Source organism: Rhinolophus sinicus, linkage group LG06, assembly GCF_036562045.2.
Source record: "Rhinolophus sinicus isolate RSC01 linkage group LG06, ASM3656204v1, whole genome shotgun sequence".
Classification (NCBI taxonomy): domain Eukaryota; kingdom Metazoa; phylum Chordata; class Mammalia; order Chiroptera; family Rhinolophidae; genus Rhinolophus; species Rhinolophus sinicus.
Genome location: NC_133756.1, coordinates 53,278,033 through 53,566,390, shown reverse-complemented (window position 1 = coordinate 53,566,390; position 288,358 = coordinate 53,278,033). Strand labels below are relative to the sequence as shown.

At 37.6% G+C, this 288,358-nt stretch overlaps 2 protein-coding genes and 1 pseudogene across 2 annotated transcripts; 2 read left to right on the top strand and 1 right to left on the bottom strand.

The window, feature by feature from the left end:
* Window positions 1-1,583: 1,583 nt before the first annotated feature.
* On the bottom strand, window positions 1,584-24,266 carry CDC7 (cell division cycle 7). The gene is made up of 12 exons (XM_019753077.2): window positions 24,166-24,266; window positions 23,261-23,454; window positions 17,965-18,048; window positions 16,658-16,793; window positions 12,681-12,774; window positions 12,452-12,594; window positions 11,308-11,560; window positions 10,589-10,684; window positions 9,656-9,834; window positions 8,757-8,839; window positions 6,412-6,561; window positions 1,584-2,493 (listed from the first exon to the last, which is right to left on the bottom strand). Exons 2-12 carry the CDS (start codon window positions 23,373-23,375, stop codon window positions 2,099-2,101), a joined length of 1,728 nt encoding a protein of 575 aa, XP_019608636.2. The 5' UTR covers window positions 23,376-23,454; window positions 24,166-24,266; the 3' UTR covers window positions 1,584-2,098.
* A 68,765-nt stretch (window positions 24,267-93,031) lies between these two features.
* HFM1 (helicase for meiosis 1) lies at window positions 93,032-199,768 on the top strand. The gene is made up of 39 exons (XM_074335129.1): window positions 93,032-93,152; window positions 96,421-96,517; window positions 100,969-101,081; window positions 102,350-102,662; window positions 106,117-106,430; window positions 106,704-106,751; window positions 120,734-120,804; window positions 121,255-121,387; window positions 122,056-122,207; window positions 122,784-122,861; window positions 123,082-123,231; window positions 126,529-126,729; window positions 126,817-126,905; window positions 132,597-132,640; window positions 132,739-132,840; window positions 133,242-133,387; window positions 134,474-134,568; window positions 136,112-136,245; window positions 137,056-137,103; window positions 139,878-139,958; window positions 148,379-148,470; window positions 149,852-149,958; window positions 150,054-150,101; window positions 161,557-161,654; window positions 161,737-161,868; window positions 167,338-167,423; window positions 167,869-167,952; window positions 168,087-168,244; window positions 169,585-169,688; window positions 170,145-170,291; window positions 182,047-182,127; window positions 182,371-182,486; window positions 183,620-183,699; window positions 184,710-184,816; window positions 193,880-194,119; window positions 195,399-195,489; window positions 198,333-198,444; window positions 198,542-198,696; window positions 199,448-199,768. Exons 2-39 carry the CDS (start codon window positions 96,447-96,449, stop codon window positions 199,515-199,517), a joined length of 4,491 nt encoding a protein of 1,496 aa, XP_074191230.1. The 5' UTR covers window positions 93,032-93,152; window positions 96,421-96,446; the 3' UTR covers window positions 199,518-199,768.
* A 33,695-nt stretch (window positions 199,769-233,463) lies between these two features.
* LOC141572610 (U2 spliceosomal RNA) lies at window positions 233,464-233,559 on the top strand (annotated as a pseudogene).
* The last annotated feature ends 54,799 nt before the right edge of the window (window positions 233,560-288,358 follow it).

Genomic DNA, 288,358 nt, shown 5'->3' with positions numbered 1-288,358 from the left:
AGCTGACATTGGACAAAAACAGAGTATTCTGGTTCCATAATAGAAAATGGCATTAACAAGTTAATCTTTCCCTCAAAATGACTATTTATGTATTTAAAATATTTTAGGGAGATATCTGCCATTACAAAATGAGTTCAGAAGGCTGAAAAACCTGAATAATATGCGTATTGAAATTCCTTGATAATTTTTAGCTAACCAGCACCCAAAACTGAGGCAACATTCTCTAGTGGGACTTAAATGACCTGAGAACTAATTTGTAACACGGGATATCTTTTAAAACACTACCTCTTTACCTCCCCTTGCATATCAACCAAGTTCTATTCTAAAAGTGACATTAATGGAAAGCTGCAACAACAGCCCTAAATATTAAACTTTCTTATAGACTGTCTCCTTCCCTACACTTTTGGAAGTTAAATTTTTCTTCCTGTTAATTTTCTCAGAGTACGTTAACTTGATTGTGAGTCACATTAAGAAAAATTTTTTTTAGCTAAGACTTCATTTTAGTTACTGAGATGGTTTATTACTTTACTGTTTGTTACAAATATCCTATACATGAAGTTAATGAGCACCTTCTCTATTAAAGAAAATCTATTTCTATCTTTCATATATTACTTGAGCCAGGGAAATTTTTTTTAATCTATTATCCACTATTTGCTGGAGAGAGCATTCATCAATCTCAGAAGGAAAATACTTCCAGAGATCAATATTTTTGTTTTTTAAAAAGGTCTTTTTCAAATAACTAGCCTGACATGAAAAATACAAAAGGATTAACTTTATTAAACATACAAATTCAAGAACATTCGAGTTTGTTTTTCTAAACGTTTACAGTGTAAGACAGAGCAGATCAATGGTAATGGTTTATATATACATCTATTATGCTTACCAAATTGAGTAGGTAGATGTACCGACTTCAATGTTCAAAATAACAAAATGAATGTTCTATGTCCCTAAGTTTTTCTATACTCTACGACTAATAAATGGGAAACTTCTCAGCAGATCAACATCCCCAGACTTGTTTCCCATAGGAAGTGATATGCTGTCTGTCATTGCTATATATCATTTTGGAATGCAGAAATCCATAAACCTTTCTCACTGGTTCTTTCCTACTCTTCCTACTTCATTTATCTCTCTTCCCACCCCCAAGCAGGACCAACTTAGTCAAAACAGAATACAGAGATCTGGATGGCTCTAGGCAGAGGAAAAATCTCCAGTAATATTCTCAATTCTGTGTTTACTTTTCCTTCTAGCAGCTACCTAATTATACCTAAGATGGTATATGTAAAATATATATATATATATATATATATATATATATATATATATATATATATATATATATATATTTAGGTGAAAAGAAAAAATGTTGGACTATCAAACTTCACCTTGGTCCTATGGCTTCCCTTTACCAACCACTATATGCATTAAGTTTTCAACTGTAAACATAAGTAATATTTAGCAAAGCACCCAGAAACTTTGTGGAAAGCACCACATAATTTCCAAGGAGAATGTGTAAGGTGAGGCTAGAGCAGGCAGGAAAAAACAAGAGAATCCATTAAGAAAAACATGTCAATTCACACAATAAATGTTTTCACAAAATACTTTTAAATGGATAATTTACATTCAATTTTAAGTGATATCCCCATTTTCTCATTGCTTAGTGTTCACAAAAGGCATAATGTATGGATCTAGAAGAGGAAATTATTTTCTTAACCTACAGAATGGTTAGAGCACCAGTACAGGCTTGAGTCTTCCAACAGTTCACATAACTCATAGTTCAAAGAAATCAATAAAGTAAGCTTTTTGACTCATGTAATCCCTAAAACATCCATTGAATTTAAGACTTGCACCTTGAACCCTTATGTACTAGGCTAAAACTGCCCCTTTTTCTGTACATGGCAGTGATAATTAGGGAAACTAAAGAGCTGATTCTCCTTGGGTAGATCTAACTCAAAAATCATGTTGTTAGTAATCTTCATACAATTTTAGAATAAATTATTCATCTTGCCCTGGTGTCTAAATAAGAACTTATGGCTACACAAAGAACTCTTTCACCCCATCTCACGATACACAACAGCTAACATTAAATGAAGAACAATAATCACAAACACATATCTTTAAAAAACGGATGCAACAAAGCTTCTTCTGCTGTTATTCTTGAAGCTGGATTTAGATCTAGAAGTTTATCAAGCAGGTCATAAGCTTCATCAGGTACCTCATCCCAGCCTTCTAGATTGGTGGTACACACATCAAAATGAGCCCCACAGCCATTTCTGTTCTCTTTACACAGTGAATTCCCTGAGTGCTGTGCTTGAGGTGTTTGTATGAGGTGAGAAGCTTTATGGGCAGTCTTCTCTGAAAAAACTGGGTCAGGAGAACCAGGCCCTTGAATATCGTTTGTAAATTTGGGAGTGTTAGAATCTATACCTCTGAGCTTCTCACAGAGTTTTCTCAAGTCTTGTGCTGGGACTTCTTTGCTACACAGTATTGACTTGCCTACAAGAGAAAAAAATACACTATTTTGTATCAGTTGAATACATCAGAAGCCTCTCTCATGAGAAACATAGAAGCCCAACCATGTGCTTTGTGGATATATTAACACTTACACTGAGGATGAGCTAGAGCACCACAGGCTATTTTAAGTTGCTTTGCACTACATAGCAGAAGATCAAATCATAAAGTGGGAGACAGTAAGTAGACAATATGAATTACTAAGGTAAGAACTCACTTGACTCTGCCAACTTCTCTAGTTTCATCATATCCTTCTATAATCTTTAATCAGCTGCAGCTTCCATTTCCTCTCCCCCTTCTAAGCTTCTACATGCCTTTCTCTACATGGTTCCTGTCTTTGCCTAGGATGTCCTGCACACCCCCACGTGCCCACGATACTCATCTCCAGAATGACCTTTGTGAGGCGTGACCCTCTCAGAGAGTTGATCCTTCTAAATGTCTATTGTACCCTGCAAAGATTTCTGCTATTACTTTTGCCATCCTGTATTGTATCTGGTAAAATATATGTCTGTCTTGCCTACTAGACTATGAGCTCTTTGAAGACAGGAACTTTGAATCCCCTAAACCTAGACCACATTTGGTAAATACTAGGTTCTCAATTAATGCCTGTTGGACTGGACAAAAAGGCATTACTCAGCTTCTCATGTCATTGTTCAAATCTCATATCCTTACACATGCTGTCCCTGATCAACCTATCTGAAACAGCTGAGCCCTCTTCACTCCCTTTCTCCTTTTATCTTTCTCAGTATCACTGATCTAAAGACAGTATGTATTTGTTTGTTTTGTCTTCCCCACAAGGATTTAAGCTCTATCAGAACAGACTCAACAATAGTACCTGGTACATATAAAGCTCCAATAAATGTTTCTATATGAATATACAAACCAGATCTCAGTTTTTTAAAAATATAAATATCTTTGACACAATTTCCCAAAAGGATTACTATCAGACATAGGCAAAAGTAAGTTAAGCACATAAATAGGCAATAATGTATTTATTATTTTTGCCTTATACTTCCTTATTAAACAGAAATGTGGCTCTAAACAATGAATGAAACAGCATATAGATTCCTTTCTAGGGTAATTTGTTAACAATGTGGACTATTAAAGCAATTAATCTGGCTCTGGATAATATAAAGTTACTTTGACATATTCTGATCTAACTACTGGATTGGTGTACCTAAGGTAGGGGGGAAAAGGGTGGGGGTGGCATGGCAGGCAGGGAGACAAAGGAAACAAACTACCAAAAACTAAGTTGGTTGAGGATACCCATGCCAATCCTTTCTTACTTTTAAATCTATTTTATTGTTCCCATTCTCTCCAGAAAATTATAGCTCGAGAAGAATAGTCATACAGTCTTACTCCTTAATTTTTTACAAACTACTCTGAAGTCATGAGATAATAAACACTATGTGTTATAGCACCTTCCCAACTTATACATTATGCCTAAATTATCTTTTTATATACCCAAAGAGAGGGCTCATTATTCAGGGGAAATAATTTAAACTAATATATTTAATCAAAAAATATTTTGTCTATTGAATTTGACACAACTCAACAAGTACTTAATGACAACCTACGATAGGGTCAGGTCTGGGGGTTGAGGACAGTGGGGCAAGTTACACATAAGACAAGAGAATTAGAGGTATTCTCACTGCTAACCTCAGGCAAGACATTTCTTTCGATCATAAAGAAGAACACTGGTGGTTGCTAAAGTTTTGAGTTCTGTATTCAAAAGTTACAGGAAGATTTGACTGAAATAACTAGAGAAGTCATGCTAATAAAACAGACAAGTGCTATGCAGCATTATTTTTTAAGGATGAGAACAAGCATTACAATAAGGGATCAAATCTTAACTCCTTATAGTTGTGGTTTGACTTAATAACATAAATATTTTTAATAATATATTTTAATTTGTTTATTGTGTTTATTAAACATCACGTGCTCTTGGGCCTCCCTTAAATGATCTTAGTTTATACTAACAAGCAAACAGTACATTATACTACAAAAGAATAAGGACGGCCGTGGGGAAGATAATAGACCGTGTGTTAGTTGTCAGCTTCCTTAGGGTTAGGGTAGCAGAGAAGAGAAACGAACAGAACCCCTTTACTGATGTGGTATCATTGTGAGCATGTATTGGACATAGGAAGTCATCTCCTTAGCCCCACAAAGTTCTTGTAGTTCAAGATTGGGATATACAGTGTTCTTCGTAGAGCATCTGAGAATTATCTCAGCCTTGTACTAGCCAACAGCTTGAACTCAAATGCCCACCTTATGTGTATTCTCCATGCACAAGTTTAGTTAATATTTTCCAGAGTGGCTGGGTATGATTGTGTCAGTGTGCCACCACACAGTGTAGAATGCCCGTTAGGACGGAGTTGCTGCCAGCCCGCCCTAAGATAAGCTTGGCCACCTTGTGCTCAGGCTCTGGGTCAATGGGTCTTACCAAGGGTGCAATCAGAATTACCTGAAGAACTTCATGAAACACATGCACCTATATTAATCCAGCCCTTCCCGGAAAACAGGATTCAGAAAAGTATGATATGTAGGAAGGGTCTGGGCTTGTTAGTTTTAAATAAAAAAGTGATTTTGACCAGGAACTACTTCTGACTGAAAAAAGAATGGTCCCTTGCTTAGGCACCAGTGCTGTGGTCTAATCCACCAGAAAAACTTAGTGGTAGTTGTGAAGAAAGCCTCATAATAGAGGGTTACCAAAAAATGTTTCTGCAGCAAAGTCAATCCACAATTTCTACCCTTCTTACACCTATTATAAGAAAATTTTATCTAAGGAAAATAAGGTAAAGTAATACATACATGCAAGGGAAAAGTGACCATGAGTGGAAAGCAACATGGATACTTTGGAAATGGCATTCTTACATGAGTATGTTTACTCTCAACTGATTGAGAAAACTTTCATCTACTGATGAATAACTCCATGAGTGTATGAAATTTATCAGAGAACACCAAAGCATTTTGTTGAACAGCTGAAATCCTCACCCCCATCTGTAGTCGCTGTTATAATGAGGATCAACAGTGGAAGTACAACATCTGACACAGGAACATTCCAGGACAAATGTCATGGTAGCAGACAAGGGCTTTTTTGAAATTATTGTATTGCTTGTTCTCAAGCATTTGAGTTCAAGTTGTTGGCTAGTGCAAGGCCAACAGATAATTCTCAGGTGCTCTATGAAGAACACTATATATACCAATCTTGAACTACAAGAACTTTGTGGGGCTAAGGAGATGACTTCCTATGTCCAGTACATACTCACAATGATACTACATCAGTAAGGGGTTCTGTTCATTTCTCTTCTCTGCTACCCTAACCCTAAGGAAGCTGACAACTAACACACGTTCTATTATCTTCCCCACTGCCGTCCTTATTCTGTTGTAGTACAATTTACTACGTTAAATCATCACTTGCTTTATAAAATGGGTATCGTCCACTAAGCAAAGAAAAGAATATGACACCTGCAGACCACATGTCAATTGTTTGTTAGTAGACTAAGATCATTTAAAGGAGGCCCAAGTGCACATGATGCTTAATACATAATAAACAAATTAAAACATATTATTAAAAATTTATGTAATTAAGTCAAACCACAACTATAAGGAGTTAAGATTTTATCCCTTATTTTACTCAAGATAATAAGGTTAAACTTTAAATATTGGAGAAGTGTAGCACTTTGTGCTTGATAAGATTAAGTAATTGTATGAATAGATGTGATGAAAATTATTTCTTACACATGCAATTAATTTTTAAGCAACTGAGAAATCTTCCAACACCAGAGAACTTTATGAACACAGAATGTTTATTTGAAAAGAGAATTTCATAATAATGTATTAAGTAATTTGTAGGAGATAATCAAAAGCACTTGTTTTCTTCTACAACATAAAACTGCTTACCAAAAGTTTCAGCAGCCTGGATAGTTTCTCTGGATCCACGAATTGTCATAATTTGAGCCAAAGCCGTTAAATCATCACTTGCTTTATAAAATGGGTATCGTCCACTAAGCAAAGAAAGGAATATGACACCTGCAGACCACATGTCAATTGCTGTAACAAAAAACAAACTTTTTAAAAAATCCCAAATCTGTAATTTTATCATCTGTATCAGTTCTCAACCTTTACTGTACATTCACATCATCTTGACAGCTTTAAAAAAATTCTTATGCCCAGGCCCAATCCCTCAGAGATTCTGATTTAACTGTTCCGGAGTAGGGCTCAGGGATCAATCTTTTTTTCAGAAGTTCCCCAGATGCTTTTAATGTAATTTCAGGATTAAGATTCCCTGGTCTAACATCCTTAATACACAATACAATGTTTTCTCTTTTGAGCAACACTGTTGGTAAATTTAAAAGGATATTTCATCATTAGAAAACACTAAATAAATGCATATTCTTAAGATAAAAATCCAAAATTAGCTATCTGGGGAAAAAATCTAGATGCTCCTCAAAAATTACACACTATAGTAGTAAAAGTGGTTCATTTTAGTGAAAAGTATTTAACATCAGAAGCGCTTCTTCGGCCAGGTGCTAACCCTAACTTTTGCTATAGAGACTAATATCCAGAATTTTGGTAGTTAAGATTAAGACCAGCTCAGCCTCATGTTAAAAAACATTTCTTTTTCCTTTTAGAGACATCTTCTGTCCTAATTGTTGACCTCCCAGTATCACCAGATTTGATCTCTATTTCCTTGGTCAGTGTATCATTCGCCTTTCTTGGTTCCCTTTGTACCTCTGCTGTTGCTTCAAAGTTTTCTCTAAGCCTCAAGTGCTGAGGTTTCCAGAATTCCAACCTCTTCTCCCTTATATGCTCCCTGATTAGCCCATCTACTTTATGGCTTCAACTACCATTTATATAACGATGACACTCAACTGTATTTCCGAACCAGGCATCCCTGAGTTCCAGACTTATTTTTACTGTTGGACATCTCTATCTGGATGTCCTCAAAATACCTCAAATTAATAATGCCCCCAACCGTCTTACCCTGTAAACCAGTTTCTTCTTCATTCTCCACCTTGGCCACTGGTACCCATCTAAGTCCCCCAGGCTAGGAATCTGGTAAACATCTGGGATGCCCTTTCCCTCAACTCCCCACACCCAAATCCACATCCAATTATCCTCCAAGCTCTGCCTTCCTAATCCTTCACTTTTCTTTTCATTCCTATGACTAATGCCCTCATTCAGGCTTTCATCCTTTCTCACCTGGACTACTGCAGGTCCCCATTCTCCAAAATCTATCCTCTCTACACACCTGCCAGATAATCCCTCTAGAACAAAAAGGTACCATCTCTTTCTCTTGATAACCTTCTAACCCCTACAGGATATAGTCCAAGCCATTTAGCAAGTGTGACCTGACATTGTCTACCTCTTTATAGGTTTATTTCTCATCACTCCTTGATTCTTGCTACACTAAAATTTTACTCTTTCCTGTATGACTAGCGCATGCTGTTTCTGGAGTTTGTCTGCTCATGCCTCAATGCCAACCCCCACCCCAACTTACAAATCTCTTCTCAGAAGTTCTTGCTTTATAAACTTTCTTCCAAAATCCTTTCAAGTATTTCAGATATCCCAAAAATGCCTTGTATAAAGTTTTATATTCATACTCAACGGGTTGTTTTATAATTAGAGAATGTGTCCTGACTAGAGTATAAGCAGACAGTTTTATTCATTTTTTTGGTATCATTTTGTATCATTAGAATATACACAATGCGTAAATGCATTTCTTTAAATTCCATAATCCAAGTGAATGGTAGTATTCATGTTTCCTATATTTCAGTTCCATAATTTTTTTCTTTTTCGAAAATGTTTTTAATGCTATTCTATTGTTTTTACAATAACAAAATAATGTTAATGGAATACACAATCGTGTATCACAGGAAAGTTTTGAGGCATTATGCAAACAGATAAAATGCTGTCAGTCTTAAGTTAGCAAAGACCACTAAACACAATTTCTTCCCCCACAAAGGGGATGTTAACAAAATTTCTGTTAAAATCATCTTGTAAATAGATAACCAAAACGTGATCTATTAAAAAAAAAGTTCTTTTAAAAAGAGGCAACACTAGGATTAGAAACTTTCATAAATACTATTATCTTTAAAAATGGGAATACCACACTGCTAGAACTGCTTATGTACTTTAATTAAAAGCAGAAGAGCTCAAATATTAGTCATAAATAAAGTACATAAAATAAAATATGCCTGGGACAATTGATTTTAATTGGGGTCTGTATTGGTAGTGCAACGTACCTGTAGTTTGATTGGGGCACTTTGTCAAGACCTCTGGTGCTCTGAATCCTGGTGTACCCGCCCTAGGGGCAACCTGTTGCCGCCTTACGATGAGATAAGATTTTTCTAGTTATGTTCAAGTTTAATTATTTAAGACCAAAAAAAAAAAAACCATTTATCAATTTAGTTCACAATAAATTCTGCCTTGATATCTATCTATATAAATAAGTTATTATAAAGCAAATGGTAATTCAGTATGATGAAAATCCTAAATTTTGCTTCCACAGATCCTTCCCCACACCCTCAACTAGTTCCCAGCCTTATTCCAGAAAGATTTTAAGGTAACTTCCAGGCATGAAAAGAGGAAGTAGGTGAGAAAAGCCAAAACAGAAAAATAGAACACAACAGGAATTCAGAGGTATGAAAATTTATTTCTGTTTGGAGTGATATACTTATTCACTTATATACTTGAGTTAATCAGGAAAGGCTCATGAAAACCAAGTCTTGAAGGAAAAAAAAAATTGAAGTGGCAAAGAGTTGGAGATGAGAGTGAAAGAAGAGCTCTGTTATTTGGTTCTGGTTTTTCTGCATTGGCAGGAACGAAGGAAAAAAAAGAAAAGATTAAATCAACAAGCAAAATGTACGATTCTCAGATACCAAAAAAGCTATCCCCCCACAAAAATTATTTGTATAAAGAACAAATGCATTTTCCAAAGAGGGTATGTGTGTCAAGTGAACAATACATGACAACAGTTATCATTTGCTCTCCAAGGTAATACTCTCCATCAGTACATATGTAGTTGACAGAACTGTGTTATTTCCTTTGGCTCACTCAATCAATTTGTCCAGCAGAATCGATGCCATTTCTAATCTTGCAGGCAGCATGCTGGTGATTTTACAGTACCATCAAAACACATTACCTTGAAAGGCAAATACTGCAAACTTTATCTGTTGCATAACAGTCACAGGTCAGGCTGGTGGGGCAAGAACTGGTAGTTTTCTTCATCACACCACTATTCATAACTTTTGTAGAAACAGCCTTCTTTTTTGTTGCTAACTTTCTAGATAGTACATCCACAGTCTTTGACTGCTTCATAAACTGTAAAAGAAAAGTCGTATTTTCTATTTTTATGACATTTAATATGATGTCTTCAAATGCTAGCGTGGCAAAATGCAATAGTGGATGCAAAACTTTTAAAACTGCTGCATGACTATTGGATTGTAAACGAACAGTTCTCTTATTAAAACATTTAAGATCTTTTTAGGGTTTTCTGTTGAATAAACATTAAAATTTACTAATTAGTCCTAGTTTGGTAAATATTTGACTTAATATTTTATTAGAACTTTTCCTGGTATGTTACAGAAATATTAAACAGTTATGTTCTAGTGTCTAACTCCATTTCAGAACTATAAATTGCACAATTACATTGGCTAAAATCAGAATTTTAATTGGTTGCTCATACTATCTAGCTGTTATAGGATATCTTAAGTCAACTTAAAACCATTTAACATTGATGATAATTTTATAAACATCTTTATGCTATTAACTATGTGTCAGAAATGTGTCATTTGTTGGGAGCTCCCATTCTAGCCAATGAGAGAAAAGGCATGAATGTTCCAAATGTTCCTATAGGGGGACAGCAACAGTCAGTTAATGAAAAAGTCCACCAGAAAAGCTCAGGAAAAAACTGGACAAAATAAAAGTGTTGACTAGATGCTCAAAGTAGTAATACCTTCTGCTGAAGCAACTCCTTTTAAAAACTTCCTGATAATAAATGCTCACCTACCCTCTCCCTAAATTCTCTTTAGTATATGACTAACTGACGATTACACTATGAAGCTACATTACTTACTTTCACTGCAGGGCTCTCATGTGAAATGGAACTGTGTATATTGAAATTTCTTTCTCCAAAAACAGAGCGCTGGACAGAAAGGCCTACAGATCCCTCCTACAATACCAACAAAAACAAGGAAAATAAGGATTATATCTGTAACACTTTCTGCCAGCTGTACTCTGCTATAGTTTTGAAAGAGTTAAGTGACATGAAACAAAAACAGCTGCATCCAAGTCATTCTCAGGCACCAAAACACTTCTGTGAAAGAAGAAAATAGTCTATACAGAACTCTTGACACCCATACAACATTATCACAGTCCACAAATATGTTACTGAAAAAACGGAAAATCCACCTGCATGGATGTTACATTTTGCTGTGCAGCTAAAATGGAGATAGACACTTCAGAATTTTTCTCCTGTAACTAATGCTTTCTTTTAAAAAGGATAATTAATCTGAACTTTATAACATGCAGGGAAAACTTATTATTTTCCATTTTGTTATATAATGTAATTGGTAATGACAAAGACAGTATAAATCTACCAAGTACGTTTCAGTTTTAAAATAGTAACATGATCCGTTACAAATCTTACTAGTGAAAATCTAATCATAGACAACAATTGTAAAAACAAATTATTTTAAATTGCCAGTATTATCCTAGCATTACACCTCCCTCTGTTGGATGAAGGAGTACATTTCTAAAACTGTGTTAGTAGTTAAGAAATAAAAAAGGTAGAACCTTTCCATCTTTTCCTTGTTTAATCTGAATTTGTGTATTTGTGTAGGGCCTTTTAACAGAAGCTTTTGTGGTGGGCTGCTGATCCGGCTCCTTAGTTGCTGCTGGGCCACTTAATGAAAACTTGTTTCCGGTGATTAGATGGGATTTATATTGTGAACAACCTTCCTGCTGAGCTTCAGATTGAACAAATTTGAGAAGCTCTATTTTTGTATCGTGGGTTCCTTGGGCCAAACCAAAGTCTACCAAGGCGTACCTAAGAAACAAAAGGAAGTATTTTTGACGTCTCTGTTACAATTAAAGCTTAGTAACATTATAATAAGCTCAACCGATACTCATACAGAAACTGTGATTCTTTGGGGGATCAATTAAGAATTTATAACATTCTTGAAAAAGGAAAAGAAAAATAAGTTTGACACAGAAGGTAAGGATTTAATAGCTAACTAGGATTGAAAAGTAAGGAAAGAAGTACCTCCCCCCCCCCCCCAAATCTTTAATTCCCGTTTTTCCATTGGCCTGTACTGACAAGGAACACAGGATAGAAACACAATTCTTTCTTCTCTGACGGTGGCAGAGATGTCATTATAGCAGATAATTTTTAATTAAACAAGTTTAAAAGAAAAATTAAAATCATAGTTTTAAAATCTGATTTAAGAAAACTAAAGAGAACAGTCAGGAGTAGAAAGGCCCAAGGAAAGAAGTTATAGTTCGGTTCTTCTTACCACACTTAATATGACACAATGTATAAACAGCTGTATTTAAGTTTTCAATGCCTCCATGTATAGAACCAGCATAAAAAATATATATAAATACAAAATTTAGTGTTGAAACAAAAAATTCGCTTTCATGTGGTCTAATCCCCTCATTTACCGAAAAGAAAAATAAAGCCCAGAAATAAGAGGAATGTGTAAGGTCAAGAAGACTAGACCCTTTCTAAGTTTCTTTTAGCTAAGTGCTATTTCCCTTGAGCCATGGAGCATTGAATGATGTACTAATACAATTTTATGTTCTTCACTGTATTTTCCCTCTCCTATCACAGAAAAAAATCTGTGTGTGGCTGTCGCAGCATGTTCTATGTCTAAGAGATGGATCCCATAGCACAAATTCACTCAAGTGTAAATATTTTCTGGTAACTTTCCACACTTACTTTTTCAGGCGCCTATTATATAAAAAATTGCTGGGCTTCACATCACGGTGAACAATACCAAACTGATGAATGCGTTTCAAAGCTTTGAACAGATTGAACATATATTCTCGTACTTCTTGAAAGGAAAGAGAATTCAAGATGTCCTAAAATAAAGTTATGAATTAGGTCATAAAATTTTTTTTCAATTAAATACTGAGTTAATAAAAATTTAAGACATACCAAAACCTACCAAAAAGGACTCATGCTCCAGATACGGCATAGCAATAACCACATGATCATTTTTCCTAAAGCAGTATTTAACTCCCATGACATTGTCTTGCCCCCTAGTGGAAAAACGCACAGTGAACTTTAGAGGAAAGGTCAAATAAACTGAAACTTTAAAACAAAAAACAAACATAAAAACCCCCTGCAATTTTATCAATGCATAAATAATGCTAGAACACTAACTTAAAACTGTCCTCATATAGAATATACACATTCAACTGACTTGTACAAGACAGTTTTTTTTAAAACAAAAATAGCACTAGTTATGAGGATACTATAATAATTCAAACATGAGATACAGTTTTAATTGGAGGAGTGACAGAATAAGAAGAAAAAGATGAATAACAAGAATGAATTAAGAAGATTTAGTAACAGATAAGATGGTAATAGTAATGAATAAATTTTAAAAATTTAGCTAACCTTTACCAAGCATTCACTATATGCCAAGCTCTGATCTAAGCACTTCATATCTTGAACAAATTCACTTCATCTTCACAACAACCCTATGAGAACAGTGCTATTATTTCCTCCCCTTTTCTACAGACAAGGAAATTGAGGCTCAGAGAGGTTAAGGAACCTCCCCATTAAACCAGAAATCCATGGAACCAGGATTTGAGTCTAGGCAGTTTGCTTCAGATCTATGCTCGTAACCCCTATGCTACACAGCACCTCATGAAAGATGAGGAGAATAGGGTAAAGTTTATTTCCATGGCTTTGAGCCTGAGTAAAACAACATGGATATCAACAAAATATGTAGAGAAATCAGGAAAAGAAGCTTCAAAACCAAGAGCTCATCATTTTGATAAAGATATCGAGACATGGGACTAAGTCTTAAGTGAGAAATCAGTGACAGTACTTGCACAGAAGTGATATGTAAAGCTGTGAAAATGATGAGAAAACTGAACCTTGGACAAGTACCTAAAGTTGGAGAGCAAAATGAGGAGGAAGGGGCAGAAAGCTGATAGGGGTGCCATGCATGTGAGGAGTTCTGAAGCAAGGGGTGATCAGCCTGGAGGTCAGAAAGAGTAAGAATTGATGGAAGGGTTTTAGTTTGGCAAAGAGGAATTAACTGGTCATTTTTCAGAGAGCAATTTAAGTGGGAAGGAAGAGGTAAAACAGGATTTAAGGAAGGAAAAAAGATACAACAGAAGCAGAACATAAAGACAATTTGCCTGAAATATCTGGCAAAGAAAAGAAGAAAAAACCAGTGTGGAAGCTAGAAGGGAAGCAAGAACATATAAAGATTTCAGTGTGCACTGTTCTTAAGTACAGCAGTGGGAGAGATTTAAAGTGTGGAAAAAGGAATGATTTTATTCAGGGGACAAGAATGTAGTATGTGGGCTGGACCGGTGGCTCAAGCGGTTAGAGCTCCATGCTCCTAACTCCAAAGGCCGCCGGTTCGATTCCCACATGGGCCAGTGGGCTCTCAACCACAAGATTGCCAGTTCGATTCCTCAAATCCCTCAAGGGATGGTGGGTTGCGCCCCCAGCAACTGAGATTGAACACGGCACCTTGAGCTGAGCTGCCCCTGAGCTCCCGGATAGCTCAGTTGGTTGGAGTGCATCCTCTCAACCACAAGGTTGCTGGTTCAACTCCCACAAGGGATGGTGGGCTGCGCCCCCTGCAACTAGCAACGGCAACTGGACCTGGAGCTGAGCTGCGCCCTCCACGACTAAGACTGAAAGGACAACAACTTGAAACTGAACGGCACCCTCCACAACTAAGATTGAAAGGACAACAACTTGACTTGGAAAAAAATCCTGGAAGTACACACTGTTCCCCAATAAAATCTTTAAAACAAAACAAAACAAAAAAAGTTAAAAAAAAAAAAAAAACTGTTAAAAAAAAAAAGAATGTAATATGTAATTATGCCTTAGACAGGCCATCTCAGCATCCTCTTGTCTTCTATAATAAACAGAAGAGTGAAACAAAGAAATAGGCTTGTTCATTCATTCTATAAATATTTAGCAGGAACTGTTACCATATTTCCCCAAAATAAGACCAGATCTTATATTAAGTTTTGCTCCAAAAGACGCATTAGGGCTTATGTTCAGGGGATGTCCTCCTGAAAAATCATGCTAGGACTTATTTTCTGGTTAGGTCTTATTTTCGGGGAAACACGGTATTTGCCAGACTATGTTAGACATTCGGGATGCAATGGTGAATTAAAATTAACACCATTTCTGCCCTCATGGAGTTTACTATCCAGTAGATAATGCAAGTAATAAACAAGATAAGAAATAATAATAGATTATAAGAGTTGTAAAAGAGAGCAAAAGGTTCTGTGACAATAAAAAGTAGGAGAATCTAATTTAATTCAGAGAAGACCTCTTTGAAGTGGTGCCACTCTTGCTCAGATCAGAAAGATGAGTGGGCACTGTGAGGGGTCTTCCTGAATGGGGAACAGTATGGCTAGAAGCCCTGAGGTAAGAAAGCTCTTGAGACAATTTTGAGGAACTAAAGAAACTGGAGCACAGTGAGGGAGGTGGGAAAACTGGCATGGGATAAGGTTCAATTTTTTTTTTTTTTTTTCCAAAGTACCCTGAGAAACCATTGAAGGATTTTAAGTGGTGGAACTAACAGTAACCAATTTGTATTATGTGCGCACATATTTTTATATTTTAAAGATCATTCTGGCTGTTTTGTAACCATGGGAGTAATGGGGTAAGAGAAGAAGTAGGCCATTGTAGTAATCTGGCTTGAAGTAGTAGCTGAGAAGGCAGAAAGACATGGATGAGTTTTTAGATATATTTTGGAGTCAAAATGGCCAAGACTTGGTGATGGATGTGGTTTAGGAGAGAAATGGAAAAACAGGATGATTACTAGGTTTCTGGCTTGAGCAACTGAGTTACATGGTGACATTTGCTGAGATGGGTACATAAAAACAAGGTGTTGCAATAGGGTTGTTTCTTTTTTTTGGTAGGGAAAGATGGATTAAAATTTAGTTTTTGGCATATTACGTGTGAGATGTTTATTAGGTATCCAAGCAGAAATGTCAAATAGGCAGGTGTTTAAAGTCATGTGGAAATACATGATCCTACCTAGGAACTAGTCTAGAAAAAGAAAGCCCAGCATCAAGCACTGAGGAACTCCAACATTTAGAAGTCAGGTAGAAGAGGGAGAACTGGCCAAGGACACTGAAAAGGAAAGGCCAAATAAAGCAGGAAGAAAACAAGGAGTATGTGACAGTACGGAAGTCAGAAGATAATGGTTCAAATCAATTATGTTAAACGCAGCCTAGAGTTCAGGTAAACAGAAACAGGAAACTGGCAAAATGAAGTCATGGTTGACTCTACCTAAAGGAGTGTTAGTTTAGTATAGAGAACAGCACTGAGTATCTTTAGTTTAGTATACAGAACAGCTATCTGAGTAGTGAAAGGGGGGTGTGGAAGTGAAAACAGCATGTGTAGATAATTTTTGAGAAGTCTGACTGTGAAGGGGAGCAAAGAAACGATGGAGCAGCTGGAAATGGGATGGCAGTACAGGGGGGATAAGAGATGCTAGATCATGTGTGTATGTTGATAGGCATGACCTAGCAGAGAGACACCAATGAGAAAGACATGCCAAATGATTCTGTTGTTCAGAATAAAATAAGAAATGAGGCTCTCTATAGCTGGGATGTGAAATATGAGTTCTCCAAATTTAAAAAAACTATCTAGACCCATGGAAGCCAAAGTTTATGATTTGGCAGGAAGATGAGAAAAAGAAGTGGTAAAACAACAGGAAGCCAAGCTTAGCCCCCAGGGAAATCTACTCCAAAAATTAATACAAATTGTACTAAGCATTCCAAAGTTAGAGGAAAAGTACTAGCAAATTGCAAACACCTGACAAAGACCGTTTAATTAATGGACAATCTCATCACCCCTGTTAGATATCTACTTAAAATTTGTCTTAAAAATTACGTACGGCCATTTCAATGAAAATGTCTTTAAATTGCCTACCCAGCCACCGTTAGGCACTGAAGTTCAGCTGCAATCCTTATAGGATGACTTGTTGGAATTAAATGTTTTAGAGCAATTTTCTCTTCAGGTCCTACTTGTAACTGCGCTGTGGCCAAATAAACAGAGCTGAAAGTGCCTATAAAACAATTTATTAGATTTTTCAATATTTGGTTTTCAAAAATGTTAATAAAACAACGCTAAAATACAACATAAAAACTGTTTAGAACCCATCAAGTTATCATAATCTATCATTAATATTTTAATAACAATGAAAACAAAGAGCAACACATCTATGACTACAACTTATTTTCAATTTTTAATAAATCCTTAACTGCCCTCAGGAGACACTATATTAATTTAATCAAACTTCTATAGTGAATATTTGTCTAGGTTAGCATAATATATTTCCATGGTCATGACCTGTTCTAATAAGTCTTTTTCTATAATGTTGTCATTTGAAATTACTTTCTTAAGACTTGGATACAGGTATGTCAAAAGTAAGAATGGTAATAGTCTTAGGTGGAAAAAATTACAAAAACACCTGGGCTTTTAAATTTAGCATTAAACAAAAGAGAAAAAAAAAAGATATGGTGGTCAATTAAGTTTAAGAAATGCTGAGTTAAAACAAATTGATAGATTTTTTATTTTTTACGGCAAAATTTTCCAGCCTTTAATGTGTTCATCATGAATAACCAAAAGGGGCCTATACACACTACATTTCCCAAGCTTATTTAGCCTTAGAACATACTCCTCCACCTTCAGAAATAGCTATCAATTTATTAGGACACCAGTGTAAAACAGAGTTCAAAAAAGGAGAAAAATGTAAAGATCTGCTTCTTACATCCCAAATCACCTCATCTAATTACTCTGTCCCCACTGACCTAGACTTTTCTAGTCTGACACTTTTCAATGTGAAAAGCAAGCAATAAAATATATGGAAGTATTTTTACTATTTAGACATTTCTCAACATAGCCACCAAAAAAATTCTATTTTATCTTCTCATTCCCTTCACATCTGTCTGCCAAATTCACCCTTCATTCAATCAAAATGATTGTCAGTCTTTCAATGGTATTTATGCTAATATTGACCATCCTATAAATACTGTACTACTTTACTTTCATCATTTTGCCATCTTAGGTTTCATGTATGAGGTAACCAACTGAGCTAACAGGCCACCCCACATGGTGTTAATATTTTAAAGTGTATTTTTCAGTAAGAAATAATAATAAACATCAAGATTAAACAAGGATAACAAAAGGGGAAAGAAAAAAAAATCTTAAAAAGATAAAGTATATCCCCAAATTACCTTCTCCAATTTTGTCCTTAATCTTAAACACATTACCGAGCTGTGGTACAGCTTCATAAAGCTTCTCAATATCTTTTTTAACACCTATCAAGGAAAAAACAATTCATAGCTACAATTAATGAGTGTATATTTTATACTTTCTTAAATTAAAAAAAAACTCAATGAAATAAATTCTAAATTATGACTAAGTTACAAATAAATAATTAGGTATAATAAGCTTTAAAATCATGGTAAGAACAATTAAAATCCCATCAAGTTGCTGTAACTCATATACACCTCTTGAACTAAAAGACAAAACTGTCTGAATCACACACTTCAAGCTACACTGACTAGACTTCTAGTACCATGTTTCCCTGAAAATAAGACCTACCCGGCCCATCAGCTCTAACGTGTCTTTTGGAGCAAAAATTAATAAGACCTAGTATTATATTATATTATATTATTATATTATATTATACCTGGTCTTATATTAAAATAAGACTGGGTCTTGTATTAGTTTTTGCTCCAAAAGATGCATTAGAGCTGATGGTCCAGCTGGGTCTTATTTTCAGGGAAACACGGTAAGTCCCAGAATCACAGGGAATTTCTACTTCTCTGGAATTACTACATATGAACAGATACATTGTCACTGCCCACAGTACAACACAATGAAGAAGCTAACTTTAAAAAAAAAATACCTAAACAATGTGTGCTATGATCACTAGATGGCATGACAAGGACACAATGCAATCTTCTTGAAAAGTATTTCCTTCCCGCAAAGATACAAAACCTTACAGGCTTGGGAAAGTTTTATGTATTGTACATTCATAGTATTCCCTCAGATAGACAGTCTACAAATGCTCTCAGGCATATCAAAAACTATTTTTAACAAATTGTTCCAATTACTAATAGTATCCTCTATCCCTGACAGCACGTAAACTGCTAGTTTTAAATAAATATAAGCTCTTTACAAAAACATACATGGTTAAAATAAGGAGAGGCAATAATATAAAATGTGATAAACTACAGGATACAAAAGAAAACCACATACTTAAGTCATCAGATTTTATCCCCATATCTAGGCCAATCAGCTACTTTTTAAAGTTATCATAATACTCTGCATATTGTTAACAGTTTAAGACATTCTCAAAGCACTTTCACATGTATGACCATTTCAGATCTTCACAATAGCACTTGATATTGGCAGAACAGGAATTATTACCCTGATTTTTCAGGTAAGGAAACCCTATCCAGGGAAGTTAAATCACTTGCCCAATTTCACAGAGGTATTGCTGATAAGTCTATATGAAGATCTGACAAATAAGTTCGCAAACTTGTTGCAACGATGTTGCTAACCTTTTTTTTTATATCAGAGGGGATTATTCATTATGAATTTGTACCAACTGGACAAACAGTTAACCAAGTGTACTACGTATTTGGAAGTGCTGAAAAGGCTACCGACAATTCACGACTCTTGCATCACGACAATGTACCACCTCACACGGCACTGTCTGTGAGGGAGTTTTTAGCCAGTAAACAAATAACTATATTGGAACACTCTCCCTACTCACCTGATCTGGCCCCCAGTGACTTCTTTCTTTACCCGAAGATAAAGGAAATGTTGAAAGGAAGACATTTTGATGACATTCAGGACATCAAGGGTAATACAAGGATAGCTCTGAGGGCCATTCCAGTAAAAAGAGTTCCAAAATTGCTTTGAAGGGTGGACTAGGTGCTGGCGTCGGTTCACAGCTCCCCAAGGGGAGTCCTTCGAATGTGACCATAGTGATATTCAGCAATGAGGTATGTAGCACTTTTTCTAGGATGAGTTTGCGAACTTAATTGTCTGACCTTATAGATTCATTCAACTAATACTGTGTTTTAACAAATGCTCAGCAATGGTCATATTATAAAAAAATGAACTAATCTGGTGCAGCCCCTGTTCTCTTAGAGCTCAGTCTAGTAAGAGACAGATGTTTAAAAGCTCACTCTTAATACAAGACAATAATTGTAATAAACGAATGCATATATTACTAGGTAGAAGGGGGGGAGGGGAATGAATACTTCTGAAGGTGCCAGGAAGTTTCAAGTGACAGTTAAGACTGTATTTTGAAGCACTCACCAAGTAGAAAAAGTGGAAGAAGGCATTTTAGGAAGAAGGAACTATGTATGCCAAGAAATGTAAAAGGAAAAAGGCATAGATTATTGTGGAGGGAGAGTAGGGTGGAGGAAATAATGAAATTCAATGTGGCTGAGGAAGGGAAAGGACGTGAAAGCCATAGAAGTCTTTAAGTAAGAAGATGACAAGTGGATAATTTGAGGGGGAGGAAGAACATTAAAAGCTGGAGAATAAATAAGAGAAGGTTTAGTCCAGTATTCTTTCTACGATATCAGCCCATTTAAGGAAATAGGAAAAACTTACTTAAATTACCCTCACCTTCCCATGTACTTCATGGTTCATAGGTGTATAGGAGAAGCATCATCAATTCAATACAAGACGCAATACGACAGTAATTACGCACACCAGTTTTGGAGAAGGGAGGCCTAAGTTAAAGTCCTGGCCTCACTGTTCACCAGCCAGCATGACTTTCCTTGAGCACACAGCGTATCTCTGTGAGCCTTAGTTTCCCCATCTATAGAAAAGTGGTAATAACAGTACCCATGCCACTGAGCTACTGTGCGGATTCAATGAAACAATATACATAATGTAAGAGAAGCTTTTAACATAATGCCTGGCACGTAGTAAATGTTAAATAAATGATAGTGGTAATTCTTATTGTTGGTTATTGTTATGAACATTATTTCTAGAGCTGTTGCTCTTATTATTCTCTCCACTTGAAATTCTCTTCCCTATAACTTCTTGTGGCTGGCTAACTGTCACAGTCTCCTCTGACATCCTATTTAAGTTAGCACTCCTCCCATTATTCACATCATCCTGTTCACTGTCTTCAGAATATTTAGCTACTATAAAATTATCCTGTTTATTTGTTTGCTGCCTCCTCCCACAAGAATATAAGCTCCACCAATATAAGTTCCCTGTCTGTGGAATCCATCACAGTACACTCAGCTCTTAGGACAGTGCCTGGCACGTTTGCTGAATGAATGAATAATTACCATCATTATGTCCAAAGATAGATGTAGGGAAAAAAAAAAAAAAAAGCAAAAATTTAGAAGTTACAACAGAGTGAAGCCAAAACAGCAGCAGCTACCTCTTATCAGCAAATATACTACTTCACTCTAGAAACCAAAACCCAGGCCTCGGGAAAAAGCAGGCTTTCTACCAGTGACAGTTGCATTAGAATTTGTCCTAATGAGTGTCAATTCCAACCAGCTTCAAATTCCAGTGTCACAGGAAAGGCACCGTGAATGGGTACTAAAATGCTATGTTCAAAAGTACATTTGATTCTAGGACACATTTTAACAACTCTAAAAGTGGAATGCAACTTATAATTGTCCGCTAGCATCAAAACTTACAGAGAATAGGTGTCAGTGACTTGAAAATCCAAAAAACCACAGAGGAGCATTCACATCTAACCCTTAAGTGCCAAATGGTGTAGGAAGGAGCAGCAGAGGTGGTAAAATCAAATGTAGTTCAGTTCCACACAACCGGGATCTCCTTAATTAAGGGCCCATTAACAAGGGCTTTAAAAAAATGGATTCACCAAAGAAATTCTGGTTCACTAATGTGTGGAGAACAATATTGTGAGGGGGGGAATAGGACATCAATAACTAAGCACAAAAAGGGATTCAGAAGAGACAGATCTGAAATGTGTATTTTCCTTTTAAGTATGTATCAGAGATATAGAATTATTTGTCTGATAGGTCTAAAAAAATCTCTTTCAATAAGTATAAAATTTAAAAATCCTAGGTGATAAGAAAGCATTGCATCATAGTATAATAGGCAGCATTTCTAAGTAGTACATACAATGGTGTATCTTACAATCAATGGCATTTAGATATGAAATATTTTAGGAACTCTGCTTGTAGTCTTATTAAATGTATTGATAAAGGATATGTATATATTTTTGTTGTGTACATGATTAATAATACCAAAAGTTTTGTAGTATAGAGTTGTGCTGTCCACTAGTTTTATGTGACAAATTCATTAATTAAAGTAAAAATGAATTTCCTCAGTCACACGAACCACATGTGACAATATAGAAACATTTCTGTTATCACAGAAAGTTCTATTGGACAACACTAATAAAGAAGAAAGCCTAGAAGCTAAAGATCTGGATTCAACTCAACTCCTATCATTAAACCACATAGTGTTCAGTTTCTTAACCTGTAAAACAAAGGGGTTGGATAAGGTGAACTTTACCTTCCAACTACAATAATAGTCTATGGTTTCCCTATGAGCTCCACATTTTGGACCTTCCCTTTGCATAAGCATGAGCTGGCAGTTTGCAGTAGAAATGCTGGTTAGCTGTTAGAAATCACCAGAAAGAAAATGTATGTAATAAGAAAATACTGTAATGCACAAGCCATGTGAATGACTTGGCTTAACGTGCTTCCACACCACTACTCACTTCCTATGTACGATGTACTTTTCTATCTTTACAAAACTCTAAATATGTTTACATTAAGGTTTCCTGCCATTGCCTAACAACTATGACATTTTAAAACAACAATAAAACTTCCTGACAACCAAAGTGAATGCAAAATCCTCAGATTCTGAAGTGGGAGATGAAAGTAGACAGGAGAAGAGAGCATTCATTCAAAAGCTGGAAAATACTACTAAAGGCAATGACCAATACATAAATTTTGAGGATTGAGGGAAGACCCTGAAAAGTCCACCAGCTAAAAAATTATTTAAATGTCCCTATTTTATGCACGAAGGTCTAGGCTTCTGTTTTGAAATTTACAGTGAATTTTTTTTCTGCTACATGATATATCCAAGTTAGCTTTGATACAGCAATAGCCTCCTTAACTAGTATGCTCTCTGCTTTCACCTTGCTGGCCTGTAGTCTATTTGTAACATAGCATCTAGAATGTTCCAGTTAAAGCTACGTCACCATAACACTATTTTGCTCAAACCTACTAAGTTTCACATCTTGCTCCACAAAAAAGCCAAAGAATTATCTTTAACTTCCACTAATATTGACACCATAGCAACTTCATCTGTGAAATGAGATGGTTGGACTAAAATCCTCCTAAAATGCAACCCAGTCCTAAATCTAGATCTTAGGAAGTTTTACTGATTTGTAAAAATGTTTTTATGTATACATACAACTCAGTTTAAGATTCAGGAAGTTGTTTTTTAAATAATTGAAATTACTGAACTGTTGCCTGTACATCTTTGGAATAAAACACATACCTGGTGGTTTAAAATTCTGCTCATGTTTTTTTAACGAGCCATCCGCCTGCAAGGGGTCACCCAGGGGAGAAAAAGCCACAGGTTCATCCACCTGAATCCCCAAAGACGCGTCCATCACAAAACAACTGGGATGCAAAATGCCAGCTAAGGGCTCATGTCCATAGGGGAGCAAAGCAGCTGTGACAATTAGAATCCTGGAGAACATGAGAAGTTTAAATCACTCACTGAACTGAGCATTAAAAAATGCCACTGCCCCCCCCCCCCAAAGGGGCAAACATTTAAAAACCCACCAGATGTTCAAATCCCCAAAGGAAGAAAACTGAGGGCCATTTCTAAAGATTCCATTTGCTTTACTTTCATCTTCCAGAAATATCGGCAGGAAGCCGAAGGGAAATTCCTAGTGGGGGGAGCCTCCGGGTGGTGGGCATGCGGAGGTAGCCTGCCCTGTGATCAGCCTTGCACTGGCACCAGCCTGCTGGCAAGTGGGGCGGGGGAAGGGGGAGGCCTTAGTGGGAGAGCGGTTTGATCTGAGGAAGAGGACTGAAGGAGGAAATCGTTTGGCTACTGAAAGGGAGCGCCAGGAAGCTGGTCCAAGGCCCCATGCAAGTTGGTGGAGAACTGATACCATACTGGCCACGAGGGCGGGAAGCTGGAAGGGAAGAGGGAATGAATGGGATCCCTCGGGGAGCGCGGGCCGCGAGCTCAGCTGGGAAGGACCTTCCTCCCTCAGACCTGTGACCGAAACGGGATGCTTAGTGCGCAGGCGCACGACTTTCCCGCCGCAGGTCAGTGGGATCCTAAGAAGGATCGGGGATACTGCGCTGCGACCAGACTGAAGTCACGATCCAAAATTCGTTTCTAATCCCTCACAATCCCGCGCCAAGAACAAACCGTCGGAAACTCACGGTTTAAGGGAATACGACTTCCGTCGCCCCCCAGACGCCCAGGTCGCCGCTTCCAAGAGCACCCTACCTAGAGTGTCTGCCAAATGCGCCTGCGCAACACTTCCCGCCTCGCTGCTTCTAGTTGCTCATGCGCACTACAGCCCTCGGCGCCGCTGAATGTGCTACTGGGCGCTTGCGCAAGGGGGTTGGGTTTTTACCCCCAAGACCGTGGCTGCCCCAAAGCGGTTACAAAGATAAAGCCACAGGATAATACTTGACTAAAACTTAAAGTGAACCATAAGGTTAAGGAACCAACACAATTTTCAGGAAAGAAGACAATTCAGAAACAGGAAAGTCTCAGGTCCTGGAGTCTTAATACATCCCGACATACTGTGGCCACACAAGATACTGGGCACTCTGGATTAAAGATTCACTTTGACGCCCTGCTTTCACTTCTTTTTGTTGAATGCCCTACTTCCCTGTTAAAACAAACAAAAAATGCAATTGCTGTTTTATTTGTGGTTGTATTCGAAGAAATGAGCCCAGTGGCATTCAGTCAGTATATATTGAGCCTTTGGCTAGGAGGCTGGTTTCTAGAGGATGGTTTACAGCGGTGAACACGACAGAAAACAACAAAAACGACGTTATGAAACTAAATTCCAGCGAGGCGGTGACAATAACAAAACGAATAAATGAACGACATTCTTTCAGATATTGCTTAATGATCCGGAGGAAGGGTGTGACAGTGACGAGGAAGGAGGCACCATGGTGGGAGCCTATAGGGAAAGAGATTACCAGGTACAGGACAGAGCAAGTGCAGACTCAGGAATGAGCTTGGTATGCTTAAGAGGGGAAACTTTCACAGAACATCAACATCACACAAGGCCACTCTGTGACCATGATAGATAAAGACAAAAATAAAAGCACTCTGTAATCATGTCTGAACATAGATAAAACAAACATTGTCCAAGCCCCCCAAAATGAGCAACCATTGCCCTATCCTAATTAATATGAGTAACTGCTGCTTATTTATCAATTACAGGTTTAACCTCAGTCCAGTAGATAATACTCAGTCCTTTTAGGCAGTACTTATTAAAATTCACAATTACAGAATTACCTCTACCTCCCTACAGCTTTCAATCCAGAGCAAAATTCCTCTTCCTTGAACCCTTTCTAAATCATCTAAATCATCTAAACAGAAGTGACCAATGGATTTAGCAATCATTAGAGCCTCTGTCAAGAGTAGTTTCAGAGGTGTAGTGAGGCAGAAAGACTGAGTGTATTAAAGAACAAGAGATGTATGTACACCTAGGGATAGTCTCAAGGTTTTGTTGCTTTGGTTGACCAAAAAGAGAAATAGGATGGTGGCTAGAGTGGGACAAGCAGAGCAAGGGAAGTTTTTTGTTGTTGATGTTGTGTTGGCATATAAAAGTTTATATTACTGTGGGAATGATCTAGTACAGAAAGAGAAATTGTTGATGCTGGAGAAAAAGGGAATGTCTACAGGATTGAAATTATAGAGGAGGATGAAGGAATGGATCCAGAGCATAGGGAGAGGGATGGGCCTTTAAAAAGAACCTAGATTCCTATCCTTTTAATAGGAGGGAAAGACAGAAGATGAATTCAGATGCAGATCATTTGTGAATGGGTGGAAGGATAAGGTAGCTCCTACCTAATCGCATCCATTTTCTTAATAAAATATAAGATGAGGTCTTCAGCTGAGAGTGAGGCAAGAAGGGGGTATTAGTGGTTGGAGGAGTGAGAAGGTCAGAGGTATCTTCTGGAAGTGAGAAGGTGACCTGAGAAAAGATTGTATTATTGCCAGCAGGGTTGAGTGCCCATTTTCGATTTGTGTCACGAATATAAAGTCACCTTCAGTCAAGAGAATTCAGACGTGGAAAAAGGTAGTTGAATTTAACTAAGAGAAGGGCAAGTGAGGCTGTTTGTAGGCAGTTGTAAACAAAATTCCAGAGATAACATTTCAAAAAGAAATTTAAAGAGATTTTATTCAGAGGATGATTTGCAAATCAGGAAACATAGCCCTCAGTATAAACCTAGAATAAGTTCCAAAATGGAGGGGATAGGGCAAGGTTTATAAAGCCAAAAGTTACAAGGAGCTGTTGACCAAAAAGATGGTTGCTAGGGGAAACAAGACAATAAAGACAATAAACTTACAACATTTGTTTTCTCATTGGTGGGGGCAACTGCACTTTCAATGGTTGGCTGACTCAGTGATCAAACAAGTGGGGTTGTGAGGTGAGAACAATGGGTAATATACCATTAAGTATTTATCAAGTTCTAGTTTCAGCCCAGGCCTGTAGAACATAAAGGCTGCCTTTGATCATGCAATCATAGTACAGGGAATATTATTTAACAATGATGCAAGGAGTAACATTTATCAAACGATACAATCAGCACAGGAGGTAGCTGGCCCTGTGGGCAGTTCTGGAGCCCAAAAGGGCAGAATTATGCTCTACAAGTCTTCAGAGCCTAAGCCATAAAAATCCAAATATTTGGCCACAAATTATGAAATTAAAGCTCTTGTAAGTCCTCAAAATGATTGTAATGATGCACCATGGAAACTTTGTGAGACAAGAAGGAAAGGGTTTAGGAAGGTGATAGCTATTGATATGTAGATTGATTGATCAATTGATAGACTAAAAAATTCTGGGAGTGATGGATCGAAACTCTCTGTAATCTAAGAATTGGTATAATGGAGGTATGAGGTTGAGTTGAATGGATAGAGGTAGTAGATGGTGCATGGAGTAGTGAAAACTGGGATTTCAGAGATAAGAGCATTCCAGAGGGTAGTTAAATTTGCTGGAGGAAAAGATCTGTTTTGCTGTGGAAAGAGCAGATTATCTTGACTCCAACGTTAAAGACTCACAAGCTCCGTTCTGGAACATTAGTTCTCAACCTTGCCTGAACATTAGAGTCAACCAAGAAGCTGTTAAAAATCTTAAAGCTCAGACTGCACCTCAAATCAATTACATCAGAATTTCTGGGGTGGAATCCAATTATTAGATTATTTTAAAGCCCCCCCATTTGACTCTAAAGTGCAACAAGGGTGAAAACCACTGATTTAGAAGTTGGTCTCATTCATCTATAAGCCTGTTATCACAATCCTTGCCAAAGTTTTTTCCCCCATTTAATCATATACTTACTTGGATAGCCTTTAACTTCTCTTTTGTATCTTTTATATTAAGTGCACAGTAACTACTCATTTGAATAATTTCATCTTGTGCCCCAAATTGTTTACCAGCTTTATATTAGTTATGTAGCCTGGATAAGTCAGTCAACATCTCTGACACTCAGTCTATTTCAAACATGTAAAATTGACAAAATGCTTCCTTGGTTTTGTTAGAGGAATTGAAGTTGATAAAGTGAGCTAAGACACCTAAAGTGCTTAGACTAGTAGGCCTGATATTCTTAGCTTATTTAATTCATAGTATTTTTTCCCTTTCCCTATGTATGATTCCTAATGCTGTCCACACAGTGCAGACTCAGTAAATGGCTATGAGAGTAACGAGCAATGAGAATTTAGGTTTTAAATGATTAGTTGCATTTACGGATATCTCCAGGAGCAGATTGAAGATGGGTTAATTGTTGAATTTTTAATTGTTACTTTGGGATGTTGATAACTACATAACACAAAGCTTTCCTTGGGGTCTGGCCAATGCCTTCACTATTTTTCCTTCACAGGTGCTTATTCTGCTTCTAGGTACATGTGTGTTTTTCTTATTTTTGTCTTTTGTTTCTGTCTATGCATCCTCTGAGGTCAGTGAAGGTTCCATTCCTCTAAATATCTCAGCCAGGGATCCTGTCCCTCCCCTAATTCAAGGTTAACTCCTTATAGACTGACTACTAGTAATTTTATCACATACTGTTTTGTTTTCTAATTAATTGTATTGAACAATTTAGTTCCTTATTAAATATACTGTCATGTTCTTTGAACATCACTGCTCTTTTGTGCATTTCACATTCGAACTAGACTATAATGTTGTGGAGAAGGACTTTGTCTTTTAAGAATTTCTTTTATTCTTCATAGCACTTAGTTCACTGCTAGCCATAGAGAAGGTGTTTTATTAATGCTTAGCATCTTTTTGCATTCATCAATATGTACTGAGTTTTTCATCCTATCTAATTGATTCACTTTTTGAGGAATCATAGTTTGTTTATTCAGTAGGTTGTTGTCTCTTTCTTCTACTTCCAAAAAAGTCAGTTAAAGATTACCAAGAAGGGGAAATAGAGCTTTGGAGACCGAGACTTAAAAGAGACAGAAGCATGGATGGATCTTGAGAGTATAAAGCTAAGCGAAATAAGTCAGACAGAAAAAGCAGAGAACCATATGATTTCACTGATATGTGGTACATAAACCAAAAACAACACAAGAACAAGACAAACAAATGAGAAACAGAAACTCATAGACACAGACAATAGTTTAGTGGTTACCAGAGGGTAAGGGGAGTGGGGGATGGGAGATGAGGGTAAGGGGGATCAAATATATGGTGATGGAAGGAGAACTGACTCTGGGTGTTGAACACACAATGGGATTTATAGATGATGTAATACAGAATTGTACACCTGAAATCTATGTAATTTTACTAACAATTGTCACCCCAATAAATTTAAAAAAAAAAGAGAGACAGAGGCAGAAACCAATTGGTGTAGGACTCTGAAGGTAGTCTTATTTCAAAGGAATGAGAAAGCTATGCAATGATTTTAGGCAATTGATACCAGAACAGAGCCGTATTAGACCCTTCTGTGGTTCTAAGCTATCTCAGAGAAAAGATAATGAATATATAAAGCAATAGTTCTGAATCTTCACCTTCAAAGGTAAGAGATAGGGAATAGAAAGGGAAATAAAAAGAGAAAAGAAAGTGGAAGTAGAAAAGGGAATTTACATGCGAAAATACGTACCACTTTAATCTTATTCATCTAGAATCTAGATGTTCTGTGGGGAAGGAAAAAATTAGATGGGAGTGGGGATTGGTTCCTTTAAATGAGGATGAGGACAGAGGTTGATAGGTTCTGTCCACTGGAGGAAGAAGTGAAGACTTGGGTGGAGAAATGACCAGACAGTGCTTATAGAAAGACTGGCTCCCAGTCCTGGCAAGATGCCCATCCCTGTTGGCACAGGAACAGCGACCAGGTGGGCTGGACAATGGATACCTGGTCACTAACAAGTAGCCTCCCTAATGCTTTGGTGCTGTGTAAGACACTTCTCTGGATCTTTGTATGATCCTGGCAAGGGTTAGAGGGGATGCAGACAATGCATTTCCTACCATTTCAGCAGAATGGTTGCTCAGAGGTAAATTATATTGCTTCAGATAAATAAATGGCAGCATTTTTTTTTGAAAAATTGAGTTGGAAGTTGAATTTGTTCGACAACTTCACACAATAGTAGATGAGTCAGGACTTTTAATTATACTTTTTATGTCCCCAAACTTGTGCATTTTCTTTTGAAGGAGTGAGAGGGCCAATTAGCCATTCTCCACCTGTGCTGGGGCCTGGGGTACCATTTGGCCTCAAGTCCTCCTGTGTTTATCCAGTTACATTGAAAATACCTAACTTGTCCTGAAGCAGTTGTCAGCAGAACTCTTTACACCCCTCTACCCCTTAACACAGCACCCTCTCCAAACCTTTTCCTTCTGATTGCTAAGTAAAGCAGAAATTTTCATTCGACAAATAAAGAATTATTTAGTGCTGTCCTCCAAAGTGGCTAAGAATGAATTCTACCATGTCAGAGTGTGGGGGCAGAGCCCCAGAAAGTTTCCAGGCTCTCGGCCTCACGTGGAAAGGTGCTGGCTCAGGTAGTAAATGGCCATCAATGTGATTGGATGGCCATCAGCTGTGGCTAGTTGGCCGTCAGCTGTAACCAGTGAGCCATTGGCCACTAATATAACTGCTGTGGCTACGCTAGCAAAAAGAGAAAAGAATGGGGGCTGACAAGAAGATGGTGGCTGAGCTAACAAGAGTGGATTGCAGAAAGGCGGATGCCACCAGCGAGAATATAGTGGTATGACTCCCCTACTTATGGCTCCGTGGGTGTTCCTTTTTGGCCTCACCATATCCTGCGTTTTTATGTGGGGAGCAGGACCAGAGACCCCGCCTGGCACCCTGCACGACAAATGGCGCAGCGAGCAGGGTCTCCCGCATGACAAATGGCGCAGCGAGCAGGGTCTCCCGCACGACACAGAGTCACATAGTCTGGGTAAAAGAATAAACTTTATTGGGAGATGTTATTAACTAAGGGTGAGCAAGAGAAGCCACAGATCTGCTGTTGCCAGTGAGATCATGGGTCTGTGCTGCAGCAAATGTTTTCCTGCCCTCCTATTCTCTTTTCTTACAGGGAACACATGAGAACAATCTTATTAATGGGGATCAAACTACTTGGGCACCAAGCGATCTGTATTTAGATGCCAAGTGATTATAGACAACTCATCTTGGGAAAACTAGGGACCTAGCAAGTGGAGACCTTGGGATTTGTGGAAATTCGAGTTGGGTACAGACTCTCACTCTGGGAAAAGCAGGGAGTCCCTGGTTGGTTGTACAGTCAGCATAGAATAAGTTCCCAGCAAAACTTTCAAATAATTCTGTTCATCTTTCTCTCTCTGTGTAGGCACCTACTAATGGAAGGAAAGGAGGAAGGAAGGAAGGAAGGAAGGAAGGAAGGAAGGAAGGAAGGAAGGAAGGAAGGAAGGAAAGAAGGAAGGACTAGTATGCAAAAAGGAAAAGTTATTGGAAATCTTATTTCCTACCCACTTTTTTTTTTAACTTCCACTATTAAGCTGAGGCACTCTCTTAGAAAATCCTCAAAGATAGACAACCTAGGATAAAGATAAATACATAGCTTGTGAATATGAACAAAAGTTTTCTCTTAGGACAATTGCTAGAGACTGAATGTTTATGTCCCCCCTAAATTCACATGTTGGTGTTGAAATCCTAATGCACAATGTGATGGTAGTAGGAGATGGGGCCTTGGGGTGGGGAATAAGACATGAGGGTGGAACCTCGTGAGTGGGATTAGTGCCCTTAGAAAAGAGACCTGGAAGAGCTGCCTCACGCCTTCTGCCAGGTGAGGACACTGCAAAAAGACTGCTGTCTGTGAACTGGGAAGAGTGTTTTCACCAGACACCCAATCTGTTTGTGCCTTGATCTCGGACTTCCCAGCCTCCAGAACTATGAGAAATAAATGTTAGTTGTGCAAGCCGCACAGTCTACGGTATTTTTGTTACAGCTGCCGAATGGACCAAGACAGAAATAGTCAGGCAAATGAAATAAACCCCTACGTTATAAAATAAAATCCTAGACATTCATTGCAGAACATACATAGGACAAAATACTTAGAGTTTCATGGGGTAAACTGTTTATTTCAAAAATAAAATTATAAAAACGTCAAACAGCTGCCCATGAGTTAATTCAGAAACTGCCGTGGAACAGCAAGGAATTTTGAAATACACATAAGTCCACAAATGAACTGAAGTTTAGTTTCTCAGTCAGTAATGTGGGAGGGAAAAACAACTGCCTTGCAGTGTTGTTATATGCAGATTAAATAAGAAAATATGTAAAGTTTCTGGTGGCTCTCAGAGAAGACACCTAACATTTTAACGAGTTTACCCATTCAATAGACACCTTCTCACCCTTCGTGTGCCTAGCAATAGGATAGGTCCTGTCACATGGAGGTGACTAAGAAGACGACTCCTCCCTAAGTAGCTTAAAGTCTGTCTAGGAGTTGAGTGGACAGTTTTCATACTCATTTTGCACAACCTAGCTGTATGCACATCTTTCTTAAGAAAGCCTCACTAAGAGTAGCTTAGGTCTCCAGGTGCACACTTCCACAGCATCCTAAACTCCTTCTTTTATCACATTTTGTTATAATTGCCTGTTAATGTCAATCTTCCTCCTTAGACTTATCTCTATTCCAATATGGATGAGGTCTGTCTTGAACGAGCTCTCTAAAGCTGGACTGCCAGGGTCGCCATCGACAAGCTACGTAATACTCTCTGGATTCAAGGACTGGTTAACTCAGTCGGTTAGAGAGTGGTGCTAATAACACCAAAGTTGCCGGTTCAATCCCCACATGGGCCACTCTGAGCTACACCCTCCTTAAAAAAAAAAAAATGCCTTAATGTTCTCTGGATTCCGTTGCTTCACTGATACAATGGCGAGAGTAAGAGTATCTACTTCATGGAGATGTTACTCAGGTCAATGAATTAAAAATTGTATGTTGTTTAGAACAGTGCCTGGCACATGTGAGTGTTAGCTAGGATGACAACAGTGATGATAAAAGAGTCCCTAGCACAGCACTTGACATGTATTAAGTAGGTCAGTAAACAGCTATTCTGGGTAAATTGAAGTCCAAGCTGGTTTTAAAAAATTAGTAGGAGTTCACCAGGTAAATAAGGGAAGGAAGAAGCATTCTTTTAGGCATTCTAAGAAGACTGAAACAGACAAACATGTTCAGGGAACTATGAGATGTTTGGTATCATTTCAGCACAAACAGAGAAAGATTGGTAGGAGATGAGCTAGGGAGTACACAGGGACCTCATCATAAACATTCTCGTGTGCTATTCTAAAATCAAGCGTGACAGAGTCCTAATAAAGGGTATTAAATGGGGGGGGGGGAATAAACTTGAGTTTTATTAAAATCACTTTGGGGAGAATGTAGAAAATAGACTGTAGGAGAAAGAGGCTATAAGCTAGGTGAGCTATTCAATAAACATTTAGAGGGCAAATAAGAGCGGGAACTTGAAACAGATGACTTGAAGTAGTGTCTTTTTGGAAAAGCTTCAATTTTTTAGTTTACTCCTATATGAGACTTTATGCTGCATACAAGTCCTTTCTATTTTGTTTGTGTTTATTTCTCCTTGAGAGATGTTGAAAGGAAAGCAAGCAGCTAGTTTGTTTATGAACTGAAAGGTTTACAAGAAAGCAAAAGTAGCTTTTTTTCTGAAACCCTGCTTTCATCATTGCTGATGTGACCACAAGAATGTTGTTTCTAGTGTTGCCAAACGTGGTCTCCTTTGCAAAAGCGTTGAAGCAATAATAACTAGGTCAGTGATTATAATAAGTGAATGTAGGAAAAAAATTAGCCAACAAAGAATAGATCCCTTCTTTTGATGTAGCCATTTCTCAGGGAGGTGGATTAGTGAGCAGTGGATCCCTGTTAGGTGTAGGGGGCGGGGAGAGGACAATCTGAACCCTGGATACAGGAGGCGCTCCAAATGTTTATCTCACTTGTCTGGGTGATGGACTGAGACTTGATTTTGCCTTTTTTGGCTTCCCCCGAAGATAAGAGTCAGCAGCAATCAAAGTCCAAGAAGGTCATTAATATGGCACTTGCCTCCAGACACATCTCTCCTGTGAAAAATCACCTGAAACAAGTGAGTGTGCTGCTCTGGGGTCAATGGTGGGAGAATATGAACAAACAGAAGAGATACTCCCTGTATATGAGATGTGGGCTCACAACAAGAGTCGGACAGCTGGTGGCACAAGTTTCTTTTTTGGCCTGTTGCTCCTTGAATAAATAGACCTGTTTGTTTTTAAGAATGTGGTAGGCAGTTGAGAGAGAATTGGAATAAGTAATTCCAACCCTTTCCTCAGGGTCTAACTATAGTTGAGGTAGGTAGCTAATATTTCGGTTTAGTCTTGCATTAGAATAGTGAGAGAAATGGGCATAGTGAATAGTGAAAGAACACAGACATAAAAGGATTGGCATTGAGGGACATAAATTCTAGCGACCAAACTAGGGGACTTCCCCCTCATCTTGGTATCCTGAACAGAAATTAGGAAAGTTCAATAGCTGTACTATAAGGGAAAGCCTCCAAGAATTCCCTCTCAATCCCAATTGGTGTATATTTTGAATTATTGGCATAATGAGAGGGGATACATTTAATGGGCACTGTCGTAGGCATTGACTTGGGTACTATAGTAAGATCTTTATATGTGTAATTTCATTACTTCTTTTCATTATTGGACTGATTTTTATGGACTAGGAAAATGAGCTTTAGAAAAGGCTAAGTAAATTGCTGAGAACAACAAGCCAGTAAGTGGCAGAATAGAATTTGAATCCAGGACTCTGATTACAAAGGTCTTGATTTATATTAGACCTCAACTATATATTTAAAAAAAATTATGTGGTAAAATACACATAACCTTAACTATCTTAACCACTTTTAAATGTGCAGTTCAGCATATGAAGTACATTCATATTGTTGTGCAGCAGTTACCGTCACCCATCTCCAGAACTCTTTTCATCTTGTAAAACTGAAACTCCATGTCTGTTAAACAGTAACTCCTCATTCCCTGTTCTGCCAACCCCTGGCAACCACCATTCTATTTTCTGTCTCTGTGAATTTGACTCTAGATACCACGTATAAGTGGCATCCTATAGTGTTTGGGGTTTTTTGTGCCTGGCTTATTTCATTTATATAACAACCTCAAGTTTCATCCATGTTGGACATGTCAGAATTTCCTTCCTTTTTGAGGCTGAATAATATATATGGTAGTCCCCTTAGTCATGGGGGATGCATTCCAACACCCCCCGTAGATGCCTGAAACCACAGATAGTACTGAACCCTATATACATGTATACTACGTTTTTTCTTATACATTCATAATACACTTTACGGCTTCTCTTTAGCATATCTGAATTGCCAGCATCACTACTCTTGTGCTTTGGGGCCATTATTAAGTAAAATAAAGGTTACCTGAACTTAAGCACTGTGATACCACGACAGTCGATCTGATAGTAAATGAGAGGACTACTATAAATGACTAACGGCCAGGCAGCCTATACAGTGCAGATATTCTAGACAAAGGAATGATTCATGTCCTGGGTGGGATGGAGGGGATGGCATGAGATTTCATCGTGCTACTCAGAAAGGCACATAATTTAAAACTTATGAATTGTTTGTTCCTGAATTTTTTTATTCAATATTTCCAGACTGCCATTGACCAAGGGTAACTGAAACCACAGAAAAGGAAACTGCAGGTAAGAGGGGAACTACTGTGTTCCATTTTATGCATATACCATATTGTGATTATCCATTTGTGCATCACTGGACACTTAGGTTCCTTCCACATTTTAGCTATTGTGAATAATGCTGCTATGAACACAGGTGTACAAATATCTCTTTAAGATCCTGCTTTCAATTCTTTGGGGATATATACCCAGAAGTGGATCATATAGTAATTCTATTTTTAATTTTTTGAGGAATCGCCACACAGTTTTCTACAAAAGCTGTACCGTTTTACATTCCTACCAACAATGCCCAAGAGTTCTAATTTCTCCACATCTTGTCAATACTTATTATTTTCTATTTTTGATAGACACTATCCTAATGGGTGTGAAGTAGAATCACCGTGGTTTTGATTTGCATTCCCTAATGATTAGGAATGTTGATCTTTTCAAGTGCTTGTTGGCCATTTGTACATCTTCTTTGAGGAAAGGTCTATTCAAGCCCTTTACCCAGTTTTTAATTGGATCATGTTGTTGAGTTTTAGGAGTTCTCTATATATTATGGATATTAATCCCTTTCAGGTAAATGATTTGCAAATATTTTCCTCTATTCTGTAGGCCACCTTTTTACTCTGTTGAGAGTATCTTTTAATGCACAAAAGTTTTTCATTTTTATATACTCTAATTTGTCTATGTTTTCTTTTGTTGCCTGTGCCTTTGGTGTCATAGCCAAGAAATTATTGACAAATCTAATGTCAAGAAACTTTTTCCTTTGTTTTTCTTCTAAGAGACATATAGTTTTAACTCTTTTGCTTAGGTTTTTTATCCATTTTGAGTTAATTTTTATAAATGATGTTAGGTAAGCATCCAACTTCATTCTTTTGCATGTGAATATTCAATTTTTCCAGTAGATCTTAACTATATTTTTAAAAAAGTTTTGTTCAACATAGTCAGCAAATAAATGCCTCAGGTTAAATTCAATTTGTAATTCAATTTGAAAGTATAAGTAATTACGTGCTTTATTTTTGGAAAGAAGATAGTGATTTTTGTCCTATTTCTTTGTAGCATAGTTTAAAGAGATACAAATTTCCCAGGATTAGGTAAAAACAAACAAACAAAAAAGAAAGCCAAGCTATTTAGTATAATAATTATCTATCTTGTTGTCTTATCTATCTCTTCATCTATCCATTTTTGTGGTAATCCAGTTTCAAAATTATAAACATGAAGAACGGGAAGCTCTGTAAGAAATATATTGAAATCTACCAAGGGAGAAAAGTATTTTAGTATGAAATAAACATGCTATACTTGAAGGTAATTCCAACGTACAAAAATAACAAATATCATATTTTTCCTCTAAAACATGCAGATTTCAAACACTCTGGAATAAATCTTGTTATCATTACTAAAATTTAGAGACACTTACACCACCAAATACATACTTTTAAAATGTAGACACAAACTTATGAAAGCTGGGATATTCTTTACATTCACTGGGTTCCAATATAAAGTAAAATACTACTAGTATTGGGAGGTCAAAGAGCAAGTACTGTGATTTGTCAAGTTTTATCTCCAGTGACTGAGACTTGCTGGCATCTGCTATCACTCTGAAACAGGCTGACAATTTCAGTTCACCATTAATGGGGAGAATATCCACCACAATGAAATCATAATGATTTGACTTCCAATTGCTTGTTATCTTTCAAGATGATTTAAAGTTTTGAAAAATCCCTAGAAATTCCAAGTTTGGGGCCTTTGTCTTTAGTGACCTTTTGCTGGCAAAGAAACATGCTGGGGAGTAAATTTTAAAAATGACATATTAACATTGTATATAACTTTTAATATTCCTGTATGTTTTTAAATTCCAGAAGAAGGTTATAATTAGCTAACTTTTATTTTACAATCTTAAAAATGTAAATGTCCATAATTCTAAAGGTAATTAATCAAGACATAGTTTACTATAGCAATGTTAATTGGGGTTCAATGCTAGTGACTTTTCAGATTCAAAACAATTGTCTCCTCTGTTTTAGGTTTTAAATATCAAATTTTATCCCAGAGAAGAATTTTATAGTTAGGTTGTAAATCCCTGCCCTTCCCTCAAAACAACAGAATACAATTTAAAGTGGAGGCACAGGCACAATTTACTCTGAACCTTTAAACACAATAGTAAACTTGACTCTCAAAAATTTGATATTGGAGCATCAGAAGTCTGTGAACTACATTCCACGGGCCAAAGCTAGTTTGGTGTCTAGCTTTGTACATAGAGGAGGCTAAGATTTTTTGTGAATATTTTGTGACACATGAAAATTACATGAAACCAAATTTCAGTGTCCATAAATAAAGTTTTGTTGGAAGACGGCCATGTTCATTTGTTTATGTATTGTCTATGATGGCTTTTGCCCTACAATGGCATGGTTGAGTAGTTGTCACCTAGATGTGTGACCTGAAAGTCTAAAATATTTACTATTTGGCCCTTTATGGAAAAAGCTGGCCAACCCCTGGAGCATCATGAAAGCAGCTTGAAGTGTGGCATGAACATACAAATTAAACAAATGTCACTAAGGAGTGCAGAAGGCATTTTTACCATACATTAAATCAGCAATTTAATATGGAGAAATACAGGATACAAATATTTACTTCAGCATTTGTTAATTATAACAGTTGAGAATTGCAGCTAGTGCTTTCTAAAGGGAGGTTTTCTTTACCTTGAGAGAAGAGCCCTAATTCACCTTCTCCATGTAAAAAAAAAAAAATACAGAAGGCAGAGTTGGAAGAAATATGGCACAAATCCATGTGCTGAAGTCTTGGCTAACAGTGTGACAATGGATGGATGTGACTTTGGTGTTTAATTTTGACATGAGGAGGGAGAGGCCAGCAAATACTCTGTGCCTCTTTGAAGTGAAGGCAAAAATCCACTGAGTCTTTCCCTCCTGGGCTTATATCGGTGGGAATGGGTTGTGGTAAAGCCAGTAAAATTACTTTGACATCCTTCAATAACAATGATTCTAATCCTTCTGAATAGTTTAAGTCCTACTTACGTTGTTACTCATGCGTTCTAAAACAGTCTCTCTCCCTGGCCAAGTGAAAAGGATAGAGTAGTACATGTGTCTTAAAATTTGGAGCAAATTAAAATAAGTTACATCATAAACTTTTTTTGAGAATTTTTATGACTCCTTTTTAGAAAGCTGGAAGCGCCTCTGTGTGTTACAATACCTCACTCACTGCCTATAAATACCACCGTTAGTCTTCCCTCAAAAAGGGTAACTATGATTTCAGAATATGTGATAGGGAGCTGAAGAGGATCCCTTGCGTATTAGCCATCCTGAAGATGGTGAGCTATATGCTTTAAGAACGTACAGCCACCATCTCTTCCAGCCAGCACATAGCTTCATAGCTTAGAAAATGGCTGAGGGTAAGAACCAAAAAATCAAAGAGAAGGGAAAACAGAGGCCCAGGAATAGGATGATTGGTGCTTTCTTACATGTGCCGTAATAAAGCATAACATCCCAGATAAACAGCAGCCTTACCAAAAACTGTTAAAATAAAAAACAAATATATTCTAATTTTATATCCTATAAGCAATAAATAATCAATTCTATAAACACTCATCTTCTATATAGCAAGAAATCACATCTCTGTGATCTGTGCTAGGTTCCACTATCTCAATATTTCTGGTCAGATAAAGCACGTCTGGAACTTGTCAAAGCAAGTTAACTTTACAAGATAGTTCCTTGTAGCAAGACCCCTAGCCAATGTGTTCTTTCCACCACATTTCCACTGCAGTTTATCCATGGATAGTCACCATAAATATTGAAAATGAAGAATAAGTTCTTTTAAATTTTATATTTTGCTTAAATAACCTGAATACTTTATTGTAAAATTAGTCTAACAATCAGCTTTCCAAATTTCCCTGTCCTTTTTCTTTTTCTTGTTTTAGTAAACGTTGAGTAGGCAGTTATAAAATTGAATGTGTTCACGGGATATGCCCACCTCCCTCTTCCATGCCACCTTGTTGTTATTTTACATTTGCTCTTTTTCAATGAGGTTAGGAGATCCTATGAAAGAAGTTAATAGGGGTACTAAACACTCTACTTAGGCACCTGAAAAGCACTCGTGTTCTGTTGGAACCTAGGATCCCAGACTCTTTGCACTAAACAGCTTAGTCCCAACATTGATGCAATAATAACTCTTCCAATAGTCTGTACATTAACTTATGGGACAATAACATTTGCTAAAGCCAAAGCACAGAGTCTTTGTCTAGGTTCTCCTTAAGGCTAGTAACGTTTATTAAACAGCGAGAATTCAGGGAGCAGACATACAAGGCAGGAATGAGGAGAAGCCAAGACCAGGATGTGATAAGAGGTTGGCCGTGCTCTGGGGGATTTTGGCATATGATCCTGTAGAATCTTCTGAGGGTAGTTTTGAAATATGTTGTAGAACCTTCCACCTGGGTTTAAAAGCAGCAGTGAGTATTTATGTACTGCTAAATACTGTTTCCCATTGGTCAACTGCCGCTACCCTTGCAGGTGGCACATCTCACAGTGCTGAGTGGGTTCCTAGGGGTTTTCCATGTGGGGTGTCAGAGGTTCACCAGAGCAGACAGTAGAAGGACACTTCGCAGGTCGAAGCAAGGGTACGATCAAACTGCTTCCGTACAGAATTAGTTGAGGTCTACTTGGAACAAGTTGCAGCAGCAGAAAAAATGAGAGAGAATGATTAAAACCAACTTCTTATGATTGCTGAAAAGAGGTTTCGTGTATATCGGGGCATCAAGCAGAGAGTATAAAAAAGAAGAAACAAAATTAACATGCCTATTATGAATCAGCATTGTGCTTTTTTTTTTTTTTTTACTTTCATTTATTTTAATCATGTTTTTCCAGGACCCATCAGCTCCGAGTCAAGTAGTTGTTTCAATATAGTTGTGGAGGGCGCAGCTCACAGTGGCCCATGTGGGGATTGAACTGGCAACCTTGGTATTAAGAGCACTGCTCTCTAACCAACTGAGCTAACCAGCTGCCCCTGAGTCTTGTGCTTTTTTTTCACATAAATGTTTTTAGTGTAATATTCCAATAATCCAGTTAGGCAGGCAGTAAAGTAGGTGTTTCTTTTCTTTCAAACATAGTGTGATGGTTAATTTTAAGTGTCAACTTGGCTGGGCTAAGGGATGGACAGATAGCTGGTAAAACATTATTGCTGGTGTGTCTGTGAAGGTGTTTCTAGAAAAGATTAGCATTTGAATCAGTAGACTGAGTAAAAATCGTCCTCACCAAATTAGGTGGGCATGATGCAATCCACTGAACCAAAAGCAAGTAGAACGAAAAGATGGAAGAAGAATGAATCTGCGCTCTCTGCTTGAGCTGAGACATCCATCTTGTCCTGCCTTTGGATATTGGTGTACCTGGTCCCCTTCCTCCTCTATTCTACGTCACACATCTGCTGCTGGCTTGGACTCCGGGTTTGCACTCCTGTTTGTTTCATAGCCTGCTGTTCAGTATGTGTCCCTGGGACCAGCGGCCTCAGCATCACCTGCTGAGGAAAGTAGGGTCTCAGGCCCCCCCGCCCCAGGCCTACTGAATCAGAATCTGCATTTGAAAAGACCTCACATGATTCCTGTGATCTCACATTGAAGTTTGAGAAACCCTGACTCATAGGACATGTTCTCTACTTGTAGGCCCCATAGCCCTCATTTGATAGGATTTGGCCCAAGTGATTTGCAAACGCACCCAGACAAGTCTGATCTGCAGAGGGAGTCGCTGCTGAGACTGTGCACCTGCTACTCCAAGAAAAATAACATCACTTTAGAATAGTTACCAAATCTTGAAAACTCAAGGCAGAAATTTCTTTGTTTTATAATAGAAAGGAAGTCACTACCTTTTCTCAGTTGCTTTCCTATTTCCTAATACGGCTTATTCTCAAGTAGAAGGTCCCATTTCTTTTTCATTAAGTGGCACTTCCCAAGTGTTTATGTTTTTATGACAAATTGAGGGGACTGCTAGTTTATAATTTATCCAATTAGAACTGTTCTGCTTATGAATGTGGGGAGATGGAGGAATCCTAAAGGAAGAGATCATCTGGACTTTCTTTGGACTTAGGGTGGTTTGAGCCTTTGGAGCTGAGACGCTCCTTTTAAAAGCCATTCCTCGTTTGCACTGGCAGATGCCCAGCTGTTCTGCCTTTCAGAGAACTTTGGTTGTTGTAGGACAACATCAAATATATTTGGCAAACAGTGTGGGGTTAGGAAAGGAAGCTGTTTCTTAGCAGGCCATGGCAGTCACTCGTTAATCACCTCCCAGCAGTATTTCCAGAAAGAAAAATACAAAATTTTAAACGGTAGCTTTGTGGAAGTAATTGAGCAAGAAGCATTGTGCTGGATATTCTCTTCATTCTACATCCACTCTCCACCCTTCTCTGCCCTTCTCTGCTCTGAGCCCTGGGAAGCTGGTCTCTACTGACTGGACCACATCACCCGGCTCCCTTATCCTCTAGACCGTGGGTAAGGTTGGTTAAGTGTCAGGGGAGAGGTGAGGAGGAAGAAAGAGAGGTTGGGGTTTTATTTCCTCAGCTCCCTCCCTGCTGGGCCCTGAATTGGCTTGGCTGTGTTCCTAAGGCCACAGGTCTCCCAAATAGCTCCTCTCCCACAGTTTTCATTCTTACCAGGTTCCAAGAACAGCACCTCCATTCACCCTTCTGGTCTAGAAAATGGAAAAGGTTCCTGTCCCCTCACCCCATCCCTCCTGCAGTTGTTAGTTCCCCAGCAGTTTCACTAGGCCTTAATTCTCTTCACACCTTTGTAACTAGTCCTTCATTGAACTCTCCTCAATTATTCTTTTAACTGTGCTTCCCCCCACCCCAGGACATTAAGCCTAAAAAATTGGGATGCTTCTTTTTTTTACATTAATTCTACCTCTAAGATTCTCACAAGAAAATAATCAGAGCTGCAAAGATTTATGATCCCATCTCCAGGGGTGGGCCCAACTCACTGTATTCTGTTCCCCTGGCCATAGTGATTGTTTCAAAAGCAGCCACATGACCTAAGCATATACAATCAGGGTGAATTTCAGGCCTCAGGTCTCGTGCTTGGAAATCCCCTGTCAATCAGGGGGAAGCTCTCTGTCTTCTAGACCAGGAGGCACAGTGGAGAAAGGGAAAGAAATTGGATGTTTGATGACAGTCGCTGGCTCCATTGAAACCCATCCCTTTCTACCCCCTTTTCAAAACAGCTTAATTGAGGTATAATGACATAAAATAAACTGTACATATTTAAAGTGCGTAATTGGATGAGTTTTGACATATGTATCCTGTAAAACCATCACCTCAGATAGTGAACCTACTCATCGCCTCCAGAAGTTTCCTCCTGCCCCTGTGTAATCATTCACTCCTGCCCCTTTCATTCCCCAGGCACATCTGATGTGTTTTTATTGTTGAGTAGTATGCCATTGTATGGATGTACCACAGTTTGTTTATCCGTTTACCTATTGATGGATATTTCGGTTGTTTCTAGTTTGGGGCTATTATAAATAAAATTGCTATGATCATTTGTATCCAAGTCTTTGTATGAATATATGTTTCTTTTCTCTTAGATAACTACCTAAGAGTAGAATGGCTGGATAACATGTTAGGTGTATATTTAACTTTAAAAAAAAACTTGCCAAAAAAAATTAAAAAATAAAAAATAAAAACCCTTGCCAAACTGTTTTACCATTTTTCATCCCACCAGCAGTTATGAGAGTTCCAGTTACTCTACATCCTCACCAACACTTGATGTGATTAACCTTTTGCATTTTAGCCATTCTAATAGCGTATTGCATTATGCATTTCCCTAATGATTAATGATCCTGAGCATATTTTCATGTGTTTTTATACCAGATGTATATCTTCTTTAGTAAAGTTCTTGTTGAAATCTTTTGTTCATTTTTTAAAAATTAGGTTGTTTTTTTAATGTTGAGTTTTGGGAGTTCTTGATGTTTTTTTGAACACAAAAGGCCTTTATCAGATATTTAATGTGCAAATATTTTCGCCCAGTCTGTGATTGGTCTCTTCATTTTCTTAACATATGAGTTATAGGAGCCAGTAAATCTCCTCTCTTGTTTAGGCAGTATGAGGCCTAGATTTACAGGTTTATTTGTAATACTAAAAATCTGGAAACATCCTATATTTGCAAGCACTGATAAGTGCTAAAGCAGGGTTTCTCAAACTTCAGTGTGCACAGGAATCATGTGAGATCTTCTCAAAATGCAGATTCTGATTCAGTAGGCCGGGGCATGGGGCCTGAGACCCTACCTCTCTACCCAATTCAACAGAAGGATAATAGAGTAAAACATCAAATGGGTGATTATAAAAATTATACAAAAAGTGAGAAAGAGAGAAGCAGCCCCTGACATCAGAGAGCTGGCCTGGTACTACTGGCTAGGCCTCACTGTTCCCCTGTTGAACACAAACAATTGCACAAAATAGCCACATCAGACAAGGCCACTTTGCAGCTGGGATGGATCAAAGCGAAAACAAAACCTCTCCATACTTATGTCAGAACAAAATATGAACCTTGTCTAAATCACAAAAATATGAGTGACTGCTTGACTGCCTTCCCTCCTTTTTCTTTCCCCACTTTCCTTTCTCCTTTCCTCTCACCTTCCCCTCACCCTGCTTCCATCATTACATCTTCTCTAACTCTTCTGCTTCCCTCTCATAAAAACCCTTGTGATTACATTGGACTCACCAGGATAATCTAGGCTAATTTCCCCATCTCCAGACCCTCAACTTAATAACATATGCAAAGTTTTTTTTTCTGTGGAGTAAGATAACATATTCACAGGTTTCAGGGATAGGACATGGAGTTCTTTGAGAGAGGCCATTATTCTGTCTATCACACCACATAGTAGGATTATTGTGGGCATTAAATAAGAGAATACATGTAAAATGCTTAGTTTGATACAAACTAGGCATAGGCTTTTGAAATTCATAAGCCAAGAATTATTATCTGCAGCCTGCTGTGTCACCTTTTCTTTGAGGCAACACATGCCTCATACTCTATTTACCTCCTGAGTAAAGAGAAGGGCTATGAGGTTATGAAGAAATGTGGAGTAAAAAAATGTCTGCTAAATTGCAAAGATCCATTCCTCCACACCTATAAACATTTTCACTTTTCCTGAATTGGCCCACATACAAAGTTTACTCACCAGTGAATCAGTGTGCTTCAAGGTCCATGCCTATTGTAATATATTTCTCTAACATTAAGATCCTCTTTTCTCAGTGAGTGTGAGTTTATTTGAGAACACCTTCTGGCTTTTCCTTTCCTCTTTCTCTCCCTTCTCCCCAAAATCTCCAACGCGGGGGAGCATGCACTCAGGGTAGGGGCACAGTTAGGCCTGGCATCATAGAAGGGGCTGCTCATTTGTGTTGGGCAGTGCCAACCCCACCCCACAGTGGGAAGTAAGTATTTTATGGTACTGTATTAGCATTCGAGATCATGAGTATTTCCAGGTGCCAGCTGAGAGGGGCTGGAAAGTGAAATGGAAGTTTAGGGGAGTCTTGCTTGATTCAGCTGAGAAGAGCCAGCTGGTTCTCTAGCTTGAGAATCATAGCTGTGCTAGCTTGACTGTGCTTAGGCAGGGCTGGAACTCATCAGCTCTAAAAATGACAACAAGCGGGCAGTATTCCGTTTTTTAAAGCCAGGAAGGAAATTCTTTCACAATGCTGGGAAAAATGTAAGAATGTATTCCCCAAAGTGGGGTCAGGAAGTCCTGAGAGGGGAGCTGTGTCTCATTTTGTGAAATGATCTCTAGAAATTAGGAATGTGGACCTTGTAGAAACTAAAGGATAGCACCAAGGATTAGAATGAGCACTGAAGGGCCAGCCCAGTGGCTCAGGCGGTTGGACCACGGAGCTCCTAACACCGAGGTTGCCAGTTCGATTCCTACATGGGCCAGTGAACTGCTGCACCCTCTACAGCTAAGATTGTGAACAACAGCTCTCCCTGGAACTGGGCTGCGGTGGGCTGCCGACCAACGGCCTCTGCCCTGGGGGAGATGGGGGGCACAACTAGACTGAGAAACAACGGTTTGAACTGGAGTGGCGGGGGTGGTGAGAGAAAAAAAGAACGAGCACTGAAGAAAGGAAGTAACTATCTTAAGAAGAGAAGATGAGCCATTAATTTTAAATTATGAGTAGCTGTGGTGTAGCTGGACCAGCACTGACCTTACATTAGAAGACACTAATGAGCCCTGGCACTCAACCACTGGTCAATAATTGTAAGAATTGCCAGTTATTGAGTTACTGTTATGTTCAGAATCCTGTGATTGGTACTTAGTTATGTTATCTACAATTCTCAAAAAATCTTGTAAGACAACATATTATCTTGCTAGTACACCTCTCAGCTTCAGTTTTCTTTATCTTTAAAACTGGAATAATATCTATTTTATAATATTGCTGGGAGAATTGAATTTAAAAGCATACATCAAACTGCTTGGCATTTAGCAGGTCCTCAATTTATATTTGTGAAATTATTGTTGAATCAGGCAGAAAAGGTGAAGAGATGAAAGGTATGTGGATCAGTTATTTCATTTGGCATTTGTATTGGGGCCTAATAGATTCTGGCCAAATACAAATGGAATCAAAACACAGCCCTGACTTTAGGATGCTCACAGTGTACTGGGGAAGACAGAAAAAAAAAAAAAAATCACTGGTCAGACAAAAACGTTACTGATTAAAATTTAATACTATATATTTTTAGGATTAGGATGCTAAAAAAGTGTTTCCAAAACCAGGGAGCACATAGTAGACTTTTAAAAGGAGCAAATGGAATTGTGTGTGTGTGTGTGTGTGTGTGTGTGTGTGTGTGTGTGTGTGTTGTCCTGTCCATTCATTTGGGGCAAGGATAACTGCCACTAGTTTTATAGTGCCAGGGACATATGCCTATGTGATGGGACTGAATAGGCAGGCAGAAGCTGAAGCATGTCAGCTCTCATATACCTTTCTAAGAAGTCTAAATTGTATGCTCATAGTGATGAGAAACCATTAAAGGAGTTTACAAAAGATGTATTCCATTCATATTTAGGTTTAGAAAGATTACATATTTAATAGTGTGGAGAGGAAAGGCACAATATTAGATGCAGGGAGAGTTGGGAAACTAAGAGAAGGCAATGTAGTGTAGTGGTTTACAACACGAGCTCTGGAGACAGATGCCTGGGCCCAGATTTTCTGGCTTCACCATTTTCTAGCTATATGGCCATGGATGATTTATTTAACTTCTTTGTGCCTCAGTTTTCTCATCTATGAAATGAGGATAAAGATAATACCGCATACAAACCTCATAGGATTGATGTAACAGTAAAAAGAATTAATAGAGATACAGCAAACAGTACAATGCCTGCCACATAATGAGGCCCAGATAAATGTTAGCTTGTTGTTGTTAATTGTTATTGTGGTTGTTGTTATTATTATATATTAGTGCAAAAGAGAAATAATGAGGGCCTGGGCTAAGGCGGTGGCAGTGGAGATAGAAAGGAGGGGATGGTGTCAAGAAAGTGGAATTGAAAGGACTCATTAATGGAGTGTATGTATTAAGGGGGCTTTATCAGGAATGAGGGGCAGGCGAGCTATTTGAACTCACTGGGTGAGTGGAGGAGTCTGGATTCAAAGCTGCACTTGTTTGTATTCTTCCTCCATTGTTCTTTCTGAGGAGATCACACTATGATTCTATCATCTTGCATGTCCTTGTCTGTAGACACTGAGTTCAAACCTCATCCACAAACACAGACGAATAAGAAATAAAAATATCTTTCTTTTTTCTTAGCTCAACTTAAGTTTTGATTTGAGCCTTCCCCTTGGATGGCAGAAACATTAAGTTCAATTAAATCGCGGTTTCTTCTTCCTTTCCCAAAGTTGTCCCTATGTTCTAGGAGTGCCAGGATGTGAGGTTGGGGGTGGACCTTAGATCCTTGATGTCATCTGTCCAAGCTGATATCCTCTGTGGCTATTATCACCTCATTGGGTCCTCGGTCCATGCTCCATGTGAGTTGTCGTTTAGTCACCTCTTAAGCTCGTAGCTAAAACCCCCTTTGGGTTCAGGTACCTCCTTTTGGGCAGCAATAGTTCTGCTGTTCAGTCAGTTGCTCCCATCACATACTGGGCAGTGGAAAACCCTGTAAGGGGTTAGGGTCATTCATCATTTCTGTGCCCTCTGGGGTACAGCTAAGGCATTCCATAGTTTCCATACTGCACTGAGGCATGTGGGTGAGGCTATCTAAGGTGCCCCTTCTTCTCCCGGATGTTATCTCTGTTCTTGACTCCCGGAGCTATCCAGAGTTTCTATAGACTCCCACAGGACTCACTTCAACCTAAGGGATGGGGTGAGGAAGTACAGGTGCCCTTTTCTCAGGGACCCCAAACTTCTAAGCTCTGATTGCATCCCTTGATTCCAATCTCCTTCCATCTTCTTCCAACCTCCAGGCCTGAAGTCAGGTTCTTTGTTTCTTTTCTTCTTTTTCTTTTTAAAAAAATCTTCCCAGAGTCTGTTCAGTTTGCCTCAGGGCCTGGGTTTTGAAACTCAACAGCTGAGCAGAGGCTCTTTTTAAATCTGCTTTCTTCTGCAACACCCCTTCCCTGAGGCAATGAAGGAGGGGAAGTGCTCAAAGATGGGAAAAAGTCAAAGGAAAATATTCTATTAATACTCCATGGATATTATCCCACTACATTTTAAACAGAGTCATCAGGCGATAATTTACAATCTCCTTTGTCTTTAGTCTTTGAAAGTCTTATCCTTTCCCTAGTTGACAGATATGTTGCATGTAATTTTGATAGTTGACTTACTGATGCTGGGCATGTGGGCAGTGCTGAATGTTACCAAGGCAGAAATCTCAAAGAGAGGGTGAAGCCAGCCTCTTTGAATTAGGGGGAAAATTAGGATAGAAATGAAAGATGGACTTCTTCCTCAGTACTACCTTCGTGCCATGGAGGGCGTGACAAGGCTAAAATTTGGAAATGTCTATGGAAATCTGAGATGGGAGAAGGGATTTGTCTTCAGCTAGACTAGAAGGAGCATACAATGGTTTGCCTGAGACAGTCCTAGTTTATGCCTCTTTTCCTCATGTGTCATCTGGTTAGAGACCCCTTTCCCTCCCAAAAGTGTCATGGCTTGGACAATAAATTATGTGGTCATCCTATTTCTAGCTTGTATAGACCTATTAAAATGTTCCCATTTGGAGCTAAGCCAGAGACACCTAACGCTTCAATTACCAACATTTTTCCGGATGTAATAAAGTCAATGAAATCATCCAAGGGTCTGAGATGAAAAAGGGTCTTTCTTTTTAACTCTAAGACTATGTAATAGCTACTTTGATATAAAAATCATAATTTAATACAAATAAATAAAGGTATACTATTTAACCATTTCATCTTTGTTTCATTAACCACATCTATCACTGTAGTTTCAGAAACCTTTGCCCATTCAATTTTTAGTGGCAAAGAGAATCTCAAATCATCTGATGTTCTATGTTTCACACCAACATTTTTAGAGTTCTTAGTTACCCATGAGTAAAATAAATACATATTCTGCCTAGATAAAGTCCTATTTTTCAACCATTGATGTGATCTTTCATTAGGATAGTTTCTAGCAAAATTATCAAATTTGTGTATGTTATCCATAGATAGCATATATGAATGCGGTTTTAGTGTCTCGTGAAGCTGATTATATTCTGAAGACCAAATATAAAAGACCTGAAGCCATGATAATTTCCAGTGCACACAAATTTTCTGCTGCAGTCTACTGCCCTGACCCCTGAAACACCTCTTGCCTCCTTAGGAGTTAGGAGATCAGGTTATCAAGAATGGTCAGAGGAGAGTCAACAGGTCAACTAGGCATCTAGAACCTGATGAACTCACTCCAGAGTTCTTTCATTCCCTCTTGGTGCTAGAGGATTTCATTGGTTTTCCTCATTGGAAATCTTTGGTTTTATGGAATGAATACTGTTTTTCATCTGTGCTTTAGGAAATGCAGTTATTTTATTTGTTGTTAATTTAAATAAGAATTTTTGTGTGCAAGCATTACAGCTCCTCTTTTAAATGCTTTGCTGTATCTTTATAGTATATTTAAAGGTCACTTTTGAAGGAAAAATATATTGACTCTAATTTCTGCAAATTTATGGAAGCCTGTTATGCAAGAAATTTTAAGAGAACCCATAAACGTTATGAAGTAACTTCCTTTTTTTAATTTTCAATATTTAAACATAAATTGTAGTTGTTCTTTGCTTTGAGAAAAACTTATAGAACATAGTATAGTTCATAAATATTTTTAAATCCTGGACAATATTTACTTTAAAACTGGATAATGTAATTTATAATCAAATTGTTATTAAGGCAAACATATAAAAATGATAAAAGAACAGCTGTTTTTTTAAATGATGCATACTACTGTAATTTGTTATCCTTTGGTTATTGAGTAAGTAAGTTATCATTAGAGACCCTTAGAAATATGAAGGAGCTCAATTATTCCTTTGGGTCATATGTGGAGTAGAGAAAATACTCCAGTTCCTAGTGAAGAGCTAGGAAAACTAAAGATCCCACTGGGCCCTCATTAAATATCTATTGCCAATATTTTCCAAGATTTGGGGGAAATTCTCAGGATATAGCAGATTCTGCATATTTTCCAATGCAAATAAGACCAGAAGATACGTTTTATTGATTAAGTGACGTGAAATCTTTTCGTTGGACTTTTCTGACACTTTACAACATTGAAATCCAAGACTGGGGAAAGAATAAAGCAGGAAACAGATGGGGCAAACAGTTGGGTAGGTATGCAGAATAAGCCTGAGTTTTTGGTTGAATTGTTTAGAACGAGGTAAACATAGCAAAGGAAAGGTAAAACATAGTGCTTATAAAAAGCAAAATTATGTGACTAGGTCTTTGTGAAGACTGGCTCTTCTCATAATGATCACAATACATGTCATCTTTTCTGCCTCTCTATAAAGTGCTTACAAAGTACCAGGTGCCTTGCTAGGTGCTTTTCCATGCATTACCTTGAATCCTCACAACTGACCGTGGTAATGTAACCTGAGTTTTTCTAGCTCTTTCTCTTACCAACTAATGCTCTTCAAAATTCCCTCTTTCCACCAAATATTTCTGAGAGTCCTCAGATGGGGTCTCACACGTGTTCATAGACAAGTTCAATCAGTGACTGTCTTTGCTGTGTTCCTCTGTGTCTGCAATGCACATGCTGCTGCAGATTGCCAGGCACTGGCCCTGCTTCTTCTGGGCTTTCGTGGGCATCATCACTGTCCTCCATTGCCACTCCTAATAGGGATCATTGTTTCTGGTGGGCATCACTGTCGATTCCATTGGCTACCATTGTCAAATGACTGAAGTCTTGAGGGTTTCAAAGTTACATGATGTTCTATAAAGAAGTGGGAGAGAATGCATTTGCTGCACACTGAAAAAGGGGTACCAAAGTATTACAGCATTTTAAATGAGAATAGTTGTCTCCATTTTTTGGCTTCCTGTCTTTACTCCCTCTGTGCCACAGTAGGCTCCATTTGACAAATTAAGAAACTGAATCTCAAAGGAGCCTCAATAACTTGAGTTAAGTAACTTTCTAGAATCACATGGCTGGTAAGTGGTGGAACTGAGGGTTGGTTTGTTTAAATTCCGGGCTTTCTCAATACACCACGCTGCACTTCAAGCCTTGGTATTTCTAGGGCTTTTGATGGCTCCGAATATCCCTTCTTTGGAATTTGACATTCTCTCTTCCCTTTGCCTCTAAGACTGTATATACTCCAATTTCTTCTCCAAATTGGTTCTTCTTTGTTTGCTTCTGAAGGTCCTTTTCTTACCTATTAACTGTAGTTCCACACTCACCCTTTTTCCATTTATCTTTAAACTCTCCTTTATACTGTCTAATTCTGTCTATTACCTTTAAGCAAATTTCTTTAAACAATATTCACTTAACAAATTCACCTCTTATTATATGCCAGACTCTTTGCTGAGCAACGGAAATACAAATCTATCTAGGAATCTATAGTCTAGTGTGGAAAAAGTACTAATCATTAGGATTGTGATAGGGCTGGCATAGGGTATGATGGAGGTAAGAAAAGTATAATTATAAAAGTTGAAAACTACAGAGAATGGGAAAAAAACAAAAATCAGTGTGGTAACTAAGGAAAAGTTCGAGAAGGAGTCCTTCTACTGAGTCCTGAAAGAAAAGTTGGTATTGGTTAGGTAAAGGATGGGTTGAGGTAAAGGCAGACTGTTCTAAAAAGAGGAAGAAATATTGACAAAGTCAGTTTTGAAGCTATAGTACCTATTGCAGGAACTGTAAGTAGTTAGCTAATTAAGGGTGTGTGGGAAGAAGTAATAGGGACTGATGTGAGGGTATCCACAGGCCACAAACAAAAATGCTTATAGAGGCTAAGCAGATAAGATCAATGAGTGAAGCAGGCTGGGTAAAATACAATGTGGAGGGTGGAGACTGTGACAAACTAGAGAGCACATACATTGTCCAAGTGGACAACTTTTTTCTCACTCCAGCTTTATGTTGCCACTGTGAATGCAGGCGCAGATATTGCCAGATATTTTTGTTATTTTTCAAGAGAAGACTAATATACAGATTTTTATGTGAGTTTTCCCAAATGTATTAAAATACCATATGACTAAACAAAATACATCTGCCTGCAACATCTGGGCCAAATCATGATAACCCTTGTATATTAAGATAAAGAGATTGAACTCCTCCTAAACACATTTCTTGGGAAATCACTAAATGTTTCAAAGTGGGAGTTGACATAATCAGACTTGTGTTTTACAAACATTATCAATTCATTGATAGAAGAACAGAGGATGGATTGGAAAGAGGAAAGACTAGAAGATGGGAAACATGCTAAATATCCATGGTATGAACCCAAATGTAGCAATGAGAACAGAGGCAGTGAAGATGGAGAGAAGGGGGCAGATACAAGGAAGGTCTGGGATCTGCAGGGCTTGGTGACTAATTAAATATGAAAGATAAATAGACGGGCAGAGCCAGGATAATTTCTTTGCCCTCTGCGTCCACAATTTTCTGGACAACCAGAAAGCTTTCTCCTTTTGCAATAAGTTCTGCAGCTCAGATGCGGGAACAGCAAAATGTTCTAGAATTTCGAATAAAGGCTTGTATGATGAAGTGAAACCCAAGGTGGGTGTTTATGAGTGTGTTATGGACCCCACCCCACCGAGAGATTCCTGGTGCCAGGCCCTACCCTCTCTTCTGTACAATGCTGGTTATAACTGTGGATTGTTTTCCACTGCACCATTTTCCTTTCAGAATGCCTCTCTTTCTTACAGCAACCAATTTAGTTCACATCCTTAGGCTCTAGTTATTACAGTTGTCACCTGGTTGGTGTTCCTGATTCTTGGTCGCCATTCTCCAACTTGTCCTCAAGATGCTACTCACTCCAACCATATCAAGGTTAAACTCCCTTTCCTGGCTTTCAAGGCCTTCTACAATCCAGCACCAACCCTCCATTTCAACATTCCTAATTATAGCCTGATCTGTACCCTCTGCTCTGTGCAGCTAATCGCCTTAAAGCTCGTTTTTGCTTTTAATGCTTGTCTCTGGAATGGCCTACCTCTCTCTTGAACTTAGGGAATGCGGTTTCCTCTTCAAAGTCCTCTGTCTAGTTTGGTCTCATTACTTCTCATCTAAGTTCCTAAAGCTTTTGTGGTCTCTACTGATTGGCCACAGGAGGAGTCCTTGAAACTTTAAAATGCCTGTCACACACAGGGAATGGCCAGTTCTATCCTGTGTAATCTGCAATGATTCTAACAGGTTGCTTTCAGTGAGCCCACCTTGGTGTTCTGGCCATGGTAGACTGGACTTAATAGACACTGCGTGTGTCAGAGTCAACTGTATTTGGGCGGAGTCATCTCTGAGGAGACTTGTTACAAACCTGACTCCAAAGGCATGTTTCATTTGATGATTAGTCCTCTTTAGGGGGAGGATAAAATGTTAGACGAACAAAGGCACTTGTAATCAGGTTGCTATTATGAGAAATAACACATTCTTAATTCTCTGTTGTAGCCACTACTTTTGCTAGTGTCGGAGGAGCACCAGATCCAGGTGCTCTGAATGGCTGGGGGAGCAACTCCCTCTGTTACCAGAGATTCCAGCATATTTTTGCAAATAATCTCTATCACTAAAGGAAGTCTGTGCATGTCTTATACTAAGTCAAGCAATTTTGTATTTTTTTTTTCAACTAATGTTTTAAGAGCTTTAGGCATCTTCCCAAGAAGACCTCAGAGACGTTTCAAATAGAAAGCACATGGGTATCTCCAGGCAAGATCAATTGGCTACCTTTCAAGAAGCCCCACAGGATGGATTATCTTGGTGAATTTACCACAGCCTATGATCTGGCTCTCAGCCCTGTAGATTTAGAAACTGGATTTTATCAACACTTAAAACATAGATCTATTTGTCATTAGTGGTTCATGTTAAGCAGCCCACAAAGACTGATGGAAACAACCAGAATATATATATATATGAGTAACTGCCCCAAGGACTGGAATGCTTGCTTAGAATATGAAATCTGACTAAGGATATGAGTAAGGAGAGTTCCATGGGTCACACATCTGTGAGAGGGAAATGCCTGGAGTTGGTGTTAGTGCCAGGAATTGCACATAATCTGCAGCTGATGTTATTGCTGGGGCAGCTATCAGTGAATTACCATCAATGGGGGGAGAGAGGTTGTTTGTCACAGATGTGATGGTCTTTCTTCAGTTCAGTATTTGGTAACACATGATCCACGAGGGGGATATGTCTATCCCAGGGGCTAGGATGCTTGCATCTGTGACCAAGGACACGTTCTCCACTGAATGAAGACACTGGTAAATCATACTGAAGAAGCTGGTTGATTGATTGATTGATTGATTGATTGATTGATTGATTGAATGTGAGGGATGAAGGAGAAGTAGGAGTCAAGGATGACCACCAGGTTTATGCTTGAGTAACTAAATAAATAATGCAACCACGTACTAATATAAGGAACGAGATCATGAGTTCAGTCTCAGATATATGACGGCGGACAATTGAGTTCGCGAGCTTGTGCAATGATGTTGCTAATCTTTTTTGATATCAGAGGGATTATTCTTTATGAATTTGTACCAACTGGACAAACAGTTAACCAAGTTTACTATTTGGAAGTGCTGAAAAGTCTGCGTGAAAAAGTGAGACAACCTGAACTTTTCACGAACAATTCATGGCTCTTGCATCACGACAATGCACCAGCTCACATGACTCTGTCTGTGAGGGAGTTTTTAGCAAGCAAACAAATAACTGTATTGGTACACCCTCCCTACTCACCTGATCTGGCCTCCAATGACTTCTTTCTTTACCCGAAGATAAAGTAAATACTGAAAGGAAGATATTTTGATGACATTCAGGATATAAAGGGTAACATGACAACAACTCTGATGCCATTCCAGAAAAAGAGTTCCAAAATTGCTTTGAAGGATGGACTAGGCACTGGTGTCAGTGCATAGCTTCCCAAGGGGAGTACTTCAAAGGTGACCATAGTGATATTCAGCAATGAGGTATGTAGCGCTTTTTCTAGAATGAGTTTGCGAACTTAATTGTCTGACCTTGTACTGAATGATTTGGGGATACCTTTGAGTCATCCAAGTTGAAGTGTCTCGTAAGCAGTTCTAGATTCACATCTGTCACTCAGAAGCATGATCTGCGCCAGAAATATAAACTTGCGATTTGTTGGTGTATAGGTAACTAAAATCAGGGAATTAATAATATTTTCTCAGGAGAAAGTATAGAGCAAAGAGCGGAAGGCTTAGGACAGAATTCTGAGGAAGAGCAACATTTAATTGTTGAGTAGAGGGTGAGAAGCTGACATAAGAGAACAACAAAGAATATCCCTAAAAAGTAGAAAGAAAATCAGGAGTGTGCTGACATAGAAACCAAAACCAGCAACTGTTTAAAGAAAGGCTATAGGTGCTTGCTGAATGGTGATATAATTTCCAAGGATAAAATGGCTTGGTGCTGCACAAAGTGTCTTGGATTTAGCAAGATTCCACTTGGTGCAGAGATGCTTGTTGGCAGCAATACGCCCTGTTAGGGACTTAGAAGATTCTGGGAAAATCCTCTGCATCATGCTGCACATATCCTGCCATGGTGGGGGGGCACTTCATTTGCACTAAGTTTCTGTATCTTTTGCTATATAAACAAAGGGATGAGGAATTTAACTTAATTAACCACCACAACAACAAAACTAAAAAGAGATCTCAGATTTTAGCAGTATAAAGCTTTCTGGTGACTTTAACAAAGCAGTTTCAGCATAGTGATGGGGTTGGAATAATGAGAGTGGGCTGAGGAACCAAACGCTTGTTCCTAGGAGACAGAGAAAAAGAGAGAGGGGGGGGAGAGAGAGAGAGAGAGAGAGAGAGAGAGAGAGAGAAATTACTTAACATGAGGGGAAGAACTGAATCAGAGTATTGCAAAATACCTTTTAAAAAGTTACTGTATACTCAGCCTTAGAAATTTCACTTGAGTATGCTAGTTTGATCTTTCTTTCCAAGAGCCATCAGTGATGACTTAAAAAGATTAAGTCTGGAAATAATAGACGTTTCTGGGCATATTTGATGTCTAAGGAGTATGACTTGAAACATTGACACAAGAGGAATGCTGGTGTCACTGCTCAGAAATGAGTAGCTACATATGGCCTGTCTAGATTAAACTAAGGTCGAAGTTCAAAACTGAGAAATATTAAACACGCACTTAGGATGACATCTAACAACCTCAGTCTGCAGGATGGAACTCTAATAAAATTAAGGGACCATGTGTTGCACCCAGCCACGTACTCAACTCCACTGCTATCTTGAAGCATCATTCTTGGCTTAAACCAGCACACAGGGATATAAAAGTATGTCATTCCTTTGCATTCCCTTTGGGATCAAATTAGCTTTGAAAAATTCCCAGAGATGGCCAATAAATGCAGCACCAGGTAAGGAGGAAAATCCAGATGCTTCCATGAGCAGTAGGGTAGTAGATGTTTTCTTCTCTTGGGGTAGGGAGGGTGGGGAAAGCAAGAGGGGTTCTCCTTAAGCACTCATCCTCACATTCTCATGTTCACACGATTTAAAATAGCTCTCCAGAATTTACATTCTCTTTCATCAAAACCTCATAATTAAGCATAGCTGTTTATAACTCACTTTCCAAAGATCAAGGGTCCGGTGTACCAGGATGTAGTACTACGTTAGTGCACTAACCCTGGAAATATAATAGCTACTAACTCGTTTTACTGTTGTACAATTTCCATTTTGCCTCTGGCAAGCAGGCAAATACTAATTTGTACTGAAGACCTGGAAGGTAGACCAAAGGAATCAATCTGTCTCAATGCTTTGCCTTTCTAAAATGTCCCCAGTGGGACTGAGTTATCAGTGGGACCTCACCATAATGTTGCAGATTTGAAGACCAGAGGCTTTGGCATCACACACATCTGGTTTCAAATCCCGGTCCTGCCATTTGATTTTGAGCACAGTGCTTTACTTCTCAATTCCTGTTTTCTTATCTGTATAATGGGCACAAATAGAGCCATTGTGAGGATTTAGTCAGATAATTCATGTAAAAGCCCCAACATAGTATCTGACATAGAATAAGAACCCTGAATAAATGTTAGCTATTAGTATTATTAAGTATTATTAGCTATATTAAAAGAGCTCAAATATATTATCATAAGATTTCCAATAATGTAAGTGAAAATTTATTAGAATCATAACTTTCATGAATAAGCCTCACATATAATAAAAATCTTCTAAAATTTAAAATATTTTTAGAGTTTGATTATGATTTTTAAGAAGACAAGGATTGAGTGGCCCTTTATAAGACAGCCCTTTACCACTATAAAACTAGCCTGAGAAAGCTTCATCCAAAAATTGTCACATCATCAATTTCAGAAAGTCAGGTTGAGACACCATCCCTCCCCTGCCCGAGCCCACTTTGCATACATAATGATTATAAAATTGAGTAAAATAATATAAAGGTCAATATGCCATGATAAAAGACATTTAAAAATCTACTACAGAAGCAGTAAATAAGCATTATAAATTTATATGGTAATGTAAATGTTGAAAATTTTTAAGACCAAAATTTTTTAAATACAATTTTTATTTTTAGAGAAGAGAAAAGGGTAGAAAGTTACTGAATAAATAAAATACAATAAATTTAGTTAACTCTAATAGATATTTTTCTTTTTCTTTAATAACTTAAAATTAATTGAGTGATATCAAATTCCATTTAATATAGCTGTCACTAACTAGAAATGCATAATTCTCTTACTTTCCATATTCATTCATTCATTCATTCAGCAAATAATCTATTGAGACCCACAGTAAAGCTTCTTTATGTGGTGAGCTGAAACAGACACAGCCTGTTTACTAGTAAAACATCTCTTTGACTATAGAGTATCTTCATAAGTTGGCAAAAAATGTGTAAGCTTGACTCTGTTTTGTTTGTGAATCATTATGACCTTCTAAAAGGCAAGTTTTAGAGAATGAAGGTCAAGGTATTTTGTATCTGTGACAGAAAATAATATGAGAACAGACTCAAAAGAATTTAACTTGAAGTGGTTGCTCTTATAGCATACAAAACAAGCTTTGTCTCATTCTACTTGGCTAAGGGTGATAAAGAGGATAAGCAACAGAATTGTCCAGAGGCCAAAAGATCCTAGAGGCAAAAATTACAGATGGCTTCACAATACAATCTAAGTTACTATAAAGGGTGGATTTAGAAATACAATAAACTTTTGTTTATCTTGGAATTCAAACAACCAGCATATGTAAATAACTAGGATATTTTCCTTTCCTATTTTGCACTCTTTTTCCCCCCTGCACTCCATTTTTATGAAAAAACACAAATAGGAAATATGCCACTGCCAGAATTTTGGTATCAAAACCAAAACCAGCATATGCCATAGGGTCGGTACAGGTTTAGTGTAATTTCTCACGTCTTCCATATATCTATACAGTGCACACTGTTCAGGGTCAAATAAATCAAGTTACACCAAATCAACATTTACTGTGAATTTATTCATACAGGCAACGAGTGTGTATTGATGATCCCCATGTTCTAGGTATGTAATAGATGCACAAAGCAATTCTATGCAAAGCATTCAGGGAATGTGCATGGGTTAGAATCTTCATGTAAGGAAATAATGAGAGAAAAGATTGGGAAAGTAGTTTGGAGCATGACTCTGAACGACCTTTGAAAATCAAGCTAAAGAATCATGGAAGTATTTTGAGGTAAGGAATGAAGTGATCAAGGGAGTGTTTTAGGAATGAATATGTACTCATTTGGAAGCAGTTTCAGGCTAGTGTTCTCCCTCTCCCCTTTCATGGCACCATTGTTGAAATGGGCAGAGGAGCAGAGAATGAGGTTCTGAGGGCTTAGTGACTGTAATAGGATCCATAAACGGAGATGGTCAGTGGATTTGCTGGGCCAAAAGAAGTAATCTGAGTCACAAATCATAGAGAAAAGTTGAAGTTCAATGTGCCAAGTGAGTGGTCAAGGGGCACAAAATTAGGAAGACATCAGAAGCAGAAATAGAAGCTGGAGTATGAACCAAGAATTTAAAACCAGGGAAGTGAAAGTGAATGAAAGAAATCAGCGGTGGATGAGAAAGGAGGAGGAAAGTGTTGGGGAGTGAATGGACAGGTCTACTTGCCTTGAAGGGACAGGAATGGTGGCAATAAGAATGGAAAAGGAGGGGAAAATGGAAGAGATACCATGTAGCAGACACCATTCAGAGTGTCTAATGACACATCTCTTTTCTGAGGATATCAGAGTGGACCCTGGGCTGCCATATTTATATTGCACAAGTCTGTCCCTTGTTTAAAGCTGATTGGACCAAGGTGGACACCTGACCTAAACTGGGCCAATCACGTCTTCTCCTGAGAATTTGGAATTTGGATTGAGACATCTAGTAAGTTTGAAATCTTCCCACGAACAAAGATGGTGTTAATTTGGAAGCTATGTTGGCCATATAAAAATAAAAACAGTAGGACAGCTTGGGAACAAAGTTAGAGATAGATGGGGTGATACCTAGTTTCTTGATGACTTTCTAGTCCCTGATCTCAGTTCTTCCTTGAAGCCCTGTTTTAATTCTTGCCCTTTGAGTCTGTAAAACAATCACGATTTCCAATTGTGATTTATACTAAGAAATATATATTTGGTCTTCTCCCAGTTTCTGGCCCAGCGCTCCTAAAACCCTTGGAATTTCCTAAGTGATGAGAGTCATAAAAGTGTCTTGTTATGTTAATGCATGACTTTTGGACCCCATCTAAGAATGAGAACTGGTAACCAGGAGAACTAACCATGTGATCAGAGTTTTGGAACTTTCAGTCCTACCCTGCACCCCACTCCACCTCCAAGGAAGGGAGAAGGGCTGGAGGTTGAATCAATAGTCAATGGCCAATGATTTGATCAATCATGCTTATGTAATGAGGCCTCCATAGAAACTCAAAATGACAGGGTCTGAAGAGCTTCTGGGTTGATGAACACGTGGAAATTTGGGAAGAATGGCCATTCACTCGGAGAGGGCATGGAAGCTTCACACCCTTCCCCCATACCTTGCTCTATGCACCTCTTCCATCTGGCTGTACCTGAATTACATAATTTCATAATGAACAGTTAATCTAGTAAGCAAAGTGTTTCTCTGAGTTCTGTGAGTTGCTCTAGTAAACTAATCAAACCCAAGGAGGGGACTGTGAGAACCTTCAATCTATAGCCAGTGAGTCAGGAGCACAGGTGGTAACCTGGGCTTAAGAGTGTCTGAAGTGTGTAGGTGTGTTGGGGAGAGGTGCAGTCATGTGGGACTGAGCTTCTAACATGAGGGATCTCTGGGTAGATAGTGTCAGAATAGAGTTCAATTGTAGGACATCCAGCTGGTGGGGAATTGCTTGGTGGGGACCCCACACCCACATACACGCACTGGAATTAGACTCAGAATCATTACCAATAAATTCCTTTTACTGCAGCTAATTTGAAATGTGTCTATTCCTTTTCTCTGAATTGCTAGAGACTGGTTGCCCAAATTTCCTCCACCATCAGACAAGGCTCTGGCAGGAGTGGAGGTGGCAACTTGGGTAGTTCTTATCTTTTTGATATTCCAGAAATTGTGCTCTGAAAAGACGTCAAATTAGAGCTAGGGCAAATGACCCAAATCAGGGTTACTAATTCAGGGGTGGGGAGGTGTAGAATCAAGACATGCAAAGGAATTTAAAAAGATATGGAAGGCAGAGAGAGGGCAGGCAGAGTTCGGTAGAAATTCTAAGGGGCCTTAGACAGGGTTTTGAAGCACATTTGTGCTAGCTTATTGAGGACTGCTGGGTGCATTTAGAGCTGTAAATGGATAATAGTGACTGATTGGATATGGGAGCAAGGACCCTGAGGTACTGTAACTGCAGAGCCAGCTTAAACTGGTCCTATCTTGTTTCTAACAAGATACCGAGTTGCTTTTCAGAGACAACAGACCAAAACCACAAGTCATGCAGCTGAAGAAGCATGCAGAGAGGAGAAAACTATCTTGACCTCCAGCTGCACCCAGTACCAAAGTCTTGTCCCCTCCCTGCCCACACATGAAACCAAAAGACCAGAACATATCCAGAACCTCAACACTGAAATGTTTTCAGAAGTGAGGGGGTCCACTGTGCAGAAATATACAGTACTGAAATCCCTTACCATATCTTACAACAAATGGCCAACTTCAAAGGTTCAAAACCTGCCCCGCCAGCACTTCCACACACCAGTCTGTTCCCCTAAGCCCTTAAAATTTAACCCCAAACTCCGGATTGGGGAGAGATTTGAGCCTTACCTCCTGTCTCCTTGCTGGTCAACTTAGCAATAAAAGCTTTTCTTTTCTCAAAAGCCAGTGCCATAGTATTGACTCCTATACATGTTGGGCCCTTGCTTGGTAAAAATACTGCCAGGTCCTGAGGTAATTTCTAAATTATCTAATAATAATATAAATTTGTTAGTAACTACTGTAAGTAATAAATAATTAAGATTATTGTCATCGCTGAATATATTTTATTATAGGCCACTTTAATGACAATAATAATCATTTATTATCTACTAATGTGCTAGTTATTGTGTTATGTTCATTATCCATATCTGTAATCCTCTGATGATGATGATGATGATGAAGATGATGACGATAATAATAATAATAAAACATTCTAGTAACTCTGTAAGGCAATTGCTATTATGTCTAATGTACTTGTGGTTCGTAGACTAATTGGAACTATTTCAGTAAATTTGAACATATGTGAATGCAGCCAGGTTAGTCTTAATTTTCCATGTCCTCTTCATGAAGTAATACAAACACACAAATATATAATAAAATGGAGGTTTTATAGAAACATGTATATTGTCTATGTACATGGGGTGCCATCTTTCTGAGCTCACAAAATGGAACGATCACAGAAAGCACCAAAGATCAGGCAGTTCTAATCATGCTCACAAATATGAACGGAAGAACATTCCAAGAACCTGGACAAGAGATCTTATACTCTGCTTTTTAAAAGCAGGACTTGTCTCAGCCTTGCTATGCCTGTGGGGCTTTGAATAGAAATCTATATCTGACATATCTCGTCTTTAATTCTTTTCTATCTACTTCCTTTCTAAATAAAGGACATGAGTTATTGCAGTACTAGTCGTTTATATTCCAGGAGTGCATTTTGAAAAGAACAGAACTTTTGTTTTCCTTGTTCATCTTTTGGTTGACGTACTAATGAACAGGGAAGTAACCTAAAGGCAAGTTGTATTTAAGACGGGAATAGGGATTTGAAATCTCGGAATTAGCTCAGGTCCCAAATAATTGTATGTTCTATGACTATAAAGGGAAAGAAAATTATATTAAAAGTATTTATTTAAAAAAAATTAATTCTGTATGAACACCAAAAGATTTTTATGAAAGGCAAATGGTTTTCTTTCTTTCTTTTTTTTAATAATGCAGCCTCCTCATTTTTTTTCCTAATTAAAGTCATCAAAGACAATGAGTATCTTTCTGATAAAACTATAACCGTGTGGTTTGGAAAGATGTGTGATAATGGGAAATACACAGCTTATTCTTAATCATTATCATAGCAAGATACTCTGACAGTTTCAAAAGACAATAGTAATAAATAGCATGTATAATGTCAGAAAAAGATAAAATGGAGAGATTAATTAAAATATATTAATAGAAGTGGGAATAGTCTTTTATAAAAAATGGAAAAGTCAATTAAAGACTATTTATTACAATGGAAATATTTCAGTCCCATACATTTACTTGAGCTTTGTTCTCTTTACTTACAAGACAATTAATGCCAAAATCTCCAATATTAAATTGCTCTTATTCATTTTTTGAGAGGATCAGGCCACCTAGTGGTAAGGAGACCTAAATATCACATGGGGCAGTGTAAATTCACTGTGGTTTACATTTGATGTTAAATGAGGTGGGGATTATTTTGAGGGGATGATTTATCTTTTTACAACACAGAACTATTACATAAATGTCACTTTAGCTCCAGACAGTATTTTTAAAAGCATATTGTTTTTCCTAATCTAGAGTAAAGGAGAAATTCATCACAAATATTGAAAAATAACACAAAGGAAATAATCTGATTTGATACTGGAACAAAAATTTTTAAATAATTACTTTTATATTGAAAGATCAGCTTCATATGATTCAGTTTCTTCAGTCAAACTAAATGTTGGAGCATCTAGTTAGCTGCCTAATGGCTAACATTTAGTCCTGACAGATTTTTATTTGCATTATTTATTTATCTAAAAATTAATTTAGCAAATAATTCTTATGTGTTGGGAGGTAAAAATGTAATGAATTTAGCTAGCAGTTTGAAATCATTGGGGGATAAACATGAAGTCATCTTATTTTTCTCCAATTATTGCTCTCTCAACAGAGGCTTAGGCAAATGCAGTCACCTTCAATTATGAAACAATCAGTCTGGTTGGTTTAAAACTCTCATCTTCTCTCCTCCTCAGTTCTGGCTTGACTGTGGCTCAAGGGACAAGGATAAAGGGACAAGAAATGCTTTTTCATTGTTTTCCCCTCCCTTTTCCTCTTCAAATTCTCTTGGACTTGAGGACAGGAAGAAAGATGAAAGAGAAAGGGCACCAGTCTTTTTACTTAGTTGAGCCCATTACTGAAATTGCTGTGCATCACTGCTTCTCTGGTTAATACTGCCTGGGTTTTTGTACCCTGTATGGCAGGTTCTAACTGCTGGTTCTGGTGGGGACACTGTGGGATTCTTAGTGGAACCACTTCCTTGGCACCCTCAAGGATGGTGTATCCCATTGCCTCGTGTTGCTGGGGTCACTTCAACCAGCAGAATTCCCGTCTAACTGGGGCATCAGCAAGATGACTAACACCCTCCTAGTCTCCTGCTATTTGACCCATAGGGGAATCTTGCACTCTTGTTATGCCTAGTCCCCCAAACCTCATCTCAATTACCTTTTCCCTGCTTACGTAGTTGCATGAAAATCAAAAAGACCAGTGCCTGGGAAGATGCTCGCTTGGAGGAGATTCCAGTCTCCCTGTATGTATGAGCACCGCAGTCTATAAGTTATAGAGTTTATAAGTTAATAACTTCCAAAAGTTTTGTGTGTGTGTATGTGTGTGTGTGTTTGTGTGTGTGTGTGTGTTCTGTTCATGTCTTGCGGGTGGAGTATGCTACAAGATAGTTTCTAGGTCACAGCACAGGAAGGGGGAACCCAGATGATGGAATCTGGAAGAATCCCTGAGCTGAGGAGACCTTGCTGAGAGCACAGGAAGACCAGGGCAGCTAGAGTTAACTGAAAAGAGTATTATGAGAAGGGAGATACACCGAGAGAAAATTCCAGAGATCTGCAGAGGGTCTTTTCAAGTATTCAGCTGAATACTGATAAACAGAGCCATTAAAAGAAAAATCTTACCTTTGGGCAGGAAATATGTGCCTTTGACTGGCAAAGAACTACTCAAATGGATTAGAAATAATAGGACCAGGAGTAATGTCTATGCCCCACCAGACAGGAAAACCTCAAGGATCATGGGGCACTAGGTAGAGTATATAAAAGCTACTTGCTTCAATAGTGGAAAATAATTAGCACTAGACTGAGCACTGCTCTGCTTCCCTCTAACAATCTTACAAGCAAGACAAAAAAAGAAAATCAATGTTTGCAAGTACCTTAACAAAGCCTAACAATGTTTATAGAAATACAAAAATATCTAGGACCTAACAAGTTAAAATTCACAATGCACCCAATTATAAATTACTAGCTATACAGAGAAACAGGAAAATATGACCTGCAATGGGGAGAAAATTTGTCAATTGAAACTGACCCAGAACATACACAGAGTTAAAACTGGCAGACAAGGTGATTAAAACAACTGTTATAATTGTATGCCATATCATCAAAAAGTGAACTAGGGACATCGAAGATATTAAAACAAAAAACAAATTTAACTTCTAGAGATGAAACAATATGGTGAGATTAAAAAAAAATACTAGATGCAATCAATAGCAGACTAGATATGCAGAAGAAAAAAATTAGTGAACTTGAAGATATTAATAGAAATAATGTAAAATGAAACAAAGAAAAAAGAGAATTTAAAAAAATAAACAGAGACAGTCAAGCAGTCTAATGTACTTGTGATTGGAGAGAAGAGAGAGAGAGGAATAGAAAAAAATATTTGAGGAAATAATAGCCAAAAATTTGATGAAAAGTATAAACCCACAGAACCAAGAAGCTCAATGAAGCCAAAGCACAAGAAACAAACAAAATTACACAAAGGAAAAGCATCGCATTCAAATTACTCAACCTCAGTGATGAAGAGAAAAATCATAAAAGCAGTCAAAGATTAAAAAAAAAAAAGAACGTCTTATGTACAAGGAACTAAGATGAAGATGACAGCAGGTTTCTCACTGGAAACAATGCAAATGAGAAGATGGTGGAACAATATCTTCAAAGTACTAAAGGGGGAAAACCTGTCAACCAGAATTTTATACCCAGTGAAAATATCTTTCAAAAACAAAGGCAAAATACTTTTTCAGACATACAAAAGACGAAAGAATTCATCACCAGCAGATCTTCACTGCAAGAAATGCCAAAGGAAATCCCTCAGACAGAAGGAAAATGACACTACATAGGAAATATGGATCTGTCCAAAAGAATGAAGAGCAGCAGAAATGCTATCTACACAGGAAAATAATATTTTTTTCCTTATTATTTAAATCTCCTTAAAAGATAATTGCTTACACAGAAATAATGTAGTATGATGGTTATAAAATATATAGAAGTAAAATGATGACAGCAAGAGCACAAAGGTTGTGAGGGTAGAAATAGATACATAATATTGTAAGTTTCTTATACTATATGTAAAATGGCAAACTGTCACTTGAAGGTAGACTGTAATACGTTAAAAATGTATATTATAAGCCCTAAAACAACCCCTAAAATAACAAGACAAAAGATAAAGCTAATTAGCTAACAAAAGAGATAAATTCTCATAATATAAAATGTCCAATTAATACAAAAGAAGGCAGAAAACAAGGAACAAAAATAGATGGAAAAATAGAAAGTAAATACCAAGATGATAAATTTAAACCTTATTATATAATAATTACATCGTAATTTCTTACTTGTTCTGACAAAATCTTAAATAATGTAGTTAATATATGTTGTATATTTTGTGAGGAAAAATGAAGGAAGGATTGAATTAAGCCTGTCTATCCAAGTGAGGAAGAAAACTAGGGGAGATTTTAAGGCAAGGATGTACTGGGTTGATTTTAGACCAGGAGCTCCAGAGAAAACATGGCAAAAGTTAGAAGTAAGAAAACAGCAAAATGGTACAGGAGGAAGGAGTGAATATTAAGTTTTTTCTAAAAGAGAGAATTTGGAATGGGGTAAGTTTAATTACAAGTCAGAAAGAAAGAGTCAAGAGTCAGTATATTAAAATCTCTAGATAATATTATAAGGTAAAACTGGGATAGTGTTTATTATTGATATGTATGTCTTAGGAAGACTTTTTTTAACTTGTTTTTTTCTTTACTCTGGTTTTTTTAACTTACTTTTTTTTTACTCTGGTTTTTTAAACTTCCTTTTTTCTTTACTCTGGTTTTTATAACTTTGTTAGGCCGATTAATTTAATTTAATTTAATTTAATTATCAAGTTTATAGAATATCATTAAAATTGAGTATTAAAAAGTGTGATATGACCTTCATTTGGCTCTTTCTAATGGATAACTTACTACTTCTGGTAGACAGTGAAAATGTATTATAGGCCAAATTTTAAAAGCCAGAGGAAAAATAGTTTAATTGTTATTTAACCCAGAATTTTAGAAAGATTGAGTGGATGGTACATAAAGGGATTTTTTGTTTTTGCATTTCCCCCACTGATAGTTCCATATACATGCCAACATATAATAAATAATTTTTGATAATTTAATATTGGTGAAATCTACTGAATCAGTTTATTCTCTAGAAAAACAGCAGATTTCTCATGTTCTTAACACCACATATAGAAAGTGCCAAGTTAGTATAGCTAGATACAGAAGACATACCTTTATAAATAGTAAAACTTGTGTTGTTTGTTTTTCTCCTTTAATACTTCAGACATCTGATAATAATGACATTAATAACAATGTTCACTTACTGAATCTTCACAGTGTAAATTACTGGGCCAGGCTTTATGTGCATAAGCTTGTTTCTTTACCACAACATTTTGAGGTGGGTATTATCTCTTGCATTTTATTGGTGAGCAAACAGAGGCACAGAGAAGTTCAGTGACTCATCCAGGTACACTCAGCTCCAACAGGAGTCTAGGTAATGCCAAAGCCCGTGCTCCAAGCCACACCTTATGCTGCTCCCCACTGCCCCTCTCCTAATAATAAACACAGTGATGACTTTGAAAGTCCAATTTCAGAATATGGTTAAGTAAAGAAATCAGACTCTCACTAAGCATAGTTAATCCAAGTCTGTGAGAGTTTGAAGGATTAGTTTGGCATAATAATTTTGTGGGTAGAAGAAGGAAGAACCTCTTGATGACCTCAAAAGAAAGCAATTAACATGAATTTGTTAAGCACTTACTATGTGCAAACCTTGGAAGACATTATTTCAGGTTATAGTTTGTCCACAATATAACTTAGTCTTGTTAACTTTAATTTGTAAGAAAGCAAAATCTATAAACTTTCTGGTCACAAAGAATGTGGATTTTAAAAGATCTTTCATTGTGCTGCTTAGGTGAAAAGTAAGCTATGGTAAGGTTTTGCCTGTTTTTCATTCACTTCCAATATGAAAAAAAGGTTGAGGATTTATAAGAAAATTATTTTAAACCCCAAGAAAGAACAAAGAAGCACATTCAGAGAAAATCTTGCTTTACACCTAAATCCAACAGCTTGTCAGAAGTGTACAGAAATCTCAACAGGCAAATATGAACTGTTTTTGCCATACCCAGCAGACCATGTACTGAAACACTGAGACATAAAGCAACTCATCAAAGCAGGAATCATCTAGAGAGAGAAAAATAACCAGTACATCACTTAAGGCATTGGTTTTAAAATATTAAAGATAAAGCAATACTTTAGAAAGGACTCTGTGGCTATTGTTAAAATAGAATTTACTCAGGGACTGTGGTTTAGTGTTCCAAGTAGCTGGTTCCCTGAAGCTGTTTTAGTCTATCCCCACTCTTCTCCTGTTCTAGGAACACTCTGATTAAAGGGCTACAGAATCACAGAAAACTTTGAACCCTGTTTATTCCTCCTCACACTTGAAGTTCAATTTCCAGCGAGCATCATAGTATATGATAGCCAGGCAAAGAAAAAAAAGAAAAGCACCATTTTCAGCATTAATGATGCCATTTTGGGTGGTTTTACATTTTGATTTGAATAAACTGGACAAGTGGTATTACAGAATTCTTGATTTTACTAAATAATGATAGTAATTTACCAACACATTGTTATGAAACATTTACTTAAGTGGTATGATCTGGCACGTTTTTCTTTTCTGTTAATTTGGGGTTACAAAAATTATAAAGAAGACATGCAACTTTTCATATTAAAGAAGTTATTGTCTTCTACCAGGAGTTAATAAACACATTTTTAGAAAGGCATTGCATTCTTCCCTCCATTATTAACAAGTCTTGCATTATAATATATACTGTGGTTCTGGACCTGGTCAGAAGTAGCAGACTGTTCAGAACTCAAGGTTCAGTTTCATCTTCAATATGGCCCTCAGAGGACAAATTTGAAGACATCAGTGATAGCTCAGAATGAGTGGTTGAATATATAGTGTGACTCAGAGCTTATCCTCCTAGATAGCCAATCACTTTTTAAAAGTGTGCAAGGAAAAGAAAGACATCTTTGTAAAAAATGCTAAAAATTGGGAAGATGTCCAGGATTTTTTGTCGATTTAAAACCAGAATTAAAAAGGTTTAAACAACTTATTCAGAACCCAGCCAAGTATTTGTTGTTACTACTGAATAATACTACCCGAATGGAATGGATGGAGGGAGAAAATTCTATATCTGCATTCAGGAAATGGAAATAAATAATTCCCGGCTATTAATCCACCTACCACGGGAAAAACAGCATCTAATTTAAATGGTTATTTACCAAAATGAAGGACACTAAATATTGGTTGAAAGGGATTACCCTTTCCTTCCACTAGAAAACAAATATTTGCTATCTAAGCAAATAAATATGAATAGTAGTACTGATCAGGGCAGCAAACCAGTAACTATAAATGTGGCATTTCAATGAGTCTTCATGGAACCTCTGAGACTCCAAGGCATCCCTTCCTCTGATTAACCCGCCAGAGCTTGGGAAGGGAGATAGGTACAGAAAAGCCAAAAATCTCGGCGGCTGGAGTCCTGGGCCCCGGCAACTGCTTCTGCCTTAGCCTTAGTTAGGTAGAGCCTCTCTGCTTACTGCTTGTTTTCCACTTTGGGCTTTTACATAAGATTCTCTTTGAAAACAGATTAACACCATTTTTTTAAAAAGTAGCTGGAAAACTATCAATCTTAAAAGTTTTCCACTATGTGCTGAACAAGAACAATAAAATGTGAGAAATCTGGTCACCTTTGCCCTCATTCCCAATCAGAGGCAAAATTCATTTGAAGTTTAAATTATAATTTACATTGTTACTCACACCGAGTGCTCCCCATTCTTATCTATATCTGTACCCACTTTCATCCTCTTTTACCACATGAATAATAAGTGTTTATTTTTTTAAGTCAGTATATACTAATTTCTTTTCAAGCTTTTTCAATGACATTTCTATTTTACCAATATTTAGAGAATCTGTAGGATTCTGTCATCAATTTTTCAACTAGAATTTTTTAACTTAGTTTATTTCTAAAAATTAATAGTCAAGCATATTATTATCGTCTCAATGCTCATCTTTTAGCATTTTAAGACTGTTTAGTCATTTTATTTTTTTATCCTTCCCTCATACTACCTTATTGATGAAAGAAAGTATGAATGTTATTTGAGATGTTAAACAAACAGTTCAAATTAGTAATCTTTTCCAGACATCCTCATTTCCTTTCTACTAGTTTGACCAGAATAATTTTGGTCAACTCTTTCTGCAAATTGTTATCAACTCAAAATACCAATTGCTCCTTATTTAAAGCTAAAATTTAACATTTCATCTGTGATAAGATTGCTTTAATTTCTTCTGACATTTTTGCTAAGCTTCTGAATGTTATTTGCTATTTTTTCAAACTTTTACCAACTTCAGTATTCTGTCATCAATCCTCAAATGGCATATTAGCATTTTTAAAAATATTTAAATTTCAGCATTTCACCTGTGATGCGATTGTTTTGACTATATTTGAGTTCCTTTGCATCATTTTGGATATCATTTAAAAATTTCCAGCCTTGGGGTATTTTTATTATTCTTCTAACTCACTGGCATACTCATCTGTGTTAGAAAATGGGTTCAGTACCTAGATTGAGACCCAAATTAAGAATGTCTTAAACAAGATAGACATTTATTTCTTTATTTCTTCTTGTGTAACAGTCTGGCAGTTGGTGGTCCGGAGATAAAAGGGTAGGTTTGCTCCATGAGTTTGTCTAGGAATCCAGGCTGTTATCTTATTGCCATAAGGTATTTCCCATGCACATATTGACCAAAACTATGCATCATCACTTCTGCATTCCATTAGCATAAAAGGGTTAAAAGAAAAAAAAGCAATGGAGGGCATACCCTTCCCTTCTAAATGTAGACCAAGAGGTGCATACCTCATTTCTGCTCAAATTCTATGGATCAGAAATGCAATATGACTATACCTAGCTGCAAGACAGACTGGGATATGTGGCTTTTATTCTGAGCAGCTAAAATTCAGAGGTTTCATTACAAAATGAAGAAGGGGAGAATGGATACTTGATAACAATTAGCAGCCTTGACCACATAGCTTTAATTTTATGTTTCTAGAAACTGGTAACCAAAATATTCCCATTTCATATTAATGAGGTTGCTCTGGATATGTTCTAAGCAATTTCATATTTATGATGAATGTACATCAACTTTGAGGCTCTCAGTTATATTTAAGGAAATAGGGAAAACGATGTGGCTACTGTCCATGTTTCAACCAGTGCCAAGTTTCTAAGGGGCATAAAATCTGGGCATGGTGGTGGCACTAAGGAAACTCAAGGGGTACACTGGAGTGTACCCAGATATTCTGCTGTTCCCATCTGCTCAAATCTTGATGAGATTGGGAAAATGTTTTAATGAGAAAGCCATTGTTTTCACGTCTCTCCTAAGGATTTCCTCTCCTCTTCCCCTCCTTTTTTTCCCTCCTCCTCCTTCTTCTTATTTCCCTTCTTCTTCTTCCCACACTAATGGTTATCACTAGAGATGTTGTGAGTTATCCTGCCCTGAAGATCTTTAATAAAAGCTTAACAGCATTTTGATTGAGTTGGCTTACACATAGTTGATTTAGTCTAAATATGAACAGGGCCAGTGTGGAATGCAAATAAAAGACTTCCCATCTAAGCTCTGGAGATGGTGGTGGCAGGGGAACTATACTCAAAGAAGAGTCCAGACTACAACTAGCTGTTCAGCTCATGAGAACAAGACATTCTTTTTTAGAAAGATAGGCCTCCTTCATATATAGGGTCAAATTTTCTCCTTAAAAATAAAGCAGGGTCAGAGGTCAGAATTCTTTAATAGTGAAAGATTATTTAAAAGAGAACTTTCAATTGAATATGGTCCATCTATCTTATCTATGTATGATGATGTTGGGGGAAAAAGTATTTTCCCAGAAGGAACTTTTGCAAGTTGCCATATTATCATTAAATATTACTTTAAAACATCCATATATACATATATAAGTTTACAAAATACAAAATAGAGTATGTTCAACCGAATTAGATCCTACTTTCTAGGAATTAAAATTGATATTACTGATTCAAGCTAGCAAGTAAACATAAACAAGAGTACCCTACACATAATAGGAATAAATAGCAAACTATTTATAGTTTGCATGAGTTCAGTGACCAACTCTGAGTCTTTGTAGCCTGGAAATCAGGCATAATTTCCTGACTCCTACTCTGGAGTTAATTCTCCTCACAGAGAATTAGCTAGCATTTTTAAGATTATGATGTCTTAAAAGCTTTGTAAATAGCTACATTTGTACCTCAACTCCAGGCTTTCTAGGTATTTTATACTACAATATGCTGCATTAGACAAGGAAACAGAACCAAGAAGAATATCATTGCTTTTCTCCTGAGAAAATCTTGAAAGGAACCTATAAAAAGTTGAGCGAGGCATAGTTGTTGGAAGTTGCTCTTGATTTTAGGAAATGCAGTGTCTATTATTTATAAAAACATAAGCAACTTATGAACGTTTCTAATATGAAAATTAATGCAAGGCAATTATCTTTACAAGAAGGAAGACACTTTCATAATCAGTGTGAGATGATTAAATATATTAATCAAGCTGATTAAATAAATTATATAACCATAATATAATTATGTTGAAGTGAAACAGAAGACAGTATGCTAAAAGAAAAAGAATTGAAGGGCACATACACAGCACATTTCGGCACAACCCCCTAAAGTTTCTCTTAATGAAAGTTTGGGGCTGTAGATCTTTGACTATATGAGTGATTCTTAACTTTTAGAAATGGAGACTATTGTTCTTACTTGAAACCAAAAGAGTAATGGAATTAAAAAGCGAAAGCTTTGCCATAGCTATCTCTCAGTACAGAGACAAATGTGAAATATGAAATACATTTCAAAATGAAAGAAACTTGTTTAGATCACAAGTTTTAACAAGGAACGTGCTTGCAAAAGTTCAGAAGGTGTAAGTACACTGTGGATGACGTTAGTGACATTTTAGATTTACCAGTGATTATTTTGATGGCTTTCTTATATGAAAATCATAAATCATATTATTTTTTTTTCTTTTTCTGTGTAATTATAGTAAAGACTTGATCAATTAAACAATCATTTACCCCTCTCTGTGCCAGGGACTATACCATGAATATGACACAATGCCTTCAAGGGACAGATATGTAAGCAAATGATAACAGCACAGTATGGGGTGCTACAAGCTAGCCTAGAAGGATGTACAGGCTCTATGAGAACATAAAGGAGGGAAAGCCCCCTAACTCAGGGAGGTGGAGTAGGGTGAGGAATACAAAGGCAAAGTAGAGGAAGGCTTCCCAGAAGGAGTGATGAATACTAAAGAGAACAGAATATTGAAGAGAAATTGTTTACCAGTAAGATATTTGAGGGAGAAAAGGGCATTTACCTAGAGGACTCAATACATGTAAGAGTTTGGGCCCTTACTCTCACAGCAGGTATGAAGAGTAACAAGTAATTAGTATGGCTGAGGTACAGAAGATCTATACTGAGAGATCAGTGATCGATTCCACTTTGCTCCTCATTCTTCACATCTACATTTATCAACAAGTCCCCTTGTTTATACCTCAAAAATATTTCTGGAATATGGTTAATATCTCTAATTTCATCTCCACCACACCACTTCAATCCAAGCCACTGGCATCTCTAAGCTTGTCTATTGCAATAGCTTCCTTAACAGGTGTTTCTGTTAATCTTTTAATCCCACTGAAAATGATCTTTTTAAAAAAATCAGTTGGAGATACACCTTACTATGTCTCTGTTTAATGTGGCTTCTGTTTGTCCACTATTCGTGTTCTTCCTAGCATTTATCTTAACTCTATTAATTAATTAATTTATTAACTTTTCATTTGCAGTTTCCCTCTCTGGACTTTTTAAGGAAAAGCCATGTTTGTTTATATGCCCAGTGTTTAGCAAAGAGCAGAAACAAATAAATAAGAAGGAAAAGAAGGGAGAGGAATAAAAAGAAACGGATGTGATGATTAAATGTACTGTGGTTTCCTGAAGGAGATCCTGGGACAGAAAACAAATAAAAAATAAGGAAAGCTGAACAAAGAATGGGTGTTAGTTAATAATAATGTATCAGTATTGGTTTGTTAACTGTGACAAATGTGCTATACTAATGTAAAATGTCAATAATAAGGGAAAACTGAATTTAGAGTACATGGGAACCCTTGACACTACCTTTGCAATTATTCTGTAAATTTAGAAGTATCCTAAAATTAAAAGTTTATTTTTATAAAAAGAAAGGAGGAGGAAAGAAGGAGGAAAAGTGGCAACATATAGCTGGGGAAATAGGCAGGGGTTAGCTGAGAAATTCCTCATATGTCATGCTGATAAGTGTGCATTTTTTGCTGAAATGATTAGAGTTGTATTTTAGGAAAGATGACTAATGTAAGGGTCAGCAAACTTTGTCTTAAAGGACCAGGTAGTCAGTATTTTAGAACTCTGTGCTGCATTGATTTTCCTAAGACTACTGTAAAAAATTACCACAACCTTGGTGGCTTAAAATATCAAAAGTTAATTTTCTCACAGTTCTGGAGACCCAAAGTGCAAAATCAAGATAGGGGTGGTAGGGCTGTACTCACTCCAATGGCTCCAGGGGGGACACCCTGGTCCTTCCAGCTTCTGGGAGCTCCAGGCATTCCTCGCCTTCCTTGGCTTGTGGCCACATTACCCCAATCTCTGCCTTTATCCTCACCTCACCTCCTCTGTGTGTCTCTAATAAGGACACTTATCATTGAAATTTAGGGCCCACCTGGATAACCCAGGATGATCTCATCTCAACATCCTTTATTTAATCACACCTGTGAGGAATTTTTTTTCCCCAGAAAATGTAACAATTCCAGGGATTTGGAAGTGGACATCTTTTTGAGGGCCATCAGTCAACCCACTACACCAGTCATATGGTCTCTTTTGAAACTACTCAGTTCTGCAGTTGTAGCACCAAAGCAGTCCCAGACAATACGTAAGTGAACGAATGTGGCTGTGTTCCAATGTTATGCGCTGGCTTTGGCCCACGAGCCATAGTTTGCTGACTCCTGACGGCAGTGTGAAGGAAGAACTGGAAGGCAGAAAATGAAGGCAGTTAATCAAGTCAGGAGGAATTAAGGATGAGAAAGGTTTGAATAAGACAATGGCAGTAGAAGTGATGGAGAGAGGAAGGAATCGAGAGCTAGGGATTAGAATCAACAGGATTGGGTGATAGACTAGAGGGAAGGGGTCATTAAAGTTCATTACAGAGGTCTAAATCATCATTTCACCTAATAGATGAATACTTTTGGCTTTTCAAAGGAAAGACTTGAGACTTTTCTACTTTCATTACTTGGAAAATATTACTTTTATGAAGGCAAATTGTGTAACCCATACAGACGAGTAGTAAAAAACAGAAAAGCTCAAAAATGTTAAGAGATTTTACTATGCATCCGTAACTACAGTATGGGACACTTTTTTTTTAATTAAATTTTATTGGTGTGACAATGGTTAGTAAAGTTACATAGGTTTCAGGTGTACAATTCTGTAATACATCATCTATATCACATTGTGTGTTCACCACCCAGAATCAGTTCTCCTTCCATCACCATATATTTGATCCCCTTTACCCTCATCTACCATCCCCCGCCCCCCTTACCCTCTGGTAACCACTAAACTATTGTCTGTGTCTATGAGTTTTTGTTTCTTTGTCTTGTTCATTCGGTGCTTTCAGTTTTATATCCCACATATCAGTGAAACCATATGGTTCTTGACTTTTTCTTTCTGACTTATTTTGTTTAGCATAATAATCTCAAGATCCATCCATGTTGTCACAAATGGAACTATTTCATCTTTTCTTATGGCAGAATAGTATTCCACTGTGTATATATACCACATCTTCTTTATCTACTCATCTATCAAAGGACCCTTTGGTTGTTTCCATGTCTTGGCCACTGTAAATAAAACTGCAATGAACATTGCAGCACATATATCTTTAAGGATAAATGTTTTCAGATTTTTTTGGTAAATACCCAGAACAGGGATTGCTGCGTCATACGGTAATTCTATTCTTAATTTTTTGAGGAACCTCCACACTGCCTTCCATAGCGGCTGCACCAGTCTGCATTCCCACCAACAGCGTATGAGGGTTCCTTTTTCTCCACAGCCTCTCCAACACTTGTTATTAGTATGGGACACTTTGAAGTCAGAGAAGACAATAATTAGCCAGTTCGTTTATTAGAAGGAACAAAGCAGTATTAGGAAGAGTGTCTGCTCCCATTAAACACCACAGTGTACAAATAGTCCCTCCCATCATGCAGAGTTGGATAGTTGAGCTTATTGATTATAATTAATATTTATACATCTATTTATAGTTTACAAAGTTCTGACATGATACATGATAACATTTCATCCTCACAACAGTTCTGAAGTAGAGAGGGCAGATATTATTGTACCTGGAGTGAAGTTCAGTGACATTTTCAAGGTCACACAGACAACAGTGCTGGTTTCTTCTTTCAAAATTCCCTAAATATTGGACTATTTCCTTTTCACTCTCCCTGAGTTTGCATCAGAGAGCTGTGACAGTGTGTGGCCGTTGTAGCTGGGGTGGTCAGCATGACCAGAAAGATAAAAATGAGATTAATGAGGTTCTTAACTAGGCAGTTGGGGTGGCCTTCCAGCTGTCTTTGGAGGGCAGATGGCCAAAGAGAAAATGCAGCCTTGAGAGCAAAAGCAGAACACAGCATGGGCAGGGATGAGGAAAGAAACTGGATCCAGAGCAGTGTTACAAAAATTATGGAGTGCAAAGAGATAAAGCAGCAATGTCATGAATGTAATCCAAAGAAGTGAGTGCCAAACTTACCACTGCACCAGTTACTTGCAGAGTTTCTTAGCAATGTAGCCTCCTGAGTTCCAATTTAGAAGGGTCTTCTGATTCACCCAATCTGGGGTAAGAGCCATGAAGACACCCCTTTCTACTCCAGGAAATCTGGTGGAGAATGTTCACCAAATAATCCAGAGGATAAAAGCAGAAGGAAACATGTAGAGAGATTTTCAATATTAGGATAACAAAGTGTTGGCAATATAATAACTCCTATTTTAAGAAAGAGGGAGTCTAGACCTCTTTTAGAAAATAACTTAATAATTTTTAGACACCTGCCTTGTACACGGCACCAGGCCAGGTACTGGGAGTATAGCAGTGAATAAGAAATTAAGACAAATTTGGTCCTTGTACTCAGAGAACTTATATTCTAGATGGGAGATTGATATCAAATAATTATATAATTTTATGAAATAATAATTATGATTATATGATTATATGTAGGTAAATCCTAAATATAGAGAAGTACAGAATGTCATAAGAGGGGATACATGACAGGGGAGCCTGGCCCAGTCTGGAGATCAGGAAAGATTCCCCTGAGGAAATGGTATATGATTTCAAATCTGATGAATAAGTTGGGCAGACCAAGGAAAGGGGGACAGGAGAATAACAAAGGCATCTCAATAGAACATTAACTACTTCAAAAAATATTTACTGAGAACTTATAATGTGCCAGGTATTCTTCTAGGTTCTGGGATGGAGCAGTAAACAAAATGGACAAAGTTCCTGCTCTCATAAAGCATGTATCCCAATTCGTAAGACAAAGAAAATTTAAAAATAAATTAATAAATAGTAAATAATCTGATAATAACAATATTGTAAGATTTCTGTTCTCTTCAAATCAATCTATTGATTCAATGTAATGCTAATCAAAATCCTAGCAGGATTTTTTTGTGTAGAATTTGACAAACCAATTCTTAAATTTATATAGAAATACATACAAAAAGAAAGTCTTAAAGAAGAATAAAGTTGGAAAACTTTTATTACCAAACACCAAGACTTATTCTAAAGTGAAAATTAAGACAGTATGGTATTGTCATAGGATAGACAAATAGCCCAATGGAACAGAATAGAGTTCAAAAATAAACTCACACTTCAAATATAGCAAAGGTGTCACTGCAGTGCAGTGCAGTGCAGTGGGGAAAAGCATGCTCTTTTCAACAAATAGTGTCAGGTTAATTGAATATCCATATAGAAAATCAATACACAAAAATCAGTTTTTGTGCAAACTAAAGTAATAACATTCCTAAAAGATAAAATTTATGAATTTGAAACAGGCCAAGAGTTCTTAAACCAGGCACTAACCAAAATGGGCAATACTGATAAATTGAACAGCATTAAAATGAAGAACTTCTGTTTATCAAAAGACACTGTGAAGAGAATGAAAAGGCAAGTCACAGAGTGGGAGAAAATATTTGCAATATATGTAGCTGACAAAAGACTCATATCTGGATTATACAAAGAATACATACAAATTAGGGGGGAAAGGGGGACATAAAAACCTGAGACAGGCATTTCACCCATGCAAAAAACAAAGACTATATAAATGGCCAGTAAATATATAAAAAGATGCTCAGATTCCTTAGTAATAAGATAAATACAAATCAAAACCACAATGGGATAATAGTCACACTCATCAGAATAGTTGACATTTAAAAAATTAACAATATCAAGAATTAGCTAGGATGTGGAGTAATTAGAGGGGCTGAAAATTGGTACAACTACTTTGAAAGATGGCTGGTAGTATCTGCTAAAACTGAACATGTGTATGTTGCATGACCCAGAGATGCCACTCCTACTGTGTTTCCCCGAAAATAAGACCTAGCCAGACCATCAGCTCTAATGCGTCTTTTGGAGCAAAAATTAATATAAGACCCAGTATTATATTATATTATATTATATTATATTATATTATATTAGGCCCAGTCTTGTATTGTATCAAAATAAGACTGGGTCTTATATTAATTTTTGTTCCAAAAGACTCATTAGAGCTAATGGTCCAGCTAGGTCTTATTTTCAGGGAGGCACGGTAGTTATACACTAAACAGCAATACATTCATAAGTAAACCAAGATACATGTAGATTAAATGAATGTTCATAGCAGCACTATTTGTAATAGCTCCAAAATGGAAACAACTAAAATGTCTGTCTTAGTCTGTTCAGGCTGTTATAACAAAATACCATAAACTGGATGGCTTATAAACAGCAATTGATTTCTCACAGTTGGAGGCTGGGAAGTCCATAATCAAGGTGCTGGCATATTTGGTGTCTGGGTATGACACCTGGTTCAATGTCCATCAATAGAAGAATGCTTAACGAAATTTGGCATATTTTTAAAATGGAATACTAGACAGCCATAAAACTCAACAAATCTACTCCATGCAACAACATGGATGAGTCTCATAAGCATAATATTGAGCAAAAGAAGTCATATAAGAGTATACATTATATGACTCAATATATAGGAAGTTCAGGTACAGGCAATACTGATCTATGAAAATTACATTTAAAGGAAGATAATTATTTATAACTTCATCAGGCAGTTGGTAATACAGGATGGTCACGTTGTAAAAAAATGAAGTTATATACTTAGAATTTTTGTACTTTTCTATATGTCTGTTATAGTTCAATTGAAAGATTTACTTAGAAAAGAATTGAAACTGTCCTAATCTTTTTCTCTCTTCGTCAGTCATTAAAACCTGAATAGCAATCTATTAAGAAAAATTAGTAGTAGAAATTATTAAAGTTAAATGTTTTGTTAAAAATGTTTAAAATTTATCTTTTGTATGATTTATTTTCACATTATTATTTTGATTTAAAAATTTCAATTAGAGAATATTCAGGTATAACTGAGGAAAAATTACTTGGTGTGTTATAGTAGGCCTTTCCCCAACCCCATATCTCAGTGGCTTTAAATAACCAAAGTTTATTTCTTGTTCTCATAAGTCTAATTAGATGTTTGGCAGGTGGCCTTCAACATGATGTTTCAGGGACTCAGGCTATTTCTGTCTTCTGGCTTCATTTTCCTCTGGACCTTGAGTTCTTCCTGGACCCTCTCCATCTGGCCAGCCAAGGAGCAAAAACAGAGAGTATGGAGAAGGCACACTTTTTACTCTCTTGGCCACAAAAGGACACATGCCTTCTAATTGTATAATGGGATCTAGTCACTTGGTCCTATAAAATGTAATGGGGCTGAGAAATGAAGTCAGCTCTGTGCTGAGGAAGAGCAAACAAATTTAGTGAGCCTGCAGTCATCTCTGACATGCCTGGAACCCAAGACCGACCCTAAGGTCACTACAGAAGTGTACCAACACTTAGAAGAGTTGAGACCAAACCCAGGGTATGTTAGTTAGGGTAAGGCTAACCTGCTGAAACAGACATCTAACAATTTAGTTTCTTAAAGGAGGTAGAGTTTATCTCTCTCTCGTAATAGTCTGCTGTGAGTCTTCCAGGTTGGCAGACAGCCCTACTGGTTGTGATCATTTATGGACCCATGTTTCATCCATCATATTGTGCTTTTACCCTGGGGCATTGTTGTCAACAACATGGTCAAAACTGGGTCATTATTTGTTCTAGCTGGTGGGAAAGAGAGTATATATCTTAAGGTCTGATTCAGAAGTGACACATTTCACTTGTATCACCTTTTGCTGGCAGGAACTCAGTCATGTGGCTACGCTTAACTGTAAGTGAGAGTCACATATGTTGTCCCTAGCTAGATAGACCCAGTTATAACTTTGTTTGTCTGGAAGATAGGAAAAATGAATTTTGGTAGGCATCCAGCAGTATCCATCCAGGGAGAATACAGTGAATAAAACAGGACCATTGAAATTATTTGACACATATTATTAAAACAACATAAAGGTAAACTTTATTCATATTAGAGTTGTTTATACCATTTGTTGTAAAATATTCTCAAATTCTGAAACTTACAATTTTTTTAAACTATTGATATTCACTACACTTTCAGAGAAGTTTAATTCCCAGTTCTGACTTATCTTTAACCAAGATTCCAAAATCTATATCTTTAAGACTTTCTGTCCCCTCTCTTCCAAAGTCAAGTTGTTAATGATAAAGAAGCAAACACATTAAATGTTAGGAAAGGCATAGGTACTATTTAAAAAAATGAAGGTAGAAGTTTCTTTTAAGAGTGCAATCATGGGGCAATCATCCTGAAAATTTTGTTTTGAAAGTCCATAATAATATATTTAAAGTGTAGAATTGTTAGTACAGAATGTGAGATTTTTGTGATTTAGAGTACAGAGAGTGATTACTGAAAAATAATCTTACTTTCTGGTTTTGGGTTGTCATTAACTATATCCTAAGAAAATTTCATACAAATCTTGGTGTATGCAAGAAAATCATGTATTTGGGCCTAATATTTTACTAATATATGAAATTTAAAACGGTAAGTCCTGGTTTGCTTCTGGTATGGAGAATTGAGTAGCTAACAAACTAGTCTGCTCATGAATAACAGTGGTAAAACTCTGGACAAAATACAGAAAACCATGACTCCCTAAGGATTCTAGAGACTGAACAAAGGCAGACAAATTTTTAAGGCAACACTTGGGCTAGAACAAACTTCCCTATTTATTTATACCCAGTTTTATTCAGATATAATTGACATATAACAACATGTAAGTTATATAACATATAATATTGTATAAATCATAAAACATGTTGATTTGATAAATTTATATATTGCAAAATGATTACCACTATAGCATTAGCTGACACCTCCATCTTGTCATATAATTACCATTCCCTTTTTGTTGTGAAAAAATTTAAGCTCTATTCTCTTAGGAACATTTATCTGATACAGTATTATTAGCTATAACCACCATGCTATACATTAGATCCTCAGAACTTGTTAATTTCATAACTGGACTAAACCTCCCCCGCTTTTTAAAAAATTTGATGTTTTGTTCCAAGGCCCAGGCAGTCACAGTGGAGGCAGGTGGTATAGAGAATGTATATTGTAATACTTAAAGCAACCACTTAAAAAATGTTAGGAGGTATAGCTTAAAAGCCAAAGAACAAATTAAAATAAATATCTAAAAATATTTAAATAATCTGAAAGAAGGTAGGAAATGGAGCAGAGAGAAACAAAAATTGAGATGACAAACTGAATATTAATAAAATAGTAGACCTAAATACAACCATATCAATAATCACATTAAATGTAAACAGACTAAATATTTCAGTAAAGAAAGAAAGATAATCAGAATGGGTCAAAAAGCAGACCTAACCATCTGCTGACTACCAAAGATATACTTTAAATATAAAGATACACTTAATATATAAATATGCATGTAAGATTAAAATATAGATATATACATTAATGGAAATAAAGAGTCCGTAAATAGAATCATATGTAAATGGTCAATTGTTTTTCAACAAAGTGCCCAAGGCAATTTAACGGGGAAAGAAAAAAATCAACAAACACTGCTAGAAAAACTGGATACCCAAGTGGACAAAAAATATAGATCCTTACTTCACATAATATCCCAAATTTACTCAAATACATTGTAGACTTAAATGTAAGAGCTAAAACTGTAAAACTATTAGAAAATAAAATAGAAAATCTTTGCTGACTTGGAGTTGGCAAAGATTTCTCCAAAAGGACACAAAAGGCATGATCATAAAAGAAAATTTATAAATTGAACTTTATCAAAATGAAACAGTTTCTCTTTGAAAGACACTATTTAAAAAATGAAGAAGTGGGACAGCCCAGTGGCTCAGGTGGTTGGAGCGCCATGCTGAGCTCACCGGTTTGATTCCCACATGGGCCAGTGAGCTGTGCCCTCTACAGCTAAGATTGTGAACAACAACTCTCCTTGGAGCTGGGCTGCCGTTTGCAATTGGAAGTTGGTATGAGCTGCCTTGTGGGGAGGGGAGGACAAGGCTCAAAAAATACCAGCATGGGCCAGGGAGCTGTGTCCTACACAACTAGTCTGAGAAACAAAGGCTTGAACCGGAGTGGCATTGGGGGAAGGTGGAAGAAAGGGGAAAAAAGGGAAAAAAAAAAGAAAATGAAGAGGCAAATGACAGAATGGGAAAAATATTCTCTAACATATCTGACAACAGACTTACTGGTAATTCAGAATAGATAAAGATTTCTTCAACTCAACAATAAGAAGACTAACAGTTACTCAATAACATTTCATAAAATATACCCCTTTTGTGTACATGAAAATATGCTCAACTTCATTAGTTATCAGGGAAATACAAATCAAAACCATAACAAGATGTCATTATACTCATTAGAAAGGGTAAAATGAAAAAGACTGACAATAACAAGGGTGGATAAGGATGTAGATTAACTGGAATTCTCATACACTTCTGGTGGGAATGTAAAATGGTACAACCACTTTGGAAAACAATATGAAACTTTCTTAAAAAGTGAAAGATACATCAACCATCCAATTTATTAATTCTGCTCTTAGGTATATACCCAAGAGAAATGAAGACACATGTCCATATAAACACTTTTACACAAGTGTTCATAGCAGCTTTAGTCACAATAATCTAAAATTGTAAACAACCTCAATGTTTAGCAACTGTTGAATGGATAAACAGAATGTGGTGTGTGTATATATACAATGGAATACTACTCAGCAAATAAAGGGAATGAACCATCAATATACATAATAGAGATGAATCTGAAAATCATTAGGCTGAGTAAAAGTAACAAGACACAACAAAGCATGTGATGTAGATTCCTTTTAGATAAAATGCAAACTACTCCCTAATGATAAAAAGCAGAGCAATGGTTACCTGTGGCCAAGAAAAGAGGGAAGGATTGACTATAAAGGGAAGGAAGAATTTGGGGATGCTGAAAATGTTCTGTATCTTTAAAAAATATGGTAATTTTGCAGATGTATATAACTATCATAACTCATTGGATTGTGTATGTTAAATGGATGCCGTTTATTGTACATAAATTATCAGTACATTTGATAAGAAAAATTGAGGCCTTGTTTGTATTGTTCTTCATAACTGAAATCTATTTCTTGGTCAGTAACGACCCTAATTTTGTGATTTTTGTTCTGCCCTCAGAAACCATGCCTATAATTGCACGAATAAATATTTGTTCTACTACAAGAGTCCCTCAAATATTTGAGAAAAGTCAGCATATTCTCTTAGTCTTTTCTTCGCCATATTATATACTACCTCTCCTGAACTCCCCACCCCCTAAATCTTTTTTTAGATATTCTTTAGGTCCTAGGCTATTAACCTTCCCGTTTCCCCACCTTTGAACACATTTCAGTTTGTCAACTTTTTTCAGTTTGCCAGATGGGAGGGGGTTAGGGGTATGGGTGAAAAAAGGGAAGGGATTAAGAAGTACAAATTGGTTGTTACAAAGTAGTTATGGGGATGTAGGGTATAGCATAAGGAATGTAGTCAATAATATTGTAATAACTATGTATGGTGTCAGATGGATACTAGATTTGTTGCGGTGATAGATGGGAGAGGGTTGATGGGCAGGATGAAAAAAGGTGAAGGGATTAAGTACAAATTGGGGGTGGCTGGTTAGCTCAGTTGGTTAGAGTGTGTTGCTACTAACACTAAGGTTGCCAGTTTGATCCCCACATGGACCACTTTGAGCTGAGCCTTCCTTAAAAAAATAAATAAATAAAAAAGGAAGGAAAAGAAGTACCAATCGGTAGTTACAAAACAGTCATGGGGATGTAAGGTAAACAATAGGGAATATAGTCAATAATATGGTAATAACTATGTATACTGCCAGGTGAGTACTAGATTAGTCGGCGGGCTTACTTCTTAAATTATATGAATGTCTACCCACTATGCTGTACACCTGAAATTAATATCAAATAATATTGAATGTCTGCTGTAATTGAAAAATTAAAAGGTGGGGTGTTGTCACACAGCAGCCTAGCCGACTGTCCTCCCATGTCTTTCCTTGAGGAAAGAAGAGTCTGTAAGACTGTGCCTTTTTGGGACTTTGTTTTATCATGATGTTTACACCTCATGTCTCTCTGTCTGGTCCCCAAAAGATGATTTGCAGCCAATGACGAGTAAGATTCCCCATGGCGGGGGGGCGGGGGGGACAACTCGAGCCAGGTGGAACCGTGTGAGGACCCCCAATGAGCTGCCTTGGAAGATCTGGAAAAGGGCCTTGCCTCCCCTTCCCCCCTGCCTGAGAAAAGCCACTGCTGACTCTGGCTTTCCTTTCTCACCTGATTGTGAGAGAAGTCATGAGTGCAATAAAGATAAGCTCTCTCTGCTTAGCTCAACGGAACAGTTTCAACATGAGAGACTTGTCCCCGGGGAGGTGCATACCTCACCTAAGTCATCATAGGACTTTCTGCTCTGGCTGCTAGTGGACAGGGATAATTGGTTTGATTCACTTTTGTGGCATGATGGATGAGTCTAACAGACTGTGTAAAAACCAATACTACTTCCTTGTATGATTATCAATAAAAGCCACCAGTTGGCCTGATTCTGCGCTTGAGTCCTTAAATGACTGCAAGACACCTTGGCCCTCTGAGATTTTACTGCATTAAGTCTCTCTTTCTTTCTTTCTTTCTTAAAAACTTAACCTAACGCCGCCCCTTCTCGTTCCCTCACTGCCTGTGTTGCGCTGGACGCGACAGTGGGGGAGGGTGAAGGGGAATAAAAGGTTCAAATTTCCAGGTATCAAATAAGTCGGACCTGCAATGTACAACATGGGCAATATAGCCAATAATACTGTGATAGCATAGTACAGTGTGAGATGGTTGCTGGACTTATTATAGTGATCTCCTTTAGGTATATAAATGTTGAACAGCTATGGTGAAGCTCTGAAACTCATATAATATTGTATGTTAGCTACATTTTTAATAAAAATCTTTTTTTCGCTTTCTTCAGCCTCTCCCCCCAACTCCAGTTCAAGCCGTTGTTTCTCAGTCTAGTTGTGTAGGACACCGCTCCCTGGCCCATAAGACAGTCAGTCGCCGGTCGTTGGTTGGTCACCAGTGACCTCGGCATTAGGAGCATGGCACTCCAACCACCTGAGCCACCGGGCCAGCCCCAATAAAAATATTTTAAAAGAGGAAATATAAATCAACTGAGACATTCTGCTTATAAATGACCAAGGCTACAAAACCAACATTTTGTGACTTGAAAAGAATTGTGTAGTTTTTTGTTTTTTTTTAATTCGATTTGTGTCTGGAAGGGTATACATTCTTCTATTTGTATGTGGGTCAATGACTCTTAACTTCTGATGTTACAGATTTTTCAGTCATGTACTTTAAATCATGCAAGTTTGTGACTTGCTATGCAGTCTCTGTGAGTTCGAAAAACACAAAACATATGGCAGGTCAGATGTTAGGTTGGAAGAAATAAAAAATTTAAAAATTTCAGAGCTGTTTAGAATATGCTTTGCTATATATATATGTATTTTTTATGTGATTTGTGTATATGAATATGCTGGGAAAGATGCCCTTGGGAATGAAGTCTAAGGAAAGATATATCTTCTTTATACTTTAAGTACACTATAGGTAACAGCAGATGTTGCAAATAAAATGGGAATTTGTTCAAAGCCAGAGATTTAAAACTACATTTTTTAAAACTGTAACATTTAAATAAATAGTAATACCAAAAATATCAGTGACAACTGCTCAAGGGAAATAGTATAGTTTTTAGAAAGAGCTATGGACCAGGAATAGGGAAATGTCAGCAGAATTATTATACTATATTAGAAATCAAATACTAGGATATTTCCTGACTTGGGGAAATTTTCAGCTAAATTGTGAGTGTTACTTTTATCCAGAAAAAAAATCATAATTCTCCATATTATTTCCCATAGCTTACAAAATAATTTATTTAAAACTTCCCCAAGTGACTTGTGATACAAAGCATCCTGCTAGAAAAGAAAAGAAGTTTGCCACTGGTCATTCACCCACTCCTACACATGTAGATGGAAGAGAAAGTGTGAACACTGGCTGTGGGGTTTGGCAGGACTTCTTTTTAGAGTTAATGCTGTAATTTTTTCTTAGGATAGCATATTTTAAGTGTTCTGTTAATTAAAGAAAACATAAAATAGGTGAATAAAATTCCTAATGTTCAACAACTTGCAATTTGATAGCCCTTTTATTCCACAGTTATCTGAAAAAGTTCTAACCATATACGTTAACTTGTTTCACTTTCATATTAACCACTCTCTTATCTTACTTATTGTTTCCTGGGCTTTTAGGATTTTTACTTCCCTCCCAATCTCCATGTATTAATTCTTAAGTCCACAGTCTTCACATTTTGGAGTGCGTTCCTGGTCAGAATGCTTTCACCTGGAATTGCTTTAACCCACACTACTCGCTTTACTAATGGAGGGACAATATTCCTTCTGCTTAAATATATAACTTATTCTTTATCCATTTGGTCCCACTCTATTCTCCTGCCCTCCCCATGACGCACACATACAATCCATCTACTCTCTTACCCCCTCACTCAGACATGCACACACACCATTTGCACAACTTCCTTTTTTCCTCACCCATTAAATGAAGAAAAAAAAAAAATGTTTGTAAACTGTAGAGTGCTATATGCATTTTGTTGTGACAGTGGTGTTTCATCTGAGTTAGATAAAGGAGGGAGCAATTCAGGTAACTCTTTCCCCACAAAAGACAACAAAACAAATTATTACTCTGAAACCATGCCCCTTAATTGTTGGAATCTCAGCTTTTCTGACACCCCCTCCCCCCTCCACCTAACCATCCCTCCGATTTCCCAGCTGACAATTGGAAGAAGGGGCTTTATCAACTCTCCTGGCTTTAGCAATCAGTCCTATTAACTATCATAAGTAGCATATACTTTTTATAAGCCAGGCTTACTGTCCTGGCTGATTTCACAGCTCCGGACTGATTTCATAGCTCCTAATTTAGGGCTGCTCATATCACTGCCTGTGCCTCAACAATGTGTTGTTCTGAGGCCAGCAAATCTCTCCCAAGGCAGGTCCCCTCACTATGGAAGGCTTAGTGGGGCCAGGGTCTGGGAATGACTTAGGAGCATCGCTAAGCTGCCTCTGCTCCACAGCCAGGTCCCTGAAGCTTCCCTTGCTGCTTCTTGCTGAGTCTGCTGCTCCCTGGATGTGAATCTTCGGATGCCTAGCGCTGGGGGTAAAGGGTGCCCTAACCTTAGCACTGATCTACTTTTATTCCTTATGCATGTCTTGTGTTTACAGGCCTGGCCGGAGCCATGAACAGCTAAAATTTCTAGAGAACGTCTTCAAATTTAGCACGTTCCCTTCTCTGGTGATTATTAATGTGGCAGCTATTGTGAGAAAACTGATACGTCTTTTTCTCTTTGTGGTGGCTTCTGACTTTGGGCAGACATGGATACAGCACTCCTAGCTGTTCCAGGGATCATCAAAAATATTACAATATATGCTATTATATGCACTGCCCTCTCTCAATGCTTTGACATATTTTTTTTAAGGAGGGCGCAGCTCACCGTGGCCCATGTGGGGATCGAACTGGCAACCTTGGTGCTAACAACACCACACTCTAACCAACTGATTTAACCAGATACCCTCACTTTGACATATTTGAACATGAGATAACTCACGCTTAAGTGCATCCTAACTCAACATATATCACAAATGAATAATTATCTGTCAGTTGCAATAGCATCTCTCCCCACTCCCTCCTTCCCTTTTCTGGAAAGAATTTTAGGCGGATACATTATACTTGTTTCTTCATGGTGTTTCTTATTTTCATTATTCTGTCCATACACTGATCTACCCAGTATCTTAACTGGTTATTTGTTACACTGAAAATCTCTTCATTAAGTATAAAATTATATTACTTCTAGAAACTATCTTATTTCTAAATGATATATAAACAATATTAATTAATCTTTGATCAGATTACTGCAAGATCTTGCCAATTATTTCTTTGTCTTTAAATAAAAAACGAAACCAAGAATGCCTGTTCTTTAAATCTATTTTATACTCTGATTCCTGACATTTAAATATCTTTTAAAATGCCTGTCAGTGGCTTTTAAAATTCCTTTAAATAATTTTTGCTAATATGATGTATTCCATGTTTCGTTAAGATAGTCTTATATAAGAATTTATAAGATTCTGTATGCCAGAATCTTGATTATAATAGGTAAAGTATTCCACATTCAGATACTAACCACCTAAAGGAATGTGTTAATTCCTATTTACACAAGGACTTAATAATAACGGCAGAAGAATTTGGTAAGAATGTCTAAACCTAGTATACTCTGTAAGGAGAAGTGCATACAATTTGTTACATAAATCTAAATACAATTACCATAGAGAATATACTCTGGGACCAGTCTCCATTGACTCCTTCTGAAGAACTGGTATTAATTTTTAATTAAGAAATAATTCTATACCAGTGTGGAATACTGCTCTTTGCCCCAAAGTTTCTGTTCTGGGATTGTTGATTCTTACTTCAGGATTTGTGTCACCATATTTTAGACTCTACTTACGTAACTACACAAAAAAAGCAGCCATTGAATACTGAATCTTTATTAACTGATTTCAATGGAAAGCTGTACTCTTTGTAGTAATACACTCTGGCCAACTGTGGCTGTGGGGTGCTTTGGTTCTAAGTCTAATTGGAGCATCCTGTCAGGCAGTCCCATTAGAATGAACACTCTTGGCTTTGAAGAACGGAAGATATTTTAAATTCATTTTGGCAAGAGCAGTCCATTTCTGCCTGAAAAACAAACAGATTTCCCGAAATGTAGGTACAAATCTCTTCTGCATCACCATTAAACATACTCCATAGCAGTGGAACTCAAGGGATTACTAAGAAATTTATGCCTTTTATTTTTCTGGTTACATAGACACTTACTAAATTTTTCCCTAAAGAAAAATTCTCTTTTGATTTTCATTCATTCATCTTTTTGCTATTTAACCATCTACTAAATGCATAGATAACATTGAACTCTTCCACTTAGAATTGCATATAACTTTCTAAGGTTTTCTTCCCTCCCAAGAATCCCATCGTACCAAACTAGATCTTTTCTTTTCTCTTTTCTTTTCTCCTTTCCTTTTCTCTTCTTCCTTTGCTCAGACATTAATTCTACAGAATTGATCTTATCTTTTTGCTTTTCTTTTTTTTTTTTTTAAGATTTTATTGGGGAAGGGGAACAGGACTTTATTAGGGAACAGTGTGTACTTCCAGGACTTTTTTTTTCAAAGTCAAGTTGTTGTCCTTTTGATCTTAGTTGTGGAAGGCGCAGCTCAGCTCCAGGTCCAGTTGCTGTTGCTAGTTGCAGGGGGCACAGCCCACCATCCCTTGTGGGAGTTGAACCGGCAACCTTGTGGTTGAGAGGTCGCACTCCAACCAACTGAGCCATCCGGAAGCTCAGCGGCAGCTCAGCTCAAGGTGCCATGTTCAATCTTAGTTGCAGGGGGCAGAGCCCACCATCCCTTGTGGGACTCGAGGAATTGAACTGACAACCTTGTGGTTGAGAGCCCACTGGCCCATGTGGGAATCCAACCGGCAGCCTTCGGAGTTAGGAGCATGGAGTTCTAACCGACTGAGCCACCGCGCTGGCCCACTTTTTGATCTTATCTATTCCCCCCCAAATCTGACAACAATAGCACAACACATTTCTGGCTGTCACCCAGAGAAAAATAGTCCTGAAACTTCAACATCTCTTAGTTTCTGTTTCTCTAGAGCCATCAGCACAAATTTTTCAATATCAACTCTTCCTGATCAGAGTTTTAAGAGTGGATGTTAAAAAGTAGAGAAAATTTTGATTATGTTGAAGTTATGAGCCAGAACTCATGGCATCAGTTGTATTAGCAATAATATATCTAGTTCCTGTGTTGTGAACACATATTTTTTCCTTGCTTTTTTTAATTAAATTTGTTGGGGGGTCACAATGATTAGTAAAATTACATAGGTTTCAAGTGTACATTTCTATAATACATCATCTATATATCACATTGTGTGCTCACCACACAGAGTCAGTTTTCCTTCCGTCACCATATATTTGACCCCCTTTACCCTCTTCTACCATCCCCTCCCCACTTACCCTCTGGTAACCACTAAACAGTTGTCTGTGTCTATGAGTTTTTGTGTCTTTGTTTTGTTCCTTTGTTGCTTTCAGTTTTATATTCCACATATGAGTGAAGTCATACAGTTTTCGAGTTTTTCTGTCTGACATATTTTGCTTAGCAGAATAATCTCAAGATCCATCTATGTTGTTGTAAATGGCATTATTTCATCTTTTCTTATGGCAGAGTAGTATTTCATTGTGTATATCTACCACATCTTTTTTATCCAATCATCTATTGAAGGACACTTTGTTGTTTCCATGTCTTGGCCACCGTTAATAACGCTGCAATGAACATCAGAGTACATATATCTTTAAGGATAAATGTTTTCAGATTTTTGGGGTAGATCCCCAGGAGAGAGATTGCTAGGTCATATGGTAATTCTATTCTTAATTTTTTGAGGAACACCCATACTGTTTTCCACGGTACCTGTACCAGTTTACATTCCCACCAACAGTGTATGAAGGTTCCTTTTTCTCCACAGCCTCTCCAACACTTGTTATTGTTTGTCTTGTTGATGATAGCCATTCTAACAGGTGTAAGGTGATCTCTCATTGTGGTTTTGATTTACATGTGAACACATATCAGATGTGATATAAAAATAAGGTGAATGTTTAAGTAAAAAAAAAATTATTGCAGTTAAAGACACACTGCCATTAATCCCCCTCAAAATACCCCCAACCCATTTTGAACACACTTTTCCCATCTTTTTTGCCACTTTCTGAAGCCGTTCTGGAAGTCCTCATTTGTGAGTGTCTTTACTTCATCCTCCATCATGGCAATGCTCCGTGTCACACAGTGCTTCTGGTACAGCAATTTCTGTCAAATAAAAACATTATCGTGTATCCTCATCCACCTGTTCACTGGATCTGGCACAGTGTGACTTCTGGCTCTACCCCAAAGTCAAAATGACCTTGAGAGGAAAACGTTTTGAATGGATTGAGGACATCGAGGAAGCCATGACAGTGCAAATAGAGACACGGAATAAGACTTCCAGGACTGCTTCAGAAAGTGGCAAGAAGGATGGGATAAGTGTGTTTGAAGCGAGGGGGAGTATTTTTTGGGGGATTAATGGCAATGTGTCTTTTACTGGAATAAATTTTTTTTTATTTAAACATTCACCGTATCTTTTGATCATACCTCATATTATTTGTCTTTCAAGCTCTTCCAGTCTTTCTGGGAATTGTATTTACACACACACTCCCTTTATTTGAAATAAGACACCTTGTTGGCCCATGAGGTACCTCAAATGAATCAAAGACCTAAACTTAAGAGCTGAAAAATAAAACTCTTGGAATAAAACGTTGGAGAGAATCTTCATGATATTGGATTTAGCAATGACTTCATGGATATGACACCAAAGTGTAGGTGACAAAACGAAAAAATAGATAAATTGGATGTAATCAAAACTAAGAATTTTTGTGCATCAAGAAAGCAAAACACAACCTACTGAATGGGAGAAAATATTTGCAAGTTATATATCTGATAATAATATTTTAAAAACTCCTACAATTCAATAAGATGAATAACACAAAAAATTGGCAAAAGACTTGAATAGACATTTCTCCAAAGAAGATATTCAAATGGCCACTATGAGCATGAAAAGATGGTCAACATCATTAGTCATTGACTGCAAATTCCCTTCACTCAAAAGACAGTCAAATCAAAACTACAATGAGATACCACTTCATATCTATGAGAACGGCTATAATTTGTAAAAAATAGAAGATAACAAGTGTTGACAAGGATGTGGAAAAACTGGAACCCTGTTGCCCTATTAGTGAGAATATAAAGTCACACAGTAGCTGTGGAAAAACAGTTTGGTGGTTAACTTAGAGTTACCATATGACTCAGCAATTTCCACTCTCAGGTATCTATCCACAGAATTGAAAGCAAGGACTCCAGCAGATATTTATACACCAATGTTTATAGTAGCGTAATTCACAATAGCCAAAAGATTGGAAATACTAATCTCCATCCACAGACGAATGGATAAATAAGTGTGGTATACACATACAATAGAATATTCAGCCTTAAAACAGAATGAAATTCTGATACATGCCCCAACATGGACGAAATCTGAAAACATACTAAATGAAATTAGCCAGGCACCGAAGGGCAAATACTGTATGATTCCACATACATAAGGTACCTAGGATAGGCAAACTCCTAGAGACGGAAAGTAGAATAGAGGTTACCAGGCTTAAACGCTTTAATTAATGAGAACAGGCTACAAGTGTACTGCAAGCGCTGTATTAAAGACTAATTATAAACTTTTGGAGAAAAAAATAAGGCGAGTTGGGAAGGGAGAAAGAAATTGGGGATCCAGGCGATCCACTGTTTGGAGCTCGCTTAGCGAGGCTGGGGGTCCTCGAGGGGCGGGTGAATAGGCGCTCGGCTCTGACGTCCCGCGGGAAAGCGAGACTTGAGTCCGGATGTCTCGTTGGGTAGGTGGGAGTTGGGGCCCAGCCGGCGCGCGGGGAGGTACAGACGGGAGAAAAGGGTCCCCGCGGGGAGGCGGGGAGGCGGGGACGGGCCTATCGCCTTGGCAGTGGCTGACCTGTGAAGCCGGCTCCCAGGCGGGCGGCGAACGGGCGCGGTGAGCTGTGGGACGGCCGGCCCGGCCCGCCCCTTGCCCGCGCGGCTCCTCCGCCACATTCCAGTCAGAAGCCGCGAGGCCTGAAGCTCCGGCGGGGCCGGCATGCGACCGGCTGGCGACGGGCGGCCCACAGAGCTGGCCGAATCACCTTTTGTTTTGGCGGCACCTGGAGTCCCGGTGTTTATTTCCAAATGTGTGTCGGGCCTGAGCGGGAGCTGGTGGGGCCTGCGCGTGTATCGAAGCCGCCTCCTTTGACAGGCGGGAACCGAGGTCTCGCGGGCGGAGTGACCCGCGCCGGAGCGCGCGTGTTGGGCCACACCCGGCGCTGAAGGCTTGTGCCTCGAGTCTGGGATGGGCTTGCTTGGAGTTAGGGTGTTCCTCAGGAATTCCACGGGGCTATTTTTGCTTCAGGCCTTGATTCGATTCCGGGCTGGAGCTTTCCGGCCCCGCGGGTTTCTCAGGGGAGGTGGTGGGGATCAGGGGTCCCCGACTGTATGGACCTGTCCCTGGAGGGGACTCAGAGACTCGGCGTAGTAATTTGTTCCCACGTTTGTTCTCTTACTTTGTCAGATTCCCTGCAGTCATTGTGATGATTGTTTTGTCCAGTGAATTTTGGTCTCAGCTTCTACACCAACTACCAATTTCTGGCAAATCAATATTTTATAAAGGGGTTTCTGCACCCTTGAATAAGCACTATATTTCTGAGAGTAAAAACTGTAAGGAATAACTAATAGATCTGAACAATATCCTTACTGTATACAGTAAGGATTATACAGTAAGCCTGTATACAGTAAGGATTACAGAACATAAGAAAATGCTAAATTGCCACTAAGATAATTAGATGAGGTGCAGGTCATCTCAACAGACAACAAATTATTTAGTCACAGAAACTGAATATTTTAAAAATTACTGGAGCAGAAGCAAACACTTAAAAATAATAGAATTTTTTTGCGGTACAATTTTGTGCCACATGCTGAAACTAAAACTTTGTAAAAAAATAATCTAACATGGAAACTTAGAGAATCTCACTCTAAACCTAAAATTTAAATTTAATTCAAAACCTAGCATCTCCTACAATCACAAACTCATACAGAAAAATGACAAGGTCCCTTGTAGGGCCTGTGTTTTCAAAAAATATTTATTTACATAATGAAAGTGCCAAATTCATGGTCTTTTAGAACCTTCATAATTTGATTACATGAATACCGAACCAGAAAAAATCACATTTTAAAATTTTAAAGGTTTGGGGGTAAAATTTTAAGTTGATGAAAATTATTTTTATTTAAAAATATTTTTATAAGCTGATCATTGCTAATGCATTTATTTCACAGTGAATTCTTACGGACCATCTACCATGTGCCAGGCACTGTTCTGGGTTATTGGAATAGATTAGTGAGAAAAAGTCCCGGCTCAATCTAGAGGGAGAAAGTGAAACAACTAAACATATAATGCCAGTTATTAATGCTATGAAGAAAAATAATGCACACTATGGGGATGGAGAATTATCAAGGGGTGTTTTCTTTAATAGGGGTGCATCAGAAAAAAAAAGATATATATATATATAATGCTTTTATTCTGAACCCAAACAAGTTGTTGTTTTTTATGCCAGAACTAGAAGTCAAATCATAAATTTTTGAAAATATTTGCTGTTTATATAGGAGGTTTTTCAGTTTATGAAGTATTTTTCTGAAACAAATATTTTAAATTTGTGGTTTTATTGTTGTCTTGCAGTTTCCTTTAGAACTAAGACCAAACACAGACATGGTAGCCTTAAGATTTCTACTTAAATTCTGAGGTAGCAAAGCCATATAAAAGTAGTTTGATGAGTTTTTAATTTTGCAAGATTTTTGTTTAAAATTATATTGTTCTCCTAAGATTAGAAAGGGAACATTTTATTTGTTACTTTTTGGATAATATACAAACATGATTAGCATTTTCATTTATACTTTTCAGGGAATTGTTTTCAAGTTCTGAAATTGTTTACTTATTGTAAAGATGTTAAAGACCCCATTAGTGTATTTCTGAGTGACTTTCTCTGCCTCCCACCCAGTTAGCCTAGGCTTGTATTATTCATATAGTCATATTGTTTTAGACATTTATAGAATGATGCTAATTTGTTTCTATTTTACTGTTTCTTTTGGTTGGTGACTAAATGATTAATACGTTGAGAAAAATGAAGAGGGCAATTAAGTTAAACAGATGGAAGGGGGGAAACCCAATAACTAAAATAAATGAAAAACCCCACAACATAAGGTATACACAGATTTATCCCTCTTGGTAACATTTTTGTCAAGGGGTGCACGTGGAAACAACACTCTCTCCCCTACATACTCGCCCATGTGTCTCCCCGCATAAGGGAGGACTCAAAATTGGAGAGACATAATCTGATTTGGTAATATGGATTTCTCCACAAGATGGCGCTCATATAGTTTCTTTGATTTTATGTTACCGTTTCTATGCTAGAAAGATTTGCGGTGTATTAACTATCACAAAATAAATGGAATTGTGATTTATGTTTTGTGATTTGTGCATCTGATTCATGTTTTGTTATATAGAATTTTCTGTTGTTTCAGAATTTAGAAAAAAGTTGGGATATGTTCATGTGCAGGGGGAAGAATTACAATGTGAAGGAAGTAATACATGTGTCTGTAGAAATAGTTCTACTGTTTCCCATCAAATTTGAGGCTGTGTTATGCCCTAGATTTTTATTATATTCCCAGGTAGCCAGTGCTGAATGTTTTTATCCTTTTGATAACATCTCTGAATGTAAAAATTATCTTTTAAAAAAGGAACATAAACATGTTATATAATATGAATGTAAACATGCATATGTATGTTAAACTTGTAATTTTTTTGAAAATTTCATACATGTATAAAAAATAGAACATTATAATGAATTCCACATACCTGTTACATAGCTTTAGCAATTACCAACTCATTGCCAATCTTGTTTTGTCAATACCCCTTTTTCTCTCCCTTTTATTTTGAAGCAAGTCCCTTCTTATGTAGTACATAGTATATTGGAGACACATTCACAATAAAATGCACTATACTAACTAAAAATAATGGTATGAACAACAACAAAAAAAGCCTAAAAGGAGTGATTAATTCTGTCTTGGGGAAGAGGACAAATTCAGAGAAACCTTTGAAAGAGAAATGACATTTGACCTGTGCTGTGAAGGATGGGTAGGAATTTGTTAGGTGGAGAATGGAAGAAAACACATTCTAAACATTGGTGCAGTATGAAGAGAGAGGTACAAGTGTGTATATGCATGAATGAGTGGAGAACAGAGAATAATGTATTTGAATATTGAGGCACTGTGGAGGAAGTTGCAGAAGATGAAGCTGGAAAGGTAGTCTGTGGTTATTCTGGGAAATTTGTGATTATAATTTACATATTGAGAAATATTTTTCTGTGTCTTTGTACATAAAATATAAACTACTTTTTCTATATTTTTTAGATTTATGACAAAGTCCAGTTTTTAACATGCTGAAATCAAATGACTCCTTGTTTTCTTTGGATAATTTGTTTTTTGAAAAACCAAATGAAGCTGAAAAGTAAGTCTGCCTTAAAGAATGATATAATTGAGTATTTTGCTTTAGAATGAGGGAAAAACAGAGTGATGTTTCAGGTATATATTTGGTAAACATGGAATTCAGATATAAAGGAGTAAGTAAGGTTATATGTTATAATTTAAAAAAATAGAGTCTTGCTTGTTTGGCTTTCATTTATTTGCATTTCTGTTCAAATTATTTTTGGGTAAGGCAAACACTGGAAGTCATAGCCAATGAGTAGCTCCGGACAAGGAGTACTGATGACACCTTTTGGAAACAGAAAGAGCAATGTGCCAAAGACCACGTGTGATAGGCACATTCAACGCAGGCAGGAAGTGGGAGTGGAAACAAAGATGTGACACCAAAGGAAATAAGAATGGAGAATAGATAGTCTGTTAAGTACTGGCTTTTATGGCTTTTCACATGTGTATTGCTCTGAATTCAAAGTTTTTCTTTTTTTTTTTAAAGTAGTGAAAGAGCAGTTTATTAGAAGAAAAAGTACACTTCAAAGAGGTAGAAGCGGGCCTGAGCAGAAAGCAGTGGCTCAAGGGCCGTTATTAGAAGAGAAAGTACACTCCAAAGGGATTGGATTGGAGCGGGCCTCAGCAGAAGTGTGGTTCAAAAGGCCAAAGGCATCATTATTAGGAGAAAAAGTACACTCCAAAGAGTTTGGAGCAGGCCGAGCAAAAGAAGAGGCTCAAAAGGCCCAAAGTCTTTTTTATGTATTTGTTCTATTGTATTATCCTTTTTAAATGAAGCATTGAGTAAATTGTATTATTTATCACTTCATTTATTCTTTCATTCATTCAAATATTAATTCAAGTATTGATTGAATGCTGAAATGGATATAAATAGATTGAAACAGACTTTTACTTCAAAAAAATTTACTTGAGATTAAACACAAATATGGAAAGTTCATTAATAAATAATGTGACCATATAATTTATCATCCAGACTGGGACACTTTTGAGAATGAAAGAATTGCATCCCTCTGGGACAACAGGTGTTAATCAGGATTGGCCTGGGTAGATTGGAACATACGTTTGCCCTTCTAACAATACTGAGTCAAAAAAAGAGTGCAAAGCAAATGCTAAGTACATATTCAGCAATGAAATTTCAGATTTGGAAGAAGACTTAGGCCAGATTGATCAGGTCATGCTTTATGTTAGTGGTGGGGAGAATTCAGGAGGCTTTGAAGGATTTGATAATTCCGATAGGAAGTGGGCATTTGAAGGCAGAGTATAACAGCAAGAAAAAAAGAATGGGACAATATACAGTACTTTAAGGGGATCGTGTATAGAGAAGTTTCCCAGAATAGAAGATTCGTAAAGGAGAAATAGTGGGACATAACATTGGAAAAGTAAGCTGAGAATAGATTGTGGTGGAAGTTAAATGCCAGAATAAAGATCTTGGACATGACTATACATGTGTTAAAAGCCTTGAATTGAATCAGCAAACATTTATTATATAATATGCCTAATTATACAAAGCATTGTGCTTCGTACTACTGATGTAAATGGAAGTGAAAATAAGACCCTTAGTTGTTTAAATCTAGATGGGGTAGCAAGCAGATCTACCTATCTATCATCTATCTACTATCATCTTTCTATTATCTGTCTATAGACATACACATAGACACAATACAAGGAGGGCTGTGATAAATATTATAAGTTCAAATAGTACTTAAGAGGGAACAGAGAAGAAAATCTTAGGGAACCTGGGAAATTTCATGAAAGTAGGATTTGAGCTGGATTTTGAATGAATATAAGCTCTAGTGCCTACAACAGTGCCTGGCACATAGTACTCAGTAAATAATTCTTGAATGGCTTAATGAGTGAATAAACAGTTGAACTTCTGTAGATAGACATGATGGTAGGGTCAGGTATAGGTGCAAGCCAAGTAAAGGAAATATTTTTGAACAAAGATGAGAAGAGACAGCATGTATTATCTATTTGGTATACAAGTAGTTTTGTCTGGACTATAAGGCATGCGTAGAAGAGTTAAAACTGTAAGGTGGGGGGGCCGGCCGGTGGCTCAGACAGTTAGAGCTCCATGCTCCTAACTCAGAAGGCTGCTGGTTCGATTCCCACATGGGCCAGTGGGCTCTCAACCACAAGGTTGCCGGTTCAATTCCTCGAGTCCCGCAAGGGATGGTGGGCTCTGCCCCCTGCAACTAAGGTTGAACACGGCACCTTGAGCTGAGCTGCCTCCCGGATGGCTCAGTTGGTTGGAGCGTGGGCTCTCAACCACAAGGTTGCCAGTTCAATTCCTCGACTCCCGCAAGGGATGGTGGGCAGTGCCCCCTGCAACTAAAATTGAACACGGCATCTTGAGCTGAGCTGCCGCTGAGCTCCCGGATGGCTCAGGTGTCCTCTCAACCACAACGTTACTGGTTCGACTCCCGCAAGGGATGGTGGGCTGTGCCCCCTGCAACTAGCAATGGCAACTGGACCTGGAGCTGAGCTGTGCCCTCCACAACTAAGACTGAAAGAACAACAACTTGAAGCTGAACAGCACCCTCCACAACTGAGATTGAAAGGACAACAACTTGACTTGGAAAAAAGGCCTGGAAGTACACTCTGTTCCCCAATAAAGTCCTGTTCCCCTTACAAAAAAGAAAAAACAACAACAACAAAAACTGTAAGGTGGCCCTGGGCCACGTGGAAGTTTGGCATTATTTCAATACCACTGAAGGGTTTTGAATGGATAATATGATGAAAATAATTCCAAATTAATATGGTAGAAGTATGTAAAATGTATTCAAGAGAGAAAGCCTGGAGGCAGTGAGGCCAGTTAAGACACTGTTGTTCTCAACCAGACATAAGTTGATTAGAGCCTTGATTAGGATAGTGACGGTAGACATACAAGGAGATAACGAATTCAAGAAACTTTACAAAATGCAATAAGACCTGATAGGTGTCTGGATATACTGGGTAAAAGATTATACTATCGTTTGGATTCTGGGTAACTGAGGAAATGATGGCACTTCTGGAAAACGGAAATCATGAAGAAGATTTGACTTTATGGGGAGGCTGAACAGTAGGGCTGGATGTGTGTTTTTTATACCTTGTTAACATTTTTCTTGGATTTTCTGGCATAGTCTCTGTGCAGAAAAGAGTTAATATATCAGGGCTAAACTGCTGTCCTTGAAAAGGCCTGCTTGCAAGGTTGGCCTTTGGCTGGAGTCTGACAACTTAGATTTTAGGAAGTTCTCCACCATTAACTAATAAGAGTGGCTCACTGTGCATAAAATTTTTATACAATAATATAGTTTATACTAATCACCTATTTCTGGGTATGTGCCAAGAGGGAATGCACACGTGATTTGCCTCCAATAAAAACCCTGGGCATTGAGTCTCTAATGAACTTCCCTCGCTGGCAACATTTCACATGTACTGTCACAACTCATTGCTGAGGGAATTCAGTGCATCCTGTGTTACTCCCTGAGAGAGGACCTTTGGAAGCTCATGCCCGGTTTTCCCTGAGCTCACCCCATGGTCATTGAGTAAGACTATATGCTGAGTCCTATCAGTCATCCTAGGGAATCAGTGATCCTGGGGATGACCTTGGGGACGCTCCTGCATAATCCTAAATTTCAAATGCTTTGGCCTTTTGTCAGTCTGTCAGACAGTGTCAGGTAATGTGCTATAGATTTTTGATTTGGAAAATATAGCAGTAGTAGCTCCCACTTCCAAGAATTTGAAATCATAAATGAAGAAATAAGAAACAAATCATAAAATCCTTGGGACTTGGCATAGGCAGCATATGTGGTGCTCTTCTCAACTTTATTTCCTGTCACCTAACATTTATCTTTTTGTTCTAATGAAGAACAAGTCAGCTTTGATTGGAAAGAAAACATTAAAGTATTATATGCTAATAGGATCACAGCTGAATGATCCTAACAAGGTGGCAAAATCTCATCAATTACTGTAGGTTTACAAAGTGATTGTCAGTTTGGGCCGTTTTCTTGAATTTTCTGTGGTGTTTAGATTGTTCTAGACCAAGAATATTTGGGTTAGACATTAACTTGTAATAATGTTTTAGGAATACTCTAGAATATCAGTTATGTGTCATTTACATTGATGGCTCATGAGTTACGAGGTGTGTCAAAAGTAATTTGTCACTAGTAATAGTTAAAATGATTTGCTACTTTTTCTTCTTATATTGGAGCATATTTAAGATTCTTGTCACAAGCATTTGAGTTGGAATAAAGGAGGTGAAGTTATAGCCATTATTTAGGTATCACATCTCATATAGCAGTGTTATCAGTCCTATAACAACAAGGAAAAAAGATCAATAACACTGCTATATAGGGGTAAACCAAGTTACCACAGAATGTTAGACTATAGGATGTTTAAAAGTCTGTGATTGAGTAATGTTTAATTAATAAGTACATAGTTTCTGATGTTATATCTTTATTAACATATATTCATTCATTTTTCTATTTTATATAGCTATCCAGCCAATGAAAAATCATTGGATTGGTTTCTCCCACCTGCTCCAATGTTTTCAGAAATTCCAGATACTCAGGCATTAGAAGAAGAAATAGAAAATCATAAACTGTTAGGTAAATTATCACATATTTGTTGTGAAATCAAACCTATGTAGCTCATGTCAATGTAAAAAAAAATCTAGTAACATTAAAATATTAATTCTTTTATTTTAATGGAATAAAATGAAAATTAGAGACTTCTCTTGCTCAAAATAGTGCTCACCAAATCTTAAAAATCTAAAACATTTTCCTTCTCTATACATATATATACATACATGTTATATGCACACAACATACTATTACATATACCTTTTCTATTGTTCTGTGAATTTGTTTCTTCTTACCATAAAACTATCACTGCTTTTTAGTTTTTGTCTTGCCCTTTACTAAAGGTAAGATCCTCTGGTTTCAGAAACCAGATTCCTGGAATATACTGAGTGAAAAAAACAAGATGTAGATTATATATAGTTTGATATCATCATTTTATTAATATAAAGCTAAAAAAAACAAGCACACTCTAATATATGTGATCTAATGTAATATTGGTGGTAAAATTTTGATTTTTAAATTGGGTGGTAAGTTCATGCATGTACATTTCATTATTAAGCTTCATAATTTATATATATTTTGTAAGTGCAAATATGTACTATATATACTCTTATATGTACCAAATAATATGTAGACCATACAGTATATGTATATATCATAGTATATATACATAGATGGTAAAGCTAATTTAATCCCTAATAAGGCCTCCAAACTCCTTCCAAACTTCCCAAAGATGCTTATAGTCTCTGTAAACCAAAAACCCTTTAAAATTCTGTCACCCTGATGAAACCATTCCTTTATCTTGATTTTAAAGGCAGTATATTACAGAGTTAAAAGCATTGTATCATATATTTTAATACTGAATAATTCAGTAACATGACTGGTCATAGTATTTCTGTGTGTAAATTGTTATATATAAATTTTTAAATCTTCATAATTACTTATATAGCTATATCATCGTAGTAGATAAAATACTTAAATATTACAGTCATGTTTATTTCTGTGGATCAGGTATTAAACATTTTATAATGTAGGATTTCTATAAATTCAGATTTAATTTCAATAATTCTTAATTTCTGAGGGCCCTCAGTGATACCATAAGAGTAACAGTCACCTATATTTCAAAACCATGTGTGGTATTACAGGTTGTTTGTTATTGTACTAATACTTATCTTTTGGCTTTCATATTTACCTAGTAAGCTTTTTTGAAATTTTTTATTAAATTTTTCCATCATCATTTCAAAAATTTGTTTTCATGGATAACATGTAGTAATTAATATATTCCATTTTTGTAGGTCTGGAAAAGAGGCAAAAAATGTTAACATCGAATTTAAAGATAACTAATGAAAACACAAATTATAGTTCATCAACACAAATATCCCAATTTGCCTTCTCCTCTAATAAGCATGAAGAAGATGATCTAAATTTAGGAGGGGCAGGTAACAATGACTCATCACATGTTTCTGGCAAGCTGACATATGGTTCTCCTCAGAAATTAAAAAATAACATTGGCACTGAGATAGCACCTGAAAAAAATATTCCAGATGATGCAAAATTAGTTAATTTTGCAGAAGATAAAAGAGAGAACACATCAGCCTTCCGAAAAAGGTAATCAATTAAATGAATAAATGACGTTCAGTGATAAAGTTGAATATTTATGTATATGTCCAAAACTATAAAATATGGTAGAATCTGAATGAGAAAAAGTCAACAACAATTAGAGTCTACTATGTACCAGACACTCTGTTAACTTTGGGATTCTAGTCATAGGATCTTGCCTTCAGAGAGTTTGCAGTTTAATAGGAGACAGACTGATAATAAATAACTATAAATAGTAGTATGACAATTATTTTTGATGAAGTATATGGTTAGAGCAGAGGTTCTCAGACTTTTTGTTGTCAGGACCCCTTTCCACTTAAAAATTATTGAAGATTCCCAAAGAGCTTTTGTTTATATGGGTTATTTTTAATATTTAAATATTGATATTTAAGCATATTAGTCATTAAAACTAAAAAATTGAAAAATATTTGTTTACTAATTGATTTTAAAAATAATAAATGTGCTACTTGTCAATATAAACAATATTTATATTAAAAACCAATTATTTTCTAAAAAAACTAGTGAGGAGTGGCATTTTTTAATGTTTTTGCAAATGTTTTTAATTTCTAGCTTAATAGACCACTATATTATGCTAAGTGAAATAAGTCAGACAGAGAAGGACAAGTAACATATGATTTCACTTGTATGTGGACTCTAAACAGCAAAATAAACAAAACAGAAACAGACTCATAGATACAGAAAACAAACTGATAGTTGCCAGATGGGAGGTTTGCGGGGCTGTAAAAGGTGAAGGGATTAAGAAGTACAAATTGGCAGTTACAAAATAGTCACAGGGATAAAGAAGTATGAGTCCTCCAACTTTGTTCCCTTTTTCAAGATTGTTTTTGGCTATTCTTGGTTCTTTGCATTTTCATATGAATTTTAGGTTAAGTTGGTCAATTTCTGCAAAGAAGCCAGCTGGGATTTTGATAGGGATTGTGTTGAATCTGAAAATCAGCTTGAGGAGTATTGCTATCTTAACATTAGGTTTTTCAGTCTATCAACATGGGATATCTTTCCATTTATTTAGGTTTTCTTTAATTTCTTTCAGTGATATTGTGTGGTTTTCAGTGGACAAGTCTTAATACCTATTTGGATAAATTTATTCCTAAGTATTTTATTATTTCTGATGCTATTATAAATGGAATTTTAAAAATTATTTTTCAGATTGATTGTTGCAAGTGGATAGAAATAACAGTTGATTGTTGTATCTGCAGTTTTGCTGATGGTGACTCTGAATTTTATTATTATTCATCTAATTATTGTGATTTTTCCAGTAGTGTTTCCACTGTTTGACTGCAATTAAAAAAAGGTAGATAGATTCATCTAGGACTGAGGTTTTGCAAGATAAGTATGATAAAAGGATAAAGGGAAGCAGAGTTTAGAATATTGATAAGAGAGTAGTTGAAAAGATAGATCATGGATTCTAAGTTTATTAAAGGTGAATGAGAAAGAGAATGGGAAGATGGTTTGGGAGAAAATAAGGTTAATTATAGTTAATTACTTTGACCTCATTGGTATCTTGAGCAAACAAACTAAAAGAATAGGAGGTTATAGTCAGAGAATGATATCTTGAAATGATTGATTTGAAAGGAGTGGTTCTGGATAATGACAGGTTCTAAGGTGAGAGTGTACGTGGCTGAGATTGTGTGAGGGAGAAAGCCACTGGAGAGGAATACCTAAGAAACTGAGAAGGTGGAATTTTGAATGGGTTGTCTACATGAGTGTCAAAGTGACCCAGATGATGGCAGAATTTGGAATTGAGGAAAAGATTCCAAAATGACTAGAGGCCGATATATATGATATATGCCATGAGTAGGATTACAAGGTAGTATAGCTAGATAGCACGATACTTTTGTGAGAGAATGGAAACAATAATGATGTATATTTGGGGTGAAGAAGACACAGACTCTAAACCCTTAAGTACGTTGCATGTGGGAGAGTTAGCAGTTTCCACTTAAGAGATTTTTAAGGAGCAAGAGCTTTCCAGAGTAAAGCAATATTTTAATTAAGACCAGGAAGTAAATATAACAATCAGTGAAGGTGTTGAAGACATAGGGAAATTTGTGGAGTGGGAGTTCCAGAGGACCTAGGAAGAATCAAGGTCCAGAGAATTTAGGTAACGCACATGAGGATAAAATTTTTGCAGTTTGGAAAAGTTATTTCAAACTCTAATTAACTTTAAAGTTACACAGCAAGAAAGTAGAGGAGCTTTGAATTTATACCCAGGTTTGTCTGATTCCAAAGTCTCTGCTTTTGGGATCAAATATATGGTGATGGAAGGAGAACTGACTCTGAGTGGTGAACACACAATGGGATTTATAGATGGTGTAATACAGAATTATACACCTGAAATCTATGTAATTTTACTAACAATTGTCACCCCAATAAATTGGGGAAAAAAAGTTTCTGCTTTTAACCTATATCACAACATACAGCGAGGAGTCATCCTATGGCAAAAGTGTTTCTTTGCCTTTGATACTATTTCATAATGGGATTCTATCAATACTATATTATGTAAGACTACCATCTACCTTTGAATTTTCTATCTTCAAAGATAGAACTGCTAGCATTGCAGGATGCAGCTGTACAGTTCTAAAATATATTCTCTCTCTAGTTTTTTGAAAGATTGGTTCTTATATGAAACATGTCATTAAGATTAATAGGAAAAATAATTTAGAAAGTATTCTGTATTTTTATAATACTTATATGGCTCAATTCCTTACAGAATTCTGTAAAACTGATACTTGCTGTCATCACCGTTAGTTATTTTATAAGATTCCAGTGTTGTATTAGGAACCTTATTGGTCACTTCATCTCTTAGGGCTATTGTGAACAAATTACTTCAATGGATTGTCTTTTGATCAGTCTAATATAATAAATTACAATCGTAAAGATGACATTTCTGTGTTTTCCAGAACTTAGTAAAGAAGGATTTCTTATTCTAAAATGACTACTGAATAGTGTTTGGGAAGTTGGCATTGGTTACTGATAAGAGGCCTCAGTACTTGTCCACGTGGGTCTCTCCATGGGGTTGCCTGAGTGTTACAATACACTAGCGGCCAGCCGCCTCCGAGGGAGTGAGCCAAGAGACCATGTGGAAGCGGCAGTGTCTTTTATGGCCTAGCCTTGGAAGTCACACACTTGTGCTTCCACAGTGCTCTGCTGGTTACACAGGCTAGTCCTGATTTGAAATAGGAGACTACAGAAAGGTGTAAATACCAGGAGACAAGAATCATTGGGGCTATCACAGAGACTGGCTGCCACAAACGGATTTATCTGAGTTTTAGGAGAGTGAAAAGAATAATACAGTGGTAAATTTAGGAGAATGATTAGCTTTTGCGTTTGAATAAACCATAATCTATAGGTATTTTTAAAGGGACCAATTTTGTGCTAGTTTTTCACATTCTAAGCAACTGTTGTTATGAGTATAAATATGTTTTTTTCTTTTCTTTTTTTGCAGATTATTTAAAATATCTGACAATACATATGGGAGTGCTTATTCTGATGACAGTGCAAACTTGGATACTCATATTGGCTCAGTGAAAATTGTTCAAACAGAAATGAATGAAGGGAAATCATGGAAATATAGCAATAGTAAGCAGAAACCCCAATATTTAGATATTAGCATGTTTCCAGAAAGTGATCCTTTTTCTGCTTCTGAAATCAGAGAAGGCATATTGCAGTCAAATGCTCTACCCCTGAGCTACACCCCCAGAGAAGGCATATTGAAAGCACCATCTTTTTCAGTTGCATCCCAGCCTTATGAAGTTCAAGGTAATTCCTTGCTTTTTCATTTGGTCTTATAAAAGTACAAATTAGTCTGTATTTTTTAGCATAGGGAAGAATATAAAAATATACTAAATTTGAGTAGGTTATCTCTCTAAGTGCAGTTTGTACACTTCTTTATTATATTGCATTAATTTTTAAACTGATATATTTTTAACTGTACTGTCAATAAAGTTATGCAATTTTATTGAAGTGGTTTTTATGGAAAAGGTTAAAAAATATCCATATAAGTTTGTAGGATTTTTTTATTTTTTATTTTAGGAGTAACAGAAAATGGTTTAGATTCCTTGAAGGCTGTCACAGAAATCCGTATCCTTTAAAATATTTTAGTATAGCAATTTTATATTTGAAATCATAATTTTTAAACACTTTGTTTCATTGTGTCTCTGCTTACTTTGGTTGACAAAGAAAACAAGGGAAAAGTAAATCTTTTGGGTCATATAAGAGACCCAATGTGTGTGACAGTGCTATTCTAAGTGTGGTCTGCAGTCTGGTTCCAGTTTGTGAACTGTTTGTGAACAGTTGGTGAACAATTTGACAAGATAAGTCAGAAATGCATTTGTATTATTGGCTGAATTCGGAGCACATTTACTTATAAAATTATACAGATAATTTCTTATACTTTGGGTAAGGACAATATATTGGGATAAACATGAATAGATCAAATGAATAAGAATGGGATATACTGTGGCTTGGGGACATTTTTACAAATCCAGTGTTTTTTTAAGGAGCTTAATTTGTAGTTTATACCTATAATCTGATTTAAGTGTCTTCACACTTTTAATGTAAATATTTTGCATACATATGTGTGTTCTGGGGGTAACGTTCTCTTTGCTTCTTTGATACCCTGTGTTATGTCTATAACAGTGTATTTATTCTATTTTATTATAATTCATTAGCTGTTTTTGTGACTATTTCCCTATGCCCTATGGACTCCATGAAGGCAAAGACTATGCCTTATTTATCTTCCTATACATTGAAAGACAGTTAAAGTATCAACATTGTTTTTGCAAAAGAGTGTCCTTGAGCAAAGGTGAGGGTAAAAAAATCGTGGAATATGTTTGGAAAGAACAACCATTCCAATTTGATTGAAATGAAAGTTATGATTAAGGGAGCAGTAGGAAATAATATTTGATAGGTATCTTAGGATCAGATCATTTAATGCCATGAATACCGAGGTCAAGAGTTTTTGTTTTTATTTTTAATAAATTTATTAAGCAATGAGGAGAAACCATAAAGTATTTTTGAGCAGGTCAAGTTACATCATCAAAACTATATTTCAGGATTAGAGAATTAGTGACTCAAAAGCTGGAGAAGGCACTTAGAATCCGTTCAAGTTATAGTCTACTTAGCAAAATAAAAAGTCAATTCCAGATGTTAGGCAGTTGAGCCAGAGAAATCTAGGGGTTAGTGATTCCAATCCTGGGTACTCAAGGATTGAAATAATTCTGAAGTATGGTTTGAAAATATTTGCCCAACCACTTGTGAAAAGTTGCATCCAGTGCAGATAACTGAACTAAATTAGAATGGTGGAGGGGTAATATAAGAGTGTTATATATGAGGAAATAATAACTTCAGACATAGCCAGCCTTTAGTGCTTCTGTTCAGCACGCTGTCTCAATCTTAACTGTGCTTCCTTCTCTCTGTTGATCTAAATAGGGTGGGAGCATAGGAAATAAGTAAGCAGTAAACACTTAAAGTTAGTTTCATTATCTGTATGATGGATAATTCTTCTTCTCCCCTACCGGAACTTGCCATAATATGGCAGTAACTTTGGAAGAATTTTAAAGATTTTCATGCTGTATTAGCACAGTGGAAGTGATTCTATTGTTTAGGTCTCTTTGTTAGTTAAGATGACTGCCTGTTCTTATGTCCATTGTGTTGTCCAAAAAGTTCATTTGCTGTCAAACTCCCTGAACTGCTACACTTTATTGTTTCCAAGTGTATATTTAAATTAAACTGGAAGACTGAATTCTATGCATGATAATTTGAGAGTTTGAGGACCGCTTGGACATAACTTATTTTCTGATTCTTTTCCAACATTTTACTGTATTTGAATCCTCAGGACAATAGAAGTTTGGTCATATTGATGCTGCCACAGTACTCTTGTTATTTTCAGTTCTGAAGACATTTTCCCACCTGTAATAACATATAATTGCAGAGACACTGCTGAGAGTTTGTGGAACGAGAGAAAAAAACTGATATCAAGTGTTGATAGTGATAATAAACAATGTTAGTACCTGAGTTTTCTCATGAGCTAGAAAACTGATTCTATATCTACTCTGAATCAGAGATTCATTTTTTGTGAATGTAAACTGATGTAGAACTATCTAATGAGAGAAAAACCAGCATGATAGCCCACTTGTGGGCTTGTTAGAAATAAATATTTTATAGGAAGAGACATATTTTGGAGGAAAAATGAGATTCTTTCAAAAGCTGATGGATTGACAAACTCTAAATTACATTTTTGTTTTGGTACAAGTATTCTGACACTCTGCAAAACTGAAAGTAAAATGAAGATCTGTAAATTATCTGTTTGATTTAATGAATGCCAACCTATATTAATTAGGTGCTTACTTTGTGCCAACCACTATCCAGGTATTTAGGATATGTCAGTTAAGAAAACAGACAATGAATCATTGTCCTTGAGGAGTTAATTAACAGTCTTGGGAAAGAGGCTAGATCTGAACAATTGTAACAGTATATAAATAAGTCATATAGTATGTTAGAAGGGATGAGTAATAAGGAAAAAGAAAAAAGTAGAGCAAAGGTGATTAACTTGGGAATGCTGGGATTGGGGGCCCAGGATTAGAATTAAATAGAGTAATTAGGGTAGGTCTTTTTGAGAAAGTGAGATGTAAACAACTGAAAGAAGTGAAAGAGCTGAAGAAATATAGAAGGAAGAATAGTCTGGACAGAGGGAAGGCCTTACAGCTGGAACATGGCTGATATGGTTTTTTGTTTTTTGTTTTTTTGTTGTTTTTTTAGTTTCAGGTGTACAAAGCAATATATTAGTTAGACATTTACACCCCTCACAAAGTGATAACCACCCCCATCTACTGCCCCTCTGACATCATATATAGCTGTTATAATACCATTGACTATGTATATTCCCTAAGCTGTACTCCACATCATATATATACATATTATGTATATTATATATATATATATATATATATGTATAATTATAGTTGACATTCAATATTATTCAACTTCAGCTTCAGGTGTATAGCATAGTGGTCAGGCATCTACACCGTCTATGAAGTGGTCTCCCTAATAAGTCCAGTGCCAATCTGGCAACTTACATAATCTTTACAACATTATTGATTATATTCCCCAAACTGTATTTCATATCCCCGTGACTATATTGTGACTACTAATTTGTACTTTCTAATCCCTTTACATTCTCCCCCATCCCCATCCCCCTCCTGTCTATCAACCATCAGTTTTGTTTTTTCCCTGTATCTCAGAGTCTATTTCTGTTTTGTTTGTTCATTTATTCTGATCTTTAGATTCCACATACAAGCGAGATCATACGGTATTTGTCTTTCTCAGTCTGACTTATTTCACTTAGCATAATGTACTCTAGGTCCATCCATGTCGTTGCAGATGGTAAGATTTCATTCTTTTTTATGACTGAGTAATACTCCATTGCATAAATGTACCACAATTTCTTTATCCAATTGTCTCTCAGTGGGCATTTCGGTTGTTTCCATATCTTGGCTATTGTGAATAGTGCTGCAATAAACATAGGAGTGCATATATTTTTTTTCAAATTAGTGTTTTGGATTTATTTGGATAGATACCCAGGAGTGGAATTGAAGAACAGAAAAGACTTCAATATAAGTAGAGGAGATGAATCAGAGACAGGAGTCATGGGGTCAGAAACAAAGGTGGATGCAAGATCATTTAGGGCCTTCTAGCCATATACTTTGAGAGAAAGGGGCAATTTGAGCAGAGAAGTAATACACTCTGATTTAACTTTTAACAGCAACACATCACAATCCAGCGATTTTTGTATATCTTCATAAAAATCTAATTGCTTAAATAACTATGTGTTTATATTCTCCAATATGTTATCTGTCTTATATCTCCTAATAGATAACAGCTTCAATTATAGGAACTCATTTTCTTCTTTATTTACAGCTTCCTACAGCTTTCTAAATCTAGCAATGTATTCTGTATATACTCTTTAATAAATGTAGTTGATAAATGTGACTCAGTATTAAGAATAGTATGTAAGTACGTATATATCCCAAACTGTCAAGAGACTCCCACCTTAGAAAGGGGAGAGTTAGTTTATTTTTCATATCTATTAGTATTTTTGAGCTTTCCTACAAAGGAAGGATGATTTAAGTCCTGTCAAGCCACTATGCTGATAGGTGCAATTAAATCCACCACTTAGAACACCCATATTATCGTAAACAAAGGATTCAGGATTAGGTAATCAGAGACACATATCAGCTAATGAAAACATAATTAACAGTTAAAAAGTAAAATTTGGGGTTTTAAAAAAGAGATAAAAATGAAATAGTCTAGTCAACGTGAATAAGAAGAAACACCACTCTGGAAAAAAAAAATTACATGCTTAGTTCTGGTATACTTGCATCTATGTATATGCATCTCTTCCATCAGATTTAATTGTCAAATTTTAACTCTTATGTAACTGTGTTTTCCCGTAAGGACTTTACCCGTTCTTTTCAGAATATGGAATGTGACTGGGAACTGGAATAATTTCTCTTAACCACTCCCTGTCCCAGCTTTATTGAGGTATAATTGACAAAATTATAATATACTTAAAGTATTAAATGCGATAATTTGATACATGTATATATTATCAAAGGTTCCCACCATCAAGTTAGTTAACATTCATTGCCTCACATAATTACTTTTTTTTCTGCTGAGAACACTTATGTTGTACTTTCTTAGCAAATTTCAGTTATAAAATATAGTATTAAAACTCTAGTCACCATGTTATACATTAGATCTTCAGAACTTATTGTGTAGCTGGTACCCTTTTATTTTACCAGCCTCTCTCTATTTCTCCCACACCCTTAGCTCTTGGAAACCATCATTTATTCATTTTCTGTTTCTATGAGTTTGACACTTAAAAAAAAAAGATTTTACTTTCCAAGTGATACTCTGCAGTATTTGTCTTCCTTTGTCTGGCTTAATTCACTTTGCATAATGCTCTCCAGATTGATCTATGTTGTTGCAAAAGTCATAAATTTCCTTTTTTAAAAACTGAATAATATTCCATTGTGATATATATTGATTGGATATATATATACATATATACATATATGCATATATATATATGCATATATGTGTATCACATTTTCTTTATCCATTTATCTCTTGATAGACACTTAGGTTGTTTCCATACCTTGGCTATTGTGAATAGTAATGCAATAAATATGGGAGTACAGATGTTTCTTTGAGATACTGATTTTTGCTTCCTTTGGCTATAACACAAAAGTGGGATTGCTGGGTCATATGGTACTTACATTTTTAATATTTTGAGGAAACTCAATACTGTTTTCTGTAATGGCTGTACCGGTTTACATTCCAGCCAACAGTGAAGGTTCCCTTTTAACCACATCCTCACCAGCATTTGCTATCTCTTGTCTTTTTGATAATAGCCATTCTAACAGGTATGAAGTACTATTTAATTGTGATTTTGGTTTATATTTTTTTGATGATTGGTGATGTTGAACACCTTTTAATGTACTGTTGGCTGTTTGTATATCTTAGGGAAAATGTCTGTTCAGGTCCTTTGCCCATTTTTAAATTGGGTTATATGTCTTTTTGCTATTGGCTTGTATGTGTTCTTTGTACATTTTGGATATTAATCTCTTACTGGATATGCGATTTGCAAATATTTTCTCCTATTCCTTTGGTTGACTTTTCATTTTGTTGAGTTTCCTTTGCTATTCAGAACCTTTTAGTCTGATGTAGTCCCACTTGTTTATTTTTTTAATTTGTTCCGTTTGCTTTGGTTTCAAATTAAAAAAATCATTGCCAAGACCAATGTCAAGGTGCTTGTCCCTATGTTTTCTTCTAGGAGTTTTATGATTTCATGTCTTACATTGAAGTCTTTAATCCATTTTGAGTTGGTTTGGTATATGGTATAAGATAGTGGTCTAGTTTCATTCTGTTGCATGTGGTTATCCAGTTTTCCCATCATCATTTGTTGAAGAGACTAACATTTCCCAATTCTTGGCTCCATTGTTGAAATTAATTGACTATATATGCATGGGTTTATTTCTGAGTTTTCTATTCTGTTCCATTAACTTATATGTCTGTTTTTATGTCAATATCAACTGTCTTGATTACTACAGCTTTGTAATGTAATTTGAAATCAAGAAGTGTGATGCCTCCAGCTTTGTTCTTAATATTGCTTTGGCTTTGGGGTCTTTCGTGGTTCCATGTGAAATTTAGAATTGGTTTTTCTATTTCTGTGAAAAATGCAATAGGAATTTGGATAAGGAGTGTGTTAAACCTGTGGATTGCTTTGAGTAGTATGCACATTTAACATACTAGGTTTGTCAATTTTGTTTATCTTTTAAAAAACAAGCTCTTAGTTTCATTGGTCTTCTCTATTGTTTTTCTGGTTTCTATTTTGTTTATGTCTGCTCTGATCTTTGTTATTTCCTTTCATTTGCTAACTTTGGGCTTATTTTGTTCTTTTCTGGTTCCTTGAGGTATAAAGTTAGGTTGTTTATTTGTGTTCTTTCTTGTTCTTCATGTAGGTGTTTATCGCTATAAACATCCCTCTTAGAACTGCTTTAGTTACATTCCATAAGTTTTGATGTGTTGTGCTTCCATTTTCATTTATCTCGAGATAGGTTTTTGAGTTCCCTTTTGATTTCTTTTTTGACCCAGTTGTGCAGGAGCATGTGGTTTAATCTCCACATATTTGTGGGTTTTCCAGTTTTCTTCTTGTAATTGATTTCGAGTTTCATATTATTGTGGTTGGAAAAGATGTTTGATATGATTTCAATATTTTTAAATTTATGAAGGCTTGTTTTGTGACCTAACATATGATCTATCCTGGACAATGTTCCATGTGCACTTGAGAAGAACGTATATGTCTGTTAGATCCATTGGGCCTAATGGGTAGTTTAAGTTCATCCAGTATTGCCTTATTGATTTTCTTTCTGGATGATCTATCCATTGTTGAAAGTGGGGTCTTGAAATTGCCTACCATTATTGTATTGCTGTCTATTTCTCCCTTTAGATATGTTACTATGTGCTTTATATACTTAGGTGCTCCAATGTTGGGTACATAAATATTTACAATTGTTATGTTCTCTTGATGAATCAACCCCTTTATCATTATACAGTGACCTCTTCGTCTCTCATTGGAGTTTTTGGCTTTAAGTCTATTTTGTCTAAGTATAGCTATGCTTGCTTTCTTTTGATTTCCATTTGTATAGAATATCTTTTTCTATCCCTTCACTTTCGGTCTACATGTGTCCTTAAAGCTGAAATGAGTCTTTTGTAGGCAGCATATAATTGGGTCTTGTTTGTTTGTTTTTTAAATCTATTCAGCCACTTTATCTTTTGATTAGACTGTTGGTCTATTTACATTTAAAGTATTTATTGATAGGTATGGACTTACTATTGCCATTTTATTAATTGTTTTCCAGCTTTTTGTTTCTTTTCTCCTTTCTTCTTTTGCCTTCTTACTTTGTGATTTGATGATTTTCTGTAGTATAATTTGATTCCTTTCCCTTTCCTTTTCCTTTTGTGTATCAACTATAGCATTTTTATTTGTAGTTACCATGAGGCTTGCATAAAGCTTATAGTTTTGGGGCGGCCAGATAGCTTAGTTGGTTAGAGCGAGAGCTCTGAACAACAGGGTTGCCAGTTCAATCCCCACATAGGCCAGTGAGCCGCGCCCTCCACAACTAGATTGAAGACACCGAGCTGCCGCTGAACTTCCAGAGGGGTGGCCAGATAGCTCAGTTGGTTAGAGCGTGAGCTCTCAACAACAAGGTTGTTGGTTCAATTCCCGCATGGGATGGTGGGCTGCGCCCCTGCAACTAAGATTGAAAATGGTGACTGAACTTGGACTGAGCTGCACCCTCCACAACTAGATTGAAGTCCAACGACTTAGAGCTGATGGGTCCTGGAGAAACACACTGTACCCCAATATTCCCCAATAAAAATAAACAGTATTTAAAAAAAATCTTATAGTTTTAACTATAGTCTCTTTTTTTTCCAAATTTGTTTATTTATTTATTTATTTTTAAATTTTTTTATTGAGGAAGGGGAACAGGACTTTATTGGGGAACAGTGTGTATACTTCCAGGACTCTTTTCCAGTCAAGTTGTTGTCCTTTCAGTCTTAGTTGTGGAGGGCACAGCTCAGCTCCAGGTCCAGTTGCCGTTGCTAGTTGCAGGCATCTATCCCTTGTGGGACTCAGGGAATTGAACTGGCAACTTTGTGGTTGAGAGCCCGCAGCTCCAACCAAGCCATCTGGGAGGCAGCTCAGCTCAAGGTACCGTGTTCAATCTTAGTTGCAGGGGGCGGAGCCCACCATCCCTTGCGGGACTCGAGGCGTTGAACCGGCAACCTTGTGGTTGAGAGCCCACTGGCCCATGTGGAAATTGAACCGGCAGCCTTCGGAGTTAGGAGCACGGAGCTCCAACCGCCTGAGCCACCGGGCTGGTCCTAACTATAGTGTCTTTTAAGTTAATAATTTAACTTTGCATGCATACATAAGCTTTACAATTTTACACTCACTTCCCCTATATTTATGTTTTTTGTCACTATTTGTATCTTTTTATATTGCCATCCATATAAAATTATTGTAGTTATATTACTTTTGCCTTTTAACCTTTATATTACAGTTATAAATTATTAACTATCACCATTACAATATTAGAGTTTGAATTTAACTACATATTTATCTTTACCAGTGAGTTTTGTACTTTATACATTTTCCTGTTACTAATTAGCATCCCTTCATTTAAGCTTGAAGAACTCACTTTGGCATTTCTTGTAAAGCCAGCCTACTAGTGATGAGCTACTTTAGTTTTTGTTTGTCTAGAAAACTGTCTCCTTCAATTCTCAAGGACAAGTTTGCTGGGTAGTTTCTTGGTTGGCAGTTTTGTCTTTCAGCACGTAGACTATATCATCCCAGAACCTGCAAGATTTCTGGAGAAGTATTTGCTTATAGTCTTATAGGGATTCCTTTGTATGTAACAAGTTGCTGTTCTCTTGATGCTTTTTAGATTCTCTCTTTGTCTTTAACTTTTGACAATTTAATTAATGTGTGTTTTGGTGTTGGCCTCTTGGTGTTGGTTCATCTTCTTTGATAATTTCTGGGCTTTCTGGATTTGGATGTCTGTTTCTTTCCTCCAAGTTAGGGTCATTTCCAGCTATTATTTATTTAAATAGCTTTCTACCCCTTTCTCTCTTTTCTTTCTGGGACCCTGGTAATGCACATATTGCTCCGTTTGATAGTATTCTACATGGCCCCTAAGCTAGCTTCACTCTTTTTCGTTCTCTATTTTGTTCCTCTGATTGTATTACTTCCACTGCCTTGTCTTCAAGTTCACTGAAGTGCGGTTCAAGTTCCTTTCTTCCACTTGAGCAGTCTTATGTTGAACCCCTCTATTGAGTTTTTCAGTTCAGTTATTGTATTTTTCAGCTCTATAATTTGTTTGGTACTTTATATTTTTTATGATTTTGTTGAAATTCTCATTTTGTTCATGCATTGCTTTCCTGACCTTGGTGATCATCTTTATGCATTATTTTGAACCTTCTGTCGGGTAAATCACTTATCTCTGTTTCATTAAGTTTGGTTTCTGGTTATCTTGTTTTGTTTGGGACATATCCCCTTATTTCTTAATTTTCCTTGACTCCCTGTGTTTGTTTCTGCACATTAGATAAAACATGCACCTCCCCAGTCTTGAGAGACAGGTTTCATGTAGGAGATAAACCTCATCAATCGACCTGGCCCAAAATCCTATTTGCCTCTCAAACCTTTGTGATTGTCCAAGCCACTGTCTTTGTTCTTAGTAGCTACCAGTAGTTGAGGATGTGTCAAGATCCATCAGTGTCCCAAAGGGGAGAGTTGCAGTTAGCACCTAGATGCTGGATGATTAGAAGCTAGAACCTCAGACAGCAGCTGAGAAAGTATGCACTTATATCCCTTCCTGGGAGAAACTGGAGGTGGGCATTTTTCCTGTCCCCTTTGTATTGAGCCTGGATGTGTACCTGCAGGGGTGACTGTGGCGGAGTTCGTGTGCCAATTTAAAAACTGCTTCTTAGATACCTTGAGACAAGTGAAAATGAAAACACAATGACCCAAAATCTGTGGGACACAGAAAAAGCAGTTCTAAGAGGCAATTTCATGACAATACAGACCTATTCTCAAATAAACAATCTAACTTTACACTTAAAGGAACTAGAAAAAGAATAGCAAACAAAGCCCAAAGTGAGTAGAAGGAAGGAAATAACAAATATCAAAGCAGAAATAAATGAAATAGAGTCTAAAAAAATATATACAAAATATCAATGAAACCAAGAGCTGGTTCTTTTAAAAGATAAACAAAGTTGATAAATCTTTACTAGACCCATCAAGAAAAAAAGAGAGAGGACCCAAATAAATCAGAAATGAAAGAGGAGCATTGACAATGGACACCACAGAAATGCAAAGGATTACAAGAAAATACTACAAGCAGTTATACTCCAACAGATTGGACAATCTGGAAAAACGGATAAATTCCTAGAAACAGACAATCTCCCAAGACTGAAAAAAGAAGAAACAGAAGATCTGAATTGACTGATTACTACTAATGAAATTGAATCAATAATAAAAAAAAACCTCCCAACAAACAAAAATCCTGAATTGATGACTTCACAGGTGAATTTTACCAAACATTAAAAGAAGAATTAATACCTATTCTTCTCAAAATATTCCAAAACATTCAAGAGGAGGGAAGGCTCCCAAGCTCATTCTACAAGTCCACCATTGCTGTGATTCCAAAACCAGACAAAGATATTCCAAAGAAAGAAAATTGTAGGCCAGTATCCCTGATGAACATAGATGTAAAAATCCTCAACAAAATATTAGCAATCTGAATTCAGCAATACATTAAAAAGATCATATACTGTGATCAAGTGGGATTTATTCCTGTGATGCAGACTTGGTTCATTATCTGCAAATCAATTAATGTGATATACCACATAAACAAAATGAAAGATAAAAATCATATGGTCATATCAACAGATGCAGAAAAGTCATTTGACAAAATCCAGCATCCACTTATGACTAGCAACTCTTGGCAAAGTGGGAATAGAGGGAACATATCTCAACATAATAAAGGCTATGTATGACAGACCCATAGCCAACATCATACTTAATGGAGAAAACCAAAAAGCATTTTCCTTAAGATCAGGAACAAGACAAGGATGTCCACTTTTATTCAGCATAGTATTGGAAGTCCTAGCTACAGCAGTCAGACAAGAAAAAGAAATAAAAGGCATCTAAATTGGAAAGGAAGAATTAAAACTGTCATTATTTGCAGATGACATGATACTATGTATAGAGAAAACCCCAAAGATTCCACCAAAAATCTATTAGAACTGATAAGTGAATTCAGTAAAGTAGCAGGATACAAAGTTAATAATCATAAATCAGTTACATTTTTATACCCCAATAATGAACTATCAGAAAGAGAAATTAAGAAAATAATCCCACTTACAATTCCATCAAAAAAAACACAAAAAACACCTAGGAATAAATTTAACCAAGGAGGTAAAAGACCTGTACTTGGAAAATTATAAGTCGTTGAAAAAGATACAAATAAACAGAAGCATATACTGTGCTCATGGATAGGAAGAATTAACATTGTTAAAATGTCCATACTACCCAAAGCAATCTATAGATTCAATGTAATCCCTCTTAAAATACCCATTGTATTTCTCACAGAACTGTAACAAATAATCCTTTTATATGGAACCATAGAAGACCCCAAATAGCCATGCAATTTGAGAAAGAACAACAAAGCCGGGGGTATCATGCTACCTACTGTAATATCAAATTCTATTACAAGGCCATAGTAATCAAAACAGCATTGTACTCACATAAAAAACAGACACATAGATCAATGAAACAGAATAGAGAGCTCAGAAATAAACCCACACCTATATGGTTAATTAATCAATGACAAAGGAGACAAGAATATATAATGGGCTAAGGACAGTCTCTTCAACAAATGATGCTTAGAAAACTGGACAGATACATGGAAGAAAAATGAAACTGGACTACCTTCTCACACCATATACAAGAATAAATGCAAAATGGATTAAAGACTTAAATGTAAGACCCAAAACCATAGAACTCGTAGAAGAAAACATATGAAGTAAATTCTCTGAGAATACTCTCAGTAATATTTTTTTCTTATATAGCTCCTTGGGCAAGGGAAACAAAAGAAAAATAAATAAATAAATGGGACTACATTAAACTAAAAAGTTTTTGCACAGCAAAGGAAACCATCAACAAAATTAAATGACAACCTACTGAATGGGAGATTTTTGCCAATGATACATCTGATAAGGGGTTAATATCCAAAATTTATAAAGAACTCATACAACTCAATACCAAAAAAATGAAACAATCCAATTTAAAAATGGGCAGAGGACCTGAATAGAGATTTCTCCAAAGAGGACAAACGGATGGCCAATACACACATGAAAAGATGTTCCACATCACTAATCAACCAAGAAATGCAAAATGAAACCACAATGAGATATTACATCACACCTGTCAGAATGGCTATCATCAATAAATCAAAAAATAACAAGTGTTGGTTGGCTAGGATGTGGAGAAAAGGGAACCCTTGTGCACTGTGGTAGGATTGCCAAGGGTGCAGCCACTATGGAAAACAGTTTGGAATTTCCTCAAAAATTTAAAAATAGAACTACCTTATGACCCAGCAATTCCACTTCTCTGTATTTATCTGAAGAAAGCCAAAACACTAATTCGAAAAGGTGTATGTACTGCTATGTTCACTGCAGCACTAGTTACAATAGCCAAGATATGGAAGCAACGTAAGTACCCATCAATAGATGATTGGATAAGGATGAGTTGGTACATATACTGGTATATAATGTAATATTACTCAGCCATAAAAAAATAAAATCTTACCATTTGGGACAACATGGTAGACCTAGAGGGTATTATGCTAAGTGAAATAAGTTAGACAGAGGAGACAAATACCACATGGTCTCATTTATATGTGGAATCTAAAGAACAAAACAAATAAGACAGAAACAGACTCAAATGCAGAGAACAAACTGATGGTTACCAGATTAGAGGAGATTGGGGGGACTGAGTAAAAAAGATGAAGGGATTAAGAAATACAAATTGGTAGTTACAAAATAGTCACAGGGATCTAAAGTACAGCACAGGGAATATAGTCAAAATATTGTAATAACTATAGTGCCATGTGGGTACTAGATTAATCAGAGGGATTACTTCATAAATTATATACATGTCTAACCACTACACTGTACACCTGAAACTAATAAAAAATAATACTGAATGTCAACTATGATTGAAAAACAAAAAACAAAAATGAGCAAATGTAAATCAAGAGACTGAACATGTTTACATAAAGTGACTTATTTTTAATGTTTGGGAAAAGAAGAGCTGTGTGATTCATATATCGTACGAATAAATAGTCTCTGTGGCTGGCAAAAAAGTCAAAATAAAAACTGCTTCTTTGTTTGCTATAGTCCTGTGGCACTCATAAATGCAAGCCCTATTGGTGCACAGAGCTGGGTGTTTTGGGGGCCTGTCCTTCAGATGGGAGCCTTAAAAGTTGGACACTAGATGTGTGGCTTAAACCCTTTGCTCCTCAGGGAAAAGGTGGAAGTTGGGGGTTCCTTCCCAGTTGTATGGTGCTATGCCAGGGGTGGGATTTATGGCTAGAGTTGTCTCAGCGTTTCCTACCCATTTCAGTGTCTTATTTTCTCACTCGCCCAATATATAGGAGCCACTCAATTACTTCCAGGATTTCTCTTAGAGTGAATTGTTCTCTGAGTGGCTGTATATTTGGTGGATCTGTGAGAGGATGGAAGTTCAGGAGCATTCTCTATTGCCATCTTGGTTCCTTCTCTGTATCTGTTAATTCCTTATGATGTCTAAGTAGCAAGTATTAAAGCCTAATCATTAAATATTGTCAGTCAATATTAATTTAACTTAATTTTTGAATTAAAATTAACCAATTTTTAAAGTTCCGAAATATTTGACTCCTTGATTTTATTCTAAGCGGCAAAATTTAGAAGTATTTTCAAAGAATTCCCATATTTCAACTATATACAGTCCAAAGCTTTTGATGATGTAAGTATTGTATAATTACTTACTTGTCTGCCTTTTCTTACTAGATTGTTTGCTGTCTAAGGGCAGGGACTAGATCACTTTCATCTCTATGTCCCCAGTGACATACTCAGTGACTAGTACAAAAAATGTTTGTTAAGTACGTGTATGTGATTTTCATAGATGGGTTGGTGTGTACTTATTAGATTTATAAAAATTTCTCTGGTAGCTAAAGAAATGATTTTCTAGGCCTAGCATCTTACTTTGACAAATAAAACAAGGTGATAAATTATTAATAGTGTTATTGTTTGAGGGTGGTGAATCTAGAGCAAGGGCACAATTTTAATAAAGGTAGAGATGAAAATGTTGGTGCTGTTATTCTGTAGAGTCTTCCTCAGGCATATTTTTTAATAAATTGAGAATGTGAATGAAAAATTGCATATATTCCATGATTGATTAATTTTTATTTTTTAGCTTCTTTACACAGATAGAAATTTTGTGATTTGTGCTCCCACTGGTTCTGGGAAAACTGTGGTTTTTGAGCTTGCTATAACAAGATTGTTAATGGAAGTTCCATTGCCATGGTCAAACATCAAAATTGTTTATAGTAAGTATTTGTATATTTTAAGAGTAATAATTATAATAATGAAAAATCATTGAGGCAAAAGTAAGACATAAATTTAAATTCAAGGAATAGGAATTTTTATTTGGTTTTCCATATATTTTTAATAAAGACATATCACTTTTGGTCTTGTCTGTTACCTTTAATTCAAAGCACGTTTTCCCAGAGTTGTAAATAAAAAGGAACATTTCAATTGAGAGTTTGGCTTTTACATGCTTATTTTTAAAAGGACAGACAAGATGAACAAATAAAGTCAAATATTTTATAATTCTAGAAATTTCCATAAGAACCTCTACTCTCCTTTCTTAGGTATATATGTATTTTTAAATTTTTCATCAAGGTAATTTATGCACATGGTTAAAAGTATCAGTTATCATAAAAGGGCTTATAATGAAAAGCAATCATCTCTTGCCGTAACTCACTTCACTCTTAGTTACAATTCCCTGAGCAATCACTTCGTTTCTATTTTTAGTTCTGTTTGGTGATTACTTCTTTATAAGTCTAAATAAGATGCTCCTATTAACTTTTAATTTATAAAATATTAGGCAGAACCTAGGTATGTATTTTTATTGTAATTTTATTAACCAACATTTTTGTGAAAATAATTTTAAAATTTCACTGACATTCAAAATAAATATCTTATATTGTTATAGTGGCACCAATAAAAGCCCTGTGTAGTCAGCGTTTTGACGACTGGAAAGAAAAATTTGGACCAATAGGACTGAATTGTAAAGAACTCACTGGAGATACAGTAATGGATGACCTATTTGAGATTCAGCATGCACATATTATTATGACAACTCCAGTAGGTGTTATTTATACTTTATTATTTCCTTGGTTTATTAGAAAATATCTATTTCTCTTCACCAAGAAAAAAAGCTAAAAGAAATACAAAGTAGAAGAATATGTTTGCAATGTAAAAAACAAGCAAAAGGTAGTAGTTTTCAGGATATATAAGGAATGCTTACAAATCAATAAGCAAAAGACAAACAACCAAATGGGAAAACTAGGCGAAAGGTATGAATAGGCAATTTGTTATTGTGGATACTTTGTAATCACACTGCTTATATTCTTGTACCCAAGTATTATGTATTACTGAGGGAGGAACTGATAGAGCTTACAAAAGGTAATTAGACTATAATTTTGAATATTTTTGGTTAAACTTAAAAATAAATGGGGGTTCAGTTTTTAAAACACTTGTAGGACTGTCGAAATCCTTAAAAAAAAATTTAATCTTTATATCTTTTTTAGGATACTTTTAAGATGTTAACTAAAATGTTACCCATCATTTGTAACATGGCATGTTAAAATTTTGTTGCTATCTAAATAATATTTATTATAATCCCTTATTATATTAAAGCACTTGCATTTTTTTCTCTAGGAGAAATGGGATAGCATGACTAGGAAATGGAGAGACAATTCTTTGGTTCAACTGGTTCGACTATTTCTCATTGATGAGGTAGTGAATGCATTATTTGCTTTCAGAGATAAACATAAAAAGATTACTAGAATGGATAGAAAGAATCACGGCATTTTCAACCAAACTATGTTTCTTTTATTCTTTCAATTGGAAAATGCTTATTTTCTTAAGGAAGAGTATTAATATTGTTGCACATTTTAATTGATTAGATAGATTTTTATTTTTATAGCTAATGATTTTTTCTTGACTTCTTTCTTAGGTACATACTGTAAAAGATGAAAATCGTGGACCAACTCTTGAAGTTGTAGTCAGCAGAATGAAAACTGTAAAGTCTTTATCTCATACTTTAGAAAATACAATTCCGATGAGATTTATAGCTATATCTGCAACAATTCCAAATGCTGAGGATGTAAGTTAGAATTTTAGTCTATAAGATTTTTTTTATGACTAGTAAAATATTTAAGCATTTTAGTCTTAGAGAAAAGTGAGGGTTGTTTTTTTCTGTAAATCACCTAATCAATTTAATAAGAATGTATGTTATAGAAAGTAATGGTTAGATTTCATAGGTAAGGCAGTATTAATCCCATAAAATTTGGTTTATTATTTTTAATAAAACATTTTGGTACAAGTGTGTTGTCTGCTAGTATCTTAAAGTCTTAGTTTTGTGGGTTTCAGATACCTCATAATAACTTGACTAAAAATATGTATGGTTGTTGTAACTATCTGACTCTAGTTGTATAGCAGAGTATGGTGGAGAATAAAAATAATTGGTTAGATGATTACCACCCACCTCCCCCAATTCTACGCATTGTGGTAAGCACTAACAATCGATGCAAAAGTGAAAACATAGACCCTGCCCTTGAGGAGGATCTCATAGTTAATGGGGTACATGGACATGTAAAGAAATAATTGTATGCAGTTTTATCTATATGAAAATATGTTCTAATTTTTTTTCAATTTTTTTGCAAACCTGAAAAATAGTATAACCTCACTCTGCTTTCTCACTCCTATTTACTTCTCAGCTTACTATAACATGACTTTTTCCCCATGCTACTTCTTAAAAAGTGTTTTCACAAATAGCTGTTATATTGTCTAATCCAATGGAAAATTTTGCCTTTATCTTTAATTTGGCACAATTAATCATTTTTTTTTGCTCTTAACACATTTTTTGCGGGAAACAAGCAAACTCGTCATATCGCTTTTTATACCAAAGCGTGGGAGACGAGTTAACTCGTTTTGTTCCGCTAAGCGGTGGGGCGCGGGAAACTTGTAAACAAGGGCGCCAAACGGGTGACCGACTACGCATTATCTATTGTCAGCGGTATCCTATGCGTCTACCTGCCGATACAATAAATTTGGGACCGAACAAAAACAATAGCCATAAAAATAAATAGCGGTAATGTTTACAAAAAAAAGACACAATGATTCCAAAAAAGGATTTAGTTTTTGCATTTTTGTTCGTGTCTCCAGTGACTCCATTATACTGCTTTCGTTCGGACATCTTACTTTCGTGTTTCTGAGTTCATTCTGCTTTTATAAAATATTTTTTGTTTTAAATTACTGAAATTTCGTACAAAATACCTAATTACTGTTGTGATTGGTGCAAAATCATAGTTTTTTTTGAACTGCCTCTAGTTTCTTTTCTGATAAATATTATTTTTGAAAGTGATAATTTTATTATCCCTGGACATGAATCAAGATACATACGAGAGTGACGATGAATTGTTTGTTGACAATTTATCTAATTATTCCTGCCAAAGCGAAAGCGTACTGCAGTGAAACGCGGTACATGTGCAAGTTTTGTAATGTACCCCTGCACAAAGGAAAGTGTTTCGAGCGCTACCACACAGTGAAGCACTATTAGGTTATAGTGGGTTTTTTTTATAAGATCTGTTGAAAATTTCGAAAAAATATTGTAATTTTGTATACATAAAATTATTTTGATTGTGAAAGTGTTTTTTTCTATGTTTACCTAGAATGTAGTAATTTTGTGTACATACAAAATAGAATAACACATATTTTGTAAAGTAAATAAATAGAGACCTCTTTTTAAACTAAAACACTGAAAGTTTCATAGAAAAATGTCAAATAGATCAAAAGATATGAATATTTTACGGAAAGTCTAATTTTGGCGAGAAAATGTCAAAAAAGCCCCACGTTAAGATGCGATTTGGCGGGAAAATGCCCGCTTACAGAGTGTTAAAAATTACAGCTTGTTTTGTTCATACAGAAAAATAATAGAGAAAAATTTTAAGTGTATACTCGTATAAACAACAAAAATTTAGTGTTTGTCTTTCCAGATGTGTGGATGGAATCATAATGTACATACTCTTTTATGACTTGTGTGTCCCCTACAAATGTTTTTATGTCATTAAATATTCTTTAATACAATTTTGTGGGTTTATTATAATTTAATACCTTAAATGCTGGAAGATTATTTCCATTTTTGGTATTGTAAATCACGCTGAAAGTAATATATCTTTGAAAACATGATTATATCCTTAGAATGAACTTCTAGAGTACAATAACTGAGTCAAAAGGTATATAAAATTCTAAGGACATAGTGCTTTCGATAAATATTATATTCATTTACACTTCTACTATCAGCCATTTCTCTGTATTCTAATACTAGATAGTATAATAATGAAGTTATTAGTTATTATTACTTTTCAATAGTTGTCAACTTTCTTGTTTAAAATGGTATCTTATTTAAAAATTTTGTACTGCATTGATTTTTCCTGAAGTAAATATTTTTAATTGTTATTAACCACCTTAAGTTCTATTTTTGTAACTTCCCAGGTTATGTCTTTTTTTTTCACATTAAACTTTTTTTATTGATTGGTAAGCAATAATTAAATATCCATATCCTGTAAATCTTGAAACTCTCTTCGCCCTTGTGATAATCATTACTTCTGAGAAAGCTATTCCTCTTTTCTACAAGTCCTCTTTCTCAATTTTTCCCTAAATTAAGATCTTTGTCATTGGCCTTTTGCCACTCTCAAATTGTGAATTCTTGTGTGATCTCATCCCTACCCATGATAGCTTGAAAATGTTTTAATAATTCCTTCCTTTGCAACTAGAAACTCACTAATCCATCTTCCAGTCAAAGCACTGATCAGGTTCACAGCAGGGCATGAAGCCTGATTATGAAGCAGGCTATGTGAAGATAGGTGTTGCTCACCATTGCTCACCACAGTTCCAACTAGTGACTATAGCATTGAGTCTGAAATGTGCTTTAGACACTGCCATCTTTCAAGTGTTATTTGTTCTTTGTTTAAAACTTGTCCACCCTTAACCAATCTAAGCCAACCATTACTTTCTACTCTTCACCTAGTATTTAGGACAACACAAAAGTGTCATTCGTATCTAGGCATAGTTCTGAAAAATAGCAAAGAAGTTACAGTGATAGTGACAGGTTCAATTTCTCTGCCAAAATCAATTTTAATTTTGCTCTAGACTCTGAAGAAGGAAAATAAAACAAAAACAAAATAATAATTAATTGGAAGTTTACCATGGTGAAAAGTGGGTATAGTCTTGAAATACTGCTATTGATAATATTTACCAATATATCAATAGAATCGTGGTAAAGGAATATGTAATATTGAAAAAGACTACTTGATTAAATATTTTTATACTTTAAAGTGGTTGTTTTTAGCCATAAAACGTTATTAGAAAAAACTTTTAATGTATATATTTCAATTTAAAGATTGCAGAATGGCTTTCAGATGGTGAAAGACCTGCTGTATGTCTGAAAATGGATGAGAGACATAGACCGGTGAAACTTCGGAAAGTAGTCCTTGGATTTCCCTGCAGTAGTAACCAAACTGAATTTAAGTTTGATTTAACCCTCAACTACAAAATCGCCAGTGTTATACAAACGTACTCTGATCAGAAACCCACACTTGTGGTATGGACTGTTAATTGCTTATTTTTCAGTGTAATGTTTGGTTTTTAATATGATTAATAGAAATATGATTCATTCTTTTTTTTTTAGTTTTGTGCAACAAGGAAAGGTGTGCAACAGGCTGCTTCTGTTCTTGTGAAAGATGCTAAATTTATTATGACTGTGGAACAGAAACAGAGGTATGGTTTTTCACTTTTTTCTTGGAGGTAGAAAGACTTACAGGGATCACATAGATGAGATAAGGACACTGGGTTCATTCCTTAACCTTTTCAAGTTACTTGACCTCTCCAAGCCTCAATTTCCTTATCTGTTCTTTCCTATAATATTAGTTTTGAGAAGTAAGTTGGATAATGAAACTTAGTGCAACTATGATCCTGTCTACTTTATTTCATAGCCAGATTTCTTGAAAGATTATTCATATTGCTATTTTCATTTTTTTGCCCACTTTGAATCCAGCATCTGTTGTAATCTTTCACTAAAGGGGGTCTTGCTAATTGATCTCCCAAGAGCCTCTAACACATTTGATCACTCCCTCCTTATTTAAAAACTCTGAAGTCTGTGCTTCCATGATCATCCTCTACCAAGTTTCTTCCTACTTGGCTGATGGCTCATACTCAGTTCCTTTTTCACCTCTTCTACCCAACTCTCAACATATTAACTCTTAAAATGTTAAAATTCTGAGGGTTCTTTCCAAAGTTTATTCTTTCTAATTCCACGTTCCTGGGTATTTGTATCTATCCCGTGTGTTCAAAGAATATATGTACACACATATCTATATATGTTAATTCCTAAATTTATATTTCTAATTCAGACTTCCATTTTCATCTCCATGTCTACCGTCCATTTGTCTAACTGACATCTCCAACTGTATTTCTGTGGGCATCTCAAAGTCATTATGTCCGAAATAGAACTTTGGTTCTTTCTCTCAAACCAGCTTCTCCTTCAGTGTTCCCCATTTTAATTATACAACATCTCCCTAGTGGATCACGGCAGAAACCTATCATTGACATCTCTCTCACTTTCCTCCCCATCAGCAGTCACTTGCTAAATTCTATTTATTCTTACTTCTACATATATCTCAAATATATCATTTTTGTTTACATCAGCACAGCCAAATCCCTAGTTCAATTAATCTCTTGCAGAATCTGTTGAACTCACACACACACTCTTATTCTACTTCAGTCTATTATCTACATCGCAGAATGATTGTTTAAAATTGCAAATATAAATACGAGGTCTGACAAGTAAGTTCGCGAACTCTTCATAGAAAAAGTGCCACATTCCTCATTGCTGAATATCACTACAGTCACCTTCGAAGTACTCCCCTTGGGAAGCTATGCACCGATGCCAGCGCCTAGTCCACCTTTCAAAGTAATTTTGGAACTCTTTTTCTGGAACGGCCATCAGAGCTGTCATCGTATTATCCTTGATGTCCTGAATGTCATCAAAATGTCTTCCTTTCAATATTTCCTTTATCTTCAGGTAAAGAAAGAAGTCACTGGGGGACAGATAGGTGAGTAGGGAGGTTGTTCCAATAAAGTTGTTTACTGGCTAAAAACTCCCTCACAGACAGTGCCGTGTGAGCTGGTGCATTGTCATGATGCAAGAGCCATGAATTGTTGGTGAAAAGTTTAGGTCATTTTCATCTACCTTTTTCATGCAGCCTTTTCAGCACTTCCAAATAGTAAACTTGGTTAACTGTTTGTCCAGTTGGTACAAATTCATAATGAATAATCCCTCTGATATCAAAAAAGGTTAGCAACACCATTGCAACAAGTTCCTGAACTTGTCAGACTTCGTATGTCAGTTTCCTGCTTTAAACCCTTTAATAGTTTCTTATTGTCATCAAGATAAAATCCAAGATCCTTAACATGGCCTTCAATAACCTGCATAACCTGTATGTGATGTCTAACTAATTCTCCAGACTCATGAACTTTCTCCCCCTTTGCTTACTATTGTCAAGCCACATTGGCCTCTCTGTTCTGTGAATATACCGAAATGTTACCCTATACAGGACTTTGCTGCATTGGGATTTCTTTGCTTTGAATGGTTTTTTACCTAAGTCTCATTCATCCTTCAAGTTTCACCTTTAATATCTGTTTCTTGGGAAGTTTTTCATGATCCTCAGTTTCCCTTTATTTACTTTTATAGGTATTCTGTACTTTTATTTCATAGCACTTACTATAATTGTAATAAACACTCTTGTTTAATTATAATTTTAATATCTGTTCTAATCATTAGATTGTAAACTTACTGAGGAAAGGAGGACTTACGGTCATCTTATTTACCAGTCAGTATTACCAGCAAGTCTCAGCAGAGTGCCAGCACATGGTTACTACTGAATGAGTATTAGCTTCTTACTATTATTAGTAACCACTTTTAGGAATCAATAGAAATGTTTAGTGATAGACCTCACACTAAAATTGAATTGGATAATTACATGTGGATATGAGCAGATACTGATTTTTCTAACTAATTTTGGATTGAGAGGGTGTACTTTTCTCCACTTTGGATCAGATCAACTTTCCAATTACAAGTCTATCCTGTGGCTACCTCTGGTCATGTTGTCAACCCAAGATGTGTACCAAGCCTAGAGGACAACACCCTACTTTTCTGACATTCTTTGGCTTTCCATCCACTAAAAAGATGGATCTCTGGCCATTTAGTTCATGAATAAATTACCTATGTAGCCACCTATCCATACCCTGTGTACTATTTTCATAATTTCACTTCCACTTCAAGGACTTTACTTGATCCCCTTAGTTACTGCCATATGAAAAAAAAAAATCTCTAGTTTGTGAAGCATGTAGAGTAATGCTTTTATTACAAACATCAACAAAGCATAATTAGGCAATAAAATACAGTAGAGAGCCAGAGAGAGAAACCAACAAAGAGCTTACAGCCAAAAAGGAGATGACCTCTGAAAGGTGGATAGAAAGGGAGAAAGTGAAATTAATACTAACAATGTAATCATAGCATAGATTTTTTTCTACCCACCTCTTTATTTTATACATCAAAGAATATTTATTATATGTCACAATCAATCTTTGACTAAGAATAATAAACAGTTGAATAGATTTTATTTGTATGTTCTGCTTTTGATGCATTCCCTGAGATAAGCGTAAGTGAAAAGTAATGGAATGCCATTTTGAGTTGGCATAGACTAGGAAACAGACTACTGCTTACATCAGTTCCCTTTAACCAGTCACATTCTAGCAACTCCCACAAGACTTCTTTTTGCCCATCAAGTCCCAGATTCTGTTACTAAGGTTTCTAAACCTATCTAACATGCCCAACCTTTTTGTACTCTGGTCTCTTTAGCTTTTTATTATGTAATTATTCTATTGTATCAGGCATTTAAATAACAAGATATTTCTACACATTGAAATTTCTTGGTTAACTTCAGGAAGTTCATTGGTAGTTTTCTCAGTGAGAATGTTTCCTGAGCTTTCTGTTTTAATCAGAAGATTCTTTGGCTGCTTATGGCTAGTGATCAAGCATATTGGGGAAATGTATGCATTCATTAGGTCTTTTTGCTGGCAAAAACCTTTTCTATAATCAAATCGTGATTGACAGTTTTCATACTAGTTGCCCTTAGTTTTATAACATTCTTGATTATTAATCTTCTAAATTTTTTTTTTAACAAAGATGAGGTTTCAAAAACAAGTCGACCAGTTAATTATAAAACTAGCAACAAGGTAAAACTAGAATTTCAAAAAAAGTATAGGTATAAAGAGGCTATAAGTAGCTGTGAGTTTGGAGCCTTCTACTTGTAGGGTGAATAAACAATTCGATCAAGTTGGGCTACATGACATTTATTTAGAAACAGATGTGGCTGTCAAATTCTTACTCATAAAGTAACTCTGAAAGGAGTTTTTAAAAACTTATGGAATTCTTTGTGCAATAGTGGCATCATTCACATAGATAACTATATAGCCTCCCAAAGTGAATACTTAATAATTAGCATTTTTTATCTAAACCTATCTACATGAATAAGACCTAAAATAGGTAACATATAAGTACCCTTAATATGTATTCCATCCTCTCCCTTTTACTCTGTTCTCTGCTGCAGACAAATTAGTTCATTTTATTTCAGATAATTATTTTCTTACACAGCAGTGTATACCATAAATCCTTTTCTCATTTCTCACTCTTGTCTAGTTACTTAAGGAAAATTTCTTCTCCTTCAGTTCTTTTCTTTTTCACTCTTTGTCCCCCCTTCTTTCTTTCTTTATCCACCTGTTTTTCCAGAAACAAAATGCTGTTATTAGATAGAGCACAAAGCTAGAGACCCAGATTTGAATTGCAGTGCTGCCACTTTTACTAGCTATCTACCATTGGGTGCATTACTTAACTTCTTTCAGCTTCAATTGCTTAATCAGTGGTGAATATATGGAAATCAACTATCTGTTTCATTATATCATTGTGAGAGCTAAATAAAACACCATACCTAAGATACCTAACAGTGCGTAACACAAAGTTTGTGCTTAATACTAGCATGTCCTTTCCTGTTGCCCTCTCTTCATTACATTATGAATCCTTTAAAAAGCTGTGAATGTTATATTAAAAATAATGCCTGCTAGTGTCATATCTGCAACAAGGAAACGGATAAACACTAATCTGAAGGTTCTTATACATAATTAAGAACCAACGATACCAACCTACAAAATCTTCAAAAGTACCCAGAATTCCTTTTCAAATTGTCAAGAAACTCTTAACTTCCTCCTCTCTTCTAACCTAGATTTAAGTGCCATATCTCAGAACACAATAAACAACTATTTCTTATTTCCATATTTTTTGGTTTACTTACTAGTGATACAGCAAAGGTTTAGGAATTGTTATTCAGGTAAATTGTGGGAGTAGACTTGTATTTTGACCCATGAAATAATCACCATTTGTAATGTTTTTTCCTGTGGAAAGTGAATTTTCCAAATTCCTGATTTAAAAGTGAATGTACTTCAATGTCACATATGATAAATTAGTGACTTTTTTTCCCCAAGTTTGTATCCTTTTACCAAGTTCTCCCTAGTTTCTCCCATCCTCCGCTCTTGGTAGCCACTTTTCTACTCTGTTTATATGAGCTGGACTTTTTTTTTTCAAGTTCACTTAGCATAAGGCCCTCCAGATTCATCCAGTTGTTGCAAAAGGCAGAAGAATTTCCTTCTTTTCTAAGGCTGAATAATATTCCATGTGGTGTTTATATACCACATGTTCTTTATCCATTCATCTGTTGACAGATAACTTAGGTTGTTTCCATCCATACTTGGCTATTGTGAATAATGCTGCAATGAACATGGGAGCACAGATATCTTTTTGAGATACCGATTTTGTATCCTTTGAATATAACCCAGAAGTGGGATTGCTGGGTCATAAGGTAGTTCTATTTTTAAGTTTTTGAGGAACCTCCATACTGTTTTCCATAGACTGCACCAATTTATTTCACTGTTAGCTTCACCAACTACAGGGCTCCTTTCTCCACATCCTCGCCAGCACTTATCTCTTTTCTTTTTGATAATGACCATTGTAAAAGGTATGAGTTACATTCTAATTGTGGTTTTGACTTGCATTTCCCTGATGATTAATGATACTGAGCACCTTGTCATGTACTGTCATTTGTATGTCTTCTTTGAAAATTTTTCTATTCAGGTTTTTTGTTCATTTTTAAATAAGGTTATTTGATTTTTTTTGAGTTGTAAAATTAGGAACTTCTGAATATGAAAGTTAGATATTCTCTACTTCTTAAAGATAGTTTTGAAATAGTGATATTATGAAAACATTTTGATATCTTTAAGCTTCACAATAATTAATAAACTAAGACGTTTTTGATGTTCATGGGAATAACTCAATAATTTTATGGTATTTTTAAATAGGTTACAGAAGTGTGCATATTCCATAAGAGATTCAAAATTGAGAGGTAGGTTTAGAGATAATTTTTTAATAGCATTTCAGCTATAGAGTCAATTACTGATGTAATATTAACAGTATGTAACAAATGATATATTTCTATTATAGATATCTTAATACATGGTGTTGCTTATCATCATGCTGGTATGGAGTTGTCAGATAGAAAAGTAGTTGAAGGAGCTTTTACTGTTGGCGATCTACCAGTTCTCTGTAAGTAAAACATATTCTTGTGGATATTATATTTTGGAAAATTATTTTTAAGAGGATAAAAGAAAAAGCTCAAGTATTCTGACTTACTTGTGCTTTACTCCCAAGTCCAAAAATTATGTAAATATCCATGCATAGTAAACTCCTTAGTAGTTTTAGTTCTTTATCATGTTACTGAATATAGCGCAATTTGAAAAGTAAGAATTTAAAAATTTTTTAGTTTTAAGATATATTATGTTACATTGTAATGTTTTTTCTTACTTTTTAAATAAGTCCCATATATATATATATATATGTATATATGAGTCTTTATTACATTTATAAAAATATCTTTTATAAGAAAATGTCTACCTGAAGCAATAAAATTAAATGTCTTGAAAGTAATATTCCTTAATCTGATGCAGTTACTACCAGTACTTTAGCTATGGGAGTAAATTTGCCTGCTCACCTAGTAGTTATAAAATCTACAATGCATTATGCTGGAGGAATGTTTGAAGAGTACAGTGAAACAGATATTCTACAGATGATTGGTAGAGCTGGTCGACCTCAAGTAAGTGACAGTGTTTTACTTTTTGTAAATTATTACTATTTTTTTTCCCTTTTTTCCGCCTCCCCGCCACTCCTGTTCAAGCTGTTGTTTCTCAGTTCAGTTGTATAGGACACAACCCCCTTGCCCATGCTGGTGTTATGAGCCTTGCGCTCCCCCCGGCTGAGGCAGTCAGTCACTGGTTGTCTGTTGGCTGCTGACAGCAGCTCACAGTACCCCACAGCAACACAGCAGCCCACGGCAGCACACAACAGCCCACGGCCACTCATGCTGGCGACCGGCTGCTCCTGGCATCACACAGCAGCTCACACCAACCTCCGGCTGCTCACAGCAGCCCAGCTCTAGGGAGAGCCGTTGTTCACAATCTTAGCTATAGAGGGTGCAGCTCACTGGCCCAAGTGGGAACCAACGACCTTGGCGTTAGGAGTACAGCACTCCAACCACCTGAGCCATTGGCAGGCCCGTAAATTATTTTAAAGACAAAGTTAAAAATATATATATTTTTGTGTATTTTTGTTAAACAAAAGATTAAGATTTCATGTTTGAATTAGTTTTAAAAATAAATGCAACTGAGAAAAGCTACTTTAATTGAGGAGTAGAAGTGTAAAAGAAGTCTCACCAAGAGATACATACTCCCTCCATGCAATCTAAACTCTCATTGTTTGATGAATGGTGGGGTTTCTGAATGTGTATGCTGTAAAAGGTTTTTTTGGTTTTGAGTTTTTTTGTTTTTGTTTTTACTCTGAATGGGGATGCCATTGGCATTTTGTATGGGGCAGTTTTTCATTGTGTAGGTCTTCATGCATTGCAGAACATGTAGCATTGCTGGATCCTATAATGCCTATAATGGTCCTCAGGTATTGTGACAATTAAAAATCAGCCCATACACATTACGAAACTTAAATTTTCAGTTAACATTCAAATTCAGAAGCATTTTTAAGGTCTTTTTGACCTGGTGTTTAAGACAAGGAACTGTTTAATATAAAATCAAAGTCTTGAGTTATTGAAGAGGCCCGGTATCAACTAGTGCTCTTCTTTACTTAATTTCTCTCTGTATGTATATTTGTGTGTGTGTGTTTTTTTTTTCAGTTTGACACTACAGCTACTGCAGTCATTATGACTCGGTTAAATACAAAAGAGAAGTATATTCAAGTCTTGGCTTGTAGTGACACTGTAGAAAGCAGGTAATACAGAAAATATTCCAAAAAAGATATTGTTAATATAATATACATATATATGTACATATATATACATATATATATATATATATATATATGTAAATGTATATATGAATATGTTAAAAAGAAATTTGGTTAGGGGCTTTTCTAAGACCATTTACTTAAAACTTTTCAATAATCTAACCAGAAAGTTTGTATCCTTTTAAAAAATTTAATAGTTAAAAACAACATTTTTATTTAGCAGTGTTTCTTAGCATGCAGTATCATGTGTCCTTATTATAAAAGTCCAAATTAGTCATAAGAGAAGGAATATAATTTTCACATCTCTACATCTTTAAAATTTGTTTAATGATAAAGACATAGGCAATCTGAGACCTTTTAGTTAAGTATTTTATTATAATACTCTTGGAGAAAATAAGATATAATTCACTCCTGACCCTTTTTTTTAGATTTTATTTATCTTTTTTTAAATTTATTTTTAATTATAGTTGACATACAACATAAAATATTATATTAGTTTCAGGTGTACAACATAGTTATTCCACATTTATATACCTTACAAAGTAATCACCGCAATAAGTCTAGTAACCATCTGTCGCTCTACGTAGTTATTACCATATTATTGACTCTATTCCCTATGCTGTACTTTACATTCCCGTGACTTATTTTATAACGGGAAGTTTGTACTTCTTAATCCCCTCCCCCTTTACCAGCTAAACCCCTGCTCCCTTCCCCTCTGGCAACCATCTGTTTGTTCTGTGTATCTGTGTTTGTTTCTGTTTCATTTTGTTTGCTTTGTTTTTTATATTCCACATATAAGTGAAATCATACAGTATTTGTATTTCTCTGACTTATTTCGCTTAATATAATACTCTCTAGGTCCATCCATGTTGTCTCAACTGGCAAGATTTCATTCTTTTTTATGGCTAAGTAATATTCCAGTGTGTGTGTGTGTGTGTGTGTACATGTGTACATACCATATATTTTCTTTGTCTGTTCATATATTGATGGATACCTAGGTTGCTTCCATATCTTGGCTATTGCAAACAATACTGCAGTGAACATAGGAGTGCATATATCTTTTCAAATTAGTGTTTTTGTTTTCTTCAGATAAATACACATAAGTGGAATTGATGGGTCATAGAGTAGTTCTATTTTTAATTTTTTGAGGACTCTCTATACTGTTTTCCATAGTGACTGTACTAATTTACAATCCCAACAGTGCACCCAAGTTACCTTAGCTCCACATCCTCACCAACACTTGTTATTTGTTGTCATTCCCCACCCTAATTTTTTAAAGCCATAATGTCTTCTAGAGTCATGAAATAGAGATAAATATATAATCTTTTAAAAAGTTGAACTGACTTATAACTGTTTTCTCTTATATTTTTGAAACTTAAGTTATCTTTCATGAATTATTAAGGTAGCAATAAGTATGTTATTCAATATATTATTGAATTATCCAAAATATTATTGAAGTTTAAAACAGTAAGAGCTATGGCATCGAAATGCATGTTACTAATGCAAAGGTGTTTTTTTTTCCTATTAGTTTACACAAACATCTTATTGAGCACTTAAATGCAGAAATAGTATTGCATACCATCACAGATGTGAATATTGCTTTGGAATGGATACGATCAACTTTGCTTTATATCAGAGCCTTGAAAAATCCATCTCATTATGGTTTGTTCCTTTTACTTGGAAAAGTAGTAATTTTTTGAAGCCAGCTTGGCCTATATTTATTTTAATAGGTCACAGAATAGATTATAAAAATTGATAGGTAACAGAAACAAAAGTAACAACAGTCATAAATACATTTAAAGGCAAGAGTAGACACATGTGAGAAATCTTTGTCTATCTCATTTCTAGTCTTTCAATAAAGTTTGAAATCAGCACCATTAAAAATACACATTTTAGAAAGAAAATTAACTCAAATAAAAATAACAAAAATGCCTAAAGTTATTTAAAGTAAGTTAAAGTTAAAAAAAGTCTTGAATTTTATTTGAACTAGTGTTCAAATAAAAGTATATATAGTACTACTATTGCTGCTTCAATTTTCATTCTGCTTCTGAAGCTAACACACATCTGGTTATGTTGCTTTTAGAGAGCTCTTTCATGTGGTACAGGTTATAAAATAAAAATACTTCAGATTGCTGAATGTGAAATTAAAAGCTGACTTGTTGCAATACCATTCTAATGCACATAGGTTCAAAACTTTCAGATCTCCAAGGAAGAAAAGTACATACAGTATTCTTGGTCACTGTTACACAATCAAATAAGCAAAAGATAAGCCAATTGATACTGAAAGGATTTCACAATAGTGCTTATCTTCTATAGATGTTTAAGCCTTGTTTTAACTCATAAGCTATTTTTTTTCTATTTATGATTTAATTAGACTACTCTTTTCTAGTTAACTGGGGTACAAACTGAGCCTATATAGATGAATTAAGTCCATGCTATTTTATTTTTTGTAAATTTTCATAACTTATACAGGTTTTGCATCAGGATTGAACAAAGACGGAATTGAAGCAAAATTACAAGGTTAGATGTATTTCCTTCTGAAAAATTATATTCTATAAATTTTAATGAAAAAGATCAGTTATTATGTAAGTAAGCATACTCTTTTATAAATTTTTTTAAGTAACCTTGTTTGAAGAAAAGAATACATGAACAATTTCTTTTTCACACACGAAAGTGAAGTTGGGCAGGTGTATTTTTTTCTGAACTAATCTATTTGTTAATTCTTTCAGAATATCTTCCTTTGTATAATATGTTAACTTGGGTTTTTTTTATTTTTTAAATGACGCTGGTCTTTGAAAATGTTGTATATAGGTATACAATTCTTTATTTTTCTTTTCTAGTTTAATTTTAATTGAAAATATAAGCCTAGCTTGATTATGGACTTCTTATCCTAATCTGTGCTAATGATGTGTTCTTATCAAACCCCAGCTTTGTTTTTCAGTTAATCACTCAGTATTTCATGAACTGTTTTTTAAAATATCAAAAGATTGTTGAGCATTTATTAGGATTAGAAATTGCTACCTTTCATTGTATTGTGGTTCTCTTCCAGTAAAAGAGAAAAATGTTAGATCCACTGAAAATATGTAGCCAATTTTAATTTGTTCACTACTTGGATATACATGTATGGCAAATAAAAATGCAAAGATAAGGATTAAACAGTAAAAAGTATTGCTTACAGAATAAATATGTTGAAACATGGTGATAAGCAATAGCATATATTCATAACACTGCTCTTTAGCAACAGATTTATAAAATAGTTGTATTATCCTTTATTTATTGACCCATTTTGTGATGGATTTTTAAAAGCATATATCTCTATCATAAAAATCAAATACACACAAGAAATCAGAAAGTCGTAAAGATATCTTGCTATGTTCTGATAACTGTAATGATTTAACTTTTGTTAAATTGGCAGAATCACAGTTTATATTTGCCTTATCTTCAATTATTACAGGATAGCTAAATTTTGCCTACAAAGAATAGCCAAATTTATTATATAAACTGAACTGAATATAATGTTTTGGTATCCTTGGAGGTCTATTTTAACTCTCGTAGGAAGGGCCCTTAGCCTAGAATATGGCATTTCCTAAATTTGGTTATACTTTCTTACTCAGTATATTCCAGTAGCTCTCCCATCACTCTCAGAATAAAATGCAAACTTTCACCAGAGCCCATAAAGTCCTATTTGATATTTCCCTACCTATTTCTCTGACTTCATCTCTTGTCACTTTCCCCTCTTTTACTCTACCCTGTTCTACTTGGCTCTCTTAGTGTTTTTTAAACACACCAAGCTTGTTTCTACTTCAGGTTTTTGCACTCTCCCCCTTATTTTTGGAACACTTCTCACATATTTTACATGGACTCCACCTTCATTTCATTTGGGTCTTTGTTCAAATATCAACTCCCCAAAGAGGCCTTCCTGACTACCTTATTTAAAGCCAACTTTACAGAGAGGAAGGCAAAATGATTTTCATGTTGTTATTGCTATTTTTCATATTCTTGGAAAAGCTGATATATTTATGTATGTTGAAAATTAGAATGACTATATATATATATATAGCTTTATATAAAAAATACACATAAGCTTTAGTTAAAAAACCTCTATCATTTTCTAGATCCTTTCTCAGCTTTTTTTCTTTTATAATACATTTCAATACCTGAAACTGTATTATTTGTTATTCGTTTGTCTTAATTGTTTTCTTCAGTAAAAAATAAGTTCTATAGAGAAGGAACCTTGTCTGGCTTTAGTTGCTCTAAACCTAAAGCTTAGAATAGTGCTCAGCATTCTTCTTTGGCTGATAAATTTACTCAATGCTAACTTAATAGTGGGTAATTAAGTAGCAAAGACTTCAAATGCCTCACTTAACCAAACACTTAAAACTATCAAGCTGCCTAAGCAATGTTGCTAAAACTAAAGTATTTCCCAAAGAACCTTGTTTTCAGAGGGCTGTATTTTTGTGAGTGGCTATGCTATGTAAGCTTGAACAGGTTGTAGAATTCCCACTCTCTGCTCTGACCTATCTCCAATCTTCTGAGCTTTGTAGTGCAGATCAGAGCGAGCACTCTAAGCAGCGGGCCACTACAGTTGCTTGGATCCCATCAATCAGTGCAAGTGAATTTGCATTGCTTCCTGTTCAGAGGTTCCTTCCAGTAGCAATAGTGGCACATTTAGATTCGCTGAATTAAATACTAAAAGCATCAGCTAAAATAGTCATAAGTGGTTGTCTCCAGAGTGGCAAACTCAGGAGGGGAAGGATTGGTGGTTTTGGGAACATTCTTTTAGAACTATTTGACTCTATACTGTGTGTGTGTGTGTGTGTGTGTGTGTGTGTGTGTGTGTTTATTTATTTATTAAAGTTGAAAAAAAAAAAGAAAACCACTGCCTCATTGGAAGTCAGATGGCAAAGCAGTTTCTTAGACCCAGAGCAAGTTACTTAGTTTAGTTTCCTAACTTGTACATGAAATAATATTAATATTACCTGCCTTACTGTGTTATTTTGAGAATTAAAAATTAAATGAGGTAATACAAATATATTATTTTAAAAGCTCCAAGTTGTGTTATCACTTATTGCATGTTATTTTTATTATTTATGTTGTTACTATTAGAAAATCTTTTTTAGCATATTAGTTGGCTCTTTTATTTAAATGAGCTTTTTCTTACCACTAAGTAGGGATTACATTTTTTCGCAGAAAAATTACACAGAAATACAACTTTAGCATATTTAATAATAAATTCTATTTTATACTTCTTTCTTATTTAACTAAAATAAAATGTGTTTTCTGTAATTGAACAGAATTATGTTTGAAGAATCTGAATGATTTGTCATCTCTGGAGTTGATAACGATGGATGAAGATGTTAATTTCAAACCAACTGGTAATTTTTCCATCATTGTTAGTAAATCTAACAATTACTTAGTAAAAAAGTTTGCTCTACTAAAATTTAAATGATAGTAAAATAATTGTGATCTCAGTTCTCAACAGGTATCATCATTGTTAACATTATAAATTTGTAATTTGTAAAATTATAGAGCTTCTTTTTGACAGGCATAGTATTTGTCTTCACTGATTCTGGTGACTTTTAGCAGAGGATTGAAATGCTCAAATCTTTGGGTTTTTTTCAAACCTGTTATAACTCTTGTAGATAATCCTTTTGCTAGTTCTTAATTATTCAAACATTGGTTAGCTGGATGGTTACTTATGCTTCTCTCTTTCTCTCTCACCCCAGCTCTCTTCCTCTCTCTCTCTTTCATTCTATTTAGAGTAAAATAGAAGAGAGAAAGGGTGTTTTACAGTTTTCAGCACTCATGATTAGAAGTTTCTTGAGGGAAAATATTGACTTCATTATTCCAAACTATTATAAGAAAAGGTACTTTATTGAATAAAAGTTGGGAAGAACAGAACAGTTTTTTAAAAAAAAATCATAATCTGACTATCTGTTAATATTTGGCATGTATTCTATTTTTATGCATTTTTTACATACCTGCAGCCATACTATAGAAATGTATGATTTTGTATCATGTTTTTGTTTGTATTTAATATAAGGTTAATTTTTTAAAAACAATTTACTGCCCTGACTCTTAGCCCTACATTTATAACATTTTTTTTTTGCTTTTCCCATGGTCCTTACTCTAATTTCTAATCCTAACTTTTCGAGAAGTATCTTCTGTGTATTCTAGGGTGTCTCACTGGGGGCAGGGTGGGGGGACATGAGAATCACTAATATAATTTCTTAATCTATTCTTTAGATACTTTCATTCTCAAGAATTATCTCTTCCCCATGGAACTTCTTGAATCCACTGATATTATTTCTTCTGCCTTTAAGCATACCTAATAAATAACCTATATAACATTTTTCCTTTTTCTCCATTACCCAGTGAGTACTACCTGATTAATTTTCCTCTTTTTAACACTTGGTTCTCCTTCTGCTTCTTTATCCTTCTGCTTTATTATGGGCTTCTTAAAGTTGTAGACTGTTGACCTTTATTACCAGTTTATGGTCACTAAAAATATAATTTACCTGAGTGTTCTGAGGTGGGAAACAGTTCCAGAGTGAAAGAGTTTAGAGTGAGATTGCATTCTTTATCTTAATCTATGAGGTTCTTGGAGTACAATAGCATATTAAAGGTATGAAGATGGAAGGCAATATAAAAAAGAGCCTTAACTGCTTAACCTAAGATTTTTACATTATTATTTGCCCACAGAAACCTTTTTAATGGAGTATCCATTAATACTGTAAAGAACACTAATGTTATAGAACATGGTTTGGGAAATGTTATAATGCCAAAATGAATACTGAATAGATTTAATGAAGGAATTTTTTAAATGGAAGAAAATAGAGTTTGTTATCTAATCTCTGGCTGGGAAAGGGCTTTCTAGGCAATTCAAAAATATCTATATAATGTCTTTGTTTTTTTAGTTTACATAGAGAAAAATTTACTTTTTTTTTTTTTTTTTTTTTGGTGTGCACATTACTAAATGACCAATGAGTCAAAGAGTATATTTTAAGGCAAATTAGAAAATATTTTGATCTGATACTTGTAGCTTGTGCCTTCTCTCATTTTTTCTATTTTTATAGAGTTTTATTAATTTTTTAATCTTTTTAAAGAATCAACTTTTGGCTTTGCTGATCCGTTCTGTGGTATATTTATTTCTATTTCATTAATTTCTATTCAACCTTTCTTCTCCTTTCTTTAGTTTTATTTTGCTGTTCTTTTCCTAACTTCTTAAGATGGATACTTAGCTCTTAATTTTTAGCTTTTCTTATCTTCTAATACAATCTGATCTACTGCAATATATATTTCACTAACGTGAATTAGCTCATATGCATATGGTAAAAGTGAGGCTCATGTCTCTGCAGTGAAAAATTTACACTGATGATACAACCATTTTCCCCAGCAACTCGTGTAATGGCAGCTGTATTATACAGGGTTCTCCAGAGAAATAGAACAAACAGGATGTGTATATATAAATACATCATACACATACAGAGGGAGAGAAAGAGAGAAAGATTTATTGTAAGGAATTGGCTCATATGATTATGGAGGCTTGCTTAGAAGTTCCAAGATCTGCAGGCATCAAGCTGGAGAACCAGGAGTCCCAACAGTGCAGTTCCAATTTGAGTCTGAAGGTCTGGAAACCAGGAGAGCCAGTGGTGTAAGTTCCAATCTAAAAGCTGGCAATGTTGAGATCCAAGGAGAGATGTTTCAGTTCTAGTCCAAAGGCAGAAAAAGACCCATATCCCAGCTCAACGCAGTCAGGCAGGAGCAGTTAAAGGAGTTAAAACTCCCTTCCAAGAGGGTCAGCCTTTTGGTTCTATTCAGGCCTTCAAGAGATTGGATAATGCCCACTCATATTAGGAAAGGCAATCTGCTTTACTCAGTCTACCAATTCAAGTGTTAATCTCATCGAAAAACATCCTCACAGACATACCCAGAATAATGTTTGACCATATACCTGGACACACCCTATGGCCCAGATAAGGTGATTCATAAAATAAGCCATCACAGCAGCTTAACGTAAAATAAACGTATCTGGCTGAACATAGCTGAATTCTCAAAGGAATACAGTACTGTACACGATGCTCTTTTACCTGATCGTCTTCTGGGCCCAGGTTGGCCTTGTATTTTGCCTTAAAAGTACATATTATGCAATGCCCAATCTTTGGGCATTTTTGGCCTTTGTGTTTATAACTAAGGAGCCTCTTATTACACCAGCAACCTACATAAAACACACACACACACACACACACACACACACACACACAAACATGAAGTGTTATGTATGTATAACTTTATGAGGAATTTAACATGTCTTTTTAACTGTGCTAGTATTTTTCTATTCCGTTGCCATAACCATTTGGCCACAACTATACAACTGTGCTCATATTTTTATTACAATTATTATTTAGGTTAGTGTTCTTGTTATAAGGTTGCATGGATTTTTTAGTTTTTTGCTTCAATACTTTTTTCCATAAGCCCTATTATATTTAGTATGCATTTTTACAGGATGCAAGATTTTATAGGAATGCATATACTGTACATTTATAGGAAATACATATTTATGAAAGCGTACAGGATTATTATATATTTAAGGCTAAGAATTTTTATTAGCTTTAATTGGTAATATTTTCATTATAAATCAGTTTGTTATATTAATTTCCATTATAATTTCTTCTTTGACCTATGGATTATTGACAATTGTAATTCTTGATTTCTGTGCATATAATGATTTTCTAGTTTCTTTTCTAGCTATTTGTTGTTTCTCTTGATATTTGATATAGCTGCTTTGTGATCAAATAACATTTTTTTGTATGATTCCAATCTTTTGAAATTTGTTGAGACTTGTTTCATGTCCCAGTATAAGCCCTTTTCTAGATAAATACCTTGTTAGTTCTTTGATGCCTTATAAAAGATACTTTTTATATTTCATTTAGCTATTTTAGTTGCTTTAGGCCGGAGGGTTAGTTCATAATTACTTAGCATGCCACTGGTGTAGGTGGAAGTTCCTTACGTAGTATTTCTAATTAATTCTTTTTTTATGACTTCTTGTTCCTTCATATTGCTAATATTTTCTTTTCTTTCTTTTAGTATGTATCTTTTGTATTTAAATTCTTAGTTCATTTTTTTTACAGAAACTGACCTTTATTCATTGTACTAATGTCTGTTTACCTTTTGATACAAAGTAAGGTTTTAGTACAGAAAATCCCAGTCTGTCAGAACAGTACCTGTGCACACTGTACTATCACAGTCTCACTGTGTCTGCAATACTCAGAAATAGCCCAGAGGGTGTGCGAGTAAGACCTCAAGACAGCCTACAGTTTGTCTTACTTGTCCGAACTAGAAAACTCGTATCTGTAAAACAAAGGGCAGCATTGAGGACTGAAACATGTCTCTTTTTGAACAACTGTGCAAGAAAGTATATCCCATTTTTAAAATGTCACTATGGCTAACCTACAATCTAGTGTCTAGAATTACAAAGAATAAAATGAAATCAAAGATTTCTCACTAGTAAAATGAGATCTTAGGAACAGTTTCAAAATACAGTATTAATAAATGTCTACCCCAGTGACATTTATATGGAGCCCAGTACAGTACCTGTTATTAATAGAATGCACAGTTTAGGGAGGAACCAGATCAAACCTTCAGCCAGAGACATCCAGCATCAGAAGTACAAAAAATAAAAAACTTGAACGAAGACATCCTCATGGAGTACTGTTCATGCCGTGAGTGCCGTATCCAAGACTCAAAGATCCCACTCTTTTTAGATTTTTGACAGAGACAACACTAATCATCATGCTTCCTGGAGACTCTCAAAGTTTGAAATATGAATGTTTTCATATCCAAAAGAGCTAACGTATCTGCCCAAAAGAGCTAGTGTGTCTGCCCACTCTACAGAGTTTAAGAACTACTGTGCAAACATTGCACTGATAAAGGCCATCACTATTTACAGAACCTAAAGAGGACCCAAGGGCATGCATCAGCCCTAGCTTAACACCCTGCTTGGAACTAGTTGTGTCATCATGAAGCCATGAGACGCCAACAGACCAGATAGAATGCTGAAATGATAAACACAGATGGAAAGGAAATGAGAGGACCTGGAAGGCATGAGGGAAAGTCTGAGAGATGAGTTTGTAAGACTGCCAAAGTCGCCTTCCCTGGTGCCGGAGGGGCGCAGAAGGGGAAAACACTGTCGCTGGCAAGTTGGTCCCACAAAGGCACTGGTCCTGCCCCACAGATGGCTAAGCATCTGCAGTCGCCATGTCCTTCCAGGAGAGGTGCCACTGAGGAGCAGAAAGCTTGTCAGAGCTCTGGCCCACCAACAAGAACCTTCTATAGCCCCAGTGAGGTTCCAGAATTTTCCTGAAAACAGGAACAAAGCACCAGAGCAACACAAGGGGACTGACAGAGGGACAGGCTGGGCACTGACAACATGAGGTCGTTCAGGTAAACATAAACAACCAAATACTTAGAAAAGGCTTGTAAATTTGTGATCTGAAAGGTTCTCTTTGCAGCATCTCTGATCAGCCAGCTAAAGAAAGGTTGGTGATGAACCCCTCTATCAAAGTCTTTCGTGTTTTTGTTTTATCTTAAAGCACACATGTGAGAGGAAGACAGTTTGCTGGACTGGACCCGGATCCCATTTGTTTGCAGCTCTCTGTCTCAAAGGAGGTGCTTCTGGAGTCCTCCTTCATGGATCCTTCCCCTTCATGTTTATATACAGACAGACTTGTGTTTTTAGTCACTAAGGAGCTGAGCCAGGTATTGACACTGGCTGACAGCTGCCGTCATTTCACAGCACAGCATTTTTTCACAGTGGGCAGGCTGGAATCCACAGGACTTTATTTTTTCTTGATTGACCTTTGCCAAGAACTGAGTGCAAATGCCCAACAGGGCTCCTCCCCGGACGACTCCTGTGAAGTACAGACTTACTCCCGTTCAATCTTCTGAGCCGGAATGTCTCTGAGTCACCTTGTCTCAGAGATGGGGTCTCTCTGCTCCTTGATGTGTTTAACGCTCTTGTAGTGGATAAAGATGACGATGGGGTAGATGTGCACGTGGTGCAGCCGCTCGATGGTGTGGGGGCAGTGACCGCCCAGATGGAGACAGTTGATGTGACCCCTGTGGTCACATCAAAATGGCCACTCCTCCGTGTGTAGTCTCTTAGTCCATATGTTTTAATTGTGCTTCATACTGTTTTTGCTTTTTAAATTTCTGATTATAATACTCAAGTATCTAGGTATTTTCATTCATACACTTACATTCTTGTTGAGGTTTTTAGTTGTTCTGCCTGGTAACGTGTATAGGAGAAGGGCTCAAAAGACCAAGTCTTAGTTTGTGCAAATTTAAGAAGGACTAACATCCTGAAAATGACTAGTAATTGCAAGAGGCTGGGAAAGTTACTAAACTGGGTTGCAGATCTTACCTCGGCAAAGGAAAGGGGAGGAAAGGAGGAGGAAGGGAGGGTGGACAGGAAGGAGAATTTATAGTCCTAAGACCATTTGGCAAAGCTGTTGGGGAATCTTCAAGTCAAAGTTTTCCATCCAAGGAGTCCCTTGTCTTACTGGCCTACCTTAATATTCCTGCCACACTCAGTCATTTGTTTGGGGCATCTCATGAGACGTGTGATCTCAGTGTGAACATGGTGATGGATTCAGAGCACAGCAGCTGGGGCCATCAGTCAGACACTCTTTGCAGTAGGAGATGAGAGAGGTGCATCCTTATGGCCTCTACTTGCGCCACCACCCCACAACACTATGACTTTTACTTTGAAATATCCTCAATTTGCTAGTATGAGAATATTCCTCATTCAACAGGTATATTGATAGCAAGTTGCCTCTTAATTTCTTCTCTTCACTTGCACATTTTTTTAAATTTTTCCTATTCCTTCTACCTTGGCTCACTTCCTTCATGGCTTCTTTCTAGGTTATTTTTATACCTTACCTAGGAAACCTTTGTCTTTACTAAAAAGCCAGCTAGTATAAAGTCTTTTATCAAAACCTTTCATTTTCTTTAGCAGGAGATAACCTGTATTTATAAACACCTAGGATAAGAGGAGCGTCTTTAATATACCCTCGAGTTTGATGTATTCCCTTGGTAACCATATTCTTGATATCTCACACACTGCTCTCAGAAGCTCCCTTCTATGAACCACTGCATTACCCACAGTTTGGCTGGACATATTCACCAGGCTCCTAATTTAGAAAGTGGCTTTTAAGCTGGCCTGGCTACTTCTCTATTTTTAAGTCTTAGTTCTGTTTACTGTACAATGGAATATCTAAGTCTGATGGAATATCAAATTCATCCCTTCTTCAGCAAAACCTGTAGTACGTACTTAAATGGTAGCCTTTTCCTTGAGAAGCAGTATGCCAGTTTCCTCTTCCCAGCTGTTTTCTTTGTGTTCACAAGGCTTGAAATTCTTTGTAATGTTTTTGACAACTTAAAATTGAAACTGGTAACCTTTTAAATGAATTCCACTTCATCAAGTACTTATCCCCACTCTGCCTATCCCCCTACCCTCAACCAACTCAATGCTCTATTTCTAAAGCAATTTATTTTCAATCTCCAATTTAATTAAAATATTGCTCAAGAATTTTAAGTGGTCCTCTGTTATTTTACAAATCAAACCCAAAATCTAAACTCCTTTAATAGCATTTCAAGGCTCTTTTCAGGGCCTCTGTAGTCTATTATTACTAATGTTTTGATAATAAAAGGAGGCAACATTTATTTAATGTTGACACTGTGCTAAGTACTCTACATGTATTAATTGTATTTAATCTTCTTCACAATAAACATGAGATAGGAACTTCTGTTATTCCTGCGTTACATTAAAAAACTGGTAAAGTAACCTGCATATGATCACTTACTTAATAAGTGGTAGAGCAAGGGTCTGAAGCAGGTCAATTTGACCTAAACTCATAATCTCTATCAAGCCATATCTCTCATTATAGTATTCTAATGATAGTCTTTTAAACTTTTGATAAGCAAGTCTTGATTTTTCCTGAGGTTATAATGGCTTTATTTCCTTTGTGCCAAGGCATATTAGTTACTTTTTTTTTAATTGAAGTTTATTGGGGTGACAATTGTTAGTAAAGCTACATAGATTTCAGGTGTACGATTCTGTAATACATCATCTATATATCATTGTGTGTTCACCGCCCAGAGTCAGTTCTTCCATCATCATATATTTGATCCCTTTTACCCTCATCTACCACCCCCCCGCCCCCCTTTACCCTCTGGTAACTACTAAACTATTGTCTGTGTCTTATGAGTTTTTGTTTCTTCATTTGTCTTGTTCCTTTGTTGTTTTCAGTTTTATATCCCACATATCAGTGAAATCATATGGTTTCTCGACTTTTTCAGTCTTATTTCGCTTAGCATAATAATCTCAAGATCTATCCAGGTTGTCACAAATGGAACTATTTCATCTTTTTTTACGGCAGAGTAGTATTCCATTGTGTATTAGTTACTTTTAAATCCTGCTCAAGATCCATTATTTCTACTAGGTCATCCCTCACTGACCATTCTCTTAGGTTTAATTTCCTCTGCATTTAAGTTTGTATATGTAAATATTATTATTAACTGGATTTTGTTCTCTAGTCTAGCTATTTCACATGTGGTTATCTCTCTAGGCAACCTATAAGTTCAGAGACTGTGGCTTCTAGATTTCTTGGTGTGTCTTTTGTACCTGAAGTCATTGTAAACACAGAATAGATGTTAAAATGTTTGTCAAACCCCTAAAAATGCAAGTTGTTTCAGCTGATGGGGTGAATGTTCATTTTTCTGTCTTTTTCCACAGAGACAGGAAGATTGATGGCTTGGTATTATATTACATTTGAGACAGTGAAGAAATTTTGTACAATCAGTGGAAAAGAAACTTTATCGGATCTGGTAAATTAAATTTTTCACTAGAAAATAAATACATAATATAGTATAAAATGATATTGAGGAAACAACTAATTTGTATATCTCATGTAATTTAAGAATGAATGAACAGAAAAGAGGGCATTTCTAATAGAACATATGTCTCATATATATTTGATCATGAGATATGGAATATTAATCCTTAAAATATATTTTCAGCGGTATTTCTGTATGAGGGTAAGAAAATTTATATACATACACACAGTAGGGATGGCAGCTACCTTTCAACTTACATGATAATGCCAATTACCTTGGTAATGGCTACCAAGTGCAATATGTTGAGAAAGATCCCAAGCTGATGTGGCATGATACATTAGGAAAGTCTGCCATGCGTGAGGGACAGTGAGGGACACATGTGTCACATACTTGCAACTCTTCCCTAAGCCTTCTGAAACAGAATAACAATAACTGTAGTAATAGAATAGTATTGGTGCTAGAACAGAATAAAGAACTGATTCTGGAGAGAATGGGGGTGAAAACAGGTTATACTAAGATATCAACAATGGGAGCAACTTTGCAGCTGCAGCAGTAGATAGAACCGGTCATGTTGTTGGTACCTGGTAACTGTATTGGTGCTTTCTCCCTTTTTCTGGGGACATAAATATGAAACAAGATATTTATATTTATTCTCAAATTTAAACCATTAATTTTTATTTTAAATATCTAAGTTATTTTGATAAGATTGTTACACAAAAATTGCACAAAAATTGATGAGAAGTAGGCTTTATTTACATGTAAATATTATTAACTAAGAAGAAATCAAGAATAGAAAATCCCTAATGTTAGCACTAACTCATCTGATTTTGAGTTCAGTAAGTGTGTAAGAGAATTAGAACAGGTATTAGTTTCATTTTATAGATGTGAGAAACCAAAGTACAGAGTTATCTGCAGAACTAGGCTTTAGAATACAAATTTCTTAATATCTAAAGCATTCTTTCCATTACAAGATTAGCCTCAATAGAGCTAATGATTTGCAAACTATAGAAGGGTAAATAATAATATAATTAATAGTAGTAGTACTGAGAGCTACATTTAGTGAGGGCTTACTCTGTGGTACACACAAGGCAGAATACTTTAAATTTTATCGTGTTCATCTTTACAATCTTAGTCCCAATGTCTAGCACAATATCTGGCATATAACAAGTGTTTGTAAATATTTGTTAGTAAATGAACGAATGAATGGATCCCTAAAGAAGCAAAATGTATAAAGTAAATTTTTAACTATTATGCTAAATGATAAAACTGTGATGTCCCAAGGCTGCATGAAAAATAAATACAGAGAAAGCACATGAGAGAACAGAAGTAAAGAATGGACATAATTAAATGGATAAATACTGAAATTTTATAGGTCACAATGATAGCCAGCTGCAAGGAATTTCTAGATATACAATTAAGGATAAATGAAAAGAAAACTCTAAATACTTTGAACAAAGATCCAAATCGGATAACTATCAGGTACAGAAATTAAATGTATTTTAAATAATTTTTAAAATGTTTTTATTTAAAGTAAGTAAAATAATAAAAGTTTTGACTTGTGTTTTTATTTACAGATTTCCAATGGGAGGAAGAATTAAAACAAGAGAAATGAAAGTAAATTGGTAAAGACAGTTAATCGTTAAATGTCTTAAAATATTGACTACTTGTTCATGATTCATATTTATGAAAGATTTTTTTAGTTTTCAAACATTTTAAATTTGTTTTCCTTAATACGAAAAAGAACATATTTATATAAAAGTGTGTCAAGATATAGATGTGAAATTAATTTCTAAAACTCTCAGACTTTAATTAAAATAGATGATTTGTGAATTATTTTTAATCAACAAACATTTATTGAGAGTGTGTTCTGCTGAGGCAAAGTATATGATAGAAGATATAATTTTCATCAAGAGCTTTCGAGTTAGCTTGAATGAGAACCATGCATATGAAAATAATGGACAGTAGGAAAACACATGCAATAAATGTCTGTTGAATGATACTGACATTCTGGGAGAACAAAAATATGAGTGAATGAATGCATATATGGCAATGGGATGACTAATCTGCCAGGAATGGGAAATTTGTATAGAGGAGTAGTAATTGGAAGAGTAAACAGGTTACATTATAACTTGTAGTGATTTTTATTCAGTTTACAATCACAAGCGCAGTGATATGCTATGCCAACCAAGTGCGTGGTTTTCTGAATATTTAGATTTTAGGGGTAAGCATTTTGATTAAATGAGGTGATTTAAGGTGAAATGATTTTTTTATGTGGCTCAATTAAGCCAGTTAGCCAAAGAATTTCTTTTTCCTCCTTAGAGGAAGTCACTCTTTCTCTGGGATACTTCCTCACATCTCAATTGAATTTTACCTCCCAAATCCCTTGACGTCTCAGAAACAAACTCTCACTGTTGTATACAACTCATTAGGTCGATCTATAGCTTGGATAACAGAAGTTAATGTTCTGTTCTGTTTCTTAGCTGTATTTCTCTAGAAATTCCAATTCCTTAGAGACTATAGAGAACTTCGAGATCGTATAACCCAATCCTCTCATTTTACAAATGAACTAAGTGATGCCCAGATAAGTTGTAACTTGCCCAAGGTTATGCTATAGGCTATACTGAGAATTGAGCTAGAACTAGAACCATTGATTCTCTCAAATGTTTTTTCTGATATACTCTGTTGCATCAACTATTGAGTCAAATCAAAGTGTTCTTCCATAAGCATCTTCTTGAGAATTCTCTATTTGCAATTTTAGTGCTTTCATTTACCTTGCCTTAAGTTGAGTCATACATTCTTTTGATTAATTTAAAATTTGTAATTGATGGCTTTATAATTGTTTTTATACATACCATAATTTAGTTTCTCATCATTATTCCCACCTTTATGTATCTGCTTGAGGTGGGCAGGGAGAGAGAATGTGTATGGGGTCTTTCTTAATTCAAAATGTACAGTCTTTTGGTGGGTGATGATGGCTAATAGTAACCACATTCATGTCTCCCGCATATCCCTGTTACTTTGCTGAATTTCAGATGTTAATCTTCTTAATTTAAAATTTTTATCCTTCAAGTTTTGCCCTTTACTGTAAGGCTATTTTTTATTTTTTATAACTTTAATTCCCAAGTCCTTCATCTTCAGCACTAGCTCCGTTTTCTTTAACTGGTATTTTTCAATGAACGCATAGGATATATTTCCAAATAAGTGATTTCTTTTCTTAGCTGTCGCGTCCAGCGCAACACGGGCAGTGAGGGTGCGAGAAGGGGCAGTTTGGGTTAAGTTTTTAAGAAAGAAACAAACAGAGACTTAATGCAGTTAAATCTCTCCGAAGGCCAGGGGTCTCTCAGGCTCAGAGGACTGGAGCCCAGAATATGGCCGACTGGGGGTTTTTATTGAATAGGTATACAAAAACAAGAGAAAGCAACATTGTTTCTTACACGTCTCTGAAACTCACACATCATAACAGAAAAATATTTATCTCAATCACCCTTTGTCAGTCAACAGCTGAAGCACAAGGTCCCACAATGTCTTAATTAAGGTATTTACCTTCTCAGGGTCAAGTCTCTTATTTTGTAACAGTTCCGTTGAGCTAAGTGGAGAGAACTGATCTTTATTGTTTTTGTAACTTCTCTCACAAACAGGTGCCAGGGAAAAGGCAGAGCCGCAACAGCTTTTCCCAGGCAGGGGGAAGGGGAGGCAAGGCCCCTTCCCATATTTTTCTAAGGCAGCTCATTGGGGATCCCCACTCGGTTCTGCCTGGCTTAGGTTGTATCTCCCGTGAGATATCTTACCCGTCTTTGGCTGCAAACCATCTTTTGGGGACCAGACAGAGAGACATAAGGTGTAAACATAAGGATGGAACAAAGTCCCAGAAAGGCACCGTCTCACAGACTCTTTTTTCCTTAAGGAAAGACACGGGGGGACAGTTGGCTAGGCTGTTGTGTGACTACACTTAGCCATTTGTTTCTTGTTATTATATAAGGCATGGATTCATTTTTAATGAGTCAAAAATAAAATTTGTAAAGCAAAAAGTAGTCTCCCTTGACTCCCTTTCTTTCTTCCCCAGAAGTAACTATTATCAGTAGTGTGCTGTGCATTCTTCCTATTTCCTTTCTATTTATTTAGTACATATAGGTGTGCTAATAAACATATGTAATACCTACTATATAAGCAAGCTCATACTATATAGAAGATTCTATATAAATATGTACACATGTCAACCCTATTTATTTTAATAGCAATGTATATTTTAATAGCAATGTGTTCTATAGTATGAATATATATAATTTCTAACCATTCCTTTATTGACGAAGAGTTAGATGGTTTACAAATTTTTGCTAGTATAAATGGTGCTGAAATGAACTTCCTCGTATTTGCACCATATTTTTCAAGGATTTCTGGGTGATAAAGACATATACTACATGAAAAGATTTAATGTATAATGCCAAATTGCCTTTGAAAAGGCTTCTCTGATTTATAATTCCCACCCACAGTGTTAACAGAGTGACTGTTTCCATACGTCCTCCCAATACTTGTTTTATGTCTTTGAACTTTTGTCAAAGTAATGAGTAAAAAATTATATTTTAAAATTAGCAAATCCCTGATTATTAGGAGGGAATATATATATACGCATATTATTGGGTTTTATATAGAAGTTTTAAATTGCTATAAAATCATACATGTTAGTCTTTTCTTTATGACTTCTAGGTTTTTGTCTTGTTAGGAAGGTCTTTAATGTCCTGTATTTCTTAAGATGAAGTTCAACTACATAAAACAGTAATAAAATGAATTAACAATAGCTTAAACAAGATAGCTACTTTTCTCTCAAGTATAGACAAGTCAAAGCAGATAGTCGGAGGTAGATATAGTGGCTTCATGGTGTCAATAGTTGGGTTCCTATCTTTCTGTTCTGCCATTCCACACATGACTTCTATTTCAAGGTTACTTCATTGTCCAAAATCACTGCTAGAGCTTCTGCCATTACATTCGCGTGTCCGCTCTTTTCAGTAGACACCTTGGAAATTCCAGATAACACTTTTGCACCCAGTTACCTGGCTACGCTTAAGTGCAAAGGACACTGGGAAATGTCTGGTGATATGGGCCTAGATTAAGACTGGTATTCTGCTATTAAGAAGGAAAGAGAGAAAGAATGTTGGGTAGGCAAAGCGGTCTCTGCCATGCATCCTAAGATCATAGGACTTTTCTTGTCATTTCTTCTAATACTTTAAAATCATTTTATTTTTACCTGTAGGTTTTTTGTAAGGCATTTGGAGTTAATTTTTATGTATGATATGAGTTAAAAATTTAATCATACTTTGTCCCTGAAAGATAGTCAGGAATATCTGATAAGTATTTTGTCTTTCTCTCTTTGCCACCTTATCATAAACTTAAATTCCTAAAGGTCTGATTCTGCACACTTAGTCTGTTTGTTGCTGTGACAATACCACGTTATTTTACTTGCTATTCTGTTATTGCATATTTTATTATCTAGTAGGGCAAGTCCCTCCTTATCTTTCTTTTAAAAAAGTTTTTGGCTATTCCTGCATTTTTCTCCGTACGATCATTACGAACTTTAGATCCTTATGAACTTTAGAGTCAGTTCATCAAGGTCTATAAAAAGTCCTTTTGAAATTGGCTTTAGTTTAGTTTGTGGAAGAAATCTTCTTTTTACAATTTTGAAATCTTTCTACCTAGGAATATGGTCTCTCTCTCCGTCAATTCAATCTTTGTTTTTCTGTGTTAGTTTATAATTCATTGTTTGGGTTTTATATTTCTTGATAGGTTTATTTCTTGGTATTTTATGGAGTTTGATATTGTGAGGAGAGTCCTTTTTTACATTGAATCACATTGCATTATATAATCAATCATCGATGGTATATTGAATTTGGTTGTTTTATTTGTCTATCTCACTGAACTCTCTTAATAGTACCGTATTTCCCTGAAAATAAGACCTAGCCGGACCATCAGCTCTCATGTGTCTTTTGGAGCAAAAATTAATAGAAGACCCGGTCTTATATATTATATAAGACACAATATTATACTAATATTATATTATATTATATTATATTATATTATATTATATTATATTTATTATATTATATTATATTATAATTATATTATACCCAGGTTTGTATTATATTAAAATGAGGCCGGGTTTTATATTAATTTTTGCTCCAAAAGATGCATTAGAGCTGATTTTCTGGCTAGGTCTTATTTTCAGGGAAACACGGTGCTAGTAGTTCAGTTGTTTTGCTGGAATTTCCTGGATAGAAAATCATGTTATCTATAAAGAGTGATTTATAATAGTTATTCTCTTGATTTCTAGTAACAACTCTGTTTTTCTTTACGTGTAAATGGAACCTTTAGTATACTGTTCTCTGTTTCAGAAAGAGAGCAAACATCCTTGTCTTATTATTGTTCTTAGTGGTCAGGTTTCCAGTGTTTCACCATCAGGGAATTTCTCACACTTTTTGAATTAGGTTCTGGATCCATCTCACTTATTTGTAAAAACAGGTTTGGGTTCAGGGTAGAGAGCCAGCAACCCATTTTAGTTCACCACTGTCACTGGATCTGCAAGTTGGGATTCTGTACAATTTCTTTTATGTTCTTTGTTCTGTACAGGTTTTCTAACTTTTATTGAATGAATTTTTCTTAATTTATATGTTTCTGAGATATTCATTTTATCCAACTTGTTAGTTTTTATGGCATAAAGTTTTGTTCTCTAATATGTTAAAAATTTATTCTGAATATAAAATGTTTCCTTTCTAAGTTGTAACATTATTTGTGTCACCTCTTTTTCTTAATCAGACCTGCAAGAGGTTTCTATATTTTGATCTTTTTCAAGCCATTTATTTTTATGTATTGACCCTGTTTAATAGTTCTATTCATTTTAGGTATTTTATCTTTTGCTTTCTATTATTTTCTATTTCATTAATAGCTGATTTTGTCATTATTTTCTTCCTTCTACTTTCTTCTTTTTAATTGTATATTTGCTCCACTTATTTTGTTTTTCTTATTTTCTATAAAATATTTAAGACTACAAATTTTCTAGTAAGTTACCTCTTTGACATTGTTCTATAGATTTTCTAAATGTGTTTCTATTCTTTCTAAATAGTTTGTAATTTTAGTTTTAATTTCCTCTGTAAGAATTATTAAAAATCGTGGTTTAAAATTTTAAAGTAATTTTTTAAAAAGTCATCCTTTTATTGTTAATTTCTAATTTTATTGGATTGGAATTAGAGAATGTGCTTTATGATATTTAGTGTGATTTTACTTGTGGCTTAATAAATGATTAATTTTTATGATTGTTCTATGTGAATTGTAAATGAATAAAAACAAACGATGTGTTTCCTAGGCACTAAGTTGTATATTTTGTCATTAAGAAGAGTTTGCTAATTGTGTTATTCAAAGTGCGTTATCACTCATATTTCATGTAGCGTTTTATTAAGAGAGAAATTTAGTATACTAGAAGAGGAAAATTATAGCAAGATTAAATAATGGATCTAGAAATGTAATGTCAGGTAGTTCAAGGGAATCTAGTACATACCACCAGTTATATTTGGAAAAACAGACAAAAAAGGAACAAGTACACAGTAAACAGAAGAGTAACATACTGTCTAATTAGCTGTGACTTGTGAGAATGACTATAAAAGTTCAGGACGGGTTATGCAGTAAACAAAGGAAAAAGTCATAAGGAAATTGTCTTTGTAGGATTGTACATAAAAGGAATTGTACTTAAACTGCCTGTTTAGACATTTGTTAAGAACTATAGGCCTAATTGGCCAATATGTCCATGTTACCTTTCTTGTCCTGTCTCATCTTCACTGCAGATGGAAGGCAGCTGGTTAGATAGCCAGCTCACTGTCCTATCAAATGCTTTTTGCTTTTAATTTCCATTTTGTCTAATATTAATATTACTGCACTTGTTTTACTTAGTATATCTTTTTATTCTTAATGTTTTCGTATTGTTTTATTGTAAATATAACTTGTATAGATAACATATAGCTAGATTTTGTCAATGTTTCTTTATCCAATCTCAGAATTCTTTTAACTGAGTAATTAAACTCATTCACATTTACTATAATTATTGATATGTTTGGACTTACTGTATGTTTTCTGGTCAGCATAATTATTGCTTGTTTCTTTTTTCCTCAGTTATTTTTTCTTTTGACTTTCTGCCTCTTTTTTAGATATATCAAGTTTTCTTTGCTTTTGTTCTTCTAGCTAGCTCTTCCTTTAAAACTTTGCATTGCATATGTAGATTTGTACACCAATGATTATGGGCATACCCCAGAGATATTGCAGGTTCAGTTCTAGACCACCACAATAAAGCAAATATCACAATAAAGTGAGTCATATGTATATTTTGGTTTCCCAGTGCATATAAAAATTATGTTTATACTATACTACAGTCTATTAATTGTGCGATAGCATTATGTCTAGAAAATGTACATACCTTAATTTGAAAATACTTTATTTTGCTAGAAATGCTAACCATTATCTGAGACTTCAGCTAGTTGTAATCTTTTTTGCTGATGGAGGGTCTTACCTTCAATTTGTAAAAAAAGTGCAACATCTGCAAAGCGCAATAAAAGGAGGTATGCCTGTATAGAAAATTAACATTTTAAAACTTCTTCGTATGAGACCAAGACTTTATCACATTTTCACTCCTCTCTTGCCTCTTACTCTCTCCCGTGTTCAGATCATCTGGGATTTTAGTTCCAGATTGTTAATTTTAAAATATTTTACTGTGCATTAAAATTATAGGCTTAACCTAAAATTTTTTCACTGGTTTCTTTGCTTACTTTCTGCTTTTTAGAATCTCTGTCTTCCTTTTCCTTAGATCCATAGTTTTTCTTCTGGATACACTCTGAAGGAATTATCTGAGTCTTTGTAAGCCTGAAATATATTTCGCCCCTCTTCTTTGAATGAGTTTGGCTAAATCATTCTTCAGTACTTTCTTTGTGATAATGGAGAAAATAAAATGGAATAAACATTGCTAAGGGAGTCACTTACAATAGAGTAAGGAGACTTAAGGGAGTGAGGCCTGTACACATCTTGTGCCTCAGTTCTTAGAGATGCTATTAGGTTGCTAACACTGTTGCTGAACTCAGCTCAAGGCTTAGCCATAAACATCCTGATGGCCATAAATATCCTGGAACAACTCCTGCATGGACACATGCAGACTTCTTTCCTTGGTAGTTTTCGCTTCCTTCGTTGGCATATTAGAACTAACCAATCCCTGGTAAACTAGTTAGCAATCCTTCATAAGCATGAAATAATTCAATTGTGAGGGTTTTGCCTTTATAAATGCTGCCTTTCTTCTCTCCAGAGTGCAATTTGGGTTGCTACCTGAATCTGTATCTCTCAGATTGCAATCCTTTTGCTCAGATAAATGCCTTTTATTCTTTATTATAGCCTGAATCTCTTCTTTGGTTAACATTTGATACTGTTCTTCGTGCATCTATTCTTGGTGATTCAATCTGTTTTCAGTCCTTTATTAATAACCTTTTGTTTCCTCCTTGGAATATTAAAATAATTTTTCTTTATCTGTGTTAGGAAATTTCACCATGAAGGTTTAGGTGTATGTCCTTATTCTTACTTTTTGCACAGTACTCTGGGGACCCTCTTAATATCGAGACTTGTATCTTTCATCAGCTCTGGGAAATTGTCTTCTATAATTTAACTTAATTATTTCTACTCTGTTTTCCCTTCTGGCACTCCTACTAAATGAATGTTGGAACTTCTGACTCTCTTCTCCACATTTTACACTTTTTCAATATTTTTTTTATCTCTTCTTTTTTATTGGCTCTTCGGAGAATAGCTTAATCATCCATCTTACTAATTTGCTCTTCAACTTTACTGAGTTTTTTTCAGTGATAAAGTTTTTATTTTACAGAATCTCTACTTCACTTTCTAAAATGTACATATTTCCAACTTCTCTGAAAATATTAATTACATAAATCAATTATACTTATTTTGAAACTCTTTTTCTGTGCACTACTAGCTGTTTCCTCAATTGTTAGCTTTTTTTTTTACTACTGTGTGTCTTTTTTTTGTGGTGGTATTTTTTTCTAAATTTAGGCAATTCTTCGTTGTTTACTTTTGTATTTGTGAATATCTTTTTGCTTGCTTATTTTGTTACTTACTGTCTCTAATTATTGTAGAAAAGTAGTTGAATTTGTTGTCATGAAAGTGTGGAAATACCGTGTAATCTAAGAATTAAGTCTTCCTACCCCTCTCAGGGGTTTGGTGCCTTACTTGAAGCACTGCCCTGCCTCTCTGGCCTCAGTGCCTACACTCCCTGCCTTAGCCTCTCAATAGCTATCACAACTGCTTAATGTTTTCCACAAATGAGAGAGAGTGGCAGAACACAGCATTCCAGTGAATTGTCAAATACCTTGATCTATTGATTCTTCTACATGTGTTATGGATAGTCTCTTCCAACTTTGTTTTTCTCATAGATTTGACCTTCTGTCATATATCTGATTTCTAACATTCAGCTTTCTGGCCCTCAATGGTATGCTCTCTTGCTTTCCTATAGTTTTATAGATGGAGACATATACACATAACACACATACATGTATGTCCATCATTTCATGGAATTTGAAGAGGAGTAAGTATATAGAAGGCTTCATGTGCCATCTTGATCTTTTCTCTCAGTTGATTCTTTGGGCATTCTCATTTTATGTTTGACAGAAAAAGTGTTTTCAGAATAAAAGTGTTCTCAAGAGAGAGTAGTACAGCTTCATAGTACACCTTTAACTTCTCTTCATTTGAAGGATTTCTACTCTTTCTATACACACACCTATTCTGAACAAATCTTTCTTCACTAAGTTAGCCAGGATACAGAAGGCTTTCAGGAAGTTCTGGTATCGGAACAGGTCTTAAATGTCTCAACCAATGATAACAATAATCAGCAATAACCATTTCTTGAATATTTGCTGTGTTTTAGGCACTACATTAGATTCTTTACATACTTATGGCAGAAACTGCTAGCTGACTGTTCTGGTATCTGTTCTTACCTACACAGGACAAAAATTATATTTCCCAGTCAACTTTGTAGGTAGATGTGACCCTGTGACTAAGATTTGTCCAATTAATGGGACGTCAGCAGAAATGTGTTAGTCTTCCTAGAAAGCTGCTTAAAGGAAATGGACTTACATGGTAAACAGGGCATCATTTCTCATCCCCAGACCCTCATCTTTCTCCAACATGCTGCATGGAGTGAATGTATAATAGTTGGAGCCCCAGTGGTCATCTTAGACCATGAGATAGCCTAAGAATGGAAGCCATACATGGCAGAGTAAAAATGTAGGAGGATCCTGTGTCTCTGGTTACTTATAAGACCACCATACCAAACCCGGGACTTTCTAACTCTGGAATACTTTTACATAAGAAAATAAACCATGTGGGGCGGCCGGTTAGCTCAGTTGGTTAGAGCGCGGTGCTCTTAACAAGGTTGCCGGTTTGATCTCCACATGGGCCACTGTGAGCTGCACCCTCCACAATTAGATTGAAACAACTACTGGACTTGGACCTGATGATCCTTGAAAAACACACTTAAAAAATAAAAAGTTTAAAAAAAAAGGAAAGATACCATTTATATTTAAGCCACTATAATCTGGTCATGAACCTAATCTAAACTGGATCAGTACCTTATTTAATCCTTAAAATAACCCTGATTTATTAATTACTTAACTACCATGCAATTCTGCCCCCAATAGTTGGGGCAGAATAGTTGGTGGCATCTCTGACACCTTACCTGAGATTGTGAGACTTCTGTTTCTACTCAGAACAAGCTCAGAACAAGCTCAGGCTAGCTTTCATCTGGTGAAGAGAGACAGACAGCCCTGCCAAGGTTCTGTACCTATTGGAATAAATCCCTGTTCTCCTTCCCATTCCTGTTTCATTAACTGCTTCTTGTAATAAGGTTTTTGACAGGGAATTATGTTGAAAAAGTGTCCCATTTACTAATAGACATATTGCTGTTAAATATAAATATGCCAAAAGTCTTATTTTTCACTCTAGCAATTTTGTATATACTCTGCATTTGTACATTCCAGGATAGCTTCACAAGGAGTTTTATTTATCCAGCACTTGAAAGCACCCCACCCACACTTTTCCATCAGTTTTTCTTGGTTAATAAACCGTGTAACTTTAGAACCGTTTCTTAATATATAATATAAAATAATTTTTACCAGCCAAAACAAGTAGTCTGTAGTTTTAGCTATATGTACCCATTCTAAGAAGTGAGTTGGGTGCTTCTTTCTGTTTTCACATATGATTTGCTAAAACAAAACTGAAATATAACTATCCTACCCGTTCTCTCTGTACATCTGACTTTTTTTGATCTACCAAGAGACACCCCCCCCAAGAGAGTAATGTAAGAGAATCTAATAATTTTAGTTTGATTTGTATATCAGCGTCTGGCTATATAAGTAAACAGGAGAAACAGGGATATTGTAGGCACAGTGGATGGTAGGTAGCTCCTTTTATCCCCTTTTATCACCCACCCCTTAAATTTTGTAGCCAAGAAAATGCTAATTTCTAATAATCAACTAATGTACTACCAACCTTCATATGTTGAATAGAATCCTCAGTACCTAACACTATGCTTGTTACTCATAGGTACTTAATAAACATTTGTTCATTATACAAATTGTATTGTTTTTCTGTAATACTTATATATAGTAAAGTCCAAGGACAGAACTAAATTGGAGAAGAATATGACAAAAATGTTAGATGTGTTGAGATTAAAGAAACAGTCTAAGAGAGTGCCCTGTAAGCATTTGAAATTTATCAACCTAGAGATTGTAATGAAACTGTTGAGAAGAAATTAGAGTTTTGAGAGAAAAAGAGGTGAATAAAGAAGAGTAGAGAAATGAGAATTGAACTTTTGGCAATTGGGAAGAAGTCAGTAGTTACTTGCAACAATAATGATATAAGATATAGAATCAAGTAGTGTCACAGAAACCAAGGCAGAGAAGAATTTTAAGAGAGGTACTTCAGTCATTGATGTCAAATACTGTGAGTTAAGAAATTTTAAAAGAAAATAATGAAATTTCTTATTTCCCCCAGTCTTATTCAGGCTCAGCTAGGATGCATTCCCATACAAGACTTTGCTTTGACACAAGATACCTCGAAGATTTTCAGAAGTGGCTCACGAATTACAAGATGTATGTTACAGTATTAATGGATTTTCAATATTTTTTCAGTAAACTAGTATACTAGATTTAATATTGGAAACTTTTTTTTTAGGGTTGGCAGATTTTGTGGCTCTTCAAGACAAGAAGTTTGCTGTACTATTGAACAGTTTGATTTTAGCTAAATGTTTTAAATGTAAACTTTGGGAAAACTCTCTGCATGTATCCAAACAGCTGGAAAAAATTGGTAGGTACTGAATACAGGCAGGCAGTTTGTTGATATCTGCAATTTATTTTGTATTTCACTGTTAGGAAAATTATTCTAAGATGATTATAGACCTTTAAGGAAAAACCATGTTTGTAGTCCTAAATGAGGCACTGTATTTTACTTGGCTTGAAAATCTGATTTTTATTTACTCCAGCTTAAAGGATTCCCTTTGAAATCAGTTGGGAAACCTAATAAAACTTAATGCTCTTATTTTTAAATTTCTTTTCAAACCAAGAGTGAAATTTTGTTTTAGTAATTAGGTAACTATGTGTTGCTCTCTCTTCCACTTTTATGTCTGTTTTGATCTCAATGACAAGGTACAGAGCTAACAGTCCTGGCCATTCCTAATTCATTACAGAGAATTATGTCACATATTTATATCTTAACTATTTTATTTTTTTCAATAACAGTATGATATTATTATTAATCTTCATAGAGATTTTGCAGACAAAAGATTATTTCCCGTCTATTGGGATCTAATTCAGGATGTGAACTAAAAAGCTCTAGAGGGTGACATTTACAAAGACTGGGATATGACTAAAGCTTTCTAGGGTTTTCCAGTTTGGTGCCTTTGGCTTTGTGACTCTACTCCTTCTTTGATAGCCAGAACTCTAAACAAAGAGTTGTTACCCCATGGCTGACAGTCTTGTTAGCTTTATGAGTTTACATGCATCTTGGGGACATTAAAAAATCATATAAGAGGTCTTTAGGGATTGTCTTATTATTCCTTAGAACAAAGATCTCCTACTTTATTTCCTTGAAGTTGATATCAGTGGGTTGCAGAGGGCTGACCAGTCCTGGGAGATGGAGTGAAGGTTGGGATTGGCTGATGAAAGTAAGGTCAAAGTAAAGGAGAGATTCCTGATGTAAAGGCTTACCTTCCTACAGAAGTTCTGGCAAACCAAATGCCACACCCATCCCACAAAGACAAGAGTTCTCAATCATGAAGAAGGTTCCACACAACATTTAGGAAACATGAATTTACAGAAAAATTTGATATTTGATTAAATGATTTTTATTATATTTGAAAAAGCCAGTCTTTCTGACTTTCTAGAATATTGTCAATCTGGGCATTTGTTGAATTCTGTACCTTCCAGATTGCCAAACACTAACATATTTTTCGTACGTAATCAGTACAGCTGAACAGAAAGAAGCAAACATTGCCCAGAAAAATTCATGTAGTAGAAAAGTGAGAGTATCTAAACAAAAATGCAAATCTAAGTTCTTATAAAGCATCTGGAAAGAAATAAAAGAATATATTGATTTTCAACAATGTTGGTAAACTAAAAAATTAAAATTCAGGAGAAGTTTTGGGGGGAAATGGAAATGAACATTAAGGTATTATGAATACTAGGATGAATTATGAATACCAAGAATGAGTAAGAGGCTGTACTTATCACCTCCCATGACCACATCAAAATTACAACTAAACTACAGAACAACCATCATTGAGAACCGCCTGAAGACTAGATGGATAGAAGTCCTATAACTAAGGATATAAAGAAAAAGCCATGTCAAGACTTGTCAGAAGGGTAGAGATATGGAATGAGCTCGCCCCACACCCATGGTGTGGTGGTCAAGAAACGGGAGGGATACCTCAGCTGCAGAGGTTCCCCACTGAGGAGTGAGCCCACACCAGGCTCTCAGCTCAGGATTCCAGTGCCAGGAAGAGAAATCCTCATAACTTCTAACTGTCAAAACCAGCAGGGATTGTGGCTGAGTGAGACAGAGGGTAGCTGCAGTCCCAGTAAAGGGCCCATGCATGGATTTACTCGCTGATGGACTCACTCTGCGTTCTAGACTGGGGCAGCAGCTCAAAAAGCACTAGGGACATATAGGGAGGAACTGAGTTGTCTGGCTTCAAGGCAAGGGCTGGAGGTGCAGCTTTCTCCCAGACAGAAGTGCTGGCAGATGCCATTGTTCGTTTTTGAATCCTCCCCTACAGAGCCTGCAGGCACAGGCAGTCTCCAAGTCTGAGTCTCCATCAACCTAGCTAACTGTTCACCCCACCCTGGTGATTCCCCCAAGACCCCATCCCACGCAACTTGCAGGCCCACCCAAGCCACTTTCAGAGGTTCTTCTATATAAATGGCCAGTTTCTGCTAATGCTGCAGACCTTTCTAAAATCTTAAACGTTCGCAAACCCCAAACAAACTGTTGCTGGCTTTGGCATGCCTGGTAACCTCTTGCTAAATGGCTCCAAGACCAGCACTAGTAGCAACTAACCTTGGTTTACAGCTTAGCCTCTTTCGGGTGCCTCCAAGCCTAGCAGAAGTGGCAACTTTCAGCAGATCACATTGTAGCTTATACCAAGTGGCCCCGGGCCAGGCACAGGCAGCAACTGACCTTGGCCTGCACCAGAGTCCCTTCCAAGAAGCCCCAGAACCAACACATTTGGTGGCCAGCTTCAGACCACACTAGAGTACCACCCAATCTCCTCCACAAATGAAACACCCAAAGAACAGACTCCACAGGCACCAGACCCAACTAAAGCAAATCCTACTTGATAGGGTCAGCCCCTGCACAACAGCTCATCTGCTATAGTCATGGCCATTCCTCATAGCCAATCAGCCTGAAGGTCAATCCATCCTGTTGACATGCCAACAGCAATCAAGGCTCAGCTACAACAGAAGAGCACACACAGCCCATACAAGAGACATACCTGGAGCACCCTGCTCAGGTGACCAGTGAAACTGTGTCACCTGGCCCCATAGGACACCTACTACATAAGGCCTCTCTACCAAGACCAGAGATATAGCAGTCCTACCTAATACGTAGACATAAACACAGGAAGGCAAATGAGGAGACAAAGAAACGTCCCAAATAACAGAACAACACTCCAGAAAAAGGACTAAACAAAATGGAGACAAGCACTCTACCAGCTGCAGAGCTCAAAACACTGGTTATTAGAATGATGAAGGAGAAGAGTAGATGATTTAGTGAGATTTTCAACAGAGATAGGAAACATGAAAGTGGAGATAGAAACCATAAAAAGAATACAATAATTAAAAAGAAGAATACAATAATTGAAATAAAGACTCCATTAGAGGGAAGCAACAGTAGATTAGATGAAGCAGAGGACTGAATCAGTGATTTTCAAGACAAGGTAAACACCTAATCAACAGCAAAAGGAAAATAAATTTAAAAATGAGGATAGTTTAAGCGCCTCTGGGACAACATCAAGCATACCAGTATTTGCATCAGAGGAGTACCAGACAGGGAGAAGAGAGTGGAAGGAATTGGAAACCTATTTGAATAAATAATGATGGAAAACTTCCCTAACCTCGTGAAAGAAATGGATATACAAGTTGAGGAAGCTCAGAGAGTCCCAGACAAGATTCAGCAAGAGGCCCATACCAAGACACATCATAATTAAAATGCCAAAGGCTAAAAACAAAGAGAGAATCTTAAAAGTAGCTAGAGAAAAGCTGTTAGTTACTACAAGGGAGCTCCCATAATACTGTCAGCTGATTTCTCAACAGAAACTTTGCAGGCCTGAAGTGATTGGCATAAAATATTCAAAGTGATGAAAAGTAAGGACCTACAACCAAGATTACTCTATCCAGCAAGACTATCATTTAAAATAGGACAGATAAAGAACTTCCTAAACAAGAAAAAGCTAAAGGTGTTCATTACCACCAAACCACTTTTACAAGAAATGTTAAAGGGACTTTTTTAAGAAGAAGAAAAAATAAAAATATAACAAAATTGCAATAACTACATACTTATCAATAATTAATTTAAATGGATTAAATGCTCCAATCAAAATATATAGGGTGGATGAATGGAGAAGAAAACAAATCCCATACATATGATGCTTACAAAAGTCTCATTTCAGATCAAAAGATGCAGTCTGAAAGTAAAGGGATGGAAAAAGATATTTCATGCAAATAGAAACAAGTAATTTGAAGTAGCAATACTTGTATCAGACAAATAGATTTTAAAACAAAGGCTGTAACAGGAGACAATTTCACTTCTGGATGTTTAAATAAAGAAATCCAAAACATTAATTCAAAAAGCATACGCATCCCTCTATTCATTGCAGCATTATTTACAATAGCCAAGATATGGAAGCAACCTAAGTGTCCATCGATAGATAAATGGTTAAAGATGTGATACATACATACAATGAAATATTATCCATAAAAAAGAAGGAAATCTTGCCATTTGTGACAACATGGATGGACCTGGAGGGTATTGTGCTAATGGAAGTAAGTCAGACAGAGAAAGGCAAATACCATATGATTTCACTTATATATGGAATCTAAAAACCAAATAAACAAACCAATAAAACAAACTCAGATACAGAGCACAGTTTGATGCTTGCCAGCTAGGGGGGAGTTGGGGCCTGGGTCAAAAAAGGGAAAAGGATTAAGAAGTACAAATTGCTAGTTATAAAACCAGTGATGGGGATGTAAAGTACAGCATAGAGAATATATAGTCAATAATATAATAACTGTATGGTGTCAGATGGGTACTAGACTTAAGGTGATCATTTTGTAAGTTATATAAATGTCTAATCACTATGTTATACACCTGAAACTGATATAATATTGTATGTTAACTGTAATTGAAAAATGAAAACTTATTTTAAAACAAAGAATGAGTAAGAGAAATTCCCAAGAAAGAATAAAGATATAAGTAAGGAAATAGGAGTGTCATATCATCACCAGTAATATATGTGTTAATATTTTGGACTTTTATACTTCTGACAATATCTTCTGTTTGGGGATTTGGTTAAATTTATTTATATGAGTGTAAGAATTTTAGATTTCAGTTTCATAAAGCATAAAGAAAAAAAAATGTCCAAAGATGTAAGTGAACTTGATAAGGAACAAAATTAAAGCAGTGTAGCTGGAGAGTATTCAGCAAGAGGAAAATAGTAGGAAATTAGATGGGTGATAGAGGCCGTGGTCAAGTCATATAGATAAGGGAGTTCGGCCACAGTAAGGAAATTACCATTTTATTCTAAATGCAATGGAAAGGCATTGGAAATTTCAGGCAGAAAAGTAAAAATCTCTGAGTTAGGTACAGAAACAGAGAGAACTCTTAAGACGGATATGGTCAGTATGCCATAGCTTCATGAAGCAATATTCCCATTCCTGAATCATGTCGTCTTTTTTTAAACATGAGTATAACAGTAAGTGTTTCTTGCTACTCGCTGTATGGATGATATATGATAAAACTAAGGGTTGAGTCTTCATGTGAACCAAAGAATTCCTCTTTCTTTTATCAATCAAATGCATGTTTTAGTTTGAAAAAGAAAATATGAACAATTGAATAATGTCACAGTCCAATTAATCCAACTGAAAACTTTTTAAAAAAACTTTTAAAAATTTGTTATTGGTCTCGATCTGTAACAATTTTTTTCCTAATGTAAATATTTAAGTATAGACTTAGTTTTAAATGGATTGTTTAAAAACTTGCTATTTGATTAATTTTCCACAGGTATAACATTGTCAAATGCAATGGTAAATGCAGGTTTGACTTCCTTTAAAAAAATAGAAGAAACAGATGCAAGGGAACTTGAATTGGTATTTAATATTCACTTATTCCTCTTGTTACCTGTATTCTATCTAAACTGTAAAGCAGGGGTGTCAAAACTGCGGCCGGCGGGCCAACTGCGGTCTGCAGTCCATTGTTAATTGGCCCGCAGCAAATTCCAAAAATATATTTAGTTTACTTAAATAAACCAGGTGAGGCAATACGTACTTCACCTCGAGTGAGTGGCCCGGCTGTTTGTGTATTTTACTGCATATGGCCCTTGGTAAAAAACGTTGAAAAAGTTTGGACACCCTGCTCTAAAGCTTAACTTTTCTGTGTTTATTTCTATTAAAAATTATTTTTCTCCTCATAGTCATAAGTATTTTAACTTAAGTTTTAAGTAGTAAGCATTATTAAAACTATGGACTCTAAAAAATATTTTACTAAAAGAACTTTAGTGTTGTGGTAAGAATATAATGATATAAATGTTTTTAGATTTTAAACAGACATCCCCCTTTTGGAACTCAGATAAAAGAAACAGTGATGTATCTTCCAAAATATGAACTTGAAGTGGAACAGGTAAATATTTTCGGGGGTTTTTTTTTAGATATTTTGATTGTTGTTTCAGGAATAAGCTATCCATAGCTGACTTGGATCTGAGTATGAGTAGTAAGGTTATTTTTAACACTCTTTATGCCTATCCTTTTTTAAAGATTGCAAGATATAATGATACCATGGCAGAAATATTAGTGACCATTATATTAAGAAACTTTGAACAGCTGCAAACTAAAAGAACAGCACCAGATGTTCACTATGTTACCTTAATCATAGGGGATGCAGATAATCAACTGGTTTTTAAGCACAAAATTATGTAAGTGTAAAATTTCTATTTGATTTTATTTTTAAACATATACTGTAAAAAGATAAATTCCACTGAGAGAAAATATAATATAATCACTGTGGGATTAATTAAATTCCATTTTCCTGACACTAGAATGGGATAGTTTCTTTATTTGTCTATTAAAGATATTAACATTGGGTTACATTGTCATTTTAGATTGTTATATTTAGTACTCTAATGATCAAAATATAAAATCTATCACCATGGTTTCAAACAAGTGAATATAGATGACCTTTAGTAGCTGCTGAACTTTCTTATTTCCAGTTATCCATGACCTTACTCCTCTTTGATTGTAATCTTCCTCCCACTCACTTCAAAATATATCTTCTATTTCCAAATTTAAATCTAACAAACTACTATAGCTCCATTGTAGGATCCAGCCAAACCAGATCAAGTATATAAAGGTGGTACTTCCCTTATACCTAGTTCTCTAGCATGACATTCTATAATTTTCACTTCAGCTTTCCTGCTAATACTTTTATTTTTTCCCCAGCATGTCATAAGCAAGCTCTAAGTATGTCAGTTATAGCTATAGCTAATATTTTTTGAGCACTTAGTAGGTTCCAGGTATTTAATTGTTTAATCGTCCATCATAAGAGATAGGTGCTATTATTATTTACTTGTTGTACAGGAAGAAATTTAGACCAAGAGTATTTAATCAGTTTGTTCAAGGTCATATAGGTAGTTTAAAATCTAGATTTGAACCCAAGCATTCTGACTCCAGAGCCTATACTTTTAACCATATTACTGTATGTACTTGTAAATTCAGGAATGGCAGTGACTCTGAAATGGGAATCTCCTAAATAAAAATGGGAATCTTTATTTTCTGTGACAACTAAATCTAATGACAGCCCTGACTACATGAGACTAAAATAAATTCAATCACAAAATTGGTTGTTGATTAGTTTGTGATGTTATTAGATACAAATTATTTTATATCAATTTTAAAGATACTATTGAAGTTCTCACAAAGTTGTACAAGTTATGTATAGCTATTTTAAAGTGGTAGTGATTTAGGAGTAAGCTCATGGGTTATTGATAGCAACTATATATTCAGGTAGGCCTACAATGAGTCAATGTAACTTGGAATCAACTGTTGGGTCAATGCGTAGTTAAGAAAATTATGGTTGTAGTGCTATCACTGACACTCCATTTCCTCTTCTAAGAGTCTAAGGAAAGTAGTTTTCAGTACTGACTCCAGTTTACTACCAGATAGGACCTATGTTAGGATCAATCAGCTCTTAAATATTAATATATTATTTCATTTAGTGTTCTGATAATTAATTAAATGATATACTACTCTTTTTCAGGGATTCTGTTTTGCTAAAAGCTGGCAATTGGGCTAAAAAGATTGATGTGAAGAGAGCTCTTAAATCTGAAGATCTTAGCATAAATCTAATTAGTTCTGAATATGGTAAGTTCACTGAAGTGATAAAGATGTGAATGCAAAGAATGTACCACTTAAAAATTATTTCCTTTATGCTGAAACAGGACAATAATATAAGTAAATGATATTGGGTAAAAGTAATTTATTTAAATAATATGAATCATTCAAAGGAAATTTCATGCATTTAGATATGTAAAAGAGCATGGACAAGGATAACAAAATTAAAATTTTATCTGTTCATTTATAGGTATTTTATTTTCCAAGATAGTTAAATTTCAGTTATTGTGGAAACATTGATTTCTATGATAATGCATAAACTTTCCTTTTTAAACTTTTTTCTTTGCATTTTTATTTCCTGGACTTATTAGCTCTTTTAGTTCAAAAAGGTATAAAAATATAAGAGATATAAAAACAAATAAATGGCCTCATGTATGAATTTATATTATTTCAATAAGCACTTGTATGCTTTTTTCCTCTTTCCAGTTGGACTTGATATTCAGCGGAAATTTACAGTCTTTTACTTAGGACCCAAGAGGTTTGGAAATCAAATTGTTATACGAAAAAAATTAGAAACAGAGATTTCCCATTCTAAACATTCAGATAGATCGACTGTAACAGGACCTAATAAAGGTAAATAGCTATATTTGCTCTTAGTTTGCATTAAAGCAAATATATGGATATGAGGGAGTGTATAGATTATTGGTTGCCAGGGTCCAGAGATAGAAAAAAATGAGGAGTAACTTCTAATAGGAACATGATTTATTTTTGTGGTGATGACAGTGTTCTGGAATTGGACTATAGTGATGGTTGTACAACCTTGGGAATATACTAAAAACATAGTATACTTTAAAAAGGTGGATTTTATGGTATGAACTATATTTCAATTTAAATGTCAATTGTATTATTATATGCCAACAAAAAAAGAGATAGAAATCATAATTTTAAAAATACCATTTACAATAGCTTCAGAAATTTCTAATACCTAGTAATACGGTAGCAACAGATATTTAATACCACTACATGAAAACTAAAAATCATTATTGCAGGGAAGTTAAGGGAAACATAATTAATTGATATACCATTTTAAGGATTAAAAGATTCAATATTATAAAGATGTCAATTCTCCTCAAATTAATCTTTAGATTCAATGCAATCCCAATCCTAGCAGGGCTTTTTTTTTCTCTGAAACAATACACTGATTATAAATTCATGCAAAAATTCAAAAGAACAAGAATAGTCAAGATAAACTTGAAAAAAGAAAACATAACTGGACAACTTACTTTACTAGATATCAGGAGCTGTTATTAAACAGGAGATAGTAAGAGAATGTGATGTAGGCATAGGATAGATACATTAACCAATTAAATAGAGTAGAGTTCTGAAATGGACCTACAGATATATAGTCACTGATTCATCAGTGTCACTCAAAATCAGTGTCATGACAAAAGCGATAGTATCATGCAGTGAAGAAAGAATGGTGTTTTTAAAAAATGATGCTGGATCAAGTGGATGTCCATAATGAAAAAATAGTATCTTGACCCTGTCATCATACCCTACACAAAACTTATTGCCAAATATATGGTTGATTTAAACGTGAAAGGAAAATAATAAAACCTCTAGGAATAAAAATAGATCTTCAAGACCTTGGAATAGGTAGATTTCTTAAATGGACACAGAAGTTCTAATAAAAACATTTGATGTATTTGACCATGTTAAAATTAAAAACTTCTGTTCATTAACAGACACCATTAAGAGAGAGAAAGACAGCCACAGAGTGTGAGAAAAAAATTACAATACATATACCTGGCTGTTATGGTTTGAATTGTGTCCATATGTTGAAGTCCTAACCTCCAGTACCTCAAATGTGATGGTATTTGGATATAGTCTGGAAGGAGTTAGTTGAGTTAAAATGAGGCAATTAGGGCGGCTGTTTGGCGCAGTTGGTTGGAGTGCAGTGCTCATACACCAAGGTTGCTGGTTCGATTCCCACATAGGGCCAGTGAGCTGCGCCCTCCACAACTAGATTGAAAACAACAACTTGACTTGGAGCTATGGGTCCTGGAAAAACACACTGTTCTCCAATATTCCCCAATTTAAAAAAAATTAAAATGAGGTAATTAGGGTGGGTCCTAATCCAATATGACTGGTATCCTTTTAAGAAGAGGAAATTAGGACACAAACACACACAGAGGGAAGACCATGTGAAGACACAGGGAGAGATTACCATCTATAAGCTAAGGAAAAAAACCAATTCTGTTGACACCTGGATCTTGGAACTGTAGCCTCTAGAATTGTGAGAAAATAAATTTCTGTTGTTTAAGCCACTTAGTCTGTGGTACTTTGTTATGGCAGCCTTAGCAAACTAATACACTAGCAAATAACTATTATACATAATATATAAAGAACTGTGTCTGTAAGAAAAAGATAAGTTATTAGAAAAATGAGCACAAGATTGAACAGACACTTCAAAGTAGAGGATATCCAAACAGTCAAGAACTTATCAAAGGATATTTAATAAAAATTAACTTATAATGAAATCACTCTACTGAAAGGACTTAAATGGAAAAGAAAATGCCAAGTATTGCTGAGGCTGTGTAACAGCCATTAATCTCAATCACTAATGTGAATATAAATTGGTGCAACTTCTGTGGAAAACCAGCAATATTTACTAAAGCTTAACATATGCATATTCTATAAGCTAGCAGTTCCCCTTCTGGGTATATACCTGACAGAAGTGTGAATATGTGTTCACCAAAAGACATATTTTGGAATTTTCATAGTGCTACTATCATATTAGCCCTAAACTAGAAACCAGCAAAATATTCATCATCAGTTCAGTGGACAAATAAATTGTGTATAACGACCCAACAGAATTCTACAGGGTTGGAAAACTATTTCTTAAAGGGCCAGATATTTTAGGTGTACAGACCACATGGTTTCCTTTGCAATTACACAACTCTGTGTCTGTAACTCAAAAGCAGCCATAGATAATATATAGGTGAATGAGCATGGCTGTGTTCTAATAAAATTTTATTTACAAAAATAGGTGGCTGGCCCATGGACCATAACTTGGCAACTCCTACTATAGAACAATGAGAATGAATGACCTATAGCTACACACAATATGAATGGATTTCATTAACATAATGCTAAGCAAAATAAGTCAGACACAAAAAAGATAATACTATGTGATTCCATTTATATAAATTATAAAAATAGGTAATATTATTATGGATTGAATTGTGTCCCCCCAAAACATACATTGACATTTGAATTCCTGATACCTGTGAATGTAACCTTATTTGGAAAGAGGGTCTTTGCAGATGTAGTCAAGTTAAAATGAGAATCCACTCTAATTCAATATGACTGGTGTCCTTATAAGAAGAGAAAAGATACACAGATTCAGAGAAGAGAACTCTATGTAAAGACACAGATCCAGAGAAAAAGCAGTCATGCAAAGAGAGGCAGAAATTGGAGTTATGTTGTCACAAGCTAAGGAACTTGTAGAGCTATCAGAAGCTGGAAGAGGTAAGGCAGGATCCTCCCCTAGAGGTTTCAGAGGGAGTATGTTTGTGCCAGCAGCTTGATTTCAGACTTCTAGACTTCAGAACCATAAAAGAATACATTTCTGTTGTTTTAAACCATGCAGGTTGTGGTACTTTGTTATGGCAGCCCTAGAAAACCAATATACTAATCTATGCTATTGAAAGCCAGGATAAGGGATACTTTTGGCAGAGGTGACTGAAAGGGGGCATAAGATTGGCTTTTAAGGATGCTGATAATTCTCTGTTACATGATCTAGGTGTTGATTATGCAGATGATAATGCATTGTGCTGTACATATTTGTACGAGTGTGTACTTTTCTATATTTATATATACGTAAATAAAAAGACAAATAATTTGAGTCAGAAATGTGGGTTCTACTACATATCTTGGCTCTGATAGGTACTACCTGTTGTGATCTTTGCAAATTACAATTTCTCTGAGCTTTAGTTTTCAAATCTGTAAAATGAGGATAACAGTATTTCTTAGCTGCATTCAACACCACTGATAAGTCTTTTGTTTTTGTCTTAAGCCTGTTCTTAAAATACTTGCTTAAATGGTTGTGGTTAATAAGCAAATAGAGAAATGTTTCCATGACTACTCTTCCTTGACTTGCCTTCTTTCTCAAAGACTACTTTTTTCATTATGTTTCCCTTACCCATTCTATCTCCGACTTCTAAATGGTGGAGTTACCTAAGACTCAGTCCCAGGCCTCCCTTTTTCTGTCTACATTATTTTCCTAGGTGATCTTAAATGCCACCGATATATCAAGAGGTCTACTGAATGAATACCTTTATTTCAACATATCCACATCTGAACTTGTGATCTCTTCTCCCTTTCTCCATCTTACACCTAGTGTACTCATTTCTTTCCCAGTCTTCATTTCAGTTAGTGGTACTATCATCTGTTCATCTACCAAGTTGCTCAATACTGTAACCTAGGAATCATTCCCGATTATTCCATTTCCCTTACCCCATATTCAGTATGACAGCATGTCCTATCATCTGTCTCCGAAACATACCTTGAAAGAGGTACGTTGTAGGTCCTCAGTAAGTATCTGTTGAATGAAATTGGAGGAATACCTACTTAAATGGTTGTGTTAATAAGCAAATGAAAAAAGTGTATGTGAAATTGTTTTGTAAACTAATGAAGTGCTTTCTAAATGTTACCATTGTTGATGTTATAATGCTACATCTTATTTTTGAAGGAAGTACTTTCCATTTCCTTTTTTTTTTTTTTCTGAAGGAAAAAGAAATCTCATGGTTGTATATATTTGGATATAAAAAACAAAGAAGGGTTTCTGCCTAGCTTTCAATCATCCTCTTTTCCTTAGAACTGACTTCCAAATCCCAGAAGAAAGCTATGTTTGTCTTATTTACACTACATTCTCAGATCTCCATTTGGCCACTATTTTTCTGGCAGCAAAATTATCAGGACCCAAGTGACCTTCTTTCATTCAGTCCCAAAGCCAAATTCCCAAAAGGAAGGAAATACCTCAATCAAAGAAGGACAATTTAGAGTTAGGACTGCACTAAAATAATATAATCTCTGAGCTGTCAGATAGCCATCTTTTACCACGGGCAGAAAGAATCATATATAGCTGGACAGTGGACGAGAAGTGTAAAGCAGAGGTACAGAGAGCAGCAAAGATGAGAATGCCAGAGCTAGGGTGCTGATGACTCCATTTCTTGGTTTCAGTGCCTCCTGATGCCTAGCTGCATTACAGCTTTTGGGTTTTGTGAGGTATCTGTGTTCATATATTTTGTTTTAATACATTAAAAAACCCCACCTATCAACTGTTTTTAAAAATAGCTTGAATTGTTTCTGTTGGTTGCAACAGTAGTAAAAAATTGAAATGTTTACTATACTTCCTACTAGTATGAGCCTTTTATAAGGGCAACATTTCCCCACATATTCAGCACAACTCTGTGAAAACAGATAAAAGATGCTTTCCATCAGACAGATAATGTTTTATTACACACATATACACACCCTTCCCAATATACATAACCATCCCAAATCTTATTAATATCTCAATTGTATAATTCAGTTCTTATACGCAAATTTCACATATCCCCATCATAATACACAAGTATACCTTGAAACATAATATACACACAGTGTCTTCATTTTCTTTCTCAGTAACAGACACAATGAAGAAGTCATATTTACCCTACTAAGGTTGTTGTGACAACGAAATTTGGGCTTTATCAAATCAATCCAAATTTTAGTTTTTCTGACCTCTTGTCAGACCATATTATTAAATGATACAAACTGATACTTAGCTCAGGGACTATAGTTGCTAAACAATTGTTTCCAAATGTGGTTGCAAGTTCAACAAATATTTTACTATTGTATATTGTCAAATTGTAGGACCATATATAAAAACAAAAGTATGCACCTAAGTGTATATAATTAAAAATTCTTTTTATGCTTTCTACAACTCTGAAAACATTATTTTAACAGCAGTTTTCTCATATATAATTATAGTCCAAGAGGTAAAATTTGTGTAGAATTTAAGGAAAAATATTTTTGCTATGTTTAAGATATGGCAATGTGAAAAATATACTTTTTTAGTTGTAAAAAATTTAAATTTTTTTCAGGCCAATTACCTCTTAATATATGAGGTTTAGGCATTTAAACTTCTGATCCTTTAAATGCATTCTCAATGAGAAGTATGGGCTTTAATTTTAATAAAATTTATTTGACATTAATAAACTCATTTGCATTTGCTATGCCATTCAGAGTATGAAAATTTAATGTACTTGAAGAATGCAAGGATAAAACCAGTGCCCAGGCACTTTGGAAGTGTGCACATTTAAATACTAGTCAAAAGGCAGTCTGCTTTTCTTTATGCTCTTTGGTGTGTACGTGCATTAGATTGCAAAGGCAAGGACTTCAGTGTGATTCTTTTCTTGATAAATAAATAACAAAATGATATTTGACAAAAAATTAAACAGAGATGCTCTTTTGTTTAAAAAGTAAAAATATAAAGTGCATAAATCTATGCTTAACATAAATTAGAAACTGCAGAAGTCAAAGTAATATTCTTTTAGCAATATTAACTTCAGCAGCTTATGCACAGATGAAATCATTTGAATTCACAATTAGGATATGAGGCTAAGTGTGTCAGAGATGCCGACTATTTTCAGGTTTTTTCCAAGCAACTGACCCTTGTTCCACCAGCCATTATTGACTCCATTAACCTAATTTTAAATATTTTCCTTAAATACATTTCTAGTTGACAGTAATATATTTGTTTTACTCTAAATACTTGGAACTAGGGACTTTTAGTATATGAAAATGTATGCATTTTGGGTTATGAAAGTGATGAAGTATGGAATCTGTTAACTTTAAAATATACCTGAGAGTACAGCTTACTTAGGTCAATTTTCTCTGAGAACGTTATTTTTCCAATTACAAATTTCTGTAAGCTTATACTTGTTAATAAGAGAAATTCAGACAATTTGCAGGATGTAGCGGTGGAGTGGGGGGTGGGAGAGCACTTAATATTTTCTAAGTGCCATTTCAACAGAAATGTAGTGAAAAGTCTTTGTCACTTTGGTAATATCCATATGTTAGTATTCTATGAACAAATTTGTACACAGTCCTCATTCCTGACAAGGCTTGCTAACTCTGCCTTGAAATTTTTGGAAGTCCCCAGAATCTTTAAAATTAGAGTCCCAGATCCTTACTACTAGTTTTCAGCACTAGGAACAAATGTGTACAGCCACGTGCACCATCTTGTGGTAATCTGTAGAAATACATTTATTAAGTCCTTGGATTAAAGAGAAAGCAACTCCTTATCTCTTATTGCAAAACAACAACCTGCAAGGCATTTCCTCCTAGTCTTGCCACCCAAAAATAGTAGATTCCTTTCCTAAATAAATTAAATGCATTATTTGGGGAAAATTGGGCAGCTAGTGTAGCAAGGGAGGGAGGGTGGTTGAGAGAACAGGCTTTGGAATTAGACTACCTGAATTAGAATCTCAAATTTGCTGTTTACTATTTGCATAGTCTTGAACATGTTACTTAACCTCTGTATGAATCAATTTTCTCATTTGTTAAATGGAGATAGAATTGGACTGCCTTGGTTGTCTAACCAAGGATGAAGAGACATTTGAGGAAAATCTAGAACATGTAAAAGAAAGCCCAAAATAAGTAAACAGAAGGTGGATGAAGGAGCAATGGGATAATTCAGGAATGTAATAAGATATAAACTAATTAGTAACCTCAAAAAAATTAAAGTTTAAAGTGAAACCATAAAACAGAATAGGATGGCATGAAAAAAAGAGCAATTAAAGAGTGAGAGCAAGTAGAAGGAAGTAAAAACTATGATTGGAAAAAAAATAGCTTAGCTGGAAGGCCAGAAAATAAAGTCAATACAATCTAAATGAAAGCAAAAAGGCAAGGAGAAAATAAGAGAGACAAAGGGGGCAATCTAGGAGTCTGATAGTGACTAATAAGTGTTCCAGAAAGACAAAAGGAACAAATCAGAAGAAGTAATTTGAGAAAATTATCTAGACTTGAAGTAAAACATAAATCTGCACATCAAAAAGGCTTACTTAGGGGGCGGCCAGATGGCTCAGTTGGTTAGAGCACAAACTATGAACAATTGGGTTGCCGGTTCGATTCCCACATTGGATGGTGGGCTGTGCCCCCTGCAACTAAAGATTGAAAGTGGTGACTGGACTTGGGGCTGCCCTCCACAGCTGAATTGAAGGACAACGACTTGGAGCTGATGGGCCCTGGAGAAACACACTGTTCCCCAGTATTCCCAATGAAATTTAAAAAAAAAAAAAAAGGTTTACTTAGTGCTAATTAGGATGAATGAGAGATCTACAAAGGAGGAGTAATTGCAACTTTTCAGAACGTCATGGATAAAGAGAAAATCATAAATGCTTCTAAGAAACAAAAATTGAAGTTGTGTTAGTATTTTTATCAGCAACACTGGATGCTGGGGGACAATGAACTTAAAAATCCTGGAGAAAATGATTTTTCAACCCTGTGATCTATACCCAGCCAAACTATTAAGTGTGAAAGTAAAATAAAGACATCTTAATACATTCGAAGATTCAGAAAACTGAACTCTCAACAGGCAATTTAAGGATGAGCACAATAAAACAAAGCAGTTAACCAAAAAAGAAAAAGTCAAGAATTCAGGAATCATGGATTTAGTTTAGGAGCTTAATGAAAGGAAGTTCCAGGATGACAACTATAGCACAGGCCTCGATTGCATTAGGAGGAGGATGGAGGGCTCAAGAAAGGAGGTATCAATGAGGGGGGAATAAATGGGTGAAGTGCTTCCATATATATTTGCCTTTATCTTTGAAATAGTGAATGAACTTAAGGTAGATATTGCTATACTAAAAGGAAGGCAGTGAAACAATATGCTGCCCAAGAAAGCACTCCACTTGATTCTGCATAAAACCCATTTTTACCTTCTATATATCTCTCAAATCAGTCCATTCTCTTTGACTCTGCCTACTACTACCACCACTTAGACCGAGTTACTTTCATTTTCTTGCTTAACCGACGCAGTCACTTCTTAGCTACTTTTCTTGCACCCACTCTGTCCTCTCTCAGATCCATTCTCTTTAATAGACTCCATAGACTGATTTTTTCAAAATGAAAATTCAATTATGTCCCCTCTTTTTTTAAAAAATCATTTCAGTGGCTCCCCATAACTCTCAGAATAAGAAATCCAAATCATTAACATCCCCTACAGGGTTCCATACTGTCACATGGTCAGTCAGTCCCCAAGCAGCAGGAGGAAGGCAGCTGCTACAAAGTCTTGCCTCACCTCCCTAGAATTGACTGTAAAGACACAAGAGACCCAAATGAATTTAGACAGTTTATTATTTACAGAGGACAAAACAAGATCAGTGTGGTATCAGCTGCTTGCATCCCTAATCCCATAAAATGGCACTGAACTGGAGGGGCCAGATGACACAAATGGTGGGTTGCTTTGTTTTTGAGGAGTCAACTCTCAAAAGGCTGCAATTAAGCAGCTGTACCTGAAAGGGGCAAGGTGAAAAGTCCTATACTTACTGGAACCAGGAGACAGCCTCATGCAAGATAAGGAACCTCCTGCAAGCTAAGGAGGCAGAGGAGAAATGGCCTTTAACTTCTTACAAGACGACCTGTCTTTACATGTCCCAAGGAGAATCAAAGGGCATTCTGGTAATAGCGGAGCCTTGCCTACATGGCATGTGTGGAGACATTCAGTTGCCGAGGTGCCAGGGTAGAGCTGTTTCCCTACAAACATAGGCTAACTGACCTTTCTACCACTACAGTCTCATCTTGTACACTTGTTTCTCAGTGTACTATGCTTTCCCTTTTCCTAGAACTTCTGCACATGCTATCCTTTCTGCCTGAAACACCCTTTTTCTTATCTCTGTGCCTTGTTAACTCCCACTCTTTCTTCAGTCCTCAGCCCAATTCACTTCCTTAGGGAGGCCTTCTGAGAGATTCCTGACCAGGACAGTTGCTTCTCTTCTCACATAGCATTCATTGTGCACCTCTCCTCAGAGCACTCAGAACAATTTTGATTTTATAATTACTTGCATAATCTTCAATTAATGTAACAATAGAGATAATATATGCACTAATATATTAGTTTATAATTTAATTTAAAATGCTTTCACATGATTTTATATTTTCATCTCTGTGAGATAAACAAAATAGGTATTATTTTTAATCTGTTTTTTACATGTAAGAGCCCATATTAGAAGTCATGTGTTTTAATTCTAGTTTAGGGTGCCTTATACTTCCCCACTGTGTTTTTCATGTAAATGCTTTAAGTACAAGGCAGCATACAGTAAGTGGAGAGGGACAAAGAAAATGTCATAGGGACACAAAGGAGAAATTACTTCCAGATGGGGGGATCAAAATAGATCTCCACAATAGAGGTGCTATTTGAGTTGGCCTTGAAAGTTGATAGGCTTCTGATAGACAAAGAAGTGAGGGTCTTCTTAGACAAGAGGTAACATCAAAAGGAATAGAAAGGCTTGGGACTATTTGAATAATGGCCAGTGAATGTGTTTTGATGGACATGAGGATAATGCTGGTGCTAGAAAGGGAGGTTACATACTGTGAAGGACATCAAATATGGAGTTAATTTTGTTGACAGCAGGAAGTAACGTTTGTAAGTAGGCAAATGATCTGATCAGAGTTGAACTTGTAGGAGGATTAATTAAGCAACGGTATAGAATAATAAATCATCGCATGGTAGGACTGAATTCAAGGAAATCAGGTAACTAAGTGAGGGATGAGATCATGAACTGCAGCAAAACTTCTCAACCAGTAAGCCATGGCACACCTTGCAAAGTATGATGTCAAAACCTTTTAGCCAAAGACCACTGGGAGCACACCTGTATTTGAGGAAAGTAGGTATTTTTTAACTTGCTGCAGCAAAGGAGAGCACAGCACTGGCAGAACTGTGAGTCGTCTTGGAGTTGGGAGGAGCTTATTTTAGGGTTTTAGCTTGTGCTGAGTTTAGAGGAAGCAGAGGTTACTTCTGGATTGGGTGCTCTCAGAAAGTGGAGTATTGGGTATTTTGGTGTATCTTGGAGATGGGAGGATGAAATAAATAGTAGTCCTTTGTGTTAGCCAGAAGAGGGGGATGTTGAGTTATTTTTGTGGTTCTTGAGTGTCCTTGTTTCTAGTTTCAGAAATAATTGTACCTCTATCTTCTGTTATAGTCACAGACTGCCTTATCTGAGTATTGTTTGTAATCTTACAAAGTTGTGTATGTTCAGTTGTGAACACTGTGGTTCAGCTGTCAGCTTCCAGCTGCCAGGGATGTTTTATTACTTTATCAGTACCCAATACACTGACCGGCAGCCTTCAAGGTCTCTAGTCAGTTGCCTTATAAGGTGGGCAGCGTTATCCATTTACCCAGGGTGTTAAACATATACAGTAGTATTATTGTCTAGATGTGCCATGCCTTGAAAAAGGTTGATTGAGCAACAGCACTGAAAATGAAGAGTAAAATACCAAGAAAGGTTGTGAAGGTTTTCAGAGCTTTTTACTATGTACCACACTTCTATTTCACTCAAAAATCTATGCTCCAGCAAAAATAAACTGATTTCCATTTCTACAGTCTGTAATTTGCTGCCTTTACCTGGAACATCTTCTCTTAGTCCACTTCTCATGTCCAGATCCTGTCTGTCCCTCAAGGACCAGTTCAAATATCTCTCCCTTCCCCCTTGTTACTAGTGAGAGCTAAGATCAAGAAAAAGCCTACTTAAATTTTAATAAATGAAGAATAAACTACATGTTTAGATATATTAATTCTAGCTTGGGGGGATCAAGCTGGAAGCAATTTCTCCTTTCTATGAGTTTATATAGCAAATTCTTACACTCCTAAAGCACCTATTTCTAACATTTATTAAATATATATGGTGTCCTATCAATGCTATAGCAGCTGTCAGTGATGCCATCAAAATGCTACGTGGTTTGCTTCTTTCCAGGTTCTTCAGGCTTAAGTATAAAGCAGCAGAAAAATTTCAAAACTCCACCCTCATTCTTACCTCATTCAGGACAAGAGTTACTGATAACTGCAATATTTGGCTCTACTTATACCAGAGAAGTTAAGAGAAGCTTATAGGAGGCTTTATGCTCCTGAAAAGCAATAGGGCTAATAGTGGGGCAGGAATTAACTGTTATCAGAAATATCTTTTTTATAGTTACATATTAAATGGGTTAATATTGGAAGAAGTGTGAAAAAATCAATCTTTTTGTACTGTCTAAAAGGAAAGAAAATGGATAAAAAATTAATTATATTAATTTATAATAATGGTTGTAGTAAAAATAGGTTTATTTTTCTTTTCTAACTTAGGAATGACTGCCTGCAAAAAACCTGGGAACCGAGAATGTAATCATCACTGTAAAAATAAACATACATGTGGACATGACTGCTGTGAGTTCCATAAAACAAGTTTATTTCAGGTTTCAAAAATTGAAAGTTCTTTGATAAATAGTAATGACATCCTAATTATCTATGTGTGATATTTATATTATGCAGCTTATAACAAATAATTTTCTTTCTATTGTGGGCAACATAAAAAAAAGTAAATATTAGTTTAGAAACTTTGAAGAAATTTGGCTTTATATGAATAATGCCTAAAGTTGAACCTAAAGACTCTAGAATTTCTTTTCATAGGTAAAACTGGAGTTGCACAGAAGTCAGAAATGAAAGAGCCGACAATTTCTTCATATTTGTCTGATTTAAGAAACAGGAATGCTGTTTCTTCTCTTCCTCCAGTTAAACGTCTCAAGGTTAGTTTTAATAACAATTTCCCCTTGTTCTGTAATTAACTGTATATAAATATTCCTTTATTTTATGTATCAATTAGGTAGGTATCCACAATGTTCTTTAGAGTTTATTGAGGGCTTGACTAGGAACATGGTCATTATCCATAATACTGTTTCTAAAGGAAAAGGTATTATAGTTCTTAATAATCAATCTGTAAATCCACTTTGGGGACATAGTTATACAGCCCCATTCCTCATTAGCCTAGAGAAGAGGGAAATGGAGAGGATGTGTAGCCTAGACACTCCTGCCGTTTCCTGGCTCCGTCTGTGCACCGAGATGAGCACTGAGCAAGAGCCTCCCTTCCAAGTGATGAAGAAATGGGAGTTCTTACTGTTTCATAGGCTAGTGCCTAGCAGTCTTATTCTAAGACTACGTCATCATGTCCAGGGCAGTAAAATAGTTGATGAGGCCACAGAAGAGAGCCAAGAAAATGGCAGAGTGGCTGTTTCTTTTCTAGGACTTGTATGAGAATGAAGATTCTAAGTCATGAGGCCAAAAACAAAGGGAATATTGGGAAACAGGGAGAGGCATGCAGTTTGAAATGACTACCGTCTTCTCTGAGATAGTTTTTAGCTGCTCAAGTTTTCCTTTCCTTCCTTCCTTCCTTCTATATTTATGCCATATTATTTTTTTCTTTCCTCCCATAGTCATTGAGCATCAAGAATATGCCAACCACTGTAATAGGTGCTAAGATACAGTGATGAATAAGACAGTTTTAGTCCCAATCCTCATAGAGCTCATAGTTCGATATAACTGTTTGAAAATCGGGAGAGATAGCTGAGTTAGAAATATAGATTTGAGAGTCATTCACATGTTGATGATAATTGAAGTCATGGAAATAAATGAGATCTTTGATTGAGAATGTGCAGAGTGAGAAGAGAAGAAAGCCTAGGAAAAAACCCTGAAGAATCTCAACATTAAAAAGGGCTTGAGAAGGAGATTTGAGTTGAGAACTAACCTGGGTTTCTCATAATCAACTGGTTTTTGAACTTTGTGTACCGGCAGGAATTCTACTGTTTGGCTCATTTGTTGAAAGATATTGATGTAAAATTGGTAGCTGACCTTGTGTGTATGTGTTGTTTTTTTTAATTAATAGATACAAATGAATAAATCTCAAAGTGTGGACCTTAAAGAGTTTGGTTTTACACCAAAACCTTCTCTTCCCAGTATATCAAGGTACAATTATAATGTTAATATCTAAGGTAAAATATTCATCATAAACTCTCTGTTCCTCCAAATAATCATTTATTCAGAGAAAGGTGGTCACTAGCTACCTTCAAATCACAGTAATCATTTAGCTCCATAATGAAGTAATGACATCATAGAGTTTTATTATCTTTCATACCCTAAATTCATTTAGAACTCTACAGTTATGGAATATTTTAACATTCAGTGAATAATCTCTGTTGGGAACTACCCATCCTCTATGTCATGTCCTCAGGTTCTCTCTGTCTTCTAAACTTAACAGGTGACAAGAGTATACTTTAAAAAGAAAATTCATGTTGGTGTACAAAGTCTGATCTTTTCCATTTAGGGACCCACTCTAAATTAACAATACCTCAGATTTAGAAATACTTTATAATTTAAAATTTTTACTTTTATATCTTATGTATTATATTTTTTGCCCTTAACAACAACCTGGCTCATAAAATGAGGTATTTTTATCCCATTTTATAGATGAAATAACAGAAGCTCATATTCCTAGTTAATAAACAGAAGGCCGTAAATGATAACTCACATTCTTTGCCTATATTATGATGCCTAGGAGGCAATAATATATGTCATTTCCCTTCCAAATAAGGGAATTTTATATGCAGGGATGACATTTAATATATTTGTATAGAACAGCCACTGACAAATCAGAACAGATGCCAACCCTAAGATCAAGAGATCTTAGCTTTGGTTATCCAACAGAAAGTAGCATTAGCAATAGATTTTTAAGGCTATACACAGATAGCAGATATCTACGTATTGGAGTCATGTAAAGATGACTAAGTATCTGTTGCTTCCATTAAACACCTTTTTACCCTTTACTACCCAGGCTTGTACAATTTATCATAGAAATGCTGAGTGAAGAGTAAATGAATGTACTTTTTTTTCATTTATGTGACTAAGTAGTTTTCAAAGTCAGATTAGTTTTAATATTTTCTTTAACATTTTTTATGATTTTACTTATCTTTATAAAGGTCAAAATATTTAAACACACCTGATTTATCTATAATGGAGCAGAAGGATCAGCATGAAATCTGTGCAAATGTTCAACAACAAGAACCATCTGAATATCAAGACAAAGGTAAATTACCATTGATATTGACCTGAGAGAGAATATGATTTATCATTATTTTCTTTTTTTTTTATTAGTTTCAGGTGCACAAGACAAAGCAAAACTTAGACGTTTATCATTTATATCCCTCACACTGTGTGAACCCCCCTCCCCCCATCCACTATCCCTCTGTACGTTCCCCAAATTAATTTTCAAAACCCTGTGGTCATCTTGTGGTTACCGACTATTTTTCAAAACCTCTCACCTTCCCCATATCCCCACCCCCCCGCCCCTCTAGCAACCCTCTGTTTTTCCTCCATGTTTCCAAATATCATTATTTTCGCTTGACAAATAATGTTATTGAAAAGCCAACATCTGAAATTATTATGATTATTAACTTGGCAATATTTTTCTCTTGTGTTTTTGAACCAATTTCATATTCTTTGGGTCTGTTATTTCAGAATGGTCCTGCTAGGTCTGGCAGAAATTTTAAACAACAACAACAACAACAACAAATCTCTTCCCTACATAGTGTTGACTATTTTTATTTAAAGATAATGCGAGGAAAAGCTGAGAAAATAAGGGACCTTTGTGTACAAAAGTTATTAAAATGCTGGACTCTAGTACTTTTATGTATCTTTAGAATTATTTAAAATAATTCTGTGTTTATAAAATTAGTACAATTTTACACAATAGTTGTGTTACCTTGGAAAAATTATTTAATCTCTTTGGACCTTAGTCTTATCTTTAAAATTAAGGGATTAAATTGGGTGACCTTTAACATCTCTAAAACCTATGATTCTTACAATTTATATGATAACATAAGAATATAACCCAGTTTGTAGGATATAACTGGGTAATCTAGATTTGCTTTTTATCTGTGTCTGTCATGAAATTAATGCGAGAATGCATATAAATTTTTCAACATTGTGCCTGGTTCATCATTAGTCTGGATCCTGCCCCTCATAGCATTATTTCTCTGGGTGACGTTATTAAAAACCAGTCTATTAAAATGTGTGAGAAGTTATCCTGGCCATAGAATTGTTTATTCAAGTAGCCTTATGTAGAAATTGTAAGCTTGGGGTTTTCTGAAAACAATTTCATGTGTGTGGCCTTGGTATCTATTGCCACTCTTTCCTTCAAGCTGTCACTTTATGCTTCCTCTAGCCATAAATTAATATCTTAGTTAGGCAAGGTACTTACCATTTCTTATGACTCCATGATAGCCTTTAGGAAGCAAAGAGAAGGTCCCCTAATTTTACGTAGAGTATTAGAGCATTTATCCAACTTGTTCAAAGCCTGAATATCATTACAACATGCATAGAAGGTGTAAGATGGTCAATCCTCTTATTTTTGTCTCCCTTCAATCTATAGCCCTCTAACTTACTCCTTGTATTGCAGGCTCTGTTCCCCGCCATTCTCCAGAGTATGTCCTTCTCTCTGCTTACTTTCATATTGTCTTTACATAGTTTTTCTATTTTTATTTCTACCCACTATTCCAAATCCAATTTATATTATGATATAAAAGTCTCATTTAGATACTTTAGCCCCCAATGAGAACCATATCCCTGTTTTGCTGAATGGACCCCTTTTTAAAAATATTTTATCTTTTTAAAGAAGGAACCATATATAGTATAGTAGTTAAACTCACAGCATCTAGGAACAGTCTATCTAGATTCATACTTTAGCTCTGCCATTTAATGATGGTGTAACCTTCAACAGTATACTTACCCATTGTATATCTCAATACCCTCATCTGAGGTTATAGTTTAGTGGGGTGTTTTTGGGTTTTTTAGGATTAAATGAGATAATATATGTAAAGTTCTTATAATATTTCATACTATTAGTAGTAGTAATTGGGTATGTTATACTTTATACATTAGTCTTTGGTGACAGAACATACTTTAAATGTATTCAAATACTGCTCTTGAGAATGTTTTTAGGAAAACACAGTAATTTTATCATCTATATTCCAATTTCAAGAAGAAGAAAAAAATGTCAGAAATTATATAAGAAAGCATGTTAAATCATAAAATTTAAATTGTAAGGGACCTTTGTGTAATTTCTCATTTTACAGTGAAAGAAATATAGACTCTGAGAGATTAGACTTGCCCAAAATCACATAGCTAATTAATAGCAGAGTCAGAAATAGAGTCCATATCTTTCGATTCCCAATCCAATGCCATTTCTATAAAATGAAATTGACTTTCAATTATCAGTGGAGAATTGAAAATTAAACCTATAGCATATGAACTCTTTCAACTTTCCACCCTGTATATCTCTGTCTCTGCACTCATCCTTAACTTTATATTTGTCTTAAAAAGAAGAATCACCTTTTATTCTATTCAAGATTTGTCTCTCCACTTGTAATCTTAGTTTTTCCAATCCCACCTTCCCTGGGACTTTAGGACACCATTTATCCATCTCCTCTTCCCCATATTTTCAAGCTCTTTTTCCTATTATCTCTTTCTTTTCAGCATATAAATATGCTCAAGTCTCTTTCTTCTAGCTCCATGTCCCTGTCTGGCTAATCATGACCTTTTTGATTGTTAAGTGTCAGGAATTCTGCTCAAAATAACCATCATACAAAAAAAGGAAACAGAGAGACAACCCAAATGGAGCAGTAGGAAAACGCTGTGTTTACCTTCTCTCACAAACATCAAAATTACAACTAATCTACAAAACAACTATTATGGAGAATTGCGTAAAATCTAGCTGAACTGAAGCCTTTCAACTAAGGACATGCAGGAGAAGCCACCTCCAGACTGGTAGGAAGATCAGAGACATGGCACGGGCTGGGCCCACGCCCGTGTGTGACCATTAAAGATCAGGAGGGCTATTTTGGCTGTGGAGGTCTCCCCCATCCCCTAAAGGAGTGAGAGATACCAGCCAGACCCCAGCACAGGGTTCCAGTTCTAGGAAGAGAAGTCCCCATAATTTTTGGTTGTGAAAACCAGCAGAGATTGTGACTGAGAGAGACAGTGTGGCAGCACTCACACGCGCTCCTCTTAAAGAGACAGCACATGGACTTACCCACCATGGAATCACTCAGTCTGAGCTCTAGCACTGGGGCAACAGCTGGAACGGCAGCAGGGACAAATGGTGGGGAATTGAGTTATCTGGCTTGGGACAGGGGCTGGAGAGGCGACTTTCTCCTGGATGGAGGAGCTGGCGGCAGCCGTTGTTTCTTTGTTGAGCCCTCCACCTTCCCGGTGTGCGAACACAGGTGGCCACCATTTCTGATTTTTCCCCATTCTTTCTCTCCACCCAACTTTCTGGCACACCCAGGCCACTTCCAGCAGCTTTTTCATGCAGATCGTTTGTCTTGGCTCAAGCTTCACTTTCCTAGGGTCTTTAAAGGTTCACAGCACCCAGACAAGAACACCTGGCTTAAGTGTGTCCTGAACCTCTGGCTGAGCAGCCCTACATCAGCACTAGTGACAGCCAGCCTTGGTTCGCAGCTTGGCTCTCAAAGGCATTTCCAAGCACAGCACGGGTGGCAGCCATCTGTGGATTTCTTTGTGGCTCCCACTGGGTGGCCCCAGGTGAGGCATGGGCTATGGCTGAAGTAGACCTACAGCGGATCCCCTCCAAGGTCCTGGGGCTGGCGCTCCCAGTGGCCAGCCTCAAAATGAGCTGTAGCATCACCTACCTGACTCCAAGTATGACACAACACAAGGTGCGGATTGGGCAGGCACCAGAGTCCTGCTGAGGCAGATCCTGCTCTGTAGGATCACCCCCTGCACAACAACCCTTCCACTGTAGTGAAGGCCAGTCCTCACGACCAGTGAGCCCACGGGTCAGTCCCTCACATCGATGTGCAATTATCAACCAAGGCTCAACTACAAGAGGAGGGCATACACAACCCACACAAGGGACACATGAGGAGCACGTGGCTCAGGTGACCAGAAAGACTGTGCCACTGAACCCCACAGCACACCTACTACATAAGGCCACTTTACTAAGACCAGAAGATATAGCAGCCCTACCTAATACATAGAAACAAACACAGGAGGCAGCCAAAATGGGGAGACAAAGAAACATGTCCCAAATGAAAGAGCAGAACAAAGTTCCAGAAAAAGAACTACGTGAAACGGAGATAAGCAATCTATCAGATGCAGAGTTCCAAACACTAGTTACAAGAATGTTCAATTATTTCATAAAAATGGAGATGGAAACCATGAAAAAGAAGTCAGAAATAAAGGATACAATAATGGAAACGATATATTACAGGGAATCAACAGTAGATTAGATGAAGCAGAGCATCCAACCAGCAATGTAGAAGATAATGTATCAGAAAACACCCAACCAGAACAGCAAAAAGAAAAAAGAATCCAAAAAATTGAGAAGAGTTTAAGAGGCCTCAAGGATAATACCAGCATACCAACATTCACATTATAGGGGTACCAGAAGGAGAAGAGACAGAGCAAGGAATTGAAAACCTATTTGAAGAAATAATGACAGAAACTTCCCTAACCTGGTGAAGGAAATGGACATACAAGCCCAGGAAGCACAGAGAGTCCCAAACAAGATGAACCCAAAGAGGCCAACACCAAGACCCATCATAATTAAAATGCCAAAGGTTAAATACGAAGAATCTTAAAAGCAGCAAGAGAAAAGCAGTTAGTTACCTACAAGGCAGCCCCCATACGACTGTCAGCTGATTTCTCAACAGAAACTTTGCAGGCAAGAAGGGAGTGACAGAAAGTATTCCAAGTGATGAAAAGCAATGACATATAACCAAGATTGCTCTACCCAGCAAGGCTGTCTTTTAGAATTGCAGGACAGATAAAGAGCTTCCCAGACAAGAAAAAGCTGAAGGAGCTCATCACCACCAAACCAGTATTACAAGGACTCTTATAGGGACTTCTTTAAAATGGAATGGGGGTTAAGGACCAGTGAAAGGGGAAGGGATTAAGAAGAATAAATTGGGTATTATACAGTAGTCATGGAGATGTAGGTTATAGCATAAGGACTATAGTCAACAATATTGTAATAACTAAGTATGGTACCAGATAGGTACCAGATATCAGGGTGATAGATGGGAATGGGGTTGGGGTGAAAAAAGGTGAAGGGATTAAGAAATATAAATTGGGATGGCCGGTAGGCTCAGTTGATTAGAGCGCAGTGCTCGTAACACCAAGGTTGCTGGTTCAATTCCCACATGGGCCAGTGAGCTGCACCCTCCACAACTAGATTGAAAACAACAACTTGACTTGGAGCTGATGGGTCCTGGAAAAACACACGGTTTCCCAATATTCCCCAATTAAAGGAAAGAAAAGAAAAACTAAATATAAATTGATAGTTAATACAGTATAGGGAATATAATCAACAATGTTGTAAAGATCATGTAAGGTGCCAGATGGGCACTAGACTTATCAGGGGGATCACATCATAGGCTGTGTAGATGCCTGACCAATGCGCTACACACCTGAAGAGCTGAAATAGAACAATATTGAATGTCAACTATAACTAAATATATAGGTATATATAGTCACAGGATGTGGAGTACAACATAGGGAAGATAGTTGATGGTATTGTAACAGTTCCATAAGATCTCAAAGGGTAGTAGCTTGGGGGGTGGGTTATCACTTTATGAGGGGTTTAAATGTCTAACTATTATGTTGCTTTGTACACCTGAAACTAATTTTTTTTAAAAGTTTACCAAAAAAAGGAAACTGATTGTCTCATATAAACTGAAAATTACAGACGTGCATCTAACTTTAATCTTGCTAGATCTGTGTTCTCAAATGATCTCATCATGCCTCTCTCAGTTTTTCAGATGTGCTGGTTGCTAATTGGCTTTATTTTTTAAACAGGCTTTCTCACATGGCAGTGTACTAATAACTCACATCTTGCCAGTTTAGCAGACTCAGTAGAAAAATGCAGTCTTCCCTGTTAGCTTTGGCAGATCAGAGTTCATTCTGACTGGCCTCATTTGAGTCTTGTATTCAGACTTTGATCAATCCCTGTAGCCTGGGGATTGGGTCATATGTTCCACCGCTGTGGCCCTGGGGAGGCCAGGGCACCATGAATGACATCCTCACAGGGATTTCATGGGATGCTGGAGGCAGTTTCCCCAAAGGACAAGAAAGATATTCCTTCTAAAAGAAGGAAAAGCATACCAGGCAGACAAAAAACAGAATCACTAGTTCTTATACCCTCAATGTCTTGCTTTCCCATCAAAACAAAAATTCTTGAAAGAGCAATTTATACTCACTGTGCTCACTTCCTTACCTCCTCATCACTCTTCATTCACTAAAATTTGGGTTCTCCATCTTTCCTTTGAAACTACTTTTGCTCAGGCCATTCAGTGACTTCCTAAGTGCTGAATTCAGTGAGCTCTTCAATTTTTATTTTCTTTGACCTTTGTAGTATTTGACACATCTGTTTTTTCCTTCCTTTTGGAACTCTCTCCTTTGGTTTCAATTAAACAACTCTATTGGGTCTCCTACTACTTCTTGAACTGCTTGTGTTTTTCTTTCTGTCAATGTTGCAAAAAGATTCTCTCTTTTTGCTTCTTTATTCTTCTCACTTTATAAACTTTTCTTAGACAATGTCACCCAAGCCCATGTCTTCAATTACTAACTATATTCGGATGATTTCTAAATCTATACTCCCATCTGGATCTTTCTTTCTACCCCCTAACTCATCTATATAATCACCTTTCTGGACATATACACCTAAAAGTTAACATGTCAGCATCTGAATTCTGTTCTTTTTCCTTAGCTCAGTGAAAGAATCCTTCTTTTCCAAGCTGCTAAAGGTAGAAAAGAGTCAGCCTAAATATCTTACTTCACATGTATTTAGTTACCAAGTCCTCTGTATTTTACTTCCTCAACATTTCTGTATCCTTTCCTCTCTGTTCCTTCTGTTGATACTCTAGCTTAGGCATTCAAAGTCTCTCACTTATTGCAATGGCTTTCTTACTTTTCTCTTTGCTTCCAGTGTCATTATCCTCTAATCCAGAACTATTCCAAGTGATCTAACAGGCATCCCTGATCATCTAAAACCTTTTGCTAAAATATTTTCATTAGTTTTTTGTTCGCTATGCGAAAAATAAAGTGAATTCTTTAACTTGGAAAACAAGCTTCAACAGACTTGTAATCTGGCACTTAACTGCCTGTGCAGTCTCAATGGGCCCTACCTTCTTCTTCAACTTTGTGTTCTAGAAATCCTGAAAACATATAGTTCTCCAAACATTCTCTGGTCTCACATAATGCTGTGCCTTTCACGTGCTGTTCTCCATTTATGGAATATCTTGACTTTCCTTCTTTCCATGCTCCACAATCACAGTTCTATCAAGCTCAGATTCTGATGTTACCATCTTATCATGTTACCATCTTAGAGGTGTCTACTGTGACTTCCATCATAGGTTTAGGTCCTGTTCCTTTTGTATTCCCATTGTACTTTGTACCTACTGCTATTTTGAGTACATATTGTATGGTGGTTGTATGTTAACATGCAAAAGTAGAATAATGTAAACTGGAGTTATAGATATAGTTGAAGAATAAAGTAGGATTTAGATAAGTGAAGAAGAGGGTTGAAGATATTTAAAGTGAAGGAAACTCAGTGGTTTATTGGAGCAAGCTTGTACTGGCTTGTGCAAGATTATTATTCAATTTTTGGGATTCTTTCAGCTATTAAAAGTTTAATTATATAAACTTTCAATTAAATAATATATTTAAAACAAAGGCTTTGAAACTAATCACTTCTATTCTACATTTTATTATCTGTGTTCTTGAGATTATTTGCATCTACATTATATCTATATAGTAGAAATGCTATATAATGGAATACTGTTATACATTTCTTCTCAACTTTTCATTCAGTGATGTCATATTGATAGCTTGAAATTAACTGCTGTAGCAGTATTTATACCATGGAAACCAGCAGAAACTACAAATCAGTGCTTGATTTATTGTTTCATTTATTGTTTAGACTTAAGAAAGTGATGAAGGAAATGTTAATAGTGCAGATTAAATTTAACAGTGTGTTGTGTCTGTAGCCATTATACTGTGACTAATACATGCACGTGTACACACACACACACACACACACACACACACACACACACACACACCTGAGGGAATATTCTTCTAGTATTTGAAAACTATTATCTAATTCAGCAAAGAAGTTGCTTAAATCAGTAGTTGAACAGGTGAAGTCCCAACATATGTCTTTGTTGTTTTACTTTCATCTTGCATGTTAAAGTCAAACAAAATATCAGACAATGTTCATTTGTACTGTAGTGCAGTAAATGTAGTGAGAACTACATTCATTTGTCAACTGCAACCATAGGTTGATGACAGATATAAGAGTTTGGCAAAACTCAATGAAAACATTCAGTGACAATCAATTAGATATATGAAATTTACAATTAACCATACTGTGTATTTTATTATTTGTAAATTATGTGCTACATAGCCTTTACATATTATAAATACATATAATAAACTGTGTGTGTGTGTCTGTGTGTGTGTGTGCATACCTTTTTAGAGAAGCAGTTATTAAACATTTATTAGCATACTGCCATGGAAAACTGCACAAGAGAAAGTACTTAGTCCCCATAACAATATTATGTGTTAGGTACTATTATCATTCTCATTCTTCAGAGGAGAAAACTAGGCTAAGAGAGTTTAAATTGCTGGTCTAAGATTATACAACTAGTAAATGAGAGAGGTAGAATTTTCACCCAGGTAGTCTGACTCAATACCCAGGCTTTAAACAATGGATAACACTGAGTTTCATAAAAATACTCAAAATTAATTTGTAAGGAGAAGAGCTGGAGGGAGGAAGACCATTTTAGAAGCTATTATACTCCAATCTTACAGTAGGGTTATTCTCATATATGAACTAAGAGGGAAAATGAGTTTGGTCTAAAAGAATCCATTTAAAATTAAATTTAGTCCACCTATCAGTAAATATGATTCAATAAATAGAATTGGTTGAACACATTATTCAGCAATGCTTGACTTAATATTTTTGAAAACTACCACTGAAGACCTCTGTTTAGTAATTGAAAGATGTGTTTGATATATCAATAGATAATGATGCTTATAACATATACTCTTTCATACATACACACGACAGATTTTTCAAGCTGGAACTATTCTACAACTGCAAATGAGAAAGCCCCTCAAACAATGCTGTTTAACAGAAATCTTAATGCATCTGGGAACCAGAATTTGACAGATGTGGGTAAAAGCAGCTCTCCATTTTCAGAAGTTTTGAATGTGAACTTTGACTTGGGAAATGAAGTTTGGGATGATTTTGATGATGAAAACTTATTAGAAGCTACTAGCTTTTCAGCTGATAAGAAGACAAAAACAGGTAAAATTGTATTTAAGCATGAAATAATTTCATGAGAAAGTCTTTGAATATTTTTCAGTTCAGCTTTGGGGTTCATTTTCTTTGTCTTTTTAATGTGCTTGCTTAATTAGCTTTGGATTGTTAAGATTATAATTTTTAACAAAACTGAAAATGTGACCCTTCCACAAATAGCATTTCCTCCCCCTAAGGACAGAGTTTAAGGTTATTCCATGACGATGGTACAGCAAATTATCTATTCTATTGCTCTCTATCTTGTTAAAGACCCTGTTCAAATTCAGATTATTTATTGACTTTTCCTTCATAAAACAGAATATCTAGCTCTCTATTCTAAGATCATACATGGTCTGCTAATGTTTGTGAAGGACAAAAATATTTCTTTTCTAAAAGTATTCGTCTGTGAGCAAAGAAACTAAAATGTTTATTTCCAGTAGAAATGTTGACTTTTCAGGTATAAATAAATAAATAGGAAATGATTCATTTCTCCTGTGTTGGATATTATATTTAAATTATATACAACCCCAAAGTAATGGGACTTAGTTCTTTGAGTTACTAACAAATTTACTCTATTTCACTATAATAGAGAAGTGAAAATCTTGGTAAGTGTATGACAAGACAGTGAGATGGAGATACTCTTTCCCATTGAAATACTGTTTCAGGGCTCTAAGAAATACCTAAAGAGCTAATACTCCTTTCAGAAGGAATAGGATTTGACCACCTTCACAAAATAGGCCAGGAAAATCTATGACATGGGGTATTTAGGCACAATTTCTCATATCACCAGACACCTACTGTCTCTACCTAAAATTTAAAAGTCATTGTCTTAACTGCAAGTTTAAGAGGCAATTTGTACTGATCTTTTGAGGTAGCCTAATCCTATGAGGGCATAGCTTTGACCCTGGGAAAATCAATCACAATAAATATCATTTTCCCCCATGTATACAATGCTTTTAATGAACTTAATTACATGCAGACCATGGAAAATATTGAATGAACTTTAACTTGATCATTTACATGAATTAAAAATAAATAATAGTGATTTGGGGACCTTTTAACATAATGACTAATAAGCTAACCTATATGTTTTGTGATTTCTTTCCTCTTATTTTATGATTTTCCTCCCTTATTTTTCTATGCAAATTAAATTTGATTATTGAGAAGAATTATTCATTCCTTCCTTATCCAGATTATATCTGTTGGAGAGAGCCCTTGTAGAACTTGTGAAAAGCTCCATTCAGCTGTTTCCTGGCATTTTATTTCAAAATGTTATCTCTTTATATAGGATTTGGAAACACTTTGAGTTCAAGTACCAGGGGAAGTAAGCTATCCCTCCAAGAGTCAAAGAGCAAATTCCAAAGAGAAATGTCACCCAGGCAAGTTTTAGAATTTGGGTTTGAAATACAACTTTTTAAAACTTTCTATTCTCCTGACACGTAATTGGAGATGGGCATCAAGTCTTAAGATGCCAGAGAAACTATAAGGTATTAGCCAAACTAAACCCTCTTAATCTTAGAGCTGTGTTTCTCAAAGTGCTGTTGTCAGACCACCTGCATCAGAATCACCGAGGGAGTGATATTAAAAATGCACATTCATAGGCTCCACACTAAACTTCCTGAATCATAGTCTCTGGGGCCAGAGTCCAGGAATCTTCATTTTTCACAAGCCTTGAAAACTGAATAGCAGTTCAGTAAAGCATCCCAAGTAGATAAAGCACGTGAAAAGGGCTAAGGCTTAGAAAGGCATCCCATGCTCAAGGAAGGGTCAGTGAAGTGTGGTCTGTGTGGCCACAGCATTAAGGCTGAGATTGCTGAGGTCTCTTTGTGAATGTCATAACTAGACACCTGTACCGTATCCAGTGGGTCAGGGCTCACAGACTCAAACTGACTCCAGGACGTGGAGGGCCAAAGCCAACTGTAGAGTGTCCCATCTAAAGAGAGCAACCACTACTCAGCTCCAACAAGTTGTTGCTGTTCAGGAAATGAATGTTTAGTATTGTCAAATATTCTGATTTTTTAAAAAAAAAAAGCTGGGAATCTAAAATTTTATGTGACATCTCCTGACTTTTAGATTTTGACAACTAATTTTTAAAAATGTGCTATAATTTACAACACCCTCCTCCAAAAAAATAAATAATGTCTGTTGGGCGGGTGTAGCCTAGGGGCCTCTAGTTGTTGACCTACTAGGCAATGCGAAACCATCCAAGATCGTTAAACACAAGATAAACAGATTGATCAGAAAAAAATCATTCTAGTGATTTGTAGAATGATATGTAATGATATGATATGACACGTGGAGTGAATTATAGAGGGTGGGACCACCAGAGGCATCGTGGCCAATTTGAGAAAGTTTATGATGAGGCCTAAACAAGAGTAGAGGTTATCGAAACTGAGAGGCAGAGATTGATTTTTGAAACTTTTCATAGATAACACACAGATTGGATTTAGCAATTTATAGGATACAATAGTTGAGGAAGAGGGAAGAATAAATGGCAAGTGGGGAGATGGAGATGTTTTCTGAGAATGTAGGATGCAAAAGACATTTGAAAAAGAAAAAAATTTTAGAAATGTTCAACTTGCAGTGTTTTTGCAGAAATGCAAAACACATTTGGATATTGGACTTGATTAGAAGTCAAGGGAGAGAGAAATTATAGCCACAGCCAAAACTCTCCCAAAGAAAAGAAATATTGACAGCTTTTTATTCAGGGTCCAATTTACTTAAGGATTATTTATTTCTCCTTTGTTAAAGAAGATACATTAAATTTGTGGTGTCTTTTGGTATGCTTGCTATTATTTACTCGTTTTACTGATCATCAACATCAAAGAGTAATAGATTTCAGAGAATTCCAGAGCTGAAGAGGGTTTAATTTAAGTGTCATTTAATCTCCCTAACACTGGATCTTTGAATCACCATCCAATATCTCTGGCAAGTAATCATGCCATCTCTGCCAAGAGAACTCCAGTGACCAGGAGCTCATTCACTCCAAAATACTTGTTTTATGTTTGGGTCTCTCATATCATTTGATCAAACTTTTAAAAAATATATATTTTTTTATTATTTCTGTTCATTGGTCCTAACTCTGAGTCATACAGAGTAAACTGATTAGAAGCATCAAAGTGGAACAAAGCTGTGGATGTAAAGAAGCAAAAAAAGTGTAGGAAGTAGGAAGATAACAAAGTACATGAACAGTTTTGTGCCCCACGCCTTTAGAAAGCTACAAATAATTTTGAGACAGTTTAAAATTGACCACCAGGAGATAAGTGAGTTTAAAAAGGAACCCTATCAAGAAGTCTCTGAGAAACTGGTGTCAGAAATTGCCGCTGGGAAGAAGGCCCTCAGGACCTGAGGATGCGGGTTGGAAAGAAGACATGCTTCTTCTCTTACACCCTTTTTATTTTAATTCCTTGCCATTAGTCAAAGACAGAAAGATTTGATCTCATCAATGTATGTGATTCTTCCCTACCACTACTCACTGCTTATTACCCCTTGCATGGCTGTCGCATTTTAGCCCAATTATTAATGTCAACTTGAATTGTCACCTCCTGAGAAAGGCATTCACTACCATCTTTTTGAAATGGGTTTATTCTTCCACAATGATGTTCAGTTAATTTCCTTCATATCACTTTAGGATCTATAATTATGTATATTTATTGTTTACTCATTGTCTGCTCCTCTACTAGATTGCAACTCCCTGAGAATTTGTTTATCACTTTGTACCCAACTCCTAGTACAATATCTAGTACATGGAAGCGAATAATAGTATGTTTTTCAGTGAATTAATGTAATACAGAAGATGAAAGGTGAATTCTAATATACAGTTATACATAGGAAGATAACTAGAGATATCTCTCTATAGTGAGACCAGAATAGGAAAAGGAGATTAAAAGTTAAGCAAGTGGCATTTAGAAAAGATTTACAGATTGCTAGGTGATAGACAAGCATAACACCCAATTTCGAAGAAAATTGTTGAATGATTATTTCTTAGGCTCTTAAAAATAGTATTCTTATCTAATTTGGAATATATAAATTGTTGCTTTATTTAAAGAAAAGGAAATGCACCAAATTCTCCATGAGTCTAAGAAACAGAGCATCAATTTTTTATAGTGATAAATATGATAAACTTTAATCATATTCCCCAAAGAATCGCTATTGATCTAAATTAGAATGATTTGTTTGCCTTATTTGCCATATTTTACAAATAATTAATTTTGATTTTTAGTTTTGTTTCGTCATGTGAGAATCCAGATATTTATCTATCAAATTCCTCTATGTCCAAGTTCGGTGCATCCTGCATGACAGAATTACCTCAACAAGCTGGAAATGCAAATATTGTAAGAAGAAGCACTTCTTCGGTTCTCTTTTTAATTCTGCCAGAATAATTAAACTTTCAATGATTGCTGGTGGTTTTTTTTTAACCTCAAAATATAGGTCCATTTACAACAAAGAAAACAACAAAGTCTGTCACCAGAGATTGAAAGGCTATGTTTTACTAATTCTGAAAAAAGATCAAATTCTTCAAATTTTGTTAACGAAGTGGATTTCTTTATTACAAACAGTGAATGTAAAAATGAAATTGATTTCAGGTAAGAACTCTTTAAAGTCATTTCAAGATATACTGATAAAAACTTTTTACAGAAAAATTCAGTATTCTTTTCCTTTTAAAGATCAGAACCTAAAATTTTATTTACTTAAAGTCATTGAAATTTTAGACTTCTGGTGAGCTAACTCCTTACAATAATTTATAATATCAAATATCTCAATATTGAGAACCTATATGCTTGATACTATTAATTGAAACATTATATTGTGTTGAAGATTTTTTTACTGATTGAACTGCAGGCTGTATTTTGATAATATAAAGTGTAAAGTCACTTAAGAAATCCAAATGAGATCAACTAATTTTTCAAAAGTTCAAGTTGTATTTCAGCCAACCAGTTCTTTCACAATTCTACAGGTTCAATGAGGGGAAAAGTCAGATTAAGTCTCATCAGTGTCCCAACTGCTAGTCATTTTTATGAGTAAGTCTGTAGCAGTTTCCCCCTCTCTTGAATAAATGTATAGACCTGTTCATATATTGATTAAATAACATTATTTTCCAATATGTTTAAAGAAATATCTAAGAGATTTGGTCCCTACCTTTCACAGTTTATAATGTCTAATTTCCTCCCAACCCCACAGACTTCCCACAAGGGCATGCATATTGAAGTTCATTTGATCTATTAACCTCTTAGCAAGTTTCAAGTTTATCCATTTTGTATTTATTATTACGTTTTAAAATAAATTGTGTTACAATAATAATTATTTTTACATTTGCCTCCCCCCCCTCCCTCCCAGTAGGTATCATCCTGAAGATGAAACTGATGAAATGAAGTCTTTTCTGGGAATATTTGATGGTATTTTCTAAAAAAACACCAAAAATGTGTCTTATATTATTAATAAGCCAAAGTATAAAGACACCTAATTGCAAAGCCTGTTTTTTATTTTTAGAAAGTAGATCATAGTTGTCCTGATTTTTTTCTCTTCAATTTAATCAGTTTTGTTAATTTTTTGGCAACAAAATATTTGGACTGATTTATTTTCCCATTATATTGTAACTTTGTAAAAAGCACTTCTACAGTGGCTTTGTTTCAGTAAACTGATAATTAAATTGTACTTAGAAATAATTATTTGGTTATTAATTGGATTTTTTTTATTTTAACAAGAACCAATTTACAATTTTAGTTTTATATTTTATTAACAAGAAGAAAGGTATTCTATGAAAGCAAAATAATGATAGTCAGTTAATCTATTTATTATATGGATTATTCACCAATATTGTTTTGTTTTACTAAAGATTTTTAAGAATCCAGTGACTATCTGAGCCTGGTGTTACATAATTTCAAACAACAATAAACATTAATAAATATAGATTATTGTCTTCCTTTAGCCTGTTTTTCAACGTAGTGAATTCTTAAAACTTTGTTACATTGCCTTTTACTATAGTAAAAGATATTTCACTTTATTTTCCAATGAATTATATCTCAAAAATAAGTACTAAGCAATGTTTATTTAAGTTATTTATAGATATGTTGTGAAGTTGAAGGCCAGTTAAGAAATTTTAGACATTTTTCTTTAAGCATAAAAGCCTTAGAGACAAGAGAAGTCTCTAAGCCTTCCAGATGAGATTGTTATTGTTATTATTAGTAAACATTTATGAGGCATATGTAAAACTAAGTGTAGAAAATAAGCTTAAAGCAAAACTAAGAGACCTTGCTTCTGTGTTGAAAAATAAGGACAACCAGTTCCTTTATTTTAGTCATCTTTACAAGTGGTATGTCTCTGCATCTGAATCAATCATGCCACAACCTTTAAAGGTTATTAAACATCATTAAAGTGAAAAATTGGTGCACTGCAATCTGCTCATTGTGCCTACATAGATTTGGACACTAAAGTAAGTGTTACTAAAGTAAGACTTTACTTCCTACCTACATAAAGTAAGACTTACTGTGATCTGCTAAGTGAAAAGCACTATGCTTGGTATTACACAGGATGCAAATGATGAAAGCACTGTTTGCTCTCACGGACCTTACTTTACATTCTGGTAGAGAAATTAAGACATAAAGCAATAATAAAATATAGAATATAAAATATACTCTATATATTTCATATATAGAATATACATAAAATATAGAATACATTGGAGAAGTGGTTCTATATATTTATATATAGAATATACATAAAATATAAAATATAGAATACATTGGAGGAGTGGTTCTCAAGCTTCAGGGTGTACTGGAACCATCTAGAGGGCTTGTTTGAATACAGATTACTGGGCACCATACCCAGAGTTTCTGACTCTGGAGTGGGACCTGTAAATTTGTATTTCTAACAAGTTCCCAAGTGATGCTGATGCTACTTGTCCAGGGATCACATTTTGGGAATCAGTGCAATAAAGGTTTAAAGAGCTGTGGGAGTTCATAGGAGAGAGAACATAACCCTGACTATGGCGTCGGGAAGCCTTTCTAGATAAGTTAAAATTTGAGGTGAGCCTTGAAAGTTGAATAAGATTTTGATGGACAAATATATAAGAGAAGGACATTCTAGGCAGAGGAAACAGCTTGAGCAAAGCTCCAAGAGAGAACAGTATCTATTTGGGCAATAATGAATAGATAGTTTTAAACATAGTAGGTTAATGTTGTGATAGATGTTTGACGTGTACCTTAAGACGAGACTGTAGAGGACTTTAAAAGCTAAGACAAAAAATCCCTGAGCTTTACTCAGCAGACTAATGTTTTCCAAACTTGCCTGATCAAAAGTAACATATGAACAAAATATTAAATACCCAAATTCCTAGACCTCACCTTAGAGCTACTGATCCAGAATCCGAGGAGACTGGGAACTCTATTGTTTTAGCAAAAACTCCAGGTCATTCTTTATGACCAGGCCATTTTTGGAAACAATTGGGTAGATAATAGGTTCACTTTCTAAGTAATTAAAATAAGTGACAAATTGACAGTGTTATAATAGACATGTCTTACTTTGTGCAACTGGAAAATTACGTGTATGTTAAATATATGTAACTCAAAACCCTGTTTCTTATACTGGCAATGGAGTATTCTTTCTGTGAAGTGAATAATAACCCTATGGTTTCCTATTTTGTAAGTTAAGTTTTTAAATATATTGGGTTTATTTATTCATATAAAATGAACCATACAACAGAGCTTTTTACAAAAATTTTGGTGGGTTAAATTTTTTCAAAAGATTTTTTTCAATTAAAAAGGTCCTTAATAGGCTGTATTTTTCTCACCTATAATCTTGGCATAATGACACCTACCTCATAGCTATAGAGTAAGAATTTAATAAGCTACTGCATAGGAAGCTCTTAGTTTAGGGATTGACGTATAGTATGTGCTCAATAAATGGTAGTTGTTTGTACTAAAAAAAGTATCCTTAACAGCACTTTAAAGAAGCCATTGGGGTGAAGTAATTCAATATTCATTTGTCATGTTTGAGTTACACTAAGTTTATAGGAGCTGACAACCGAACTCTTTGACTCTCCACAGATATATCATCCATGGAAAAATTTTTATCCTGGAACTCCCTCCTGTGTATATTTCCTCATGCTTTCAGATAGAAACCCTCAACCCACATCCCCTCCTCACCAACATTCTTAGTTGGCTTATGGTCAGATCATACAAATCAATTTTAATAGTATCGTAAGTAGAATGTAATTAGAAAATAAACCTTCTGTACTTTCTATTATAATACATTTAAAAACCAACTAGAAATGATTGCTGAATTATTTAGTCTTAGGTTTTAGCACAATTTACTACTTAATAGAGTCATACAAACAGTCTCTTTACCATAAATGACCCCATTGCTAGAAAATACCCCCATCGAGCACAATGGGAATCACTGTTTGAGGAACCCTAGCCTGCATGTTACATAATAATTGGTGTCTGTGTTTAAGAACCTTCACTTTTGTGGGAATAGAAAAGGCACCAGTGAAGAGGAAGTTAGCTTAGTTAAACTAAGCTAAGCATTGCACTAAGCTAAGTAAGTAAGCTAAGGACTTCAGTGTGGGTTTTGGTAAGTTAGTGGAACAAACAAAACAAAAAGGAAAACCCTGGCACTTCTTATCTTTTGGCATTACAACTCCTGGCTGCCAATAATTAAAGGCCCAGCTACTCTGATCTGAATACCCATAACACGGGAAACTCCTGGGAGCTAGCTTGGTCTCAGGCCTCATTCCAGACCTTCTAAGTCAGAATCTGCATTTGAACAAAATCCCCAGGTGATTATGTGCACACTAAAGTGTGAGAAGCACTTGTTTATAGTGGAAAGGAAAGGAAAGGAGGCAATTTCAGAATTTTAAGAGAATCCATTCCAGAAGACAAGTGTTAAGAGTAATGATGATTACTTGGTTTTCTGCACATATATTTCCTGTTATAAATGTAGTATGGTGATATAGCTCTTGTTTAATTGCCTTTCAGTATAGGTTCTTTTCTTCATCAACTGCGTAAATTATCTTTATAATTCTCATGCATCAACTGGGTTGTTTTGTTTTTTTAATGTGGCTTGAGAGACACTTAGATGCTCTACAGAGTTGTTTTAATTAACATAATAAAAGTAGATAATTCAAAAGAGCAATCTTGGTCTTGCTTATTTTCACATTTCAATTCGGAAACCTTTCCCTAAACTAACATATGCCTTAAAAATCCCTACATACCTCAGCAAAACAAAGCAAAAGCCAAACCCCACAGTATTCTGAAAGATTTTACGAAATGTGCATAAACCTGCACTCACATAGTACCTGTTGTAGCTATAAAGTTTATTAGTAAAAAAAGAATTAAAATTCAGCTGACATTAGCATTTTGCCTGAAGTACTTTCTTATGACACTGTTTCCATCCTTTAGAAACTATACATACAATGAAGTCATCATTTTTGTTTTTAGTTTCTATATTCATCAGTTCGGAAACTTAAACATTTATCATTTGAATGTTTTGTTTTTTAATTTTAGGCAAAAATAATTTTACTAAAACATTTTTTTCTCATTTCAAGTTTATTAAACTTTAGCAGCTCAAATTAGCCAGGTTGCAGATTATCAAAAGATCAACTCAGGGCGGCCACATGGCTCAGTTGGTTAGAGCGCAAGCTCTGAAAAACAGGGTTGCCGGTTCAATTCCCACATGGGATGGTGGGCTGTGCCCCCTGCAACTAAAGATTGAAAACAGCGACTGGACTTGGAGCTGAGCTGTGCCCTCCACAACTAGATTGAAGGACAACAATTTGGAGCTGATGGGCCCTGGAGAAACTTATTGTTCCTCAATGTTCCCCAATAAAATTGATAAAAAAAAAAGAACTCAATGAAATCCACATTAGCCAAAAAAGACAAACATAAAACAATCCCAAAACAATGAAAAGACAAAAACAACATAAAGGAGATTTATCAGCAAGTCAGTTAGATGCTCAAATGGTAAATATACCTCCGTTTTAAAATTTTAATTTAATTTTTTATTTTTATTAAATTTATTGGGGTGACATTGGTTATTAAAATTATATAGGTTTCAAGTATACAATTCTATAACACATCATCTATATATACATTGTGTGTTCACCACACAGAGTCAGTTCTCCTTCTGTCAGACCCCCTTTACCCTCTTCTACCACCCCCCTCCCCACTTACACTCTGGTAACCACTAAACTGTTGTCTGTGTCTATGAGGTTTTGTTTGTCTTGTTCGTTTGTTGCTTTCAGTTTTATATCTCACATATGAGTGAAATCATATGGTTCTTGCCTTTTTCTGTTTGATTTATTTCACTTAGCATGATAATCTCAAGATCCATCCATGTTGTCGAAAATGGCAGTATTTCATCTTTTTTATGGTTGAGTAATATCCCATTGTGTATATATACCACATCTTTACCCAGTCATCTTTCGAAGAACACTTTGGTTGTTTCCGTGTCTTGGCCACCGTTAATAATGCTGCAGTGAACATAGGGGTACATATATCTTTATGGATAAATGTTTTCAGATTTTTTGGGTAGATACCCAAAGAGGGATTGCTGGATCATATGGTAATTCTAGTCTTAATTTTTTAAGGAATCTTCATACTGTTTTCCATAACGGTTGTACCAATGTACATTTACACCAGCAGTGTATGAGGGTTCCTTTTACTCCATAGCCTCTCCAACACTTGTTGTTACTTGTCTTGTGGATGGTGGCCATTCTGACAGGTTTAAGATGGTATCTCATTGTGGTTTAGATTTGCATTTCCCTAATACCTAGTGAAGTTGAGCATTTTTTCATAATATCTGTTGGCCATTTTATGTCTTCTTGGGAGAAGTGTCTGTTCAGGTCTTCTGTGCATTTTTTAATTGGATTTTGTTGTTGTTGAGTTGTATGAGTTCTTTATATATTTTAGATATTAGCCCCTTATTGGGGATGTTTGCAAATATCTTTTCCCATTCACTTGGTTGCCTCTTTGTTTTATTGATGGTTCCTTTTGCTGTGCAGAAATTTTTTAGTTTGATATACTCCCATTCACTTATTTTTGCCTTTACTTGCCTTGTCTTTGAAGTCAAATTCATAAAATTCTCTCTAAACCCAAGGTCCATAAGTTTAGTGCCTCTGCTTTCTTCTATGCAATTTGTTGTTTCAAGTTTTATATTTAGGTCTTTGATCCATTTTGAGTTAATTTTGGTGTATGGTGACAGATAGCAATCTAATTTCATTCTTTTTACATGTTGCTTTCCAATTTTCCCAGGGCCAATTATTGAAGGGCTTTCTTTTTCTCCATTAAACATACCTCCTTTTTTAAAAAAAAACTTCCTACCGTAACTACCACAAATACCAGGTAACATTATTAAACATGTACTATGTGCACATCTTGTCCTTAGCCTTATAGAAAGTATATTTAGTTTAATCCTTTCAATAGCTCTATGATGTACGAGTATGTATTTTATACATGAAGAAGCTAAATAAATTGCCAAAGGTCATAAAAGCTTGCACTCTGTAGGATTCAAGAATTCTTTTCATAACCATTATGCCATTTTGCCTAGAAATGAATGAAATCTGACTATATCAAATCATCAAAGTCCACACTTTTTCTAGTCTTTAGAATTTTTCTGTTGGAGAATTTAAGGCAAATTCAAGAGGACTGTTGCCAAGACACATCCTAGTTTGTCCCCAGTTTAACTCTAGTTTCCCAAGAAGTGTAACTGCTATGACCTTCTCCCTAGATTATGTGCTCATCGTGCTAGGACTTTCCCCTCTTCAGGTCACTTATAACATTAGCAGACATCTCTTCTTCCCATTTGGCCCTGACCCCTCTGACCACTATTTTGTCTTTTGGTTTTCACACTTAAGCTTTGGGACTTTAATCTGCTGTTCTGACCTATCTCCAGGTCCCTGAAGATTATTTGTTTATCATGCCTAGGTCAATGACTTTATTCTGAAACCCAATATTTTGGAGACAGAGAGGGGGAAAAAAGGAGGCCCTGTTTTCAACAAAATACTTTTAGTAAGAGCAACTTGGTTTTGTCTGCCAGTGTTGTGTTACGGAGCTTCTCGGCTGCTATTAGTGAAAACTAGCCTGAATAAGAAAGAGAAGAAACACAGTTCTTGGTAACTTTTTCTGGACTCATAGTACTTCAGTAACATCTGCTTGACGCATGACTCTTATCTTGCCATTTTCCCCCCAACAATATATAGTTATATGTGATCTTTATCATACCTGTTATCTAGGAATATATTGTTTTGAAGAAAAGTTTGAAAGTTAAACACAAATCTTTACTGAGTATTTGATACCTACCTTATAAAAATATGACTGAATATAGTTACTCTTGATGTTCTATTTTTATCCTTAAACTTTAAAGAAAGTAAAGGGATTAGCAATTGTTATTAGATTTTTATGTTAAAAATTATGAACTTTCAATGTATAAATTTCAGCTTTACCCCCATTGGCTTTATTATTTCTTCTGATCATCTTTTTATTTTCCTATGCTGTCCATCAACCATTTCCTATCCTTTTGGGATTTTCCTCAATTTCTGTTTGCATTATAATGCCATGTATTTTTTTTTATTTTAAATGATTTTAATTTCATTTTTAATATATAGTGAGAACACATTGTAATAACTTCATTTCACTACTTTCCACTTTCAAAATAACTATCATTTGAAATTCTTGCCTCCTAATATAAGTCAAGCATTTTAGAGTCTTCATTGAAGGAAATATTTTCTTTTCTCTTTGAATTTTCTGCACCTATACAAAAGAGTTTCATATGTCCAAACACTATTCTAAAATAGAGGTGGTTAGTAAAATAGAACCTCCAGTGTAATAATTATTTCTCCATTTGGATAGTATTTCCATTGACAAAAGGATGTAATTTATTGCTTTAGGCCCTTTTGTTAAGAGAAAGATTTGTTTTCTTTCTTTTTTCTTCTTCACACTAAAAAGGGCTTAATTGGATATTTTCTGATTAGAGGAGTAACATATGCTTATTTATAATTCTTATGCTATAAAAATAGTTCAGTAGTTATACGCCATAGAATAGTACACATAGCAACATAGATTTAAAAAACAGTACCAGGTGAAACATGTAAGAAATAGGATGTGCTACTGTCTAAATTTAAAATACCCATACAAAAACAAAAATATAGTTTATAGGAATCCATACAAACTAAGATTTACATCAAATACATTAGAATAGTTGTCAATGGGAGATGATTTGGATCATCTAAGTGGGAAATGGGGTAAAAGAGAATAAAAGAAGAAATTTCAGATAATACAGAATTGTACAAAGAAGTTAAAATCACATCGCCCTCAATCCTGCTATTTGGTGACAATCAGCATATTTTCAAATATAGCCATCCAGGCACACACACATACTTTAAAGTGGGATTATAATCTGTTTTTTATCTTTATTTTTATTTAACAATACAATATGTGTTAATATACATAATCATTTTCCATATAGTACATGCATGGATGTACATTATTTAACTACCCTATTGATATACAGAGGATACCAAAAAAGTATACATGTTTTAAGAAAGGAAAACCTGTATTAAAATTGTGATACTCAATATATACTGATAACAAAAGATGAATACAAGTCATGTGTATACATTTTTGGGGGGACCCCGTATATTTAGATTGTTTCCAGTTTTTTTATAATTAATGTTGCAATGAGCATTCTTATACATACATCTTTAGTTATTTGCCCTTCACTAGACATGCACATTTAAATTATTGAAACAAATAGTCAAATTATCCTTCAGAAATACCATTTTACATTTTCATATGAAACATTCTGATTCCTACCAGGTTCTAAAACTTAAAACGCTTAAAAAACAAAACAGCAAACAGAAACAAAATTATCTCCATATTCCAAGCATCCAAGTGTTCAGCAATGGAGTAAATTTACTCACCGAGTCTGTTCTGTTTAGTGAGAGATTGAAGACTACCAAACGTGGTAATGTCGGCATACAACTGACAATTTTGCACTGCCTTCCAATCTGATCTAAACATCAGGCAAAGAAAGCAGAAAAGGATGCACCTAGAACTACCCCTCCTTTCACCTACATGTATTCACTTAAGTAGTGCATCGACTTGTTTGTGCTTGTATACGTATGTGCCTCAGAATCCTGAAGTTAAAAAAAACAAAAAACAAAAAACTTTTTAACTTTAATTACTAATAGTGGGAACTGTGTTCTAAGTAATTGGGTTTTCTATTTTTCCACTTCATTCCTAACGTGCCTTTTAATTTTTCTTGAAGGTTCTGACTTCACTGACAACTTTATGCCCCAAACAGTCGAGTGAGTTTTCAAACACAGCTGCAAAATCAGACAGCAGTTTCAACACCACGGTCCTAGCAGGGTAGGGGGTTGGATGTGGGCACAGCCGAGTGATGGAGCCAGTCAGATTCTAGGTAAATACACAGGGTGCCAAAAAATATATACACATATTAAGATTTTATCTATGTAGTACTTTTTGAATTCTGGTAGCAATGTGTAGTATGATGTTAGCTCAAAAGACGGCGTTAATCAAATGAATGCTGGCATCATTCGTTGTATTACAATATTAATAGTTTTTTCCTTACCTAAAATGTGTATACATTTTTGGGGCACCCTCTGTATGTCAACAAATACTTTTTAGTGAGTTAACTCAAGGTAATAATTAGGAATAATGAATGTGAAATGTCTGGGACCTAGCAAATACTCATTAAGTGGTAGCTATTGTCGTTAAGATAAAATATGGGGCGGGGGGGCGGCCAGTTGGCTCAGTTGGTTAGAGCTCAGTGCCACAGTGCTCATAACATGCAGGTCGCCAGTTAGATCTCCACATGGGCCAGTGAGCCGCACCCCCCCATAACTAGATTGAAAACAACAAGTTGACTTGGAGCTGAGCTGGGCCCTCCACAACTAGATTGAAAAAAAAACGACTTGACTTGGAGCTGATGGGTCCTGGAAAAACACACTCTTCCCCAATATAAAAAAAATATATATATATATATTTTTATATAATATGTATTTTATATAATATATATTATATATAATATAATATATAAAAATATATTTTTATATAATATATTATATAAAAATATGTAAATATATATAATATATAAATATATATTATATATATAATATATAAATATATATATATAATATATAAATATATATATAAATTTTATATATATATATGGTTGTGGTTGAAGGAGAGGAGCAGAGAGCAAAAAATTTCAGATAATCCTGATGGCTGGTCAGAGTCCAAGGTTAGGTGCCGGGGCCAGTGTGAGTCTAAAATTGTAGGAAGTAATATTGATGGGTTAGAAGAAGAGAGGGAGTTGCTCTGAATTAGGCTCAGCCTTGAGGGTTCCCGACAGCCCCTCTGAATGGAAAATACCCTTGTGGCTTTTAACAATGTGTGAATGTGAATAATCAACTCATCAAGGGAAAGTCCTTAAGCTTTTTCTACCCAAAATCATTGCTATACCCAAAGCCACACTGCAGAAAGAATTGCTAAATGCATGTTTTCTTAATGCTACTATGTGGCAGGAATTTAAGTTGATAATCTCTTTTCAAGGCACATCTTGATTAAAAGGGAATTATTCAAAGCCGTCTGAGAGGTAATTACTATATAAAGGCTAATTGACCTAATCAACCTAATGTGGGTCAATGGCTCTAATAGTACCCAAAGAAGAACATTTTCAAATGAGGGGAAAAAAAACAACTCCAAAAGGAATTTCTTTAAGTGAACATCCTTAAATTTAGTGAGTCTGATTTATTTCTTGCACACAGATATTATATTGCTGCATATAATATTGCTGGAGTGGCTGAGCTGGGATAAAAAGAGAGAGAGGCTAATTCTCCAAGGATACAAAGGACTATTCTGTTCATCACTCAGGGGAAGGCACTGTAGAAATTGCATTTTAACAATACTGCCTTTCTGATAACGTAGCACTGAAAGAAGAATTCAGCATGACAAGTCAAATTTACTACCATACTGTTTTGATTCGGTGATATTATAAAGTGCATGCGGATACCTGCTTTTTATTTGATTAACTTCAGCTTCTCTGAATGGCAGCTTGTCCCATTTGAAATACTGACTGCAAAATATAAACTGGGGCTGATAATATCTGAGTCCTATGACTGAGGAAAGAAAATATACTCTACACGTCTGGTAGACAAAATAAGGCCCCCAAAGATGTCTATGTGTTAATCCCCAAAATTGTGAATATGTCACATTACATGGCCGAAGGGATTTTGCAGATGTGACCTTCAGGATCTTGAGGTGGGGAGTTTATCGTGATTATTCAGGTGGGCCCAATGTACACACAGGCGTCCTTATAAGTGAAGGAGGGGGAGAAGGCAGGAGAGTCCGAGAAAGATGTGAGGATGGAAGCAAACGTCAGAGAGAGAGAGAGACTTGAAGATGCTGCACTGCGAGCTTTGAGTATGGAGAAAGGGGCCACAAGACAAGGAATGCAGGCAGCCTTGAAGCTGGAAAAGGCACAAGGCAATTGTGGGGACAGAGTCCCAGGCTCTCGGCCTCACGTGGAAAGGTGCTGGCTCGGGTAGTAGATGGCCGTCCGCTGTGGCTAGTTGACCATCAGCTATTACCAGTTAGCCATTAGCCACTGATATAACTGCCATGGCTGCACTGGTGAGTCCAGTCGAGTGAGTCGGTCGGTTGGCAGGCAGAGAAGTGGACAGCAGGTTGCAGGTCGTGTGACTCCAGCCTCCAGTGAGACGATAGTGCCACCAGTGAGACGATAGTGGTATGACTCCCCTATCTATGGCTCCGTGGCTGTTCCTTTTTGGCCTAGCCATATCCTGCGTTCATACGTGGGGAGTGGGAGCAGAGGCCCTGCCTGACACCCTGCACCTCAGCAATGGATTCCCCCCAGAGCCTCTAGGACTGTAGCCTGGATTTTAAAATCAAGCAAACTTGGTTTTAGCCCAGTGAGACTGATTTCTGGACTTCTGACCTCCAGGACTCCAAGGTAATAGCATTGTGTTACTGTAAGCCACTAAGTTTGTGGTCAGCTGTTCCAGCAGCAATAGAAACTAATGTACCAACTCTGGGCTCCCAGCGTGGAGCTACGTTGATGTCATTTTACTTGGATTGAAATGACTTTCCCAAACTGTGCCTATAACCCAAGACAGAGCTATGTCCATAAACCAGGGAGGCTCTAGCTGAAGCTCTTGCTTTGCCTTTTATTTATCACAAGCTCACTTTGCTCCTATTCATCTCCAGGCCTTTTGAGAAATAGAGTACTAGACTTCCTACGTGTGGGGACAAACAGTCCTTTCATGAGGGAATTCCCCTCGCCCAGGTTTTTAAAACCCAAAGATGTTTCCTCAAAAGATATTTACAAATATAAACAGTGTCTTTTAATCAGTTTGGCCTTTGTTCTGTGTTCAAAATTACACAAGAGTGTGGCACTTGGAGGCTGAGGAGAATGTTCACAAAGCCTTGAGAAGGTGGTTAAGTGTCTTCACCTGGAGTTGCAAGCCCTGGCTATGCCCTTGGACTAACAGGGTAGGCGGGAGGGAGCTCTGGGCAGCTGATCAAAATCCCACATGGGGCCAAGGAGATGCATAATGATAATACTATTTTAACAGCCACTGTGCAAAGGAGCACTTATATCATATTAAGGAACGTATGCATTATCCTATTAGCCCATTCTTACTACCCCTATTTTCAACTGAGGAAATGAAAGCTTAAGAAAGGGCACCATCCCCACCATCCCCTACATCAGACTCATAGATTTGACTCACTCCAAGCCTGGGCTGTTAACCATTGCTCTGTCCCCTCTCGGTGTCCCATAGAACCATAACTTGGCAAGTTTTCTATATGACAGAGTCATGCAGATTTGTGGTTTTCTTGGTGTTCCAAGTGTGGTACCCTCAACAAGTTCCTGACAATGAGGGAAGAGTTTGCTAGAGGGGAAAAAAAAAGTATAGGTATATAAAACATACAAAACCAAGCAAAGTCTCATTGGCTTTTTCTGAAGCACACAAGTTCTCCTGGGCCCAGTGGAAAAGCTTGCTAACTGATGTCATGATAATGAATCCATTAGAAGTAAGGCAAACAATGAAAAGCAATCAATGTACATTTTACTTCTGACCATTGCAATGGCCCCACCCAGGAAGAAAACCTGGAGGAAACATGAGATCAATTAGGTTGGATAGCAAGCTTTTTGATGAGCATGGGTGACAGGTCTTAGAGGAGGATGAAACATACCCAAGGTCTTAGAGTAACTCAAAGTCTTGGAGGAAGACTAATAGTCAGAATCAGGTAAAAATATGAAAGAAAATAAGAAATTCAGAGCAGGAAGAATTCTGAGAAGGGAAAGGCCCCCAGTTTGAAAATAATGATGCTGGCCACCCAGTAACAGCAGTGAGGAAGCAGAATTCCCCAGTCCTATTTTACTACCTTTTTTTCTGGTTAAGTGTGGGGACAGAGTCCCCGAGAGCAGTTTCCAGGCTCTCAACCTCACGTGGAAAGGTGCTGGCCTGGGTAGTACATGGCCATCAGCTGTTACCGGTTAGCCATTAGCCACTGATGTAACTGCCATGGCTAAGCTAGTAAGCGATGATTGAAGTTAGCAAGTGGGTCGGTTGGCAGAGAAGCAGACGGCAGGTTGTGGAATGTGTGGCTCCTGCTTCCTGTGTCTCCAACCCAGCCGCCAGCGAGAATGTAATGGTATGACTCCCCTATCTATGGCTCTGTTGGTGTTCCTTTTTGGCCTCACCATGTCCTGTGTTCTCATGCGGGGAGCGGGAGCTGAGACTCCCCATAACACCCCGCATGACACTAAGAAGATTGCTTATCAGAGTTGACTGGAAAGGGTGGAACAAATGTTGATAAAAAGGAATTGGAACTCCAGCTTGTCCAAGATTCCACCTCTGAACCATTGCACCCCAAGGAAGGGTAATATAATATGTTGATTGAAAAATCAGGCTTTGGAGTTAGGTAGAGTCTGTTTGGTCTCCTAGCAAGTTACTTAACAGCTCTAAATTTCAGTTTCTTTGCCTATAAAATTGGGATAATAGTATATACCTCATCGGGCTAGCATGACAATTCAATATAAAGCACTTTAAACAGCACCTGGCACATAAATATGCAACAGAGTAGCCCTTCATTTTATCATTATTATTTTTTACAGACTAAATAGCTGAAACGACATCAAAAATCTTTAAGAAATTGTGAAAAAAGAATAAATATTGTGAATAATAGTCAATAAAACTAGGACTAATTATATTAAAGATAGTTTTACCAGTTTCCAAAGTAAATAGTGATCTCTAAAAATAGTGTAGTTTCAGTAAGAATAAGTCATACCACCCTAAATGCATTTTCCTTTTCCTAGACAGCTATAGAGTGGAAGTGAGAGGAATTTTATAGACAAAGAGTATTGTGATTTCAGCATGACCAAAATCTCATGTTATCGTTGTGAAAAAACTGTGGTCTGGTTGTTCCAGGTAAGAGGATTTTTAACTTGTTGAATAATCCAAACAGTGCTAGTTAAGAAATATTTAAATCCAAAGGAAGTTTTCTGGGAGGAGTAACAGGTTCGTCTCTCAGCCCTAAATTCTTCAATATTTTCACTAAAGGCTTTTATGCTAATATCTGCAGCATGGTGATCAATGAAAGAATGCTGAGCCATAAAATTAGGATTCAAAGAATTTTCATATGGCTGAAGTAACAGACCAAATCGAACAATACAAAATTTGTCCACAAAAACTCTATAGTCTCTTACTTTTAATCCGATACCAAACTCTGTAAACAGAGTATGGGGTACATGTCTTAGCAGCTTGTATTTTATTTTAAGGTTTTATTCAAGAACAAGGTCAGTATAATTCAACACTGTGGCTTAGCTTCCATTTCTGGATATGTTTAAGCACAGAGAAGACAACCACTTGATGGGACTTCATTGAAGGGATTTCACTGTAGATCAGAGTCTGTGCTAATAAGCACTAAGATTCATTAGAGCCTGCTGCATTCTTTGTCTTACAACTGAAACGTGGCCCGAGGATCTAAGAAGTGGTTCAGCAGAGTTCACTATGATGAAGCTGATGAACACATACATCCTAACGGCCAGATGGGAGACCTTCCATTTTGCTGATCAGAGATGGAGAGGTGATATGGCACCTGCTGAATATAGTAGGCAGCCTAGCTACAACTCACGCTATCACTGTTCTGCTCCATGCGCTGGGGTTGGGGCAAGTACACATATTTGTGCCTCGTCTGGGGCTGATTTGGGGTGTGGCTTGGGCAGGGACTGACTGCTGCACCAACAGCAGTGATGACAGCAGGGGAAGTGCATGCTACTGGGACTCAGCTGCCATGCCCTGTGTAATGGAATTGATTTGACTTGAGTTGCCATCCATTTGCAACAGGGTTGAGATGAACTTTCTCTTTCCTTGACTATTTCAAGTAGAGACTGGTTTACATTACCGTGGGAACTGTATTTGAAAAGGAAGAGTCTGTGATTGATGGTGTACAATTCTCCATCTCCTCTGAGGAGCCCTTCTCAAACTTCAATGTGCATATGCATTGCCTGTGGATCTCATAAAAATGCAGATTCTGATTGTGGGGACAGAGTCCCAGAGAGCAGTTTCCAGGCTCTTGGCCTCACGTGGAAAGGTGCCGGTTCAGGTGGTGGATGGCCATCTGCTGTGACTAGTTGGCCATCACCTGTTACCGGTTAGTCATTAGCCACTGATATAACTGCCGTGGCTGAGTTAGCAAGCACAATTGCATTTAGCAAGTGAAGTTGGTTGGTGGAGAAGCCAACGGCAGGCTGCGGATAGTGTGGCTCCTGCTTCCTGTGTCTCCAACCCAGCCGCCAGTGAGAATATAGTGGTATGACTCCCTTATCTATGGCTCTGTGCGTGTTCCTTTTTGGCCTCACCATGTCCTGTGTTCTTGTGCGGGGAGCGGGAGCTGAGACCCCGTGTGACACCCTGAATGACACTGATTCAGTAGGTCTGGGTTGGAGCCTGAGATTTTGAATTTCTAAGATCTCAGGTGATGATGATGATGATGATATAATGATGACGATGACCACCCAAAACGCAGAGTTTGAAGAGGAAGGAAATAATTACAATGGAATGGATATTAGTAAGCAGTGGTTCACCACACTGTTTGCTCACTAGACTCACCAAAATACTGACATCTGGGCCTGATCAAGACCAACTGAATTCAAATCTCTGGAGATGAGGCTTGAGCACTGGCATGTTTTTCAGCTTTCCACTGATTTTTATGCTCTAGATTTAGACTGACTGATATATTATGGGGACAGAGTCCCAGAGAGCAGTTTCCAGGGTCTCGGCCTCACGGGGAAAGGTGCTGGCTTGGTTACTAGATGGCCATTGGCTCTAATCAGATGGCCATCTGCTGTGGCTGGGTGGCCATCAGCTGTAACCAGTCAACCATTAGCCACTAATCTAACTGCCGTGACTACACTAGGGGGTTGGTTGGTTGGCAGAGAAGTGGACTGCGGATTGCCGCCAGCAAGTGCGGTTAGCAAGTGGATTGCAGATCATGTGGATCCTATTTCCTGTGTCTCACCTGGCTGCCAGCAAGACTGGGATGCAGGAAAACCCCTGGTTGGGATACTGGCAGATGTTTGCTTTTGTGTCTTGACCAGTCACCATCGAGAATATAGTGGTATGACTCCCCTATCTATGGCTTCGTTGTTGTTCCTTTTTGACCTCACCGAATTCTGTGTCCAGCCACTGGGAGTGGGACCAGAGACCCTGCATGACATATATCTAAGAATATACACATATACACACACACACAGGGTGCCAAAAAAATGTATACACATTTTAAGACAGGAAAAAGCTGTATTAAAATTGTAATACTCAATATATACTGATAACAAAAAATGAACACAAGTCAAGTTTGACTTCTGCTATTAGGAGAGGTGCTCAAAGTGGTTACCATCAGCATAATTTTAATACAGTTTTTTCCTTTCTTAAAATGTGTATACATTTTTTTGGCACCCTGTGTGTGTGTGTGTGTGTGTGTGTGTGTGTGTATTTGTAATTTATATACATAAATATATAAAATTCTTAGATATCACTATGTATATATGAGTTATATATATATATATATATATATATATATATATACACATATATATAATTACACATATAAATAATTGGGGGGCAAGTTTTCATTAAAAATATGTATATAATATAGGTATCAGAGAAACTCCTAAATAACCGCTCTACTGTAAATATACTTGGCAAATTAGTATCTAATCTATGGTTAAAAAATAAACATCATTCCAAATGCTAAAACTTTCATAATATTGGACAATGGTTCTGTACATCACTGTATTACACAGTAAACCAACATACACCACCTTACACCCATTAGGATGATTGCTACCAAGAAAACAGAAAATAAGTGTTAATAAGAGCAGGGAGAAATTAGGACTCTTGTGTGCTGTTGGTGGGGATGTAAAATGGTACAGTCACTCTAGAAAACAGCATGGTGGTTCCCCCCGAAATTAAAAATAGCATTAACATATGATATACCAATTCCACTTCTTGTTATATACCCAAAAGAATTTAAAGCAGGATCTCAAAGAGAGCTTTTGTATACTCATGTTCAGAGCAGCATTATTCAGCCTTAAAAAGGAAGAAAATTATTACACATGCTGCACAATGGATGAACCTTGAGGGCATTGTGCTAAGTGAAATACGCCAGTCACAAAAGGACAAATCCTATATGGTTCCCCTTAAATGAGGTACCTAAGTACTCGAAGGCATACAGACAGAAGGTAGAATGGTGGTTGCCATGTAGTTCACTACAAGGTTTTTTAAAGTAAACCAATGTAAAATTTTAAATATACCAAGTGCAGCTTTTTATAAGTTATTAGAAATTATTAGAATCTTTGTATTTAGTATGTTTTAATTTTTTGATACTCATAATATTGTGAGATGGACAGTACAGATATGATCTCCATTTTTAAAATTAAAGAAACTGAGGCTCAGAGACATGAGACCAGAGGCCAGGACTCCCGCCTCGAGGACGGGGTATTATTCCCTTCCGGCTCCTCCCTGGCTACACTTAGATTCCAGTGGCTGAATTTTGAGGGGATGTACGTATTCGTGTGTGAGATTTCAGTCTCTACATTAATATTGTGCTTGGACGTTTTTGCAATTATAACCATCTCTAATAGGTTGATGTGGTAGGGACATTTGTCTCTTTGTCAAGCTCGTGACAATTTAATGATAGTATTGTCAACCAGTGTCTTCAATGATTATATACATTTATCAGACAGTATAATCATCTAGACTATGCCAGTTGCTCACACAGCAGAAATGAAGCTCCAGGAGCAGTCTATTACTCTGACAAGGATAATAGGTCATTATTACCAAATCAGCAGCACAGAGCTTTAAAAATAAACGACCCTGCTTCCCATCATTATTTTTCATAAGTGCCTCAGGTTTGTCTTAGCATCTAACAGCAGGAGACAATTATCTCATAATATTCTTCTATTTTTTTAAAGCAGGTCTTAAATGGTCTTAAATGGTAAATGGAATGTTTCTGTTGACCTCAGAGTAGAAGCCTAGGTGGCTGTATAGCAATATTAATAGAAAATGGGTAGAAGTCATGTTATATGCACACCAAATGCATATGATCTTTTCCTTTTCCATCCAGTTCTATTGAAAAAGAATGAACAGCAGGGAAGATGGGAGTGGGAGCAGAAAAGAAGTACTACGGACTTAACACATGAATTCAGGTGAGTCTGTAATGTTCTCTTAATGCTGTTTCATGAGGCCATCAAAATGCACGTACAGTCTCCAAACGCTGTCCCTTCCCTATGTCAAGTGTTTTCAAAAGGAAACTCATAACTCAACAGGAGACGTTCTTCTCCATTTGCCCAGGAGTTCCCCTCCTACTCCCCTCCTCAGTCAAGACAACCTGAGGGGGCCTGAGGGGTCTTCCCGGAGCTGGACCTGCTCTTACCACCTGGCAAGAGGCTCTGCTCAGAGCGCCCTCCTTGTACCGAAGTCTGGATTAAACCACAACCCCTGCTGGAGATTGGACAGCACCTATAGCTGTGAAGGGCAGGAGCATCCCTTTTCTAAGGAAAGAAGGGGGAGAGCTAGCTGGGTGTGTTTCTGTGGCAACTGAGAATCGTCCTGTTAGAGGTGGCTGCTCGCTTTCAAAACAAAAAGAAGCTTGTAACTGTAAAAGGCTACCGATGGGTTTCCTGCTCCCTCCCCCCCCCCCCTTTTAGAGGCAAAACCTATTTATGAGGCTTTATTAAGTGCAAATAAGTCCCTGGGCTTCAATGGAGAAGCAGCTGCTGCTGAAGATGTGGTCATTTGCATATAAATGACATGATTTCAGCTCAGAGAAGAATATTGAAAAATATACATGTCGACAATGGAATCCTGATGGATTCACACATATTAAGGTCGGATATTGTAATTTTAAGGCTGCTGCATGCTGATGACTGCATCATATCACACATTCAATTCTGTTTGGGTTATATGAGTTTTATCTTCTATGCAATGGAGGATTTTTATTGTGAATTAATTAAACTACTTTTTTTTTTTCTAAACATGAGAACATTTAGGTCAATAAGCTAAATGCTCTACAAATGCATAGGCTTCATGACAGCCAAAGTTACCAACTGCAAACTTGGTTTTCTAACCAGCGAACAAAGAGGGATGTGTCTGCAGGGGCCTCCTGGGGAAAAGACGGGCACTTTTCTCAATTTCAGTCTGTCAGCTGGAGGGTCAGCCTCTTTGAAGGGCCAAAGGAAGCTCCAGTTTCCATTTTCTAAGTTTTCCAACAGCCTGGCTAGAAGATTGGGGGGAAATTCCTGTAGCCCAGAAATTCCCACAGCCCAGAAATTCCCACAGATTTGCCAAGTGCCATTATTCTTTCCTTGCCCCATGGCCTGTGGCCTGAACTTCAGAGCTGGCAAGAGAGACCCTGGAATCCTCTGCACTGCTTCCGGGCCAGTGTCCCTTCTGGGCTTGGAGGAAGTACATGAGTTCCTCTGAACTCTGCCCTGAATTTGGAGCTACATCAGTCAGGGTATTATTGGCTCCTTCCCCCAAAATGAAGCTTGTGTAAAAACTGCTTGCTCTATACTGGCTGCGGGAAGGCCATAGAAATATATGACACCGTCACCATGCCAATCAGTCCTCAGCTCCCTCAGGGAGATTTTCCTGTAAGTGATGATCACTTAAGTGATAACTTTAGATTTTTCTCATAAAAAAATAGGACCTTGTGTTCCTTTAAGTAACAGGCTTAACTCGTATAGAACCAGCATTTGGACATTGAATTATGAATTAGCTAAGTCAGGTAACTAATTCTTAACCTATTTTGAAACCCTACATGTTAACATTTACTGGATGCATAGTTCTTAGTAAATACACACTTTTAAAGACACAATTAAAGATGACTAATAAATAATTAAATAGGGAAAAAGGAAATTTTAGAGACTCCCCGTAAGTGTATGTGTTTCATAGAGAGCGTTAGAGAACTCTGTTATGCTAAATTGAAAAAAGAATCTCAATGTCAATTTGTTAATATATTCAAGGTATTATGGAGATACATATGACGACTTAGTTTTTTTTTAAATATTTTTTTTAGTTCTCAATTACAGTTCATGTACAATATGTATTAGTTTCAGGTGTACAACATAGTGATTGAACATTTATATAATTTACAAAGTGATCACCCCCATTAATCTAGTACCCATCTGACATCAGACATAAAAGTTATTACAATATTGTTTTTTTAACTTTTTTTTTATTAGTTTCGAGTACACAAAACAATGTAATAGTTAGACATTTATCATTTATATCCCTCACCCAGTGACAACCCCCTCCCCCCATCTACTACCCCTCTGACATCGCACACAGCCATTATATTTCCACTGTCTATTCCTAGTGCTGTACTCCAGTTCTTGTATGTGTGTGTGTCTATATATATGTATATATATAAAATTGTAGTTGACATTCGTTATTGTTCAGCTTCAGCTTCAGGTGTACAGTGCAATGATCAGGCATCTATATCGTCCCCAAGGTGGTCTCCCTAATGAGACAAGTATCCATCAGATACCTACAAAATCTTTACAACATTATTGATTACATTCCCCAAATTGACTTTCGTATCCCTGTAGCAATCTTGTGGTTACCGACTGTGCTTTCTAATTCCCTCAACTTCCCCCTTAGCCTCACTCCCCCTCCCATCTATCAACCCTCAGTTTTTCCTCTGTGTCTCTGAGACTGTTTCTGATTAGTTCATTCATTTATTCTTGTCTTTAGATTCCACACATAAGTGAGATCATATGGTATTTGTCTTTCTCTCTCTGACTTATTTCACTTAACATAATGTTCTCTAGGTCCATCCATATTGTTGCAAATGGTAAGATTTCATTCTTCTTTATGGCTGCATAATACTCCATTGTATAAATGTACCATAGTTTCATAATCCAGTCGTCTACTGATGGGCATTTTCGTTGTGTTCATGTTTTGGCTATTGTGTATAGTGCTGCAATAAACATAGGGGTGCATAAATTGTTTTGAATTAGAGTTTGGATTTCTCCAGATAGATACCTAGGAGTAGAATTGCTGGGTCATAAGGTAGTTCTATTTTCAGATTTTTGAGATACTTCCATACTGCTTTCCATAGTGGCTGCACCAATCTGCAATTCCACCAACAGTGCACGAGGGTTCCCTTTTCTCCACATCCTCACCAGCACTTGTTTGTTGATTATTGATGATAGCCATTTTGACTGAGGTGAGGTGGTATCTCATTGTGGTTTTTATTTGCATTTCTCTAATGATTAGTGAGGTTGAGCATTTTTTCATGTCTATTTGCCATCTGTATGTCCTTTTTAGAAAAATGTCTTTTCTGCCCATTTTTTAATTGGGTTGTTTGGTTTTTTTGGGAGTTGAGTGAATTTGTTATAAATTTGGGATATTAACCCTTTATCAGCTATATCATTGGCAAATATCTTCTCTCATTCAGTAGGATCCCTTTTTGTTTTATTGATGGTTTCCTTTGCTGTGAAAAAATTTTTAGTTTGATGTAACCCCACATGTTTATTTTTTTCTCCTACTTCCCTTGCCTGAGGGTATATATCAGTAAAAATCTTACTCTGGGTAATGTCTGTATATTACAAAATTATTAACTATATTCCTTATGCTATACTTTTCATCCTCATGACTATTTTATAACTACCAATTTGTACTTCTTAATCCCTTCACCTTTTCACCCATTTCCCTAGTCCCCCTCCCATCTGGCAACCATCAAAATGTTCTTTGTATCTATGAGTTTCTTTCTGTTTTATTTGTTTATTTTGTTCTTTAGATTCCACATATAAGTGAAATCATATGGCATTTGTCTTTGTCTGATTTACTCCACTCAGCACAATACCCTCTAGGTCCATGTTATTGCAGATGGCAAAATTAGATTCTTTTATATGGCTGAGTAATATTCCATTGTATATATGTACCTCTTTATCGATTCTTCCACTGCAGACACCCAGGCTGCTGCCACATCTTGGCCATTCTAAACAATGTAGTAATGAACATATGGATGCACACATCCCTTTGAAATAGTGTTTTTGCCTTCTTTGGATAAATACGCAGAAGTGGAGTTACTGAGTCCTTCTTTGTCTCTTATTATAGCCTTTGGTTTAAAGTCTACTTTTTCTGCTATAAGTATTGCTACCCCAGCTTTTTGTTTGTTTATTTCCATTTTCGTCAAATATGTTTTCCATCCCTTTACTTTCAGTCTATGTGTGTCTTTTGATCTGAAGTGAGTCTGTTGGAGACAACATAAGTAAGGGTCTTGTTTTCTTATCCATTCAGCCACCCTATCTTTTATTGGAGCATACAATCCATTTACATTTAAAGTAATTATTGAGAGATACGTAGTTACTGCCATTTCATTATTCATATGTTTGATCTATTTTTCTTCTTCTTGAAGAAGTCCCCCTAACATTCCTTGTAATACTGTTTTGATGGTGATGAACTAACTCCTTTAGCTTTTCGTTGTCTGAAATGCTTTTTATCTGTCTTTCAATTCTAAATGATACCTTTGCTGGGTAGAGTAATCTTGGCTGTAAGTCCTTGCTTTTCATCACTTTGAAAATTTTGCGCCAATCCCTTCTGGCCTGCAAAGTTTCTGTTGAGAAATCAGCTGATTGTCTTATGGGAGCTCCCTTGTAGGTAACTAACAGCTTTTCTCCTGATGCTTTTAAGATTCTCTCTTTGTGTTTAACCTCTGGCATTTTAATTATGATGTGTCTTGGTGTGGGCCTCTTTGGGTTCATCTTGTTTGGGACTCTGCACTTCCTGGGCTTGTATGTCTATTTCCTTAGCCAGGTTAGGGAAGATTTCTGTCATTATTTTTTCAAACAGGTTTTCAATTCCTTGCTCTCTCTCTTCTCCTTCTGGTACCCCTATGATGCGAATGTTGATATGCTTGATGTTGACCCAGTGGTCCCTTAAACTATCCTCGTTTTTGGATCCTTTTTCTTTTTGCTATTTTAATTGGGTGTTTTCTGCTACCTTATATTCCAAATTATTCATTCAATTCTCTACTTCATTTAATCTACTGTTAATTTGCTGTAATGTATTTTCTATTTCAGTTACTGTATTCTTCATTTCTGACTGGTTCTTTTTTATGTTTTATATCTCCATTTTTATATTTCCTATCTCTTTGTTGAAGTTCTTATCAAGATCATTGAGCATTCTTATAACCAGTGTTTGGAACCCTATGTCTGGTACATTGCTTGTCTTTATTTAGTTTAGTTTTTTTTTCCTGTAGTGTTCTATTCTTTCATTTGAGACATGTTTCTTTGTCTCCCCATTTTAGCTGCCTCCCTGTGTTTGTTTCTATGTATTGGGTAGAGCTGCTATGTCTTAGTAGAGTGTCCTTATGCAGTAGATGTCCTGTGGGGCCCAGTGGTACAGTCTCCCTTGTCACCTGAGCCAGGTGTTCAAGGTGTGTCCCTAGTGTGTGCCCTCTGTTGTAGTTGAACTTTGGTTGCTGTTTGCACATCAATGGGAGTGATTGACCTTGGGCTCATTAGTTGTGTGGACTGGCCATGACTACAGTGGAGGAGTTGCCGTGCAAGAGTTGACTTTATGGAGCAGGACTCACTTTAGCAGGGCTCTGGTGCCTGCCCAGTCTGCCCTTTGGGTGTGTCATTCGCAGAGTCAGCTGGCTGGTGCTCCAGCTTGGTCTAAATCCAACCATTGGGCATGCATCCCTGGGGCTTCACCACAGGCCAAGTTCAATTTCTGCCTGTGCCCTGTTTGGGGCCACCTGGCATAAGCTACAAAGCAATCGGCAGATGGCTACCACACACGCTGGGCTTGGAGGTAGCTGGGAGAGGCCAAGCCTCAAACTGAGGCCAGCTGGCACTGCTGTTAGGCTTGGGGCTACTCAGCAAGAGGTACGAGGCACGCAGAGGCCAGATGCTGTTTTTTAGGGTTTGTGAATCTTTGAGACATTTTAGGAAAGTCCACAGCATGAGCCAAGACAGGCTGTATGGAAAAGCTGATGACAGTGGCTTGGGTGGGCCTGCACGTTGGGTGGGTGAGGTCTCTGGGAATCACCAGGGTGGGGCAAACAGTTTTAGGTAGGTTAATGGAGACTCAGATATGGTGCCAGCCTGACCCTGCATGCTGAGAGGTGGGAAGGCTCAACAAAGGAACAATGGTACCTGCCAGCACTTCTGTCCAGGGGAAAGCTGCCCCTCCAGCCTTTGCCCTGAAGCTAGACAATTGAGTTCCTCCCTGTATGTCCCTGGCACATTTTGACCTGCTGCCCCAGCGCTGGAGCTTGGAGAGAGTGAGTCTATCATCAAGTAAGTCCATGAGCAGGCCCTTTAAGAAGAGTGCCTGGGACTCCAGCCACCCTCCATCTCCCTCAGCCACAATCACAGGTGGTTTTTACAGCCACGGTTGTGGAGACTTCTTTTCCTAACACTGGAACCCTGGGCTGGGGAGCTTGACGTAGGCCTGGGACCCCTTGTTTCTCAGGGAAGACCTCCACAGCTGAAATATCTCTCCTGATTTTTAACCACCAGGCATGGGTGTGGGACCAGCTTATTCCTCGTCTCCACCCCTCCTACCAGTCTTGATGTGGTTTCTTCTGTATATCCTCAGTTATAGGACTTCTGTTCAACTAGACCATGTGATTCTCAATGGTGGTTGTTCTGTAGTTTAGTTGTAATTTTGATGTGGTCGTAAGAGGAGGAAAGCACAGTGTTTACCAACTCTGCCATCCTAACCAGAAATCCCTATGACGCTTTAGGTTTAGTCAAGATTTTGAAACTGTAAATTACACAAAGCTTACTCTTGGTCATCGATCAAATTATACACATAGAAGATGATTATATTATCCAAAGTTTGGTATCCCAGGATTAGAGAAAGGATATTAAACCACCCGGGGTGGATCCAGGTATTGTGAGGCCTGAAGTTTATACAATTTGGAGGGCTCTCTTTAAGAAAAAGAGTACAAAATTACTGATAAAAAATTGGGTACAAAGTAAATATTTGTTTAGATTGAGAAAGAAACACAACAAATTATAAATTTTAAAAAAGAAATCACAACCATTTACAAACGTCACAAAGCCACAAAATTAACATATTTTGATTAACTGGCTACACACCTCTATAACACTTTTCTTCTACAATTAACTGCCTCTTCAGTCTGTCCTCTAATGTGGTTGATCAAAATTTCATTTTTATTGATCATTTTAAAAAGCTTATTTTATTTCCACAACTTGCTATAGATAATGCCATGTAAAGATCTAGGATTATTGTCAACTCAGGGAAAACCTCTATTTCTTTCATGCATCAGCTGTAAAATTTCAGGGAATTTCAAGTTTTCATGCAGAGTGACTAAACCTAAATATTGCCACATTTCCCTAGTACCCAGAGCCATAGGACACATTGGTTTCTATTGCAATGTGCTCTCAAGCCCTGCACTTTTGTGTCCCTGGACACAGGGTTTATGGAAGCTGTCCCTACATCGGGATGGTTAGCAATACCTTTACTATATACAGAGTTTACTGTGAATTGTATAATTAAATGTATTCCTAACTCAACTTTCACATGAGGGAAGGGAAACAAAGAGTCTTATTAGAATGGGCCCTGTTGAAAGATTTCTGGGTCTCCTTGCCTTTGGATAGTCATTTGGTGGTTCTTACATAAATAGTCATTGTTGGTTTTCAAGGCACAGAGTCTGCAGTGAGAGAAGAGCGAAGAGTGGTTGTGAAAGCAGCAGAAGGCAGTTGAGCAGAGTTTCCCTATGGCAGTACAAGCCCCTTTAAAAAAAAAAAAAAAAAAAGCTGTTTTCTAACTTCATGAAAACAATGCCCTCCAGATTCCCTCCTACCAGCATTCTCTGTACACCAGTTCAAGTTGGCCAGAGTAGGATTAAAACCAGAAAATTACATGAGAAATAGAAAAATAAGAGCCCCAAGTGGATGCCAGTCTCTCGGGTGTGATTGACTGAACACAACCAATTCTCTAGTGGATCAATGACCATCATCTTTGGGAAGAGCTTTGCTAAAAGCAACGCATCTTGGAGCTTCCAGACATGAAATGGACACTCTGTTCTGTCCTAGAAAGAAGATGAAGCTGGCAGTTTAGATTGCTGAAAAACAGTTTGAGATAAGCTTGTAGTTCCATAGAAATTAATCTGTGCCTCTAGATAGCATGTAAGCCTATTGAAAAGCTTCTTCAATTCAAGCAGTTAATAATATATCAAGTCTTGTAGCTTAAGGGATACAATTTTCAAAATTATTGTACTGAGGGAATCATAAATTCCACCAAGAGGAAGGTTGTAGTCCAGATATTTTATTTTCGATTTCCATCTAGGGTACATTATGACACTCCACATGAAAGTCAAATCGTCCATGTAAAATGGTTTCCAGGTGATAAGTTTACCCCAAGGGGTCCAGTAAAGTAATACATTCAGAGTTATATCTGACTTTCACAATCTATAAAGACTAGTTATCAATTTTTTGAAAGATTTGATAAGCAGGAACAAAAAAATAGCTTATGGATGCTGACATTTGTCTCATTAATGGGAGCAGCATAAGAAGTACATGCTCCTTCTGGATTTGGCTGTAAATACACCACTGACATACATTTTGGAAGGTTGCTGTTTTGTGCTGGTGGGAATGTATTTGTCTAACCTTGCACTGACTATAACAGACATAAGGAAGCAGTGTTATTACTGTCAGCCACATTCAGCTTTTTAAAACAGGGGTACCCACTCTGCCAATAGCTGTCAGATTCCAGGCCACTGCATATTAAAAATTATGTTCCATCAACACTGTCTGGCCTAGTGGAAGTTTTATTGGGAAATAATTCTCCTGTTGTATTTGGGGACGGGAAGGAAAAAAATCCCACTTCACCCAATAGAATTCAAAGCATAATGAATGTTTCTTCCATCCTCAGACTAGAAAAGCTGTTGACTTCTCTGGTGTTTCATGTGGAATACCACAACCCCACCTTGCAAGGACAGAGCTAATAAACATATTCAAAACAGGCAGGAGGCCCACGTACGAATTAATTGCCAGTTTGAGTGTTGCTTGTCATTGCATCATTCTGTGTATTGTACAGCATTATTTTCACAAGTTATTCCTTTGTTACCAGGGGAAAAGAATTAGATTCTTTCCCCCCCCACCCAGGATGGTAAGAATCAGTAAATGGGTTGTTCTCTATAAAAGAAAATCTTCCCAATAACTAAATGATATTTTTATTTTAACCCATTCAGTGTAACCATATTGCATTTTAACTTTTCCAAAATAATTGCATACTTTCCCACCTTTTGGATTTGAGTGAACATATACTTTTTCTTATGAAAATGAACTATTATTACCAGTTACCACCCAGTGGTGGCTGCCGGGGTTGGCCTCTTGGGCTGTGGCTTCCAGGCTCCTCTTCTGCTTTAGCATTTGCTTTTCCCATGCACCATGTGCTTACCTATAAGTCCCACTCACTGCTTCTAATCAGAGGAGGCAGGAGTTTTCAGGTGAGAGGAGGGGTTTTGGAGTCCAACATTCTGTGGTGAAACTGGTCTCCACCACTTACTACCTGTGTGAATGTGAACAATTAATTCCCTCCGTTTCCTCATTCACAACATGGAGATGAAATACCTACACTAGCGTTGCTGTGAGACGAAGGGATGTTAGCACAGAATCCGGCACAGATTTCTGGGAGCCCAGGCACAGTTCATCAGGCTTCTTCCCACGGAGCACCCCTGAAAGTTACTCAGTTCTAAGTGAGAGCCCGGGGTTTTGTGCCACCTCATAGGACTGCTCAGGGGCCCTCTTTACTTACTGTGTGTCTGTTGTTGGCTAGTGGAGAGCTGACCTTGCCAGCACCTCATGGACAGACCATTGCTGTGACTCATGATTTAAAGTGGCATCATCAGAATCCATTCTGTGCCTTTTTTGTTCATCTATCTATATAAATAAAATTGTTCATTTTTTATTATTTTTCCATTACGTGGAAATGGTTGAGCAGATTTCACCAGAGCTGGAGGCCTGCCATTGCAATATAAGCCATGCAGAATGTGCAGCATTCGCTTCAGGAAGACTCGAGGGGTCCTCAGGTTGGTGGCTCTCAGATGGGAACATGCATTAGCATCACCTGGGGGGCTTGTGAAAAGTGGTTCCTGAGCCCCACCCCCAGGGTTCCTGATTCAGCAGACCTGGGGTGGAAGTGGAGAGTTCACATGTCTGACCAGCTGGCAGGTGAAGCTGATACAGATGCTGACGTGGCTGGTCTGGGGACCACACTCAGACCCACTGCCGTAGGTGGGCCAAAGCAGAATGGGTGCTGGGGCTGTGCAGCCAGCCAGCCGTGCATATGTGCTACTCCATGGGCTAACCAGCCTCCAGAGGCTGGCTGGGAGGCCAGCTAGTTCCACTCAACTAAAGCCTGCTCTTAGGGGCAAGTGGTTATGTGCAACTTGATGCCCGAAAACAGTATGACCAAGAAGAGGTATAAAGCAGAGGTTTTGGAGCCTTAATTCCTTTCCATGCTCTGTTGCCTAGGAAGTGCAAATAGCTGGAGGACCATGCAGTGCCTGTCCTTTTATTTCCTCCCCTAAATCACAGTGGCTGATTAACTTGGCATTTGAGTGGGGCTTGTGGTCTGAATTATTAGCTCTTGGGCAAGGCGAGACCCCTTTAAATTGTTCTTAATTTCCCACCACACACATGGGTTGAGAAGGAAGCAATTTTGTAACTATTTGCAAGCTGGAAATTGTGTTCATAAAACTTGTAACTGAGATAACCCCAAACCATGTTTCTAAAATCTAAATCACACATAGTTACCTGAAGTGGAAAACAGCTTTCTGAGACCTAGTCTCAATGGCCCTGATGCTGCAGGTGAAGGTGCTCCAGGGAACCCTCTGCCAGACCCAAAGAGGAGAGCTCTTGCTTTGGGCTTATCCTGCCCACCTCTGTGTATAGCCTGAGGAGAAAACTGGGACAACGAGAAATCCTGGGGTGTGGGGGCAAGGAGGAACTTTTAGGAACAGGGATAAGTAATTTTCAAATTAATTGTTTGATGTGTTGTATTGTTGTAACACCCTTAATTTTAGGGTGAGCCTGCTGCATACACTAGTCTGCGTTATTGGGCTTCATGGGGGTTGTGGTCTCCATAAGACGAGGGGAAGGCATCCCAAGATGATTCTGACCAATGTGTGGAGACTTAGCAGGCCTGGGAAGCTAATGAGAGGCAACTCAAGGAGCATAGGCACCAGGGATTTACGGATATCCTTTGGGAAAGTCACTAGATTTCCCATAGCACTTGGCCCACAAGATTGAGGGGTTTTCATTTACATAGCAAAGAAAAAGGTGACCTAGCAAAGGGATACCCAGGTGACAGACTTCTCGGTAATCTGAGGTTATAGGAGGACTCTGAAATCAGCAACTCCAATTGGTTTTGCCTCAATCCTCTTTTAGACTTCTCCAATCTGGAGAAAGTGTGTTCATTAATTCCATATATTTCTAGTGGCTTCTGGGAGTCTGGCTATGTGCCAGATCTGAGAAGGTCATGGTGACCACAAAGCAGGCCCTGATTTCAAGGAGCTTATTTTTCTGGTTGTAGTCCCTTGTCTTCTCTTCCCCTAAAACCCAGTTCCATCATATCTACATTCCAATCCCACCTCCTTCCTCTGTGGTCTCACCAATGACCCACTCCCAGAGCCTGTGGTATTCACTCATTTATTAAACAACTGTGTGCCAAGTATGGCTTGGGGCAATGGGGACTCAGTAGTGAATAGAAGAGACAAAAATCCCTGCCTTCTTGGAGTGGGAGGAGACAGACAATAAATAGGAGAAAATAAAGCAAACATATAGTGTATAAAAGATGACTATGTTAGGTAGAGAAAAAAATAAAAATAAGGAAAGGGGAATAGAGGAGTCCGGAGGGAGGCTAGATGGGTGAGCCAGGGAAGGGTCTCTTTGCAAAGGTGTGAACGTAGGAAAGAATGGCAAGTGCAAAATCCTGAGGTAGAAGCTCACTCCTGGCACCATGAGGAAGAGCAGGGAGGCCTCTGTGGCTGGAGCAGAGTGAAGAAATAAGAGCAGGAGAAATCAGAGTGGGATTTGGTAGGAAAGCAGATCAGGAAGGGCTTGCAGAGCTTAGTAAGGACTTGGCTTTACTCTGTATGATGTGGGAAGTCGTAGGAGGGTTTTGAATTGGGGAGTGACCTGGCACGTCTTAGTTTTAGCAGGATCACTTTGTTCTGACTGCTGGGTTGGAAATGGGCTGAAAGAGCCCAAGGGAGAATAATTAGGAGGCAACTGCAGAACCCAGGCAAGAGATGGTCTCCTAGACCAGGATATGATGGTGAAGATGGTGAAAGTGGTCAAATCAGGATAGATTTTTAAAGTAGAGACAACAGGATTTGACAGATTATGAGATATGAAAGAAAGAAAAGACTTAAAGAACCTGACCCATCATTTTTCCAAAGAGGATATACAAATGGCCAACAGGTACATGAAAAGCTCTTCAACATCGCTAATCATCAGGGAAACGAAAATCAAAACCACAATGAGATATCACCTCATATCTGTTAGAATACCTATCATCAAGAAGACAAGAGATAAGTGTAGATGAGGATGTGGAGAAAAAGGAACACTTGTATAGTAATGGTGGGAATGTAAATTGGCACAGCCACTATGGAAAACAGAATGGAGGTTTTTCAAGAAATTAAAAATAGAATTACCATATAATCCAGCAGCCCCACTTCTGGGTATATATCCGAAGAAAACAAAATCACTATTTTGAAGAGCTATTTACCCAGCCCCCGTGTTCATTGTAGCATTATTTAACATAGCCAAAGACATGGAAATAACCTACGTGTCCATTGACAGATGAGAGGATAAACAAAATGTGGTATATTTTTATATACAATGGAATATTATTCAGCCATGAGAAAGAAGGAAATCCTGTCATTTGCAAAAAAGTAGATGGAAATTGAGGATATTATGCTAACTGAAATAAGTCAGACAAAAACAAATATTATATGGTCTCATTTATATGTGGAATCTGAAAAAATGTATCTCATAGAAACAGAGTAGACTGGTGGTTGCCAGGTGTAAGGAAGTGGGGGAAATAGGTGAAGGCAGTCAAAGGATACAGACTTCTGCTTATAAGATGAATAAGTTATGGCAATCTAAGGTACTGCATAGTAATTATGTTAACAATACTGTATTGTATATTTGAAAGTTGCCAAGAGGTTCCAGTCAAGCTGGCAGAGTAGGTAAACACTATACTTGCCTCTTCTCATGACCACATCAAAATTACAACTAAACCATAAAATAGTAATCATTGAGAATCCCTGAAGTCTAGTTGAACAGAAAGAAGTCCTACAGCCAAGGACATACAGAAGAGGCCACTTCAAGACTGGTAGGAGGGGTAGAGACATGAACAGCCTGGTCTTATACCCTCATGTGGTGGTTAAAACTCAGGAGGGAAATCTCAGTTACAGAGGTTCCCCCGAAGAACAAGTGGTTCCAGTCCCACACCAGACTCACCAGCCCAGGGTTGCAGTGCTAAGATGAGAATTCCCCATAACTTCTGGCTGTGAAAACCAATGGAGATTGTGGCTGAGTAAGACAGAGAGTGGCTGGATTCCCAGGTGTCCTCTTAAAGGGGCTGTGCATGAACTTACTCATTGACGGACTCATTCTGGGCTCCAGCGCTGGGGTAGCAGCTCAAGGGGCAACAGGGATAGGCACGGAGGAAGTATGTTGTCTGGCTTTGAGGAGCAGCTCTGTCTGGGCAGGCACTACTTTGTTCCTTTGTTGAGCTCTCCCTGACCCTGAGTGTGAAAGCAGGTGGCCACCATATCTGAATCTCTATCAACCTGGCTAACACCGTTTGACCGACACTGGTGACTACCTGAGACCTTGCCTCACCTGACTTGTGGGCCCACCCAACCTGCTTCCACCAGCTTTTCCATACAAACAGCCTGTCTTGGCTCATGCTGTGGACTTTCCTAAAATTTCTCAAAGGTTCACAAATTCCAAATAAGCATCACCTGACCTCAGCATGCCCTGTATCTCTTGCTAAGGAGCCCCAAGCCTAGCACTAGTGGCAGCTGGCCTTGGTTCACAGCTTAGCCTCTCCCAGGCACCTCCAAGCCCAGCACAAGTGCCAACCATCTGCAGATCACTGTGTAGCTCATAGAAAGTAGCCCTGGACAGGGCACAGGCAGTGGCTGATCTTGGCCTGCAACAGAGTCCCTCCAAAAACAACCCAGAAAAACATACCTGGTGACCAGCTTCACACCACACCAAAGCACCACCCAGCCACCTGCACAAAAGGCACATCCAAAGGGCAGACTGGGCAAGAACTAAAGCAAATCCTGCTCCATAGGGTTAGCCCCTGCACAACAGCTCCTCTACGTAAGGACGGCCAGTCCACACAACCAATCAGCCTGAGGATCAGTCCCTCCCATTCATACACAAACAGCAACCAAGGCTCACCTACAACAGGAGGGCACACACAACACACACAAGGGACACACCTTGAGCACCCAGCTCAGGTGAACAAGGAGACTGCACCACTGTGCCTCACAGGACACCTACTACATAAGGACACCCTATTAAGACATAGCAGTGCTACCCAATACATAGAAACAAACACAGGGAGGCAGCCAAAATGGGGAGATGAAGAAACATGTCCCAAACGAAAGAAGAGAACAACACTACAGAAAAGAAACTAAATTGAATGGAGACAAACAATATACCAGACACAGAGTTCAAACACTGGTTATAAGAATGCTCAATGATCTCAATGAGAACTTCAGTAAAGAGATAGAAAACATAAAAATGGAGATAGAAAAATAAAGAACCAGTCAGAAATGAAGAATACAATAACTGAAATAGAGAATACATTAGAGGGAATCAACTGTAGATTAGGTGAAGTAGAGAATTGAATGAGTGATTTGTAATATAAGATAGCAGAAAACACCCAATCAGAAAAGCAAAAAGGAAAAAGAATCCAGAGACATGAGGATAGCTTAAGGGGCCTCTGGGACAAAGTCAATCTTATCAACATTCGTATCATAGGTGTACCAGAAGGAAAAGAGAAAGAGAAGGAATTGAAAAATCATTTGAAGAAATAATGATAGAAAACTTCCCTAACCTGGTAAAGGAAATAGACATACAAGCCCAGGAAACACAGAGCCCCAAACAATATGAACCCAAAGAGGCCCGCAGCAAGACACGTCATAGTCAAAATGCCAAAGGTTAAACACAAAGAGAGAATCTTAAAAGCAGCAAGAGAAAAGCTGTTGGTTACCTACAAGGGAGCTCCCATAAGACCATCAGCTGATTTCTCAACAGAAACTTTGCAGGCCAGAAGGGATTGGCGCAAAATTTTCAAAGTGATGAAAAGCAAGGCCCTACAGCCAAGACTATCCAGAAAAGCTATCATTTAGAATCGAAGGACACATAAAGAGCTTCTCAGACAAGAAAAAGCTAAAGGACTTTATCACCATGAAACCAGTATTACCAGAAAAGTTAAAAGGACTTTTTTAAGAAGCAAAAGGAGGGAGAGTAGTGGCAGGGAGATCAAAAATATGAATAATAATGTGGCAATAACTACATATCTCTCAACAATTACTTTAAATATAAATGGATTAAATGCTCCAATCAAAAGACATAGGTGGCTGAATGGATACAAAGAAAAGACCCTTATATATGCTGCCTACAGCAGACTCACTTCAGATTGAAATACACACAGACTGAAAGAACAGCCACTTCCATATCCAGTCAAAGTTACTTGCTTTTCCCAGATGGAATCTTTCTTAGAATATTTTCTCATCACTTCTCAGCCTTTTGGCTAAGATCAAGTGTAGAATATTTTCTCTTCTTGTAGAGTCTACTAGATTTAAAATACTCTCAAAACAAAACTATATATATAGATATAAATATAGGTATAGGTAAATATAGTTATATATAATATGTATTGATATACTAGTAATTATTGCTAATTAATAATTATAATACAAAGATACATAATATATAACTATATATTATTATAGATAGAGAAAAGAATATATATTATAGATATAGGTATAGTTATGTACATATAGATATATATAACTATATATATCCTCACTCCTTCGTTGTTTTCAATAACAGTGTGGAAATACTTCTGGCCTAGGATACATCTATATAACTGTACCTATATTTATACCTATATCTGTATATCTGTATATCTATACCTGTATCTATGTCTATATATTCCTCTCTCAAGGGACATTAGCCTCCTCTTTGCTGACAAGCACTTTGCCTTTATGCATTACGTACATAAAGGATATTTACTACTAGATCCCATTGTTTTTGCTAGGCCCAGGCAAGAATGTGGGGAACACGGTTATGGGTTATGCCAGGTATGTTGCCAAGGCCGTTGCCACTGAATGAAGCTGGGCAGCAACCCCAAGTCTTATCCTGGTCCAAACAACAAGCCAAAAGCAAGGAGGTAATTCAGAGGCAGGAAAAACATACGCCAGGATAGTAGAATTGGTCCTGCTATTGGCTATCTTTCCCCAAGAGAAGCTGCCAGAGCAATTAAAAATCAAACAAAAGAGAGTCCATGCACACACAGAGGGCCCACCTCAAGGTTCTGGCAAAGAGACCCCAAGGGAAAAATAAAATTTAGGTTTGTTGAACCCACTGTAGAGCTGATCCAGAATTTAAATTGATTCCATAATTTATTGCATTTTAATTAGCAATCACAAGAGACCAAGTATTGTTTACTCTCTTGTTAGGAGCTCTAGCTGGAAACAAATACCAGAGAGTCTTAATAAGGATGAGTTATATTTACTGTTTTCCATTTTACAGTCTTGTTATAATCATCACAGGAAGAGATTCATTTAGTGCTCATCTGTTCTTGGTATGACATTTGTTGACCACTAGGGTGACATAAAATCAGAACATACCCCATAAGCCAAGAAAGAACCCCTCCCCCACCCCACTCTATGCTTGCCCCTTCATTGTTTTCAGTAATATAATTTAATGTGGAAATACTTCTGGCTTAGGTTAGATGACATGAGTTCTCATGTGTCATTGTCACCCAAAATGCATCTAAGTGACTACTGTTTGCTATTTGTTTAGAGCAGAATAATGCTACAAACAGCAGACAGCTGCATTTATATGTGCCACCCAACATGGAAACATCAGCCATGTCACACAGCCAAGGTGTCGTCTGCTGCAGTGTACACCCCTCGACTCAGGCCACCCATCTGATGGGTTAAAACAATTACTTTATTTCATTTTATATTTTTAGGTTAATAGAATATTAGTTCTTTTTAATAACATCTCCCTAGGGCCAGAGGTTTTGGGGTTTCCAAACAGCTCTTGCTATTATTATTCAAGCAGGAAGAACCCTGAACTTCTACTTGTGGCTTGGGAGTCTCCGGCACAATGCATTTCCTTGCGAGCACTCTGGTCCAGGTTCCTCCCAGGGAACATTGTAAAGTACTTGGTAAATACCACTGTGTATTATTTCTGTGATTCCCATCAGTCATCCCAGCTCTGCCCTTGGATTGGGCACCCCGGCCGGTAATCGAGCTCATTATCTCAACTCTAAAGGGTATTTCATTAAACAAAGTAGGAGGCCTTGATTCCAAAAGGCCACCCTCAAAAAAGGAATGTTTTATGTAACCTGGATACTGTGCATACCCTTTTGAGGCTTTTCATGCAAAATGGACTTTTTTCCCCCAAAAGTAGGTGAAGTAAGTGCCATTGTTTATTCACTTTTTTTTCTTTTTAACCCAGTTTTTCCACCCAGCCACAGAGGCACCACTCTGATGCTCAGAGTTTTAATTAAACCTTGCTCCCTGTTAAAAAGCTGCTATTGTTCTTTTCATTTAAATAGGATTCTTCTTAGATCTTTAACAAGACCACAAAGGAGTAATAAATCTAAGTAATTGTCCTTATTAAGAAGAGATTATTCTCACAAGACTATAACAGTCACCAAAGTAACTAAAGCCACTTCCAGATAGAGTATCCTCCTCCTACCAAAATACAGAAATACCTCGTTAGTCACTTTCTTTGCAGTTCAAATTAAATTAGATGGTATTCTGTTTATTTTTCATATATTTTGCTAACAGAAGGGGATTTTTCCTTTGATGATATCTATCAGGAAACCTCAAGTCCAACCACATTAAGTTTGTGGGTTAGAAATGACCTCTCCCTCCCTCCCTCCCTTCCTTCTTTCCTTCCTTCATTTCTTAGCTGATAATTGAATTCCTACAATGTCAGGCACTCTGCTAGGCATTAGTGGTTCAAAGGTGAAGGATATAGTCCACTGGATGGTACATTATCCATTCATCTAATATTCACGAAACATCTCTGTGCAAGATTCTGTAGTAGGGGCTGAGTTTTCAGAAGGCAAAAAGCCAGACACAGATCCTGCCTTCTTGAACTTGAAATGTTGCAGGAATGTAGACATGAACCCAATAATTAATTAATTGCAACCATGGCAAAAAGTTATGAAAGAGAGGACAGCGTGCCACGTGAGCATGTTCCAGGGAGTTAGAAGCAGTCTCCTCCAAATTATCCACTTAGTTTACTCTATTACAGATGATCAAACCTCTGCTTTCCGATCCTACCGTGTTTCCCCGAAAATAAAACCTACTCCGAAATAAGCCCCAGTTAAGATCGTCAGCCAGACGGACACACTTAGTACATTATGACGATGTTCCAGAAGAAGATGACATGACTGTATTTGAATAAACGTAGATGGTTGTACATGAAAAAATAAGATGTCCCCTGAAAATACACCCTAATGCGTCTTTTGGAGCAAAAATTAATATAAGACCCGGTCTTATTTTCGGGGCAACACGGTAAAAACTGCCAGGGAAGCTTACTCATTTCCCAAGTTCTTATGTAGGCAGTGGCTCCTGATGTTTTCAGTTTTTATTTAAACTAGCCTCCCTTGGTTAGAGAAAGCTAACTTAACATGTCTAGAATAGAGCTGTCAACAACAACAACAAAAATGGCCAATCTTTATTTCAGTAGTGTACACATGTATGCAGATGTGTATACACAGGTGTCTGCCAAGAAACAGATGCTTTGAGGAGCTTGGGGAGGCAGCTTTACACCAAAAAAAGTGAAAATATTGGCTGCCAAACTTCTGAGCTCTAGTCTTCGTTTTCAGATCTTGAGGACACAGCGCACATCATCTCAGCTCTTCATACTTCATGTTTAGTGTACTGTGATTTCTTGTTTGGGAATTGCTAATAAGAACTGATAAGTTTGCTGCCTCCAAAATCGCCAGTAACATAGAAATTGTGGGTGTTACTTGCAAAGTTTATTCTCGGCACGCAAAAGAGAAGCAACCTAAAGCTGGGCGGAGATGAGGATTGAATCCTTGCCCTTTGTAATGGAAGATATCCATCACATGACAATAGAAGAAATGAGCTCTCTTTCACCCACTCAATAAGTCAGAAAGTTTTCTTGAAGAGCAAGATGTGCAGTCCATCTGCTGGACTCCTTGACTTGTGGCTATCACTCCCTTTGTGGACTGTCCATGGGCTGGGCTGGACTGCTGCCCTGCAGACTCAGAACTTTAACAACCCAGCAACAGCAGAGCCATTTTTGGTGGTAGACACTCATTAGCCGAGTAGTGAGACTGAAAGATAGAGGCAATATGTCAGGGTATTAATTGGAAAGTAACTGTCATAGGGACCGAAATGCTCAAAATTCTATATGACCAGTACATTCTTTTCCTGAAGCCAGACTCTAAGTCATGATCAGAAGATTGTTTGGTGGGCAGAGGGGGGTAGAGTAGAGAGAGGGTTATGGACTCAGAACAAGAACACTTAGATGACTTAAAAGTTCAGTGAAATCAACTAATAGAGACTGATGTTTCCATCTGGCAAATGGAGCTCAAACTAACCGGGGCTAGAAGATTAGAACTCAACTGGCCTCAACCTTCTGCGTTAATCTTCACATTACAGATGCCTTTGCCAACAGAATCCAGTGATTCAGTTTGTTGAGTTAGACCCCCTTTAACCTGGATGTATTTTCCCCAAGCAGCTCTTTGCTATATGAGAGAGCAGCCTCCTGAGAGCCTTTTGGAAGTCTTAAATATAAGGCTACTTCCTCTTTATCAAGGGATAATTTTTTAGGGAAAAAAAAAAATCCTCATCTTATATTTGAGCATATATGATAAACATTTATAATTAAGAATAATAATTAATTATGTTCCAGAATCATGACCACCATAAGGTAAAATTCCTTTCCATGGCTTTCTATTGCTTCTGAAAAGCTTGGTTTTTGGAAGAAATAAGATGATACAGTATTGCTTGATGAGAGAAAGTGAAGGAAAAGGGTTCCTAAAAAATAGTTTAAATAAGTAAAAAGGAGAAAATAGAAGGGCACTGAAAACTAATGTACCTATTTCATCACTTTGGGATCCAGCCGCAGTTCCTGTGCACTGACAGTCAAGGCCCTTTGCTTATCCATCAGCACATGTCCCTGACTCTCCCCTTTTTCTGGGCATCCAGGGCTCTATTGCTGCTCTTCTAGGGGACACATTCTTCCTTTATATATGTTACACCTTCCCTGCATTGCTAGTGGGGCTTTAAATTGCTAGTTGTGGCTCTTCCAGAGACTGTGCTTCTCTCTGATGTTTATCTTATTGTTGGCTCTCAAAAGGCCATCTTACTTCCTGGTTCTTAGAGAAGTGGGGGGAGGTGAAGTGTACCCTAGTGAACTCCCAATAGGCACTATCGTCAGAGCAGACTTCTAGCTATCTACATGAACAGGGTTTGGGTTTGGGCAGGTACCAGAATGTGTGTGTGTGAAAACACATACAATCACACTTCCTCTTCTGTAATCTCTATTTTGAAACTATTTTGAGATGCTCTAATGAGAAAATTCTTTTGAATGAAAATATGATTACCTAAAGTAACATAGGGAAAATTGTGCATTTTCTCTAAGCTTAATAATTATAACTTTATCTAAGACAACTCAGTACAAACAGATTTTCAGTGACAGATATTTGCTGGTAATGATCGGAAAACTACCAAGTGCTTTGGGTCTAGCCACAGAATGATGTCTTTACAACTTAACATTGACCTGCAATATAGGATATGCCACATACTCTGGGCTTATTTATGGGTCCCCAGGAAAATAGGGCAGATTTGTCTTTCTAATAGTGCCCTTCACAGAATTCTTGCTACATATGTTGCTGTATTTCTTGTATGATTAGATCCATTTCTTGATGAGCGAAGAGGCTATCTGTCCCCCATTTCTCCCTGTCCTGATGCACAGGGCTTTCCTGAGGCGCTAGGCAGGAGAGGGGCAATTGAGAACACCTGTGCCAAACAGTCTCTGGTTTAATGACTATAGATATATAAGAAAAATAGCCTGGTAGATGGGACAGGATAATTCTAGAAAGAATGGAAAATTATTTTTTGTTTTAAAATTGTCCTCAATGGAAGTGGCTCCCCTACTATATGTGGCAGAGACTGTTTGTGCTCCCTCAGACCCAAGATATTAATGCAATTTTAGGGCCTGTCCCCTGCAATGCCCAGCAGAACTTCCATGGTCCCTGGTTTTGCCATTTCCATGCCTGGAGCAAAGGACTCTGATATGTCACAGAGCTGGAACCCTGAACTCATGACTTAGTCACCCAAACCTGTGACATTCACATTAGACTTTCTGTGAATGAAGAATAGCTTTCATTGTGTTAAGTTGCTGAGATTATCTGTTACCACACTTACCCTAGCCTAGCCTGACTGTGGGAAGCAGGCGAGCCCCGTGAGTAAGACGCTGCCAATACTGTCATGGATTTCGTCCTCAGACGCATCTGTCCTCTTTGTTCTGATATATGAACACACGATGCCCCTACCACCCAGGACATTTTTTCTCTGGGAATGCAGCCAGCTCCCTACTTTCTAGCACATTTGTAAATGATTTTCTTATTAAATAAATATTCCAGATGGAAAAGCCCATCAGCTCTAATATTGTACCCCAAATTACCTGGGGCCTATTGTAGGTAGAGTCTGCTGTAAGGCTGGGTCTGAGCCAAGCTTGAACCTACGCGTAAGCCAGTGCCTGGCACATATCAGATTCTCCACAAACATTAATTGAACATCCAGATCCTGAGGGACAAGCTAGAAACAAAGTCAAGAGTTAGGAGCTGGCAGAACGTGTAGTGGAACAGAAAGGAGCACTCTGACTAGAGTGCTGGCAGAGCCATGGCCGCCTGCATTGACAGGAGAGGGCTGCATGGCTTATTAAGATATATCCCAGGGGCGCCAAAAAAATGTATACAAGTGGACACTTTGGCCAATGTTGCTCAAGCAGTAGTTCGCCGTAATCAGAAGTGTCTGGACGCTGATGGTAACCACTTTGAGCACCTCTTGTAATTGCAGAAGTCAAATGTGACTTGTATTCATCTTTTGTTATTGGCATATATTCAGTATTACAATTTTAATAGTTTTCCTTTATTAAAATGTGTATACATTTGTTTGGCACCCTATGTATATATGCTTAAGCCCAGTTTTATGTTCACAGCAAAATTAGACAGAAAGCACAGAGAGTCCCATATATCCCCGGTGCCCCCCCACACACAGCCTCCCCCATTATTAACACCCCTCACCAGAGTGGTACATGTGCTACAATTGAATCTAAACTGACACATCATTATCACCCAAAGTCCATAGTTGACATTACTCTTAACCCTTGATGTTGTACATTCTGGAGGTTTTAACCAATGAATAATGACATGTATCCACCATTATAGTATTAAACAGAATAGTTTTACTGCCCTAAAAATCAGAGGTACATTTTTACAGTCAACACAAATAAACAACTTCATCCACAGCTTTCTCTTAGGAGGCATTTTCCCAGCATACAGCCAAAAGACCCCAAGAATGCTTCAGATATCCATATGGGAAAGGAAAGCCCATCTAGGATCCTGGCAGATGTGAATGGAGCCTGTGGCTCCATTCCCAGCGTTCTCTGGAGTTTAGCTTGAGAAAATAATTTGAATCCTATAGGATCAGTGATCTCACTCATTTGGACTACAGTAAATCTCTTCTATATTACTGCTCAGCCTCTGAGAATATTATATTGGGTCTCATTTTATTAAAGAATGTCATGCATACCCAGAAGTCGCTGTTTAATTTTTAGCTGCAAGATACAATTTTGAAAAACCATTACCTAGAAAGTGCAATAATCAAACAATGTAATCAGGAATGTTAAACCTTCTTAGAATATTATTTTAAATGCTTGCCAGTTGGAAGCAAGAGTTGACAAGGAAGTGTGTGACTTGGTCGGCTTTCTAATTTGTCAAAGCATCTACACTTTCCAACAAGATATATTTGTTAAAATATGACTTTTTCTCTGCGTGATTGTTTTGAAACTATCAAAAATGCAAAATCCTTAAACAAATAAGATAGATTTGCATTTTCTATTCATTACAGCCTAAGAGTTAGGATTAAATCACTTTAAGAGACACAACTGAATCCTTTCTCAGAGGATGCAGACGGTCCACATATATCACCAATTGCCTTTCTGGCCGCTCTGTGAGATCAGACTCATAAATTTTGTGACATATGGAAAGTATCAGAAAACTACAGCATGCATTTTAAGAGGGCTCAGAAAGCAGGACCCACACTGTCATGAAACATCCCTGGAAATCCATCCTTTCTTCTCATCACCCACCCATGAATCTCTACAGAAAGGGCCAGCCAGTGGCTGGGAAGCTCAGGGGTGATCAGCGATTTGGGGCAATGTGCCATGCTCTCTGCCCAAAGTGGGTCCAGCCATGATATGGGTCACAGTGCAGTGCCCCAAGAAAGATGTCCTCTTTTATGACTCCAATATCTCGCACATACAATTCCTCCTCTCTGTAATACCATTCTATCTCGATGAATTGCCCATCTGTTCCCACACACTTCAGACCTACCCCTGTCTCAGCACTTGTTTCATTGTACTGTCACTTACACATCTGTCTTCACTATGGGGTCTTGAACCTATGGAAGCCAGGGCCTAGGTCTTATTGTCTTTGTGTGCCCTGAACTTAGCAGGTGCATAGCAGATGAATGCATGAATGTGTTCACCTGCTTGGGGTGCCTGGGGATGGAGCAGAGATTGATCTTAGCTCCTCGCTTCTCTTATTCACACTAGCTTCATGACCTTAGGCAAAATACCTGAACTTTCTATGTCTCATTTCCTTGTCTATAAAATAGGAATGGTAATGGTGCTTACCTTATAAGATGCTGTGAATATTGAATGATTTATACATGTATTATACTTAAAATGATAGATTGCAATCCATAAATCTTATCTAACAAAGTGAGCTCTCAAAAAACGTGAGCTGTCCTTATCAGTCATGCTAATGTCATTTCAAATGACCCCGTTGAACTCCCTGCAATTGCCCAGGCCTCTCTTCCAAGTGAGTAAGGGAGGGTAACTGGATTTACTTGGAGGAGTGATTTGCTGAGGGTCTCGGGAATTCTGGTAAAGAGATACAGGGATTATTTTTTTCTGGAGTGGGCCTTTGTTAGCTGTTTGAGTTACAGAATAGTAGGACTTAATCAACATCTGCTCGATGAAAAGAAGACCAGAAACACAATCTTCACAATTCTCCTCAGCGCCGTCTCTAAGGGGTTTTTGAATGACCCTGGAAAGGGTAGAAAAGTCTGGAACTGGCCTTGGTTGGTACGTCAGGCTCTAATGTCCCTGAAAGTCCACAGATTCAAGGAGGATTCTGAAGGGAAGTGGGGAAATGATGACCATGAAAGCAGTGAATTCCACTCTATGGGAAGGTTGGGGAGAAGCTTGGCCGCCATTTGAGGTTAGTTAGTGACCTCAGAGGCAGAGACTATCAAACCTCAAACATTTCTAAGCAAAAGCAAAAGGGATGTTTGGAAGAAAGAGAGTGGGCATGGGTAGAGCTTAGATAGAAGTGGAAAGTTGTCATAGACATGAAAGTAGGTCTCTCCATCCTCACACCTTCCTGCCCACTGAGCAGGGGGCTGTGAACTGGGGAAGCAAAAATGTCTGGGGGTGGGAGAAAATGGAAAATAAGAACAAACCACCCTAGAGATGTTTTCACTGGAGACTCTTCCAAAAATAAAGAGGCCCTCAGTCATGAGGGAAGAGCTTCTGTGATGTTGGTCCTGAGTGTACAGACAGGTGACTCAGGAGCAGGTCCCTGTTCTCTGTCTACTTTTGTGGGGCCTTTGGGTGGTCACTTACCCTTGCTGAGCCTCGCCCTCTCCTCCTGTAAAATGGAGTTAATATATCTCTCTCACAGAGCCATTGTCAGTCTCTAATGAAATTAGGTTGATGGTGTGTTCTGAGAGCTGTAACATGATAGATTAATAGAAAACATTTTATTTATAATAATCAGTATTTACGATGGTTTAAAGACTCCTAGGTGGACAGAACTGAGCCAGTTTTGGTCTTTAGAGGCCAGCAGCCATGGTAGCAATGGAGGGAGAGTCCCACCAGCTGGGATGTCCCTTTCCAAACTGGCCTCTCTCCCTTCTCCTCCCTCCTCAGCCTGGATAAGTCTCGTAGTATAAGATGGTGGCTGAGGGTATGGGAGACCAGACTGCCTACATTTGAACCCTATCTCTGTCATCAAGTAGCTTCATGGCCTTAGGCAAGATACTTAACCTTTCTATACCTCAGTTTCCTCATCTATAAATTGGGGATGATACTGGTGCCGACCTCATAGGATGCTGTAAACATTAAATGGCTTATTACATGTATTATATGGAAAATGATATCTAACAAAGTGAGCTCTCAAAAATGGGAGCTGTCTTTATCAGTTATGGTCACATCATTCCAAATGGCCTAACTCCATTGACTTCCCTCATTCAAAACCATTGGGATATTTCCACCCTGGCAGGTTAGCCAGGAAGCTGTGAAGAAAAAGAAAGAAAGAAAAAACCTTAGAAATCTCTGCAAAAATGAAACTGTCTTTTCGGGAAGGGGAAAAATGAGGTGGTTGCTGACCACAGGTGACTTGTATGATTCACTCAGAACCAAAACCAGAGTTGTCCCCTGATCATCCAATGTGACTTCCTATTGTGAGAAGCCCAGATCCTCCACTATTTTTGATCAGTGGGACCAGCTTTCTTCTGCTTCTAATGCTCCCGTAGTGAAGAATCATATACCTAAAGGCTGGAAGGGACTGTAGGAGATCACTCAGGCCAGTGGGATGGTGGGGGTTCCTGGGGAGAAAGATAGTTGAGGAAGTTCTGTTCTTGAGGGGAAAAGCCACTATCTGCTTTCTAGGGCCAAACGCAGGACAGAAAATGGACCCCCTGTACTGTTGAAGGGAGGATTGATGGTATATTCCAGCAGTGCCACACACTCATTGAGCACCTACCACAGTCCTGTGCCATTAAGAATCTCACAGTTTAGTACAGGGAGGCACCTAGCAAACTGGTCGTTGCAACATGATGTGGTTAGAGCCACGTTGTGGGTACTCATGGGATTCTGTGGGAGCCAAGAGGAAGGGCAGCAGGACAGCATGGGGGCATCTGCGGAAGATACTTGGGAGGAGCTGGTGATGCTCGAGCTAACTGTGGAAGGAGAAAAAGGAGTAAACTCAGGGAGGCAAAATGGAAAGACCTTCCTGTCAGAGTGAAGAAGATGAACAAGCAGAGGCTAACGTGCCCGGATTAGTGGAAGCAGATGAGACTGGAGACTGGGGGCCAGAGGAGGCAGGGCCTCATGTGCCGTGGTAAGGACTTGAGCTTGGAGAATGAGGGCCATCAATAGGGTTTACCATTTGCAGAGGAACCATGCAATCAAATGTGCAATCTTGAGAAGTCATTCAAGGGCTGGCTGGGTGGAGGATGGATTGGAGTTGGCAGGCCAGGAGGATGTTGTTCGGTTTGCTACCTTGAGGCTTGTCCTATGCTCTTCTCTGGTTACTTGGTAAATAGTAGGACTTCCCAGAGACTTAAGGCACTAGAGTCACACTGATATTTCACATGTAGCCAACAAACACCCCTGCCCCCCGTGTTAACTGTTCTTCATCATCCAGGTATTCCCCTCACCCCCACACAGCCCATGTACTTCAGGAGAAACTTGATTACTCTCCTGGGGCATGATGCTTAGACTACAGTGAATGAACACAACTCTATTCCCCTGGTCACAGTATTTGCTTTAAGAATGGGCAAGTCATTCAATTCAGGATGCTGAGACCCAAGGCATTTCTGGGCGTGGGGGGGGGGGGGTCCAGAAGGTGAAATGTGCAGACATGAGGCCTGGTACTGCTGCAGTTGTTCTCTAAGATGAAGAAAGTCAGCCCCAGGACACAATGGTCCATGGTAGCAGAAAACATCAGAAACACAGACCCAAGGCCCTGATGACTAGGTGAAACCAGATCAAACCAGATATGAGACACATATCTCTCTCCCCAGAACAAACCTCTGGACTTTTCAGTTACATGAGCCAATAAATTCCCTTTGTTTATAAAGTTTTTGTCTTGGTCTCTAAAGCTCAGAGCTCAGGGGCAACCATCTAGGGCACAGTGGCCAGAACTGACCAGCTCTAAACATGTGAAAAAACATCACTAGGAGTTTTTCCTGACATCATTTTAGAAAACTGAACAATTGTTTTAAATTAAAACCAATTTGCAAAGCTCTCTGCTAGATCGGACTTACCTCTCAAAACTGCTTTTCTGGGTCCCCCTAAAGGCAGGGATGTGCTACCACCTGCTGGTTACAAGGCAGAACGTGCCCCAGAAAGCAAACAGTGTTAACGCCGGAAAAGGCCTTCAGGAGCAGCGTGGGAAATAGACAGGGAAGTTCATTCTCTGCTGATGCATATTTGTGAGCTGCTTGAATTTTGATTAGCATGTGTTATTTTTATAATCAGAAAAAATACAGATATTCACTTTGGGAAATAAAGTATTTCGTATCTATCATGTTTATTATATGTCACTGTTTTCACCAATACCTGCCATTTCTTTGAAAAGCAACGAACTACAGCAACCACACGACAACAAAAATCCTTCTTGTTCTCTTTTTCCCTGCACATCTGGATGTGCAGGCGCATGCGCACACACATGCACACTGCCTCTATTAGCTCTGTAGCCACTGCATTATTCCTGCTTCCAGGGCAGGCAGCCAGCCCATTTCTAGCATATTAGATCTTCTAGGCAGGAGTCAGACCCCAGTCCAGGGTCTCTCTAATCAGGAAACACTTATCAACATCTCCATGCGTTCTCCATAGAGTCTTTCTCTCTCTCTCTCTCTCTCTCTCTCTCTCTCTCTCTCTCTCGGCTTGATATGAGGAATAGCCACAGGCTCCCTCGCACCAACCCTGGGACGGATGAGTCTTGTTATCAGCTCATTCTGAAAGTTCTCTTTGCAAATCCTCTTTCCTTTTCCTCCTGGTTAAGGAATTTAAAAGTTGTTCTTGATACTGCTTTGAAATTTCTGCAGAGTGGCAGAGTGGCCCCTTTGGAATTTCACATCTATTATATTCATGTCTCAACCAAAACTGAGATAGTCAGAATGCCATCATAAATGCTGTTACAAATTCCCTCCTGGTCTCCATTTGAAGGGGACTTGACCAGGAACAGGAGACTGCAGCAGCTTTAGGCCACCAGCAGGTGGCACTCCAATCAGCCTTATTGCCAGAGCTCCACCTAGGAAGGATGGTGCCAGTGACTCCCATCACCTTAACCCGCAAACCCTCCCTCCACTACAACCCCCCTTCAGACTGCCAAGGGTTCACCGAGATGTTGTCTGGGCTTTGGCCTTTCGTCCCCAATAATCTCTGAAACTCACAGAGGCTTTGGTACCTGCCTAGCTCCTGCTGGTTGGCTCCCCCAGGTATTACTGCTGGCTGGGGCTGAGTTGGCTAAGCACTTTCCTCAAGGACTTCCACAGCCATCTTCGGCTCTGCATCAGAACACCTTATATGACCACTCTCTTGTACCAAACTTGAATATTCCAGGTCCCTTAGGACATGGCACCCTGGACTGTCAAACTCATAGGAACTCACCTTATAGCCAAGCTAGTTTTCCCTGGCCCCTTTCTAGCTGGTCCAAGAGCCTCTTCTTCTCTTGAGGCAGAGGCTGCTCCCTCATATGCCCAGAGATGTGAATTTCTGACCTAGAGTCTGCAAGGTCCAATATGATCTGGGGCCACTCCAACCTCATCTCTTACCCTTCTTTCCCCAGCCTTCCCCACCAACCACACTGACGTTCCTCCTTTCCTCAAACAGATATGTTCAAAGTGCAGGAAACCAAGCTCACACCTGCCTCAGGGCCTTTGCACTACTGTTCCCTCTGCCTCTGCACTCCATTTCATGCCCACTCCTATCTTCTCATTTAGGTCTCACATATCACGTCCTCAGAGAAGCCTTTCTTGACTATCTAGACTATCAGCTGTCATCACACTCTATGCTCCTCTCCTATTTCTTCACATACTTGTCACTCTCTGAAATTGTCTTATATTCTTTTTATTTACTTGTCTATTATCTACACAGATAATAAACTGTACCTAGAATATAAGCTCCATGAGGATGGAGACCTCGTCTGTCTTGTTCACTTGCTATATCCCCAACATCTAACACAGAGCATGACAAGAGAGATCCAAGGTGGCTCAGTAGATAAACACTGTGCCTGCTTCCTTCCATGAGCACATTAAAATTACAACTAAATTATAGAACAATCAATCTAGAGAACCATCTGAAGTCTGGCTGAACAGAAGCTTTAAAATTAAAGATATAAAGAAGAAGCGACATCAAGACTGGTAGGAGGGGTGGAGATGCGACACAAGCAGGCCCCAAACCTCTTTGTGGTGGTTGAGACCTGGGAGAGATATCTCAGCCACGGAGGCTGCCCCCAGAGTAGTGAAAGACCTCAGCCCCATACCTGCCTTCCCAGCTCAGAATACTGGAGCCAGGAAGAGAAGCCCCCACAACATCTGGTTGTGAAAAAGAGTGGGGATTCCAACCATCCAGGTGGGACAGAAAGCTGTGGGAAACCCAGACATCCTCTTAAACGGCCCACGCACAGACTCACTTGCAGACACTCACCTTGGGCTCCACGGAAGGAACAGTAACTTGGGAGGTATCAGAAGCATACGGGGGCAGATTGAGGTGTGTGGCTTCGGAGCAAGGACTGGAGGGACAGTCCCCATTTGCCCTGTGTGGGCCTTCTCCCATGCAGCCGGCAGGCAGGCACCATCTTTCCTGTGTTGAGCCCACCCCCACAGGCCAAATCTGAATCTGATTGGCCTAGTGAGCTTTGCTGCTCCAGCCTGCTGATTCACTGAGACCTCACCCCACCCAACTCACCCAACACCAGATGCAACTTTCTCTGAGAGCAGTCAGCCCCACCCACATTGCACTCTTTTTTGAAAAACTATTGGAATCCGAAGGACCCAGGTGAGTGGCAGCTGGCCTTAGTATGCTTTGAGACTTTTGCTGAGTAACTCCAGGCTCAGCACTGACACCAAACCAGAGTCTACATTAACCTGTTGACCACAATTCTTCCCACTCTAGTGACTCCCTGAGAGCCTGCCTCATCTAACTCATGTACTGCATGAGGCTTTATCAGGGGCTGAACCGTAAGAGAGCCAGCAGGTGGCAGCAGGCCTCAGGGTGTCTTGCATTTCTGTGGAGCTACCCCAGGCCTGGTACTGGTGGCAGCTGTTCTCAGATGGCAGTGTGGCCTCTTCCATATGCCTCCAGGACTAGCACAGGCAGGAAACAACTGTGGATCACTTTGTAGCTCCTACTAGGTAGTTCCCAGCAGGTCAGAGGCAGTAGGTGACCTGAGCCTGAACCAGAGCCCTCATAAGAAGCCCCAGAACCAACATACTTGGAGGTTGGCTTCAGACCAGCAGAGCACTGCCTAATTAGCCCCACAAAGTAGCCCACCCAAAAGGGCAAATCCCACTCAGGGGGGGTAAGCCCCCTGCACAGCAACCTGTAAGTTGTGGACATGGCCAAACCCCACAGCCAATCAGCCTGAGGGTCTATCCCACCCACTGACATGCCAAGAGCAATCAAGTCTCAACTATAACACAAGGGCACACACAATCCACACAAGGGACACTCCTGGAGTACCTGGCTTAGGTGACCAGGGAGACTGTGCCAGGGCCACACAAAGCATATACTACATAAGGCCACTGACTAAGACAGGGAAACATAGCAGATCTGCCTAATACATAGAAACAAACAGACAGGCAGACAAAATGAGGAAACAAAGAAATACATCCCAAATGAAAACTCCAGAAACAGAAGTAAACAAAAGGGAAGCAAGCAACCTACCAGAGGCAGAGTTTGAAACAATAGTTGTAATAGTGCTCAAGAAACTTAGTGAGAACTTCAACAAAGAGATAACAAGCATAAAAAAGAACATAGAAACTATATAAAAGAACCAGTCAGAAGTGAAGAATATAATAACTGAAATGAAGAATGCAGTAGAAGGAATCACCAGCAGACTGAATGAAGCAGAAGATTGAATCAGTGATTTGGAAGACAAGATAACAGAAAACACCCAGATAGAATAGCAAAAAAATAAAAGAATCCAAAAAAAAAAGGAGGATAGATTAAGAGACCTCTGGGACAACATCAAACATAACAACATTCGCATCATAGGAGTACCAGAAGGAGAAGAGAGAAAGCAAGGGACTGAGAATCTAGCTGAAGAAATAATGACTGAAAACTTTATTAACCTGGCAAAGGAAATAGACACACAAGTCCAGGAAGTGCAGCGAGTCCCAAACATGATGAACCAAACAGGCCCACATCAATTCACATTATAATTAGAATGACAAAGGTTAAAGACGAAGAGAGAATCCTAAAAGCAGCAAGAGAAAAGCAGTTAGTTACCTACAAGGGAACTCCGATAAGGCTATCAGCTGATTTCTCAACAGAAACTTTGCAGACCAGAAGGGATTAGCACAAAATATTCAATATGATAAAAAGCAAGGTCCTACAACCAAGACTACACAGCAAAGCTATCATTTAGAATCTAAGGACAGATAAAGAGTTTTCCAGACAAGAAAAATCTAAAGTAGTTCAATACCACCAAACCAGTATTACAAGGAATGTTAGAGGGACTTCTTTAAGATGGGGGGGAAATAAAGATAAAAGTTATGAATGATAAAATGGCAATAGCTACGTGTCTATCAACAATTATTTTCAATGTAAATGGATTAAGTGCTCCAATCAAAAGACATAGGGTTGTTGAATGGATAAGACAACAAAACCATTACATATGTTGCCTACAAGAGACTCACTTCAGATTCAAAGAAACACAGAGACTGAAAGTAAAGGGATGGAATAGAATATTTCATGAAAATGTAAACAAATAAACAAACAAAAAACATAAAAATACTTATACCAGACAAAATAGACTTTAAAACAAAGGCTATAATGAGACAAAAGAAGAACCCAGTAATCCTATTTCAGGGTATTTATCTGAAGAAACCCAAATGCTATGTCGAGGGGACATGTGCATCCATATGTTCATTGCAGGATTGTTTACAATGGACAAGATGTGGAGGCAGCCTGGGTGTCTGTCGACGGGAGAATCGATAGAGAGGAGGTGGTACATATGTACAATGGAATATTGCTCGGTCATGGAAGGAAATGGGTTCTTGACATCTGTGACGGCATGAATGGACCTAGAGGGTACTGTGCTGAGTGGTGTGTGAGACAGAGAAAGACAGATGCAGTGTGATTTTGCTTATATGTGGAATCTAAAGAACAAAATAAACAAAACAGGAACAAACTTATAGATACAGAGAACAACCATTAGGTTGCCAGATGGGAGGGGGATTGGGGTTGAGTGAAAAGAAGAGGAAAGGATTAAGAAGTACAACTTGGTTGTTACAAAGTAGTCATGGGGATGTAGGGTACAGCATAAGGAATATAGTTAATAATATTGCAATAACTATGTATGGTGTCAGATGGGTACTAGATTTGTTGGGGTGACAGAGGGGAGGGGGTTGGGGGGCAGGGCGAAAAAGGTGAAGAGATTAAGAAGCACATACTGGTAGTTACAAAATAGTCATGAAGATGTAAAGTACAGCACAGGGAATATAGTCAGTAATGTGGTGATAACTATGTGTAGTACCAGGTGGGCACTAGACTAGTCAGAGGGATCACTCCTTAAATTATATAAATGTCTAACCACTATGCGGTACACCTGAAATTAATATAAAATAATATTGAATGTAAACTGTAATTGAAAATTTTTAAAAGGGGAGAAAAGCTGAAGAGGAATGAGAGGCCCAAGTCTCCAAGTATAAAACAGATAAGTCATGGGAATGTGATGAAGCAAAGGGAATATAGTCAATAATATTGTGATAGCGTGGTACAGTGTCAGATGGTTGCTGGGCTTATGGTGATCACTTCTTTAGGTACGTAAGTGTTGAATTACTATGGTGAATTACACCTGAAACTAATATAGTACATTAGCTATATTTTTAATGAAAATCTTTTTTAAAAAGAATTACAATGTCAAAACAAACAAAAAAACAACATAGCATTAGTGGGGACTCAATCAGTATTTGTTAATGAATCAATGAATGAAGTGTGCCGCAGGCCACCCTGCCTGAGTGTCACACCCCTGTACCTTCAGTTCAGTTCATCTGCATAAAACAGTGTGACATCCTCTGAACCTAACTACATTTCTTAGGCCTCCCCTTGCTTGTTCAAAGAGCCTCCAGTTGCCCTTAGAAGCCAACCGTCCCACTATTTGAACAGTCTTCAATTTTAACCCACTCTACTGCCAGGTAGTCCCTGCCTTTGCCTCTAGTCCAATTCTGGGCTGAGGTTGCTGAGGCCCACAAGCCCCATGAAGCACCCCCAGGCCTTGCCAGAGTTGCCATCCTGCTCAGATGTCCCCCCATGTTGTGTGATGTTGCCCTTCACTAAGCCATGGCCCTGGGCACTGAGGACTCCATGGCATGGGCAGGACCCTACCCCTCCCCTTGTCTTAACCTGTGCTGTGTGACCAGCATGTTCTTTCCCGTTTTGTTCATCTCTCGTCCTTTAGGAGTCAGCATTAATGACTGCTATGAACTGAATGTTTATGGGCACCCCCCCAAATTCATATGTTGAAATGTTAACTCCCAAAATGATGGTATTAGTAGGTGGGGCCTTTGGAGGTGTTTAGGTCCTGAGGGTGGTGGCACCCTCATGAGTTGGAGTCGTGCTCTTATGAAAACTGAGTGCTCTTATAAAAGTGCTCTGCAGGAGAGAGCACTATAAAAGGCCTATCCCAACAAGCTCCTTAGCCCCTTCCCCCATGTGAGGACATGACGAGAAGTCTGCAACATGGAAGAGAGCTGCCACCTGACCACGCTGGCGCCCTGATCTCAGACTTCCAGCCTTCGGAAATGTGAGCAATAAGTTTCTGCTCTTTATAAGCCGCCCAGCCTGTGGTTTTTGTTATAGCAGCTCGAATGGGCTAAGACAATGACCTCTGTGAAACTGCCCCCGTGTTTGAAACAGGAGACACTCGACGCGCCCACCTTCACGAGGGGTGCAGCACCCTCCCCTTGGCCCTGAGCTCCTCTTGCCCAGCGCTCCTGCCTCCTGATCCCCAACGCCGATCTCTGCAGGGTAGTTAAGTCAGGGCTCTTAGAATCTCTTTGCTGTGGGGTCTGCAGTGAAGTGCACCTGGGTTCAAAACTTGGCTTCTCCACTGACGAGTACTGTGTGACCTAGGGTAAGCAGCAGAACCTCTCTGAGCCTCTGCTGCCTCTTCTGTGAAATGAGGTTGATAACACTATCTGCCCCATAAGGTAGCTGTGAAGCTCACATGAGATGGACAGTACATTTAAAGAGTAGACTAAGGGGCTTGGCACGGAGTTAGCATTCCAGAAATGGCAGCTATTACTAACCACAAAAATCTAGGGTGCTCCCAACATTTCTCTCATCTTTGAGTAGAAGCTACATTTGAAGACAACTAATATTTCCTGAACTTTAAATTGGTGCTTGGGTGGTGCTTGCTACACAGTGGGTAGAATAGAAGGATCTGAAAGCATTAAGTTCTCTCTTCTCATTTAGAATTTATCCTTGTTAAAGATAAAAATTATATGTTTTATTTCTTTTCACAGCATGACTTTTTTATTGTGGTAAAATATACATAACCATAAAGTTTACCGTTTTAACCGTTTTTAACTGTATAGTCTGTGGCATTCAGTACATTTACATGGTTGTGCAACCATGTGGTATTTTTTTTTTTTAAACCCCTACCAGCAAGCACAGGACCAGGAATAGAAGCTAAGTCTACACAGAATGAACTTAAAAAACCCTCCACCAGGAGGTTGGGTCCGCTCAGATAGGGGCTGGGCCTGTCCCCTGGCACTCAACACAGTTCCTTGACATATTAGGTGCTCAATAAATACAAAGAGAGACCCCAGCAAAATTTGCAAGCTGGCAGGAAAACAGGACAGGGCCTTAAGAGATGTTGGGTAGGGTTTTTGTTTGTTTGTTTAGTTCTAATAAGCTTTTTGCACAAGATGGAATCTCACACACACAAATCCATATTGTGGAGTGAAAATTAGAAGGCTCTGGCAATTTTGGAACTGTGCTCTTGATGGCAGCCCCTTGCTTTTGCTGAGGAATGGTTGCCCCTGTGGACAGCATGTATGTTCTCCAGGTCATCACTGTCCTTTAGATCACTCCCCTGGTCCCTTAAGCATCTGAGTTTTTGACCCCTGTGTTAGAGTCAGACGAACTGGACTTGCTACCCACCTCCTCAACTTACTAGTAAGTCAGCAGCCCTTTGAGCCTCCATCTACTCATCTGTAGGATGGGAAAGATGGCAGAGTCTTCACTGTTTTTCTGTGAAGAGGATTATGAGATAACACATTTAAAAGTGTGTAAGAAAACATTAGCCCTACGTCACGGGCCTGCCACCCCCCAGTCCTTCGTGCTGGCATCAAGGATATATGGCTTCACCTGCCATTTAGCATCTCCAGGTTTTTGTACATCAAATACTCACTTGGGAAGACACCAGCATCTGGAAAAGTGAGGGTACTATCTGGTCAGCACATGGCAACTGACAAGTACTACCAACACCTGTCAGTCATCCTAGGGCCTTTGCAATGTCCCTGCCTGGGTGTGACTCAGTCAATAGCAAGTCATCCAGGTACTGGCCTGTTCTCCAGGGTCTTCCATCTGTGAGACCTTCAACACACTGGACAGTCTTCTGACTCCACATTACACATCAGTGTAGAAATGCACTGCGTATGTGCCACATCTTAAACCCAGCTTCCAGGATGGCAGTTTTGGTGTCAGAACACCATTAGTTTCCCTTGACTTCCTTTCCCTTCAGAGCTAGGGCTTGCTTTCTGTGACAATTTTTCAGCCTCCAAAGCTAGAGGAAATAAGGGCTCTTTCCCTTTAAGGCTCTTTACAAACTCCTTTCTCACAATTTACCTCAAAACTCAGGTCAACTGTGTTTCATTAGTAGCATCTTGATACTGAAAAAGAATTCAAGACAGGCAATAAATAGAAAGGTAAGTCAGGTGACGTGGTTTTGAAATGAAACAAGTTTGCATAGTAACTGGTTCCAGATTGCCTTACAGTCTTGCTTGGCAGGTAGAGATTTATTCCTGATAGCAAACCAGATGTCACACTTGCTCTTCTAAGACATTTGCTTTTATCTCTAGCGGTTCCTGATGGAACAGATACAAAGAAAAGACTAGAGCCTTGTTTAAGCAGGGAGTAGCTGTTTGCATCCTGACACTGGAGAGGATCTGATCATCCGAGAGCTTCCAATCTAGGTCTTAACAGCTTTCAAATATCAAACACGTTAAAACAAAACAAAACAATGTAAAACCAAAGCAGAGAGAGGCAGTCGTACATTTTGCAATCATTTGTGTAAGGAGAGAAAAAAACGTGACCGTGATATAAAAACCACTTACGACTGGAGAGATGTGTGATTTGGCTCTTCCAGAAGAAAACAAGACCTCCAAAAATTGGCCAGTAGTTTTATAGAAAACAACCAGAGTCACTTGACAATGTTTCATTGTGACAGTGAACCCGGAAACTCCTCTGAGATTCATTTTAACCTGAGTGGCAGCTTTCTCCCTTCTCCCACACCAGGGCTCTTAGCAGCATCCTGGCCTGGGCCTTTTCTGCACCTTCCTTTCCTCCTTTTCTCCAGGGCGCAGTCCTGGTGGAACTTTCTGAGTCAGCAAATCTAAGTGTTCAAGCTCTTTGGTAAGTCATATAAACCTACTGCAAACTGGTGTAAGAAAAGCAGCACAGCCCTTAGAACCCCAACCACAGATCTGCGGACCTTCTCTCCAGACCCTCTGTCATTAACAGGAATCAGCTCCCAACTCCCGGTCCCAGTGTCTCTTAGGTCAATCTGGAGGGCGACTGACTGGCTCACAGGTCCATCGTGCTGCAGTCAGCTCTGCCCGTAGGAGGGTCTCACGTAAACAGGGTTGTCAAGACTCATCTTGAAGTCGGGGGAATGTGCAATGGAGCAGGTCATGGGCTGGCCAGACACTCTGGGAGGAATCGGCCACTTTACATGACTTGGTTTTGTTAGTGGTTGTGGCAGGGGTGGGGAGGGGGTAAGTTCTGTGGAGAGTGACTCCCACAGAAAGGCATTATTTATGGGAGATGGATGATCACAGGGTGGATTGAGGGGCTGTGATTGGGAGGAGGTTGTATTAGTTTTCTATTGCTTCAATAACAAATTACTGCGAACTTAGTGGCTTAAAACAACACAAATGTGTTATCTTACAGTTCTGACTCTAGGTCTCACTGAGCTAAGACCAAGGGATCGTCAGGGCCATTCTTGAGGCTATCAGGGAGAATCTGTTCCCTTGCCTTTTTTGGCTTCTGAGGCCACCAGCACTTCGTGACTTGTGGCACCTTCTCCCATTTTCAAACCCAGCAGCGTTGCCCTTCGCAACCCCTCTTCTGTCATCACAACTCTCTCTCACTGACTACAGAAGGGAAAGTTTCTCTATTTTAAAGGACTCATGTGATTAGACTGCGCCCAATTGGATAATTCAGGCTTATGTCCCCACCTCGTGGTTCCTAACGTTAATCTATCTGCAAAGTACCTTGTTACCACTGAATTGTGCTCCACCCACCCCCACTAATTCATATGTTGAAGCCCTAAACCCCAGAATGGGAACTTATTTGGAAACAGCATAATTACAGGTATAATCATTTAATTTAAGATGGGTGGGCCTTTATCCAATATGATGGGGGTCTTTGTTAAAAGGGGAAACAGACAGAGACACATAGAAGGAAGATGACATGAAGAGATACAGGAAGAAGACAGCCATCTACAAACAAGGGAGAAAAGCCTGGACTATGTCTTTCCCTCACAGCCCTCAGAAGGAACCAACCCTGCTGCCATCTTGATTTTGAACTTCTAGCCTTCCAACTGTGAGAGAAGAAATTTATGTTGTTCAAGTCATCCAGTGTGTGGTACTTTGTTACAGTAACCCTAGCAAACTAAGACATCCCTTTTGCCACATAAGGTAACATATTCACTGGTTCTGGGGGTTGGGACATGGTCATCTTTGGGAGGCCATTATTCTGCTTACCACAGGTTTAACCAGTGGACACCAGACAATTATTACTTACTTGACTTCCCTTGGGACTGTGCCCCATGGCTTCTATACCGTAAGTGAAGTAATGAACTGGACCAAAGCCTTGTTGCTCAGAAAGCCCCTGCAAGAGAGAGAGCAGACTGGAGACAATTGGTCTTTGCACGGGCACATTGTCCGGCTTTGGGCACACTGGTAGTTGTAAACCACAATGCAAAGGTGCTGGTACTTATTGCCATTTTTAAAGGGGAGACATTGTGTTTGCAGAATCCAGTGAACTAGACATTTTTAGCTACTTAATTAGAACAAATAAACGCCTATGGGCGCCATATTAGCAAAATGGCAGAATGGGAGTTTTCTACTATATTCCCCCCAAAGAACAGTGAATTTGACAATGACCCATGGATGAGAGTGGCTTTGTGGCAGTCTGGGAGTTCAGTGGAGAACTTCCAGCACACGGTTGGAGCAAAAATACCCAAGACTGGACACAGTCAAGGATAAGAGGAACAGTTTAACTTTACCGATGTCCTCTCACCCAAGGCAGCACAGCTCAATGCCAAGAGAGGCCTTCTAGGCCTGCAATTCTTTCATGGGGGAGAGTAAGCATGTGTGAGTGAGCAGCTGGCTTCCCCCAGCTATGCAGAATGCTCCCCAAAAGGCCCACTTCTTTGTCACCCCATTTAGAGTACTGAGGTGTGCTGCACAACTTGGGAGTGGAGAGGGGCTGGGAGATCAGCAGAGAGGGCACTCAGAGGGCATCGAAGGGACACAGGTCCTGCCAACTGCTTCATTGAATCCATCAGAAAGCCAGCCCACAAGCCCCTGAATATGCCTCAGCTGCGAATTCTTGAACTGGCCCACTGGCAGCCCAAACACTCCATGTGCCTCACTCACACCCCTACCTTGTGGCTGGTTCGCTGTGTGCCCTGAGAGTGGCAAGTGTAAACCCTTGTGGACATCTAGTGAGCACACCCGACTGCAGGTTTGGGAGAAAGCTCATGAACCTGAACATTCAGTGCCGCCCTAAGGAAAGCACACAAGAGACTGTCGGCACTTGGGTTGGCTTTGCAGAATCAAGAGCAACATAGGATCGTAAGAATTCCCCCCAAAGAGGGCACAAGAAATGGGGAGCAGGTGAATCCACAGAAAAGATCTGAGAAAGCCTCAGAATCCCTAGCAGGGCTGACAGAAGGCATTTTCCTCCCAAAGCCAGTCAGTAAAGACTGGAGGAGGTGACTACTTCTTCAAAGGCAAAACTTCAGGGGACATGAAAAATCAAGGAAGTATAACACCACCAAGGGAACACAACAATTTTCCTGTAACTGACTCCCAAAGAAATGAAAATCGGTGATCTTAAGTGTTCTCACCACACACACAAATGGCAAGTATGTGAAGGACAGATGTGCTTATTAACCTGATTGTGTAATCATTTCACAAAGCACACCTATGTCAAATCACGTTGCACACTTTAAATATATACAATTTTATCTGTCAATTATACCTCAATAAAGCTGAAAATGTTACAAAATCTTGATATTGCAGAATAATTAGTAATTAGTTATGAGTAATTAGTTATGAAGATTCACTATCTTCTCTATTTTTGTCTGTTTATAAAAATAAAAAGTTTTAAAGTATGTAAACATAAAAAACCGGGAGCCAAAAACCCCATATGTGCTACGTTACCCTCCAATGTGAGTTCACCATAAGAGAAGTTGACTCCCCTACACTCCAGTGAGCCAAGTGTCCCTTAAGTCTCCTCAGCGCAACCCCCATCACCCACGTGTGGACCAGGTAGAGCTTAGTAAGCTTCCTCTCCCCTGCAGGTCACTAGAGCTGCTGGCTGGTTTAGGCCAAATGCCAGAGAACAGAAACAAGTAAAATAATCGTCATTAAGACATGAAAACCAACACACATTAACCAGAAAAGTGAATCTGTGACTAATAATAAAATAACACATTCATGCTCCCAGCAAAAAAGTATTCACCTTGTTCCATTTCCCCTCCCACTCCCTTAAGCACATTCTCATCCTCTTCAATTTGGACCATGCAACACTCCTTGTTGTTTCTTTGTTTTTAGTCTCTTTCTTCCTGCTTTTTATCCTCTAGCTGCTGCATTTGTAATCAGCAAAAAGAGAAATAAAACACAGGGACACACACAGAGACACATACACACAGATTTTATAATATCATTCACCTGCTTAGGCTTGAAAGCACTCAGTGCCTCCCCGTTATTTATAAAGTCCAAGTTTCTAACTGGCATCTGAAACCCATCCAAGTGGGCCAAGTCTACTTTTCCAACCTCATCTTTGCCCCACACATGCAAGAATCTATTCCAGTGTTTCTCCAAGTATGGCCCCTGAGTACCAGAGTTAGCCTCCTGGGGTGCTTGTGGAAAGTCCTAGTCCTTCTGACTCAGTCTTTTAACACGCACTTGAAGCAACTTTTATGCAAGCAGAGCTGGGACTGCTGATCTACAGTTACTGTGCTCTTTCCCTCTGTTTCACATGACCTTCACTTTGTCCACTTCTTTTGAGGCATTGTTCATAGAGCATCTTCTACCCACAAACCAAATAAATTGCTCCTTGATCTCTATTCCCTTAGCACTTTATATAGACCCTCATAATACAGCTTTGTTTTACAGATGTTTGCTACGGACCTGTCTCATCTGGATTATGAATTCCTTGCCATTAGGAATCACGTCTTATTCATCTTATCCCCCTGAGTGGCTATACAATTTCTCTGTGTCTACAATGAGAAATGTGTAACTAACCACGTTTCCTGTTCCCCTTAGCCACCTAATGTGCTTAGAGTCAAATTCACAGATCAAGTATCACAGTTATCAAGGCCGCAATTGGCTGTGTATCGTATCCTCTTTCCCCCTGGATGTGACCTATTTTAATTTATATTTCCCTTGCCCAGAGTTTTAAAAACTTGTATTTGGACATTTTATTTTATATGTTTCTGCTACAAGCTGCCTCATATCCTTTCTGGAACAAGGTGAGAGAGAGATAAATTATTCATCTCAGTATTCCTACCACCCAAGATAGCATCTGGCAGATAGAAAATACTCAATAACCGTTTGTTAAATTTAATCAAAGGAATAAAGTTATGTGGATTCTGTGACGGCTGTTTTAGTCATTGCTGAGAAGACTTTTTGCTTACTTCTGATTTTGATCACAGTGCATAAGAGCTAAAGTGGCTGGAAGAATGCCTGATGGATAAATGCCTGTTACTGTATAAAATTCCCTTGATTTCAGCAACCCAATTATCTCAGTTTCCCACCTTGATCCATGTGCAAGCCGTCGTAGGAACGCAGGCTACTCATCAACTTTGTGATCTGTGATTGAGCTTAAAAGATGGTGAACAGGTAGGGTTCTGCCGGGAACCCAGAAGGGGAACGAGGATGACGTGTGGAGGTGAGCAGGGCAGCAGTGTTCAAACAAGATGGCACAGGATGGAGCCAAGGACGGAACACAGGATGCCGAGGAAGAAATGTCAGAGATGGCACCGGGAAGTGGCAACAGACCAAGTGTGAAAGCCCGAGGGTCGATGCAGGACTTCTGTCCCCTGAGGACACATCACTGTAATGTCCCCATGGGCCACTGCAAAGATGAGTGTGTTCAAGCACATAGTTAAAAATGTCAATATCAAATTGCTGCATAATACAACCATGAAAAGATAAGAGAAAAATCATGAGAATGTGAAAAAATTCACTTTTTATACTCATTTTTCTTCAATTTACATCTAATATTTCCTCAAGAAAAGCCATCTTCTCCATCCCTATGTATTATTTCTGAAGAAATAACAGCAGCACTCAAATCTCTTTAAATTAGAGATTTTTTTTCCGAGGAAACACATGAGCATGTGTAGTCTTGACTTTCAGTTGTCACCTCAACTTTCTAAACAAGTCCCTCACGCTTCCAGTTGGTGATTTTCAAAGCATACTCAATTGGAATTTGTTTTCCTTTGAAGAAAAATAAAGGGATGCTAACCTACCCATTGTTGCCCATAACCAACTGCATTTAAAACCACATGTCGAATTTAAGTTTTCTTCCAACATCTTTGTTTCTATCAAAAACATCAATTCAGCGTGTTTTCTCCACGAAAACCTAGAGAATATGAGACAATATTTTGAACAATATATAAGAAAGGTGTTAATATTAAATAGATTAAGATGGAAAGTTTATAGGAATGAATTTGGTCACATTGTTACCATGTGACATATGGTGCGATGAAATTCCTGATCTGTTATAATAAAATATGGCTCTTTCCCCAAACATGAAATTAACAGAGGAACTGCTAGTTACAGTTTGGAACATCTGCTTTGGTACAGTGTCCTGGTCGGTGAGCTATTTGTCCTGGCTGAGACTTTGGTCTGGGCCTCAAAGGAAAAAGTCTTAGTGACAGGGCAGTCACGTAGTCAGCTGAGGCAAACAGGCCTGCTTAAGCTGTGGTCTCAGGATCAACTGGCCGGTTATGTAAGACTGAGATCGGGGTCAGGGGTTAGGTGCCAGCTCCTGGATAGCAGAGGCCACCTGCTCAGCTGCAGCTGAACTGAGAGTCAGGCAGGTCTCCTGTTTGTCACCCCTAAACTCAGCCAATGGACCAATATCCTCAAATGTGTAGGCCTAGCCTTTCCACATTCTGAACCCACGGATCGTATACAGGCGAACTATACATTCAAAGGGACCCAATACTTGGTGTGAGATTACTCTGGCTGCTGTCAGCCTGGGAATGAAGGTGGGGACAGCCTGGAAGTCTCTCTGTGCCCAGTGGGCTATCTCAGCTTTCTTCAAACCCTTCTTCAATTTGCTAATTCCTGAAATTTTATAAGTGCTTCTATTTCCTCCATAGCACTGTCATTTCCCTTTTGGGACCACAGCTCCTTCAGTGAAAGTCCTGACACCTTTGCAGACTTTGCCCAGCCCCACCCCAGAGCCTATACCCCGACTTGTTCAAAAACCGATGCACCATCCTCACCCCCACGTTCCTACTAAGGGCCTGTCTGGGTCATCCTCTCTCCAGCCCTAGTCCCTAAAAACTTCCTTTCTGTGCTGCCTTATGACTCACAACTACTGCTGTGTTGATATCAAAATCATAATAAATAATACAGGTTACAATGTCTTTAGCTCTTGCCATGTGCCAGGCTAAGAACTTAATACACATCATCTTGGCTCATTCTCACAACCACAGGATGAAGTACATACACTGTCTTAATTTTACAGCTAAGAAACTAAGACTCAAAGAAACTTAGTAGCTTGTTCAAGAAAACAAAACTCTTACATGACAGAGTCAGGACTCAAATCTAGGACTAAATGAAGGAGGCCAAAATTAAAGTTTCTGATTCTTTGTCCCTTACAATGAATTAAAAACAAAGAGACAGTAGAAGTGATCTGGAATCTTACAGCTGTTTCACTGAAATGGTTTGGCGTACATGTCTTGTGTACCAAATACCTATAGCCCTACCTCTTTCTCCAGACACTGAAGAAGCAACTAGTTCTGTTCAGGCTTTAATCATAAGCAAACTGACAGTGTCTTGCTTCAGCCTGTGTCTCCTCCTCTGACTTCCTGCCTTTATGGCTTCTCTCATGTTATACCGTGGGACACCGTTCCCTCATGGACAGCTCAAAATGCTGGGGAGTTAACAAGAGTGGCAGGGGGTCACTCTTGACAAGGGGCAGATGGGAACTGATAAATAAATGTTTCCTTCTTTCATCCCATGGACATTCTGTAATTCGTTTGTGGGGACAGAGCCAGCAGTGCAGTTTCCAGGCTCTTGGCCTCATGTTGTAAGGTGCTGGCTCGGGTAGCAGATGGCCATCAGCTGTGACTAGTTAGCCATTAGCAACTAATATAACTGCCGTGGTTCATTGGTTGACAGAGAAGCGGACAGCAGATTATGGCTTCTGCTTCCTGTGTCTCCAACCCAGCCTCCAGTGAGAATATAGTGGTATGACTCCCCTATCTATGGCTCCGTGGGTGTTCCTTTTTGGCCTCAAGATATCCTGCGTTCTTATGTGGGGAGCGGGAGCTGAGACCCTGCATGACACCCTCCATGACAACATTTCATATGGATCCTCAGAAAGTTCCACAGGGTCAAGTCCTAGATGCCTGTGCTGTGGTCAACTCAACAACACATCCTCAACAATACTTCCTTTCATCTCTGTTTCTTTTCCCTCATTCCTGCCCCCTGGGATCACTTTTCCAAGTAAACTACCTACATTTCCAAGACAAACTACCTTTGTCTCAGGCTCTACATTTAGAGAAACCCAGGCAGCTGGACAGAGAAATGCCCATTTCTCAAGAAAACCAGTCCATTCATTCACACGTTACTCTCTGCTAGTGACCACAGTGATTTTTCTCTCCAGTTCTGTGCAATTGTTTTCGTCCTGGAGACATAGTGGGACCGTGAACCTCCTTCCTTTTCCAAAGTCACTACTGATTAAGATGTCCTTAAGAGACTAGGAGGAAGATCTGACCATGGCAGATGTGAACATCTCTGAGCAAAAGCCTTAGTAAGGGTGGGGCTTCCATAAGGCAGATGAAGATGTGAATCTGGACAGAAGATAAAAGCTTTTCCTGCTATAAAGATAGAATCATTACCATATTTTGCTGTATATAATGCACACCCATGTTTTTGGCCCAAACTTTCAGGGGAAAAATCTTCCATTTTAATTTTTTATAATTCAAATTTTTGTTTACATTTAGGTACTTGTTTTTTGTATTATAGAGGAATTTCAGCATTTACTTTTCAACATATTATGGTACAAAAAAGTTTATGTAACAAATAATTACAAAACACAAGAACAGATACAAGGTACAAGAAATTTTACGTACCGGTAACAAATATACAATATTTACGTATCATAGAAGCCCAAGAACTCTTCGTCAATGCAAGTTTGTCGTTAAGTTCAACAAAACCGGTTATCATGTTCCAGGGCATTATTTTGCATATAGATATCATTATTGATTTCTAGAGTTACACTTTTAACTCATAAGCATAAATTAAAAAATTAAACACTTATATAGATACAGAATTAGTACTACCCATGTATAATGTGCATCCTCATTTTTTCCTCACAAATTTGGGCCAAAAAGTATGCATTATACACAGCGAAATACGGTATTCTGGGAAGAAGACTTTCTCAGAACTGACAAAAAGATCAATGTTTATGACATAAATGCAGGCATTGGGGCTGGGGCTGCAAGTCTAGCTCTAACCTACTCCCACCAGGCATCATATGTCTCTCCTTGTTGCAGTCAAGTTTCTAGACTCCTTGTTTCCTTAAACCTATGTTCCTTTTAATCAATGTTGCCTCTTCTCCCTACTTATACTCTCAACAGGGAGGTCAGTGTCATCACTGTCACCTGAAGATGTGCCAAGGGAAATCAGGGAGATTAAATGAATCAAGGGAAGCCCCATTGCAGCACCACTTCGCATCTTATGCCAGCAGCAGAGCTGTGCAGTGAACGTCCTTGAGTGCCCTACTTGAATTCCTTCCATCTTCTTGAGCACAGGCAAAACTGAGGAGTGTGCCAGCCACTTTCTCATCCCTGAAATGAAATGTATTCATTTTCCCAGATGTTTATTTAGAGCTGATTTTATATGGAGCCTTTCTGCTAAAACAAGCTTTATCCTTTCAATTATTTTCTTCTGGGGACTCTTATATGCTTTTAGATGCAATCATTTATTCCCTTAGTCTAAGAATCCTAGACTTTAATAAAATCATGGTAATGATAATAAATTACACAAAGAAATGGCACTTCATTTTTTATTTTTATTTTTTTTTGCTAAATCTAATAACAATCTAATAATTGCTTACAAGTATCCCAAACCTCTGTAGCAGTAATCATCTCAATGGCCATTATCCTGCAGGCTGTGTCCCAGGGCGGCCTGTGAAGCTGTTACGAGAGATCATCCAGTCAGATTTCCCCACACAGCTCCAATCATAAATATTAAGACCAAGACTCACACTTTGTTAGGGTTTTTTTGTTGTAAGGAATAGAAATTCTTTCAAGTTACCTCAAGTAATAGGAGTCTGGGATTCACATGTCTGTTACATGGGGTAAAAGACAGAAAAAGAATGTCATGGAAACCAAGGAGCAGCTCCTGTTCAAGATCCAAGACAGGCCTGGGATCCAGTGTTTTAGTCCCCCCTTCATTTACAAAAATCAAAGGCCTCCATCCTCATGCTCTGTTGTTATGGTGACTCCTACACTTGCTGGCCCTGTGTATCTTTGTGTGTTGGCTCATTTCTCCTTCCTGGCTGTCTGCATCTACACCTGGCTCTCTCTGTGCCTCCCCTTTCAAACTGACTTGAAGTGCTTCCTGGGTGGTGCTTCTCAGACAAAACCATTTCACAGGTGTGCATCCATCCCCTGATGGCTGTGCTTGGTGGCCACCCCAGCCTGGTCCAGTCCAGTGGCCACCTTTGTTTTGACCCCAGCCCGAGGCTCTGCTTCAGCAGCAAAGGGCTGTGGGAGGATAGTTTCTCTTAAAAAGGGAGAAAGGGCAAGTTGGGTATCATGCCAAAAATCTCTGATGCACCAAATTCCTAAGTTTGACCTTAAGAATATTACTTTTGTGGATAAAAGATTTAGGCCCGTAGTTCTAATTTGCTTCATATGTTGTAAAGGAAAGGATTTATAGTCATCCTCCAAGCACTGTCCTGGAGCCATATGAGAGACAGATTTTTAGAAATTTGTTTTACTTAGTCTTAGAACAGTAAACTGCCACCCAACGTCCACTCAATCCATAGCTTTTAAAAGAGGCTTGTCTGCTTATACAGGAAGTACACACAAAGCAGCTTTAGGCCATAGCTACAGTATCAGCTCTCTACCCACCCTTATCTCCCAAGTGCCTCCTATACCTAATTCCTTGGCTTCATTCCCTAGCTCCCACTGCCTGCCCCGGGCCATCCCCCTCCTTCCCAGGATCTGCTCTGCTCAACACTTGCTGCTCTTGGTAAGAGTACCTCTCTGCCAGCCATGATTCACTAGCATCCCCACTTTCTACCCACACCCTACCCCGCCCTTTCCCCTCAACCTTCGAGACAGGAGATTCATAATTCAGGGCAAAGTGGGAGATGTCCTTCAATGAGCTTTTGGTTTGGACTATAGCTAAAGAACCAGCATATTCTACTTCAGAGACACATTTTGAGGACTAACTGAAATAACCCATGTAAAGTGTTTTGAATGGCACCTGCACTTGTTATCTTAGGATTTGGAATCCTCTTGGCCATCTCCTCAGTTGCTCATCCTTGCAGAGTAGGATCGTCTCCATGGCGTAGTCCAATTTATGTAGAGCAATTACATTCCCAAGTGATGAGGGTGAAGCATTTCAATTAGAAAAAGCACAGACTGCTGCTAGTAATATTAAGTATTTATTGAGAGCTTATTGACTATCAAATCCTATACTTAGTGTTTTGCAATTTTTGTCTAATTTATCCCTCATAAACCAAGTACCATCATCATCCCCCTTTATTCACGAGGAAACTAAGGCACAGCGAGATTAAGTGATTTACCCAAGGTCCCTCAGTCAGTCAATAGTGAAGTCAGTATTCAGACCAGATAGTCTCTTCTGGAGTCTGAACTTTCTGTCACTAAACTATGCTGTTTCCAATTAGAATAGTGAATGTTTAAGCAGGAAATGGCCTTGGAAATCACCTTGCCTCTACACACTCATTTTACAGATGGGAAACTTAGGCCCAGGCCAATGGAGTGATTTTCCCAGGATTGCAAATCTTGTTAGATCACAAGAAGGACTAGAACCCAGAACTGCTTTCATTTCAGTGATTTTCCCACTACTCCACATCACAGTAATATTTTTCTAGACTAATTTTATTAGCATTGCAAAAATGCTATCTTCAGATTCATTTTGCCTTGAGGCGTTGATTCTTTTTCCCACTTATCAAAGCAAGTTTCTGCATTAAAATGTATTCTCTAAAACTGAAGATATTACTCAACTTCTTAGGAATCAATTTCTTGGTATGTTATGTACGGTAGCTGAATCTGATGTGTGGTTTCTAGATTTTAGATTCCAGGCAACAACAAAATTTCAAAAAACTTTTGAAACCAACATAGACTTGCCATTTTATTTTTACAGGCAAGGATTTTGAAAACCCACGTACAAAAGAGAAGAAACAAAGACAAACTACCATTTAAATTTAAAAGAATAACGTTGATTGTATGGAAAGACTAAAAAAATTGGCCTGATTATTTTCATTTCTTCACATACCAGTGACAATTTCACCATGAATTAGTATTCAAGAATCTGTTAGATAACCTTTGAAGTTCTCTCTAGCTTTTAAAGTCTATGATTTTGAGTATCATTTCTCCCTTTACAATATCTTAGAGGTTTCCAGCAGTTAGGTCTTTATAAATTAATCCTTCTGAAACTTGTCCTTAAAGGTTTTGTTACATTGTGTGTGGAATGACTATTAGAGATTTTACATTCAAAATAATGATGCAGGGACATATAATTATCCACCCTCCATCTTAACACCTTCAAGGCTTCCAGTTTCCCTCTCTCCCACTTGGGGAAAGAAGAGCAATGATTCCTAACATTGACACCTCCCTTCTGACCAGGTTCCTTTAGACCAGGGGTGTCCAAACTGCGGCCAGCGGGCCAACTGTGGCCCATGATCCATTGTTAATTGGCCCACAGCAAATTCCAAAAATACATTTAGTTTACTTAAATAAACCAGGTGAGGCAATACGTACTTCACCTCGAGTGAGTGGCCCGGCTGTTTGTGTATTTTACTGCATATGGCCCTTGGTGAAAAACATTGAAGAAAGTTTGGACACCCTGGTTTAGACCGAAGAAGTCAGGATTAAGCTGCAGCTGAAGGCTTGGTTTTTCTATTGACTGAGAACCCTCTGAGATTCGACTCCTGCCCAGAGTCTAACCAGGGAATTTTACCAACCCTTGGACTAAGAGGGAGAAATTCTTTAGGGAAGGAACACCTAACTCCATGTAACTACCTGGAAAAGGAGCAGAAGTCTGGCCTTAGACACCCCTTTGAATTAGTCCCTTTGAAAACTTACTTATTTGTTTTCTACTTCATATTGCCATGTTTTATCTATGTTTGTGTTCAGGGCAAGGAGGAGGGTTAAGAGGAGGTCAGAGGATGCCAGGCCTAGAGCATCAATGTGTCGAAGGCAGAGATATGTCCACCCATTTGTCTCTGCATCCCTAGCAATTTGCTGGCCATAGCAAGGGCTTAACAAATGTTTGTGGAGTGCACCAAGTTTTAAGCACACTAATTTAATAGCAACCACCTTTTATCATGTGACTACCAGTGTCAGGCACTATAGTCGATGCTTTACAAAACTTATTTCTAGTTTTTGCCAGAACTCTTTTTGGTAGGTGAATCATTATTTCTGTTGTACAGATAAGGAAACTGAGGCACAAAGTGGTTAATGCACTTGGCCAAAGTTATAAAATTAGTTTAAGTGACTGAGCCAAATAGTGTGCAGTGTGCTGAGCTTCAGGGCCTGCACACAATTGAGCTACCAGGAGAGGAGGGGAGGGAAGCTGGCATTTCCCTTCTCGGGCTTAATAGAGCACCTTGCCAGGCCAAGTCTCTGCACAAGCAGAGAGGCAGTTATGTCATCACCAGAGAGGAAGAGATCACTGATCTCCTTTTTAGACTCTCAGATTTCTGATACCATTTAGGTCCATCACGAAGTGAGGAGTAGTGCCCAGTCTGTGACCAACACTCCTGACTGCTTATCTGGTGCTTTACCCACCCTGCACAGCCAGCAAAAAATAGAAAAGTTCATTGTACCCATCAGGATGGGCAAACTGCTATAACCACCACCACAAGTATCAGTAGCTTAACAAAATAAGGATTCATTTCTCATTTATGTCATAGTCCAATGTAGGTAGGAGGTGGGCCTTCCCTCCTCACTCTGGGTGGGCCTTCTCGTAGGCAATTGGCATCCACTCCATTCAGCCAGTATATGGAAAAAAGAGAGGAAGGATTCCATCTGGGAGGGTTTAACAGTCCAGGTCTGGAAGAAGCCCACCTCTCTTCCATTGTCCAGAATTTGATCTGGTGGCCACGTCTAACTCAAGGGAGGCTGGGAAATGTATCCTGACTGTGTGCTCAAGAAGAGAAACACTCATGGACGCTTGTGAGTTCTAGAAGTCTCTTCTGAGAGCAGCAGCTATCAAGGGGCCTGTTCTCAGTTCGCAGTTTTGTTCTGAACGTACTATGGGTACTTAAAATGTAGGTCCCTGTAACATACTTATTTAAATACAGTTTTCTTCTAGGTCACTGCATTAGCATGGTCACAAATTAAGTTGGAAAAGAAGGGGGCAGTGGCAGTCTTAAGCAGCTAAAAAAATTTATGTAACTCTTCAGTACTTCTTGTTTTGTGGTTGTTTGATTGGGTTTTATTTTGTTTTGTTTTGCTAACATTTATTATATACTTATTACGTGTTATCTTTGTTAATCCTCATAGCAACCCTGGGAGGTGGGTGCTGTTATCATCCCCATTTTACAGATGTGAACTTGGAAGCTTAATGAGATTATGAGACCTGACCAAGGCCACGAAGCCAGTAGATACAAGAGCTGAGGTTTTAACCTGGAGCTCTCCCTCTCCAGATCCTATGCCATCCACCCCATTGCCCCCTGGCTGCCAAGCTTCTGGCCAGAGCTGGAGCCCAGTACAAGCCTGGGACAGTTCTCTGAAGTCTACGCACCTCTGCCATGTGAATTCCATTAATTGACACATTAAGGTCACATGTCCCTCTCTTGATGGAAACTGCTGTGGCATAGAGGCTACTTTATTCTGACCAAGTGAAGAGGTGTCAGTGTTACAGCAACTCTTCCTTGAATGTAAAGCAATTTCTTTCATGTTCAAAAATTTTCGGTCTATATTTTAGAGACTAATTTCACCCAAAATTAATTAACGTTCAGCCCAATGTCTCCTAAATAATTTTTAATTCAGTGGGATATTTCAAAAGGAATACTATAGCAGCTCTCTTAAACCACCATGGTTACAGGCTAGTCAGATCTTTCATTACATGCTTTTAAACACTTAGAATGCCCTAGGAGTGAAGCACTGGATCAATTAGGGCAAAGTGACTAAAGGTTGATTTAACAGCCCTGAGCAGATGCTCTGCCTGTCCTTGAAGCTCCATGGTCTAACAAGCTGAGCTACTTTGTGTAAACACCATTAAAAGTATAACTGGACCTGGGTCGTGTACCCACCCCACCATTAGAGAGTAGCTTAAAGAATCCTATTAAAAGGAAACCACTGGGTGGGAGGGTGGGGAGCAGAAGCAGGAGAAAGGAGTTGTTGAGCTATTGAACTCTAATTGAACTATAAACAAGGGCTTATTATAAGCACTGTTCCCAGTACTCTCAGCATGTGACCCCCTTTGGGAGTTCATTGTAAGCAGAATTTAATCACACACCTGTCTTTCTAGGGCATCATGCCATCCCACTTGCCCCTAGTTCAAGTAGCTGAAAGGTGTGAATAACAGATTTTGAGATCATTCTGCTTGAAAGGTGGATTGTGGAAGGAGAACTCAAGCAGTACCAGGATGAGACCATTCAGAGGTGGTTCCAAGGCTCAGGAAGCAGGTGTGGAACTGGTTCCAATCCCATGCACTTTTCTCTAGCAGTGATAGCCATCATGGTGATGAACAGCCATATATTAATTTCTCAGGGACTCATTACCTAGTTTTCAAGGATTCCCACAGGGGTAGGGTGAGCTCCATGAGCACTTATGGCCCTACTTCTCATCTAGCCCAGTGGTTCTGTATTCTGGCTGCAATATCAGAATTACCTGGGAGCTCTTTAAAATACTGATGCCTGGAGCACAAGCTTTCTGGGAGGACCTAATGTGCAGCCTGGGTTTCGAACCATGGGTGTGGCCTCCCCTTCTCCAGCAGGGTGGAGTGGTTTGGTCCTGGACATCTTGAATATAGTAAATAACGGGGAGGTGGACCTAAGAGCTGCTAATCATGGCCAGCAGCAGCCATTGGTTGGGCCAGCTGTGCCTAAAGGGACACAGGGAAGATGGTGGGGCTGTATAATCCCAGGTAGTTAGCTCCCAACTCAAGTCCTTTCCCTTTCCTTTTTCCTACCACATTGCGTTACTTCTTGCCACATGATACTTTAATAAACATTTGTTGAACATTTTCTAGTATATACCAGGTGCTGGGCTGGGTACTATAGAGAGAAAAAGAAGAAGAGAAGACATGGTCCTTAACCTCAAAGAGCTTAACAACCTTCACCAAGGAAGCAAATGCAATAGTACAGACATCAGTTTCCTACTTATTAATAGCTCTTATTAAAAGTTTTGTGGGAGGACAACCAAGATGGCGCAGTAGGTAAATGCTGTGTTTACCTTCTCCTACAATCACATCAAAATTACAACTAATCTGCAAAGCAACCATTATTGAGAACAGCCTAAAATCAAGCTGAACTGAAGCCTTTCAACTAAGGATATGCAGAAGAAGCCACCTCCAGACTGGTAGGAAGGTCAAAGATGTGGTACAGGCTGGGCCCACACCCGCGTGTGACCATTAAAGATCGGGAGGGCTATTTCAGCTGTGGGGGTCCCCACATCCCCTAAAGGAGTGAGAGATCCCAGCCCTACTCCAGGTCAGGGTTCCAGTGCCAGGGAGAGAAGTCCCCATAATTTTTGGTTGTGAAAAAGAGCATAGATTGTGACTGAGTGAGACACTGTGGCTGCACTCACATGCGCTCCTCTTAAAGGGACTGTGCATGGACTTACCCACCAGTGGAATCACTTGCTCTGAGCTCCAGCATTGGGGCAGCAGCTGGAAAGGCAGCAGGGACAAATTGTGGGGAATTGAGTTGTCTGGCTTGGGACGGGAGCTGGAGAGGCGGCTTTCTCCTGGATGGAGGAGATGGCAGAGGCCATTATTTCTTTGTTGAGCCCTCTCCCTTACCAGCGCATGAACACAGGCAGCCGCCATTTCTGAGTTTTCACTGTTCGATTGCCCCATCCTGGTGATTTGAGACCTGGCCCTGCTCAACTTTTGGGCACACCCAGGCTGCTTTCAGTGTCTTTCTCATGCAGACTGTCTGCCTTGGCTCAAGCTGCATTTCTCTAGGGTCTCTCAAAGGTTCGTGGAACCCAGACAAGCAGCATCTGGCTTGAGTGTGTCCTGTGCCTCTGGCTGAGCAGCCCTAAGCCAGCACTAGTGACAGCCAGCCTTGGTTCACAGCTTGGCCTCTCAAAGGTGCTTCCAAGCACAGCACAGGTGGCACTCATCTGTGGATTTCTTTCTGGCTCCCACTCGGTGGCCCTGGGTGAGGCATGGGCTATGGTTGAAGTAGACCTACAGCAGCTCCCCTCCAAGGTGGTCCTGGGGCTGGCGCCCCCAGTGGCCAGCCTCAAAATGAGCTGGAGCATCACCTAGCTGTTTCCAAGTACAACACACCCAAGGGGCAGATTGGAAAGATCATGCTCTGTAGCATCAGCTCCTGCACAACAACCCTTCCACTATAGCCAAGGCCAGTCCTCACAACCAGTTAGCCCAAGGGTTAGTCCCTCACATTGATATGCAATTATCAACTAAGGCTCAACTATAAGAGGAGGGCACACACAACCCACACAAGGGACACACCTGGAGCACGCAACTCAGGTGACCAGAAAGACTGCACCACTGAAACACACAGCACACCTACTACATAAGGCCACTCTACTAAGACTGGAAAACATAGCAGCCCTACCTAATACATAGAAACAAACACAGGGAGGCAGCCAAAATGGGGAGACAAAGAAATATGTCCCAAAATGAAAGAACAGAACAGAGCTCCAGAAAAAGAACTAAGTGAAATGGAAATAAACAATCTATGAGATGCAGAGTTCCAAACACTGGCCATAAGAATGCTCAATGATCTCATAAAAATGGAGATGGAAACCCTGAAAAAGAACCAGTCAGAAATAAAGGATACAATAATGGAAATGAAAAATATATTATAGGGAATCAACAGTAGGTTAAATGAAGCAGAGGATCCAACCAGCGATGTAGAAGATAATGTATCAGAAAACACCCAATCAGAACAGCAAAAAGAAAAAGAATCCAAAAAATTGAGGAGAGTTTAAGGGGGCTCATAGACAATATCAAGCATAGCAACATTTGCATTATAGGAGAAGAGCCAGAGCAAGGAATTGAAAACCTATTTGAAGAAATAATGACAGAAATTTCCCTAACCTGGTGAAGGAAGTGCACATACAAACCCAGGAAGCACAGAGAGTCCCAAATAAGATAAATCCAAAGAGACCAACACCAATGCACACCATAAATAAAATGCCAAAGGTTAAATACAAAGAGAGAATCTTAAAAGCAGCAAGAAAATAACAGTTAGTTACCTATAAGGGAGCCCCCATAAGATTGTCAGCTGATTTCTCAACAGAAAGTTTGCAGGCAAGAAGGGAGTGGCAGGAAATATTCCAAGTGATGAAAAGCAACGACATACAACCAAGATTGTTTAACCCAGCAAGCTTTCATTTAGAACTGAAAGACAGATAAGGAGCTTCCCAGACAAGAAAAAGCTGAAGGAGTTCATCACCACCAAACCAGTATCACAAGGACTCTTAGAGGGACTTATTTAAGATGAGAGGGGGGTTAAGGGGAAGAGATTAAGAAGAACAATTTGGATGTTATACAGTTGTCATGGGGATATAGGTTATAGCATATGGAATATAGTCAACAATATTATAATAACTAAGTATGGTGCCAGATAGGTATTAGATCTGTCAGGGTGATAGATGGGAATGGGGTTGGGGTCAGGGTGAAAAAGGTGAAGGTATTAAGAAATATAAATTGATAGTTAATACATTATAGGGAATATAGTCAATAATGTTGTAAAGATCATGTAAGGTGCCAGATGGGCACTGGACTTATCAGGGGGATCACACCATAGACTGTGTAGATGCCTGACCAATGCACTATACACCTGAAGAGCTGAAATAGAATAATATTAAATGTGAACTATAACTAAATATATAGATATTCGTAGTCACAGGATGTGGAGTACAACATAGGGAAGATAATTGATGGTATTATAACAGCTGTATAAGATATCAGAGGGGTAGTAGCTTGGGGGTGGGTTATCACTTTATGAGGGGTTTAAATGTCTAACTATTACATTGCTTTGTACACCTAGAACTAATAAAAAACTTAAAAAAAAGTTTTATGGGATGAGATGAAAATATAGAATTTTATAACATTATCAGGGTTCATTGGTGCTTTTCTCCATTATAGAGGTAATTAGGAATCATCAATGTCAACTCTCTCTCTCTCTCTCTCTCTCTCTCTCTCTCTCTCTCGCACACACACACACACACACACACACACACACACACACACACACCTCTTCTTCAGAAACAGGAAAGGACTAAACACAGTTATTTTAGATACCAGTCACAGGCCTGTTAACTTCTTTATATGAAACCTGTTTGTAGGAAAACCTGGATTAAGTTTAATCAAGGTCCCAGAGTCCTTCTAATTAATCTCAAATCAACAGGAGCCCCCATCTGTGCTCTTCTGGCCTTTTCATATGACTGCTGCAGACCCCCATATTCATTCAGTCAACTAAGACTTTAGTCCTATTATGGACCAGACATCATTCTAGACACTGGAAATGTGATAGTGAGCCAAAAATACCATCCCTACTCTACTGGTGCTTATAATCTAAAGAGGAAGACAGCTGTTAATGTAAAACTGGGGCAGGATAAGTAGCCTGGGAAATTGACAACCCCTCCAGGGTACAATATGAGGTGCCTCACTGGTTACACAAGTAACAAGTAACTGTATCCAGTACCTGCAGCTGCAGAAAAACAAGAACCAGTTTTATCCAGTTAGGCACATCCCTATGACCAGGACCTGACCTTTAGCTAATTATAGTTATCATTATAGTATCATTCATGAGATTATAGTATAATCTCATTTACATCGCAGTTACTAGACTCCTATCATGCATCTGACGCCATGACAGGTCCAGAGGAAGCAAATAAGGAAGAAAAAGTAGGAAATGGAGGATGTCGTCCAGTGGCAGGAGATGAATGAAACTTGTCAATGGGATGTCACCACTTCCCGCACCCGGAGAGATAAAAACCCCTGATTGTGACTTCTTTGGTGCAACTCGTTCTCTAAGTTCACCTGCACTTAACTCTCAAGTGTGTACTTCATTTTCAATATCTCACTTTCACTTTCCTGCATCTATCTACTCTTGAATTCTTTCTTGCGTGGAGACAAGAACCTAGTCACCACTACTCGGGATTGAGTCCTCTCTTGGACATCCCTGTGAGCCTCCGGTGACAAAATTACTATTGTGTAAGTGAAGATGTACATGAGGTATGTGAGAATGTGAAAATGGGAACAGACCTAGGAAGTCAAGGAAAGACACACGAGAATTTAGTCATGAACCTGGGCGTCACATCTACAATGTGATGGCCTGGTGAAGAGGTTGGAGGGTGGTTGTGGTTACATTCCAGCCAGAAGGAAAAGTCTGAGTGAATTAATGAGGACGGGCTAGATTGGTGGATTTCAAAGTGTAGTCCTCAGAACACTGGGGATACTAGAGATCCTTTCAGAGGTTCTGTGGGGTCAAAATTATTTTCATAATTATACCAATATTTTATTGCCCCTTTCCACTGGATTAACATTTGCACTGGTGATATAAAAACACTGGTGGGTAAGACTGCTGGGGCCTTATTTAGCACAAAGTAAGGCAGTGGCACCAGACTGTGCTCGTAGCCAGTTTCACTCAAAGATGCCTTTATTAAGCAGTTAAAATTATTTCTTTTATTAAATCCCTACCTTTGAGTACACATCTTCTTAATATTCTGTGTGACAAATGGGAAATATGCATAAAGCACTTCTGCGAACAGAAAGAAGTACAATGGTTGTCTTGAGGAAAAGCACTTGTTTGATTTTTTGAGTTTTAAACAGAACTAGCTGCTTTTATCTGGGAACACAGTTTTTCCATGAAAAAAACTATTGACAAACTATGGTTATTCAAACTTGGGTTCTTGGCAGAGTTTTTGTCTGTTTGTTTGTGTTTATTTTGTTGTTGTGTTTGTTTGTTTTTTTTTTTTTGAGAATGATACAGTTGAACCTGTTGCTTCAAGGAAAATAACTGACAGTGTTTGTTGCAAATATAAAATTGAAGCTTTCAAACAAAAATTAGAGTTTTAGAAAACATGTAGCCACTACCACAAACTTGATAGCTTTCTAATACTTAAAGATTTCGATGAGATGGATGCTATGATAGTAATTAATGTGATTTTTTTAATATATTGTATAATGACATATGTCAACATTTGGAAGATCTGTATAACTCAGTGAACCAATGTTTTCCAAATAACCAATGCATGAGGTAGACAAAATCATAGGTAGAAGATCCATTCAAAGTGCAAGATAGCCTAATGTAACAGAGGATGAAAAGTTCATTGATATGGTTTCAGATTACATATTATAACTAACTTAAAAAACAAACAAACTACCACTTGTCAAGTTTTGATGTCGTATCCAAAAAGAATATCCACAATCATCAGAAAAGTCTATTAAAATACATCCCTTTATAACTACATTATGTGGGGCCAGATTTTACCCTTATACCTCAACAACAGCAACGAAACAGATTGCAACTGATTAAATGCAGAAGCAGATATGAGAATCCAGCTTTCTTCAATTAATTCAGAGATTTGCAAAAATGTAAAATACTGCCATTCTCACTAGTTTCTTTTGGAAGCTAGGCTGTTTTTCATAAAAATATGTCATTTATGTTAACATGTAACAGTTTTATTATTGTTGCTTTAAAATGAATTAACATGCATTTTTTAAGTTTCTCAGTTTTAATCTCTGATATGGAAATATTGTTAGGTATAATCCACATAAAAGCTCTTTTGGGATCATCAATAATTTTTAAGAGTTTAAAGGGGTCCCGAAACCCAAACGTTGGAAAACTGCTTGGCTAAATTATTTTGCAGTAACAAAATTGTATTGAATCTCAGTGGCTCCACAGAATAAATGTTTATTTCCTTCTCATGCCCAGACAGTCAGGCAACTCTCTAAAGACAGATGTCCTCCAGGTGCTGACTCAGCAACCAGATTACTCCATCTTGTGGTTCTGCTGTCTCAACATATGGTCTCTATGATTGCAGCTGCAGAAGAGAACACTGGAAGATGGCACATCAGCTTCTAAATCTTCTGCTGTGTGTCACTTCTACTCACAGCTCACTCAGCAGAACTGGTCACATGGCCCAACCCAACTACAAGTGAAGAACAAATGGCTCTATTCACTGCAGAACAAAGAAGTTATGATGAGAACCTGAAGCTCTGTTGGAAGACATGTTGGGGTACATATAGTGAGGTGAAGCATAATTCAAGCAAAGGCTGGGGAGACCTATAGGGGCCAGAGTGTGTACACTAGTCTCATAAGCCATGGTAAAGATTGTGGTCTTTTTCAAAGCAGTCGTAATTGAATGATTTAAACAACAGGTTACAACAATCAGCTTCATCTGTTGGTGGACCATGGAAGCTGTGGAAGGAAATAAACGTAGGGGGCCAGGAGTGGAAGCAATGAGGTCCTATGCTGATAAATTGGATCTTTGGGGCAAAACAAAAGCCTTGATTTGTGGCACTTGCCAATTTCTGTAAATACTCTGAAAATACTTCCACCATGGCTAATTTCAAGCTTACCAACTCAGTATCACTGAATACAGAGCTAAGAAGATATATGCACAGTCAGCTTTTGTGCATCAGCAGAGAAATCTTCAGTGCCACTGAGGCAAGAAAACAGACAAGAGATGATGGTAATCTAAACTTCCCTCTCCTTTGAATACACAACTGGAGCTAATGTCAGTTTCCATGCGCATCAGTGACTGAAACCCCTGCCTCCACCACAAACACAACCACCACAACAAATATCACTAAGATTTTCCAACCATTGCTATGACATATGAGGGTGAGGAATGTGGCTATTTGCCGCCATCCATCCCTAGTCTTGCCTCCAGTACAAAACTATGGGCCTAGATCCTTTAAGAGTAAGGAAAGAAATACCTCTTGTACCTTTAGCTCATGTTTGTAAAGCACTCAAATATTCTGGCATAACATTCGTCCCCAACTGTTTCTACGAGAGAGCAGCTCAGAAAGCTGCTTGGGTTTTCAGGCTCCTCTGATCTATATGAAAAGATTTACAAGAATCAAAATAGTTACAGTTTACAACTATAGGTTACCAAAAAAGCCTTTGTATGCTCTTCAACAGGGTGAAAACCTTAGCTTTGGCTGGCTGGCTGGCTGAGAAATGAACTAGATGACTATCTGACAAGGATGAGGAATGGAGTCTCCCTACCCCAGGGCGCTCTTGCCCAAGTTACCAGTTTCCTGAGGCCTGCAGCCTCATCTGCCAAACCGTGGGTTTAGCTAGTTCACCCAGACTCTTTTTCCTGCTCCCTTCTCCTCTGCTCAAGTCTCCAGAGCAGAATAACAGCTGGTGTGTACCTGAAGTGGTGCCTGGAGTGCTGCTGTTTAAATAGCTCACCTCTAAACACAACAGGTGTCCTCACAATCTAGCTCTCAAATTTTAACTGTTGAGTTTTTGTTTTGTTTTTTCCTTCAGAGGGCCATATGGATTTTTTTTAAAGAGCTTGCATGGATCAGATAATAATCCCCTTCTTTCTTTCTTTCTCTTCCCTCCCTCCAACCCTCTCTCCCTTCCTTCCATCATTCTTTTTACTTTCTCTTTTCTTTTCTCTTCATATAAAGCCACAGGATGAAGTCTTCCTTGGCAGATTCACCCATCCCTCCTGCTGGTTCTGGAAGTTACTGATCCTTGAACAGAGTGGGACACTGTTGTGTTTGCTCCAAAGTTCCCTTTTCCTGGCTCTACCTGTGGGACAAAGCTCCCAAACAGGAGCTAGGGACTCCAACCAGGTTCACTCATATCTGTCCCTATTAAACTTAGTACATAATCCAAGTCACCAGACACTGAAATATTTAAAGAAACACAACGAAGATAGATATGTTCGGCAAATGGGGGGGAAATGGCACAGAAAACTAGATGCCATGAAATGTTAACATTCCATTTGTGAGAAATTAGAAGTATGAAACTGAGGAACATAGACTTAAATTTTTATGTTTTAGAAATTTCAGTTTTTATTTCTAAATTCACTGAAACCACTAACAAAATAGGAGACCTGAAAGCAAAGGAGGGTAGACCTCTTTACTTTGTTGGAGTTGCTTAACCCAAACATTTGTGCCTGTGCAGGCACAAATCCTGAGTGAATAGATTAAAAGATTGACCTCTTATGTAGTTAAATAAGGACATTTTAAAAAAAACATATCACCATCAGTTGATGAAATAAGGACATTTTAACATCAAATATTTCAATGAATTTAGTATGATGAAAACTCAGTATATTTCACCTGAAAAGGATATAGGTGTCCTTTTCACCTATGAAAAGACTGATGAAAATTACAGTCCACACTTAACAGCATTTGAGAACCCAAATCTCAGTGTATCCAACACCATCTAAGACAGACTATATTTAGGGGGTATCCCCATGGGACCTGTGGAGAAATGAAGTCTCAGAGAGGTTAAACAACTTGCCCAGAGTCATACAGCTAATCATGTCAGAGCTAAAATTCAAACCCAAGACACAACTCTTTCCATGAAAAAAAAAGGGGGAGGGTGAAAAGTAGATTTTCCCAGCCCCAATATTGAATAGGTTTTATTAGGCCTATTCTTCCTGCTATATAATTCTCTGCCTATCAAGCAATTTTCCTATTATGTTTTTTATTTCACAAGGAGGCCTACTACCTTGTAAAGAGATTCTGGAATAGACCCTTATAAATCATTAGCTTCCTTGATTATAAATCAGCCTAAGCAGTTTGGTGATCATAAGCCCATTTCCTGAGGCACTGTGGGAAAATGAAGAATGGATTGTGGGGTTTTTAGACTCGAAGAACCTGATTTTCCAGCCCTAGAACTCAGAAATAGTGACCATGCTGACAAGCACTAACAGAAGTGTGGGGAAGCTCTGGCCAGGCTGTGACCAGCTGGGATGGCCCCCCACCTGCCAACCAGATAGGTCTCCAGCACGTCTTCTTAGCCTGGTGATGGTGATACAGACGGCCTGACTTTGGGTATGTCACAACACCCTCAGCCAATCTGCTAATGGGAAGGATTTGGATAAAGTGATCTTGAGGGCTTCTTCCAGGTTGGCAATGACAATAGCAGGACATTTTCTGCTGCTAAATGTGGAGATCAGGCATTTCTCCTCTTTAAGCTACCCACAGTCTGGAAACCAAGGAAGACTTTCCTTCATTGTTTTTTCCCCCCAGTGTCCTCCACTTTCACCAATCCTCAGCAAGACAAATACTAGGCCAGCCAAAGCTGTTTCACTCTGAGAAATTCTCATGCATCGCTGAAATGTAATTCGCGTAGCTCAGTAGTACACAGTATTCTACAGCAAGCGCTAAGTGGTAACATTATCATAGGTCTATATCTACTGCTTGATCACCTCCAATCAATTAGAAGTGTGACCTCAGCCCACACCTCCAAAATGTCCCCAGAGGGGACATGTTTCACACTCAATTGGTCAGCTACTGTTACCACACTGCCTCAGCCCTCTTCTTCCTCTTGTGTCCCAAGGGTTTGGGCCTTGAGGTCACTCACAGCCAATCAGGAGAGCGACAACATTCCCAGGGGAAGTAGACTCTGGATTCTCCCAAAGCTCCCAGTCCCAGCATCAAACAAGGCTGGGTGGACTCTCCTGTAGCAGAGGGGAGGGGAGGTCCCACCCCAATCCCACTTGGCTGGAGTCCTGGGTCTCACCCAGTATCCCTCCAATAGTTATATTACCTTGGCCTCTAACTTCCTGTCTCCACAGGGAGCCAGTAGGGGATAGATGCCATTCATTCCGGCCATCGCCTCCATGCACTTCCTTCCCTGTAAAGACTCCCCCTATGGTCTGTTCTCAAGCATTTGTGTGGATTGGGGGTGGGGGCAAGCCAAATTTACCTCCCACACATACTGTGTACCATTAGCGTTGGAGTAGTGAGTAGTTTCATGGGAGGAGAACTGGGTAACTAAGGGAAAAGGGAGAGAAGAAGAATTATTTTTCACTATATACCCTTTTGTATAGTTTGAATGTTATATCAAGAGCATAAAATGACTGTTCAATAAAATAAATTTTAAAAACCAGAATATAAATTATTTTTAAAATCATCTCACAGGGGCCTACTTCTATTTTCTGTTTGGGCAACTCAGTGCTGCCCAACCCTTAGAGAAGTCTTTTTTTTTTTTTTTTTTTCTTTTCTGTTCTTTTAATGTGTATCAGACCCCATTGCCAAATTTCTGGTCAAAATTGTTCTTTCTGTACCCATCTAAAGTCACATTTAGTGGTCTGCCTTGAAGCCACTAAGCATGTCAAAGGAGAAGAGAGTTGGGAGAGTTGAAAAGAGGACAGGATTTAAAGTCAAGCCAACTTAAGTTTGATTCCTGGCTCTACTACTTACTGGCTTGAGCAGGATTCTTAAGTTCTCTAAGCCTCAGTTTCTTCACCTTTCTAAAGGAAAATCAAATTACCTGCCTTACCGTAAATCATAGCAGTTAACAACATACGCTTTGTAATTAGGTTCAATTCCTGCAACTGTCATATCCTAACTGTTTCATCTCTCTAAGCCTCAGTTTCCTCATCTGTATAATGGAGATAATAGTACAGCTGGCCTGATTAAATTGTGAATTTTAAATAAGATGATGCATGGGTGGTCTTCAGCAAAATAACCCACATATGGAATATTCACCAAATTGTTGCTCTTTCTATCAGTATGTGTTTGTGTGTATGAGAATACAGTAAGATAAAGTGCCTGGTACTCAAAAATATCCATGTGCATTTTTAACATGAATTTTCCTCTAGGTTCTTTTTCTTTGTGGAGAAATTCCCTGTGGGGAACTGTACTGCTGTCTGGCCTTTTCAACTGCTCTCTGAATCAGATATTGCACTCCTTTTTGTCTGCTCATTACAACGCTCTTATGTGAAGAAATGAACAGGAATAGCAAAAGACTCAAACGGGACTCAAAACGTCTCTAAAGTGGGAAGATTCTTTGGTTTCATCAATCCGTCAGTCCCCAGCCAGCCAGCCACTGAAAATGCCGGGTCCTGGGACTGTAGAACTGACCAGCACAGATGTGGTCTTCTCAAGGAGCTTCCCGCCAGATGTGAGGAAGGTGTAAACCCATCTGTGTTAGGCTGAAACTCCCTTGCATTCTCAGACCCAGAGGCTTGTAAGAAAGCTGCATTTGTGCTCACTAAGTGTCCCCACATCTGTGCTAAATGTCCCCAGGAAAGACTCCAGCTGGGTGAATTACAGTTCTTCAGTCAACTATAGGAGCGACAGCCCCTTTAATGTCATATGTTTAGGAATCAATCTTAAACTGTGGGAAATGATGCAATTCCCTCAGAGTATATATAACATACAACAACTTACTGGTTGTTCAGGCTCTCTGGCCTTGAAAGTGCCAAAAAGAAGTCCAGAAGTGTTCAAGCTTCCTTTACTTTCAGGCAGTTGCTCACCCTGCAGGGACACTTGAGATGAATATGACCAGGTAAGAGAATGGGTTTGAGAACAACAAAGGGCCATCTGAATACAGGGCATTATCGCCACTATCGCAGCTCTTGCCGCTGAGAGTGGGAAGGAGCCTGAGCTTCTTGCAGCTTCAGTCTGGTTTGTATGACCGGAGCTGGATGGAGTTACATCTCATCCACTCAGTCAACAGTGACAGAGCATCCCCTCACTGTCAGGTGCTGGGGTACAACAATAAAACAATAAGACAGAAAAGACTTTCCAGCCAAAGGAAGTGGGGCGATCACAAAGGGCATGCTGACAGAGCTGTGCTGCCTGAACTTACCCAACGTGGGCTTGGATAAGGTCTTCCTTTGTCTCTAGCTGTGCTGTCATATTGTTCACAGAGTTGGTCAGAAAGGCAGCATGATGGAAAAAGGGACACAGGGAGTCTGAAATATATGGGGTCCAGTTATACCCGACAACACGTCATTATATCTCTAGATCTCAGACTTCAGTCACTAAAGGAAGGATTTCAAAACAAGAAATAAGAATGTCTAAAGATACTCCAGTTCCAACGAAAGCTCTGATCTAGGAGTCTGGGAACAGCCTCTGCCATGTGGGCCCTCCCCCCACCCTCCGACTCTGAGGTTTGGCTGGCTGGCTTTTACACACACACACACACACACACACACACACACACACACACACACACATCCCTCACTGCCCCAAAGTGAGGATGTGAGGTCACCTGCCTTCCAGTATTACTACATGTCATCTGGGAGTCTCCTTCGCCCTCAAAACCCAGGTAAAATTGTCTAACATCTGCTACATACACATAGATCATGCCCCAATTCCCATGACCTGTAGAAGTTGAAAGCCCTCCTGAATATTTCTGAGAATCCAGGGGAGCCAGAGAATCTTTCCAGCTCTCTGGCTCCTCAACCCTGAAGTACTGGGTAGGGGGCCCTCCTCCATTTCCCAAGTTTGTCTTTGGCACTGCAAATACCACATCCTGATACATTTGTCCATGAGTGATTCCCCCACCTGGACTCTAAAACAAGGGATTGTGTCGTATTCATTTTCCTATGCCTTGCACCAATCTTCACCTGGTAAGCAGCAGGAGTTCAACATTATCTGATGAATAAATAAAAGGAAGGAAGGAAAGATGGCAAAGGTGTCACTGAGATTACTTTGAAGGCAGGTCAAGGCCAGCCCAGGAGAAAAACGTGTTAAAGTCAATAAAAGTTGCTTCTCATCCAGGATCATCCCTGCCCTACCTGCTTCAAGTACCCTTCAGGATTGCATTCTAACCACAAGCTGTTGAGATGTTAGCTCACAATAACCTTGTTCATTGATAGAGGTTCAACACCTTTGCTCCCCTGGCTCTGCCTATTTGCTTTAAGAGGCTTCCTGCCTCTCTGCCCCACCCTTCCCACCAGATCTGGTGATTCGTGCTCCTCTAAAAGGCCATCCCCATCCAGGCTAATCCTTGCTTAGCCAAACCCAGAACTGACTTTGTAGCTCTCTAGCTGGACTCCCATAACTTTTTATGCAGAACTTGCTTCCAGAGACATATGAAGACACAGTAAGTGTTTGCAAAATGAATAAATAATGAAAAAAAAATAGAGTATGGGGACAGTGGCTTTAAGGGTCAATGAACAAAAACAGTTTAAATCCTTATAACAAAAGGGAGAAGTCAAAAAAATTTAACAAAGGAAAAGTGGAATGTTCATCCAGCATTACCAAATAGATAAGTCATTTGGCAAAGCATGCTGAAGCAGAACTGGGTTTTTTAAACCCAAACCAGTGTTTTTTCATCATGCCTTTATCACTTCTGTCACATTATTTTTGTTCGTGTTTTGCAGCCTTTCGGGAATTACAACATCAGTTCATTGTTTGCTGGGTTTAATAAATCTCCCTGTCCATCAAGAACATACCATGAGGCACATACAATAATTGCTTTTTATATATCCAAGAATTCAAATTATATTGTGTTTTGCAAACTTTATGACACCTCTTTGAGATAACTGGAAACACCTGGGGATGTTGTGAAACCAGGCCTAAGAATGGCCTCTTCACAATGTGCTCAGCAGGGCTCCACAGTTAAGAAAGAACATGCAATTCCTGGCTGGCAGTTCTCTTCTTTGCATGTGCTTCTGCTCCAGTGCTTAGAATTCAGTCAACTCAGCTGGAACCTACAGACAAATGGCAAGATGGTACAAAACCTATGCAGTAAGCACTTTCCTTCAAAATGTTCCATTAGTTTAGGTAAAGAGTTTTGACTTTAGTCATCAAACTAATTGTTTCTATTCTATACTTGACTTGGTGTAGGTGTGTGACATCCATAATAGTAATGGCTAGTCACTTATGGCCACTGAGAACTTGATATGTGGCTAATCTAGATTTTGAAGACAGTAGCAAAAAAAAAAAAAAAATCACTAATTTGAAGATTAATCACATGTTAAAATAATATTTTATTAATACACAGAGAGTGCCAAAAAACATATACACATTTTAAGAAAGGAAAACTATTAAAATTGTAATAATATATACCGATAACAAAAGATGAATACAAGTCACTTTTGACTTCTGCAATTACAAGAGGTGCTCAAAGTGGTTGCCATCAGCGTCCAGACACTTCTGATTACAGTGAACTGCTTGAGCATAGATAACATCTCTTAAAAGGTGTATACATTTTTTTTGGCACCCCCGGTATTAGTTAAATATACTGTTTTAGTCAAATTAATTTTACCTGTTTCTTTTTATTTTTTTAATGTGGCTACTAGAAAATTTAAATTACATATGTGGTTTGCATTATATTTCTATTCAACAGCACTGGCAGAGACAATGCATATACTCAGTAGACTATTGAAGCAAAAAATCATAAAAATCAGATAACTAATAGAGAGGAAGGAGAATTTATTCCAGAGGAAAAAGATCGTTTATTTCAGAAAAAAAAGATCATAAAACTTTGCTTGAATTATAAATTCTGCCATAATTTCCATTTCCAGTGTAATATACTAATGAGCTCATGCTCAGAGTTGATAATGAATGGAAATCACTTCTACATTATAGCATTAGTGGGCAGAATAAATACATCAAACTTCCATTTCCTCCTGAATGAAACACCACACCTAAACCTTTGGATGGTCATGATTGCCTTATGTATTTTCCTCCATCATCTCTGGACTGTGAGTTCCTCAAGGACAGAGACCCTGTGTTAGTCCTCTGTCAGAGTGACCAACTATCGTGGTTTGCCCAGGATTGAAGGATTTCCCAGGACATGGGACTTTCAGTGCTAAAACCAGACAAACAAGATCTAATTGGTCATGTTAGTGGAAAAAAATCCCCCAGACCCGTCGATATTCCCTGTGCTTGATGCGTAATAAGTGCTCAATAAATGCTAGTTAAACTTGTACTAAAAACTGTAAACTTGTGCAGAATGTTTTCCCATTTGCGTATAGACATCCTTGATAGAACTGAAGTGCCTTCTAAAGCGAAGAATTAATATGAGGTATTTTGTTTAGTTTTGCTTTTCTAATCACATAACAATTGACCAGAGGCTAATGTAATTGGGATCCCCTTCCTAGGCATCAACACTGCAAGAACTATCTTTTGTCCCAGTCAATGGAACTTTGGTCTCCTCCCCTTGGGCTCACTCCCATCAATTATCTCACGGCCCCAATCTGCTTCTGAGACTTAGGAGGCCCTGGCCATTGCCAGGGACCCTACTCAGGTCCCCTTCACTACCCCTGGCCAGGGGAGATTGCTAGTTGCTTGAGCTGAAGGCGGTCCAATATATATTTGTCTGTCAAGCAAATGCAATACAGTTGTTGTGTGTTTGAGGGCAAAGGGGGTTAAAGGAAAGAAAGAAAAATTCCCTGATTTGTTACTGGCTTCATCCAAAAAAAGAATGTATGTGTGGTATCTGGATTCTGTGACCCCAGCTCAGAAAATTTTCCACAATAGAGGCCATCCCACAGAATGTTTAGAACCTGGTCTCCAGAATCAGAATCCTAGGTTTAAATCCTGGCTCTGTAAGTTGCTGAACTTCTCTGCGCTTAGGTTCCTTGTCTGTAAGTGGTAACAAGAATACCTAACGTACAGGCTTATTCTAAGAAGTAAATGAGCTAATAGATATAAAGTGCTTTGTACAGTTCTTGGAACATAGGAAGTACTGGATGTAAGCACCAACCATAATTAGCCTGTCACTCAAGTTCAGTAGAGAAGGTTGGTACAAGGAAAGAGTATGGACTTGGAGTCAGACCTGGATATAGTTCAGATACATACAATTGTGGTCTCAGATAAGTAATTTAATTTCTCTGTGCTTCTGTTTACATATTTGTAAGGTAGAACTACACCTTGTAGGATTGCTATGAAAATTAAATGGGACGTAATAAGTATGGTGCCCAGCACATTGTGATCAATCAGGATAATTGGTATTGATTAATCAAAATAATTGGAAAGGCCCTTTCTGTGTTCAACTCATCTCTGTCTCCAATTTAAATCTGAGAGACCTAGCAGATTTCCCATCTCGCAGCACACCCCACACCCCCAGGATTTTAACATTTCAGAGTCAGTTTCTAGAGATGAGATAGCACTCATGATCTAGCTGGAACCCACCTTCTCAAATGTTCTTTCCTTTCCACAGGCAGAAAAGGCAGCTCTCTCCTTAGGCAATGGTCCCCTCATTTAATCCATTGCAATGCATCAAGTTGTATTTATTGCCTTTGGATAACTTCAGCATTCTACGTCAGCAGTTCTTAGAAACGGCAACATAGAGAAAAATAAAGATAATAAGGTGAGTTTCATAAACCAATCCACGTCTCCTTTCTCCTTTTTGAAATTAGTGCTAAAATGGTCTTTGTTTTCTACAAGCATGGTGATAATAAATGATAGTTAACTATGTTTCAATATCCTTACTTGGCAAAGTAAATAGTCGGAAGCCCTATGGTCATCACCAAAATGTTTTTGGTTTATTAGTTTTGCCATTTTACTGACTAGCAAAAAAGTCAAGGAAAGGGACGGCCGGTTAGCTCAGTTGGTTAGAGCGCGATGCTTGTAATACCAGGGTTGCCTGTTCGATCCCTGTATGGGCCACTGTGAGCTGCGCCCTCCACAACTAAATTGAAACAACTACTTGACTTGGAGCTGATGGGTATTGGAAAAACACACTTAAAATAAATGTTAAAAAAAAAAGTCAAGGAAATACTTTATAGTGTACAATAGAGAAAGATAAAGGAAACAGAGGAGAGATGTAAGAGGGGCTGGTCAGAATCTGGAGCCTCCGTTTGGCCACCTTCTGCTGGTTGAGTGGGAGCCCCAAGGATTCTGTCCAGGTGCTAACCTGGCCCTCACATAAAACAGGCTACAGTGAAGTGCCCATGTGTTTGCTAGAATCAGTGAATGATCATCTTCTAATTCCAAATTGCAGCAGGTAAGATCGGCTCCACCAGTTGTAAAGCAATGATTTTTCAAACTTCGATGTGCGTCAGAAATGCCTGCAAAGTTAGTTAAACTCTGAGTCTTAGTCCCACTCCCAGAGGCTCTGAGTCAGGCCACCAGGGTCATCTGCAATTTAAATAAGGCTCCTGGGAATTGCTGATGCCGGTGATCCTCAGGCCGGCCAGACAGTGCAAACACCAATACTGACCATTCTGCTCTCTCCTGTGTATCCAGGGGCTCTCCCACCCTTAGCCTCCATCTTTCCCAGCCTCTGTCTTGATATTGCATCTGCTTTTACATACATGATTGGACAATTAAGTTCACGAACTCATCCTAGAAGAAATGCTACATACCACATTGCTGAATATCACTACGGTCACCTTTGAAGTACTCCCCTGGGGAAGCTATGCACCGACGCCAGTGCCTAGTCCACCTTTCAAAGCAATTTTGGAACTCTTTCTGGAATGGCCATCAGAGCTGTCGTCGTATTACCCTTGATGTCCTGAATGTCATCAAAATGTCTTCCTTTCAATATTTCATTTATCTTTGGGTAAAGAAAGAAGTCACTGGGATCAGGTGAGTAAGGAGGGTGTTCCAATATAGTTATTTGTTTACTGGCTAAAAGCTCCCTCACAGACAGTTCCATGTGAGCTAGTGCATTGTCGTGATGCAAGAGCCATGAATTATTGGCGAAAAGTTCAGGTCATCTAACTTTTTCACGCAGCCTTTTCAGCACTTCGAAATAGTATTCTTGCTTAACTGTTTGTTCAATTGGTACAAATTCACAATGAATAATCCCTCTGATATCAAAAAAAGTTAGCAACATCTTTGTGACAAGTTCATGAACTTAATTGTCAGACCTCATATGTACCATTCTCTGGTGTCCTGCCCCTTTTTTTCTTGGAACCTTAGTAACAAAAAGGATCTAATGGTCCTACATGGATAAGTTTCTCTGAATCAAAGTGAGACCTTATTTCAGTTTTTGGCAACCTATTTAAAAGTGACAAGTATTGTATCTCTAGGTCCTGAGACAAAGCAGCACGAATTGCACCTCCCCCATCACTGCTTCCAATGCACCTCTAGTGAAAGGCAACTGCTTTTCCTCTGCATTACCGATGCTGTGTGAGAAGCAACAGTGTCATGCTTCTTAGTTTGTTCA

Coding starts and splice junctions, on each gene's coding strand:
- HFM1 (XM_074335129.1), top strand. CDS start 96,447: ATGCTGAAATCAAATGACTCCTTGTTTTCTTTGGATAATTTGTTTTTT. Junction 132,641..132,738: donor AAGAGATTCAAAATTGAGAG/GTAGGTTTAGAG, acceptor TTTCTATTATAG/ATATCTTAATACATGGTGTT. Junction 198,445..198,541: donor AAGCTGGAAATGCAAATATT/GTAAGAAGAAGC, acceptor CTCAAAATATAG/GTCCATTTACAACAAAGAAA.
- CDC7 (XM_019753077.2), bottom strand. CDS start 23,375: ATGGACGCGTCTTTGGGGATTCAGGTGGATGAACCTGTGGCTTTTTCT. Junction 16,794..17,964: donor TAAGGACAAAATTGGAGAAG/GTAATTTGGGGA, acceptor ATTGTTTTATAG/GCACTTTCAGCTCTGTTTAT. Junction 9,835..10,588: donor ATGAGAGCCCTGCAGTGAAA/GTAAGTAATGTA, acceptor TTTCTTTTACAG/TTTATGAAGCAGTCAAAGAC.